Source organism: Castor canadensis, chromosome 1, assembly GCF_047511655.1.
Source record: "Castor canadensis chromosome 1, mCasCan1.hap1v2, whole genome shotgun sequence".
Lineage (NCBI taxonomy): Eukaryota > Metazoa > Chordata > Mammalia > Rodentia > Castoridae > Castor > Castor canadensis.
In genome coordinates this window covers 41967880-42256237 of record NC_133386.1, presented here as the reverse complement: position 1 = coordinate 42256237, position 288358 = coordinate 41967880, and the positions used below count along the sequence as shown (strand labels likewise).

The 288358-nt window shown below is 35.4% G+C and overlaps 1 protein-coding gene and 1 non-coding gene across 7 annotated transcripts; one reads left to right on the top strand and one right to left on the bottom strand.

Annotated features, from left to right (window-relative positions):
- Positions 1–47189: 47189 nt before the first annotated feature.
- Tbc1d32 (TBC1 domain family member 32) lies at positions 47190–286380 on the bottom strand. 6 transcript variants are annotated; one of them, XM_074075457.1, is made up of 33 exons: positions 285930–286378; positions 273078–273239; positions 260358–260535; positions 248466–248534; positions 246064–246189; positions 243536–243614; positions 243309–243412; positions 243157–243218; positions 242496–242640; positions 240267–240326; positions 238771–238861; positions 235116–235256; positions 229566–229658; positions 222124–222266; positions 210188–210318; positions 201704–201905; positions 200872–200954; positions 194585–194723; positions 184341–184428; positions 181705–181823; positions 171809–171925; positions 168046–168134; positions 120298–120420; positions 119177–119285; positions 118301–118394; positions 102630–102755; positions 88290–88373; positions 73445–73514; positions 71683–71798; positions 70633–70787; positions 64257–64397; positions 58505–58693; positions 47190–48165 (listed from the first exon to the last, which is right to left on the bottom strand). In XM_074075457.1, the coding sequence occupies exons 1-33, from the start codon at positions 286082–286084 to the stop codon at positions 48046–48048; spliced, it is 3903 nt and encodes a 1300-aa protein (XP_073931558.1). In that variant the 5' UTR covers positions 286085–286378; the 3' UTR covers positions 47190–48045. The 6 variants fall into 6 exon arrangements, with proteins under 6 accessions (XP_073931558.1, XP_073931565.1, XP_073931573.1 ...); XM_074075464.1 differs by lacking the exon at positions 229566–229658 and having other exon boundaries at positions 285930–286380; XM_074075472.1 differs by lacking the exon at positions 246064–246189 and having other exon boundaries at positions 285930–286380.
- LOC141416758 (small nucleolar RNA SNORD127) lies at positions 56350–56433 on the top strand. The gene has a single exon (XR_012441352.1). It is a non-coding gene; the product is annotated as a small nucleolar RNA SNORD127 (small nucleolar RNA).
- Positions 286381–288358: the final 1978 nt, after the last annotated feature.

The window sequence follows — 288358 nt, the reverse complement described above, 5'->3', positions numbered from 1 at the left end:
TGCTGCTGTCATTTTTTACAGTCACTTATCTTAAAAAGATTGACCTCCATGTAGTACTGCTCAATTATTTTTGGGTTATTTAGATTTGCACAATCCTTACCTTTTCAAAAAGGGGAAAGACTGAAATTTTTTGATGAAATCAATCAAAATTCCTACCTGATGAATAGATTGATTTAAGAAGGAATTGCTCATGGCCCTTTTGACCTTCTGTTGATACATCTGCCAGCTGTTTCTGTAAAATATCTGTTTCCTTATCACTTGCATTTTTAGAGGCAGTGCCCAGAAGGGAACTAGAGCCCACCATTGCTAAACAGAGGAAGCAAGTGATCCATTGAGAGTCCTTAAGAAAGCTGGCCTTCCAAAGCAAATTGTTTGAACAGAAGACAAGGAATGGCAGTCAGACCTATGTTGAAAACTCTTCCAATAACTGGATCTGAGTCCAGAAAGCAATTGTTTTGCTTGTAAGTCATTCATTTTCCCCTCATGTTCTACATATTGGTAGTGTATTAGGGGTAGGAGACAATTCAGAATATAGCCTTGTTGATCATATCTGCTGGAGGAAAATAAGAGTCCAATTTTTCCTCTCAATTGAGCAGCAATGTGCAAGTGCACATGGGTAATATATCACAGATGATTTTTCAATGAGTTTCCATCCAGCCCCAACCCCAAGCTCAGATCAGAAAGTAATTGATGATTTTCAGACTGTTTTACAACAATCTACTTCTTATATGTCACATATTCCACCCAAACCATGATATATTTATATTCTACACAATATGATAAATTATGAGAAAACAATCCACTTGGAAACTAACAAGTTTCATTGGTTTTTCTACATTTCCTTGGCTATTTTATTAATTAAACAGATGTCATAGCTTGTGGGGAACACAGTAGGAGAAGCACAGCTGTACTCAATGTTCTGTAGGCTGAGTTCTGCACAGCCCCAGCCACAGAATAAGGCTAGAGTAAGATGCAGAGCAGCTGCTTTCCCTAAGATGTTTATGTCAAATAATCTGTAGACTGAGATTTGACACAGCCCTAGCCACAGAAGAGAGCGAGAAGGTGAGGTGCAGCTCAGCTGCTTTTCCTAAGTTGTTTAATGCAGGTTTCTCTTGTTACAATGTCATGCCCCTCCCCAAGAACCTTTGCTCCACCTCCTTTACCACTGGGTAAACAAGGAGGACATGAGGCTTTTGCATGAAGGGAGGTTTGTGATAAAGGAAGGATTGCTGAAGGGGTTTCTGGCTGAAGAGAAAATACTGGAGGGAGATTGCTGAAGGGGAAAAAAGAATTGCTGAAGAGAAAAGGATTGCTGAAGGGAAAAGGATTGCTGAAGGGAAAAGAATTGCTGAAGGGGGATTGCTAAAGGTAAATTGCTAAAATAGAGTTGATAGAATTAGTTGGCAGTTTGTGAGGAGAAAATGGGACAGTGCAAGTCTGCACTGAGAACTTTATACATAGGCTTTAGATAAGCTAAGCTAAAAAAAAAGTTAAAGAGAACATGGGATAGTGCAAGTCTGAGCACCAAGCTAAAGAGAGAACATGGGACAGTGCAAGTCTGATGGGACAGTGCAAGTCTGCGGGCAAAGACTTTAAGAGAGATTATGCTAAAAAAAAGCTAAGAGAAAACATGGGACAGTGTGAGTTTAAGGAAAGAGACTTTAAAGAACAGAAAAGAAGATTTTAGAAGTGAGGTTTTAAAGAATAGAAAGAAGAAAGACTTCAGAAGCAAGGTTTTAAAGAACTGTAAAGGAGTAAGGCCTTAAAGAATAAAGATAGAGAAAAGAAGCAGAGTAAATGAAGAGAAAAATGAGAAAAGAAGCAGAGTAAATGAAGAGAATAATGAGAAAAGAAGCAATGAGGCTGCTGTGCATCTCCATCTGAGCACCCAGCACACCTGGCCCTAGCTTTCTGTCTGTCTGTCTATCATGTGTCCTTTCTGCATCTCTTGTCACCCCAGTTAGGCCCAGTTAGGTTCAGTAGTAACAGGAGCAAGAAAAAACTCGCTTCAATGGCTAATTAAATGACACCAGCTGACATACACACAAAGATTACAAGAACTTATCCATGGGCAGGCAGCTCTACTTCATAAAGAAGCAGACATATGATGTACAACCACTTCAAAATACAGACTTCCCTAAACCCCAGAACCTTGGTGAGGGACTCAAAGCTTCCTGTGACACAGTCAAATTAGAGGGAGGATCTCAACTTCTTCAAGAGGCTTAATCACATTTTCAGGTGACATTTATACTCTCTTGGCCTGTCTTTATTGTTCTGAAAACTTGGCTAAGTGTTTGCTGACCTGCACCTTCCTGAATGTTTGCAGAATCTATACAACCAGATTGATGATTTTCCAGATGCATTATTCCTTAGCAGAAGCTTCAGCCTTGCACAGCACCCATTTCTGAACATCCAACAATATTTTAATATTTAGGATTAATTATAAGCATTTTATTCCAAAAATGACTTCAGATGCCTTTTTAAAAATTTCTGTGTAACTTTAATAAACTATAATGATTATATAGTATATAGTTTTTAGAATTCCAAAGCATTAATGCATTAGATCTTTAACATAACAAACTGGTTTGTGACCTGACCTTTTTTCTCTTTTGGTTCTAACCTAATAAACCCAGGAATTGTTTTTCAGATACTTCAAGTTCATAATTAGTTTTTTATGTATTATATTAAGAAAAAAAAAAGAGCAAGATTTAATTTCTGCCAGAATAAAAAATGAGCAGTGGTTGCTGGCTCCTTTCCTAAAGTCAACCACAGAGAAACTAAATGAGAACAAGGAATCAAGAAATGAGAGGAAAAAATAGTCCATGGAAAATCCCTGGATTGAACTACTAGGAGTAAGAGTAGCGAAAAACAGATTGGCTTAGAGTAGCAATGATAAAATAGAATAGAGCAAAATCTTTTAAGCTTTACTTTTACTTCTCCACGCCATGAGTTTGAAATCATGCCTGCATCTTCACTGCAGACGTTAGACAGAATAATGGTGTCTACTACAATAATATGAAGCCTATACAAAAATGAAACTTCAGGGAGGTATTATGCTAATCATGTTCCCATCACAGCAACAAATACCTAAGATAATTAATTTACAAAGAGGAAAGATTTATTTTATCTCACAGTTTCATAGGTTTCAATCCATGGTTGCTGGGCTGGCCTTGGTGCCTTTGAGCCTATAGTGAGGCAGTATAAAGTGGCAGGGAGCATGTGGCAGAGCAAAGCTTGCATAGGGGCAAAGAAGGAGAGAGGTTGTGGAGAAGGAGAGAAGAGAGAGAAGATAGAAGAGAGAAGGAGAGGGAGAAAGAGCATCGGGCTTAATATATTAACTAACTTCTCGAGACTCCACCTCCTTAAGGTTTCATCACCTGCCAATAATGCCACAGACTAGCAAGTAAACCTTTAAAATGCAGGCATTTTGGGGACATTGAAGATCTAAACCATAACAAGTGCTGATTAAAACAATAATTTTTTTCAGAATACCAATAGAAAATATTCCACACTGAAAATTATTTAATATAGAATGAAATTAATGACACCCAATTCAGAAAACCTTAGGGTAGCATTTAACTCTTCTACTATTTAATTACTATGTAATTTTTGTTTTTGTTTTTGTTTTCTTTATTCATTTATTCATATGAGCATACATTGTTTGGGCCATTTCTCCCCTCGTCCCCAACCTCCTCTCTCTCCCCCTGACTGCCTCCCTCTCTCTCCCATGCCCTTTGATTCCAGGCAGCCTGTTCTGACCTTTTCTCCAATTTTGTTGAAGAGTAGACATGAGCAATAATAAGAAAGACAAAGCTAGAACAATAATTTTAATTCACTATCTTGGCAGTCATTCTTTTGGCTCTCATATGTACACTCCTGAGACTCTTGGATTATAAACTAGAAGGACTGCCTCCTCCCAGTGTTATTTCTTCTACTGAAAAGCCCTCACCTGAGAAGACATATAATAGAGACATAAATGGCAAAGATTAGCCAATGTCTTAAGAAACATTGTTAATGCCTTCTGCCTAAGAATTCTCCTGGATCTCATTAGGGTAAGGCACATTATTCTGACCTTTCCCTTTCCTCAATATATTCACCATCTATAGAATCCAATATTTCCAAATATATGAGTATAAAGTTAAAACTTTATTGAGAATAATTACTACAATATTGACAATACACTGACTGAAACAGTAGAACAGACAGGTTGTCTAAAATCATCCTTGACAGAAGCAGAACCTGAGATAAGGATGGCTTGTGCAAATGATTCTTAGAAGAAACTGATGGGAGAGTGAGGGAAGAAATAGGATTTGGTATCAGGTCAAGTGCTGTGGATAGAGCATGAGTCTTTAATGGAACAATGAAAATACACCTTACAATTCTGCTTAAAAAGTCAAGGCAGCAGAACAATACTAAGGAAATAAAAGAGATGGCAGAGACAATTTGCTGAGTCTCTTTTTTGTGATATTGCATGCACAAATTTTATTTTGTTAGGATATATTCATTGTACAGTGGGAGGCATTGTGACAATTCTGAAGAGACTTACATTGTACATTGGTTAGATATCTTCAGTGCTTTGTCGTGAAAATGTTCTGAATGTTGTCAAAGGCCTTTTCTGCATCTATTTAGGGAATCATGTGATGTTTGTCCTCACTTCTGATTATATTTTGCATTACATTAATAGATTTGCATATGTTAAGCCATGCTTTTAAAAAAAGATTAATTAGCATTTCTATACACTAATAATGAACAAACTGAAAAAGAATATATGAAAACAATTCCATTTACAATAGCCTCAAAAAAAATCAAATACCTAGGTGTAAACCTAACAAAAGATGTGAACGACCTCTACAAGGAAAACTATACACTTCTGAAGAAAGAGATTGAGGAAGACTATAGAAAGTGGAGAGATCTCCCATGCTCATGGATTGGTAGAATCAACATAGTAAAAATGTCTATACTCCCAAAAGTAATCTACAAGTTTAATGCAATTCCCATCAAAATTCCAATGACATTCATTAAAGAGATTGAAAAATCTACCATGAAATTTATATGGAAACACAAGAGACCATGAATAGCCAAGGCAGTACTCAGTCAAAAGAACAATGCTGGAGGTATCACAATACCTGACTTCAAACTATATTACAAAGCAATAACAATAAAAACAGCATGGTACTGGCACAAAAGCAGACATGAAGACCAGAGGAACAGAATAGAGGATCCAGATATGAAGCCACACAACTACAACCAACTTGTCTTTGACAAAGGAGCTAAAAATATACAATGGAGAAAAAGCAGCCTCTTCAACAAAAACTGCTGGGAAAACTGGTTAGCAGCCTGCAAAAAACTGAAACTAGATCCATGTATATCACCCTATACCAAGATTAACTCAAAATGGATCAATGATCTTAATATCAGACCACAAACTCTAAAGTTGATACAGGAAAGAGCAGGAAATACTCTGGAGTTACTAGGTATAGGTAAGAACTTTCTCCATGGAACCCCAGCAGCACAACAACTAAGAGATAGCATAGATAAATGGGACTTCATAAAACTAAAAAGCTTCTGCTCATCAAAAGAAATGGTCTCTAAACTGAAGAGAACACTCTCAGAGTGGGAGAAAATATTTGCCAGCTACACATCAGACAAAGGACTGATAACCAGAATATATAGGGAACTTAAAAAACTAAATTCTCCTAAAACTAATGAACCAATAAAGAACTGGGCAAGTGAACTAAACAGAACTTTCTCAAAAGAAGAAATTTAAATGGCCAAAAAACACATGAAAAAATGCTCACCATCTCTAGCAATAAAGGAAATGCAAATTAAAACCACACTAAGATTCTACCTCACCCCTGTTAGAATAGCCATCATTAGCAACACCACCAACAACAGGTGTTGGCGAGGATGCAGGGAAAAAGGAACCCTCTTACACTGTTGGTGGGAATGTAAACTAGTACAACCACTCTGGAAAAAAATTTGGAGGCTACTTAAAAAGCTAAACATTTATCTACCATTTGATCCAGCAATACCACTCTTCGGGATATATACTCAAAAGACTGTGACACAGGTTACTCCAGAGGCACCTGCACACTTATGTTTATTGCAGCACTGTTCACAATAGCCAAGTTATGGAAATAGCCAAGATGCCCCACTACTGATGAATGGATTAAGAAAATGTGGTATCTATACACAATGGAATTTTATGCAGCCATGAAGAAGAACGAAATGTTATCATTCGCTGGTAAATGGATGGAATTGGAGAACATCATTCTGAGTGAGGTTAGCCTGGCTCAAAAGACCAAAAATCGTATGTTCTCCCTCATATGTGGACATTAGATCAAGGGCAAACACAACAAGGGGATTGGACTATGAGCACATGATAAAAGCGAGAGCACACAAGGGAGGGGTGAGGATAGGTAAGACACCTAAAAAACTAGCTAGCATTTGTTGCCCTTAACGCAGAGAAACTAAAGCAGATACCTTAAAGCAACTGAGGCCAATAGGAAAAGGGGACCAGGAACTAGAGAAAAGGTTAGATCAAAAAGAATTAACCTAGAAGGTAACACCCACACACAGGAAATCAATGTGAGTCAATGCCCTGTATAGCTATCCTTATCTCAACCAGCAAAACCCCTTGTTCCTTCCTATTATTGCTTATACTCTCTCTACAACAAAATTAGAGATAAGGGCAAAATAGTTTCTGCTGGGTATTGAGGGGGGGAGCGGGAGGGGGTGGAGTGGGTGGTAAGGGAGGGGGTAGGGGCAGGGGGGAGAAATGAACCAAGCCTTGTATGCACATATGAATAATAAAAGAAAAATGAAAAAAAAAATAAAAACACTGATGTGGCAGCAATGATTTCTTTAATATTTAATAAAAATAGATGAATATAATTACAAACACAAAAATAAAATATCTGAATATAGCCCCAAGAAAGAGGAGATCTTTATGGAAAAAATAACAAGACTTTATTATGAGATTTAAAGTGCTCCATTGAATGGAATCATAACACATTTCCAGATGAGAAATATCTGAATATAGGAACTCATCAACAATTAATTTATAAGAAGAGTCCATAAAAATATCATTGGCACTTTTTCAACTCAATTTAGTGTTGAGTTGGGAGAATATGTATATATGAAGAACTAAGACCTTTGAACAAATGGATTAAGAAAATGTGGTATCTATACACAATGGAATTTTATGCAGCCATGAAGAAGAATGACATGTTATCATTCGCTGATAAATGGATGGAATTGGAGAACATCATTCTGAGTGTGGTTAGCCTGGTCCAAAAGACCAAAAACTATATGTTCTCCCTCATATGTGGACATTAGATCAAGGGCAAACACAACAAGGGGATTGGACTTTGAGCACATGATAAAAGCGAGAGCACACAAGGGTGGGGTGAGGATAGGTAAGACACCTAAAAAATTAGCTAACATTTGTTGCCCTCAATGCAGAGAAACTAAAGCAGATACTTTAAAGCAACTGAGGCCAATAGGAGAAGGGGACCAGGAACTAGAGAAAAGGTTAGGTCAAAAAGAATTAACCTAGAAGGTAACACACATGCACAGGAAATCAATGTGAGTCAACTCCCTGTATAGCTATCCTTATCTCAACTAGCAAAAACCCTTGTTCCTTCCTATTATTGCTTATATTCTCTCTTCAACAAAATTAGAAATAAGGGCAAAATAGTTTCTGCCAGGTATCAAGGGGGTAGTGGGGAGAGGAAGGGGGCAGTGTGGGTGGTAAGAGAGGGGGTGGGGGTAGGGGGGAGAAATGACCCAAGCATTGTATGCACATATGAATAATAAAAAAAAAATTAAAAATAAATACATAAATAAATTTTAAAAAAGATTATTTTTCCATTCCCATTTTTTCTTTTCTTTTATTGTTTTTATATTTATTTACATGTGTATACGTTGTTTGAGGCTACTTACTCTCTCCTCCAGCCCACTCCCCAACCCCCCACCCCTGCTTCTGGGCAGAATCTGTTCCACACTCTTGTTTTCTGATTTTGTTGTAGAGAAAACATAAGTTATAATAAGACAAACATAGAGTTTTTGCTAGTTTGAGATAAAGATAGCTATACAGAGAGATTCCTAGCATTGCTTCCATGCACTTGTGTATTGCAACCAACATTGGTTCATCTCTACCAGTCCTCTTCACTGCTTCCTAGTCCCCTTCCCATAGTGGCTTCTGCCAGTTTAAGATTACTTAATTCACTCTTTTACAGGGAGCACATCAACCACATTCGAGTTTTAGGTTTCCTTCCCTTGAGTGTTCTCTTCTTAATGTGTGACCCATATCCAATAATATTACTACATTTGCTTTGGGTCTATAATCTGCTTATGAGGAAAACATGTGCTTTTTTGGCCTCCTGAGCCTGGCTAACTTCGTTTAAGATGATGTTCTCCAGTTCCAGCCATTCACTTGTGAATGACAAAATTTCATTCCTCATTGTGGCTGAATAAAATTCCATTGTGTATAAAGGCCACATTCTCTTAATCTGTTCATTGATAGTGGGGCATTTTAGCTGTTTCCATAGTTTGACTACTGTAAATAGTGCTGCAGTAAACATGGGTGTGCAGGTGCCTTTGTAATAACTGAGTCACATTCCTTTGGGTATATCCTTAGGAGTGGGATTGCTGGATCATATGGCAGATCTATGTTAGTTTTTTAGAAGCCTCGATATTGTTTTACAAAGTGGTTGTTCCAGCTTACATTCCCACCAGCAGTATATGAGGGTTCCTTTTCCCTGCATCCTTGCCAACATTTGTTGGTAGTGGTGTTCTTGATGTAGTGGTGTTCAGGAAGTAGGTGGAATCTTACTATGGTTTTGATTTGCATTTTCTTTATGGCCGGGGACGATGAACATTTTTTCCTGTGTTTTTTGGACATTTGGACTTCTTTCTTTGAAAAAATTCTGTTTAGTTCAGTTGCCCACTTCTTTACTGGTTCATTAATTTGGGGGGAGTTTACTTTTTTTGAGTTCCCTGTATATTCTGGTTATCAGTCCTTTCTCTGATGTACAGCTAACAAAAATTTTGTCCCACTCTGTGGGTGTTCTCTTCAGTTTAGAGACTATTTCTTTTGTTGTGTAGAGCTGTTTAATTTCATGTAGTCTTATTTGTCCATCCTTTCTCTTAGTTGCTGGGCTGCTGGAATTCTACTGAGGAAGTCCTTGCCTATACCTATTGCTTCCAGAGTATTCCATGCTCTTTCATGTACTAACTGCAATGTTTTAGGTCTGATACTAAGGTCCTTAATCCACTTTGAGTTGATACTAGTACAGGGTACAGACATCGATCTAGTTTCTGTTTTCTGCATGCGGATATTCAGTTTTCCCAGCAACATTTGTTGAAGAGGCTGTCATTTCTCCATTGTATGTTTTTGGTGCCTATGTTAAAAATAAGTTGGACATACCTGTGTGAATTCATATTACTGGTCTTTGTATCTGTTTTTGTGCCAGTACCATGCTGTTTTTATTGCTATGGCTCTGTAGTATAGTTTGAAGTCAGGTATTGTGATAGCTCCAGCAAAGCTCTTTTTGCCTTGGCTATTCACAGTCTTTTGTGTTTCCAAATGAACTTTAGAGTAGAGTTTTCAATCTCTGTGATGAATGTTATTGGGATTTTGATGGGAATTCCTTTGAACATGTAGATCACTTTTGGTAATATAGCCATTTTTACTATGTTGATTCTGCTAATCCTTGAACATGGGAGATCTTTCCACTTTCTGTAGTCTTCCTCAATCTCTTTCTTCGGTGGTTTGTAGTTCTCCTTCTAGAGGTCATTTACATCCTTTGTTAAGTTTATTCCTAGGTATTTGATTTTTTTTGAGGCTATTATAAATGGAATCATTTTCCTAAATTCTTTCTCAATTTGTTCATTGTTGGTTTATAGAAAGGCTACTAATTTTTGTAAATTGATGATGTATCCTGCTACATTGCTGAAGCTGTTTATGGGGTAGAGTTTTTTGGGTCTTCAAGGTATAGGATCATGTCATCCTCAAATAGACATACTTTGACTATTTTTTTTACCTATTTGTATTCCTTTTATTTCTTCTTCTTGCCTTATTGCTCTGGCTAGGAATTCCAAGACTATGTTGAATAGGAATGGAGAGAGTGGGCACCCTTGTTTTGTTCCTGACTTTAGGGGAAATGGTTTCAGTTTTTTCCCATTTAGCAGAGTGTTGGTTGCAGATTTGTCATATACAGCCTTTATAATATTGAGGTACATCCCTTCTATTCCTACTTTTTTTAGAGCTTTTATCATGAAGTGGTGTTGGATCTTATCAAAGGATTTTTTTGCATCTATTGAGATGATTAAGTAGTTTTTGTCTTTGCTTCTATTAATGTGCTGTATCATATTTACTGATTTGTGTATGTTGAACTATTTCTGCATCCCTGGGATGAAGCCATCTTGGTCATGGTGAATGATCTTTCCAATATGTTGTTCAATTCAGTATGCCATTATTTTACTGAGGATTTTTGCATCAATGTTCATTAAAGATATTAGCCTGTAGTTCTCCTTTTTGGATGTGTCCTTGTCCAGTTTTTGGATAAGTGTAATGCTGGCTTCATAGTATGAGTTATGCAATGCTCCTTCCCTTTGTATCTTGTGGAAAGATTTAATGAATGTTGGTATTAATTCTTCTTTGAAGTTCTGGTAGAATTCAGTTGAGAATCTTTTTTAGGATACTTTTTACTGGTGCTTCAATTTCATTATGAGTTATGTCTATTGTGCTGTTGTTGGATGAAATAGGCTAAAGATATCAGTTAGGACCATTTGATTTATGGTGTCATTTAGTTCTAGGATTTCTTTGTTGATTTTTTGTTTGGATGAGTTATCTACTGGTGATACAGGAGTATTAAAGTCTCCCACTACTATTGTGTTGGATTCTATATGTGCTTTTAAGTTCTATAGTATATGTTTGATGAAACTGACATTGAGTGCATATAGGTTGATAATTGTTATTTCCTTTTAATGTATTGCCCCTTTTATTAGTATGAAATGTCTGCCTTTGTCTCATTTGACCAATGTAGGTTTGAAGTCTATTTTGTCTGAATAAGTATTGCAACTCTTGTCTGTTTCGGGGAGCCACTGGCATGGTAAATCTTCTTCTAGCCTTTTACCCTAAGTCACTGTTTAGTTCTGTCAATAAAATTGGGTCCCTTATAAACAACAAAGTGTTGGATCTTCCCAAATTGTGTCTTTTGAAGAGGGAGTTGAGTCCATTGATGTTAATAGGTATGGGGTGATTCCTTCCATTTAGTTGTTTTTGTTGTTTAAGGATTTGTGTGCAGCTGAATTAGTGCTACTCTCTGTCTTTTCTTCTCCTGTGGTGTGATACTTCCTATCTTCTCATGGTTTTGTTTGCTTTCATCTTCTGTGCACAGAATTCTTGTAGAATTTTCTGTGACTTGGTGGTCATTATTGTTTTAGTTTCTGTTTATCATAGAGGTCTTTATTGCTTTGTCAATTTTGAGTGATAGTTTTGCTGAGTAGAGTATCCTAGGGCTAAAGTTATTTTCATTCAGTGCCCAAAATACCTCACTTCACACTCTTCTTGCTTTTTTGGTTTGTGTTGAGAAATTTGCTGTTATTTTGATGGGTTTATCTTTATATGTTATTTGTTTTTCTCTCTCTTACAGCCTTCAGTATTCTTTCTCTGTTCTCTGTGCTTATTTTAATGATAATATGTCATGGGGAGGTTCTGTTTTGGTCAAGTCTGGTTGGTGTCCTGGAGGCTTCCTGTACCTAAATAGGCAAAATTTTCTCAAGATTGGTAATTTTTCTGTTATTATTTTATTGAATATGTTACATATCCCTTTGGCTTGCACCTCTTCTACTTCTTCAATGCCCAAGATTCTCAGGTTTGGTCTTTTCATGGAGTTGCTGAATTCTTGCATAATTCTTTCACAGCTCTTGAGTTGCTTGACTAAGATTTCTTCTGTTTTTTCAATCTATTTTATCTTTGAGCTCTGAGATTCTGTCTTCCACTTGTTCTAGTCTGCTGGATTGGGCTTCCACTGTGTTTTTTGACTAAAAGGACTTTTTATTTCCAGGATTTCTGTTTGAGTCTTTCTTCTGAGGTTTTCCATATCTTTAGTCAACACCTCTTTTATATTTTGTGTTGTCTTCTTTAATTTATACATCTCTCCTTTTATAGTGTCCTTTGTTTCACTTTGGTGTTTGTTGAAGTCCTCTTTGAGTTCCTTTATTTGATCTTGTGTCTTCTCACGGTCTTTATTTTTTATGTCTTGAAATTTCTTGAGTGCATCTTTTACATTCTGGTTAACCATATTTACTAACTTCTCCAAGAATTTCTCAGTGATATCTTCCAAGATTTCTTCTTTGAGGGTTTTTTATGTGGGTGTCACTGGGCTCCTTAGTGAAATTTATCATTGTTATATTGAGGTCAGAACTGCTATCTATTTTCTTCTATTCCCACTGAGTCCTATGTTGAATTTTTTTTTTTTTTGAGGAGAATGGTTTCCATCCCATTGCTCCACTTGGTGCTATGAAACTATGTTTTTGATAGGCTAATTAGTGGTTTTGATTGCCTGATTTCTTTCCCTGATTTAATTTTTGTGTTGTGACTGCCTTGGTTGTTAGCTAGGTTGATGTGCTATTTCTGTCCCTGGCCTGGAGGTATAATTTAGCAATAACAAATTCACATTTCAATGCCTGACCAGTTGTTTACATAGTATATAGAAAACTTCTTGGTGATAATATCTACAAACAGTGGGAGTTGAGGGGTAATGGTTATTATGCTAGTTGTTGGTTTTGGGGAATTGGTAAAGGTGGTACTAATGGGAAGGGTGGGAAAAGGGGTGGGTGGATTTGAGAGGAGGTATGGGACGGCTGGGTTTAGTGGCCCTTGTGTGTGTTTGGGTGTATTTCTGTTGTTCAGTAGAGGGTGTTCATTTAAGGGATTGCAGGGGACTAGGGTGGTGTACACTTTGTACAGTAGGCTAGTCAGTGTGTGGTGAGTGTGTAGGAGGGAGGGGTAGTGTGGTGACAGGCTGGGGGAGGATAGGATGGGGAGATGAAGACAAGGAAAATGTGGGTGAGAAGGGGTAGAAAGAGTAGTTGGGAGGGAGAAAAATGGTTTGTAGCACAGGAGAAGGAGGGAAAGTGAAGAGGGTAAGAATAGGGATAAGAGAATAGTGATGGTAAAGCTAATAACACAGGAATCAAAATGAAAAGAAACACAATAAAAAAGAATCCAGATTCAGGAACCACACAAAGTTCAGTCTTTTGGTAAAACTTCTGTAGTTATTCCTTAGGTGTCCAATCCTGATATTGGCATACAAGCAGAAGCTCTGATGTTGTCTCATCAGCTGACTTGCTTGTGTGTAGTATTTGGTTCTTCTCTCCAGAAGATTAGTTGGAATCATGAGGTGAGGTAAGACTACCAGCTCATGCAGGGTGGTCAGAGCTGTTGTTTTTACCAGGAGGCAGCTGCATTGCTCTTCAGCTGCAGCTCTGTTTGTTCAACTCCTCCTCCAGCAAGGTAGAGCAATTCAGTTTTGAATACTGCCCTCTGTCCCAGAGATCAGCTTCTGGATCCACCACCTCCCCTGCTTTTGGAGGTGGGCTTGTCAACCCACCCTTGCTCTCAGCCTTCATGGTTTTCCTGACCTCTGCTGGGTGTTAGTGTCTCCTCTGGAAGGATGGCTTGTTACCCCACTTCCTCTCTCAGCTTTTATGCCTTTCCTGATCTCTGCTGGGTGCTAGTGGCTCTTTTGGGAGGTTAGCTTGTCACCCTACTCCCACTGTCAGCCTTTGTGCCTCTCCAGATCTCTGCTGGGTGCTACCAGCTCATCTGGGAGGTTGGCTTGTCACCCTGCCCCTACTCTCAGCCTTTGCTGCTTTACCTGCATTAGTTTACTGAGAGTTCAGCACTGAGTTTGGATCTTTGCCCCTCCCCTGTTTTCCAGGGCAGGTTCATCATTTCACCATCACTTCTGTTTTTGTGTTAAACTACAGTTTTCTGTTTATGTTTTTCAGTTTTGCTGGGTGAGGGTTCAGTCTGCCCAGGGGCTGCCATGGATTATTTTCCCAGGAGGTGGTTAAGGGAGTTGCACGTGGTGTGTGATGCTCACCTGTTCTGTTTCATGCAAGCAGCTTTGGAGCTGGCTGGTGGGGATAAATGGCCCACTTTTTTCAGTGTGGTGTGGTGTAGGGAGGCTTTCCAGAGGCCAGGGGGCCAGGATGTTGCAGAGTTTGATTCTAATTGATGCTCTGTCTTCTGCTTGTTGGGAGAAAAAAAAGAGAGACATGGCCAGGGGGCTTTTTTTTCCCCAGGGCTAGACACACCTTGCTGGCTGTGCCACGTGGCATTTTCACAGCTGTTGATGTTATTATTTTGGCTAGGAGCAATCAGAATTACCCAAGTTTAGCAAAAAAAGTCTCAAGGTTTCTGGTGTCATGGAGCTTAGGATTTCTTATTCCCTACCCTGGCTGCCATTTTGAATCCTTTTGCTCTCTCTTGATTCTTGATAGGCAAAATACACCAGTACTCAGTATCAGGCCTCTGGAAAAGGGTTAACCATACTGGCTATTACAAAAGAAAAACACCAAAGTTGGGAGAGCCTAAGGGATCTGGTTGGATTGCCAACATTATTCACTATAGTCTGCCTCTTGTACCAGTCACTTATATTTGTATCTCACATTAAGTTTATTCCACCTGGTCATGGACTTTTCATAAATTACTGAATTAATACAAGACCAAACTTTATAGTGATTCAAAAAAGGAAAAGTACAGAACTATTAATTATAGTTGTAGATTGAGGTAACAAATACTTGGATAAGAGAACTCAAAATAATATAAAGATACAAAAGATAAGAAAGAGTCACTATCCCTAAGTCTGAGATAAAGCCCTTGAGGGAGACATCTTAAGGCTGAGGTTCAGACCTTGTTGAAGAGACCATGGCCACAGCTCACTGAAGGCAGAGAAGGCAGTGGGGTATTAAGCTGGCGAAAGTGTTCCTTCCTAAACTTGCCCACAAGCTGGCTTCTTAGGGACAGGGGACAACTGTTCATGGGAAGCTGTCTCACTCTATTACAAAATTAGCCAAGGACCTGGGGAATGGATAAGCCACCCATGCTATGGAGTCTGCCCAGAGAAGCTCACTTGGAAACAAAATCTCTTTCTCTTGAAGGATCTCTTGGTCTTCCTCTATTGGCCAAGCTAAAGTCATGCTATTGGCAAAAACAAAATATTTAAAGGGACCAACCCAATTTTCAGATCAAATAATAATGGGTAAATATGACTCTAAGAAGTAACAAATTGATAAAACTGACACAGTAATTGAGAACATAACTTAAAATAGACCATAGATATTATTTGATCCATCAAGTATTTAAAACAATCACAAAAAAATGAATAAATTTTTGTTATTTTTTAAATTCTAAGAATTAACAAATTGTAAATATTAGCATAAAACCATAATAGTTGGAATAAATAATATGATAAAGCAAATAGTATAATAAATAAAAGTAAAGATTAGATTAAATAGTTAGATTATCAATCTGAGGAACTGTCCCAGAATAAAGCAAAATAGAAAATTTTAAAAGGAGAAAATTAAAGACACAGAGATTACAGAAATAAATGTAGCATGCTACAGCTAATATAAGTTGCAGTAGGAAAAATGTTAGGAAGGAGTAAACATTAAAAAAACATAACGGGGATAAATATGACAGACTTAAAGAAAGATGAATATGTACAATTTTAAACATGAAAGATAAGAAACTACTCAGATCTACATATGTCATAATGAAGTGTAGTAGTATTAGAAACAGAGGAGGCCAGACATGGCAGCTCACACCTATAATCCCAGCTACTCAGAAGGCTGAGACCAGAGGAGGCCAGCCTGTATAGAAAGTTAGTAAGACCTCTATCGCAACAAATAAGCCAGTCATGGTGTTACATACCTATGAAGGCACAGGCTGGAGGATAATGGCCCAAGGCCAGCTCTGGGCACAAACATGAGACCCTATCTGAAGAATAACTAAAGCAAAGCAGGGCTGGGGAATAGCTCAAGTGGTAGAGCACTTACTTAGCAAGCATAAGGTTCTGAGTTCAAACACCAGTACCATCAAAAATAAAAAGAAACAGGCATTTTTAAGCTTCCATAAAGGATATAACATCTTCAAAGGGCAAAGAATCAGAAGAAAAGCATTCTTCTTCATAGCAACACTGCAGGTAACATGATGGAGTAATACTTTTAAAGTATCAGAAGAATACAGCTTGGAACTTAGAATTAATCTTTCTTCCACTGACAACTCAATGTCAGGGCATAATTTAAAAAGCATATTCAGGTTCTTAAAACCTCTAAAATTATACTAGAAAAAGGGATATGGAGGAAGCCCTTTTAGAGAAAGCACTAAATAAAAATATGCCAATGTGTTGCAAATACATAAGAAGCAAAGGCTGTAAGGTATTTTGGTAAAACTGCTGTTCTCTTTTTTAAGTATGACAACTCTCCACAAAAAAAAGTAAAGCATGTATTCATAGTAACCTGGAATTAAAAGACAAACTTAACATAAGTATGACAGGATAAGGAAGAGTTAAAAACATTTAGAAAATCTTTAAGTTCTTGGTCTGTCCAATGAAATGTATAGTTATTAATTTTTACATAAGCAAGAAAGTAGAAACAACAAACTCAGAAAGAGTGATAAAATCAAAATAAAAATGTGAAAACAGTATCTTTGTCATTTTCAATGATTAGAATTAAAGTTAAATTCTAATCTGTCAGGTGTTTAAAATCTAGCTACAGCAGGGCTCCAGTGTTTCACACCAGTAATCCTACTTGTGAAGTTGAGATCAGGAGGATCTTGTTTCAAAGCCAGGCCCAGCAAATAGTTTGCAAGTCCCCATCTACAGAACCCAGAATGAAAATAGACTGGAGGTCAAGTGGTAGACTACCTGCTTTGCAAGCACAAAACCCTGAGTTCAAATTCCAGTCCCACTCAAAAAAAAAAAAAAAACTCTAGCCACAAACATTTACTAATGATAAATCTAAAATATACAATATGCAAAGGTTGAAGCCAGTATTACATTCATCCCAAAACCAGAAAAAGACATCTCCAAAAAAGGAGAACTATAGGCCAATTCCTTACTGGACATCAATGCAAAAATCTTCAATAAAATAATGGCAAACTAAATCCAACAACAGAAAGATCCTTCACCACAACCAAGTCAGCTTCATCCCAGGGATGCAGGGGTGGTTCTACATATGCAAATCTATAAATGTAATACAGCACATTAATAGAAGCAAAGATAAACACTACTTGATCATCTCAATAGATGCAGAAAAAGCCTTTGATAAGATCCAACACTACTTCATGATAAAAGCTCTAAGAAAACTAGGAATAGAATGAAAGTACTTTAAAATTGTAAACACCATATATGACAAACCTACAGCCAACATCATACTTAATGGAGAAAAACTAAAACCATTTCCCCTAAAATCAGGAATGAGGCAAGGGTGCCCACTCTCCCTACTCTAATTCAACATAGTCCTAGAATTCCTAGCCAGAGCAATTAGGCAAGAAGAAGAAATAAAAGGAATATAAATAGGTAAAGAAACTGTCAAAATATTCCTATTTGCAGACAATATGATCCTATATCTTAAAGACCCAAAAAACTCTACCCCAACTCCTAGATACCATAAAAAGCTTTAGCAAGGTGGCAGGATACAAAATGAACTTACAAAAATCATAGTTTTTCTATATGCCAACAACAAACAAATTGAGAAATAATATATGGAAACAATTCCATTTACAATAGCCTCAAAAAAAAATCAAATACCTAGGAGTAAACTTAACAAAAGATGTGAATGACCTCTACAAGGAGAACTACAAAACCCTGAAGAAAGAGATCGAGGAAGACTACAGAAGGTAGAAAGATCTCCTGTGCTCATGGATTGGTAGAATCGACATAGTAAAAATAGCTATTCTACCAAAAGCAATCTACATGGTGGATGCAATTCCCCTCAAAATCCCAATGATATTCATCACAGAGATTGAAAACTCTACCCTAAAGTTCATTTGGAAACACAAGAGACCGTAAATAGCCAAGGCAAAACTCAGCAAAAAGCAATGCTGGAGGTATCACAATACCCGACTTCAAACTATATTACAAAGCAATAGTAATAACAACACCATGGTACTGGCACAAAAACAGATATGAAGACCAGTGGAACAGAATAGAGGACCCAGATATGAAGCCACACAACTATAACCAACTTATCTTTGACAAAGGCGCTAAAAATATACGATGGAGAAAAGACAGCCTCTTCAACAAATGTTGTTGGGAAAAGTGGTTATCTGTCTGCAAAAATCTGAAACTAGATCCATGTTTATCAACCTGTACTAGTTTCAACTCAAAATGGATCAAGGACCTTAATTTCAGACCCAAAACTCTGAAGTTGGTACAGGAAAGGACAGAAAACACTCTGGAAGTAATAGGTATAGGCAAGGACTTCCTCAATAGAACTCCAGAAGCTCAGCAACTAAGACAAAGGATATACAAATGGGACTTCATAAAACTAAAAAGCTTCTGCACAACAAAAGAAATGATTCTAAACTGAAGAGACCACCCACAGAGTGGGAGAAAATATTTGCCAGCTATACATCAAAGGACTGATAACCAGAATATACAGGAAACTCAAAAAAACTAAACTTTCCCATTATCAATGAACCAATAAAGAAATGGGCAAGTGAACTAAACAGAACTTTCTCAAAAGAAGAAATCCAAATGGCAAAAAAACTCATGAAAAAATGCTCACCATCTCTAGCCATAAAGGAAATGCAAATCAAAAGCACACTAAGATTCCGCTTCACCCCTGTTAGAGTAGCTATCATCAAAAACACCACCAACAACAGGCGTTGGCAAGTTTGTGGGGAAAAAGGAACCCTTGTACACTGCTGGTGGGAATTCAAGCTAGTACAACCACTCTGGAAAACAATATGGAGGCTTCTTAAAAATCTAAACATAGATCTGACATTTGATCCAGCAACCCCACTCCTAGGGATATACCCAAAGGAATACAACTCAGGTTATTCCAGAGGCACCTGCACACCCATGTTTATTGCAGTGCTGCTCACAATAGCCAAGTTATGGAAACAGCCAAGATGCCCCACTACTGACGAATAGATTAAGAAAATCTGATATTTATACACAATGGAATTTTACTCAGCCATAAAGAAGAATGAAATCTTATCATTTGCAGGTAAATGTATGGAACTGGAGAACATCATTCTGAGCAAGGTTAGCCAGGCTCAGAAAACCAAAAATTGTATGTGCTCTCTCATATGTGGACTTTAGATCTAAAACAAATACAGTAATATTATTAGACTTGGGTCACATGCTAAAGGGAGTACACATACAGGAGGAAAAAGGGAAAGGTAGGAAACCCAAAACTTGAAAGTGTTTGATGTGCTCACTGCAGAGGAGCTAATACAGTAACCTTAAAATGACAGAGGTCAGTAAGGGAAGGTGACCGGGAAGTAATGAAGAGGTCTGGGAGAGATGAATCAACTTGGGTTGTAACACACTTGTGCATGGAAGCAATGCTAGGAATCTCTCTGTATAGCTATCATTATCTCACTAGTAAAAACGCTATGTCTTTCTTATTATTGCTTATGTCTTCTCTTCAACAAAACTGAAGAAAAGGTCAGAACAGGTTCTGCCTGGATGCCAGGGGGTGAAGGGGAGAGAGAGGGCGACCATGGGCAGGGGGGAGAAATGACCTAAACAATGTATGCACATATGAATAGATGAATAAAGAAAAAAATTCCCAAAGTTAAAAAAAAAAAACAATATGCAAAGGTTGAAAGTTAAAGAAAACAGATATATCAGAAATAAACCAACCAAATCATATTTTCCCACTAACATCAAACAACTAAAATCAAAAAACTATACTAAAGTCACTGTATAATACTTTGAAAACCAAAAAAATAAAACAAGAACCATGATGAAAACAACTTCAAAAGAACTTTTCAAAGTTGAGTGAGGAGGCCATTAGGAAGCAGAACTTACGGACAGTTCAAACAGCTGCCTAGGGTGTGAACTTTGGTTGTCTTCACTCTGCATGTGTCTAGAACAGACAATTACACAGTGCACAAAGACTCAAGATGCTTATCAGGACATCACTGGACTCTTGTTTTATGACCATTTTTACTAAATCTCTATTTCTCTTCTTTATCCTCTATTATCACCTTCTCTAGTCAGAACCTGTTCTTTCTCAATGTTAATAGAAGTTCCCCACAAAAAATTATTACTGCTTTATACTATTTGCTCATTTAAACTCCCACTTTTCCCTAACTTCTTTGGAACACTGATTTAGTGTTGTCTGCACTGTGATTCCCAATTATAATTCAAAAGACTCCAAGTAAAATCTTCTAAATTGGCAGGTCAAGCAACAATACTAAAATGTTTAATTTACCAAAAGATACAAAAATATTCTAAACATGAAAGAATAAAACAAAATACCCTCTCAATAAATATGTAAGTCAAGAATTAAATTATAGGAAGAAATAAATTCACCATTGCAGTGGGAGATTTCAATAGCTTTGAATCACTGGTATACCATAAGAAAAAAAATACTGAAAGAAAACATACATTTGTAAGCTAATAGCAAGCAAAATTTTATGTGACTTGTAGGAGAGGAAAAATAATATTTTCTCTACATTTTTCTGAGTTCTTAGCTGGTCTCCTTACAATACAAGGCTGATTAACAAGAGAAAAACAAACAGAAGTTTATTAAGATGTATACTTCATGTATACCTAAAGATATTCAGAGAAAAATGAGATGCCTTTGAGTTCAGGCTTAAATACCATCTTCAGCAAAAGTAATGAGAGAAGAGTGTTGGGGGTAGGGAGCAGTTATGGGAAAATGAGCGAGAAGAGCACAATAAAGAAGGATAGTGTTCTATTATGCAGATTTTGTCTTCTCCACTGATTAGTTTCCAGAAATTTAGAATTCTACATCTCTTCCTAGTATAATTTTAGAAGTTTTAAGAACCTGAACATGATTTTCAAATTATGCCTTGATATTGAGTTGTCAGTGGAAGAAAGATAATTCTAAGTTCCAAGGGGATTGAGTCCTCTAAATAAGGAAGCAAAAAAACCCAAAATATAAAATTGGAATAAGTGTCCATCCCAAGAGATGTGCATATTCCAACACAGAAACAAAAGAAATATAAAAATCAAGGCAACAAGACTCCTCCAAAAGGTTATGTCATTTCAATAACTGGATGCAAAGGTATGGAAATGAATGAACAAAGAATTCAAAAGTCTAGTTTTTAAAATGATCAATGACGTTGAGAGGATTCAAATAAACAGACGAAGTAAGGAAGCTAATTGAAGACTTAAATAAGAAACTCAACAAAGAAAGATTCTGAGGTGAGGGGACAATAGGAAATGAAAAGCTAAATAAATCAAATTTTAAAAACTTAATTGGAAAGCATCACCAATACAGTAGACCAGGTAGAAGAAAGGACAGAGATTGAAGATAAGGCTAAAAGAAAAATTACATTAAGATAGCTCATCACCAAAACATTCAAGACCTGTGGACATGATTAAGGGACAAATTCTATGAAATTTTGGTGTAGAAGACACAGTCAAGATACAGACTAAAGTTATAGAAATATTATTCAATGAAATAGCATAAAATTTCCCAAATCTGAAGAAAGAAATGGACATCCAAATACAGGAGGCATTTAGGACATGAAAAGAATAGCTAAAATGCCAAGACTACAAAATGAAAAAAAGAATATTGAAAGCTGCAAGGAAAAAAGGTAGACCTATCAGGATAATAGCAGAATTCTCAACAGAAACCTTAAAAGTCAGAAGAGCATAAAATGATGTATTTCAAGTTCTAAAACAAAATAACTACCAACCAAGATTCCTATGTTCAGCGGTTATCCTTTAAAACCAAAGGAGAAATAAAGATCTTCAATAACAAGCACAAACTAAATCAATGTATGATCACTAAGACAAGACTTCAGAAGATATTTAAAGGAAAACTACAAACAGAAGAGAGGTACACAATCACAAAAGCTTGGAAATAATAAATCTCACTAGAAGAACAGATAAAAAATGAGAACTAAGAAAGAGTTAAACAAGCAAACCCCTAAGATGAAGAAGGGAGAAATTAGTAAGTGCCTTTCAATAACAACCCTAAATGTAGATGGCCTTAACACTCTAATTAAAAGTTGCTGACTAACTGAATGTATTAATTTTTTAAAAATGCAATTTTTTGCTCTCTGCAAGAAACTTGCCTTGCTAAGACAAATAGATTAAAAGTGAAAGAATGGAAAATGATATTCCAAGAAAATGGAATCTGAAACATTCAGGAGTAGCTATACTTATATCTGACAAAGGGGACTTCAAGACAAAATTAGTCAGAAGAGATGAAGTAGGTTACCACATACTAATAAGGAAAAAAATAAATCTATCAAGAGAATTTAAGAATTTTAAATGTATATACACTGACCAATGGGGTGCCCAATTTTTATGTAATAGACACAATTGGACTTAAAAGGACAGACAGAACCAGATGCAAAAGCAGTGGTTGACTTCACTATCCCACTCCCACTCTCATTCTAGATAAATCATCTGTATCAACTCCATCCAAAAGAACCCTCCCAAAAATCAAAGAAACTTCAGAGTTAGACTACAACATAGACTTAACAGATATTTACATAATATTCCATTCAACAGCTATGAAATACATACTTCTCCCGGAATCCATGGAGCTTTCTCTAAAACAGATCATATTTTAGGTCATAAGTCAAGTCTTAACAAATATAAAAAGAGAAATATTTCCTATACCTTGTCAAATCACAATGGAATAAAACTAGAAATAAGTAGCAAGACAATCTGCAAGATCTCTATAAACACAGGGAAATTGAGGAATGCATTTTTGAATGTCTGTGGATCATTAAAAACATCAGTAGGAGGATTTAAAAAATCTTAAATCAAATGCGAATGAAAACAAAATTTACTAGAACTAAGACAGTTGAAGAGGGAAGCTTATACCTATGACTACGTACATTAGCAAATCAGAGAGTTCTCAAATAAATAACCTAATGATGTACCTCAAGTTCTCAGGGAAAACAAGAACAAGCTAAACCCAAATTAGCAGATCAAAAGGAATAGAGATTAGGATAGAAATTAAAGGAGACTAAACAAAGAGTAAAAGGATCAATGAAACAGTTGATTTTTTGAACAGATAAATAAAATTGACAAACCTTTAGCAAACTAACCAAAAGAAAGAGAAAAAAAGCTCAAACCAAAATTAAAATTAGGAAAAAAAGAAGGGATATTAAAACATATACCACTGAAATCTAGTGGATCAATAGGGGATATTTTGAAAATTTATAATCCAAGAAATTGGAAAATGTCACAGAAATGGATAAATTTCTAAACATATGTGACCTACAAAAAAATTGAATCATAAGTAAATAAATAACCTAAACAGGTCTGGAATGAGCATTGAGATTGAAGCAGTAAGAAAAAGTTTCCCTAAAAAGATCAGAACAGAACAGAGCCACTGCTGAAATCTACCAGACATTTAAAAACCTAATGGTGGCCATGCTCCTCAAAGTATTCCATGAAATAGAAATGGAAGAAATGGAAGAAATGCTACCAAACTCATTCTACAAAATGAGTACTTAAACCAGTGCCATTCTACAAAATGGCACTTAAACCAGATAAGTATGCAACAGCAACAACAAAAAAACTACACGAGTTTCCTTGGTGAATACAAATTCAAAAATCCTCAATAAAATCCTTGAAAATCAATTTCAACAGAACATTAAAAAGATCATACAATATGAACAAGTTGGTTTCATCCTAGGGATGCAAGGATGGCCTACCATAAGCATATCAATAAACTTAATAGAGCACATAAATAGAATCAAGTAGAAAAATCATACATTCATCTTGAAAGATGGAGAGAAAGCCTCTGAAAAAATTCAACAAGTTATCATGATAAAAGCACTCAAGAAACTAAGAACAGAAAGGTCATACCTCAACACAATAAAGGTTATATGCAACAAGTTTGTATCCAACATTGTACTGAATGGAGATAAACAGAAATCATTTTCCATAAAGTCAGGAATGAGACAAGGGTGTCTACTCTCTCCAGTTATTCAATACAGTGCTTGAATTTTTAGCCAGAGAAAGAAATAAAAGGAAAATGAATAGGAAAGAGAGAACTTAAATAATCCCTATTTGAAGATGACAGGATCCTATACTTAAAAGACATGGAAGACTTCAGCAGAAAACTCTTAGGTCTGATAAACACTCTCAGCAAAGTAGCAAGAGACAAAAGCAACACAAAAAACAGTAGCTTTTCTAAATACCACTAATGAACGTGCTAAAAAATAAGTAATAAGCAAGCCTATTCACAACAGCCTCAAAAAAAAATAAAACTTAATCAAGTAGGTGAAAGACCTCTATAATGAAAACTATAAAATACTAGAAGACATGAAAAGATCTACAATGCTCATGGATGGGCAGAAATAATATTGTGAAAATAGCCATGTACTGTAAGCACTTGACAAATACAGTACAATTCTCATCAAAATTCCAATGACAAGCTGGCAGAGTGACTCAAGTGGTAGAGTACCTGCCCAGCAAGCATGTGGGCCTGAACCCAAACCCCAGTACTGCCAAAAAAATTCCAATTACATTCTTCACAGAAACAGAAAAAATAAGCTTAAAGTTCATATGAAAACACCAAAGACCCCCCAAAAAAATCATGAGCCAAAAGAGTAATACTGGAGTCATCACAATATCTGACTTCAAATTATACTGCAGTCATGGTTAAAATAAAGAAACAAACAAAATAGCATGGTCTGGCACAAAAAAAGACAAGTGGAACAGAATAGAGGATCCAGAAATAAACCCATGCAGCTACAGACATCTCAATGAAAGTACAAGAATATACATTGGAGAAAAGACAGCCTGTTTAACAAACGGTGCTGGGAAAACTATATACACCTGAAAAGAATGAAACTAGATCTCTATTTCTCACCATGTATAAAAACAATTCAAAATAAATAAAAGACCTTAGTGTAACAGCCTAAGCTATGAAACTAGTAAAGGAATACATAGGGAAAGCACTTGGAGATAAAAGTATAGGCAAAGGCTTTCTAAGTAAGACTCCAATAACAAGAACTGACAAATAGGATTGCATCAAATCAAAGACTTCTGCATATCAAAGGAAACCATTGCCAGAGTGAAGAGATGGCCCGTTACAGAATGGGAGAAAATTCCTTACCTAGTATTCTACCAACAGGGTATCAGTATCTATAACATAAAAAGAACTCACAAAATTAAACGACAAAGAACAAGCAAACCAATAAATAATTGGGCAATAAATTGGACAGTTCTCAAAAAGAAGCAGTGCAAATGGTCAATAAATACATTAAAATGTTCAATATTATAGTCATTGGGGAAATACAAATCAAAACTACACCGATACTCAATCTCTCTCCAATCAGAATGGCAATCATCAAGAAAACAAACAACAAATGCTCACAAAGATGCAGGTGAAAAGGAATCCTGTACACAGTTGGTATTAACATAAATTAGTTCAGCCACTATAGAAATTAGTATGAACACTCCTAAAAAAACTAAAAATAGAACCACCATATGACTCTGGGCACATACCCAAAAGAATCAAAGTAAGAACACAATAGAAATAGCTGCATGCCCATGTGTGTCATGGCACAATTCATAGTAGGTAAGTTATGAAATCAGGTGCCCGTCAATTGATGAATAGATATAGAAAATATGAATGAAGTATTATTAGTACATAAGAATGAAATCATATCATTTGCAGAAAAAAATGGATAGAGCATATCATCATATTATGAAAGACAAGCCACACTCAGAAATACAAATATTGCATATTTCCTCTCATATTTGGAATACAGATTTAAAAAAAAATAGAAGAGATATTTGGGAACAGACGAGGATCAGAAAGAGGAGGACAAGAGTAATGGGGTGAATAGGATCAAATTACATTGTACACATGTTGAAAATGAAAAATGTTATAATGTAACCTATTATTTTTACACAATTAATCTGTATCTGTATTAATAAAAAAGGGAAAAAAGGCTAGGCACGGTGTTACATACCTGTACTTCCATCAATATAGGATTTTTAAACAGAAGCATTGCCGTCTGATGCTTGCTCTGGGTAAAAATCATGAGACTCCACTTGAAAACTAAACTAAAGCCAAAAGGGCTGGGGGTATTGCTCAAGTGGTAGAGTGCTTTATTAGCAAGTGCAAGACCCTGAAGTTCAAACTCAGTTTTCAAAAAACTGGAATATGAAAAGCAATGCAATGATACAGATAAAAATGGGGAAGAAGAGAAGAGGAAACCCGTTTCAGAATGGTCATAATTTTGAACACTTCACAATAAGCACTGAAGAGGGTGCTCCAGAACCATGAGGCTTAGAGTCTCCAGATTTCCCAGTAAGAGTTCAGGGAAATCCAACTCAATTTATGCTTGAACAGAAATTAAGAGTGGCAGTCACACCAGGAGGCTGAGGCAGGAGAACCATCAGTTCAAGGTCAGCCTGGGAAACTTAGAGAGATGGGAGAGAGAGAGAGAGAGGGACCGAGACAGAGAGAGAGAGAGAGACAGAGAGAGAGAAGCAAAACTGCATTGCTAGGTCAGTAGACTAAAAACGTTTAAAGAAACTTTTCATAATAGCAGAGAAGATGTTCCCCAGTGATGGATGACACCCTCAACCTAAATCTATTAAATTCAGGAGCTTGCATCATTAATGGCAGTAATTATTTCAAGTAGTGACTGCCCAGAAGAAATGTGCTCTGTGCCTCTCAAAAAGCAACATAGCTCTTGGCCATCCTATAGATTTACAATTCAACAGAAACTCATTAGTTTGGGCTTTTCCATTTTTTCTTCAAACACCTATACAATGAAATTGGGCTAAATAACCAAAAATGGAGGCTCACACTCTCACAAGTAGCAGATATAGGTAGCTCACATTCTGATAAAACATGAAGACTTTTGACAATGTTTCCAGTGAGGTACTGAGTTCCCATTTTTTTCAAGCTCAAGCTTTGAAATTTTTAAGTTCTGTTTTACATTCATTTCAATTTCAGTTATTGGTGCCTCTTTATAAAAAAAAGAAAGTTTATTCTGCTAATTGTACAAATATGAGTCTGGTGTAATTATAGGAATATATGTCAGAAAATCCTGTCAAAACAGAAGTGTAAGATAATTATATACACTCAGGTATTAAAAACAAGTACTTTTAATAGCATCTGCAGTAACATTTTCAACAGAAAGGTAATTCCATTGAAATAAAATATGATAAATCCAGTGATAAAATAAATGCCCAAGGTTAACTAGGTAAATTATTAAATTGCTCTAATGTTTTTACTGTTTTACTTATCCCAATTTCAATCTTCCTTTGAGATATTAAAACAATCATTTATTATTTCAAACAAAAAAAGTAGAAGCAAAATCTTTTAGCTTGGACTACTATAGTTTCCTCTTTGGCCTCTTTACTCAGCTAGGCATGGTTGTTCATACTTGCAATCTCAGCACTTGTTAAGCTGAAGCTGGAAGACAGAGTTCAAATCCAGTCTGGGTTATATTAACTACTTGGAGGGCAGAGATAAGGAGGCTTGTGGTTTGAGACCTGCTGGAGCAAAAAAGTTAGTGAGACCCTATCTCAACAACAAAAAAAGAACTCAGCATGGTTGTATACACCTGTCATCCCAGATATGCAGGAGATATAAGTAGGAGGATCATAGTCCTAAACAAAAAACATAAGATCTTACCTGAAAAATAACTAAAGGAAAGAGGACAATAGGGGCATTGTTCAAGTGACAGGGTGCTTGCTCAGTAAGTCGCAAAGTCCTGTGATAAAATACTAGTCCCATCAAAAACAAAATAAAAAACAACAAATATAACCTCCTTACCTCTATTCCCATTCCTACTCCATAATTGATCACCATTTGTTATATTCAATATCAAATATCTTCCTATCATATTTATTATTCTTATTTTCAAAACTCCTATCAGAGAAATAACAGAACATCTGTGAGGCTTGGACTTGGGAATTTAAAGACCAAAGATCATGAAGAATTTCTGCCAGATAGGAAGGATTGCATTGACAGGTAAATCAAGTTTAGAGTTAAATCCTGAATACACATGGAGAAAGGTGGACCCAAAGTTAAAGCTATCTTCGTACAGTCATCAGGATGATGGATAGGTGAGATAACTGTGGCGAAATTCAAGATGGAGTACTTTCTGAAAACATGGAATGTTAAATTTAGGAAGAGCTAGTGCTCCTGGGTTGGGGCGTGGAGAGTGCAAATGTGTGGTCAGCCTACTGGCCTGGTTGACATCCACAAAAAGTGAAATCTGCTAGTGAACAAGCTGGATGTATATTTATTGAAAAAAATTACTAAATGAATGGCAAAAGATTACTTCAATTACGCACTAGCAGGAAAAATCAATGACCTAAATTGCTACTGGAAGCACTCAGCTGCAGACCACAGGTACAGAAATTTTACCCCCTCCCATCCCTCAAGTGAGACTAGAAAAGTCAGAAGGGGGAAAAGAAAAAAAATATATATACATATATATATATACCCAAGCAACAACCCTTATCATCACTTGCACAGTGTCAACTCCAGGTATCAGTTCACTTCTGCCCTATTCCTTCTATTCCCCAGCTACACCGGTGGTTTATGACTCCTATCCAGTTGCTCCTCATTACTCATGCTATAGGTGTGGCCATCCCAGTCTCAATGCATCCTCTGAGAGCCACAGCTCCTTGCATATCATCTCTGTGTGACAGCCATGTCAATGAGCTTTAGATAACTGTATTTCTAACTGATGGAGCTCTTTTGTTCTACCCAAGGTGGCCGTATTCTTTTAATCAGACATGCCAAGTTCCTCAGGGATCAGGCTGAGGAGTTCCTTGTGTGTGGCCTACCCTGCCTCCCATGTTTAGACTTACTCAGTAACAGTGATCCTCTCTAGTACAGCAAGTCCTTGAGAGTCTACTAAAACTTGAGCTGTGTGTTGTCTTCCCTGACATTAAAGGGTACTTTGCTCTGGTCTGAGTCAATCCTTATTAACCAAGTCCTTTATTCCTGATGTTTTCACATGTGATAATCAATTTTAGCCTTTCCCTGTCTCTTCCTGAAATGAATAGTCTCTTAAGGTAAACTAAGTTGTCATTATTAGTATTGTCTACTCAGTGTATTTAGAAGTTTTTACTTGGGCCTCATGCTAGCTGTGGTATTTTGCTAATCACTAGAATAATTTTAGCAAAACAATCATATATGTTGTGAATATAAACTTATTAAACTGGCTATACACATAAGTCCCTTCTTTTCAGTTGTACTATGTTGTTTTGACCTCATACTAACCTTTTTCAGTTGCCTCACTTCTCTCATGATTTTACTCACTGTGTTCCAATGATCGATATTTGACAAATCAAGTTTATCTTATGATAGTTGTCCACGGTTTGAAAATTCATCAGGCAAAACAGGAACTTCTATAGTTTAAGAAGATGTAAAAATTTCATCTTGAGCCATGTGTTGGTACTGTAGTGAATTTTGTTTCTTGACTTTTCTACTGCTTTGTTAGAGACTTTCTCTTTTACATTTTGTTCCTGTGTGGATTCATTTCCAGGCATATCAGAACCCCTTCAACACATTCATACTAACAATCTAGTTTTCATTTTTTTTGTGCTCATAAAACAATTTACTTATATACATACATACATATATACACATAAAGGTTTCGTTTAACATAAATTAGAATTATACCCAGTTTTTTTTTATTCAAGAACACTTCATGAAAAATCCTTCAAGCTAGAAGATAAAATTCTGTCATTCACTTTGACAGTTACATCATGATTTAATCAGTCCTTCCATTGGTGGGCATTGACTTTGTTTCCAACGTTTCACCATAAAAACAATGCTGCAATAAATTCTCATACTAATGTCTTTCATGTGAGTTCCTTTATTTCTTCAAGAATCAACTCTTAGGGATTGCTGAATTTAAAGGTATATGCATTTTATATTCTACTTATTGTTGTGCTGGGGGTACATTGTGGCATTTACAAAAGTTCTTGCAATATATCACACTCTAATTCACCCACTCCACCATTTTCCTTTATCCCCCATCCCCTGATTCCTGAAACAGTTTCAACAGGTATCATCTTTCCATTTACATACATGTGTACACAGTATTTGCACTATATTCACCCTCCCATGCCTTTTTCCCCACCTCTTCCCCCCTCCCACTGGTACCAACACCCCCCCCCCAGTCAGGACCTGTTCTATACTCCTGTTCTCTTATTTTTTAAAAGAAAAAAATGACATTTTTGTTTGTTTAAGATAGCTACACAGGGAGTTTCCTTGTGACATTTCCATGTATATATATATTATAACCTGAATTGGTTTATCACCTGCATTTTTTTTCTTTCTACCTTAGTTCCCTTCTTATGGTGGTTTCAACAGGTTTAAAAATTCTATATTCATTCTTGTTTAGAGTGTACATCAACCATATTCACCTTCTTAATAGATTTTTCTAGATTGTTTATGACACTTTGCTTCTCTGTCAACTATACATACCCATATGTACTTGTACACATAAAAAAAATCTGCTCTAGAAGTTTCCCTTCTTTTAAAGCATAGAATTTTAAATTTCAGTCTTTATTAAAATTCAAATACTAAACACTTTGGAGGATGAATTACTGTGATGGTTAGTCTTCGTTGTCAAATTCACTGAATGAGAGATGTTTGAGGACTAGTTAGTAAAGCACACCTCCGGAGGATGTCTTTGATAGTATTTTCAGTGACTATTAGGTCATGAGGGCTCTGACCTAATGAATGGATAATCTCTTCATGGGTTCATAATATGATGGCATTATTGGGTAGGAGGTAAGATGAAGGAAGTAGGTCACCTGGGGTCTATATCTTGCCCTGGCTTCCCCCTGTGTTGCTCCCTTTCTCTACTTCCTGTCTGTCATGTCTTCTTTGCCATTATGGACTGAACCTTCTGAAACTACAAGGCAAAATAAATGATTTCTCCTTTAAGTTGTCCTCTCAGGTATTTTGGTCATAGCAATGACAAATCTAATATAATTACTGACAATTTTTTCCATTAACCATTATTTAAATCAAATATTATAAATCCAAGCACTGTAGCTTAATTTTCCAAGTTTACTTGTATGAACAATTTTGCCATCCAATAAAAGAAAGCAAAATAACCTAGACAGATGGCCATTCTTACTATTTTCCTGAGCAATTAATATCCTTTAAACTCAATTTACGGCCAAAGTTACTATAATAGTTTCAAACATGCCTCGCAGCATACAAGTAAAGACAGCCCTCCTCCCTACATCTATGCTAAAAATTATTTTATTGTTGGAGTTTTGTTTAAGTTGAAATTTTAAAGAAAATGGAGACAAATAAAGCTATATCATAACATTTCAGTCATATTTTAATGGGCAACAATGTTATACAACAATGTTATCAACAACAATGTTGTTGATATCCAAAGGCAAATATCCTGAGTATTAGTTTTAAAGTGTCAAATATCCACAAGTACTGGCTAATTACAATTATATTCAAAAAGATCTCAAATTTGTTTCACTACTGTATCTGTATAAAAAGAGTAGCTCCAAACCATGAGATTTTTCACAAATTATCTTAACAATGTTTTCTTAAATTGAAATGAACACTATTACACAATGGGTGGCTTCCACTGATGGCATATAAGAATCCAATTTGACATGTCTATGGCCACCTTGGTGGTAACTGTCATCTTGCCTGCCAGATGACCCAACCACACATGCCAAACCTCATATTAAAAAGAAAGTCACTAAAATAATCAGCTTAGCATTTCTGATATCAGGACTAAATACTTTTTGATAAAGCCCGTCTACATTCCAGTTGGCCAGGGGTCACTTTTGTTAACATGTAAGTTCCTCCCCTCCAGTCACCTGTGTGGGGATCCTCCAGTCTTGCTGTCACCCAAGGTGGACTTCTGTCCACAATGCCCAATAAGTTGCATTTTGTATTTTCATGGATTTGTCTCTCTTTGGTTTCTTGGCACTTTGGCCATTGGCAATAGTTCTCATACACTGGGTTCCTCAAAACATGGCACAATAAAGTGTAACACTTCTAACAGTATTCTTCATTATCTACAACTTGCAAAAACATCCTTCTAATGAAGAGGGCAAAAGGAACTGGCATTTTGGTGCCTAATTTGCCTACTATTTTACAACTTCTTTGAGTATGGTTATTTTGAAAATGTCAGTGGAATCTGTGAGAAGGGGATCATCCGAAACCTTCATCAATCTCTGCCTTACTGAATTATGCTCCAGGATGATGGCACAGAATATTAGACCCAGTAGTTATGTTAGTGTGATCCCAACAGGTCACATGGATTGGTCACCCTTGTTTTACATCAGAAGATACTGAGGCCTACATTCAGTACTGAGAAGAAAGGGGTCATTGTCCATGGTCCCAGGACTAGAGTACACATTTATGGATGTTCTTGCCTAGTGCTTTTCACTGCACTATGTAATATGATTGAATTTGAAAGATTAAAGTGAAGAAAGGTCTAGTCTGTGGAATCTAAGAGTGTCTTAGAAGGAGACCAGAAAGGATCAAATCAATTAGTTTTCTAAAGAAAATTAATGACAAAACAAGAGGAGGTGGAGGATGCTTATTACACTGATAGCAAATACAGCTTTGTTCAGAGACAGAGATATAGCTACATAGTATTTTAAAACAGCTTCAAATCTATTGTCCAGATCCTTTCACATTGTAAAAATAGTACAGATGGAGGTCTTTCAAGGTTAGAGCCTTTCTTCTGTTCTCTATAGCTGTTTTATAACAGTCAAGAGAATTCTGTACAGTGCTTTATTTTAGCTCTGCTCTCATTACAGACTCATAAGCTTAATTACTAAATAGTCCTTAAGAAACACAGCTTGAAATAATTACTTCATTAGAGAAATTTAGCAGTGCTCATTCTTACTCTCTTTAATAGCTTTATTCTAGAGTCACTGAAGGTTTTACTTGTCCTTTTATTCTGAATGCAAACCTCTTCACCTTCAATCTTTTACAGAATTGCATTTCAAATACCATGTAAAGGGAAAACTTTAAAATCCTGCAAGAAGTCATTTTGAAGAATGTTCCTAATTAGCACAAACTACAGTGTAAAAAAGTTCTAGAAACAATATTATTGGCAAATATTAGGAGGCATATGGTAAAACAATAAAGAAAAGGTTGATTTTGAAGTAATTGCTTTCAAGCATAGCATTTCATTCATAATAAATATATTTATTTAATAACTGGTTGAAAAAAGCAGAGAATCATTGCTAAATGAGAAATTCTTTAAAGAGAAGAATTTTAAATGAAGCAAGTTAGATCTAAAATTAGTTACTGGATTTTTTAAAGATACTACTTGTTGGTTTCAAGATGAGTTACTATATCATGCTACTCTTCTGCTGAAAACCTTCAACAATTACTCACACCTACAGGAGAAAGTCTGAACTGTTTTGCGAATCAAGCTTATCTTCTAGCATTTTTCCCTTAAACAAAACTGCTGCTCCAGCCACAGAATTCACTCAAACGCCTCATTGCTCCTTCTGCAGCCCCATCTCCTCATACCATTCTCAATGTGCCCTGCACTCTTCCATCCTGTGTGCTGCTGACTTTTTGCTTCATCTGTAGCACTCTGGATGAGCCAGTTGAAGTCCTGCTTCTTTTAATGACTCCCATGCTAGAGGTCATGCCTATTTTGCCTTTTTCTGAATCTTCCCTTCATCAGTTATCCACTCCTCTTTTCTTGTGGTGCTGGGGATCAAACCCAGGGTTTCACATACACTAGGCAAACACAGATTGACCACTGAGCTACATTGCTAGCCCCTCAGTTGCCCTGGATACTACTCTCGATTTGTAAATATGAACTGTACCCTTGTCTTTTCTATTGTACAAAACCTTATTACTCTAAACTCCTTGAAGGTAGAGACCATCTTATATTTGATGTCTTAGTAGTATAGACTTTTAAATATTTATTAGAAGATTAAAATTTCATTATCATGAAATACTACAACATGAAGGGTAAATATATGATTTTATGTATAGCATATTTATGTTTAGATATTGATCCTTGGTTATATTGCATTAATAAGAATAAATAAGGAATCTAAAATTATCTATAAATTATGACAATTTTTCCCAAATATAAAGATTAAATTTTTTGTATGAGAAATATTGGAAATAAACATATGAATGTTAAAAATGCCTATTTTACACAGGTTACTCCAGAGGCACCTACATACCCATGTTTATTGCAGTGTTATTCACAATAGCCAAGTTATGGAAATAGCCAAGATGCCCCACTATAGACGAATGGATTAAGAAAATGTGATACTTATACACAATGGAGTTTTACTCAGCCATGAAGAAGAATGAAATCTTAGCATTCACAAGTAAACGTATGGAACTGGAGAACATCATTCTGAGCGAGGTTAGCCAGGCTCAGAAGGCCAAAAATCGTATGTTCTCTGTCATATGTGGAATTTAGACCTAAAACAAATGCATTAATATTATTGGACATGGGTCACAGGCTAAGGGGAGAATACATACAGGAGGAACAGGGAAAGGTAGGAAACCCAAAACTTGAAAGTTTTTGATGTGCCCACTATAGAGGAGCTAATACAGAAACCTTAAAGTGACAGAGGTCAATATGGGAAGGGGATTAGGAACTAGTAAAAAGGTCAGGTAGAAATGAATCAACTTGGGTTGTAACACACTTGTGCATGGAAGCAATGCTAGGAATCTCTCTGGATAGCTATCCTCATCTCAACTAGCAAAAACACTTTGTCTTTCTTATTATTGCTTATGTCTTCTCTTCAACAAAATTGGCAAAAAGAGCAGAACAGGTTCTGCCTGGAAGCAAGGGAGGGTGGGAGGGAGAAGAAGGTGGCAGGGGTTGGGGGGGAGAAATGGCCCAAACAATGTATGCACGTGTGAATAAATGAATAAGAAATGTACAAAAGATGCTTATTTTCAGCCTAGAGTTGTAAAGATAAAATGCTCATACAAGTATGTACAGTAAAAGGAATAAACCTCAAAGAGTAAAGTATTTTGATAATTTTTCTTAAAGTTATAGTGTCTTCTCAGTGTTGGTAAATTAAGGCACTCAGTACCTGTTGCTTCTATTTCTTTGTTTTTCAGTGGAGATAATTGGGCTTTGGGGATAACTGGGCTTTCTGAAATCAGTGCTGAGGTGCTGCTCAAGTATACCTAGCTCTGATCTAACTTTCTCCCAGGGGTGGGGATATAACCTCAATGATGTGGAGGAGTTTGGATTAAGAACCAGCATGGCAGGACCTTGGGCATGCAAAGCAAGTGCTTTAATACTTGCCCAGCCCTGGCTAAGACTTTTTGGAATAATGATATAAGCTTCAAGAATAAATTAATGGTAACAAAATCAATTGAGCTTTTTTGAATCTTAGGCCATACTTGGAGAGGCACTGACAAATAAACTTCCATTATTTTGGCAAAGCCAGGAGACTCTACACCAAATCTGTTGCATGTGCTCCTGCTCAGAACAGCCTCCTCATTCTTCATCAATTACTACATGCTTGGCTGAATAAATCAGGAATGTTATTTTATGTGTGTGTGTGTGGTATGTTTGTCCTGCCAGTCCTTAGTCCAGCTGAAATATTCCTTTTACACTGCACAATAAAGTACCTAACTTGCCGGGCAAAAAGTTTATTCTTTTTATTAAAAAAGCTGGGGAAGATCTTTCAGTATACAAATGAATTGTCAAAATAAAAATTACAAATAAGTTATATATGCTAAAGTTTACCACATAGGATTTTCAAATTCAAATTTCAATTCGCTGATAAAATTAATACACTAATGGTAATCTTTATTTTTATTTATTTATTTATTTATTTTTACCCTCCTTCTCCCATTAGTGACCTTCGCTAAGTGTGTCCTGTTTTCATAATATTATGTGTATTTTTATTGGGCCTATATTCGACATATGAAAGAAAACATGCGACCTTTGGCTTTCTGGACCTGGCTAACTTCACTTAAGATGATGTTTTCTAGTTCAATCCCTTTAAATGCGAATGACAAAATCTCATTCTTCTTTATGGTTGAATAAAATTCCATTGTGTAGGGAGAAATGGCCTAAACAATGTATACACATATGAATAAATGAATTTTTAAAATTCCATTGTGTATACATACCACATTTTCTTAATCCATTCATCAGTAGTGGGGCATCTTGGCTGTTTCCATAGCTTAGCTATTGTGAGTAGTGCTGCAATAAACATGGGTGTGCAGGTGCCTTTGTTGTAACCTGAGTCACATTCCTTCGGGAATATTCTCAGAAGTGGTATTGCTGGATCATATGGCAGTTTTATTTTAGTTTTTTGAGGCGCCTCCATGCTGTTTTCCATAGTGGTTGTATTAATTTATATTCCCACTAACAGTGTATGAGGGTTTCTTTTTTTTTATTGTTTTATTATTCATATGTGCATACAAGGCTTGGGTCATTTCTCCCTCCTGCCCCCAACCCCTCCCTTACCACCCACTCCACCCCCTCCCTCTCCCCCCCACCCCCTCAATACCCAGCAGAAACTATTTTGCCCTTATCTCTAATTTTGTTGTAGAGAGAGTATAAGCAATAATAGGAAGGAACAAGGGTTTTTGCTGGTTGAGATAAGGATAGCTATACAGGGCATTGACTCACATTGATTTCCTGTGCGTGGGTGTTACCTTCTAGGTTAATTCTTTTTGATTTAACCTTTTCTCTAGTTCCTGGTCCCCTTTTCCTATTGGCCTCAGTTGCTTTTAAGGTATCTGCTTTAGTTTCTCAGCATTGAGGGCAACAAATGCTAGCTAATTTTTTAGGTGTCTTACCTATCCTCACCCCTCCCTTGTGTGCTCTCGCTTTTATCATGTGCTCAAAGTTCAATCCCCTTGTGTTTGCCCTTGATCTAATATCCACATATGAGGGAGAACATACGATTTTTGGTCTTTTGGGCCAGGCTAACCTCACTCAGAATGATGTTCTCCAATTCCATCCATTTACCAGCGAATGATAACATTTCATTCTTCTTCATGGCTGCATAAAATTCCATTGTGTATAGATACCACATTTTCTTAATCCCCTAATGGTAATCTTTAAATGTCTTAGCTTTGATCTACAGAAATAATGCTTCCTTGGTAGTAACATAAAACTGCTAGTCAAATAGTATCTATCATATGTTCACCAAACTGCTAATGGGTGAATATATCATGAAACTTCTTAATTGAATTTGTGCTAGACAGCTTTGCCTTACCCATGCACACTTGGACTACCAACATGAAATCTAACAAAACACTATGAAATTAAGAAATGGCTAGGCACATCCAAAATTATCCCAAAAAAGGAACACAAAATGGGATGGATGTCAATGCTAAATAGCTATGCTAATAAATATATTAAATTATTTTGATTTCACTTACAAAATGTAAGATTTCTTTCTTTCTGAAGTCTCAGTCTAACATTGGTTGGTAGAGAGATTTTGTTCTTCATAAATTCAAGGATCCAGACTCCAATGGCTCCAAGGAAAGAGAAAAGAAAGCTTCTGGAGAAGCACCTATTGCTTACACTATGAACAGCATTATACTGGTTAAACTGATTAACTTGCAATATTCTCAGACCAGGAACAGACAAAACTCCCACACCATCCACTTTAATATAGGATTTTTTATTTTTTAGAATGGATGGCACATATTTTATTCCCAAAAGTAAGTAAAACTGTCCAATTTATTTGTATATATATTCATTTGATCAAATTAAGCCACACACTGGCCAAGTAGCTCAAGTGATAGAGCACCTGCCTAGTAAGCATGAGGCCCTGAGTTCAAACCCCAGTACTGCCAAAAAAATTAAGCCACACATTTTGAGTTCAATTCCCTAAGCTATTTGTATTTTCATTTTCAGCAGTATGAATTCTTTATAAATTTACCAACTATTAACTCCCCTTTTTTTTTGTTTTTTTTTCCTTTTTCTTTTATTATTCATATGTGCATACAAGGCTTGGGTCATTTCTCCCCCCTGCCCCCACCCCCTCCCTTACCACCCAGTCCGTCCCCTCCCTCTCCCCCCCCAATACCCAGCAGAAACTATTTTGCCCTTATTTCTAATTTTGTTGTAGAGAGAGTATAAGCAATAATAGGAAGGAACAAGGGTTTTTGCTGGTTGAGATAAGGATAGCTATACAGGGCATTGACTCACATTGATTTCCTGTGCGTGGGTGTTACCTTCTAGGTTAATTCTTCTTGAACTAATCTTTTCTCTAGTACCTGTTCCCCTTTTCCTATTGGCCTCAGTTGCTTTTAAGGTATCTGCTTTTTAACTCCCCTTTTTAATGGAAGTGTATTTCAAATCTATATTTGAAAATTTATTTTTTTCTTTAATTTTATCATTTTTACATTTACTTACATGTATATACATTGTTTGGGCCACCCAAGCCTGTTCTGCCCTCTTGTTCTCCAATTTTGTTGAAAACATAGGCGATAATAATAAAGACATACCGTTTTTGCTAGTTTGAGGTAAAGATGCCTAGATTTTTTAAAAAAACAAAGTGATTTCATATTAGTAAGAAAAATAGTAATTTGAAAAATTTACTCTGAGGAAAATGCAGTTGAGAACATAATTTAACTTAAAAATGTTTGGTTTACATTATCTGATTATTACTAATAAAACTATGGTTGATTATATTTGATAGTGTAAAAGAGACACTATATTTGAAAAATGATCTAAAAATGATCTGGTGTTTTATAAAAGGACTAAATATAAATGTATTATTCAATAAAGAATGGCTTACATGTATTCTGATGATAGATCAATGTTTAAATACTGGACTAGATGATCATACATTAACAGCCAACATTTTAATAATTGTCTCCCCCAATGTAGCTCAAATGCAGTCTATTAGCAAACATGACAGTCCAATTATTTCCACAGTGCTTAGCATTTCATGGTGGCCTACTGCCAGCAGTAGAATATAAGGTGGGAAACATGCCAAAGAAGTTAACTGATTTTAAAAGCTAAAATATTACTAGCACTGAAAATTCAGGGTTTATGTGAGGTTAACTCCCCTGACCCTACTTTAACTCATCAGATAAGTAAATACACTGGCACCTACTTAAGTAATAACTCTTTTCTGTTATATTCTGTAAGAAAAAAAAGTAGGTAAATCAGTTTTGTTACAAAGAATATATTAGTAAAATTTTATGTCACATAAAAAGGAAACATTTTTTTCACTTATCACTGGAGAATAGAAAACGATTAAAAAACACATTGCTAATCCATTATATATTGATCTGGTCTATATCGTTAAATCTCAAGTATTAAAATTAGTCTTTCAAAATAGTAAGGAAATATGGGTACAGGATAAAATAGAAAAATATATGTTCAGCCATGGATTGTATAGGAATTTATTTTCTGCCCATTTTAACTAGTAAAGGAAAAAAATACAATCTGGTACTCCTGGAAAATTCTAAGTAAATACAGATATTAGAACTTTACTAAATAGTGCCAGATCCACGGTAGGAATTTGACGAAGGTATGAGTTGCTAAATGAAGAATAAATAATACAGTCGGAGGACTGAACTTGAAGTCAGAACAACTGAGTTTCAGTTGTCACCTCCAACTTGCCACACATTAGCAAATCATAGCAATAATTGGAAGTGCTTACGAAAAGTTGTTATAAGAATATGTATTACATCACAACCTATGATACAGGTAGAACTGTTAAGCTCATTTTATGAATAAGAAAACCAAGGCACAAATGGTATAACTTGCTGATGGCACAGCTGGGATTCAAACTACTGGCTCCCAACTGATCAATCTATCCAGTGCAGTTCATCCTTCCTGTATTGTCTTGGGACAGATTCTTCACTTTCGGAATCACATCTTCATCAGTGGTGAAATAATGGTTTTCTATTAGATGTCCTCTGGGATTCCCAGTATCCCTAAAAAGGTTATTATACCAGAGTGAATTGGATTTTTATATGTAATTAGTATTCTGAACCAGATGTTGACAAACTTTTCCTGTAAAGGGCTGGATAATGAATATTTTAGGTTTTGTAAGACATGCAGTCTCTGTCACAAGTATTCAGCTCTTCCACTGTATCATGAAAGCAGCATAGACAATACATGAACAAATTGGTATTGTAGTCTAGTAATATTGTACTTGGGGAAAAAAAAGTAATGGGCTTGGTTTGACCAGTAGGCTATAGTTTGCTGACCCATGTCCCAACTATCATGTACAATAAAGGGATATTTAGACTAGGTTTAGCAAGCATGAATTTAAGAATATTAATCAGTGCTATGCTTAGAGATAAAATAAAGCATAAGATGATCAAGTCTTCTACTTTCACAACTATTATCATTTAGAACATATGCATACAAAGTTTTCATTAAAATAAGCACATTTGCACACATGTTGTATTTTAAAAAGTTGTCATTTGGTTTCCAAATCATGATTAATTTTCAAGTTAGGTCACACAGCCTATAAAACACATGGTATAGTTGTAACAATGCCAATGTGCAACAATACATACACATTCACATTTCTGCACAAGGAAAGCTCTTACTTGTGTACAGCCTCCCTACATAGACTTCAGAGGGCTATTATTTCCATTAAAAATATATTCCACAATAAACTGTGTGAAGAAAACAAATTTGTAGCATGAATATGTCATTTCTTTTTAAGGGAGCAGAGGGAGAAATCTGGTCTAAGGTCTTAACCTGGTTCTAACTGTATTGGTGTGATAATTCAAAACAACTTTAGTATTTCATTCAGAAAATGGTTTGACACTCTATGCATAATACTAGGATAGAATTTCTGTATAGTAGGAATAAAATAATTTTGCCTTTATTCTTAAGCAGCTTATAGTTAATTTTTCAGATATGATCTTAAAAAAGTGTTTACTAATGATATGCTTGTTGAATAAAAATGCTAGCATTAAATAACACCTGAAACAATCAAAATCAGAAAAAGGTAATATTTTGGTTTCAACACATGTAAAAAGATTAAAATTCTACAAAGAATGTTCTGACTACAATAAGATTGTAGTAGAAATAAATAGCAGAAGTATGCCTAGACAATTCCAAAATATTTAGAAATTAAATCTCATACTTCTAAATAACCCATAGGTCAAAGACAAAATCTAAAGATAAGTTAGAAAGCGTTTTTAGTCAAACTGATTAGAAAAGATGGAGAAGCAAGAGTTTGCTGATGTCAAAGATAAGAGCAGTGGCATCAATTCCATGGCACATATTAAAATGTATATTAAGTAACTTGAGGATGTAGCTCAGTAGTAGAGTGCTTTTCTATTATGCACAGGCACCTGGGTGTGATCACCAATACCACATTTTAAAAAATGAAGGATAGTAAGAGACTATTATGAAAACTTAGTGCCTGCAAATTTGACAATTTAGATGAAATGGACAAAGTCCTTTAGCTACAAAAGCTTAATTAAGAAATAATTTGAATAGCCTTGTAGATATTAGAGAAGGTGAATTTTTAGTTGAAAATCTATCACAAAGGAAATTCCTTTGTCAGTGGAGAATTGCAGCAAATATTTGGGGAAACAATAATACTATTTATATACAAACTTTTACAGCAAATAAATGATGGACATTTCCAACTCATGTTATGAATGCAGCATTACCCTGACATCAAAACCAGAAAAAGAAAACTACAAATATTTCTCATGCAAATAGAAAATTCTTAAAATCTTAACAAATCAAATTTGACAATAGATAACATATCATACCTAATTAGAGTTGATCTCAGGAATGCATGGTTGGTTTAATATTCAAAAATTAATGTAAGTCAGTATATTAAGACAAAAAAATCATGTAATCATTTTGATATGAAGTATTTGATGAAATCATTTTCCAATGAAAAACTATTTCTGATAAAAGCTGATGAAATTGGAATGGAATGGATCATCCTCAAGCTGATTATGGTATCTACCAGAAACCCACAGCCAACATCATTGTTAGTGTTGAAATTCTTCCATTATGACAAATTTACCAAATTCTCTTTGTAGTATTTATCCTTTCAGATGAAGTCAGCTTTATTAAGGTGAAGCTTTATTACCCCCCAAAACTGGATAGTCTGAGGGTTGGCACCAGTGAGAGGGGGATGGATATAAAGAAAGGGAGTGGGAAGGTGAATGTAGTTGAAATAAGTACTCATGTATGAAAATGGAAAAATGAGACATGGTGAAACTATTTTAGGAACGGAGGGAGGGGGAATAAGGGAGAATGATAGAGGGGGTAAATTCAACTATGATATATTGTAAGAACTTTGGTAAATTGTCACAATGTACCCCCAGTACAACCATAATTTTTAAAACACTGTATAGAGTAATGGAAACATCTCTACAATTAAGATAGATAAATCCACTCTGCTTCCATGTGGTCAATTCTCTCTCCTCACCCACCCTCCAGACACTGGAAACTACTGATATCCTACTATAGATTTGCCTTCTTAGGCATTTCATATGAATGGAATAAATAGCATGCATTCTTTTGTGTCTGGATTACTTCGGTTACCACAGTGCCTTTTCAGTTTCCTCTGACTTTGGAAGCTACTTTTTACTGCTGAGTTGTAGGTTATGGCTGCACCAGTTTCTTTATCAACTTATTACCTGAAAAAAATTCTGGTGGCCTCTGGTTTGGGAGTATGATGAATAAGACTTTATTGTTCTACATGTCTTTGTATGGTCATATATTTTCTTTCTTTTGAGGAAATACCTAGAAAATAGTATTGCTGAGCTACATCATTAGGTATATACTTACCTTCATTAAAAAAACTACCAACTTCTAAAATGACCATTGTATTTTCCATTCCTACTAGAAACATATGGATTCCAATCACTCCACTTATTTCAACATTGCCACCAGATTTATTAGATTTAGGTTATGCATTTTTGTAGATATTTGAATACACCATTGTTATTTCATTATGATTTTAATTTGCCTTTCTCTAAAACCAATGGTGAGAGCATATTTGTGTCATAGTCATCTGTGTGTATTTTCTTTGGTGAAGTGCTTTGCTTATTGGGTTGGAGATATAGCTCAGGTCCTGAATTCCAATCCCAGCACTGCAAAAAATTTATACATGTTCAGCCATTAGGTTATTTTTCTCTTTTTAATGAGTGGCTAAAATCTTGATATAATCTTTATTAAAAAATACAAGGCTTCCTACTAGAGATGTTTATATTCTTGTGGCTTATCTTCATATTTCAGAGGGTCTGAAGACACTTTAACTTTTTGAAATTTTGAAGAAGTCTATAAAATTTACCCAGTGTTTTCATTTATGGTTTGTGCTTTTTATTTGATGAGAAATGTTTAAAAATTAGAAAGTTGTTTTATTTATAAATTAGATACTATGTTAAAAATAATGATGTATACAGTTACGGTTGTAACTGTCTTTGATTTCTATTTATTTTTGCATCTCATATTTCCTCCTGTCAATTTTTTGTTTCTAGATTAATCTTTGAAGTTTACTTATTGGCTGATTTCGAAACTTTCCAAAATAATTTCTGACATGCTTGGGTGAGGCTGGTGCCTGAAACAGAGCAGGGTGTTCCTTTTGTTTGCTTTTTCCCTGTCTTAGGCTCCCCATTGTTGACTGCCTCCCTTCATGGCAATCTATAGGTTGAAAGCTTTTTATTTTTTAAAGTCACCTCATGGTGATGTAACTAAAAGTAAACCGCGCAGATGTAGGTCCCTGTCCTGCACAGCACAGGCCTGCAGGCCCACGCGCTGGACAGCGGGCCACTGACAGCACAGCACTGCAGGGATGGTCCAGGTGACTGACAGGCGCAGGTGGCCAGCCAGCCCTCGTGCAGGCTGAGACCTCCTCTGCTACTTGTTCTGTGCGGAGACCCCAGACTTCCACACTTGGCAGGAGAACAGACTGCGGCCCAGACCCGCCAGAGCCAGGGATCCCCGGAAGGAAGGCGATGCCCGCTCACAGCAGGAAGCTGGAGGGGAGGCTGCGTGGGGGTTTTGTGGCGGTAGTGGTTTATGTTACTAAATTTTGCCATTTTCTTTTCCTACTTATTTTGATGGACATAATGCCTTCAGCGGCTGTGCTGGGTGTACAGAGCCTCTCCTGCAGGCTGGGGCACCCTCAGGATGCTCTTCGGACTTGTCTTTCCCCTTCCTTAGTCAACAGAAAGGTTTTTTTTTAAAGCATTAGGTCTGCTTTAGTTTTGTTTTCTTTTCGATCCTTCCTCTCCCACTCCTGAATCAGTTTCATGAGGAAAGGTGGAAGCTGTCCCGTGTCCACCGCGCATGGCAGGCACAGGACACCCTGCGTGCGTCTCTGTTCTGTCCCCAGTTCAGCTCCAGCCTGATTCTTCCTTTTGCAGTTAGGGACGTCAATTCAAAGCTTTCCTCTGTAGGATGCCTTCCAGACCCTGCCGCAGCTCAAAGCTCATTTAACCATCAAAAAAAAAAAAAAAAAAAAGAAAGAAAAAAAAAAAGATTCTTCTAAAACCTCGGAACTTCAGCTACTTAAATTTTTTCTACAATGATTCCTCTTCTCTCCCCTAGCTATTCACTGTCATGGTTGTCATCTTCTAGGATCTCACTTTTAGACATTACACTTGGGTCTTGAGAGAAATCAAATAATACAATACATAAGATCCATAATCAGTGGGTTTTATCAACTTCTTGTTGTATCTTATCCACCCTTTTGCCTTCCCTTCCCTTCTGATCTACCACAAATTTTATAGTCACAGTAGCAAACTAATTCACTTGGTATGCCATCAATTTCATCAATTTCCTTTTGTCTTCCTTGCTTAGTATATTCTCTCACCTGAAATAAAACCTTGGCTAAACCAATTCATCACCTACTCCTGCACAGAAAAAGGTGGAGAAAAGCATACAAATTTGCTGTCATCTCATGACCACTTGCCCACAGACATATTCTCAGGCCATTCACTATCTCACTATCCTTGACACTGACTTCACAAACTCTCATTCATGAAAACCACTAAAATTTTTTCCATGCCAGCTCTTAGCTGAAGATGACCTTGTTTCCTATATCACTGAGAAAACAATTAACTTCCGCAAATGCCCACCCTGTCTGAGGCCACTTACTGTCTCTTCTTATGTTACTTTGAACGAATGTCCATGTTCCCGGCAAAGTCTAATCCCACCAATTACGAAAGCCCGTTATATTCTCCTATCTGTATTCATAACACTCGTTCCAGTCTATCCTCTAAAGCATTAATTTTCCCTCTCCACAGCATCACTTCCACCAAAAATACAAGTTCATTTGTTCCTCTGTGTTAGCTATGGCCCCTATTCTCCTTTTCTTTACAATACCCCTGGACAGAGAAGATTCCAAAATCTCTGCTCTCAGTATCATTTAAATCCAATCCAACCAAGCCTTTGCCCTTATTATTTCATCAAAACTGCTCTTATCAAGTCCAGAAGTCAATTCTCTTGCTATCTTTGTATTTCCATGGTCTGAAAATTATTCATCTCCTGATAAAGACTGTGAAATCTGAGTGGAGGTATTATATCTCTCCTCTCTTGTATTTTAAATATGATATTTCACATGTAATCCTTAAAGTGTCTATTGAATGAGTTGACCAAAGATGCTTCTTTAATATCCAGGAATGAGAAAACAAAATAGGAGCATACTATTATTTAATAATCATAAATTTAGATAGAATACTGCCAGGAAGTTTAGAACCATTTCTGAGACTTACTTTAAGTTCCTAGATACTTTAGATACCTTAAAAATCATGAGGGAGCAACTACAAATATAAAATATTATTATTTTTTGCAGTGCTGGGGTTGTAGCCCAGGCCTTGTGATATTAGGCCCCAAATATGAAATTTTGAAAGCATAAAATATTTATATATGAGTAAAGTTTTCACAAATTAGTTTGAGTTATGTCATAAAATGTATTTGGAAATTGAGTCCTGTAAAATGCATGATTTGTTGTTTTACAAATTAGGAAATAAAGTCTGTCCTAAGGACTTATTTTAATTAAAAAATACAAAAATAAGAGTCAAATATTCTTGTGCTAATATATATTCTTAAGTACAAAAATAACTCATAATGGTAGCCCTGAAAAGGGTGATATTTTAAAAATAAAATATCTTCCACCAAACAAATGATAAGTCACTCTTCATTAGACATTTGTAATTGATCAAAGGAAAATGAAAGCCACCTGGCTCCAAAAGAAGTCACTTTTTCGAAATGTAATTATTATAATCTAGATCTTACCACAGTTTTCAATCAAAATCACCTATGATATGAAATTACAGTTCCTTCTTCTCCACTTCTATTTTCAATTATTGTGTAACAGGTTTTAAAACGAAATCAAAACAGCAAGGCATGGTGGTATATACCTGCAATCCCAGCTACATGAGAGGCATAGTAGGAGGATCATGGTTCAAGGCCTCCCTGGGTAAAAAGCAAGACCTTCTCTTGTGGCAGAGGCAAGTGCAAGACCTAAAGTTCAAACTACAGTACCACCACCACCACCAAATGATATACATGGAAGCAAGTAAGCTTCCACTTTCTTAGGACCAACAGTACTAACTCTGGAACAGAATGGGAAGAAATAGAAACATAAACATGTATGACAGGCCTAATGGAAGTGCTTTCCAAAATTAAGTTGGAAAGAAGACAAAGATTGGTGTTTTGGGTTATCTAGGACTCAACTCCTTATCAGCTGGAGCTAAAATGTGCGCTATGTCAAAAAAAAAAAAACTTGCTTAATTAGTTTTTCTCGACTTTACAATGCCCTTTAGGGAGACAACTACTAAAAACCTATTGTTGGCATTTACAGTATAAAACCTGATATTGGAAAACTAATATTGCAAAAGCCTAAATATCACAAAATTAAACTGTATAGAACCAGCTGTTTCACATGTTAAAAGGAAGAATAAGTTTGTAGATGAGACACTTTTGGTGGAAAAGGAAAAATGCAGTGTTACTTTAAAAATTGTTTCAATGGTTGACATATTTAAAATGAGCAAAGAATATACAATGATCTCTATGACATAAAAAAGCCTGAAATGAGTTGATGACAAAAATTAATAATTTATTTGGTTATTATCTTTCATACAGCAAATATGACAGCCTGATGAGAAAATAGATCTTACATAGTGTATTAATCTTACTGGCAGAGATTTCTATTTAAATAAAACATAGTGCTAGTCATTTAAAATAATTTAGAAATCTATTCCCCTAATGTTTTCAAGTTCAGAACAAATCAAATCTATCATTAAGGGAATGCACAACAAATAACTGTAGAATGTTCATCAGTATGAAATAACCAATCTATCTTTTAAATGAACCATGTAAAGACTACATTTCAAACTGATACAGGTATCAGAAGTATCTCTTAAAAAACAATTATGTCTGAGGACAGCAGTGCTCTTTGCCACTTGTCATGATAAATGTTTGTTCTTTCACATGTAAAATAAGCAACTGTGATATTGTTGCTTTCCTTTACATGCAGAGACATAAAAAATGGAGAAAACAATTGTTTCACTTCCCTATCTCTATGGACTCTTTCTGCCCGCTCAATTATTTAAAATATTGCTTCTTCTTCCCAAACTTATTAGAAAAATATCTTAATCATCTGGTAAAGAAGATGTTGGTTGGGACTAACTCTTAAGCAAAAGTAAGAACGTAAGTAACTTATATCTCAATCTAAAACCTTACAAAACAATGAACTTATAAAACCCAATTCACTTTATGTTACAAATTGTACTAATACTAACTTGAATCTCTTATTATTTTCAAAACCTCTCAGTATTGATTTACAATACATGTCACACAGCACATTTAGACAGATGCAGACTGAAAATAATCAAGTCCCCTTGTTTCCTCTACAAATGAACAAGATGTGACACTGACACGCCTTTCATGACCTATGTGCTCTGCATCCTGATGTTCCTCATGTCTCTCAGCAGCACCGGTCGGTAGTTTTGCTCCAAAATTTCCATGTATTCAAAATAATCTCTCACTCGGAACCCATGCAGCGCTTCTTCCTGCCAAAAAGTATAAAAGGAACTTCATTAACCCAGAGTTCCAAGTAAATAACTTTTAAATAGCAGATGAACCATTTAATTCTAGCTCTCAGTTGTGTGGGGGGGCACTTTATGTTGCTAGAAAATGTATAATTGCTTTTTATTTAGTGGGCTGTGAATATATACGTGTCAGGAATGAACCATGGCTCCATGAAACATGGTTGCCTGTTTTCAAAAACAAAAATGCATTACAGCTAACAATAAAAAAGCAAAACACATGCTTAGATTATGAACTCTTCCTAACATCTTACATACAATAGTTTCAGTTGTTCACATTTGTAACTAGTGAAGACCTTGAACTTTAACAAGCAAAGTATGCTATGATACTCAGATCTTCTCTGATCTACAACTATTGTTCATAAAAGCTCCAGTCTGTGGTTCATAATGCTGGCACCATGCCTTTCAATATTAATTTGGAATTTAATGGTTAGTGTCCCAAATGAGACACTTAGGAATAAACAGCAGGAATATTCACTTAGCATTTTAGAGTCTTTGGGGGAAATCTGACTATTCCTTTTAGTACCTCCAAATACTACCTAATAGTAGTACTTACCTTGCAGGTTTAAAAGAACACCTGCACAATAGTTATCCTTGATTCGATGTAATTATGTCAGGAGTTTTTGAGGTTATAAAAATTTTGGACAATTTACACTGTTCCAGAGTTTATAGTTTAAAGGTAACTATTACTAGCAGAAAAACAATACCAACCAAAAGATTAAAAGGCAACACACTTCATCTACCAGATACTGTGCTAGAGGCAATCAGTTTACTGAGGTGGCACATTAATACGTGTAGCTAAGAAAACACATAATTCTCAGTCATTAGTCACTTATGAGTAATAATCCACAGTTTGAAAGAACCTGGGAGAACTTTGTTCTTATTTTGCCATGATCACTTAAAATCTACGTAATTTGAGGAAAAGGACCTTCTAACAGATTATAACTGATCTACAAGGCTGATGAAAACGGAAGAGACTAAACGATGTTTATATACAACATTGTGCCATGAAGGCCAAGGCTTATTCCCGCCCACAGAAATATATGAACTCCACTTTTAACTTTAGAGTAACAAATATTATTTTATCCATCTCCACTTCTTTTACACTCACTCTATTATTGTAGTAAGATTTTTGGTGATGCAATTAAGACACTAGATGAATGGGATAAGGACCAGTCCTAAAATGCTAACAGCTAAGGCATATAGCATGTGGTCAGTTTTATGTATGAGCAACTGAATCAAAGGGAAGATATTCAGCTGGCTGTGATGGAGCATGTCTGTAATCCTAGCATTCATGAATCTGAGGCAGGAGGATCAAAGGTTCAAGGTCATCCAGAGCTATATAGTAAGACCTTATCTCAACAAAGACCAAAATTTTAAAAAAGAAAAAAAAAAAGAGGGAAGATGTTTGGCTGATGAATGGTAGCATACTGGGTCTCTATGAATTTCTATTAAAAATACTTTAGCTGGACACAGTGACTCATGCCTATAATCCCAGCTATTAAGGATGTGGTGTTTGAGGGGATGGTAATTCAATGCCAGCCTGGGCAAAAAGCTAGCAAGATCCTATCGCAACATACAAGCCAGACATCATGGGGGCATACCTGTAATCTCAGCTATGTGGGAGGCATAGTTAGGAGGAGGGTAGTCTAAGACTGGCACCAGGCAAAAAGTGCAAGTCCCAATTTAAAAAATAACTAAAGCAAAAAAAAAAAAAAGGACTGGAGGCATGGCTCAAGTGGTAGAGTGCTTGATTAGCAAGTGCTAGACTCTGACTTCAAAATACTATACTGACAAAAAAACAAAACAAAACAGGAAAAAAACTTCATTTATTCTTTGGGGAGATGTAGGATAAGACTAATCTTACAGCCCAATAAATCACCATTTATGTATTTATTTAATAGTATTTTGGTTATTTATTTATGGGGATTGAGTCTCAGGCCTTGCATAATGCTCTGCCACTTGACCTGAGTCACACCCTCAACCTTTTGTTTTTGTATTGTGTTCCTGAGATAGGTTCTCGCTAACTTGGCCTGGGCTGGTCTCAAACTCCTGACCCTTCTATCTCAGCCTCCCCAGTAGCTGGGATTATAGAAATGTACCACCACGCCTGGGAAGAATTAATTTTAAACAGTTATTGTAATCATGGAACTTTTATGAATTTATTTCTTTTCTTCAAATTATATGTGATTTGCTTCTGACCACCTCTTCACTAAAAGCATACCTAAATTGGAAAGGAATTACAGAAATGTATTATTCTAAGAGAATAAAGATACAATGCCAGAATTGTTTCAGTATGTGTTCACAATTTTCAAATAAAATAAAAACTTAGTATTCATTAAATGTGAATTACATAGTAGATGACAGCACTTGAACAACAGCCCTAATAATACTTTCCTAGGCAAAAAAAATAAGCAAGATCTATTTAACAACTTTTAATTGTTGTTCTACTTTTTAATTTAAACATAAAACTACCTAGGGAAGCCACAGCTGTTACTTGGGTTAAATATATTTCTTTCTTAGAATGTATTGTTTCAAAACCTAGCTCCCATTTTAGATACTAATTTTAAAGTTAAAAGAAAGTATCCTGACAACTAAATTGAAAAGATACCCATAAGAAAGCAAATAAGGCCATTAAAGATCTCATTTCATAAGAGAAAAATTTAAATATGCATTTTAAAGGAATTTTTTAATAATATAGGTAATTATTTAAAACTTGTAGGCATTTTAGCTCCTAATAAAAATTTAAAATACCTAATCTCACTTTCAGTCTTCAAAGTAGAATATTTTCATCTTATCTTAAATGTTCTCTAATGGCCTTTTTAGTGGATAACTTTACATACAGTTATGACCAGTTATATGGCCAGCTTATCCTTTAAGTTATAACATTATTTCATCAATGTCACTTCATTATAATTTCATTTATAGACCTAATATATTGGACTCTTTGTAAATATGAATACCCCTATTCTATAAATAGGCAAACACATGAATGACATAAGGTTATATTGCCATCCTGTTTTATGCCAACAGTGCAGTATTTGTTTGAGAAAAGATTTTTTAATAGGCCAAAGTGGTTTAAATTTGAGTTAGGAAATTCATTTTGAACATATTGTATTTTCTTTTTGTAACTTATTACTATTCATCCAATGTATGTTCAATGATTTGCTTTCATAACTAATTTCAGGGCTTAAATGTTCAAAAAGCACTAAAAATTACTATTCTAAACTACAATGTTGTGTGTTCTCAACATTATATAATATGGTATATACATAACTTTGCTCTCTTCTTTGTGCATGTTAATTCAGTTTCAAATGTTATCTACTATTTTTGCAATTAATGGAATCTGCCTAAAATTAACTGATTTTAGGATTTTAAAGAAAACAGATTAGTCAATAAAGGACAATTTGACATAGTAGAAGGAGCAAAGTATTTGGATTCAGACCAAAAAAAAAAAAAAAAAAACAGCAGGGGGTTTCAAACCCTCCTAGGTTAAGTTACTAGATGTATACACCTAGGCAAATTACTGATACTCTTAAGTCCCAATTTTTCATGTGCCAATGTGGACCATAATAGCATGGGATGCTCTGTGGGTTAAATGTTCTAAAATCTGAACTCCTTATCATAGGCTACAAAGACTTCTATGATCTGGTCTCTGTCTCATCTTTTATCATTCTTATTCTCTCACCTTGTTCTGGCCACAGAGATCATCTTAACTCTCTCTAAGGGAGCTCAGTTCATTCTCATCTCTGAGCTTTAAACTTTCCTATCTCCACATTTAGGAAGACTTTTGCCCAGAAATCTTTGTAAGGCTTTTTCCTTTGCATCCTTCAGGTTGCTTCTTGTCCACTCAAGTGGGCTTCATTGGTGTCTGTCTAAATAGCATTTCTGACTCCCTCATCATGTTGGATTTCTTTAAATAAGACCTCAAATATCTAAAATTTTATAAATTTATTCACTATTTCTCTCAGTAGAATGTAAAGACAATGTGGGCAGGGAAATCCCATCTTTTGATTAGAGCCATGCCTGGGATAGAGCTGTTACACAATAAATAGTTAAGTCAAAGAGTGAATAAGGTCCTTTGCCCAGTGCTTGGCATCCAATAACCTTTCAAGGAATCAATGGTGATCACAATAATGAGAACATACTTTTAAATTAACTCTGAAATAGCTGGGGTCCCTATTCCTGATCAGACTGCAGACATGTTAAGCATGGATGATCCATCAAGGGACTATTGACTTCAATTTGGGCTCCTCAATCCTCACCAAGAATATAAGGAAACTAATCATTTAAGATACTGAGAATATTGCTACCTTTCCTTACAAATTCTCAGGAATGTGCCCACTATGGAAAGCAAGATACACCTGTACTTCTAAAATCTCTTTGTATCAGCTGGAGTTTCATAAACACTCTATAAACTAATATGCAAAAGAAATTTTTGAAGTGACTGTCAGTCTTGTAAGCTTGAAATTTAATTTGAACACAGGGTCTTTTACAGTGGAAAGTAGATTATCAGGCCCAGAAAGGGGATTTACATGCCTTCCTTGGTTTTTATGATTTCAGGACTAAGTTTAGATATGTTCTGATATATTCATTTCCAAATATTTAATTATTAATGATTCTGCAGATGAATTTTTAGTATAATGGTTCTTTATTAAATAAATTTTGGAGGAAAAAAATCAACTTTCAGTCGATTAAAATGGTACAGAGTTGACTTACTACAACATGTGCAGAACTTGCTGGTGATGTGGCTCAAGCTGTAGAGCGCCTGCCTAGCAAGCACAAGGCCCTAAATTCAATACTAAACACTACCAAAAAAAAAAAAAGAAAAGTATAGAACATATTATTCACAAGGATTACTAAACAAAGTCTTTGCATTAATGTCTAATCTCGTAAGAAACATCTGCAAGAAGGTGGTTTTCTGAGAGTAAGTCTGCTTTCACAATTTGGTAGGGTGACTGTTGTGCATGTTGTGACTGACCTACTATCACTTCTGGCTAAAGTGCTGGAAACACAAAGGACGTGCAAGCATTGTTTATTCCGATGTGTTACTCTAGGGCTGCTTAGTAAAATGAGAGATTCTGGGATTCAATATCCTTAAAATTTGAGTATCTGGTGTTGGCATTATGGATTCTGCTTTGTTAATGAGTTCCAAAATTAACACTACAATGTATTCTAAAGATTTCAAACTGTGAGATTTTATACTACACTCTAAGAACTCATGACTTTGCCAGGTAAACTTTGACCTAGTTTGGGTCTGAAGAAGAGTCTAAATTATCAAGAAGCACTTGAACTGATCCTCAGGATCAGGGCAGTTTAGGAAACGTGTGGTTCTGGTTAGAATGTTAGGTTCATACAGATTCAGGATAGAGTATGTGGTTCTTGAAGATTTAAGCCCAACTGAAGGTCCTTGGATATGTGTGATACTTAAAGAAATGATTCAGTCTTGGCTGAGTTTGCAAGGGACCAGGTCCTGAAAGAATATGACATAAAAGAATGTTTCAGACAAGGTGTGATGGTTAGGCTCATGCTGAGTATTACTGTGATGTCGCATACAAAGATGTTCCAATGGCTAGGCAAAAGCTGGGAGAAAAAGTATACTGAAGGCTAACTATGGACTGGTAAAGGAAAATCCTGTTTACTGATTTACTGTGTTCTCTACACATCTTTTTCTTAACAAAGAAGCAAGAACAAAAAAAATGGGTGGGACTGGGATATTGAAACTCAGTAATTGTCAACTTTTTCTGAAGCACTTGCTATGTTCCACATAATATTGTAGAGATATTTTCCAGATATCTAATTCCTTCACAACCCTTTGGAATAGGTATTATTTTATCTCCAATTATACAGATAAGGAAATTTAAGTATGAAGAGGTTAAACAATAAACCCAAGCTTACAAAGTGAGAGACAAAGCCAGAATTTGAATTTGGGTAGACTTAAGTGATAAAGGGAAATGTGGAATACATATATTCAAAGCACAGTTGACACTATGCTGGACATGTTTTATTTCCCTCTGATGCATTACTTATTTTTGGGGGGTAGACTGGGGTTTGAACTCTGGTAACCACTTGAGCCATCATAGCAGCCAAAATTATTTTACCTACTATGTACACTTTTGTCTTCTAACAATTTTTTGGTTACCACTTTTGTGGGTACCTTTTGGGGCACTTTTGTCTTCTAAAAAGCTTAGTATTCAATCAGTTTTTCTCAGTCTAATTTCCATTTTTCACCCTGTCAACATCTTCTGGTAATAACAGCTGCAACAGCACCAAAACAACAACAACAAAAATCCCTCTTGACAATTTACTGATTGGGTTGAAATTAATCTGATTTTTTCATAATTATAAATTAATTTTTCCATAATATTCAGGATTTAGTGAAGGCATTTTAATTAAGTATTTGAGCCTTCACAGTCTTGCTTTCACTGGAAGGCAGTATTTTCCTAGCCTGGCATTTCAGTGAAGTTTGTCCCCAGGATGAATTTACAAACACTAACATCACTGCCAGCCTATTAGCATATGAGAGAGGAAGGCAATACAGCCAGTCTATTAAACAGACTTCTCCACATGAACTACTATTAAAGTAAACTTCTACTGAACCTATTTATGCATGTACATGTCTGCTATGGATGAATGTAAAAAAATCAAAAATTTAAAAAGAGAAAGAAAAAGAAAGTTTAAATTTCTAGCTAGCTGAGAAATTTTTCAGTATTTATTTTGTTGGGATATTTTTCTCTCTGGAATTATGATGCCTACAGATTTTTCAGGACCATCAGATGTCACAGATAAGTTTGGAATCACTGGCACTCAAAAAGAAAAGTAAGTTTGAGGCTCCAAATCCATGGACTGAGCTCTTCAGCATGCCTTTGGGGGTTGTCTCCAGCACAGTGCTGATTTATTCATCACTACAGTGTGGGGATAATGTACTCACCTGTTCTACGATTAAACCTACATTTTTGTTGCATCTAGAAGAATATTATGAAAAAAAGACAATATCATGTTCATATCAACTCACAGCTACAGCATTCATCTAATAGCTTAGTGATTTAAAGAGAAGAGGACTTCCCACCCCACCCTGTCTGTAGTAAACCCTGGCTCTTACTAATGTTCACCACCTTCTGATCTAAGGAATTCCAGCTTATCCTTCTAATATATCAATTTAGAATCATGAAGAACTTTTTTTGTGGGTTATTAGAAATGGAGGCAAAGAGTCTAGAATGTCAGCTAACTGATTTGAATTCTTAGATCTTAAATCAAAATGAACACAAATGAGCCAGTATTTTCTTCATATAACATACTTCTTACAGATTTTAACTCCTAAAGCCATGTTTTTATCATGACACTTTCATACTTTCTGTAAATATGTGAAACTTAAATCAGGAAAAGAATTTTACATTTTTCAACATTACAGAACCATTTAATTATCTGTAGTTTCTCAGGATAATAGAAAATAACTAAAAGCATAATACATTTGTAGTTTTTCAATATTTTAAAAGCTGACTCCATTGGGCCTGATTATTTGAACTCATAAATTTACAACAGTCAAATGCTGTCCCTCTTACTTTTATGCAATGAATCAATATCTCTTTTTTAAAAATATTCATTATAAAAGAAGTATGGGTTCATTCCACAAAGATGAAAGATCACAAATATACACAATAAAAAGTTAATATCCTCTGTTATTTCATCTTCTCCCTTCCTAAAAGCACTCATTATCAAATACATAGAACCATGGAATAATATGATGAAATAATCTATGTAAGAAATATTATTATAGCCATAGTGTATACTTGTCTGGAAAATTATACTGAAATTTGTCCCTTTCAGTATCTGAGATTTGAATCAGAAAGTGTAAATATAATTTCCAAGGTTTAATTCCTATAACTACAAGCGAATAATTTTTAAATCATGTGTCTATTCCTGACTTGAGGAGTATTTCAGGTAAAGAATAAAATTACTTCATTTCTCAGTATTTCATTCTTGGTTAATATGTGAATAAGTGAAAACTGTGTACACATATTCACATATTATATAAACATCTTGTTAATAAAGGGCTTAATGGAGTAAAGAGTATACAAATACACATTTAAATAAACCACACCAGCACTTATCTTACAAGAAAAATGCTCATCAAAAGTGAACAGGGGAGTACAACTGTGATGACAGATTTGGCCTGTATGTAATGCATCTGGATTCTAAATGAAGACAACAGTCCCTCTAAACTGATGTTGCCATTAAAAAAAAGTGAACAGGGACTTTGAGACACTGAAAAGAAAACAACAACAAAATTAAAGTGAAGTAATAGTTCCAACCACAAAGACATTTTTCCTCACAGCAAAACAGAATTTGAAAGTTCTAGGACACACACTAAGATTAATTGCTTGCCAATATGTTCTTCTAGACTAAAACTGACTCAATTCAAATTTTAGTAATCTAAATAGGAATTAGATGATAAAGATAACTGCCCCGTCCACTCACCCCCATTTAAAATCCTTTAATTTAAACTGATAACACCATGCCCAGGACAAAATGGAGTTTGAAGCACATTTTTTTTCCTTTGTGGTACTGGGCTTGAACTCAGGGCCTACACCTTGTGCCACTCCTCCAGCCCTATTTTTGTGAAGGGTTTTTCGAAATAGGGTCTCGTAAACTATTTACCCGGGCTGGCTTCGAACTGCAATCCTTCTGTTTTCTGCCTCCTGAGAAGCTAGGATTACAGGCGTGAGCCACCAGCACCCAGCTTGAAGCACATTTAAAGTGGTAACCACTTGTAAACCTTGTTACCATATTTTTCCTGGCAGTACTCAAGAGAAAGATGAAATTGCAGTAGTCACCAACATTAGTCAGACTTAAAGATGACACGTGTAAAAATAGCCTTCTGGTGAGAAGGAAAAGAAGTGGTAAGCATTAATAATATTTGTTATTCAATGTAGGTAGAACTAAGTTCGCTCATCTTTCCTATTATATCTATGTTATCTGTCTGTTTGTTTCTTCTACCAAGCAACATTCATTGAAAAAAGTACTGTCCTCAAGGCACTAAGAGTATCTCAGAAAATTAGGCAGACTAAGTCACAATTCTTATAGAGCTAAAATAGTAACTGGGGAAGATGGATAGAGACATATAGTTTCAATAGTAATAAAAACTACATAAGAAACTACACTAGGATAAGAGGTTATAGAATTATGGGTTGGGGGATATTAAGATGGGATACAGAATAAAGTCTCATACTCAGAAATTCCTACAACTGATCACTCTAGCTGATGAAAATGTCCCTATTAAAAATGAACCCAGACTTTAGCATAATCCTCATTTGTTTAAAACCACCTTTTACAGATCATTCTTTTCTTTTTCTAGCTTAGTTTTCCTTGTCCATGTACAACCAATGTCTTGGCATACATTTTCACTAAGAATGTTTCTGAAATTATAATTCTAATGATGTGTAGAGTTTAAGACCTTTTGAATTCAATATTTATGAAGTGAAAATGCTTGCTATTCTGGCAATCTTAAATGATAAACAGCAGTCTTATAGGATACATAGCATTTATTTAAAAAAAGATGTCATTAAATGGAAAATAACTCTGGCAAGTACCTAATACAAAAAATACAATTAATTTACATAGAAACTATTTTTTTACTTAGAGAAAACACGGCAAATGATAAATGGTGATTTTGGTGAATGCATTTTATTCACCAATTTGTGGGGTGGTGGGAAGACAAGGAGTAGAGGAACATTTTAAATTAAAAAAAAGATGTTAACTTTAAGCCAATAGTTGGATTTCTATTGAGAATTACACATGGAATGTATTTACGCATCATGTACCTTCTAAAATCCAGAACTTCAAATGTTACACTATTGTGATTATGTAAGCAACTATATTTTGTTTAAAAAATACTAACAAATATGTCAAGAAACATTTTCTAAAAATGGAAAATTAGAAAAACATTTTGAAGATATGAAAATATAGTAAATTACAGTACTAGGAATTAGTTTACAGTACTTAGGAAGTACCAAACCTCTGTACTAACATAATAAATTGAACTTTTATTAACCAATTAAGACATAGCAATATTTTTTTAATCTTTTAGCATAGCATTCATTTCCCATCTCTACTCTAGTCATATAATTTAGACATCTTATTTAACTTTGTGCCTCACTTTCTTCATCTTTAAAATGGAGAAAATGCCTACCTCTCAGAGTTGTTTGGGGGATTGGATGAGTATCTAGAAAAGTATCTGACATTAGCACCCAAAGTTAGCTATTAACTCTTAATTAACATTTTCCCTAGACATAAACATACTTACTTTTAGGAAAACTTGCAGATCTTGAGTCTGAGTATGCTGTAGGATGTCTTGTTGTAGATGCTTGAATATAGCTATACAAATATACACTTGATAATCAGGACCAAGGAAAATACAAGTAGCAATATAATGGCATATTTCTATCCAATCTAAATAATTCCAAAAACACTGAGTTATCCACTGCAGGAAAATCTTAAAAGGAAAAAAAAAAGTTCATTAAAAAGCTTATAAAATAGCATTTGACTTTTAAAAAGCAGCAACAAATATCAAACAAAACCAATGAAAAGCCTTGCATTAAAACAAAATAGACACATTATACATTGTAGTCCAAGTTCCGTGCGTTTCCTGTTTGCTTAATGTGTAAGAAAATTCCTGGTCTTGAGGTGAAGCTTCAAGAATAACTGAAAATGTTCACACCACTCACATCCCTTTGCTGATTCCTTCTTTTTGCATACTCTCCTTCTCTTACCCACACACCAGGCTGCTCTCTCAGATCACAAACGCTAAGTAAGACTACTTTAATTCAGAGAGATGAGTTTTTTTCTAACCTACCTATAATCACAGATGTATAATTATACAGAATGACAGATTGCTAAATGTTACATTAATGCAAACAGACTCTCGCTGAATCAGAGGACAATTTAAACCAAACGGAAATATAGAACACGTAAACCAGGAGCTAAGGTAGAAAACAAGCTGAAAACGAAACTTTTAGCAGAAGGTTTTTGGTTTTTATCTCTTCATTTAACTTATTTTCTGAATAACAATTGTTCAAATTATAAAAGCCATACATGCCCACTATGGAAAATACAGAAAAATTGAGAAAAAAACAGTAACAAAAGAAAGATTAATACTGTTAGCATTTTGGTACATTAATGTGGATTGAGCTCCCTCCCCACACCCCGAAAAAGAAGATATTTCAAAGTCCTAGTCACAGCACGTGAGGTAATTCACAGAGGAAATCAAGTTAAAATTCCGGTGAGACCTAACCCAGTATGACTGGTGTCCTTATAAGAAGAAATGTGAATATAGAGACAAGACATGAAGAAGACATGTGTAGAAAACCACATAAACATGGAGGATTGGACTGGTGCATCTACAAGGTCAGGAGCACAAGAAGCTGGGAGAAGCACTAGACAGTTCTTCCTTCAGTGCCTTCACAGAGAACAGTCTTGACACCTTGACTTTTGGACTTCTGGTCTGTAAAATTCTGATAGGGAAATATATCTATTGACATGCAGTGTGATATGCAGGATATTTTAAAAGTGGAAAAGAGTGTTTGGTGTGTTACTACTTACATGAGAAAGGACAGGGATACATACACACACATATTATTATCATTTCTCTATCCTTTTTATAAGCATACTCCATTGTAGATACAATTTATTCAACCAGGCCCCATTTGTAGACATATGCATGTTTTTATCTTTTATCTATAATCAGGGCTATAAAAAAAGAAGTTTTTAGAGATGTATTTTCAAATTTTTTCCAATGTATCTGAGACAGATTTCTATAAATTAGTTTGCTAGATTAAAGAGTAAATACAAATGAAATATTGCTACAATTCGGTAAAATTTCCTTTCATAAGTCTTAAAACTGGACTATTATATTTTCAAAGCCAATTAGTATTCTTCTATTTATTGAAAAGGGTTATTATCAATAGTTTATGAAATGCTTTATAAAGAAAGTGAAACAAATTATCTTTATTTTTATGGTAAACTTCTGTTCTTTGTGTAGTCTAGAACTAATTACATACTAAAACATTCAAATAACATTTAAACTTAGAAGGAAAAAAATCATTTGCACAATGCATCAAACTGTATTTTATCTGAAGTAAACTACTCTTAACTAGTATCTACATTTCTAAAAAAAATCTTCAAAGAATCTCGTAAGAATATTAAAGTCAAAAAACTTTGGGTAAAATAATTACAGGTACTCAAATAAGCCAAAATAAATATGATTTGTAAATGATCAAGTACTATGATTCAAAGACATTATTATTATTTGGCAGCACTGGGGTTTGAACTCAGGGCTTCACACTGGCTAGGCAGGTACCCTGACACTTGAGCCATGCTCACAACCCTTTTTCTTTAGTTACTTTTCACATAGGGTCTCACAATTTTTGCTGAGCTGGCCTGGAACATGATTTCTACCTCCCAAGTACTGTAATTACAATAGTGAGATACTGTGCCTGGCCAAAGACATTATTTTTAACAATTTCTCTGTTCTTACTCTGTTCTCACCATAGAAAGAGTTAGGAAAAAGAAAGTGCTAGAATCAAAGTGGTTTTTAGTGAAGTCCTTCTATCTGTGTGACTCACTTCATTGATCCTGAATTTCTCCAACACATAATGAATATGTTATGTTATGAGTGTTATGTTATGAATATGTTAAAAAGTTTATATGAACTACAACTGAGAAACATTTCTTAAACTACAATAGTCAATTTTTTGCTGTACATATAGGCAAGACCTGGATTCATTTGTATAATTTTACATTTTCAGAGAGCATTGTGTGATAAAATACAAAATAGTTTACTATTTCTATGGAGGTGGGGTAACAGAAAACAAGAAAAAGCCAGTGTTCTTATATTATACCCAGGGGATAAGCCATACAAGCCCAAGTACATATGTCATGCTGACATAGTATGATAATTGATGACATGCAGGATTATAAGAATTACAAGGAATTGTAAGAGATGAATCATTAAATATAAGTGGTATCTAAACAAAGGATAAAATTACTCAAAAATTTAATTAGGATGTGATTTTCTGTTGTTTAATTAAAAAAGAGAGAATATATATTCAGTTTTGCTTTCTTTCCTATTGTTGGGGCCAGCTTGGTTATTTTCCTGGGATTTACTGGGTCTAATATTCACCTTAGTTTCCCCACTCTGAGTCTACAAGCAGCTTTCTACCAGCTCTGCAAAGTTGCAAGCCTCCAGCTAGCTTTGCAGTGTTTCCTTATAACTATAACCACATTCTGTAGGGGGTTGGGGGACAAACTTTGTTGGTATTTAACCCAGCCTCTTTTTTTTTTTTTTATTCATTTATTCACATGTGCATACATTGTTTGGGGTATTTCTCCCCTCCGCTCCTCCCATCCCCCTCACCCCCTTCCTTCACTCGGTTCCTGGCAGAACCTGTTCTGCCCTTATCTCTAATTTTGTTGAAGAGAAGACATAAGCATAATAAGAAAGACAAAGCATTTTTGCTAGTTGAGTTAAGGATAGGTATACAGAGAGATTCCTAGCATTGCTTTCATGTACAAATGTGTTACAACCCAAGTTGATTCATCTCTAACTGATCTTTACACTGGTTCCTGATCCCCTTCTCATGTTGGCCTCTGTCACTTTAAGGTTTCTGTATTAGTTCCTTTGGAGTGGGGACATCAAATGCTTTCATGTTTTGTGTTTACTACTTATCCCCATACCTCCCGTATGTGCTCTCCCCTTGTCATGTAACCCAAGTCCAACAACATTGCTGCATTTGCCCTTGATCTAAATTCAGCGTATGAGGGAGAACATATAAGTTTTGATCTTCTGAGGCTGGCTAACCTCACTCAGAATGATGCTCTCCAGTTCCATCCATTTACTTGCGAATGATAAGATTTTATTCTTTTTCATGGCTGAGTAAAACTCTACTGTGTATAAATACCACATTTTCTTGATCCACTCGTCAGTAGTGGTTAACACAGCTTCTGACACAAATTGGGGCTCGGGATTTTGAGAAATTATCTCCCCTGAGTCCGCGAGAGTAATAAACTCCTAGCTTCCTGTAAAAATGGTCTTGGTGACTTTGTTTCCCTTGCCATTTCCCACAACACTATCTCAGTTACTCTTAAAAGAAACAACAAATATACATTTCTAACTATGTTTAATATTTTATACTCTTGTCGCACTTATTATTTTTACTCTAGAGATTTTCTCATAAATCCTTCACTAATCAACCAATCCCTTACTGTTTAAAAACACATAACTTCAAAAGGCGCTGCTCCTAAATAGATCAAAATGAATAAGCTTTGAAATGTAAAATCTGTATCCAAATAATTCCTTAATCACATATACCTGTTTAGTTTTTATATCCTGTCATACTTTATGATTATCAATAAAATGGCAAACAATATCAACAAAGCAATGATATGTACTGTTGGAAAAGTAGGTCAGAATTGGCAAGGAGTGGATTGCTTAACTCCATGACAGGGAGAGTTTTTCAGGAAGATAGGAGGAGATAGGTATGGCAAGCAGTGCAAGAAATCTATTTACATGGGGAAGGAGGAGGTTTGGAGAGGAACTGGCTGATTTAGAAACTGGTTTACAGGCTGATAGAATCTGTGCAGGGGAACAGAAAGTACAGAGGGAGGATCTGAAGTCAGAGAGCCGGATTTAGACGGAGGTAAGAAAAGGCTTGGACATAATGGAATCTCTCCCCATCGTCCCGATGGCTCACAGTAGTTATATGTCCCGTAAAAGGTTGGGATCTGAAAAGGGGCCAGTGATTTTGGTTGTCTAAAGGATAAGTGGGCCAGATTTGAGTGCAAAAGAGGAGTAAATTTTTTCGGTTTTATCTCTGGGGTCAGACCCAAGGTGTCTAAATTATTGAGGAGGCATTTTAGTGGGGAGTCAGATGGCAAAGAGGAGGTGGCCCCCATAGTGGGAGCCGGTTGGAAGGATATATGGAGTCACGGAGCATCCCCTTGTGGCTCGAATATCTTGAGAATGGTACAAGGCGCACGAGAAACAGTCGTCACTGCGTTCAAGTGGCTTGTAGGGCCCCTGGGGCCCGGAGGCTGTGGGTCACCTGGCACCAGGGTTTGCAGATGGGCGGTCTCCGAGACCGATGACAAAAATAGACCCAAGCCGAACAGAGGGAAGGGAACCCCCCTCTACCGTCTGAGTCCCAGAGATATCCGAAAAGGGGGGGGTGTTTAAACCCCAGAGATACTGAAGGGAGAGACCGCAAAGGGAGCCCAATAAGGATATGTGGACTCACCAAAGAATGTCCGGTGTTGGATGCAAGCAGGGCGATCAGGAGGATGAGTCCTGGCCAGTCACGTCCTCAGGGTGGTCGTGGGGTGAGTTGGAATTGGGGTCCCACCAGGATTAGTGGGGAAACCCGCCCCAAGTCATGGCACCAAATGTTGGAAAAGTAGGCCCAAAAATGACCAGGTGGAGAGGAGTGATCTGGTCAAGAGATTCCTTATTGCCCAGTGGGAGAGGGAGAGAGCAGAGAGCCAAGAGAGAGAAGCAGGAGGGGCAAGGGCTTAAATACCACTCAGTGGGACTAGCATGATCTGACTGGTTAGGATCTTATGGTTCATGCTGATTGGAGGTTGGGGCAGAAGGAGGATTCAAGCTAGACTTGAGGCAGGACCGTGACCCAGGAAAACAGAAGCTTAAGTGTGCAGTAAGAACTGAAACCTATCAGCGCCATTATTGCCAACATGTACTTATTAAGGAAAAATGATTAGCTCACACAGGGAGCCATTAAAAAGCATTTTTACATTCACTTGAGAAAAAGGGCAGCATTACTACTCAGAAACAATATGATAAGTACAAGTAAACCCAAAGCCTGTGACTGTTAGGGATCCACTAAAAAGCAAAAACCTGTATAAAAATCTTTCTGGTGGTAAAAAGTGAGTTTAGAGATTTAAATATCCTCTTTGTTAACATATATTTCCTATATTTGGTAAGAATGACATTTTCTTTAAAGACACAGATCTGGGAGTTTTAGAAATGCTTCTTCTTTACTGATTACCTGTGAAGGTGCAAAGCCAGACATGTGAAAAGCTGAAAACACAAGTGGCACCTCAGCCTTCAGTAACATTTCAATATAGTGAGCACTGCAAAAATACACTGGATGGATACCAGATTCTATGGTATCAGCAGGTAGATATCTCTGCATAAAAGAGAACATAAACATGATGAATATAAAAAAAAATCAAACATGCTTGTTTAAATCTTTTTATTTTACTATGAATTCTTGCTTCAAAATGTATTTGGTAATATAACAAGTTATTACAGTTATTATAATTATGTAAATTAAAGTCAGAATGTTAAAAACTGTAGAAAGAATAAATCTCAATAAAGGCAGAGTTATATACCATTCCAAATACAGGAATACAGTTAAAACTTTGCAATTTTGGCAACTTCAAAGCCTGTGGAATGATGAGGAAGGATGTTGCATGAAAAAGTAAACATATGAGATTTAATAAACTGACCTCTATACCTGGGGCAATATGCATAATGCATTCCCAAAGTTCTCAGGTTTTTTGCACAAAATTTTCATATGTATGTGTATGTTTATAGATTACACAAGTACACAAATGTATATGCACATATATGTTTAGAAAGTTGGATTTGTCAGCCATGTCTTAAGTTGGCTATTTTTCCAGTTTATCTCTAATACCAATGTTTTATTTTCATTTTTATAAATTCATCATCTACCCACAATAGTTGTTTTTAGCAAAGAATAACTGTTTAAGCAAACTTGAAGATAAAATTTTGAGCCAAGAAAAACTGAACAGCAACTATATCAAAAAGGTGATAAGCTATATATGAAGAGTTTAGGTAATTAAGAGACTTGTAAGAAAGGCATACTATTTTCTCACCTTTACTGGATAACTCTTACTTTAAAACATTTTAATAAAATAAAATTAGTACTTTTAAATTAAAATAAATGGAATTCATGACTTACTTAAGGTTCAAAATATGGAGGTTTTCTTTCTAACTTTATTGTTATGGTGCTTGTAGGATTTAGGTTAGAGTTATATAACAGAGTTCCTAAAATCACCATGTCAATTTATTAGTGCTTATTCTGTTTTGTCATTCATCATTATAAATGATGGTTTATTATTTCACATTGCAGAAATATAGATTTTTAGGAATAAATATAGTACAGAAATACTGTACATTTTATGGCATGTTCTCAAGGAGATACCACACATGGACAAAGCATGTTAATTCTATATATTGATGAAGATATAGATAGCACATTAAATGAACATCATATAGTCAACTTCACATAGACGTCTAAGATAAAAATAAAGTTTTTATTGAGTAAATATAATATTAACCAAGTGAGAATTGATTTACCTCTCCTAAAAGAACATATTTCACTAGTGACCATTTGTATGATGAATGAATCTAATAAATGTAAATAAAAGCAAAAATCATCTTAAACATCTAAATTTTCCATGTGAACTTGAATAATAATTTTTGAACTAAACACATAATAATATAAGAATTAGATGCACAGGAAATGATTCTTACACAGTGTCTTTTTCTATGCTACATTAGAAATACTTCTGGAGTCAGTCCATTAAGAGGTAAACACAATAGACATTAATTACACTGTCAAAGAAAATAAGCCATGTAATGGAGTCCCCAAAATAAGGTAAGTGTTCCTCTACTCTTATAAATTATACTGTGAGAAGAAGAAATCAAGTCACACATTTTGGTAACCAACACATCTCCTAACATAGATGTTATACATCTCCTTGTATAGAGTTAGCAGCATTCGGTATTTACTAAATGACAAGATACTAATGACTACACATTGTTATGAAGGTAAACTCATTTACAATAGAAGTTTTATTAGTTTGACTATCAGCTACCGTTCCATAATTCTTAATTTACATAAAGTATTATTTATAAAATCAGATCAGTAATGATAGCTGCCTCCCATGAATATAACAAAGGTCTTGTGGATCATGAAATTACAAATTATTAATTATACCTTTAGTGTTTTGTGTATTTTGCTTTATCATGAATCCCTGAGAGAATAGCAACTTTATTATTCAGAATATGGGCTTAAGCACAGAACATATAGGCTAACAGCATTTGTACATCATGCAAGTAACATAGTCTAATGTATAAAATAGATAAAATTGCAAAAAGCATGATCAGTGAAAACACACTGGTTTAGGACATACAAGGAAATTACATAACATGAAGAAAGGACTTAATAAATAGTACTCTTTAGAGCATTTGATTCTAATGATTAAAAATGAAAGATGCAATTTAAAAAAGAAAAAATGAAAGATACATGTTTCAGTATGAAATATAGTACTTTTTTTCCAGTATGTGTAATTCCAATGAAGTCACTTTATTCCAGATACTAAGAAAAATCTACTTCTATCTTGCTATGGAAATTAAATAGGAACATACTATGGGCAAGATGTGAAACCCTCCAATCCAATTTAAACTGATCCAATCCTTTCAGTTCCAATCCTCTACCTCTGGGACTGAATGGGCATTTAAGTCATGTTTCATCAGTAATGCTGAAGTTAATTCATGTATCATGTAGAGGAGTAAATAGAAAATTGGAGTTTTTAAAACTTTGACCCTCTAATTCTATAAATCTTTCTCTAAGGAAAAAGGAAGGAAAATACAATCTTCAACTATAAATAAGCCTTAAAATTATTTATATGAAAATGAGTTTTAGAAAGAGAAAACAAAACAAAAAATGAGTTTCAACACTCCTCATTCCTAAGTGACTGCTTACATGACTCACTTTTGCAGATGTCCAGCAAATGAGTTACAGTATGCCATGACATGCTAATTGTTGTGAAATTTAAATCTAAAAGTATGTAAATTCCATCAGAATTTTTAACTCATACTTTCTGACTTATGTAATTCTTCTGGGAGGAACAATAGGACTCGGTGGTGGAGAGCCTACCTCATACCTGTTCTAGTACCTTCATGTCAGACTGGGTTAGTTCATTTGAATATCACTGTAGTCTGTTTTCACATCAATGGAATTTTGTTTGTATATGTATATAAAATACTTTAGCTTTTATTTCAATTAATTTGTTTTCCTTTTCATATATTTTTACTAATGGAGAAAACATGTATGATTATTACTTTTATTATAACAATTATTTGAGCTTTGGAATTAGTACATGCAAATCATTTTATTAATGACTTCAATGTTAATAATTTATTCAAATTGATTCATGATACAATTTCATAAAGAGAGATTATTTTATTATTTTAAACTTTTTTTTCTTGCTGGTGGAGTGGCTCAAGTAGTAGAGCACCTGCCTAGCAAGCATGAGGCCCTGAGTTCACAACCTATTACCACCAAAAAACAACAAAAAAAGGTTTTCTTAAAAACAACTAATAATTGAACACAAGCCAATTCATTAAATTGTTCTTTGGTTCTAGATGATTTAAAGGGATCATGGGTGTGTGTGTTGTGGGGGGGTTGGGATTTGAACTCTAGGCTTCACACTGGAAAGTAGGCACTCTACTACTGGAGCTCACCTCCAGTTCATTTTGTTCTGGTTATTTTGGGGACCTGTGAGCTATATGCCTGGGCTGACCTCAAACTACGATCCTCCCAATCTCAGCCTTCCAAGTAGCTAGGATTACAGGTGTGAGCCACCAGTGCCCAGATGAATTTTTAATTGTACAAAATAATGGATTTTGTTATTACATTTTCATACATGTATCTAACATACTTTGATCATATTCACTCCTTCGTTACCTTCTCATGTCCCCATTTCTCCCTCCCATTGGTCTCCTTCCTCTTCCTAAATACTCCCCCTTCTACCATTATGTCTCAAACTATTGTTATCTCACGATTAATATAGTGATACTTTATAAAATTTTGAGAGCTTCAAATTGTTTTCATTAACAAATTTCTTTACTTCCTGTTTTGCTTAGCATAGACTGATTTTTGAAAACTTTTTTGATGTAATTTGTTTAAAACATTCTTTTTGGGGGGAAGCAGTACTGGAGTTTAACCTCAGGTTCCTTATTTGCTATGCGAGTGCTCTACCAAGTGCTCTGCCCAAGGCCTAAATCACTCTTCAGAAAGCAGGGGGTCTAATATCTTGTAAACACATGTTCTAAAGTAATAAAAGCTTACTCTTCATTACCTGTTCCTATTTACAATAATATTAATTGACACACTTAATATTTGTAGCATGATTACTATGGGCCACAATGTGGGATATACCAGTGAAGAAAACATAAAACTGTCCTCATACAACTTACAATTACGTGTACAGGTAAGACACATAAACAACTAAAGTAGGTAATACAGCAGGAGTTGTATACCATGGGAAAAAAGAAAAAAGAACAGAATAATAAGGTTGGGAGAGGTGGGATCAGGGCTCGGGCTGACTTCTGAGGTTGGGAAAAGTAGGATCGGGGCACGGACTGACTTTTTGAGGTTGGGCTTGAGCTTGAGTTTAAGAAGGCGGGACAGTTTGTTCCATTAAATGAGCAAACCACTGCAGGTTTGCTCATAGTATCAATCTGCACAGAAACCATTGACACAATATTTGAGACAATGCAGCAAATGAAGTAGAAAAGCTGCCACTTGTTAAATACTATATTGAGATTATTACTGAATGCACTACCAAGTGGCATCGAGAAAACAATCCAAATGCCTATTAAATCAAAACTTTTATACTGTGGAGTGGTGACTGTACAGATATCTGTAACAATACTTACCTAACAGCTCTTAATAAGATTCCAGAAAAGGAAATTTAGAATTTTATTCTATAAAAAAGCAATAAAATGTACTACTGGTAATGAAATATTCAACTTGATATAACTGAAAATAAAAAATGATGCTATAGAAGACATTGCCTGAGTCTTCACTGATAGTAAAGCTATGCCAACAGAAAGGTGTCAAAAAGCTTTCCATCAAGAGTTGATTCTGAAAATACTGAGTCTAATACTGTGTCACAGATGTGTACTCTACATTTAATGATGCTGTCAAATGGTAACCTGAATAAAATCTACACTGTTGGAGTCCTGTTTTCAGTTTCATGTGAAAATTAGAATACTCCTATTATGTAAAATAACATGTTATTAAAATTTTTACATGTTCAAAGCAAAATTGCAACTTTAGAAAATCATCACATGATTCACTGGTGATGATGAGACAATGTCATACCCTGAACAGCAAAGTAGAGTTGTTAAGACTAGGAAAATGTAGATATTAAAAGTATTTTACATAAGGATGAATGTTTGGACTCAAAATCCATACCCATTATCCAAAGAGTCTTAAAACTGTATTTGTAAGTGGAAGATAGGAAGCATAAGATTTTAAAATTTTTCAATTATATGTATAATCTAAGAGTAGGAAAATAGCTTTATGGATTGGAAAAAAACAGTATGTACTTTTTTGGTATTTGTTTCCTACTGTTCATGTCAACAAATTCTTCATCATGGTGCGAAGAAAGAACTAGAAGGTTTTATTTTGGAATTGCATACAGTAATTTCAAGCATAAAATCATAAAACTTCAATATTTAATCTTTGATGCCTTGGTTTTGCTTTCATTATTATACACATACATATACAGGATATGTATGCATATGCATATACATATATATATATCTTATACATACAGATATATTAATATATATTTAATAAATGTTTTCACCTAACTATACATAGATATCCCTTAGGTCATGCTTGACACTGGTTACATTGTCCATATACAACATATCATGGAAAGGGTTTGGGAAGCTTTAGTATACCTGATGTAGGAAGCATTTTCCCTCAGTTGGGTATCTTAACAAAATGCAATAAATAAAATAAACAGAAGCATTAATAGAATAGAGGAATACACTTTTCTTTAAAGTAATCTGACATCTCACAACACCAGTATATTTAATATCTCAACAGAAACTCAGTATGAATTTTCAAAATGTATATAAAATGCATGTTCTTTTTCTAAAATATGGTTATAATTTCTAGTTAATGATTTTCTTATACTGTAATTTAACCATCAGATCTTTCTAATAAAGTAACAATAAAATATATCCATTTGATACTTTTCTTACATCTGGAATATAATACCTTACTAAAAAATGAGTTTATAATTATTAAACTTTAAGTTTGAATTTCTATTTTGTTATTATGCTTCTATTATATGAGAATGCTTCAATTATTATTAATCTTGCATTCAGTTATCATTGGGTAATATACCAAATACTGAGAAAAATTCCAATCTGTTTCTTCAAAGAGAACGAGTCAAAAAGCATGCAGGTAGAAAAATAAATATGAATTATTAGAAAACCCTCTACTAATAGTATTATAGTGAAATTAAATATGATGTTTCTTAAGTTTTTTTTTTATCCCCCCCCTTTTAAAACAGACTAAAAAGTCTTACAGAACTATGTAGTCTTGCAATCCAAAGGAAAGCGGAAGTCAGAAGCCGGGAGAACTGTTGTAGAAACTGGAATGTTTTCTCTTTGTTCCCCAACATTATCATGAATAGAGATGATACAAACCAATCATAGCCAGCATAATTTCCTTGCAGGCAAACTGGAAAACAGAGTTAAGGGACTTTTGCAATATTTTGTAAGATGATATATAAGAACTCCATATATATTCATTTCCAGAATCTCTATTACAAAAAAGATACTAATTGAATTTAGTCCTCATTGTGTCTTCAATCAATTTACAAGCTATTGAAACTAGTGAAGAAAGTTTATTAAAGAAAAATAAATCACTTGCATAATTACTATTCTAATGTACTACTTGCTTACATGTCCAAGGAAAGAAGCCACTAGTAATAGCAGGTGAAGGAATAACAAACTGCTCCGTGAAAGCTCACTTGTTCAAGACATTAACACAACAGTACCATCTTTTCTGTTGTTGTTGAGGTTAGCTGCTAAATGACTAGCAAAACCAGGCAAGATAAAATCAGCACGTTTTTAGAATTCAATAATGCAAATGGTTTCAAGTCAAACTCCATTCCTGAATAGTCACCAATTCAAATGAAATAATAAAAAGACACAGCTAAAAAATAATAATCTTATTATTCTGGTTCTACAAAACCTATTTTTAAAATGTTCTTAAATTTGTCTGAAAAGGCCTTCTCATTTTATTCAGTTTAAGATTCAACATAAAGGAGAACGATGGAGGAGTGAATTCAAGTATGATATATTGTAAGAACTTTTGTAAATGTCACAATGTACCCCCACCCAGCACAACAATAAACAAAAGATTCAATGGGTATGATTGAATCTAATGATTGTGGTTCAAATTAATTAGAATATATATTTAAAAACAGAAAATACCATAAGAATATACTACAACAAATCATAGTATGGCTTAAAGTATTATTTTACCATAAGTTTGTAAAAGTGTATCATCAAAGAGATATGTAAAATATATAAAGAAAAGTCAAGTATTGTGAATCCACTCAAAAGGATACAGAGAGAAGATTTTATAGGAGATTGCTGCTGTTTCAGGGATCTCTCACAGTGTTTTAAAACCAAGGCAAGATCATTTTCTGCACCATCTTTTAACAAGTTGAGGAACTTACCATACCTACATTAAAGGTACATAAAATATAAAATGAAGTATGTTATACTCAGTATTGTACATTCATTTTTTCAATTCCATCAAGGTTTAAACATTTTCAAAATTCTACCTTTCACATAACTAAACAGAACTCTTAGGAAAGATTAATTTTCAATATATTCCTGATAATTATAATATGCTTAGATTAGCAGTATTCACCCAGCAAATACTGATAACTTCATAGGAAGTTGAAACAGTAATGAGAAAAAATGATAATACCCTATAGATGAGAAATAGAACAAGTTTTTTGGTTTTTAACTTAATGTAAACCATGGAATGTTGAAAGTTCTATAGAATGTCAAGTCTAGTAATAACTCTGAACTTCATTTACATCAGTGGTCCCAAATGGGGATGGTATATCCCCCCAGAGGACACTTTGGACATTCATAGGTCTGTTTTGATGTTACTGAGCAGGGCTACTACTGGTGTATTGAGCATGTGCCAGGAGCTTAGACATGCGATAGTCCTGTACAACAACTTGCAAATGTCTTGGTATTTGTAGGGACGAAAAACCTGTTTATAATTATCTAAAACTAATTCTATTTTATAAAAAATCCTAATTTTTTAAATATACATTGAATATAACTGTTAATCAAAGCAAATAGTACATTTATTTAATGTGAAACCTTATAAGACCCAACTTGGTTACCATTTTAGAAAATCTCTGTGTCAGTGGTAATACTGCTTGCATGTATTATCTAGGCACTAAAACAAAAAAGTCAGTCTTATTTGTTGCTGACATGGTCTCAATGAATTCACATATGGATACCAGTTGTATCTTACACTGTAGTGTATCCAAGTAAATCACTTTCTATTTACTTCCTACATTGAGTTTAAAATATGTGAATAGCTGCTAATATTATCTACAGATTAAGTTTCAGGAAGGGGATAGGGCACTATAAAATGTTTGTATAAAAAGTAAGAGCTGTATAACATACAGAGTTGGATGCTCTATGTGACACAGGTGGATGAACTAGACTTATTGCTACCAGTTTCATCATGCTGTACATTTATAAAATACTCAGCCTTTTTATTATTTATTTTTAACTCAATCTTTTTAATAGCTTCCACATGTGCCTTTTTTATATTTGATTCTGAAAGATTATCCTAAAATTAAAATGGTACTGTTGAGATCCTCATTTATTAAATAAGAAAGTGACTTAGTCTTTAGTCCTCACTTCATGCTTTATTGTGTCCATTTCTTTTGAAAATTATAGTTTAAGTTCTAAAAATTCAAACTACAAGAATTTTGGCTTCTTTATTTTAACTTCAGATTCTATCCTTAAGGTACTTTTGTACACTAATCACATTTTTTGAAGAGTATGATTGTGTTAGTGATGTCCTGGTTTATACAATCCTATTTTTGGAAAAAACCTGAGAGTCATATAGTATTAAACACACTGTAATGAGCCTCTGGAATAATAATAAACTGTAACTGATTTATAGGCAGAGATAATTTAATTGTGCCAATATCCTCAAAGATAAAGTTATTATTTTCTGAATGATAAATTCTGCATTTAAAGTCTACAAAGTAGTTGGCTGCTAAATATTATTAACCACACAGCAGACATATGAATCCCAGGAACACACAAAAAGAGATATTCTCTCTGTACCTGACAGTCATTTTAATGCCAAGCTGCTGCACAGATGAAAGACTTTCATTCTTCACATTTGCATCAGTAGCTGAAAACAACAGAAAACCAAGTTATAAAAATGTATAAAAGTCTGCATAATAACCACATTTTAATTGAAAATTGATGAAAGCAATATTTTTACATATTAATGTTAATGTTGAAAACTGATGAATTTGTTCTTTTATAAGAGCTGTCAGTTATATTTTCAAAGGAATTAACACACAACTTTTTTACAAATAACTTTTCTCCTATTAAAAGCATTTAAAACCATGCTAAATATAAAATGACTAATAATTTTAAGACAATTTATTTTACTTGGCCCTAAACAACAATAGCAAAAAAACCCCAAAAAACAAAGAGCCATTAGACCTAAAAAATGATCTAGAAACACTGTAACTGCCATCCAATGCATATGTAAGATTCTGAACTAAAAAGTATATGAGCATAGTTGATTTTTCTTTCCTGACATTCATGCTAAAATCTTTCAATAAGCAGGCTTCCATGTTTACAAAATAACAATATATTGAGGGTTGAGTGACTGAGTTTCTCCCTGCAGACAAGATTTTCTTCATGAAGTAGAAATTGTGATTATCTACCAAATGTGAGAAGGGGTATACAGCACAGAGCACAATGAAAGGTTGAAATTTTGGCTTAATTCTTGAAAACACTGGATGACAAGTTAACAGTGAATATTCAAAAGCATCACTAGTCTAAGGAAATGCTAGAGTAGACACACACCCACACACATGCGCATGCACACAATTAAGAGAATCACCCAAAATCACACAGCTATCTAGTGGTAGAGATAAGCAAAAGCTAAGTTTTCTGAATCCCCTATTACTGGGTTTCCACCTTTATTACATATTGGTGTATTTCATCCTATCGATATAATCTATTTAAACTGTAGACTCATTCATTCCTTTTAAGAAGTCATTTCTGATATAGTAAGTATAGAGCACCATACCAGAAGCTATGAGGGATAAAAGATAAATCATACATGATGCGCTGAAAGAACTTTTTGTATAGTGTCAGAGATAAAATGTGTAAACAGATAACTCTGATAAAGGCATTTTAAAGGCTTAAGTGGAAGAAGAATGATACAGATAAAGTGTTTTATGAATTCTAAAGAGGAGGAGATTATTTCCAGTGGGTTAGGAAGGAGTGGTATTTAAGCCAAACATTAAAATATGAGTAGACTTTAGATCTTCAAAGATTGGGAAGAACAAATTAAACATCAAGAGTTATCAAACATGTACTCTCATCAGAGTACAGCAATAATGAACCTTCGACACTCAGAGTTAAGTTGACCAGTATATCCTTATTTGCAGAGAATTTCATGATGCTAACGCTCGTGCTTCAGAAGCCACTCACAGTCCCATGGAGATGAGACTGATGGTCACCATATGTAAAGTGTTAATTTTCTTACAGAAAATTTTCTTACAGAAAAATAAAACAAAAAAAAAACTTAAAAGCTTAAAAAATTGGGGGGGCTTGAGGTGTAGCTCAAGTGGTAGAGTGCTCACCTAGTAAGCACAAAGCCCTGGGTTCAAACGCAGTACTGCCAAAAAATTCCTTTAAAAAACTGTCAAAATGTATGTGGTTAATTCCTTGATAAATGACACTGGAATTCAAACTTAGTAATATTGTTTATTTTGCTTATGATGTTTATTTTGCTCATGGTTAAGCCACAGTTTACGTAGCTTAAAATTTTTTGTTATGTAGAATTCTCAGTGTGTTAACAGATGTTCCTTCTTGCCCTGGATGAGAAGGATATTAGTTCTGCACTTCTACTACAAGATCCTCAACCTGTAGCAACAACAGGTTAAGATGAGGGGTGCTATTCAATGTCATTTCCAAAATTTTCAAATTGGAATGGGGCTGTGAGGTGCTCTAAGTCTCTGGTAGAAAAAAAATGAATCTATCATATAGGGAGGAACAGATAAAGGAGACAGACTGATAAGCTCAGCTTTGCCCCATTTATGAAAGTTAATGGTTCTGCTACTTCTCCTATGCAGAATAAGAGAAAAGTGTGATTTGGGATTCAACTACTCGATATCAAGCGTGCACACAAACATATGAATTATTCTCACTTTCATAATCATTCATATATTAAAATACCATAATTTCAAATTTTCAATCTTATCAACAGCATTTAAAAATCTAGCTACAAGTTAAACACATTTTCATATATTCCCACTGCAATATAATCAGGTTAAATTAATGTGGGTATTGACCAGGAGGTTCTTTTTGTTTCAGTACCTTAATCTGTTCCTGATGGTCCTATATTTTATATAGGGTTATATTTTTGCTTTTCAAATTCAAATGATATAAAATTTTCATACTTTACTGTAGATGATACTGGCTGATTTCACCAACTTAAATAGTTTTAAGAAAATAAACCTACCTAAAAATTTTGACCTACAACTATGGGATAACCTCTTTTGACTATCATAATGTGACATAGTGACAATAATGTGTCTTCTAATGAGTAGGCTTCCTTTCTGGAAAGTATAATGCAGATAGCTATCTTAACTATGGAGGAGGAATGTGCAATGGTACTAAGAAAGTGATTCTCAATGTCATGTGTCCTGTTGATCACAGCAGTTTCTACCAGGAGATAATGACCTCCACATTGGTGAGATTGGCAAAAAAGTCAAGGAACAAGGTGAGAGATGTTTTCTGAAGGTAATAGACCACCAATGTTATATGAGCATCAGGGTCATTTAGCTCTCCTCCTGATGCAGGAAAGGACTTCTTCCAGAGTGGTTTTTCTGTGTGGACTGAGATGAGTCATTTGACTTTTCTAGAGTTGTATGAATAATTTTCAAGGTCTACTTCCCTTAAAAGTTTATGATCTTATCTTCACATAAAAATATAGCTCTGCTCATTTCAATAGATAATAGTTCCCTATCATGGCTATGACTCAAAATGCTGAGATTTTTCTAAAAGTAAAGATAAACATACTCTATTCTAGATCACTGAATCAGACTGCAAAGGGTGAGTATTCAGTCATTTTCATTTTTGAAGACTTTTACAGCTTATTTCTTGGGCATTAAAGTTGACATCCACACTTAAAAGTAAGAATAAAATTTAGATAATAGCTGCAATTGGACAGAAATATTTACTACTCAAATTTCACTTTAATGAATGGTTCAGTTAAATTCGCAAAAAGGCTTTTACAGGGTCTATGTGGAGACAGTAAGTATACCAAAACAAACATCAAATAACTGATTTTTAAATGTCACTGATATGAAACGTAAATAACTTTAGCATGAAAAACCTTCTATAGAAAACACAGAAAAAAATGAAAATATTCCTTAAGTAGGAATGAAATTAGAAGATGGTTTATGGGCAAAAGTTAAAGAAAAGGCTTTAATTTTAGACTTGAGTTTGATATACATTATAAATTGGCAAGAAGAAATGGATATTGGACTATAAAAGTTCAGTGAGACAAACTTTCGTTACATACAACCTGGATTTAAAGCAATTTATTAAGTTATTTTTCGAGATAAAATTGATGAGACAAAATGAATAAGTAAAATTCAATGGCCAAAAATGGATTTCTTCACTGGTGAATGGTGGTGCTCTCTAATCCCAGTGCTCACAAAGTTGAGGCAGGAGGATCATGAGTGCGAGGCCTGTCTAGGTTACAAAGCAAGACCCTGCCTTAAAAAAAAAAAGGAAGGAAGGAAAAAAATTTAAAGAAAAAGAAAAAATGGACATCTTCAGGGGATTCTGTTGAGTATATGTGGTTAATTTAAGTGATATTCACACAGTATGTGGGGAACATAATAGTTGCTTAACACTGAGTGAATAAGTAGAGGAATGAAAAAACTTCCGGTAAGATCAACAACAACAACAACCCCCCCACACACTTTAAATATCAAGCTAGAAGAAAGGTAAATAAGGAAGCAGATATGGGCTTAAAATATTTTCTGGTCAAACAACAAACAAAAGATATAATTCCCATTCCATGAAGTCACTGTGAAAAGCATAAATTGCTGAAAGGTCAACCTACTTACTTAACAAAGCTGATTGAACCTAAGAAAGAAATAATATGAAAGTTATTTGGAATAATTAACCATTTTAATTATAACTATAATAGTCTCAGAATTAAATAAGCTGACAAAATTTACTTATTATGAACTGCAATCACTAACTCTGGCAATGCATTCTCTTCTATTTTTGGTTTGCAAAGCTAGCATATACAGCAACGGTAGGAGAAATTAAATCTATTCTGCCTGGCACTTGGCTAATGGTGTGGAAAAAAAATAAATTTTCAGAAGAGTAAAGAATTTCTCCACTGGAGGACAAATCCATGGTTTGGAGCAGCAGTTTTTGCTTGGCTGCTTACTGGTTTTCCTGAAGCCCTGCTGCATCTGTCATAAAGTCAAAGCTCTCACCACCCAAAGAAATCAAGTCAGAACATTCCTCTGCTCTCCCTTCCCTAAAGCCAGTCTGCAAGTTGTGTTGCTTCTTCTTCAAAATGAAGCTGTACTCATCCACTTTATTCAATTTTCACTGCCGTAAAACTCAATACCTGTGACGAAAGTACCATAAGTATCTCGGCTTAATCAGTACAGTCAGTGTTATTTGGAAAAAGGTATTACTCTTTCCACATCTCAATGATGTAATTACCCTTAGCTCAAAAATTCTTCCTATTTCTTTCAGTTCTAATGTCCCAACAGGCAGGACAAATACTATTCCTATTTGTCTATTTTTGTTTCCTCCTACCACCTTCAATGATGGCACAATAAATACCAACAATCCTTTCAATTGGACATATATGGCACATATAACAAACCCCTCATTGGTAATAGTCCAATTTAAATAGTGTATTAACGGAGGTAGCACATTGCTTGAAATAAAGCAGCCATCTAAGGAAAGGTCAGCTTCTCTTTATTTTCTATCTTACCATATGCTGCAGTTTACTTAATCATTTTAGGTGTATGTTTCTATTCCCCTTCCTTAAAATCAGGTTCACATTAGATACTTCCATGCAAATATCAAACACTGTACTTTATTCGCAAACACTGTATTAACTTGTCAAAGCTGAAACCAAAACTTAAGGATTTATTTAGGCTCATCATTTTAGAGGATTAAGTCCCTCCTTACTTGGTGCCATGCACATGGAAAGAAATCATGGCACTGGCAGCACATGGCAGAGGATGTTCTTCACTTGTCGGTGGTTGAAACAGAGAATATAGGAAGAAGCTAGGAACAAAATGCCACCAAGGACCTGTCCCCATGACCTACTTCCTAGCGCTAGGCCCCACCTCCTATAGATTCCAGAATGTCCCAAAAGCCTAGGTCTCATGAGCCTGTGGGGGACATTTCATATTCAAACCATAAGAAGAGAGGATCTAAGATAATGACAAGGGTACAGAAGAAGGAAGCCTAAGCTCCCTGACTCCAAAAACCTCCCTGAGACATTGGAGCCACACTTGGGTAATTCTGACTGCTTCTAGCCAAAACAGTAACTGACATCACATTAGGTGCAGAAAAAAATTCAAAGACTGACCCTCAAATCAGCCTTTAATTGCACCTAACAGCTGCAACCCACAACAAAGCCAGCAAGGTTGGTCCAGCCCCAGGGAAACAATCCTCCCCCATGGCAATCTATCTTTTTGTTTCTTTCTTTTCTTCTCTTCTCCTTCCTCCATCAAGCAGAAATAAAGCATCAACCAGAATCAAACTTTCAACATCCTGAACCCCTAGCCTATGGGAATCCTTCCCCTGCCATGCTGCACTGAGAAACTTTGGCACCATTTCTCGCCACTTCAGGCTCCAAACCTGCCTGCATGTCAAACAGGTGAGCACCACACATGTGGAAATCCCCTAACCACCAACAGGAACATAAACCAGTGCAGCCCCTGGCAGACTGATTCCCTCCCCGAAACAAAACTGGAAAACAGTGAACTGTAATCAAACACAGAGAGCAGAGGGGGTTATCCTGCACCAGAGAAAGGGGGTGAGGCAAGGAGCTAACTTAGCTCCAAATTCTCAGTAAATAAACACAAGAAAGGCAACAAAGGCTGAGAGCCCACAGGCAACAAGCCACTCCCCAAGCAGGGCAGGGAGTGGATCACAGAACTCATCTCCTAAGCCAGAGAGCAGCATCCAAAACCAAAATGCCCCGCAAAACTGAAAAACAAACTGCGAACTGTAATCGAGCATGGACAGTAGAGGAGGCGGGTGGCACACAGAAACTGCCCCAGAGAAAGAGGGTAGTGCAAAGAACTAAACTCTCATAGACAGCAATAAGCCACCTCCAAAGCAGGGACGGCAGTGGATCACAGAGCAGACATCCAGAACCAGAGGGCAGCATTCAAAAATGAACTGCCCCACCTTGCTGGGGGAGGAACTGACCAAACAGCTGCAGCTGAAGGATAACACAGCTACCAGCTGGGGAAAACAATAGCTCTGTCCACCCTGCATGATCTGCCAAACCTACTGCACCTCACAATTTCAATTAAACTGGTAGACAAAAGAACACAATGCTACTCACAAGCCAATCACTTGGTGAGACCATGCCAGAGCTTCTGTTTATATACCAGGACTGGATGCCGAGGAGCAACTCCAGAACTTAAACTAAGACTGAAATTCTATTGTTCTGGAACCTTGGAACCTGTCTTTTTTTTTTTTTTTCTTTTTGTTTGTTTGTTATATTATTGTGGGTTTTTTATTTTCATTTTTATTCCTATTTTCTTTTTTTCTTTCTGTACTATCAACTTTACTGTCACTATCTTCTCATCCCTACTCTCACCCCCTTCACTCTCCCTCCTTCTCCTGTGCTACAGGAGAAGCTCTCCTTCCTAACTACTCTTTCTGTCCCTTCTCATTCACTCTCTCTCTCTGCTTCACCTCCTCCTCCCATCCTCCCCAATCTGTCACCAGACTACCCCTCCCTCCTACATACTCACCACCTGCTGACCAACTTACTATATCAACTTTACATAAGCCCAACCCCCTGCAATCCCTGACACAAGCACCTACACTACAACAGAAATACACTCAAACACACACAAGGGCCACAAAACCCAGCAGCCCCCACATCGCTTGCCCCACTCACCTACCCCACTTCCTGCCTCCCTTTTTAGTGTCACCCTAACCAATTTTCCAAATTTCTATAGCTAGTCTAACAAAAGTTAACTCCCAAACTCCCACTGTTTATAGATAATACCACCAAAGGCTATTCTATATAATATATAAACAACTGGTTGGGCATTGAAACTGTGAATTAGTTATTGCTAAAATATACCTCCAGGCCAGGGACAGAAATAGCACACCAACCAGCAACTAGTCTATCAAGAACATAGCTGCACAGCACCAAGTGGAGCAATGGGAAGAAGAAGAAGGCATGGAAACCATGCTCCCCCAAAAATAATTCAATACAGAATTCAGAGGGAAATGAAAAAAACGGATACCCAGTTCCTGATCCTACCAAAACAATGATAAATGACACTAAGGAACCCAGCAATGACCACAAAAAAAACCCTCCGAAAAGAAATCTTGCAAGAAATCACTGAGAATTTCATGGAGAAGATACCAGACATGGTTAACCAAAATGTACAAGATGCACTCAAGAAATTTCAAGACAACATAAATGAAGAACATGAGAAGACACAGAAACAAATAAATGAACTCAGAGGTGCCCTAAATAAACACCGAAATGAAACGGAGAACACTATAAATACAGAGAAAAATGAATTAAAGATGAAAATAAAAAATATTAAAGAAGAAGTGACCAAAGATATGGAAAACCTCAGAAAAAAAAATCAAACAGAAACACAAAACAACAGTGGAAGGCCACACCAGCAGAGTAGAACAAGTGGAAGACAGAATCTCAGAACTTGAAGATAAAATAGAAATTAAAGAAAAAACTGAACAAGTGTTAGTCAAACAACTCAAGAGCTATGAAAGGAATATGCAAGAACTCACCAACTCCATCACAACACCAAACCTGAGAACCATGGGTATTGAAGAAGAGGTCCAAGCAAAAGTGATTCATAATATATTCAATAAAATAATAACAGCAAATTTCCCAAATACTGAGAAAGTTTTGCTCACTCAGGTACAGGAAGCCTCCAGGACACCAAACAGACTTGACCGAAATAGAACCTCCCCATGGCATATTATCATTAAAACAACAAGCACAGAGAATACAGAAAGAATACTGAAGGCTGTAAGAGAGAAGAAACAACATATAAAGGTAAACCCATCAAAATCACAGCAGATGGCTCAATGGAAACTTTTAAAGCAAGAAGGGCATACAGTGAGGTATTTCGGGCACTGAATGAAAATGACTTCAACCCTAGGATACTCTACCCAGCAAAACTATCATTCAAAATAGATGGAACAATAAAAATCTTCCACAATAACCAGAAACTAAAACAACATATAACCACCAAGCCACCACTACAAAAGATTCTCCAAAGAATTCTGCACCAGAAGGTGAAAGCAAACAAAACCACGAGAGGATGGGAAGTATCAAATCACAGAAGAAAAGACAAGGAATCAAGACAGTAGCATTGATTTGACTTTACACAATCAAATCCTTAAACAACAAAAACAACAAAATGGCAGGAATCACCACATACCTATCAATATAGACACTGAATGTCAACAGACTCAACTTCCCCATCAAAAGACTGTTTAGCAAACTGGATTAAAAGGAAGATCCAACAATCTGTTGTTTACAGGAGACCCATCTCATTGACAGAAACAAACACTGGCTAAGAGTGAAAGGCTAGAAGAAGATTTACCAAGCCAATGGCCCCTGAAAACAGGCAAGAATAGTAATACTTTTATCAGACAAAGTAGACTTCAAACTTACATTGACCAAACAAGATAAAGAAGGACACTTCATACTAATAAAAGGGGAAATACAACAAAAGGAAATAACAATTATAAATCCATGTACACCCAATGTCAGTGCACCCAATTTCATACTCTAAAAGTTTTAAAAGCACATATAGGCTCTAACATAGTGGTAGTGGGACACTTTAACATGCCCCTATCACCAATATATAGGTCATCCAAACAAAAAAATCAATAAAAAAATTCTAGAATTAAGTCACACCATAGGTCAAATGGACCTAACTGATGTCTACAGAATATTTCATCCAACATCCATACAATATACATTCTTCTCAGCAGCCCATGGAACTTTCTCCAAAACTGATCATATCTTAGTGCACAACGCAAGCCTCAGCAAATATAAGAAAACAGAAATCATCCCCTAAAAACTGAAACCATTCAGAAAAACTGAAACCATTTTCCCTAAAATCAGGAACAAGACAAGAGTGCCCATTCTGCCTACTCCTATTCAACACAGTCCTGGAATTCACAGCCAGAGAATTAAGGAAAGAAGATCTAATAAAAGGAATACAAAAAGGTAAAGAAACTGTCAAAGTATTCCTATTTGCAGACGACATGATCCTATACCTCAAACACCCAAAAAACTCTACCTAAAAACTCCTAGACACCATTAACACCCAATGTAGCAGGATAAAAAATCAACTTAGAAAAATCAGTAGCCTTCCTATATACCAACAATGAACAAATTGAGAAAGAATATCTGAAAACAATTCCATTTACAATAGCCTCAAAAAAATCAAATACCTAGGAGTAAACTTAACAAAGGATGTGAATGACCTCTACAAGGAAAGATACTTGTGTGGATATACAAACTGCAAATGTACAAAACTTTATCTGTTTGTCCTTTCTTCTTTCTTTAAGGGGATAAACAACCAAACTAATTGATCTTTCCAGATTTGCAAATTTTATAATAGATTGAAATCCTGAGGGAGCTAACAACAGATGGATGATTGTGTTATTCTAATTTCAACTACCTTAGGGTTTAGAGAGTTGTCATTTTTAAGAAGACAATCAGTTTCTCATTTCAAGACACATGCAAAAACATTGAAAATATCTAGCATTTTTTGAAATACCTTTTATATCAAAACATAGTTTTTGCCAATATATAATTAAATCATGGGAAATTTTATAATAGCAAACCATTGTTCTACCAACCAAAAATGCATGATAAAAGATAAGGACACCTGAAGCCTTTGGAAGAAAACAACACTAGCAATGAGCTCACGATATCATGCTAGTAAATATTAATCAGTCAACAAGAAGTCACATTCATTAAGGCTTTACTATGAAACTCTGATAGACAGTTGTTTAGCTGAAGCCTTTAAGGAATTTAAATTCACATTCAGGGTTTATATGCCTAGATAATACATTTAACAAATTTAACATCTGAGACTTCACTCAGCATGATTTAGAAATGTAATCGAGGATAGTAAACACATGCACACTAAGTAATCAGTCTCATTGAGTATTTAGGTAAGATATACAGCATAATTCAAATTTCACATCAGCTGCAGAAAATCTGAACAAGTAGAACACTATGCCAAAAAGAGTGCAGGAACTAGAGATCATTATACTTAAGTCTAGAGAGACATCCACTCTGGTCATGCAAATCTCCATGATTATCACTTCCTACACATTTTCTCTGTTACAGACTTGATCTTTAAGCCCCGTATGTTTTTCATATAAAATTTCAGGTTCATTCATGAAACTGTAATTTTCCTACCAAAAATTTTTCTCCAAAATCTCTTCACAATTCCTGATTTCTTTCCTCTGTGTCTCAGTTTCCTCATTTAAAATATGATTATGCCTATTTCAGACAACAATTATATGGTTGAATGACCAAATGTATATGAAGTGCATCAACACATCATCCAGTTTATAAGAGGTGTTCAATAGATATCAATTCTCTTCACCTACCTTAATTTATGTTAGTTTATTTTCATTTCTTTGTTTTCATCCTCTTATGATTTCTTTTATCCCTTTACAAATTTTACATTAGTTGTAACTATGGGTAAATAACTAGCTATAGCTTCATCTGTATATTTAAATATCAGCACATTTAGAATTATTGTGTAATTTTATTTGTGTGACTATAGTTTCATATATAACACAAGTATATTTTATCAAATACCACATGGAAGGCAAAAATGGAGTTTGAGATTCAATGGAACAATTTATCCAGACAAGATGATGACACAAATGGTAGATTAAAGTGAATGTAAAAAGAGCAAAGAAGAGGGACTTCTAATTTAAGATTAAAAGTTAATGTGATATTCTAACTGAAACTTTACAATTGAGTTGGACATTATCATGACGGTGTCATGGCAAGGGAAATGGCAATCCAAAAGAAACAACAGGAGCAAAGGTTCAATAAGGTGAAGGCATAGATAAGTTTGGGTGTACATATGGGTAATAAAACAAGAAAGACAGAATGACCCAGCCTGGAAATGTGCATTTTTTTTTCTTTTCATGGAAACATGGCTTATATAAGTATCTAGCTGGAATAAATAACATGTATTTGGATGATTTCTCCAGCAAATGGAGAAGTCATGTTACCCTTATGGTAAAGATAAGCAATTACCCTTGATGGTATACCATCATGAGTCCATGTTACCTCTACATTCTTCACTGTCCCTTTATTCATTCCCCCTTAAATACAAGATATTCACCACTGGAAAATTTCAGTTCTTTTAATTCACCATTTACACTGTTACTAAAATAATCTTCCTAAGGTAGAGATGAATTAAATAAAGCTTCTCTTCAGAAATCTTAACATGTGATAGAGAAAACCATTTAAGATAAACTCATTGCCACAGTATATAAAGCCCTATTCATTCTTGTAACCATTCTTTCTTTTATTTGGCAAACATTTATTGTGATTATTATTCTAGGTTTAAAGGACACAATGATGGGTAAGACAAAGAAACTACTTCATAGGAGTTTTAAACAAGTCAAGCATCAGACACTAGGTCAGAATTTGAGAAAGAAATGACAATGAGATGTATTACTGACTTAACAGACCACACTAACAGTTTAGAATTTTGCATTTCCAGATCATATCTTTCCCCTAAACTTCAGAAACACAAATGTAGCATGTACACAGCATATTTTACTTTAATGTCTGATAAGTATCTAAAATGTAGCATCATAAAAGCAAAAGCTAGTTTGTCACACTGCATCTCCTCATTCCTCCTACTTCTTCATCTTTACTACATGGTAATTCTACCCTTTCAGTTGCTCAGAATAAAAGCTTGGAGTCTTCCTTGACTTCTTCATTTCTCTCACATCCCATGTACAACCTTTTAATCTAATCCTGTTGGCCTTATTTTCAAAATGCTCTCAGAATTCAAGTCCTTCCCACAATCTTCACAACTAGAATCCTCATCTGAGTCATTACAGGTTTTCATCTGGATCATTTCAATAGAATAACTCATCATTCTGCTTTAGTCTTTAGTCCTCCTTTAGTCTTTATTCAACATGGTAGCAACAGTGGTCCTATAAAATGCAGGTGTACAGTGTGGTGTGTATGCCTGTATCTCTAGTTACTTGGGAGGCAGAACAGGAGGATCCTGAGTTCAAGGTCAGCCTGGGTAAAGGTGTAAACAAAAGAGTGGGGACATGGTTCAAGAGGTAAAGCACCTGAGTTAGATACATGAAGCCCTGGGTTTAAACTCCCCACATAAATAGCACAAATCAGCATATCACTCATATGATCAAAATCCTGAAATGACTTTGAAAACCCTGTATCACTTGCTCCCCTCTTGTATCAACACTAACAATCCTGCCCTTAATCTCTTCTGGCACTCTTTTCCTATGAAAATACTCATTTATCTTGTCTCCCCTACCCACTGCTGGTTGTTTTGCAAAAATCATGACATCAAAGAAACTTTATGTGAATACTATTTTATACTGTAACCTCATACAAGTGCTCTAGTACGTCAGCCATGCCCCCAGGCTTTTTTTTTTTTTTTTTTCAGTTATTTTTCAGGTAGGGTCTGATGTTTTTGCCTGGGCTGGCCTAGTCTGAGATCCTCCCAGTTATGCCTCCCACACAGATGCAATCACAGGCATTCATCATCACATGTGGCTTGTAGATTGAAATGGAGTCTCACTAACTTTTTGCTCAGGCTAGCCTTGAACTGTGAGCCTCCCAATTTCCCCTTCCCCCATAGCTGGGATTCCAGGCAGGAGCCACTGCACCTGGTCCACAACTAGCACTTCTTATCTCTGCTCTGTGTTTCATATTTCTCATTGATCACCATACCATTGCACATAGTGAACTTCTTACTTATTTTGTCGTCCCACCAGAAAGCGAACTCCATGAGGGCAATATTTTTCTCTCTTTTGTTCACTGTTGTGTCTCAGTGACTAGAAAAGTGTTAGTATAGTTAGGTACATCTATTTGTTGAATAAATGAATATGTATGTGCGTGTCCAGGGTGGGGAGAAGTTGACAGTGGTGTGACTAGTGCTGTTGACAAAAAAACATGATGTATGGAGAAAAAGGGATGACACTGTAGAAAAAGGAAAGGGCACAAAAATATAAGGCCCACTTTTTGCAGTGGTCAATAATGAACTTCTAAGGGGAAGGAGAATGAATGGATCCAGATCTCTACTTTAGTTTCCTCTGACAGCAGTACAAAAAAAAAAACCTTTGTAAAAGAAACAGACCCCATTCTGAAACACCATGTAAAGACTCTGCCATAATATCCTAGGGAAGAGGTGATATTGGACTGAACTAACATAAAGAGTAAAGATGGGACTGGAGGCATGGCTCAAAGCCCTGAGTTCAAACCCCAGTGTCCCTGCCCCCCCCCAAAAAGAGTAAAGATAGACAGAACTAGATAAATTTGAGATATATTAAGTATACAGAAAAAATATAATTTAGTAACTGCAAGGGGAACATGGACTGTAAAAGTCAGTGATGATTCTTCACTTTCTGGCTTACATAGTTAGTACATAACTGCACTGCCTACCAAGATAGAAAATGCAAAAGGAAAATATACGTCAATAAGGGCTGATGAGGTGAAGTCCCTGATGACATTTTTAGTTTGAGGGGACCATCCAGGCATTGCTTAACTACTAGGCAAGTAGAATTACAAGAAGGAAATTTATAATAGATCTTTAAGCACAGGGCATAAATTTTTAAGTCATTAATTTATACAAGGTAGATCAATGTTATAGCCTGAATATGGTTTGTCTCCTCTAAAACTCATGTTGAAGCTTAACCTACAACATGAGGTATAAGAGAATAGAAACCTAATCCGACAATAGCATTTTAGAGGTGGATCTTTGGGAGGTGATTTGGGCTAGATGAGGTCATAAGGGTAGAGTCTTCATTATTGTATGCTGGAGGCATTATATGAAGGAGAGAACAGAACTCATACACAGTCTTTTACCACATGATGTCCCTCCCCACTTCAAGACTCTGCTAGCAAGAAAGGCATCACCAGATGTATCCTTTCAAACTTGGACCATAACAGTGAACCAAAATATACCTCTTTTATTATTAATAATTTACTTAGTCCTTGGTATTAAAATATGACAACAGAAAACAAAGTAAGACAGTAAAATAGAAAAAATAAGATAAGATCACTAGAAATCACTGATAAAATTGGAAGAGTGGGAGACAGTACACCTAAGGACAAACAATTTCTAATGAATAGACAAAAAGTCCCAGAATTACAATGAAACATAGACATTCACAGAGACCGATCTCTGGAACATATATGACATCAAGGAAGAGATAAGCAGATATTTTGGATAGGAAAACTTGCATATATTTGTAATCACACACCTCTATGAAATACTGTTATCTGACATATTTAAGAATTATTGCAAATGCTACAATGTACCCCCACCCAGCACAACAATAAAAAAAGTGAAAAAAAATACTATGTTTGAGACTGGAACATTTTTCAAACTTCAAAATGTTTAAAATGTACCTGTATATTCCACTGAGGGGAAGTAACATTCAGATGCATTTTCAGTGAGATGAAGCACAAATTTTTCAAGTAATTCTACTAAAGCTGTAATAAGCAAGAGAATAATTAGGTTATTAAAGGTCAAGAATGATACGTGATAATGCATCACTAAACACAGACTCCTAGATAAATGTCACCTGAACTTCACAGTTATACTCAAAGAGGGTTTAATTCAAAATGCACATGATCTTACTATTCATTACAACCTTTCTGATTTAAATGAAATTTTAATGGCTTAGGTGAGAACCTATTCGATATAAAATTGGAAAAAAATAATCTGTTACTTTAGATTCCCCAAAGACTATTTCAGAACTTGCTAAATGATTTCAATGCACTCACTAGGCTGTAATGTTACCATAACTATTTGTACATACAGAAAAAAAAGTAGTAAACTCCAAGTTCATGATTAATGCACATCTCTTGTCCCTTTCAAATACTACATATTATGCTTTTTTGTTTTGTTGGCAGTAGTGGGGTCTGAACTTAGGGTTTCATACTTGCTTTTATCTGTTGAGATGGGGTCATATGAATTTTTTGACCAGGCTGGCTTCAAACCATTATCCTCCCAATCTCAGTCTCCCAATTAGCCAGGATTGAACATTTACACTGTATGTTTTATATACTTTGGAACTGATCACCTCTCTTTAAGGCAAACACATCAAAAGGAAGTTTGCTTTATCTGGCTTAGAAATGACAAAATGATTCTTTTCTAAGTTAGTTTGATAATGTCACTGTGTTTGCAAATATTAGCCCCCAAATGGATATTCCCAAGGAATAATTAGTATGCAACCCAGAGAGAGTTTTTAATTTACTGAAAAGAAAAATATCTGTAGATTCACTGACTTGCTTACAGATACATCAAGTATGCTTTGGTAAACTTTTAAAATTGTACCTTGTTACATTTAGGATATTAACTATGATGCATATTAACTGCATGGGCCTTATTTCATATCTGAGTGCATTTTAAGCATATAACTCATAAAGAATAATTAGTGTTCAACATGTAAAAGTGTAAAGTGAAAGAGGAATAACACATTTTTTCCCAAATTGTAGCTGACAAGCTGTATTTCGTAACATTTTGATGGGTAAGGATGGAAAGGAAATACTTTTATCCACTGAACTCTAGTCATAACATAATTTCAAAGCAAAATAAGGTAAGTATTTAAAAAAGTATGAAAATGCAATAGCCAGGGGTCAGAAAGGACATCAGTATTGTAGATTTCAGTTTATAGCAGCTGAAACTAGTTCTATCTTCACAAGTAAAGGCATAAATTCTAGCATACTGATAAAAACTTTCAAAGGTCTTTCTTTTATGAATCTATATGTAAATAACCATCAGGTGAAAACTTTTTACTTCTATGTATATAAACCTAGCCATTTATAATTCACTTAATGTTGTCTCTTGAAATAATATATTTTTCCCAAAAACAATCTTATAGTGAATGTCAGATTCACTACATACTTAATTCAATGATAAGACAAATCAGAAAGGCAAGATATGCATTAGTAACAAAGATTGTGCAGAAAGATCATTTTAAATTGAAATGTTCATTTAACGCTAATTCTAATGTAATTATTCTCATTTTAGTACAATGATATTTGCTGCCATGCTATGACTTTATTTTTTTATTTATTCATTTATTCACATGTGCATACATTGTTTGGGCCATTTCTCCCCCTTACCCCCCATTCTCTTCCTCCTCCCATGCTGTGACTTTAAGTGAAATATTTGAAATAGTAGGATAAGCCACAGCATAGTTCTAAATAATTCTTTCAATACTATGCCTAAAAGCAGGTATAAGAGTAAGGCATACAGTTAACTATGCTTCAGTGAATGGAGAACATTCTTCATCACATCTGGGAAGAAGTTATATACAACATGATCTGGCATGTAAGAATCAGACTGATTGCACATTATTTTATAGCAAGTACTGATCTTGAAATATGAAGTTAAAGGATCAATATATTACAGTCTTCTTAAGTAATTGTTATATCTTCATACGCAAAAATAATATCACTAAAGTACTTGATAAAGGTACTGGATTTTTAACTATTTCAATATATTCAGTTTGCCCAGCAACCCTTATGAACTGGCATAATTTCCATACACTCTGAGGGATGGGCTATAGCTATGGAATAATGCTAAAACCTTCTCCACATGTGGCAACTGAACTTATGGCTCTGGTTTCATTAGCATGTCTCTCTAACCCCAACCTGTAAGAGTACCTGAACTACACTAGAGTGGCTATTTATTTCAGTATGTCCAACAGATTCATTTACTATGAAATCACTGAAAATTCCATTATCTGTAACTTAAAAAACCACTTTGTTCATGTCATAATATAATTCCTAACTTCAAAAACAAATTAATTCTAGGATACTGCCTAGAAAGTAAGGTACAGAATAATGTTTTGTCTAATGTGTATTAATTAATTTTAAGTGGCAGACCTGAAATTTCTACAAAGGATTTTAAATTATGGCCTTTATCTACCTTTAATTATGTGTAGTCCCAGGGATAAGAACACAATATTAAAAGATTCTAAAAATTTATAGAAGTTATCATACTTAAAAGAACATATGTGCTAGTTCTCATTCTTATTCTAGAGACAACCTGTTTTCAGTCTAATGAGTGTTATTTATTTCCTGATAAACTTTTAGCACTTTTGCTACATTTTCACATTTTACCTCAACTCTTCTCTCAAAAGAGGCAAGGACTGAGGTAGATAGCTGCACTGACTTTCTAGTAACATTTTTGGTGCTGTGATTTGGATCTCAAATCTAAAAAGTCTTCACTCAGATCGCTTACATCTATTTCAGCACAAGGTAAGAACTGTCCTCCCCACCTCTGTCTGGGTTGAAGACATGCCTAGAGGTTACTTCTAGATTCTGTCTCTGCCATTCCTGCCAGGTTTCTAAGCACCAGCTGTTTCCTTTTCCTGGGTGCTCATTCAGATCTCTAATCTAACATTTCCTCTCTCTGCCCCTATTGCTTCACTCTTTTGTATGAAACTGGGCTTTTTCCTTTTAGACCACCACCTCAGAAAAAAGCTTATTCCAAGTAAGTTCTTCTCTCATTATTAAGACATTTCCTTTGTTGCAGGCCTATAGCCCAATCCTGTGCTATCATGGACTCAATTAGATGAAATTCCTCATGCTGTAAGAGACACTTAAAGATAAGGAATGACTGTTCCTTCAGATGGATCACAGGGAAAAAACAGATGCTGGAAGGAAAAGAGGTGCCAAGGAGAGGAAATTAGAAAGTGTGTACTACACTAATTTCTACTAGTAGGATGCTTCAGAAGTGACCCGAAAGGTTTACCTAGCTTGTGGGTCAGGAGAAAGCTCCTCCCCCAATCTAGGCTTGAGTTTTCAACTTAGGTTACTTCCTCTTTCTTTTGCTTCTTTGCCATGAGGTCAGAGGTTTTGCTTTACCCCACACTTCCACCATGATGTGCTGTCCCTCCATCAGAGACCTAAGAGCAAAGTGTCTGCTCAATCATGGAGTGGCAGTAAGCCAAAATAAATACTTTCACTTTATAAATTGTTTGTTTCAAGTATTTGTTACAGTGGCAATAAGCTGACTAATGTAAGAAACATGATTATTGACAAATAAAAAGGCATATAATATTGTACTGAGTAAAATCACACAAGAAAATAATTATCTATGGTTGCTACTGACTTATTTTGCTTACATAAAATAATCTGGGCATGGTAGCATGTGTCTGGATTCCCAGCAATTGGGAGGATAAGGTGGAAGGATTGCAAGTTTGAGGCTGGCCTGGGTTACGTAGCAAGACATTGTCTCCAAAAAAAAAACATCATACATTAGATAATAATAGTCTAGTTGCAGAAGGGAAAAATCCTTGAATTGGATACAAATTAATGACATATTTAGGAACAAAATCTTTAAGAATAGGCTATTGGGAGGGTAAGAGTCCTTTGAGGAAAAGGAAAGGAGAAGCCAAGTATAATTAGGTTTCTTCTTTTAATGACTGGGTAGTTGCTGTTATTGGTAACTATCAGAAAGGGGACTGCAACAGTAGAAATGTATTATATCTCATATTCTTCATTGTATCACACACATGACAAACCTAAAACTTGAGGACAGCATTAAAATTTAACAAATGGTCATTCAAAAAGGAAAACTGGATTAAATCCACAGAACAAAATAAAATCTTAAATACAGCCAAAGGTGAACTACAAATAAAAACACAGGATATTTTTAAGAGGATTTTGTTTCATATCATCCTTTTCATCCTGAGTAATTATGTGAAGACATCTAATATGCATACTGTAGAACAGACTTTACCCTTAACACTTTTTTATTAAAAGGAACAAGAACCCTTTGGCGTTTATATTTAAGGGCAGGAAAAATTATTCCAGGAGACATTCCTATTCTCACCAAGCCAGCATTCCTTCAAAGGTAAATAGAAAAACAAACAAACAAACAAACAATTAAAACCAGAGAGACAGGAAGAGAGAGATCAAAAGTGCAAAGGAATGCTTATAAAGAAAGTATTTAGAGGGATCCAAGATGGAGACTAGAGAGCAGAAGCAGTCAGCGTGAGCTCCGTAAATCAAAAATTTTGCTGAGATGCTAGAACCACACTTGGCAGGAAAAAACCACCAAGAAGAATCAAAACTCCAACACCCTGAACCCCCAGCCCATACATAGCTTCTCCACACCAAGTTACATTGAGAAAATGAGGGGTCCTATGCCACCAGATGCCAGCTCCAAACCTCCTTGGGAGATGCAGACCAACAGATGAGCAAATAAGCGGCACACGGTATTCCCCTGGGATAAACCAGCATACCCCCTGGACAGACTGACCCCCACCCCAACAACAACAAAAAACCCTGAATAAACAAGGGAGTGAAAAGGACCATGCAGCAGAGGGGGTGTGCTCTGAGCACACCTGAGAAGGAGGGAGTGGAAAGGAGCTGATCTCCATGCAAACTTTCAGTAAACAAAGACTGGAAAGGCAGAAGGGCCAACAGTGGGCGGGTGATAAGCTGCTGTCTGAAATAGGGCAGATAGCTTTATTTCAGCTCATCTCCTGAGCCTGTGAGCAACATCCAAAGTCAAACAATGTTGCAAAACTGAAAAACAGTCAACAATCCAGCATAACATGCTGACAGCAGAGAACAGGCTGACAAATCACTAACTTTGCCCCAGAGAAAGGGCGCAAGGCAAAGAAACAAACCCCAATAAACCAACACAGCAAAAACCCAACTCCAAAGCAGGACTGCTAGTGGGCCACAGAGCTGATCTCTGGAACCTGAGGACAAGCTACACCTCACTGAGGGAGGAGCTGACTAAGCAGCTGCTACTGAAAGACAGAAAAAAAACCTGGCAAGTCTCTCCAACCACCTGGTGAAATTAAGACAGAGCTTCTGCTTAAATACCAATACAAGGACTGGATGCTGAAAGAGTAACACTAGAACAACTAAGACTGAAATTCTATTGTTCCTGAACCAGGAATTTTTTTTTCTATGTTTGTTTGTTTTGTTCTCTGTTTGTCCACCACTTCTCCCTGTTGATTTCTTTGGTTCTCTCTTTTTTATTTTCGTTTTGTATATTTCTTTGTTCTGTTAGTTTTAGTACTGTAAGTTAGCTAATATTACATTACACAAAGACCATGGACAGAAACACCACCAAGTGGAGTGATGGGAAGATGAAAAAGGGATGGAAACCATTCTACCCCCCAAAATAAATTAATACAGTATTCAGAGGGAAATGAAGAAATTGGGTATGCAGTTCCAGACTCCAACAAAACAAAGATAAATGATGCCAACCCAACAATATCCACAAGAACATTCTGAAAGAAGAAATCCTTCAAGTAATCACTGAGAAGTTCATGGAGATGGAGATGTTACTAGACATGGTCAACCAAAACATACAGGAGGCACTCAAGAAATTCCAAGACAACAAAAATAAAGAATATGAGAAAACACAAAAACAAATAAATGAACTCATAGGAGCCCTAAATAAATATCAACGTGAAATAGAGAACACCATAAATAGAGAGATAAATGAATTAAGGTTGAAAATTGACAATATTGAAGAGGAAGTGACCCAAGATAGAGAAAACTTCAGAAAAATGAATGAAACAAAAATACAAAACACAATGGAAAGCAACTCCAGCAGACTTAGAATAAGCAGAAGACAGAATCTCAGAACTTGAAGACCAAATGGAAATTAAAGGAAAAAATGAAGAGCTATTAGTCAAATAACGGAAGACCTGTGAAAGGAATATGCAAGAACTCACTGACTCCATCAAAAGACCAAACCTGAGAATCATGGGCATTGAAGAAGGAGAAGGGGTGCAAGAAAAAGGAATTTGTAATATATTCAACAAAATAGTACCAGAAAATTTCCCAAATCCAGAGAAAACTATGCCCATTCAGGTACAGGAAGCCTCCAGAACACCAAACAGACTTGACAAAATAGAACTTCCACATGACATATTATCATTAAAACAACAACTATGGAGAACAGAGAAAGAATACTCAAGGCAGTAAGAGAGAAAAAACAAATAACATACAAAGGTAAACCCATCAAAATCACAGCAGATTTCTCAACAGAAACATTAAAAGTAAGAAGGGCATAGAGTGAGATATTCTGGACCTGAATGAAAATAACTTCAACCCTAGAATACTCTACCCAACAAAGCTATCATTCAAAATAGATGGAGCAATAAAAGTCTTCCATAATAAGCAGAATATAAAACAATATATGACCACCAAGCCACCACTACAAAAGTTTCTTCAAGGAATTCTGCACACAGAAAATGAAAGGACAGGAAGTCTATGAAACAAAACCATGAAAGGACAGGCAGTTCCAAACCACAGGAGAAGAAAAGGCAATAAAGTAGAGAGTAACATTGATTCAGCTGCATATAATCAAACCCTTAAAGAACAAAAACAACTAAATGACAGGAATCACCACATACCTATCAATACTGACACTGAATGTTAATGGACTTAATTTCACAATCAAAAGACACCATTTGGCAAACTGGATTAAAAAGGAAGATCCAACAATCTGTTGCTTACAGGAGACCAGTCTCATTAACAGAAACAAGCACTGACTAAGGGTAAAAGGCTGGAAGATTTACCAACCCAATGGCCCCTGTAAACAGTCAGAAGTAACAATACTTATCTCAGACAAAGTAGACTTCAAACTTACATTGATCAAATGAGATAAAGAAGGATACTCCGTACTAATGAAACGGGAAATACACCAAAAGAAAATAACAATCATGAACCTCTATGCACCCAACATCACTGCACCCAATTTCATCAAACATACCCTGAAGGACCTAAAAGCATATATTAACTCCAACACAGTGGTTGTGGGAGACTTTAACACCCCATTATCATCAATAGATAGGTCATCCAAACAAAAAATCAATAAAGAAATCCTAGATCACACCACAGATCAAATGGATCAGGCTGATGTATATAGAACATTTCATCCAACTTCTGCACAATATACATTCTTCTCAGAAGCCCATGGAACCATCCCCAAAACTGATCATATCTCAGGGCACAAAGCAAGCCTCAGAAAATGTAAGAAAACAGAAATAATTCCATGTATTCTATCTGATCACAATGCATTAAAACTAGAACACCACAAAAAAAAACAACAGTAAAAAACATGCAAACAATTGGAAGCTGAACAACACATTGCTCAATGATCAATGGGTCATTGATGAAATAAAAGAGGAAATTAAAATGTTCCTGGAAGTTAATAAAAATGAAAACATGACCTACTGCAACCTATGGGACAGAGCAAAGGCAATCCTAAGAGGAAATTTTATAGCCATAAGTGCATATATAAAAAGGACAGAAAGATCTCAAATGACCTAATGCTAAATCTCAAACTCCTAGAAAAACAAGAACAAGCAAATCCCAAAACAAGCCAAAGGAGAGAACTAATAAAAATAAGGGCCAAAATCAATGAAATAGAAACAAATATACTATACAAAGATGAATGAAACAAAAACCGGTTCTTTGAAAAAATAAATCAGATTGACAGACCCCAGACAAACCTGACTAAAATGAGGAGAGAAAAAACCCAAATCAGTAAAATTCAGAAATGCAAAAGGGGAGATAACAACAAACACCACAGAAATCCAGGAAATCATCAGAGACTACTTTAAGAGCCTATACTCTAATAAATTTGAAAATCTTGAAGAAATGGACAAATTTCTAGATACTTATGACCATCCAAAATTGAACCAAGAGGATATTAATCACTTGAATAGATCTATAACACAAAATGAAATTGAAGCAGCAATAAAGAGTCTCCCAAAAAAGAAAAGTCCAGGACCTGATGGATTCTCTGATGAATTCTATCAGACCTTTAAAGAAGAACTATTACCAACACTCCTTAAATTGTTCCACAAAATAGAAAGGGAAGGAAAACTACCTAATTCATTTTATGTAGCTAGTATTACACTCATCCCAAAACCAGACAAAGACACCTCCAAAATGGAGAACTATAGGCCAATCTCCCAAAGAACATCAATGCAAAAATCCTCAATAAAATAATGGCAAACCGAATCCAACAACACATCAGAAAGATCATTCACGATGACCAAGTCAGCTTCATCCCAGAGAGGAAGGGATTATTCGATATATACAAATCTATAAATGTAATACAGCACATTAATAGAAGCAAAGACAAAAACTGCTTGATCATCTCAATAGATGCAGAAAAGCCTTTGACAAGATCCAACACCACTTCATGATAAAAGCTCTAAGAAAATTAGGATAAGAAGGAAAGTACCTAAACATTGTAAAGGCTATATATGACAAACCTACAGCCAATATCATACTTAATGGTGAAAAACTGAAACCATTTCCGCTAAAATGAGGAATGAGACAAGGGTGCCCACCATCCCTCTCCTATTCAATATAGTACTGGAATTCCTAGCCAGAGCAATTAGGCAAGAAGAAAAAAAAGGAATACAAAAAGATAAAAAAGCTGTCAAAATATCCCTATTTGCAGATGATATGATCCTATACCTTAAAGACCCAAAACCTCTACCTCAAAACTCCTAGACACTATAAACAGCTATAGCAAGGTGACAGGATACAAAATCAACTTACAAAAATCATTAGCTTTTCTATACACCAATAACAAATATATCTAGAAAGAATATATGGAAACAATTCCATTTACAATAGCCTCAAAAAAAATCAAATACCTAGGAGTAAACTTAACAAAGGATATGAATGACCTCTACAAGGAGAACTACAAACCCTTGAAGAAAGAGATCGAGGAAGACAAGGAAGATTACAGAAGGTAGAGAGATTTCCTGTGATAGAAACAACATAGTAAAAATGGCTATACTACCAAAAGCAATGTACATGGTGAATGCAATTCCCATCAAAATCCCAGTGACATTCAACACAGAGATTGAAAAATCTACCCTAAAGTTCACTTGGAAACACAAGAGACTGTGAATAGCCAAGGCAATACTCAGCAAAAACAGCAATGCTGGAGGTATCCTAATACCCGACTTCAAACTATATTAGAAAGCAGTAGCAATAAAAACATCATGGTACTGGCACAAAAACAGACATGAAGACCAGTGAAACAGAATAGAGGACCCAGATATGAATCCACACAGCTATGCCCACCCTCTTTTTTGACAAAGGTGCCAAAGACATACAATGGAGAAAAGACAGCCTCTTCAACAAATGTTGCTGGGAAAAGTGGCTATCTGCAAAAAACTGAAACTAGATCCATGTCTATTACCCTGTACTAGTATCAACTCAAAATGGATCAAGAACCTTAATATCAGACCTGAAACTGTGAATTTAGTACAGGAAAGAGCAGGAAATACTCTGGAAGTAATAAGTATAGGAAAGGACTTCCTCAACAGAACCCACCAGCTCAGCAATTAAGAGAAAGTATGGACAAATGGGACTTCATAAAATTAAAACGCTTCTGTACATCCAAAGAAATGATCTCTAAACTGAAGAGTGGGAGAAAATATTTGCCAGCTGTACATCAGACAAAGGACTGATAAGCAGAATATACAGATTAACTAAACTCTCCCAAAATCAATGAACCAATAAAGAAATGGGCAACTGAACTAAACATAACTTTCCCAAAAATAAGAAATTCAAATGGCAAAAAGACACATGAAAAAATGCTTACCTTCTCTGCCCATAAAGGAAATGCAAATCAAAACAACACTAAGATTCCATCTCACCCCTGTTAGAATAGCCATTATCAAAAAACCACCAACAACAGGTGTTGGAGAGTATGTGGGGAAAAAGGAACCCTTATACATTACTGGTGGGAATGCAAGCTAGCGCAACTACTGTGGAAGAAAATATGGAGGCTTCTTAAAAATCTAAACATAGATCTGCCATATGATCCAGCAATCCCACTCCTGGGTATATACGCAAAGGAATGCAACACAGGTTACTCTAAAGGCACCTGATTTATTGCAGCACTATTCAAAATAGCCAAGTTATGGAAACAGCCAAGATGCCCCACTACAGATGAATGGTTTAAGAAAATGTGGTACTTCCACACAATGTAGTTTTACTAAGCCATGAGGAAGAATGAAATCTTATTATTTTCAAGTAAATGGATGGAACTGGAGAACATCATTCTGAGCGAGGTTAGCCAGGCTCAGAAGACCAAAAATCGTATGCAGACTTTAGATCTAGGGCAAATACAGCAATGTTGCTGGATTTGGGTCACATGCTAAGGGGAGAGCACATACGGGAGTTATGGGGATAGGTAGGAAACCCAAAACATGAAAGTGGTGATGTCCCCATTGCAGAGGAACGAATACAGAAACCTTAAAGTGACAGAGGTCAATATGGGAAGAGGATCAGGAACTAGTGAAAAGGTCAGGTAGAGATGAAGCAACTTGGGTTGTAACACATTTGTGCATAGAAGCAATGCTAGGAATCTCTGTGTATGGCCATCCTTATCTCAACTAGCAAAAACGCTGTGTCTTTCTTATATTATTGCTTATGTCTTCTCTTCAACGAAAGTAGAGATAAGGGCAGAACAGGTTTTTCCTGGAAGTGAGGGACGGTGGGAAGGGGGCAGGGGAGAGAAATGTCCCAAGCAATATATGCACGTGTAAACAAATGAATAAAAAGTTTTAATAAGAAAGAAAGTGTTCAGAGTTAAGAAATGAAAATTTCAGCATTGGAGAGATATTTACACAAAATATTGTATTATTTTAGATTATATTACATAGCATATGTTATGGATGGTTTTCTAATACTGTCTATCAAACATGCTATACATATTATACAGTAGCCAACTTAAATTATATGAATCTTATGACTGAATTTTGCTCAATCTGGAATCCATTACTGAATCTATTGTCATAGTGGTTAGCTATCTAGGGTTAGATGAATTAGTAAATTCAAGAGAAAGCTAAAGATCAACCACATCTATTGGGACTTTCCTAACAACAAAATAAGACAAAACAAATAGAATTGCAGAATGATTTGTACTCTAGTAAGTAAAAAAGTCAGGTAGTCCACAATCACATTTGAAATCAACCTAATGCATTAGAATGTCCAACTATGTTCTCTCCTAATGCTGAATAAAAAAAAAAACATGCAAATGAAGGAAATTACTCAGATGTATAGCAGATGTGTTCTAGTTAATTCTACTTCAGGAAAAAGATCTAGAATTGTTGACAGGTAGGTGGAGAAGAGATTCAGACCAAAAATAAGGTCATGAAAAGGAAAAATCTAACTCTATTTAAAAATGTTAACTTATTTCTATGAAGTCAAGAAAGATTCCTGGTGATGCTTCTCCTAGTGACTTGTGAGTGCAGAAATACATACATCTACACCATTTTACCTACTGTTTTCATAAGCTTACAGCCTGGAAGGAAAACACCAGAAATACCAGTAGCACAATTCTGAAACAGTTGGAAATCTTTTCTCCTGATAGCTATTTAGATGGCTAGGTTTAAACCAATTTAGGAATACTATTAACGGATTATTCTCCCTCCCTTTCACTATATGACAAGGGACAGTAAATGCCCACAGTGAGGGGAAAAACAGTGTTAGCAAGGAGTTACTCAATAATTTCTTGTCAACTGCATTTCTTTTGTCTTTCCCCTTTTGCATTTAGCCTTGCTTTTATAGAGAAACTTAAGACTAATTCATTCACTCGTAATTATGAAACAATTAACAAATGTGTACAATGTTTTTTGTATGTTGTGGGACATTATAGAAGAGTCTTAGGGAGAACTACATAATAGGTGAAGGTAATTTTTAAATCTTTAATTCTTGGTAACTATAGACTGTTCACATTTATAACCCAAATTAAACCAGATTAGAGAGCTGGATTGCGTACATGCACAAAAGTGCATATATGTATGTACATGCAACAGTGGGTAGGAGGGAAAGAGTAAGGAAGAGTAATAGAGGGAGTTGAAATTACCAAAGTACAGTATACTCACAACTCAGATACATTGAGAAACCTCTTTGAAACTGACTTTGAAGTTAAAAATGAAGGACATGTCTGTAAAACAGGTCCTGGGGGGTCCAGTGGGTACTTATGGGAGGAGGGGGAGTGTGAATGGAGCAAACGAAGGAGGGTGAATATGGTCAGTGTGCCTTGTATACATGTATGCATGTATGAAACAGAACCATGGAACCTCTTGCAATTGTTTTAGGTGGGGCAGAGAGAGGAATGAGAGGGAGAAATGGTGGGGGTGAACGTAACAAATGTTCATTGGTAGGCTATTCAAAATTGTCACAATGAACCCCCCCTGCAGAATAAAAATTTTTAAAAAATTGTTCAATATTTTTGCACTGAGCTTGTCCTCAAAATTAGTTCACTAATTAGTTCACTTATTAGTTATAGATAAGATAGATAAGAAACAAGTGTGATGAAATATTGGAGATAGTAAAAATTTTACCATAATCTATTATACTAGTGTTTTGCTTATCTGTGTTTATTTGATAAATGCTGTCAAAACATTAGGCATGAAGACAAGGTATAAAGAGGCAGTATAGGGAAGTGACAGACCATGGATCTGACATCAGATGACCTGGCCTCATCTCTTGGCTCTTCTATGAATCAAACTAGTTGCCTAAAATTTCGGAGCTTCAGTTTCCTCGTTAATAAAATGTAGACTACATTATGAAGTTGTAAGTTTTATGTAAGCAACTAAAGCCCATCTGGTAGAGAGGACCAGATCTATTACTGAGTATATCTTGCAGTCTCATGGAAGACATGGTAATAACAGGTAATGAATAACTAACTGAGGATAAGACTTGTAGAAAATGCCCTAGATTCCAAATAGAACACAATTCCAATAGTAATGTTCTACTTATTTGTCCCATCGGAGGCATTTATAATGATTATCTATCCCTATGGCACAGAGAGAAACGCAGGACTGCTTATTTTCTTACTGTATTTAAAAAGAACCACATGCCAAACTGCTGCTGTTTTGCTCTGTATTACTTGGTATGCCAAACCCACTGAAACAGACTATTATAAAGATTCTCTATTATGCAATCAATGACAGATATATATTTATAATACATATTTGATAAACATTGGGGAAATAAAAGTTTATCTGCTAACTTTATATTCAAACTTCTCTTGAAATAGAATTTTACAACTAACAAAATACAAACTTATTTTTCTAACTTTATAAAAAATGACACAAATATGGAAACCATTAGGCATGACTGAAAAAATGGACAGCCACTGTTAAATTATAACTTTCAGGAAATCTAGCTTATATTGGCATTAAGATTTTATTTTTACAGCTTTTTCTACTTTATTCAAAATGAATAACATTAATTTTAAAAATTATATTTTTGAGAAATTAATGTACATGTAAATATCTGAAAATAAACATTTGTTTATTAATTTAGAAAATAGATATTCCTTTAAAACAAAATTCCCTTAGAAGTAACTAAGTTTATCTGGATGGATACAGGAGCACTTAAAAATATCTACAACGATAAAAAAAAACCTCAATAAAACTTCTAAAAGATAAAGCAATGTGGTATATTCAGGATAAAACTGGTAAAACAAAGTATACTTCTGCTGGATGAAGGTAGATGAATGTTCCAGTTTTGCTTTACCAACATTATTTAGAGAGTATTCAGAAAAGCTTAGGAAATTTCAGATATTTTGTTTTCTTAGAATTAAGTTTCTTGGGGGCCGATGGAGAGTCAGCATTGTATTCTCTGGATATTACAGTCTAAATCTTCAGGAGTCAGCTTCTATTAATATAATTACCAAAAAAAAGTCACAATAGAAGAAAGCAACACACTCACCACCTCCACTGATTATGTCAGGTTTGGCTTTCATCATTTTGCAAAACTGTCTTCGGCAGTTTTCTATCCACTCAGTTTGTTTATCAGACATTTTGAAGCAAAATAACAGTTTGCCAAGATCACTGTCTAATAAAAAAGATAAGAAGATAATGTATTATATTACTGTAATAGGGTATACTAGATATACTGAAACATAGGTATTCATTTTAAATATGACATTTACAAATTCCAGAAAAAATATTACATGTGGCATTCAAAGGAAAACATTTTTCTGTAATACCTTACACATATTGAATTGTTTACTAAAATCAATTAATTATTGACTTATTAATAACTCATATGACAGACTGTTAGTTTGTAACAAAGTCTTGACTAGAATAAACTGTGTCTTATATCCACACAGTTTATTATGGAGTATCTAGTTTAACTGACAGTGTGAACCTTAAGATTTCATTACACATACTGACAGACACATTACATTCATTCTTCAGGCACATTCACATGTCATTTTAGTCATGCCTTTAAAAGCAAAAAGAACGCATAAGTATATGAAAGCTCTAGTCAATCATTTAGTTCCTCCCTTAAAAAAATTATACTGGCACAATGGCTACTTAAGTATATAATTTTTATGTTTCTATGTATCAGCTAACTAAATGTAATTTAAATAATAACTATGTATTGGAGCTCCTTGTATGTTGCTATAGTCAAGGCCACATTACTGCCAACATGAAGCTTTCAGGTCATTTGATGTATACATATATGTGTGTACACGGAGTAGTGTCCCTCCCCCATCCATGGGAGACACATTCCAAGTCTCCCAATAGTTAGCTGAAACCACAAATAGTACTAAACCTTATGTACACATTATGATGAGGTTTAATTTGCAGTTGGAAGAGGTGGTGCATGCCTCGAATCTCATTACTTGAGAGGCTGAGGCAGGAGGATCTCAAGTTTGAGACCAACTTGGAGTACACAATGAATTACAGACTAGCCAAGGCTATATAGCAAGACCATGTTTAAAAAAAATTCAAACTTATAAATTAGGTACAGTAAGAAATTAACACCAATAACTAATAATAAAATAAGATAATTATAATGTCCTATGGTAAAATGCCAGCATCATGCCTCTTGTACTTTGGAACCATTAGTAAATAAAAATTGTATGAACACAAATACAAATTTTTTGTATTGCCCTGTTTCATTTCTGAAATGGAATCTATAGAGAGCATAACAAGGCTAGTCGCATATTTTTAATCCAACATATCATTTATAAGAAGTAACTAGAAAGTGACTTGTAATGTAATGTTTGGATTCATAACAGTATAAAATATAGCTGGATTCCATGTAGACTCATTGAGATGGTGGCAGCACCAATACAGTCTGATCTTATTTTAGTACCTAGATACTACATACAAGCAGTGCTATCACTGGCACAGAAACTCAAAAAAAGCCATTTTATAGCAAAGCTATACTCATACTCTCTCATAAATATATATATATATATATATTTTTTTTTACATATATACCAAACACTTGCATACTAAAAAATAGAGCCAACACTTGTATTGTTGAAAGGATATGTATTTCTGGTATTCATATTAGCCTAATATATTCCCTTTAAATATCAAGATTACAACAATATAGAAACATTTTACAGGTAGCCTCAATAATGAAAGCATGGTTAAACAAAAATTATCAAAGAAATTAAATTTAAAAAAGAATTCCTTTTAATAAGAGTGCTAAAATTCTTTGATCTAAACAATCAAGGTAGTCATATTTCAGTGAAAATTGTATTATTGCTAACAAAAATGTTTTAATGTCAAACATATCTTGATATAAATCAGCTGAAGACTAACAGCATGACAGCTGAATTTTTACTGTCTTCATTTAGAATAGCTACATTACTTTTTACCTAAGAGCAATCTACCATGAGTCAAATAAACATCAATAGTAAGGTATAATTGCAAAAACAAATGCAAGTATGTTTCTGTTTCCTTCTCTATTTTTTGTCTTCTATTCATGTATAACCCTATCTTTTACCTTTGAAAGGGTGTTACCACCTCTTTCAAAGAGGGAATGTCCATATAGCTCTTTCATAATAATTTATGGGTTTATATATAAATCAGTTATCTTTTTCTTCCTCCCTCCTCTCTGCTCTCTCTTCCTCCTTTCACATTTGCTATTCTATTGTGCTTTCTCATCATCCCATTCTATGGAAAAGAATATACAGCACTGAAGCAGCAAGTGTAGTGTGCTCTTCAATCTGTCAGTCAACTGAGGAGCTAAAGTGCATAGGTAAGATTTCTAGAAACTGGATTTAAGCCAATACAGAAACTGCTCTAAGAGACTGAAAGACTCATAGAGACACAGTTTTGTATTCTGTACAATACTTCTGGCTAATAATTCCCCCAGCCCTTATTGAGAATATATGCTTTTCAACTTATATTCCTCACAGTTAAAATATTTAGTGATTTCATGTTAACTCAAAAAATATGCATATTTGTGATATACTAGTTTTGAAAGGAACAATAATTCCTTTATTTCTTCTTACAAATTTAGGACCTAGAGTACAACATACAGAAACATGTAAGTCAGGCACCTATGCTTAGACCTGCTACCACATGAGCTTCCCAACATCTTTGCTGAACTGATTAAATCCATTCAGGCTCAAAGGCAGGCAACCAAAGTCCACGTCTGATGGCTTTTATTAGAAAAGACTAATAAATACAAGCTAACTTGAAATATAGTCTACAGAAAGGTTAAGCCAAGACTTCCCATTTTTTTTCTCCAAAATTCACCTATCAACAACTCCTCCTAGCTTTGTGCAAATTGAATGGAGTTGTCTAGAAAGAGGCCAATCGTGTTATCCTAGCAAAGTTTCTTTATACAGTGGTATGAAACAAAAGGAAATGGAAGATCCTTCATGGTATATTTCATAGTTATATGACAACTCTAAACTAGTGACTATTTCATAGGAATACATATAAATGCACAGAATTTCCAAAATTTCTACATGAAGCCTTCCAACTTTTATAGTTAGGGAAAAAAGAACATTACAAAAACAAAATTTTATTTGTCCATGATGGAAAAACTGGAGATATACTTGTCTTCTATGTGAATGACTGACAATACATTAAATAACTATTTTCACACACTAACCAAGAGACAGAGAAGGACAGAGAAGTCTGAGAAAAGGGGAAAAGGAAACCAATAATGTCAACCCTACAACTGTCCATTTTCCTCTTAGAGGCACTTTCAAATTCACCATGAACGAAGGGGAATACCAAAAGGTCTTGTTGAATTGAGGGGATAGATATCAAATTATAGAGAGACTGGAGATGTAAAAATTTAGGGTACTGGAGAGGAAGAACAAAGAATTCCAAAAAAATCTGTGCATTTTATCAAGTCAGTTGCCGAACAAGGTCCTGTGCAGGTGAAGGATGAAACTCCACAAAGCTGTGTCAAAAATAGCTGGGAGGTGTAACATACACAAACAATCCCCAGAGGATACAGAAGGCAAGGAGATATTTAAGTTCCAGACTGAAGAGTGCCAGTTAACTACCAGATGTTCCATAGTGACATTAGAAAGCTCACAGCCTAGTAATAGTGAAAACAGAAAATCTACTTTCAAATCTATTGTCACTACCATTGAAAAAAAATTTTAAAAACCAAGTTTCCCACTTATGAAATTTATCAGTGATAGCTGATAATATGTCATATCTAAACTTTGAAAATTTTTCCTGTGGTGAGCACCATAATCATTTCATATTTGGAGATAGTATATAATTTGCTCCTCAAAAGATTATCATATAGAATAAATGATTATATTGATTATTTAAGAGTATTGTATGCAATGGAAAAATAGGTAATATAAATAGAACTTTAATCTCAAAAACAAGAAAATCATAACCTCAATATAAATACAAAGAAAATCTGCTATTCAAAGAGAAAGCTGTGTCCTTCCTAGGACTTCAGTAATTTTGAATGTCCATCTGATAGAGAAAAGCCTAGCAGATGTTGTACAATAAACAAAAATAAATAGCAGTCTTCAAAAAGTAATTAGCAAGAGATTTCCAGGCTTAATTTAGACCGTCAATCTTCTAACATACTGAAGTTTATCTGTAGAACATGTAATTTCTACCTCTGTTCTTCCATTTAGGTTACAGTAGTCATCATTTTACTTTCCCCTTCCACGCAAAGGAAGACTGTGTAGTCTCTAAGAAAGAGGAAGACAGAGAATTGGCATAGGGAACAGAGATAGACACCTTCCAATCTGAATGTGAGAGCATCTAAATTCCTCCAAGTTTGTTTAGACATTTGAGTTCTTATTACAGTTTATATAGATTAGTCCTCCAACTGGATTTTACCACACCATGTTTGATTTCCTTTAATATTTGATAACTAAGCATCTACTGTAGATGAAATTCATGAACTTTTTAAAAATGTGGAATTTTTTCTCTTTTCATTCCACTGCACCTAAACTAACAGATGATCTCCTTATCCTGGTTGCTACAGTTATGTTGCTTCAAATTTGAAAGTAAACATATGTAAAAATAAATTTTAAGATTCAAAAGAAAATACTTAGCCTAATTTTTAAAGTAGGTTTCAAACAGCTGCAACTCAAAATTTGTTACAAAGGAGAAAAACTGCAATCTCAGTCATTATACCAGTGTCCTCAGTTAACAGGTTGATGTCAAATAAGTCAGTTACTTTTATCTTTAGAAAATAATTCTTAATTCCAAGGTTAAAAACAATAAAGAATTAAAAGAGAAGGAGATGGCTTGACATAAAGGAAGGTCTAGATAAATATTTGATAAAAGGGAGAATTCATCACTAAGAATACTTCTAGACTGTATGCGTAAGATAAGATGTAGAAGACTTTTAAAATCAGAACAAATAATTTCCGTCATCATGTTATATTTTATACAGTATGTTATTTTATTTTTTGATTGATTGGGTGAGATGTGATAATTTAAATTTTATATAATTTATCAGACTGGCAACAAGGGCAATCCAGTCACTTGTTAAATGGGAAACTTCCATTGTTTTACTAAAATATAGTTGCAAATCTGGGCATGGTGGTACACATCTGTAATCTCAGTACTTGGGAGACTGAGGCAAGGAGTTCAAAGCCAGTTAGGGCTGCATAGCAACACCTTACCTTAAAAAACCCAAAAATAAAAATACAATTATACTTATAGTCCATCTCTTTCTCTCCTTCCCTTCGAAAGCTTATTTTTACATATCCTGTAAGTAGTATTCCAATTTGAATCAATACAATTAGAATTGTTCAGTGGATAGTCATTCATTTGTAAATTAAAAAGGAAATAAGGTAATTCATCAGGTACATAGATGAAGACTTAATTTTGGAAAAGGTAGAAAGCAACAGTGAAAATCTGCAACAATGAATTCGAGAGTTAAACCCCATAAGGACATGAAAATTTATTAACCAAAACTTATTAATGCAAAATATCTTGTTAAATCAGAGATATTGTTCTAATGATGAAATAACAAGTATCAGTGGTTTCTAAGGATAAATTCCCATACATTTTCATATAAAAAATCAAAAACAATAGCATATTTTCATGTAGCCATGATCTAAGAAAAATATGTTGGCATCCTGTGAATACAGCCATAAAATGCATGTATTCTGTTATTTATTCACTGAACACTCTTTAGCTCCAAAGATAATATAATACTTTTATTCTTTGGCTCCATCTCTTATTTAGAAGTTTTATCTATTAATATCTGTTTTCATATTGACCAAAATACATTGCAATGGTATCTAGTTATTCTATTGACAGTGTCTTGCAATTATAAAATGTTCAAACTAAATTTGACATAATAGCTTTCCTATATATGTATAAAAATGCCATAATGAAATCCAGTGTGCAATTAATATACCCTAATAAAAATATTCATAAAAGCTTTTTGCATTCCTCAATATATGAATACATTAACACTGCCTATGTGTATTTTCATTTGTTATGTTTAGAAAGTGTCAAACCTACACAAATACCACACATGTAACACAGTAACTTGGATTCATGGTACTTACACCTGAGAACAGAGTATTGTTCTTATAAACATTTGATTAATACGTAGAACCTAATATTCAAGATATTTTATATTGAATTCATTCAGTTGTGAAATTCTATAAACTGGAGAAAAAGTTTCAACAATAATTTTCTCCAATTTTGTGTGATATTCTATTGTCTATTTAATTTGTAAAAACAAAAACTACTTCATGTTAGGTAAAAATAAGTAAGAGACATCAAAGAAGAACATTATATTTTACATATCATGAATTTTAAATTGATTATTTTGTATAGGAAAAATGTCATCTAAAATATCCAACTAAAGATATCTGAACAACTTAACTATAAGGATTTTAACATTATTTGGTGCATTACATTGAAGAGAATGATTGTCATTATGGAACTTAAGTCTTCTATATAATACTAGAAAGAAAATGTTTCTATCAGATAAGTACAAATGTGATAGAAGAAGCAGTAAAGTAAGACACTGAGGCTATAAAAGACTAAATGTGAAGTGATCACAGAATGAAAAGCTGTGCATTTTACTAATTTTTTCAATTGTGAAAATATGGATATAATGCTAACAATGAATACCATTTATGTGTCATAAAAACATAAAGTATATCTTTGTAAATAATAAAAATAACTATAATAAAGGTGCCTAATTCACAAACAATATATATATAGAAGTCTAATGCAAGAAGCTTTCTAACTGTAAAACTATGCATACTGTAGAAACTGAGTCAGATAAGAGGTTATTCTAGGTAAGAGGAAGAATTTCTAGATTATTTTAGATTAGCCTGGAAATAATTTCCAATGTCCAGTGACAAAGGTCTGGAAGGCAGGGTTGGATAGTAGGAAAAATAAAAGGAAGAAACTCATTGCTGATCCATCCAGTTATTCAATAAATATTTATGTATTGCACACATCTGTGTTACTTAGTTTTTGTGACTTGATAAAATATCTGAGATAAACACCTTAAAAAGAGGAAAGACTGACTTTGGCCCACGCATTCAGAGGTTATAGTGTATGGCTGCTTGACTGCTTTGGGACTGTGGCAAGGACAAACATCATTGCAGAAGTGTGTCTTAGAGAAAAACTGCTCACACGATGATGGACAGAAAGAAAAGAAAGAGGAAGGGCACAAGGTCCAAATATAATCTATCTAAGAACACACTGCCATCTCCCCTCAAAAGGGAGAACTTCCTCTGGCTAGGTCCCACCTCCTAAAACATCCACCACCTCCCAATAGCACCATCAGCTGGACAGCAAGTCTTCAACACATGAGCTTTTGGGGACATTTATGAGTCAAAACGTAATACTTCCAAAGGCACATAATACCTTTGCCTCATAGAGGTTACATTTTAGGGGAGAAGTAACTACAAAAAATACTTAAGCTCACTGAAGGTATGAGTGTTGTTAGAGAAAGAAACAAGTGGAGAGAGAGAGAGAAGCAAAGGAAAAATTATATTTTAGATGAGCTGAAGATAGCATCTCTGAAGAAGTGACATTTAGACAAGGTTGAGAAGGCACTATCCATAAGAAGAGTAGGAATTACTTTCAAGGGAAAAGGAATATCAAAAGTGAAGGCACATGGGCATAAATTTAATGTAGTTTAAGAGATTAAGAAGTGAAATAAGCTAGCAAAATACACACTTGGTAAGGGATTTGTATCTAGAATAAATTAACTACTCTTACAAATATGAATAATACTCAATAATAAAAAAGTATACAGAGTAACCAATAACAAATTAAATGATAGATAACCAATTTAAAAATAGGCAAAAGATCAAAATAGTCATTTCTCCAAGAAAAATATCAGATGACCAACAAGCACGTAAAAAGATGTTCAACATCATTAGTAATAAGGAAAAATGAAATCAAAACCATAAGATACCACTACTTCACATCTACTAGAATAACTAGATCAAAAAGTTATATCACAAAAAGTATCAATATTAATGCAGAGAAATCAGAACTATTATATTCTTTTGGCGTGATTATGAGATGGTGAGGCTGCTTTGGAAAACAGTTTGAGGCAGTTCCTCAAATGATTAAACAGAAAGTTAACATATAATCCAGCAACTCCAAATAATCCTAGGTATTGAAGAGAAATGAAAACATATGATCATACCAAAGCTCACTCACGGATGTTTACAGCAGCATTATTCATAATACACAAAAGGTGTAAATAATCCAAATGTCAGATTAGCAGACAAATGTATAAACAGATAGTGACATATCCATACAATGAAATATTATTGAATAATAGCAAGTAATTAAGTAGTGATATAAGTTACAACATGAATGAATCTTATTGATAAATATTGAAAATCTTAAGTGAAAGAAGAAATGACAAAAATACCATATGGTGTATGATTCCATTCAACTGAAAGTTCAGTCCAGAAAAATCTCTGAAGACAAACAATAGATTAGTGGTTTTATGGGTAGGGCCGGATGAGAGAAGGAAGAGGGGGTACACAGCTTGTCTGAGGTGATGAAAATATTCTAAAATTATCTGAAGTGATGGCTGAACATATCTATGAATAAAAACTACTGAGTTGAAAACTTTAAATGGGTGAATTGTATGGTTTATTAATTATATCTTTTTTGATTCATTTATTCACATGTGCATATATTGTTTGGGTCATTTCTCCCTTCTGCCCCCACCCCTACCCTCTCCCTCCCTTCCAGGCAGAACCTGTTCTGCACTTTTCTCCAGTTCTGTTGAAGAGTAGAAATAAGCAATAATAAGAAAGACACAGCATTTCTGCTAGTTGAGATAAGAACAGCTATACAGACAGTTTCCTAGCATTGCTTTCATGTACAAATGTGTTACAGCCCAGGTTGATTCATCTCTAACTAATCTTTACACTGGTTCCTGATCCCCTTCTCGTGTTGACCTCTGTCGCTTTAAGGTTTCTGTATTAATTCCTCTGGAGTGGGGACATCAAATGCTTTCATGTTTTGGGTTTTCTATCTAACCCCATACCTCCCATATATGTTCTTCCTTGTCATGTAACCGAAGTCCTACAACATTGCTGTATTTGCCCAAGATCTGAAGACCACATATGAGGGAGAACATACGATTTTTGGTCTTCTGAGTCTGGCTAACCTCACTCAGAATGATATTCTAATGAAGACCTTATTAAAAAGTGAAACATGTAGGAAAATTACTATGGAAGGTATGAGATGAAGGACAAAGAGCTGTAAAAGAAAGGGGAGGCAACACATTTGTTCATATAGGTGACTTGCATTAGTTAACACTCTGTCTGCTTCTCAGACAGCTCCAAGGAGGTAAACTTCCTTCAAAGCCTGTGGAGGAATATACTGGAATAAAGAGACCACTGAGAAGCTACTGGGATCACACAGAAATCCTCTTCAATCAGAAGTTACTAATATATTTAAAGCTTTCAACAATCTTCTAATATCAAAGAAAAGTAATTAATGCCAAGTTGGAGGGAGGGAGGGAGGAAGGAAAAACTTACTTTTTAAATAAATGCCTCAACTGAATAAAGGCACATCAAAACGGATTCTCAATTAATAGAAAGTCCAGCCAGATGCCAAGTGGCTCACACCTGTAATCCTAGTTACTCAGGAGGCAGAAATCAGGAGGACCAACTTTCAAAGCCAGTCCAAGCAAATAGTGCACAAGACCCTACCTCAAAAGAATCCATCACAAAAAAGGGCTAATGGAGTATTCAAGGTGTAGGCCCTGAGTTCAAATCACAGTACTGCCAAAAAAACCAAAATCATAGAAAGTCCAACAAGTAAGGTATATAGGTATATAAAATGTGATTTAGATTGCTTATGTCAGCCTGAATAAACATGATAAAAGCAATTTAAAAAAATAAAATAAATAAAGGGTGCTAGATAGGGAAATAAAAAGCAAATTTCTCATCTTTTGAAATATATTTCTAATATTTCTAACAACTAAAGCATGCAATGTAATTCCTCAGGTCTTTTTTTTTCTTTTTGGCAGTACTGGAGTTTGAACTCAGGGCTTTGTTCTTGTTAGGTAGGTACTTTACCATTTGCACCATGCCTCCAAGCCCTTGTTGCCTTGGTTATTTTGGAGATAGGGTCTCACTTTTTGCCCAGGCTGGCCTGAACCAAGATCCTTCTGTTTTTATGCTTCCCACAGAAATGACAGGCCACCATGCCAAGCTTCTTTTTTATTGAGATAGGGCCTTGCAAACTTTTTTGCTAAGGCTGGCTTGGAACTGCGATCCTCCTGATCTCAGTCTCCTAAGCAGCTAGGATTACAGGCTTGAGGCACTGGTGCCTGGCTTCTTGGGCCATTTTTAATTCTTAATATGATATTCTATATTTCTCCTCTTCCTATAAGAAAGAAGTCTACATTCTGAACACACCAAAATAGAACATAATAGCATGAACTGGCCAATGGATTATAATAACTCCTGGGGGACCTACATTTAGTTCAGAAAAACAAAAATAAACAAAACATGTCAGATTGCTATATCATAACCATCTTGTGTCAAATATGAAAGGCACTATGTATCAACCTCTAGTAGTTCACATTAAGAGCTCCTAACATGGTAACAGGTACTTATTTTTTGACCATTGTAAAACTCTCATTTTTCTCTCACTCTCCTCAACTTTTTTGTCTTCTGGAAAGGTAATAATATAAAATACTACACTAGGACATGTCACCCTACTTGTCTAAACTTTCAGGTAACGGAGAAATTATACTCTAAGCATGAATTATTTCTACCATACGGAATAAAGTTTTACACATCATGCCCTAAGGATGTGTTCATATACACACAGAAAATGTGCATATATACACAGAGAAAATATTAACCAATAGTTTTTAAAGAGCCCCTTACATTTTAATATGGTAATACTGAAAATATCACAAAGAAAAATAACCAAATCAGATGACATCTCCAGATTGTTATTTATATATAAAGATGAATCACCTAATTGCTAACAACAGAAAATTTCACAGATGAGGAGTTGCTAAATGTAGCAACCAGGATAAATCTAAAAGCTGGGGAACAAGTGACAAAAATGTTACCATATACACAAAACTGAAGTGATTTTTTTCTATAAGAATGAAACAATATCCCCAAATTTTACAGTAGAAGTGATGACTAAAATAACATGTCAGTTGAGTGAATCATTACTTCTGAATCAAAAGGCAAAATGGACAGCACATGACTCTTGCTGTTAAACTTTCATGTCTCGAAGTATTACTAGCTTACGTGTAATACTTTATAAAGTGCATAAGGAGTAATTAGTTTATTTACATGTATTTAGCCACACTGCTTGTTATTTAGCCTTACACCTCTTAGAAAACACATTTCACTCTATTTTTCTCATTGAGTCCATGAAGATGCCATCATTGTACTCTTAAGCCCCAATGAAAGCAAGATATGGTTCTGACACTCTATCCTATTTACTGCCATCCTACAAGAGTCTATGACAGTGACACAGACGTCAGCACTATCAGAATGAGATCAAATTACTATAAATTGGGCAAATCTCTATTAAAATCTCTTCCTGGAGCATCGCCAAGGCTAGTCACTAATGTCTAGCTTATCCTCTTGGTCCTTAATGAAAACCACAACAAAGCCAGGACCACAATTCTTAGGGGTATCAAGTCCCACTGCTAAATTGTGAATAATTTCCTCTTCAAACATTTATGTGTTATGGACAAACAAAAAGACAATATGAGTTTTTAACTTGTGGGGAAATGATAGGAAAATGAGGAACTAAATAAGGCTTGAAATGGTTTTATACTCTCTAAGGCGAAACATGCCAGGAAAGATGTCAAAAAACTCTAGAGCCTTACAGGTACAAGAAAGCCATTGGAAGAATAATACCCAGCCTGCTTTTCAAAAGCATCATTCTGGCTACTGTGTTGAGAACAGACTGAACACTGTAAGATACCATAATAGGTGAGAGATTAGAGTGATAAGAGGATGAGCAAAAGTGGTTTTATTTTAGATTTGCAGAATCAAGAGGATTTGCTGAGAGATTACTTGTTGGGTATGAAGAAAGCAAAAAATCTAAAACTGCCTTCCAGTTTATTGCTTGAAGAACCAAAATACAAAGCTGCCATTTCTGAAATGGGGAAGAATGTCAGAGGAGCAGATTTTGAAGGAGTGTTACAGTTTATCTCAGTCATGTTAAGTTTCATATGCTTATTAACCTTTCTCCAACAGAGATATTAAGTAAATATATATAAGCCAATAATTTAAGTAGAGATAAAAGTCAGAGATATCAATCTAAGAGCCATCAGCATATCAGGTAGTATTTTAGTGATAAGGACAGCTGAGATTCTCTAAAAGCAATCCAGGTAGTAAAAAATGAAGACAGCTAAAAACTGAGCTCTGGGCACTCCAAAGTTTAAGAGTTGGAGAGATGTGAAAGATCCAACAAAGGACACAAAGAAAAATTTATCATAAATGCAGGAGAAAAAACAAGTGTATTTCCTAGAAGACAAGTGAAGAAAGTACTTCAAAAGAAGAGGGCAAAATTAACTGTGTGAAGTGATGCTGCAAGGTCTTCTGGAATAAGGATGGAGATACGACTGGTGGATTTAATGCTGCTGGAGAATTATGGTAAAAGTCTGATTAGCCTGCAAGTAGATTTGACAGAATTGGAAAATGAATAACTGGAATACCAGGGGCAGACAGCTCAGCTCTTTTAAAAAATTTTGCAGTAAAATGGACAGAAATAGGATCGCATTGGATGTAAGTGGGTTCAAGAGAAGGTACTTAAACACGAAAGAATGAACAGCTAACATGCTGTTGGCTTATGGACAAGATCCAGTAGAGACTCCCCTCAAAAAAAAACACAGAACAAAGTAAAATAAAAACAAACAGAAAAACAAAAAGGGAGTTCAGCCTTAAAAAAGAAGAAAGTCATGTCATTTGTGACAATATGGATGAACTTGTAGGACTATATGGTAAGTAAAATAAGCCAGGAAAAAACAAATGGGGAATCATATGATATCATCTGTGGAATCTAAAAACCCTGAACTCAAACAAGTAGAGTGTAAAACAGTGGCTACCAGTGAGTGGGGGGAAATGTTGATCAAAGGATATAAAATCTCAGTTAGGACAAAGAAGTTCAAGAGATCTACTTGTACAACCTGCTGAGTAAAGCTAGTAACAACATACAGTAGACTTGAAAAGAGCTATCAGAGCAATTTGAAGTGTTCTCGCCACAAAACAATGACCAGCATATGAGGTAATGCACACGTTACTTAGCTCGAGTTAGCAATTCCACACATATACATATTTCAAACATGTACGCAGCAAATACATGCAATATTAATCTGTCAATTAAAAATTAATTTTAAGAACTTTCAGTGTAAAAATCAAGCTCATCCAGGAGATTAGAGATAACAATACATAAGTCCCTGGTCAAGGAAAACCGGGTGGAGAGACTTCCAAAACAACAGTCCAGTTAGTGGTCTGTTTAAGTTGGGTGAAAAGTGACATTTTATGACTGTATGCTCCAGTGTAGCTAACAAATGATACACAGTTAGGAGTAGCATATATAGGTTTCAGTGCTGTAGTGCTGTAGCTAGAGATAGAAAATATAAAGTTAAAGCCTTATAAGGAATACCAACCTAGATAGTAAGATACAAAGTAAGACAATGCTAGCTAAAGACTGCTGTAAAGTAAGGATGGATGCCATCAAACTATACTGTAAATGCTGAAGGTCATCTGCATTAGGATTTTCCAGAGAAACAGACCAACAGGATATACATATATATATGTGTGTGTGTGTATGATTTATTACAAAGAACGGGCTCATGCAATTTTATAGAGGCTGGTGAGTACAAAAACTGCATTGTAGGTTCACAGGATGAAGACCCAAAAAAGGAAGAACTGTTATGATGCAACATGTTTGAGAAGAAAGACGATGGCAAAATCTGGCCTTTGCAAGTAGCATTGGCAATTCATTCACGGTCATAACAAAAAATTTAAACAGGCATGGATACAATCAAAGGAGTTGATATGTGTATCACATGGAAGCTCTCTACTCTTTCTGTTTCTTCAGTAAAAAGAGAAATATAGCTATTACCTAAGGAAGCCTGGGAAATGAGAGGAAGATCTGAGGAGAAAAATAGTCTTAAAAATACTCATCTAAGAGGATGGGAAAGCAAATGGACCTGGAGACACAACACATGACCACCTGGCAGTTATCAGACAGGAAACAATTACAACTCTTTTCTAATTCATTTATCAAGGAAGTACTGATTCCTAAGACTTTATAATGTTTTTCTTCTCAAGAAAATAACCATTTAAATCTTACTTTTCAATTTCTGTCTCCCTTGTTCAATTTACCAAAGTATTTTGAAGAAACAAATTATCAATGATAGTAGTCCCATAATAAAATTGATAATGAATCTGATAATCAAAAAACATTACAGAAATATTTATTTCCAAGTAAAACATGGCAAAGATAAATGTATTATACCAGGGAGAAAACACCAAGAAAAGGGTTAAGGCACTGAGAAAGAACAGGCCAACTCATCTATCATGATATTCCATATTCCTGGTAAAGCACCTGATACTCAGTACTCAAGAAACACATGCTAAATTAAATGGGTGAATAGATCGACAAATATTGAAACCTAAAACAAAAATGACATAGCATGAGTATCCTAATAAAAATAATGAAAATATAATAAGAAAAAATGAGATTAAAAGCTTAAAAATGGTTTGGGATTTTTGAAAGATGTGAGTAAGAGGGAAAACAGTAACAATGGTATTATCTCAGGACCTTTTCTTGAAAATGAGGAATAAATCTTTACATATTTTTTCTTTCCAATGTGACAGCATAATAATGAAGAACATATTGATTTAAGAATTAATGTTTCAAATTAATGAGTATATTGATCATGAATCTTCATCTTTCATCTTAGAATAGGATAGAGTCTTGTCTTACGGCTAGATGTGGCTCCCATGCTTAGTCTTACCTTCTTCTTTCAGTTGCTATCACAATCCAAATCTCATGGCCTTTAACTATTCACAGTTCTCTAAATACAGTTTTCTTCTTCAACCCCTGTTACTTCCTCTACCAAAATATGTTCTATTGCCCAGAAAATACATAATTAAGATTCATGTCTCCTGTTATTCATAGTTATCTTTGGAAGAGTATCCTGCTTTTATACTATTCTAGCAGGCCACAGTTTGTTACTTAGCTCCTGTTACCCTATACTACTACACAATTACCAATTGCTTCACCCCCACAAAAGTGAGTGCTGAGCTTCTCATTGTATTTCCAGTCTTATGTAAATAGGATTTGCACATGGCACAGAGCAGTTACTAAAACTTATTACTCTGTTGAATAAATTCTAGATATGTTCTACATACCAACAATTCAACAAATCAAAAACCAATAATTTCTTTTGTAAAACAAATGGTTGTTACTACAAATCTGTCATCTTAGCCAAAAAAGGTTATTTGACCTTATACAAATATTAAGTAAGAAACAGCAGATAAATTTTAAAATTATGAATAGGCATAAATGTATCCATTTATATATGCTGAATGGAAATCAATACTTATTTCCTTAATATATTCTCTTTTTCTCAAATTACAAGAAAAGTATTAAAAATAATATGGAATATGAAGGTAAATATTTTACCTTGCTTTACATCAACATTTCTGGCAACTTCTGACAGATAGCGGTGCGGCAAAGGATATGATGAAAACATTGGCCAAGAATACGAATCGTCACCCTAAAAGAGCAGCATTCGGATGACTTTAGAAAGTTATTGAAAATGCTGAATTTTAAAGCTCTCTGAAATACCATTAAACTGGCTTTTTCACACATAACTTCCAGAGTTTTGGCCCAAATAACCAAAAACTTTTTGATACTATAATTCACTATTCCATAAGTTGATAATTAAAATGTAACAGAAACATGAAATAAGGATTGCAGATAGACATATGGTAATGTGTTCTTGTGATTAAGATTGATAATGATGGCTTTGCTTTTTTTAATAAAAGGAAAGATACAATCTTCAAAAGAAACCTATATTTTCTTCTCCAAACTGTCTTCCTTGCATTGTCAATCATTTCTATCTTACCTTTCCCAGAGTAATAGTTAAAGCAAAAAAAAGCTCTTAACAAAATCACTATGAGAAACCCATCCTATGCATATTGATGGAAAGATAGATACTCTAGATTGCAAAAAAAATACACAAAGTCTAATCATTTAATAAAAAGAATCATGAAAGAAAAAGACATCAAAGAATATTAAAAGAAACACAGAAAGAATGACACCTTTTTAACAAAACAAGAACATTCTCTGTTACACAAGCTAGCACTCATGACCCATTGCCAACAATGGCACTATTTTAATTTGAAAGTGCTTACTTGCATTCAAAAGTTTATTAAGAACCAAAAGTTCAACTTAGTGATACAGACATTGGGGAGGTATTGTTTTTAGTATCACTTGAGTTAGTTACTTGCTTCAAAATATGTCTGATAAATATTCCTTCCTTCTTATTTCACTCACCTTATCTATCATTCTTGGAGGTAAAATCCGCTCCAATGGCCCACCAATAAGATTTATTCTTACAAGAACATGATTTCTCTCTACTGATAAGCCATCAATTATAAAGTCCCTGAAAGAATAAATATATCAATTTTGTCATCTCCTTAATTAGATGTGATTTGATTTTTAAATCAAGTCACAAGATTGCAAAGAAGAAATCCAGAATATGGAAAACAGATTTATCAATATATGACTTAAAATGCTTGGTATGTTATAGCTTTCTTTGCTAAAGAGAAGATAAGTGATATATAATTGACATAATGAGATTAGGAGATTACAGAATATTTACTTGATTTTGTACATCACTGAGATTAAAATCTGTATAAATACCAGAGTGAATTTTGCATACACTTTTAGACAAGGTTTTTCTTACATTCCAAACAGAGTGCCTTAAAATTACAATCTAAATGTTGCTTATGAGCAGCCTCCACTTTTTGAAGCTGTTAAACCTTCTCTTCTACACCAAGGCTCAGTACCAACTAATATACTCTATAATCCTCCATGACCTGGCTAGGATAGAAGCACGCAGTTCTTTTCTAAAATTACAGACATGAGCAATGCTGGCTACTGAATGCATATTAAATAAACGTCATCCAAATTGAGGTAATGGTAAGTGTGATTTATTAATAGGAAAAATTACCAAAACCTCATTTTGCAAACAATCAAAATTTATGAACTAACATAATTAAGAGAATGGAGAAAACAGTGCCTCTCCAAGGGATACAGAATCAAACATTTTATTCAATGGGGTAATCTTACACATGCAGTATTAATTTAAAGGTGATATAATTTCATGAAGCCATAAAGTTAGGGCTTAACTGGAAAAAATCTAAGACAAAAGTAACAAATGTTGAAAGTAGTCTTCTGCAAGATCTCTCCAAAGACAGGTATCATATTCTTTCTGTGATATTTACGCTTGAATTGCTTTTTACTCTGTTATCTAAATCTACTGAAGTCAGATAATATGAAAACAAACTTTATAGAAAACTACTTTCTTAAAGCATGTACCAAAAAACAAACAAACAAACAAACTGTTATCATCATGTTCTAACACCACACCTCCCCCCCTTTTGCTTTTCAACCTGTGGCTCTCGGAGATCTCTAAGAGATTTTCTTCTTGAGCATGTAGTAACATTTTGGATATTTGATACTGAGCCTCCAATAGGAGAAGACTGTCCAGATCACAGCATACCACACTTAATAATCTATATAAAGGGGAAAAGAAAAGATCTTATGATGAATTATCATACAAGTATGGACACCATTTTTGAGATCTCAAAGTAGTACCTATTCATGGAGATACTGATCTTACAGTAAAGATTATGCAGCAATCTCAGAAATATTTTAATCATTTTGAATAGCAAAATCTTTTTTTATTATTGTTGTGCTGGGGGTATACTGTGACATTTACAAAAGTTCTTATAATGTATCATAGTTGAATTCATCCCTTCCATTATTTTCCTTTATCCCCTCTCCTCCCATTCCTGGAATAGTTACAAAAGGTCTTATTTTTCCATTTACATATATGTGTACACAATATTGGAGCCCTCCTACACCTTCTTCCCACATCCTCCCCCTCCCACTGGTACCAACCCTCCTAAGCAGGACTTGTTCTGCCTCCTATTTGAACAGTAATCTTCTTTTCAAAACTTGTTCTGAGTTTTTTCCCAAAGGCCAATTGGACAGCTTCTAACCTAGATTTTTAAAATTTTATCAAAATCTATGGGCTGGGATGTACCTCAGTGGTAGAACACTTGTCTAGAATGTGTGAGGCTGTGTTCTATACCCAGTACCAAAAAAAAAAAAAAAAAAAAAAAAGCAAAAAACAGTCTACAAGAATGCTAGTGCATTTTTCCTCAACTGCTACTTAATTTAAAAATTCATCACTAAACATTAGCAAATCCATTAAAACTACAAATTGCCTTTTCTTTCAACAATTAATTTCACAAGAAATGTTAACTTATACATGCATACATAAATATATACATTACATATTTTATATATCATGCATTTTAATTTTTTAATTATTGGTGTTTGAACTCAGGGCTTTGTGCTTGCTAGGCAGGCACTCTACCACTTGAGCCATACCTCTATATATCAGGAATATTAGAATAATCATTTTACTACCAGTCTAGACAATATTCACTAGGTAAAATGTAAGTGTAAAAATTTATAATTGTCCCATCAAGTTGAGAACACTAACCCACTAATTTATGGTACTAATATTAAGAGACACAATCAGATGTCTGCTATTGTGATGCAAAAAGACACTCAGTGATTCCTGCCCAGAAAATTAATCCTGAATCTAATCAGTTCTAGACATCTCATTACCAGTTTACAGGAAATATTATAACTACAGAAATGTATTAAAATAATCACGAAGTGGAAATAGTAAACCAAATCCATAATCTCGAGAATCCTATACATTATCACGTATTATATCTTTGGGGGAAAATATGGTATTTAAAAAAAAAGGAGAAAGTAAACTATTACAAACTTAAAAATCTGCAATCCCAACGACTCAAGAGACTACAGCAGAAGGATCACAGATTTAGGGCCAGTCTTAGCAGCTTACTGAGATTCTGTCCCAAAAAAAGTATTTTTTAAAGGTCTGGCATGTAGTTCAGTGGTAGGTTGTGCCTAACATGTGCAAGGCCTTGCGTTCAATCCACAGAATATAAAAAAAAAAAATCTGAGCAAACAGAATATGTTGCTTTGACCTTAATTCAAATAAATAGTAAAGGGGCGCTTATGGATTACACAGGAAACTGTGGAACAAGTACTAAGTGAGATTAGGATATGTTAATTTTATTAGAATTGTATGGTAGTCTTGGTTTTTGTGTGTTTGTGTTCATTTTTTCAAGAAGCTCTTTATCTGTCAGAAAACTGCATTGTTTATAGGTAAAATAGAATAGCATAAATTTGCTATCAGGTACTTAAGTAAAATAATTCAAGGGGAGGGTGATGACAGATGAAACAAGAGTGGCAAAATACTACAATTCATAAAGATGACAGATGGGTATATGAAAGATTTGTTAAACAATCCATTACTTTTTCTAATGTTTAAAACTATTATGCTTTTTCCAGACAAGGGACTGATAACCAGAATATACAGGGGAGCTCAAAAAATGAAACTGCCAAAAAATCAATGAACCAATAAAAAAAATTGGCAAATGAACTGAACAGAGACTTTTCAAAGGAAGAAGTACAAATGACTAAAAAACACATAATAAAATGCTCACCATCCCTGGCCATAAAGGAAATGAAAATCAAAACCACACTAAGATTCCACCTCACTTCTGTTAGAATAGCCATCATCAAAACCACCACCAGCAACAAAGGTTGGCAAGAATGTGGGGAAAAAAGAACCCTCACACACTGCTGGTGACATAAACTAGTACAACCACTATAGAAAACAATATTGGGGCTCCTCAAAAAAACTAATAATAGATCTGCCATATGATCCAGCAATACCACTGCTACGGATATACACAAAGGAATGTGAGTCAGGTTACTACAAAGGCACCTGCACACCCATGTTTATTGTACCACTACTCACAATAGCTAAGCTATGAAAACAGCCAAGATGTCCACTACTGACAAATGGATTAAGAAAATTTGGTATTTATACACAGTGGAATTTTATTTAGCCACAAAAAAGAATGAAATTTTGTCATTTGCAGGTAAATGGATGGAGATAGAGAACACCATCTTAAGTGAAGTTAGTCAGGCTCAGAAGGCCAAAAGCTGCAAGTTTTCCCTCATATGCAGATTATATACCTAAAACAAATGCAGCAATATTATAGGATGAGGGTCACACTATGAGGAGGTCACACATGGGAGGGATAGGGCAAAGAAAGGAAAACCAAAAACTTGAGGATAGTTGATGTGCTTACTGTACAGGAATGAATATAGAAATCTAAAACTGGCAGGGGACATCATGGAAAGGAGACTAGGGAGGAATGAAGAGGACTAGAAGAGATGAACAATTAGGGTTGGAATACATACATGCATGGAAACAACACAAGGAAACTCCCTGTGTTTATCCCTATCTTATCTCAAACTAGCAAAAACATCATGGTTTACTTTTTTAAAAAAATCTATTATGTTTTTTAGATTTTGTACAGCTGCACATTTTAACAATTCAAAGCGTATATATGTAAATAAAGAGAAAAAATGTTTGATGGAGACCTTTACGTGTCAAAAATAGCAATTCAATATGACCAAGAACCTGGCTACAATAACAAATGCATATAAAACCAAAGGAAGAAAATACTAGCAAGTGAGAGAAATGTTTCATATGCAGTTTACAGAAGTTAAGTCATCTTTGTTAGATACAATACAAATGAAACCAAAATGAAGAATACCAAGATTTTTAGTTTGAAAAGTATGGGATAAATTGGCATTGCCTTTCCAATCTTAGAAATAACTCAAAATCACAGATGAGTGAATAACATTTCTTAGACAAATTTGAGCACAAAATGAGCTAAACAGCAGCCAGAAGTAGTGGGCTAGGGAAGGGAAAGAGATCAAGAAAGGATACCAAGGCTGTCCTTCATGTGAAAAAACAGCCAAGTTCTCAAAAATACATAAATTTCTACAAAGGAAAATGATATACAGTTCTCAAAAATGAAAAGTTTAACCTAAGGTACAAAACCTAATTCTCTGTTCCAAACAGTGAATTCAGAATACACAAGACAGCAACAAGAGATCCTTGACCCAATATTGTCTGAAGAAAAAGAAAGAACAGAGTGGAACAAGAAATCAAACAAAAATCAGCTATTAATTATTGGTTAGTTTAACAAGACAATTATTAAAAAACAGAAAACCTACTACTTCCATAGAAAGGTAGAGGGGAGTGAGAGGAAAGTCTGAAAAGGGGGCAAACACACACACATAGGCACACGCACACACACACATGCACACACACACAAACACACACACATACACACACACACGCACATAAACTTGGGCCCAGGGGAAAATTCTAGCTAATCAGAAACAAGCCCTAGCTTCTCTTGAACGTGAGATTCTTACAAATAGTTGATGATAGCAAAACTCAAACACCTCCAAAAACAAATACCACACAAAGATGCACACAAAAGTGCTATATGAAAAAAGGAAGAAAAGAATAGAATAAGCATATAGATAATATATATTCAAATAAAAAAGTTGCCATTAAACACGTAAAATCATGAGCAATAAATTCTCATGAATTTAAAAAACATTTAATAGAGCTATTGTTTCCATTAAGATCTTTGCACAACCTAAAACTGTATGTGCAAAAGGAAGAAACACTTAAAGAACCAGAAATGTAAAACATGAACTGGCAGGGATAGGGAAAGAACTCTCCTAGAGATTTAAGCCTAACTGGAAAAGAGTATAAAGAACAACAGAATGTGAAAAGTACAATAAGAGATCAAGGGGACCAATAAGAAGAATATGAAAGATAAAACAGGAATATGGAGGTTTTAAATGACTCATTTCTGCAAAACAAAACTGAAATAATCTAACAGATACACTTTTAAACCAGTCAAGAACTTCTTCCTAAGAAAAAAGCAACCATAACGCTAAGTGTGTTGTTAAAGATACAGTATGTTCCAAGGTAAACTAAACCCAAATTCAATAGCAAGGTATAGTCTGAGGTAAAGTTAGTGGATTTAAAAACAAACAAAACAACCAAAAACAACTATGCACAATAGCCAAGCTGTGGAATCAGCTAGGTACCCAACAACCAATGAATGGATAAAGAAAATGTGGTATATATATATATATATATATATATATATGAAGAAGATTAAAATTATGTCATTTTCAGGAAAATGGATAGAAGTGGAAATTACCATAATGAGTGAAATTAACCGAATTCAAAAAGCCAAATATTACATATTTTTGCCCATATATGGGATCCAGGTCTAAAATGATAAAAATAACAATAATAATGGGAGTTGACCACAAAGGGGACATTGTAGAAGGGTGAGTTCAATGAGAAGGGGGAGAGGAAATGAGAGGGAATGAAGGATGAGGAGAATTAAAGTATGTTACTTATATGTATGGAGATAACACAAAGAAACCAAATACTGTTTTTACAAGACAGGAAGGAGAAAGGGGTTAAGGGAATATAATAGAGGGGGTAAACTTGCTCAAAACACACTGTGTGCATATATGCATATATGGAATTTTCATATGAAACCCCCTTGTACTATTAATGAATTCTAAAACTTTTTAAAATGGGATCTCAAGCCCAAAAGATCAAGTCACTAAAAGAACAGGAAAATAAAATCACTGTTCTCAGACTTAAAAACATTCAAAACCAGATGCTATCTGATGCTATCAGTTTTTAAGCAATATGAGGGCTGGGCGAGATGGCTCATGCCTATAGCTCCAGCTATTCAAGAGCGAGATCTGGAGGATCATGTTCAAGGCCAGTCCAAGCAAAAAATTATTGAGATTTATCCCAACCAGAAAGCTGGATGGGGTGGCCCATGCCTGTAATTCTATCTATGCAGGAGGAAGAGATAGGAGGATAGCACAGGTAGGAGACTGGCCCCATCCCAGACCTTACCTGAAAAATAAGTAAAGCAGAAAAAGGAGTAAGTTTTATGGCTGAACTGGTAGAACACCTGCCTAGCAAAATGCAAGGCCCTGACTTCAAACACCAGTATCGCCAAATATATATATATATAAAACAAAGCTATCATAATTTAATCAGCAAAGTAATAACACGCAAACAAAAAGTCAGGACAAACTCTAGTGCACAGAGCAATTTAAAATTATGTTAAGAGAAGATGGGATTTTCTGGTGAACTGAATATAAGGCATGAAAGGAAGAAAGAAGTAAGTGTTAAATTCTAAGAATAGGAAGGATCAATTCATTATCAACCAAATACATATAGACTGAACAATAAAACTGTGGCAGTCAACTTTTTGTTTTCTTTAGGATGTTAAATCACTGAACAGATGATGAAACTGACCATCAATGGATCTCAAGCTTGATATGTGAAAGGAGATGGGCTTGTCAAGGAAGTGGACAATTAAGTGATCCAAGAGGAATTGGAGCAGCTCTATTGGTGAGTAAATATATGCCTGAAGCAAATTCTCTTCATTAGACATTGAGTAACCCAAAACCAACAAATAACCTAAGACTTCTAAGATCTCACAAACACTACAAATAATGTACAGCTTAACAAACTTGATCTAATTGTAAATTAAAAGAATAGTATACTGTGACTAATAACAAATCATTCCAGGAAGAAAAGGAAAGCTTAATATTAAAGTATGTCCTGATGTAATTCACGACATCAGTATGCAACAGAAAAGAACCATACAATCATCTGATGAGATGCTTAAAAGCATTTTAAGATGCAACATCCTGTCTATTCCCTGTCTTCCAAAAAAGTCTCAGTAAGTTAAAGGAAGGTTGCCTCTTTAATTTGATTGAAAAAAACAAATCTATCTCAATCTGGGCTAAAATCACAAGCAGGAAAAGTATTTCCACTAAGGTCATAAGAGGAAGAAAAACTGCCCCCACACCTTTTTTTTCTTCAAGAAAAGGGAGGGGTTTTACTCTGAAGAGTATAAGGGTTTATGAATGAGGGCATTTGTTTTAAAAATGGATGAGGCAGCACTGGTGGCCTGAGAAGGGGCCTTGGATAGGTTTACCAGGGCAAGCAACCCAATACTCTTATCTTCTGCTTGATCCAGAAAGATGGTAATAATGGAGTGGGAGGGCTTCAGAGAGGCAGAAAGGCAGGAGAAATTCCCTAGGACTCCCACTTAACACTGAAGGAAGGGGATCAGCAGACAGGCACTCACAAGACAGAAAATAGTTTGATAAAAATAAAAGAAGGTCTCATTTTTCCATTTATATACATGTGTAAATAATATTTCTACCACAGAATAATGGGGGGGGGTAAATTCAACTATGATATATTACAAGAACTTTTGTAAATGTCACATTGCAACTCCAATAAAACAATAAATAAAAATTTTTAAATAAATAAAATAATAAAAGCAGGCAGCCAATACTAACTGAGACCTGCCAAGCAACCTTCCAGCCCTTGCAAAGGCTCCCACAGCCAGCCTCATCAACAGACAGACAGGGTCCAGGCCTATTGAGCCCACCCTGCCCACCCCACCCCACAAAGGGGACAGGGGCAAGAAAGAAGATAATTTCTATTACATTTTAAATATGTGGCATTTTGTGACTATAGTAACAAGAATCAATACAATAATAAGAGGCCATACCAATACCTATATGCCTATATTGCACATCCAGCAAGGTTCCTCGCTTGGTAGTAGATGAGTTTTGTTTGTGATTTTGTGGGACTTTGGTGCTCTGGTTGTCATTTTGTTCTCTTGTCCACTCGATCTGCATGCATCATCAGTAAAAGGAAACATACTACATGCTGCTCTGGCCACTATGGTAGTCACCAGCGACGACCACAGCAGCGTCCCTGAGGCAGCCTCCTGTAAATTCCCCTATTCAGGGTCTCGAAGTGCTGCTGATTATTCTTAATATCATTTTAGAAATTGAAATCAATAGGAAATAGAAAAATAAAATAAAGAGACATATTCTCTAAAAGGACTTTGATGTTGTTAGAAGATGGCAAAGTTATTTATAAACCTTTCCCACTTGATGTAAAATTGAATTTGCTTAAAAAATACTGTTTGAATACCTACTAAGTATTTACTCCTGCTTTAGGTATTAGGGATACATCATTGAATATATATGCACAAAAATCCAGTCCCTATGGAACTCAAAGTTCTTAGAACTGTAAAACAGACAATGGACAAAGTAAATGTAAAAACAAATACAGTATGGATACAAGTAAAGCAGCAAAACAAAAAGAAGGAACTCCAACAAAGCAGTGGCAGAAATGAAACACTGTGTGACTTTAAATAAAGTGGTCGGGAAGCCTGGCTCTGGTAGCTCATGCCTGCAATCCTAGCTACTCAGGAGGTAGAGATCAAGAGGATTATGGTTTGAAGCCAGTCCCTGACAATAGTGAGACCTTATCTCAAAAAAACCTATCAAAAAAAAAAAGGGGCTGATGGAGTGTCTCAATCAGTAATAGCACCTAGCTAGCAAGTGTGTGAGGCTCTGAGTTCAAATCCCAGTGCCGCCAAAAAAAAAAGATGGTCAGGAAAGAACCCACTAAGATGGTGACTAAGTGGTGACTAAGATGGTGACTAAGGTGACTTTTCCTTCAGAAAAGACTAAAAGGAAGGCTGTGGCATGGCTCAGGTGGTAGAGCACTTGCCTAGCAAGCACGAGGCTCTGAGTTCAAACCTTAGTACTGCCAAGAAAAAAAAAATGGATGAAGTCCAAAAGGAAACAAGGGAGCAAGCATAGGGCTATCTATGGGGAAAAAGTGCAAACAGTGATCCAAGGTAAGAGTATTCCTAACATGTCTGAAGAACAGTAAAGAACCCAAAATAGGTGAAGTGCAATTTTAAAAAGTATTAGGAGATGAGGTCAAAGGAAAACTTGGGGTCTAGATCAGATAGGTGTCAGACCACACAGCCCACTGTGATAATGCAGATTTTTATGGTGACTTAAGAAACTGATGATATGAGAAATTTTGTGATTAGAGGATTGGGATGATCTGACTTGTATTTTAATGGGATGACATTATGTGCTGAACAGACTGAAATTAGGAAGGGAGAGATGTAGGGAAAACAGTTAAAAAGCTGTATGAATGATTTAGATAGTGGCTTAAAGAAGCATATTATAGGGATTTATTGACTGAAAGAGTGGCTCTGTGGTAGATAGATTTTTTAAGGAGCCCCCATGATCCCCATCTCTGGGTGCACATGTCCTTGTGAACCTCTTCTCTTGAGTGAAGGCAGTACCTGTGATTTGCCTCTAATCAATGGAGTGTGTGTGAAAGGTGATGGGGTAAATGTTCTTAGTGTGATGAAATGCAGTGCTGTCAAGCTTAGGACCTGTACTCACCCTGTATATGCTACCTGCCATTAGTTACCTAATAGCTGTCTTGGGTATCAGATCAACTGTAAGGTATCACAATGCTTGTGTTCAAGTAACCCAACCATAGTAGCATAACCCTAGTCATTTGCTTTATTTCTTACTACGTCAGTATTACATCATCTCACATAATCATAAGAATGGTTAGTATAATACAATAAGGTATTTTGAGAGAGACACATAACTCTTGTTATAGTACATTGTTATAATTGTTCAATTTTATTATTATTATTGTTAGTCTCTTACTGTGCCCAATTTGTAAATAAAAACTTTCTTATAGGTATACATGTATAGGAAAAAGCACAATATATACAGAGTTCAGTACTATCCATGGCTACAGGCATTCAGAAGGGATGTTGGCCTATATTCCCCCATAGATAAGGAGAAACTACTACATAAACTCCAAAGTTAAGACCTAAACAACTACAAGTATGATGCTACCATTTGTTTGATAAAGAGAAAACTAGAAAATAGGAGTAAAGTATGTACATACATAGGAGAATATGAAAATTATGTTGGGTAGCCACAAAGAAAATGTTTAAAAACTCAATTTACTTATACTAGCAATAATCAATTAAGACATTACCATGGAAAGAAGAAATTCTACAAACAATAGCAAAAAAATACAACATAATGAAAAACTTGAAATGAAAACACAGGACCTCTATGAAGAGAACTACAATATATTACCAAAGAATGTGAAGATGGGACTGGAGGCATGGCTCAGAGGTAGAGTGCCTCATTCAAACCTCAGTCCCACCAAAAAAAAAGTAAAGACATCAATAAACAGATACAGCTACTACATAGATGAGGTTAAATACTGTAAAAATATGATTCTCCTCTAATTCATTCATGAATTCAATTCAAATATATTATGTAATAATTTCATTAAACTAAAATATTTACAGAGCTCGAAATACATGCACTAATAACCCAGAATTTTTTAAAGAATTAAGTGGGGCTGGTGATGTGGCTTAAGTGGTAGAATGCCTGCTTTGCAAGTTCTAACTCCGGCACTATCAAAAAAAATATTAAGCAAATAATTTGTATTTCTATATACTCTTATAGATGCTTATCCCTATTGGGTACTCACTATGCTCCAAATTTGGGGGATGTATAACATATTTACTCTAATAATAACTATAGGGGTATAGTTATTGTCAATGTTTCACTCATAAGGAAATAGGGAAACAGAGAGGTTAAGGATATTCCTCTCATCACTCTTGCAATGTGGCTCTAGAATCTGTGCTCTTAACCACACTATAGAGCACATTATAAGGCTAAAAAAATTTAATCCACAAAAGATATATAAGTCCTCTGGAGAAACTATAAAATTTTAATGTGTAATTAAAGAATACTTAATTGAATGAAGGTATATACTATGTTTATACATTGAAAAGATCAATATTATAAAGAAGTCAGTTCATCCAATATTGATCCTTAGATTCAATACAGTGACAATTAAAATCCCAGTGGGTTGGTTTGTGTGAAAATGGGAGAAAATATCTGGAGCTGGCTCAAGTGGTATAGCACCTGCCTAGCAAGTGTGAGATCCCAGCATAATTTTAAAAAAAAAGGTCTGAAAGTAGCCAAGAATTTCTCTATTATTGCAAAGCTGTGGGAATTAAAACAATGTGATATTTGTACAAGGATAAACAAAAATTTAGTTGAAAAGAAAAAGAAGTTTTCAGAAAAACTTTTGCATGTCAAGACACTTGTTTTAAAACAGTAAAGAACTGTGTACATATAGACTGGAGGTGTGACTCAAGCAGCAGAGCACCTGCTTTATAAGCATGAAGCCCCAAGTTTAGACCTCAGTCCCTCCCACCAAAAAAAAGAACTGTGTATATATGTATACAGGAGATATGTAATTAATGTAACTAATGTTCTACATAGAATAAGAATTGTTTACAACAAAAACTGCAAAAAAACCCCAAATATCCACTTAAACCCAATGAAACATCATATAATAACTAAAATGAACTACAAATACATCCAACATCAATTAATCTTAAAAACATAATGCTACATAAAAAAAGATCACACATAATAGGATATACACTCTATGCTACCATTAATATAAAGCTCAAAAATAAAATTAAAATGTACTATTAAGGAACACACATGTAGGTAGTAAAAATATAAAGTAAATCAAAGAAGCAAATACAATAAAATAATCAGAACACCACTAGACATAGGGGTGCAAACTTGGTATCCCAGCACTAGGGAGGCTGAAGCAAGAGGATTGAGAGTTTGGGATTAGCCTGGGTTACACAGTGAGTTCTATGCCAGGCTTAGCTATCATACAGTGAGATCCAGTCTCAAAAAACAAAAAACAAAAAGCCAGAATAGCATTAGAGGGAGAGGAAGAAGTCATAATCAAACAAATGCACAATAATGCTTGTAAATTCCGTTTTCTTGATTAGGATTATATGGGTACTTATTGTACGAGAATTTGTAAAAGTGCATGGTTCTATTTTATGCAATATTTATATCTTAATATTTCATTAAACTCTTAGGTGTTATGCAAGGGTATATAACAGAGAAAAGTATATCATCGCCTGTGTAAATGTGTGCACCACAAATGAACAAATTCAGAATACTAATAAATGAAAGTATATTTTAATGATTATGCATAAGATTCTTGCAAGACTTGCTATCAACAAATGTCATTTGCTACTTAATTATGCAATCTTCTAATAACCAGATCTTAATGGCTCACTAATTATATGCAAATTTGCATAAACTAGCCACTAGACTAAACATAGAAGGAAACAGTAGTCGAGTAAAAGAATTTTATTTTTTGCTAAACCATAATATTTAATCCAGGTTTACAAAGTGAATAAAAGTGTACATACTACTTTAATATTTTATATTCATATATCTAGACTTTTATAATCTGGAAAAATGATCAGAAAACATGTCTCAAAACTCATATATTAGTTTAATAAGCAACAAATTGTCAGGTTCAATTTTGTTGGTTATGATCCAAATTTCCCAAAGTTATAAAGAAAAAATATCAATTTTTTTCTCATATATAAAGCAACTAGGTTATAGTAAGGATTATTCCAATGTGATGATGTAGCCACTTACTATGTACGCTACATGTCAAAAAGTAAGTATTCCAAAGAAAATCAACCATTATTCACATTAAATCCACATTCATTGGTAAATCGATAAAAGTTTTAAGAGTATGTTTTCAAATTATTTTGGGAGGGGAGCAGTACTGGGGATTGAACTCAGGGCCTTGTGCTTGCTAGGCAGGCCCTCTACCAGTTGAACCACTCTGTCAGCCCTATTTTCAAATTTTTTAATGAAAAAGATAAATTACAAGAATCACGTAAAACAAACTTTTATAAAAATATCAAGAGTAAACGAAATACATAAATTCAAGAAGACTGCATGCATTTGTGTATATGATAGAGTTATAAATAGATTGACTAACTATTTCACACACAAACCCTTGTTAGGCTAGGCCTTATTAGAGCACTTTAACCAAAATAAATTTCTACACATCAAAGAGAAGAGTCAAAAACCTTAGTTGTTAATTTATTTCCCATCTCATACAATGTTGGACAAAGTGCAAATATTGCCTCACTAATATAATCTTACGGTAATTAGGAACTCAGTCTAATCCACTTGATATGGGCTATTATTTGAAGACAATATAGACTTAAAAGCATTTGTTTGCCTAAAGCAAATCATTTAGAGGCTTATCAGGTAACTAAATGTGGAGAGATATTCACTCAAATGTCTTACATCATTTGACTCAGGTTTATTGATAACATCTAACAACTGCTTTCTCATCTCACCCTGGGCAAAGTCAGTTAGGTCCTTATCTCTATTAGACATTTTGTGGTACACAAGAGTACCATCTATAGATGAGTAATTTTCAAATCAATCTTATCATTACAACTTTTCTTCACTAGTTGGAAAAGTGAACTAATCCTTTTATTTTATTTTATTATTTTTACATTTACTTACATATGGAACTAATCCTTTTATGATGAAACATAAAAATCCCTAGAATATATGATATAACATATGCAATATATATAATATATCCCTATAATACATAATTTATGAATTGTACTTGTACTTATTGGAAAGAAGGAAGGAAAAAGAAGTATAGGTATCAATAGATACAATTTTTTTCCAACAGCTTTCTCTTAAGGTAGAAAGTGACTCATGTTTTGTAGTGTTGCTATCAAACCCCTCTCAAATACAAAATATAGACAAGACTATGTGCTTTAGTAAAAGAGAACTTTCTATATACACCAAAAAGTTAAAAGTTGGACTCAATTTATCTAGTGTTCTTATGCTTCCCTAAGCCCTATCATATCGCATCTGTTCATTATGTGCAACAAAACATATTATTATGATAAAAACGCTTTATAAGAGTGAATCAACATAGCCTTTATAACTGGTAAGACACAGCTGACTTGGTCAAAGTGAATACCAGAATCCATACGCTTTCGCTTAGCATGAACAGTACTACATCTATCATTTTATCAAAATTTAGTTCAAGGCAATGTCAAGTTGTCCTATCATCCAAATGGCCATCATGAGAAACTGTTCTACTGATGATATAACTAAGTGATGATGAACCTGGAGCTGAATGGGCAGGAGGTACTTAGTACTCTAGATGTTTTAGCTAAGAGTAGGTATACCACAAAAAGTGATTCACAAAACTTGGGGTTTACATCTCAGTGAAGTTTCTGAATGCTAATGTCATGAAATGTTGATATATTATCAGTAAATGCATCAAAAACTGCTAACTCTTATACTGTTTACCTCTAAGAAAGTGGCAGAATACATGATTTTAGCCTCTTTAAATTTTGGATGCAATATCTACCATATTTGAATGCACTGTTCTGAACTACTTACCAACTGTATTAATTTTGAGTGTGATTCTGAACAAAAATTAAATCACAGGCAGCCTCCAAATTCAGAATGTCTATCAATTGGTCTCTTAACCCAGCAGTTCAACACTGGTTGACAATTCAATGGCAGATTGCATACTACAGAAGCTTCAGGCAAAGTGGAATATATGAACCACACAGAAGCTCCTAGAATTTTGGAGTAAATACATGTCTTTATTTTTTTTTAAAAATCATATTTTATGATCCTTATTTTGATAAAATAAAAATAATTTCAAGTTCTCACTATCATGGCCACTTTGTTTATAATCATTTGAGCAAGCACCACGGGAACTGAGGAAAGAGGCCAACCCACTGATAGGAGGAATTATTTTGCCTCCTTTGTAGAAGTAAGGAGCTTTTTAGAGAGCACTCACATGAGTCAAAATCATTCTGTCAATTTGGGGTTATTCTCAAAAGACCATGTATATACTTTTTCCACCATCCTTCTTAAACTAATCCTTCAATTTTTCTTATTCTGAGCCCCTAACCATCCAGTCCAACCTTAGTCATGTGTCATAAATCTACATAAATAGAGACCTAAATCTTTTCTCTTCCAGACAAAGTGAATGAGTAGATATAGTACTTTGTGATTTTTCCTCTTTGAAAGCTATATGGCTATATTAATCCAATTCTAGCAGGTGCTAGTATATCATATTGTAAAATCTACAAAGCAGGTTTAGTATGCAGAGTTGTTTTCCTAGTCACCTAAGGAAAACTTCCTATAAGCCATAGGTGTGTGCTGTGAATGCAAGTCACATATTTATACAATTTACTCTGTTTTCTGAGCCAGTTTATGTTATAAGTGCTACTTTCTCTTGATAGTTGAGTGCTACTCTGCACATAAATCATGTTTTTTTTAAATTCTAATGTACAGTCAGACCAATTGCTAAATTTGCAAAGGAAATATCAATGGGTTGAATGATATGAATGCCTTCATCACAGATGGTCTGATTGTAGCTATTAATGAGAACACAGATTGTCACAGGAAGAGGCAACACTTGATTCAAGATATAAAGCATAACAGGGTATGTAGTGGAAGGCTATTTAATGAATTTCCACTCCAGATGTAGAGTCTGATATCCTTTCCCAGCATATTTCTCTATAAAACTCTATCTTACTAACTGTGGACTTATAGATGCCCTAACTAAAGGTCATGACATGCATAAACCACTGTTTTTGACCAAGAAACTAATTTAGCAAGAAAAGAAGTAAAGCACTGAGCAAACATCCACAGTGTTCACTGATCTTATGACCCTTTTACCTAGAAGCAGCGAATCTTATATATTAGTGGAGTAACATGGCACAAACTCAACATGGCACCATGTAGGACAAAACAGTTTGCAATACTGAGGCACTGTCCTATAAGACAGTTTCTCTGAAAAAGAAATCAGTACATGGTATTATTTTCTTATAGTTGTATTATCTGGATCTAAGAATTAGGAGTATAAGTGGAAATGATAATTTTCATTTTTTGGTTTTCTGACCCCTCAATTTGGGAAAAGAGAGATGAGTTTAGAGATCTTATTCTAAAGTAGAATATTTCTTGAAGAACTGAATTTAAACTTTCCTGTAACCTTTTGAAGCTCCTCATATCCCTGAACAAATAAGCAGAATAAGGTAATAATGATGGTTGGAGGGCCTGATCATGATTCTTAACGAAAAGAAAACTGCCACTGTGCAATGGAGGCAAAGAAAAATAAAGCCTGGTAACTAGAGGATCCCTTTTGGTAACTCCAAGTAATGCCATATACAGCAGTAAAAATTAATGTAAGATTAATGCAATCCAAGAGGGCTAAGGAACCACGAGAATAAAGCTTCAGAAATAGAACTAAAGTATAGATATACATTAAAAAAAACAGCTGACACTGACTTAATAGCTAGAAAAAGGAGAATGTATAATAGTAGAAGTTATAAATACCAATAAAAGTTTCACGCCCACTTGTAAAGGTAAGAAGTATACTAAATAACAGTATTTTCATCCTCCCTCTGTTAAGTAAAGATTTCTGTACTAACCAGTTTACTTTACTTCTGTATTTCTTTCCCTTACTTTATATGGGGTATTGATTTTGCAATTTAGAGTACAGGTTAATATATACAGAGATGTGATTGTAAATTAACTAACAAAGATTGAAAAATCATCAACTGATAGGAAAAGGGTAAGGACCTTTTATTTGTGGGAAGAACGATATACTAAATAGGTGAGAGAAAAGTTATTACTATTACTGCAGTTTGGAACTTTAGCATTCAGAGATTTAAGTGACTCAAAATATTTAAAGGGATTAGAAAAGTTCAGGCAACAATAAACAGTTTTAAGTATTAGACATTATAGATGGGGCAAAATGGTAGATCAGAAGATTCCTCTGACTCTGTGAATGAGAAGACTTAGTAAACAAAGGACAGATTATATTCTGAAGAGAGAAAGAGAGGACAATCATGAAAGAGAGGGAATCATGAAAGAGGTGACAGCTGGAAAACATAAAGAAACAGAGAAGTGACAGAGAAAAGTAGAAACAGAATGCAGCTCCAACCTCAGCTAACAGGAAGAAGGAGGGTGGAAGGAATGGAAGCCAGCCTACATCACATGGTAAGTGAGGCAGCCCTGGTGATAGACAGGCTGACCTAGTGTCAAGATAAGGCCACACTTCCTGCAAGCCTTAAACCAAGTGCAGGGATTTGATATGACAGTCACTAGTTCTACAAGTAAGCACTAAAGAAGAAAGACATTTTGTCACTTGCCATATCTTGAGTGCTATACTCAGGTAATATCTTGAAAGAGGACTTACTGTTTGAGAATGAGCTACTCCAGGGACCTGAAAATAAGTAAAAATAATGGCTAAGGAAAGCTAGGGACACCATGAAACAGTGTCTGGGTACAGGATGGCTACAAGAGGGGTTGTAGAGAGGGAAGGGGTTTGATGTGGACCTCCTGGGAAATTTAAAGAGCAGGGAGGTTGGGCAGTAATGAGCACTGTAGTCTGTGGCCCCATTCTAGCTAGTAAAGTACAAAACTCAGGAACTGAGGATAACTGGAGAAACAGAGCTCCAATCCAATAGCTGGCAGAGTGCTCAGCCTCTGCTTACCACCTGTGTGGGGGTTGATACCTGACAGAGAATTCAAAGCCCAGATCCTAAGGATCACATAATTTTGTTAGCCTCCTCCCCCCAAAAGGATAGTTAACAGTGGGTGGAGTCTGAAAACACTAAGACAGAGTGCCTGGGTCCCTCAGTTTGCTCCTTGCCAGTGCAGAACTCAGTGATCCATTTGTTCCTCCAACTACCCAATGCATTTGGGGGACACCCCCAGGCTTGGATACTTACTGTCTCTAGGGACACAAACTAAGGGGCCTGTAGTATAAGTGGGAATGTGTACTTGCTAATAGCCCATGGGCTTCAAAGTTCCTTATGGCCAGCAGCAGATAAACATACCCAAAAAAGGGAAGCTTCCAAAGTAAAAGAAGCCATAAGTAGTTAAGTGACACTTGATTGGGCCCACCCTTAGCCCACATACAGCACCAACCTGTACATTAGGAACTACAAGGTACTTCAGCTAGTTTTATTCTTTCTGAGCAGTGCTGGGGATGGGAGCCAAGGCCCTAAACATCACTCAGGTTGCTGGGTTACTGACCTTTATACCAAGTCCAGTGATGAGAAGCTGCATATTAATCCTGCTACAACCCAGCTCTGCCTGCACACTGAAAATACAACAACTAAAAGAATAAAAGTGATTAAAACTCCAAACAATAAAATAGCCACAGACATCTAAATCCCAATGCAGAAATACAAGACATTAAAAAAAAAAAAGAAAAAAAAAAAAAACAAAGCATCATAACTCCTCTAAAAGGCAACAATTTTAAATTTCCAGGCTCTAATGATAGTGAAGAGGATGAAATCTTAAAGAATTCAAAAAACTAGTTATAACAATTATCAATGAATTTAAAGAGAACATAAACACCTGAATAAATTCAAAGAATATACAAATATGCATGAATGAATATTCATGCATGAAAAATACATGAATGAATTCAAACAGAATTACATAAAGAGCTGGGTGAAATAATGAAGACAATAAAAGACATGAAAGAGAAATTCACTAAAGATACAGAAATTCTAAAAAAAGAAAAAAATTGAAATTGTGAAAATGAAAAACTCAACAAGTAAAAAAAAACTCAGGTGAAAGATCTGGTAATAGACTGAATAAAGTTGAAGACAGAATATCAGGGCTTGAACACGAGGTAGACAGAACATTCAATGATAAGGAAAAAAACTAAAATGTGAACAAAAAATACAAATTCTCTGGGAGTCTAGTAAAAGATCAAACTTATGAAACACAGGCACAAAAATACAAGAAAACAGAAAACATATTCAATAGAATAATAGCAAAAAACGTCCAAAACATTGGAAATGAGATGGTCATCCTGGTACAGGGGATGTCAAAACACCAAATAAGCATAACCAAAGAAGAATCTCTCTATATCCTATTATAATTAAACACTAAGCATACAGAACAAGGAAAGAATATTGAAAGATGCAAGAGAGAAATGCTAAGTCACATATAAAGGCAAACCTACTAGAACAGCAGATTATTCAACAATAAAAAGCAAGAAAGGCATGGAATGATGTACTTCATGCCCTCAGAGAAAATAATTATCAACCCATATGAATATATCCAACAAAGCTGCCCTTCATAATGAAAGGAAAATTTAAAAACCTTCTATGATAAACAAAACCTAAAGGATTTCATTACAACTAAGCTAGCACCACAGAATATACTTAAAGGAAGATCAACATAACCAGAAAAACATGGAAAAGAATAAACTGCACTATATAAGTAGATAGCAAATTATGATCAAGAAAAAATTAAAAAAAAACAAAATGACTGGAATTACAGTACTTTTCAAAAATAACCATGAATTATAATGGTCTCACTCATCAAAAAAATAAATAAATAAAAGTACACAGACTAGCAGATTGGATTAAAAACACCAACCATTTGTTGCCTATAAGAAATTCACCTCACTATCTTTTTTTTACTTTAACAGAAGTTTAAAGTATGTTCCAAGCAAATGTATCCCAAAAGCAAGCAGGAGAAAATATAATCATACATGACAAAGTAGACTTCAAAAAAATATTATTCAGAAAAGTCAAAGAAGGTCACTTCATATTGAAAAAGGGACAAGACAATCTAGCAAGAAGATCTAACAGTTTTAAACAAATACACACAAAACTTTGGTTATATACAATTTCATTTAAAACAAGACTAACCAAACATTAGTAGACATAAAAGCACAGATAGATACCATGACAGTAATAGCAGGTGGCTTCAACAGCATATTATCACCAATAAAGAGGACATCCAGACATAAAAAGAACAATGAAACATCAGAAGTAAGCCACACTGTAGATCAAATGGGCTTCATAGACATTAAGAGAATATTCCACCTATCAACCAGTACACATTCTTCTTAGTAGCCCAGAGAACTTTCTCCAAAGTAGGTCATATTTTAGAATATGAAGCTAGTTGCAGCAAACACAAGAAAATTGATATATGTATTTGTATTTTATCAGACCACAGTGGAATAAAATGAGAAATCAAGGCAAAAGAAATTACAGAATACATGGAGACTGAACAACATACTTTTGCATGATACAGTAAGTCACTGAAAAAATAAGGGGAGAAATCATAAAATTCATAGAATGAAAGAGAATGAACACACAACATACCAGAACTTTTGGGACACATCAAAAGCAGCACTAAGAAGAAAGTTTATAGCTATGAGTGCTAAATTAAAAAAAAAAAAACAAAAAACGAGCAATCCCAAATGACTTAAAGGGGCACATCAAGCTCTTAGAAAAAACAATAAGCCAAACCCCAAATCAGTAGATTGAATGAAATAATAAAGATTACAGCAAAGATTAACGAAGTGTACAGTAAAAGAATGATATAAAGCATCCAAAAAACAAAGAGTTGGTTCTTTGAAAAAATAAAATTGCCATACTAAGCAAAAGAAAAAGGGAGAAAATCCAAATTAATAAAATAAGAGGAGAAAAAGAAGGTATCACAAAAATATTAATGGAATTCAGATCATTAGGGAATATTCCAAAAACTTAAGAAATGAATGAATTTCAACTGGTTTATGACCTACCAAAATTGAACCAAGAGGATATAAATAACATAAGCAGATCTATAAAAGGAATGAAATTAAAGTAGTAATAAAGTCTCTAACCAAAGAAAATCAAAGGGCTAGGTGAATTCACTACTAAATTGTACTGGAACTTTAATGAAGAACTAACACCAATGTTCCATAAACTATTGCTTAAAATACAAAGGAAAGAATGCTGAAAAACTTATAGAATGAAATCAGTATTACCCTAAAATCAAAACCAGATAAGGATCCAAGCACAGTAAAAAAAAAAAAACTACCAACCAATTTCTTTGATGAACATAGATGCAAAAATTATCAATAAAAGACAACACCACATTGAAAAGACAAAGCACCAACATCAGGTTGGTTTCATTCCAGGGATGCAAGGATGGTTCAACATATGAAAGTAAAGGAATGTAATATAGCACATAAACAAAAAAAAGGACAAAGATCTCATTATTGACTCAATAGATACAGTACCCTTTGACAAAATTCACATTCCCAGGAAGTAGAGGCATGGCAAGTGGTAGAGAGCCTGCCTAGCAAGCAAGATGCTCTGAGTTCAAACCCCAGTAAATCACACACACAAACACAAATCTACATCCCTGTATGATAAAAGTCCTGAAGAAACTAGGAATAGAAGGAATGTACCTCAATATAAACCTATACAAACCTATAGCTGATATCATATAAATGTGGAAAAACTGGAACCATTTTCTCTAAAGTCAAAAATGAGACGTAGGTGTCCATTCCCTCCACTCTTACTCAATATAGTCATTGAGTCCTTAGCCAGAGCAATAAGGCAAGAGCAAGAAATAAAAGAGATTCAAAAAAGGAAATAAAATGTCCTTATTGCACATAATATGATTCTATACTTAAAGAAACGCCATCAAAAAATTTGGTAAATATGTTCAGTAAGTAGCAGGACACAAAATCAATATATCAAATCACTGACTTCTCAATATATTGATAACATAAGGCTGAGAAATGATTAGGGAAAAAATCCCATTCATAAGAGCCTAAAAAAACCAAACCAAAACAAACAAACAAACAAAAAAAAACCCTAGGAAAAGACTGAGGTAGAAGACCTCTATAATAAGAACTATAAAGCATTGATGAAAGAAATTGAGGACAAACTTAAAAGATGAAAGAACTCCTACATTTATGGGCCAGCAGAAAAAGTTTTGTGAAAATGGCTGTACTACTGAAAGCAATCTCCATATTCAATGCAATCCCCATCAAAATCCCAATGTCATTTTGCACAGAAATGGAAAATTCAATCCTAATATTTGGAATCATGAAAGATCCCAAAGAAAGACCCAAGGTCCTGAGCAAAAACAGTAATGCTTGATACACCATAATACCAGACTTCAAATTATACTATAGACTCATACTAAAAAACAATAAAAAAAAAAAAAACACATTACTAGCACACACACAAAGAAAGACAGGTAAACACTGGAATGGAATAGAAAACCCAGAAATAAGACCACACAGCTATAGCCACCTGATTTTTGACAGGTGTGCCAAGAACGCACACTTGAGAAAAGACAGCCTCTTCAACATATGGTGCTGGAAAAACTGGTTATCCACATGTAGAAGACTGAAACAAGATCCTGATCTCTTACTATGTACAAAAGTCAATTCAAAGTGGATCAAAGACTTTAATGAACAACCTGAAACTTTCAAACTGCTACAGAAAAACTTAGGGAAAACACTTCAATATATATGCATAGGTAATGACTTTTTAAATAAAGAACAAGAATTGATAAATGGGATTGCATCATATCAAAAGCATCAAAGGAAATAATTACCAGGATTACAAGACAACCTGCAGAATAGGAGAAAATCATTGCCAGCTATTCACACAACTGTCAGAATATATAAGGAACTTATAAAATTAAACACCAAAAGAACAATTGATCAACAAATAAATTGAACTGACAGCTCTCAAAAGAAGTACAAATGACCAAAAACTACATGAATGAAAGAAATGTAAATCAAAACAGCACTGAGATTATATTTCAACCCACTCAGAATGGCTATCAACAATAACAAATGGTACCAAGGATGTGGAGGAAAAGGGGAAAAGGAACTATTATATACTGTTGGTAGGAATATAAATTAGTACAGCTACTATGGAAATCAGCATGGAGGTTCCTCAAGAACCTGTAAATAGAATTACTATATGATCCAGCTATACTGCTCCTGGAAACATAGCCAAAGGAATGTAAGTTAGCATATAACAGAGATACCTGCATACTCATCTTTACGACAGTGCTATTCACAGTAGGCAAGAATTAGCCTAGATGACCACCAACTGATGAATAGATACATGATATAGAATATACACACAATAGACTATTATTCAGCCCTAAAGAAGAATGAAGTTACATCATTTGCAGGAAATTGGAATGAACATGAGTTTATCATCAGACAAAGAAAGAGAAATACTGCAATGTTTCCTCTCATGCAAAACTCAGATCTAAAAAAATGATGAGATGAATGACATTTTCGGGGAAGGAAACCAGAAGGAAGAAGGAAGGAGAAAGAAGAGGGTAACATAAGAGTTAATGACTGACGTATATGTATGTATGAAAACACAATAAAATCCACTAAAAATTATAAAAAAGATAGCCAGGTGCTGGTGGCTCATGCCTGTAATCCTAGTTGCTTGGGAGACTGAGATTGGGATGACTGTGGTTCAAAACCAGTCCAGGCAAATAGTTCTTGAGACCATCATCTCTAAAATAACCAGAGCAAAATGGACTGGCGGTATGGCTGAAGAGGTAGAGCACCTATTTTGGAAGTGTGAAGCCCTAAGTTCAAACTGTTTTAAAGTCCCACTTTAAAAAAATGTATAAAAAAGTAGTTATGGGGCATAGGAAACAGTAAAGGAGATAATGAATTATCATCAGTTACATTATATGCATATATGGAAAGTTCTCAATGAAACACTTTGTATAATTAATATACACTAATAGAGTAAAAAACAAAATTAACAAGATTCCTAAACAAAAGAGACATTATGTTTTTGTGATTATAAGCTGAGATAAATTGCGGGCATACAGAGAAATGCTAAGCAAATGGCAAAAGATTTGGGGAGGACAACAAACACAATCATAAAATATCTTTGAAGTGGTAGTGAGTAACATTTAACCTTTCAGCACAATACTCCTTTTCTTGCTGCACCAAGCCATTTTGATTCAGCATTTCACAGACGTAAACCCCAAACTGCTCAAGGACAGTCAGCGGAGTAGGCTAGGATCTCAGGGAATCACACTTACATCAGAATTTGAACTAATCTTATCATGAACATCTTAGACTCACTTCATCCTCTGCTTTCTTCTCAATCTTAGTGGTGCCTCTCAGTACTAGAATTTTAAGAATCTTGTAATCCCAAGCAGTTGCTTCTGATTTTCCCCTACTGCCACCTGAGGTATTTGCTTCTAGGTTTACTAACTCAGTTATTACTTATCCATTGGTTTTGAAACTCCCCAAATTACATTGTGAAAATCTCCCTCCATTCCCATCTGAACGTCCCCTCCCCTCATACAGTTCTTTCTTACTGAGAAAGTGGGTCCATAAAAACAAGGCAGTAAATCAAGAAATAAAAAACTGGATTCCAGGTAGCAGGGGATCTAACTCAGAAGAAACCAAAATCAAGAGCAAAAATAAAAACAAACATAAAACCAAAAGCATCCTAGGATGACAGTGAAAGGAAATTCTGGCAAGTCTGTTAAACATAGCCAAAAAACAAAAGGGGAAAAAAAACCCTCTAGTCCAGAGAACACAAGGACTGAATAAGAGAACAAAAAGAGAAGAGATTACCTGATGTCCTTTAGCTTGACAGCTTGTGTTTTAAAATAAATAAATAAATAAATATATGTATGTATATACATATATATATTTTATATATATATATATACATATATTTTATATATGTATATATATATATATATACACACACATACAAATAGGATTAGCCTTTGCCATCAAGAATATGAAAAACCTATAGTTATAAAACGTAACTGGAGCTGGGCACAGTGGCACATCAGTATAATCCCAGGACTCAGGAGGCTGTAGGAGGAGGATCACAAACTACAGGCAACACTGGGTTACACAGTGAGATCTTGCATCAAAAAACAAAACAGAAAAGCCATATAACTGGAAAGAATGATGGAAAGGTGTTTTTGCAAATTTATGTTTTAAGGAAGTACAAGGTCTTAGTTAACAATGGGTGGCTATCTGGATTCGAACACCAGTTATACCAATTACAAGCTGTATCATCTTAAGTGAATGGCTTTAATTCTATTTGCCACAGTTGACTTACTTGTTTAATAAAAATGGAGAAAATAAGAGTAACTATTTCATGGAATGTTCTAAAACTAAATGACTTAAATGTAAAACCAATACAAATGCCTGGGGAAAAATGAGTAATACAGTATCATACCGTAGCAGAGGTAACAGTGTATTTGTTTTAGGATTTAGTCTAGGGATACAATAGTAATAGATACATAGAAAATAAAGCAACTGTTGGCCAGGTGCAGTGGTTCCTGCCTACAGTCCCAACTACTCAGAAAGCAAGTATCAAGAGGATCGCAATTGAAGGCCACCCTAGGCAAAACATTAGCAAGACTCAGTCTTAATCAATTAGCCTGTCATGGTGGCACACATTCCAGCCATGTATGAGCTCCTAGGTAGGAGGACAATAGTCTGTGGCTGTCCTGGGCAAAAATGTAAGAACATACTTAAAAAATAAAGTAAAAAAGGGCTGGGCATTTTGCTCAAGTGGTAGAGCAAAGTGTTCAGGGCAGAAGGCCCTGAACTTAAATCCCAGTACCAACAAAAAGAAACAAATGGAGGGGAGGAAGGAAGGTAGGGAGGGGGGAGGGAGGGAAAAAGAGAGAGAGGGAAGGGAGGAAGAAAACAAATCAACTGTAAAAACATCATACAATTATTAACTCAAGGGAAAACAAAGTTTGGTGAAAAAGAATGTACAGTCATAATATATTACTTAACCCATCAGTGAAGAATATTGAATGTAAGCTTTCAATAATCATTTAATCAAGACTTTTATAAAACTACATACAGAGAGAGGGAGAACAGAAAAAACCTAAGTTCAAACCTTCTAGATCCCTCAAAACTAGAGATAAAAATCTATATTTGAAAAATCAGGACAGTAGTAACATTTAAGAATCTAGAAATGAGTACCAAAGGAAACAATTCAGTGAGTAAGAAGTAACAACTTCTAAGGAGTCAGACTTGGAAGTATGGAAGGATGAACAGGGGATTAGGCTTCACTCTTAAGGTTTTTTTCCATACTATTTGACATTTTCAACCTTGTACAATATTACTTTACTAAAAATAAATGAAAAATAGTGTTTGGTAGGTGTCATATATACCATGAATTAGTATCTTCCCTAGCTACTCTTTCAAAAACTAATGCAAGCTCTGTGCTTGAAGTGGAAAGTAAATTTAACCCCCACAAAATCTGAACCTTCACTTCTTTACTTTTTTTCAAATAAATAAAAACTAGTATTTGCCTTCCAAGCTCTAATTTTATCCCTAGTAATGAAACTGAATATAGTTTAATATTTGCCATAAAGAAAAATATTTTGGGGAAATAAGTGATAAAAAAATGACAGAAAAACAAATGTCAATTTAACATCCCAAACTAGTTTATCAAAACCTAAAACAAAATTCCTCATGGGGAAAAGACTGAAGTTTAGCCCTAGGAAATTGTACCTACCAAACTGGACATGGTCTCAGGAACAATTCAAAATCTACTCAGTCAGAACTTAGGGGAAAATAATTATAACCAAATCCTAAGACCTGAAGGATTTCTGTGCTTAACAGTAACACTTGTAGAGTGACTCTAACTGTATATTGCTAATATACATGTTTAATAATAAATATTATTTAATAAATATAAATATTATTTACTAAATTAATAATAAATAGTAAATAGTAAGCAAATAAATATAATAAATAAAATATAAAATAAATAAATATAAAAGTTTAATAAATTAATAATTATTTAATAAATATACATATTGAATATAAATACTATTATGTAATAATATACATGTTTAATAATAAATGTTATGTTGTTACATAATATGTGTAATATTAGTGAGCCTGTGACCTTTTGTGTTATATTATATATATATATATATATATATATATATATATATATATATATATATACTAAAAATACACTAATTAAAAGACTTCATGCACTAGGGAAAAATATTAACATGTTTCATTCTATAGCCCCAATAATTTACAAGCAACCCAATTTATCATTCTAACACTACGCAGAGTTGCATAAAATGTCAACGCTCACCAGAAGATATCAATATTTCCTTGAGTATGCAACAATAAGCAAAATTAGCATAATCTAGCTAAGAGCAAAGGAACTGATTGCTTTTGTTATCAGTGTGGTTGGGACAGGAGCAAAACAGCTCACAGTAAACATGCTCAGGCTTCTGTGAAGTTTCCCTGTCAGTGTTGACCCAAGGAGCTCAGTATGCCCTGAGTAAGCCAGAATGCTAAGGTACCAGTACTGGGTTCTCATTTGTAACTATCAATAAGGAAGATATGAGCAGTTTTCAGACTCTGAATCTAGGATGGAAGTGAACATTTTACTTCAGTGCAAAAAGCTGAAATTTGCATTATCACATACTATATATTTCTTCTCTCCAAACTGGATACAGTCACTACTCTCACACACATTCACCCAAACTACCTCTTCCTCATCTCACACCACTGTTATGATATATCCTCCCCAAAGGCACGTGTTGAATGCTCAGTAGCCAATACAGTAGTCAGAAGTGAGACTTTTGTGAGGTGATTGGATGATGAGGATGCGGACCTAATCAATGGATTAATCTATTGATGGATTCATAATTGAATGGATGATTAGGAGATGGTGGAAACTGTAGAAGGCAGGGCCTGATTGCAGGAAGTGAGTCACTGTGGGTGTGACTTTGAAGTATGTATCTTGTAACTGGCCTCTTCCTCTCTCTATCGTCCTTTGTCCTTCCTGACTGTCCTGAAGTCAGCAGCACTTCTCCACCATGCTTTTCTGCCATGTTTCTGCTGTGCAACAAGTGTAAGAACAATGGAGAAACCTACCATGGACTGAAGCCTCTTAAATTATTTTTCTGAGGTATCTGCCAGAGTGACAAAAAGGAGACTTACGTAGTAATCTGCCTTCCCACTCTCACAGTCTCCTTCTCTCCTTCCCTCTGCCCTCCTCCTTCCTTCCTTCTTTCTTTTCTATTCTGTACACACACACACACCCTCTTCTGGACCCTCCCCATGTCCCACTTTTTCCCCCACCTCAATTTATTATTGGAAATAAAAATTAGTCTCTCCTTAATGTGAAATGTTTGTTTGAACAATTCGAATAAAATCTCTGAAGTTAGAGACCAATGTTTCCACTTGTTTTGCAATGTATTTTGAATTGGTGAATCCCCTAGAAACTTTTAAATTACATAAACTGAAATTTCCCAAAGAATAACTCTGGGCCCTTACTAAATAGACTTTGTTGCTCAAAAAGTATTTTCGTATCATTAGTGGAGGAGGCAGACATTTATTTAGGGTAAGTGAAGTGGTTCTGGGCAGTTTAGTCTTAGCTAGAACTACCTTCTCCACTTGAAGAAATTCCAAACATCTTCTAAGTTTATCTCACGCATGTAGTCACAGCCCCTTCTCTTTCTACTGCCACTTTTTCCTAGTATTAATTCAGTATACTCAGGGAAGAAATACAGTTCATTTGTTCACATAATCTGACCCTCTATATGTATATGTATCATGATAAATTCCATAAGCCATACTTTTACAAACTCTAATCACATGCAGTATGTGTGTGCATACACACATATGAATATGTATAATATATATCAACATATGTGTACATATATATCTTAAACACAGTTCATTCCATCAATACAGGCTTCCTTCTGATGAGCACACATAAATATAAATGCAAAGATTAATTCTCTATTTGCCTGATAATCAAATTCAAAAATGGGACATGAGTTGTACAAACACTAGCCACACACACACTAACCATACCCCCAAGTCTAGCGCTTGAAGTTTTCAATATATATAAAGCAACATCTGTAAAAGACAGAGAGGAAGGAGAGTCACTATGCCACTAAAATTCTGTGTGAGCATTAAACAGTGACCTGAGCTGTAGGGAGCCTACTCACTTGCTCTATGCACCAAATTCAGAAGTGCATTTCAGAAATGCTCTGAGATCTCCTGAAGTTGGAGGTTAATGTGAACTTTTGTAAATACATATAGAGTGTGGTTTGGAGCATACTGAGTTTGATGAATTTGCATGGTACTCAGATCTAAGTGTTCGAAAAAATCTGTAAATATGCTCAAAGAAAGCTTAGTGCTGGATATACAAATAGTGTAGAAAAAAAGTGCAAAGAAGATTAAAGATCTAACTCTAATTTCAGAACTCAGGAGGCTGAGGAAAGAGAATCACAATTTTGAAGCCAGTCTAGGCTACATACAAGACCCTGTCTCAAATAACCAAAAGAAAAATAAAATAAAGCCTCCCCCACAGGGCTATCTCTTAGGAGAGATCTGTATCAATAGAAAGAGTTGTTAACTTCGAGCCAATTCAACTATATCTCTCCCAAACCTCCTCCTTCAGTACTTTTTGTCTCCCTTGCTAGTATTGTTACAGTAGAAGAAGTACACGGAGGAGAAAGAATCAGCAAAAATGATTTTCAAAAAAGTTATCCAAATAAAGACAACAATGGCACAGAAGCCACAAAAAAAAAAAAAAAAAGACTGCATCTCACAGAGTATGGCACTTAATGGATTCAATAAATATTTTTTGAATGAGCAAGTGAAAGAAGTAAATTTCAATAGGTTAGTAGAATATAAAATGCTAAAAAGTAAGTCATAGTAAGAAGGGAGACATGAGTATAACAGGTTTGAAAATGTATCTACTCTTTGACTTATCAAGTTTACTTCTAAGAATTTGTTGTAAAGCAATGATTATAAGAACCCAGACATTTATCTATAGATTTATAACATAAATTGTAAAGATAACCTAGCTATATTAGCAGAAAGCTGGGATTCATCCATATAATGGAATGAATTATTCACAATTCACAGTCCAGAAAGTTGCAATACAGATGAATATTTATAAGAATAAAAGGATAAACTGAAATATTTTTAAGTTCTGTCTCAAAACAATATCACCACTGTTTTCCCAAATGTATATATTTGTAGCCGGGGCAAGACAACATAGCAGGGTTGGTGGAGTATCTTAAGAGATAGAGTGTCTGCTTAGAAAGCACAAGGCCCTAAGTTCAACTATAAGTACCACAAAAAATCAAAACAAAACAAAACAATATAGCATGAGAGATCAGTGGTGGTGATTTTTAACAGGTAGGGTAGTAAGTATGAAATTTTCCTTTGTTTTCAGCATTTCCTATTCTATATAAATAGGAAATCTTTGATTACATAAGAATTTTGAATTAGTTACTGATGTAACCGCAGAAGGAATCCTAAAAGCATCCGGGATGTCCTGGAACTGCCAGAGTACTTGTACACAGAACCTCAGACTCCTGCCTGCGCCAAGCTGGAGCTGACCCAATTCCACCAAGTGAAACTGCAACCACACCAGGTAAGCCTAACACATCATCTGCTCTCCAGGGAACCACATAGTTCAGCCCAGTTGGTGGGCAGATTGAAACCTTCTGAACAAAACTGGTAACCATAAACAGAAAGAATATTTCACTTTTGCCTGGTAGGGTGGGGGAAGACCACTGAACTGACCCAGCCTGTATGGGGGTGGGGAGACCAAGCTGCAGACTGGTGAAACCAACACATTCAACCATCTTGGAGGAACTGGTAATGAGCTAACAAGAGATCAACTAAAACGCTCAATTCTGGTTCCCAGGCTTATCCTGTGGGGAGAAGGGACTGGGGACTGCTCACAAACCAACTCCTGGATGGACCACATCAGAGAACCCACCTGCACCAGACGGCCCATCCCACTAAGGAAAGCCTGGGTTTAAACACCCTAAGCCGATTCTCCCCCACAAAACTGTCCTATAGAGAGAACACCCTTAAACAGGGGCAAAGACAATGAGAAAGCCCCTATCAAAAGTGTTAGCACCTTGATTTGAAATCAGAGGAAAGAGTCAAGAACTTTCATTGAACCGACTTTTTATATAGAATTTGTATTTTTATTTTATTTACTTTATCTTATTTTCATTTTCTTTTCAATTTATTGGTACCTATATCCCTCCTCTTCCATTCTGTCCACATACCAATTTCCTTAGCCCTCTTTTGCCCCACTTTCCTTTCGCTCCCCAATTTGTTCACTTTCATCTATTTTCTCTTCCTTTCTGCTCTTTTCCTTCCTCAACTTCTCCTACCTTTCCCTCCACTATTTTCTCTTCCTTTCTTCTCCTTTCCTTCCTCTCCTTCTCCTACCTTCCCCCCACTGCTCCTACATCCCCCATACTCACCACTCACTGAAGTCTATTATACCAACTTTACACATTACCTCAATAATTCCTATCCCTCTGCAATTCCTGACAATAGCACATTTCCCTCAACAAATGAAGTACACTTTTACTCACATATGAACCTTGTAACCCACAGCCCTCTCACCTCATACCTCACACCTTTTCTCCTCCTCACCCTATTCCTCCCACTTTTAGTGCCATCTTTTTAAATACCTAAATATATATCTCTATCCAGACAACTGTTATCGTCCCAATCCCTGCTGCTGATAGACAATATCACCAAGGGGTTTCTTATATATTATGTAAATAACTGGTTTGGCATTGAATTTGTGAATTTGTTATTGCTAAGTTATACCCTAAATCAAGGAACAGAAATATTACAACACCCTAGTTAACAACTAAGCTAGTCAGAGCATAAAAATTAAGTCAAGGGAAAGATAACCGGTGATTAAAACCCTCAACTAACTAATCAAAAACACACAAGCAAAGCACAAAATAGAAACATAGGAAGAAAAAGAAGACAGGGAAATATGACTCCTAAAAGATGGAAAGTGAAGGGAGTGAATCTGCAGTTACTGACCTCTGAAGAATGATGATAAGAATGCTCAATGAATTTAAAGAATAGCTTAAAGAGAACATGCAAATACAGCTCAATGAATATCAAGAGACCATGGGTAAAAAAAACTCAACAAGGCACAGAAACAACTCAATGAACTCAGAAAGGATTTCAACAAACTCCAAAATGAAACCAAGGAGAGTATTAAAAAGAGAGAGAGAGAAATGAAATAAAGTAGACAGCACAAGATATGAAAGAGGAGCATAACAAAGATATGGAAAGTGTCAGGAAAAAAATCAAACAGAAATCCTGGAAATAAAAAGTTCCGTAAATCAAATAAAAAATACAGATGAATGTCACTCCACAACAAAGAAACGAGACAAAATTTTAGGGCTTAAAGACAAAACAAATATTAAAGGAAAAAAACAGAAGAATTCTTATACAAAAGACATAAGCTGGGAAAGGAATATGAAAGAACTCTAACACCATCAATAGATCAAACCTGTGACACACGACCATTGAAAGAGAAGAGGTACAAGCCAAAGGCATACGTACTGCATTCAACAAAATAATAGCAGAAAATTTCCCAATCTTGAGAAAGAGATGCCCAAGAGGTACAGGAAGCCTCCAGGACACCAAACAGACTTGACTAAAATAGAACTTCTCCATGGCATATTATAGTTAAAACAATTAGCACAGAGAACAAGGAAAGAATGTTGAAGGCTATAAAAGAGAAAAATCAAATAACATACAAAGGTAAACCCATCAAAAGAACAGGAGATTTCTCAACACAAACCTTAAAAGCAAGAAGGGCATGGAGTGAGGCACTTCAAGCACTAAAAGAAAACAATTTCAGCCCTAGGATACTCTATCCAGCAAAGCTATCATTCAAAATTAAATGAGGAATAAAAACCTTCCAAGATAAAACAGAATTAAATAAATACATGACCATTAAACCACTGCTACAGAAAATCCTGAAAGGAATCCTACACACAGAAAATAAAAACAAGCATAGTCATGAAAGAATGGGAATTATTAAACTTCAAGAGAAGAGCAGACAAGTAATCAGACAATAGCACAGAATTAGTTGTACACACACAAACCCTTACACAACAAAGGCAAGCAAATGGCAGGAATCACCATATACCTTGCAATATTAAACTGAGTGTTAATGGCCTAAACTCTCCAATCGAAAGACACCTAATGGCAAACTATATTAAAAAAGAAGATTCAACAATCTATTGTTTACGAAAAACTCATTTTATAGACAGAAGCAAACATTGCCTTAGGGTAAAAGGATGGAAGAAGATTAACCAAGCTAATGGCCCCCAAAAACAGGCAGGAGTAGCAACACTTACATTAGACTTCAAACCTAAATTAGTCAGAAGAGACAAAATGAGCAATACAACAAGAGGAAACAACAATTGTTAATTTACTTATGCCCAATGTTGGTGCACCCAACTTCATTAAACATCTAATACTGGACTTAAAAACACAGATAGACCCCAGCAGACTGGTGGCAGGAGACTGAAATACTCCTCTATCATGAATAGATAGGTCATCCAGATGAAAACCAACAAACACTAGAATTAAAAGACACCATAGAGTTAATGGACCTGACAGATGTGTACAAAGTATTCCATCCTGCAAAAGCACAATAAGCACTCTTCTCAGCAGCCCAGGGAACTTTCTCCAAAATAGACCATATTTTATGTCACAAAGCAAGTCTTAACAAATAGAAGAAAACTGAAATAAACTCCTGCATATTGTCTAACCACAACACATTAAAACCAGAAGTCAACAACAAAAGAAACAGCAGAACAAAACAACTGGAGGCTGAACAACAAGTTGCACCATGACAATGGGTCATTGAAGACATAAGGGAAGAAATCAAAAAGTTCCTGGAACTTAATGAGAATGAAAGCACAACATATCACAACCTATGGGACACAGCAAAGGCAGTTTTAAGGGGAAAGTTTATAGCCATGAATGCATATATTAAAAACACAGAAAGATCTCAAATGACCTAATGCTGCATCTCAAACTCCTACAAACTCCTAGAAAAACAAGAACAAGTTAAACCCAAAACTAGCAGAAGGAGAGAAATAATAAAAATAAGGACCAAAGTCAACAAAACAGAGACTCCCCCCCCAAAAAAGTACAAAGAATCAACGAAACAAAAAGATGGTGAAAATGGCTATATTACCAAAACAATGCAAGTCCCATAAAAATCTCAATGACATTCATCACAGAGATTGAAAAATCAACCCTAAAGTTCATTTGGAAGCACAAAAGACCATAGCCAAGGCAATACTGAGCAAAAAGAGCAACACTGGAGGTATCACAATACCTGATTTCAAACTGTACTACAGAGCCATAGCAATAAAAATAGCATGGTACTGGCACAAAACAAACATAAAGACCAGTGGAACAGAATAGAAGACCCAGATGTGTATTCACGCAGCTACATCCACCTGATTTTTGACAAAGGTGCCAAAAATGTATGATGGAAAGCAGACAGCCTCTTCAACACGTGTTACAGGGAATACTGAATATCTACATGCAGAAAACTGAAACTAGATCCATGTCTGTCACTCCATACAAGTATCAACTCAAGGTGAATGAAGGACCTAAATATAAGTAAGAAAAGAAAGAGCAGGGAATACACTGGACTTAAGAGGCACAGGCAAGAACTTTTTCAATGGAACTCAAATGGCTCAGCAACAAGAGAAAGAATTGGCAAGTGGGACTCCATGTAAAAAGTTTCTGCAAAGCAAAAGAAATGGTCTCCAATTGAAGGGACTGATAACCAGAATACACGGGGAGCTCAAAAAACTAAACTCCCAAAAATTCAATGACCCCATGAAGAAATGATCAAATGAACTGAACAGAGCTTTTCAAAGGAAGAAGTCCAAATGGCTAAAAAACACATGAAGAAATGCTCAACATCCCTGGCCATAAATGCAAATCAAAACCACATTAAGATTCCAGATCACTCTTGTTAGAATGACTACCATTAAGAACACAAACAATAACAAATGTTGGCAAGGATGTGGGGGGAAAAAGGAACCCTCATACACTGCTTGTGGGAATGTAAATTAGTACAACCACTATGGAAAACAGTATGGTAGCTCCTCAAAAATCTAAAAATAGAACTGCCATAAGATCTAGCAATACCACTTCTATGAATATACCTGAAGGAATGTGATTCAGGTTACAACAAAGGCACGTGCATATCCATGTTTATTGCAGCATTATTCACAACTATTAAACTATGGAAACAGCCAAGATGTCTCACTACTGATGAATGGATTAAGAAAATGTGGTATTTACACACAATGTAATTTTACTTAGCCACAAAGAATGAAATTTTGTGATTTGCAGGTAAATGGACAGAACTGGAGAACATCATCTTAAGGGAAGTTAGCCAGGTTCAGAATACCAAAAGCCACATGTTTTCTCTCATATGTGGAATATAGACCCAATACAAATATAGCAATACTATGAAAAACAGGTCACACAAAGTAGAGGTCACGTATGAGAGAGAGAGGATGAAAGAAGGAAGTTAAGGTGAATATGGTTGATGTACTCTGTATACAAGAATGAACATAGGATTTTTAAACCATGTGAAACCACCATAAGAAAGAAACTAAAGTAGAAATAAGAAAAATAGAGGAGATGAACCAAATCGGACTATAATACATATATACATATGGAAGTGCCACAAGGAAACTCCCTGAATAGCTATCTTAAACAAGCAAAAATGTCATTTTTTTTTCTTTTGCAAAATCAGAGAACAGGAGCGTGGAACAGATCCTGCCTGAGGGATTCATACCAGTGGGATTGGAGAGGAGGTGGGGAAAGGGTATAGGAGGGTGAATATTGTGCACTCTCCTATGTTTACATATACACGTGTATGTAAATGGAAAAATGATACCTGTTGAAATTGTTCCAGGAATTGGGGGAGGAGGGGATAAAAGAAAATGGTCAAGGGTTGAATCCAAATATGATATAAATGCCACAATGTACCCCTACCCAGCACAGTAATAAAAAAGTAAATAAAAAGAAGAAAGCTAAAAAATTTTTTAAAGATTCACAAAGGTAATTTAAGATTATTTCTTATTACTAGTGTTAATCAGATTTAAGTCTAGTTAGCAACTGGATTACTGGGAATATATAATTTGGTGATTTACTATGATGGAACATTAACATTCAAGTATATTTATTAATTGTTAAAATAAACTATTTCTAATCTGAATTTATCTCTAAAACAAATATGAATATTTTTCCTCTTAAAGTCATCTTACAGGTCAGACTTTTGCAAGAAGTAATTATACATAAAATATTCATTATACTGTACATAAAGTTTATCATTGGTGGATAAATGTAAAATAATAACAAACAGCAAGCAATTAATTTCAAAGCTGTTCTGTAAGTACAAATTCTTCAATTTTGTTTAGAAGAAAATTAATGATAAATTGACTACATTACAGTTTCAAAGGAAGCAAAGAATATAATAGCTTTTAGGAAAACTATATTAACATTTAAATGTACACTTAATTTTAAAATATTATACAAGATTTAAGTTGTTAAAAACAAGCAAATCTACAATCTGCAACTAAAACTTAATTTTTAGTTTTATATAATGAACTATTAATACTGAATGATGCTATATTTCTCTCCCCCGCAAAATATACAGCTTTTATGTTGATATCAAATGTCTAGGAATGAATGGTATGACATTCTTCTAAACCCTGAAGATGGTTAAGAAAACTTTAAACTACTCTGCCTTGGGAAGGATCAAAATCTTTCCAATTATTTTAATCAATAAATACATTTAGCAAATAATTGTCAGCCAAATAACTAACAAGTACCTGACAATGGGATAGGCAAGAAAGCAGAAGAAAACAATACTCCCTGGGGAAGGTGAAATTTTAGCAAGAGAGGACAAATAAATTTTACATTAAAATTAAATATTCTGTTGCAATAACCATAAATGCAAGGGACATGCAGGGAAAACACAATATCAGAATGGGTTTTAAGTAATTCACACAGCAAGCTTTGCCTTGAAGGATAAGCTGAATTTGTGTATGTAGAAAACAGAAAAGGCACTACTCAAGATACACAATACAGGTAGAGGCAATAAAAAATGTTGTGCTTAAGGATGATAAAGAGTCTAACTTCCTCAGAGCATTTGTTCAGACTGAGGATAGGTGAGAAATAATGTACAGGAAAGAGAAATATATCATGAAGAGTCCCACGAAGGTGTCTAGAATCACCAGGTCTTCAAAATGGGAAAAGAAGATGAGGCTTTTTGTATTTCTTTTCTGCACTAATTATCTTATATTTTTATTCCTTAATCTGTGATCCCTCACAAGGCAATAAGGTTAAAGAGAATGAACAGCACACCTGATTTACTTATCATCAATTCCATCACATCTAGGACACAGCATAGCTCATAAGTGTTCAATAACTATTACTTAAGACTATTACTTAAGTAAATAGAGAAGAGTAAGTTTAAAACCTACCAATCTTATAGTCATATATAAAAGATACTGTATATGTTATATCACTACACTTAAAAGCTCAGATTAGCCCAATCACTCTCCTGGCTAGAAAGGAAAATATGGTCTCCAACTCATGAAGGCAGATTAGGAAATAGGCAAAGGAACACTCTTCTAACACAGGTGGGTACTATGGCTCCAGTGTTTCCCAAGGGTTCATGTGCTGGAAGCTTAGTCCCCTGTGAACTAGTAACGGATCTTTTAACAGATGGTGCCTACAGTAAGGTGACTAATCCATGGGATTGCCAACCTCAGAAGGAATTAATATAGTTCCCTGTGGAATCCTCTCAGTTCCCATAGACCCTAGTTAGTTACAAGCCCTGGTTTTACAAAAAGAACACGTCTGACTGCTAAATCCTAACAGCTTCCCATCTTGCCATGTGATCTCACCCTTCTTCACAATCACAAGACAGGCTCGCTTTCCATTTTGTTACCATACTGTGGCACAGCTAGGTGCTTTTGCCAGGATACAGTACCACACTGTTTGGACCTATTTGGCTTGAATCACAAGCCAAATAGACCTCTACTTTAAAATTATCCAGCCTTAGAATTTTATTACAGCAACATAAAACAGACTAAGACATATAGGGACAGGTAAGTGGGAAGCCAATGAAAGAATTTATGTCCGCATCTTCCACAGTAGAGCATCAACTAATACTGTGTAAAAGTGAAATAGAATGCTCAAGCTTCTTGAAGAGTTTTAAATAATTATTTCTCCTAACCTGAGAGAAATTTCTGGAAAAATAGCCCCTGAAAGTGAAAAAAGTTACCAGAAATTTACTAATTCCTTCAGTCTCTCTAGGGTTGCTTTTCCGTTTCTATGAAATTCAGTTAGAATTTAAAGTGGCAACGTATTATAATTCCATTTTCATAAGTGAATTTTTTCTATACATTTATCCTTTTGTCTACATATGCGTAGAAAGATGTACGGAAATATTTTCTTCAATGTTAATGATGACACTTGGGAATCAGAAGGAATTTCACTTATATTTAATATCCTGCACTAGTTAATTCCTCTATAATAAAGTTAAATTACTGTTTGAATAAACAAAGAAAAAATTCAGATGACTTTAGGATTAAGCTATTGAAGAGAAGGATAGGAGCCTTAACGAGACAGATATTAAAGAGTCGTTTTGGTTTCTGAGGGAGATGTTGTGGGAGATCCCAGAATTCAATTTAGACATGTGAAATTTGTGACATCTGAGAAAGTGTGAATTGAGATGTCAAGGGGCCAAAGGTGAAAGAACTAGAAGCAGAGAATACACAAACAAAGTAGGCCTGGACCAGGACCAAGACCAAGTATTACAAAATTCAGAGGTTGCTTACAGAAAAAAGAGAAGAAATTGCAGACATGGGAGTGTGTGCTATCACAGAAGCAAAGAGAATATACTACATTAAATCCTACTAATAGTTACAGTAAGATAAGGATTTAAAAAGAATGCATTAGAGTTGTTACAAGAAAGTTAAAAATGACCTTGAAATGAGCAGAATGAACCATTATGAAGAAGTTACACAGACAAGATCAAGCCAAAGTGGGAGAAACAGAGAAGAATGAGTGAAGACAATTAGTATAGACATATTTATTTTATGTTGAGAGGTAGAGAAACGAAGCAATGGCTGCAGGGAAATGTGAGGTCAAGGACAGTTTATGTGTTTTGTTTTGTTTCATTCTAAGGTGGGAAATATGAAGACATGTCCTCAGGCTGACAAGAATGATTCAACATAAAAGGATACGCTGGGAGATGAAGAAAACAGTCTTCACAAGAACCAATCTTCCTGAACATTAGCCATTTCCAATGCAAGATTTGTAAGAATATCTTGGAAAATAAGAATTTAAATTTTTAAATAGAAAATTATACTAAGGCTCAAATTAATCTCATCTAAGTGTTGTAGCATGCAAGTGAAGTGAAACTCACCCTTCTTGCTGAAAGGAATAAGGAATAGAGGTCAGACACGTTAATGTGATGATCTCTACTGAAGACAACAGTACAAGGAATAATGACAAACAAAAATATTGTGACAGCAACCAAACAGATACATGTAAAAACTCACAACACATAGCTAAGTTTTATATACAATGCAATACTATGATCTGCATTATCACCATTAGATGTGAGTGGCAATAGACTAAATTAAGGGAAAAATGTAAAACTTTAAATATGTGACTCAAAAATATAATTGAATGAAAGATTATGGGGATGAACTTCAAAACACAATGCTAAAAAGCACATAAAGTTCCTTAACCAAGGAATGTTAGTTACCATTTTCTCTGTCTGAAAGCTAATGTAAACATATCGGATTACTAGGCAACATGTGGAAAACTACTGAGATACTGAAAAAATGAAGACAAAAGTTCTGTCATAGGAAAACAAAAATAGATTAGAACAATTAGATATAAAGAAATAAAGTGCTGCTTACCAATATTATTACTACTACTATTTGAGTGGCATTTTCAATGCTCCACTCAATTTTTTTTGAATTTTCCAAATGTAATTCTCACGACTCTATGACGAAAAGAATATAATTATCCTCCATTTTACTAACTCCATGAGTGACTGTAACCTGACCTCACACGACTAGCAATCATCAGACTGTCTGACTCTAGGGTCCATGTTGCTACCCATCATAATACACATGTGCATACATATATATATAAAGAGTATCAGTAAGGGGATGATGGTAAATTTTCTAAAGCAAGACAGAATGATTCCATTTGGATATTCTGAGAAAATACCCACTATTAAAACAAATATTCATCTCCAGGAGCTGTCACTTTTTTTATTGCTGCTTTATATAACTTAATAAAATGCTATTATTAAGTCTTCTTACAAAATAACACTAGAGAAAAACTTGCAAAAGAAATATACAGGGGAAAAAAAAGAAATTCACTTAGTATATCAGGAAGAATGGGTTTTGTTCTATTACTGAAAAACTCAGGAACATATTTATTTGTTATGAAAAAGGAGATTCTGCTGAATGGATTTCTTTCCTAATTTCTCCTATTGCTGTGTGCTATCTGATGTATTCAGTGATATAAAGTGAAAAAAAATTCAATGTGAAAACACATTTTTAAATAAAGGGTACACTGTCCAAAGAGCTATAATAGCTGCAGCTTTTTAACTCTTTTGAACCAGAAGTTCCAAAAATTGAACTCAGCTATTAATGAACAATAAAAAAAAAGTTAAAGCATAGACCTATAAAACATAGGGCCAATGCAGAAGTCTAGTTTTAGAAAAGTAATTGCTTTATTTCTTAGGTGGTACATTATTACTGGCCTCCCTCATGCCTGAAAAAGTTACTTAGCTAGCAGAAATGGTGAAACAAATCATGGACCTATGAAAATGGAAATTTTCCTTAATCCAGCTGCTGTTATAAGAAATAATTTGTAAGTGGGCATGCCAGGTACATGTTAACATTTGACAAAAAGATTGAGAATTTCCTAAATCTCTGTAGCCCTACCAACGTTGCTTTATTTCCCATTTGAACATGTTAAGTAAAATGTCAAGGAATAGGAACTCAACCAGAACAATTTAAACCTCAGGAAAAGTAAAATTTAAGAGTAATGATCAGGGGATTCCAAGATGGCAGCTAGAGGGAGGAAGCAGAAAGCGACCCTCTTATAGTGAAATCTTGGAGAGACACTGGAGACACACTTTGCAGGCAAAATCACTGAGAAGAGGCATAACTTTGACCCATCCACACGTACAGACGGCGCAGAGAATCTCCACTTCACGTTAAACGGAGAAACCAGGAGGGCTCCCGGGCCGCCAGTCGCCGGGGCCCATAAGGCTTGGAAAGACGCAGACCAGGTGAGCTTCACAGTACCTCAGTACTCCCACAGACAACCCTGGGATTGAGAACCATAGCCCCCTGGACAGACCGACCCTCACCCGGTAAAAAAAAGGGAAACTGGGTAATAAGCAATAAGAACAATAAAGACACGTGGGAAAGAGGGTGGGGCATACTGATCGCTGAAGATTGCGGGAAGGGAATCCTTCCCAGAACTGTAAATAAACAAGCCAGGTGGGCCAGAGAAGCTCTGGTGGGAGGGGGGCTCATGCCCAGCAACCAGGAGCGGGAAAGCTTGTGAGAGTGGCGGAGGGAGGAAAACTCCACAGGAGCGGAGGGAAGACCCACTTCCCACGTGAACTGTAAACAAACATGGCGGCTGGCAGGAGCAGCAGCACCGCCCAGTAAGCAGGAGCAGGAAAGCTTGTGAAAGTGGAAGTGGGAGGAAAACTGCACAGGAGAGGGGGGAAGACCCCCCCTCCCACATGAACTGTAAATAAACACACAGGCCTGACAACACAGGTGCAGTGTCATCATTCCCAGTGTGCTTGGAAAGGGGAAAGATTGTAGTAGAGGCTCACAGGAAAACTCTGAGTAAACAAAGCCTGCAGGGCCAGGTGAGTGCTAAGCTCACCTCAGAGATCTGCATAAATAACGCCTCCAGCAACAGCAGGCTGACACCAGCGGGCAGGCAAGCCACAGCCACAGATGCCATTCTCAGAACTGTCTCCAGACTCTTTTTTTTTCTCTGTCTCCCTACCTTTGATGAGAGAACAACCAGATTACACCTGTAAACTGAAAAACTTACTGAAACTGTATTGCATTTGAACTTGGGACACGTGGGGTTTTTTTTTCAGCGTGTGTGTGTGTAGTTTTGTTCTACTTTATGCATCCCCTTTGATGAGACAACCACAGAACAACATCTGAGGCATCATCTCCAGGATTGGAGACTGAGACAGACACCCAAATTATTAAGCCTGAAACTTCATTGCATCTGAACTTGGAGGGTTTTTGGTTTTTTGATTTTTTGGCTATTTAAAATTTTCTATTTTTTCATTTTATTTTAATACACTTTTATATATAGATTTTTCTTTCATTTACTTATTTTTTATGTTTATTCTTATCTTTATTTTTTTTTCAATACTCTGTCTCTCTAATGTATTTTCAGCTTACTGTCGATTACTACCCTAAAGCTCCGTGTTTATACCTTTGAAAACTTCTTGTCTGACACCTTGTTCTGTTTTCTCCTTCCAGTCTGTGTATTTGTTTTTCCCATTTCTTTAACTTCTTGCTTTCATCTCAGCTCACCCTTCCATTCTAAATATGACCATTGTTATTATTACAAGCTAGAAAATACTTAATTGCACACAGTACAGGGACAGTAACAACACCAAAGACAATGAGAGGAAGACAGAAAAAACAGGGAAACCAGTTTCCCCACAGCAAAAAATTAGTACAGGAAACAAGAGGGTAATGAAGAAAACAGATACTCAGATCCAGCCTCCAACAAAATGAAGATAAACTATGCCAAAGGACCCAATGAAGCCCACAAGAATAATTTTTAAAAAAACATACTACAGGTACTAAATGAGAACTTTATAGAGATCATACTGGATAGGGTCAACCAAAATGTACAGAAGACACTCAAGAAATTCCAAGACAACAAAAATAGAGAATTTGAAAAAGCAAAAGAAGAAATAAAGGAAACCATAGAAGCACTGTATAAACACCAAAGTGAAACAGAGAACACGATGAATAAAAAGATAAATGAACTCAGGACAAAAATAGACAATATTAAAGAGGAAACCACCGAGGATATGGAAAACCTCAGAAAAAAGAACGAAACAGAACTGCAAAACAAAACGGAAGGCCAATCCAGCAGAATAGAATAAACAGAAGACAGAATCTCAGAACTTGAAGATGAAATGGTAATTACAGGAAAAACTGAAGAACTATTAATGAAACAACTCAAGACCTGTGAAAAGAAAATGCAAGAACTCACCGACTCCATCAAAAGACCAAAGTGAGAATCATGGGCATCAAAGAAGGAGAAGAGGTACAAGTGAAGGGATGCATAATATATTCAACAAAATAATAACAGAAAATTTCCCAAATTTAGAGAAAGATATTCCCCTACAGACGCAAGAGGCCTCCAGGACACCAAACAGACCAGATCAAAATAGAACTACCCCACAACATATCATCATTAAAACAACAAGTTCAGAAACTAAGGAAAGAATATTGAAGGCTATGAGAGAGAAAAAACAAGTAACATACAAAAGTAAACCCATCAAAATCACAGCAGACTTCTCAACAGAAACATTAAAAGCAAGAAGAGCGTGGGGTGAGATCTTCTGGGCACTGAATGAAAATAACATCAACCCCAGAAAACTCTACCCAGCAAAACTATAATTCAAAATAGATGGAGCAATAAAAGCCTTCCATGATAAGCAGAAACTAAAACAATATGTGACCACAAAGCCACCACTACAAAAGATTCTTCAAGGGATTCTGCACACAGAAAGTGAAACCCAACTTAACCATGAAAAGACAGGCAGCACCAAACCACAGGAAAAGAAAAAGCAAGACAGTAGAGAGTAACCTCAACTTAGGTACACACAATCAAACCTTCAAACAACTAAAACAACTAAATGACAGGAATCACCACATACCTATCAGTACTAACAGTTAATGTTAATGGACTTAATTCACCCATCAAAAGGCACCGCTTGAAGAAATGGATTAAAAGGCAAGATCCAACAGTTTGTTGCTTACCGGAGACCTATCTCACCGACAGAAATAAGCATAGGCTTATGATGAAAGGCTGGAAGAAGGTTTACCAAGCCAATGGCCCCCGAAAACAGGCAGGAGTAGCAATATTTATCTCTGACAAAGTAGACTTCAAACCTACATTGATCAAACGAGATAAAGAAGGACATTCCATACTAAAAAAAGGGGAAATAGACCAAAAGGAAATAATAATCATCAACCTGTATGCACCCAATGTCAACGCACCCAATTTCATCAAACATACCCTGAAAGACCTGAAAGCATATATTAACGCCAACACAGTGGTTGTGGGAGACATTAACACCCCATTATCATCAATAGATAGGTCATCCAAACAAAAAATCAATAAAGATGTCCAAGATCTAAAATATACAATAGATCAAATGGACCTACTTGATGTCTACAGAACATTTCATCCAACTTCCACACAATATACATTCTTCTCAGCAGCCCATGGAATCTTCTGCAAAATACATTATATCCTAGGGCATAAAGCAAGCCTCAGCAAATATAAGGAAATAGAAATTATACTGTGCATACTATCTGATCACAACGCAGTAAAAGTAGAACTCAACAACAAAAGGAAAGACAAAAAACATGCAAACAGCTAGAAACTAAATAACTCACTACTTAATGAACAATGGATCATTGATGAAATAAAAGAGGAAATTAAAAAGTTCCTGGAAGTTAATGAAATGAAAACACAACCTACCAGAACCTATGGGACACAGCAAAAGCAGTCCTGAGAGGAAAGCTTATAGCCATGAGTGCATATATTAAAAAGACTGAAGGATCCCAAATCAATGACCTTATGATACATCTCAAACTCCTAGAAAAACAAGAACAAGCAAATCCCAAAACAAATAGAAACCAAAAATACCATACAAAGAATTAATGAAACAAAAAGTTGGTTCTTTGAAAAAATAAACAAGATTGATAGACCCCTGGCAAACATGACTAAAATGAGGAGAGAAAAAAACCCAAATTAGTAGAATCAGGAATGCAAAAGGGGAGATAACAACAAACACCATGGAAGTCCAGGATCATCACAGACTACTTTGAGAATCTATATTCAAATAAATTTGAAAATCTTAAAGAAATGGACAGATTTCTAGAAACATATGATCATCCAAAACGGAACCAAGAGGAAATTAATCAACTGAATAGATCTATAACACAAAATGAAACTGAAGCAGCAATCAAGAATCTCCCCCAAAAAGAAAAGTCCAGGACCTGATGGATTCTCTGCTGAATTCTATCAGATCTTTAAAGAAGAACTGATATCAACCCTCCTTAAACTGTTCCACGAAATAGAAAGGGAAGGAACACTGCCAAACACATATTATGAAGCCAGTATTACACTTATCCCAAAACCAGGCAAAGACACCTCCAAAAAGGAGAACTATAGGCCAATCTCCTTAATGAACATTGATGCAAAAATCCTCAACAAAATAATGGCAAACCGAATTCAACACAACATCAAAAAGATTATTCACCATGACCAAGTAGACTTCATCCCAGGGATGCAGGGGTGGTTCAACATACGAAAATCAATCAACGTAATAAACCACATTCACAGAAGCAAAAACAAAAACCACTTGATCATCTCAATAGATGCAGAAAAAGCCTTTGATAAGATCCAACACCATTTCATGATAAAAGCTCTAAGAAAACTAGGAATAGAAGGAAAGTTCCTCAACATTATAAAAGCTATATATGACAAACCTACAGCCAGCATTATACTTAATGGAGAAAAACTGAAACCATTCCCTCTAAAATCAGGAACCAGACAAGGATGCCCACTATCTCCACTCCTATTCAACATACTACTGGAATTCCTAGCCAGAGCAATTAGGCAAGAAGAAGGAATAAAAGGAATACAAATAGGTAAAGAAACTGTCAAAATATCCCTATTTGCAGATGACATGATCCTATACCTTAAAGACCCAAAAAACTCTACTCAGAAGCTTCTAGACATCATCAAGAGCTATAGCAAGGTAGCAGGATATAAAATCAACATAGAAAAATCATTAGCATTTCTATACACTAACAATGAGCAAACGGAAAAAGAATGTATGAAAACAATTCCATTTACAATAGCCTCAAAAAAAATCAAATACCTAGGTGTAAACCTAACAAAAGATGTGAAAGACCTCTACAAGGAAAACTATACACTTCTGAAGAAAGAGGTTGAGGAAGACTATAGAAAGTGGAGAGATCTCCCATGCTCATGGATTGGTAGAATCAACATAGTAAAAATGTCGATACTCCCAAAAGTAATCTACATGTTTAATGCAATTCCCATCAAAATTCCAATGACATTTATTAAAGAGATCGAAAAATCTACTGTGAAATATATATGGAAACACAAGAGGCCACGAATAGCCAAGGCAATACTCAGTCAAAAGAACTATGCAGGAGGTATCACGATACCTGACTTCAAACTATATTACAAAGCAATAACAATAAAAACAGCATGTTACTGGCACAAAAACAGACATGAAGACCAGTGGGATGGAACAGAGGACCCAGATATGAACCCACACAACTATAACCAACTTGTCTTTGACAAAGGAGCTAAAAATATACGATGGAGAAATAGCAGCCTCTTCAACAAAAACTGCTGGGAAAACTGGTTAGCAGTCTGCAAAAAACTGAAACTAGATCCATGTATATCACCCTATGCCAATATTAACTCAAAAGGGATCAAGGATCTTAATATCAGACCACAAACTCTAAAGTTGATACAGGAAAGAGTAGGAAATACTCTGGAGTTAGTAGGTATAGGTAAGAACTTTCTCAACGAAACCCCAGCAGCACAGCAACTAAGAGATAGCATAGATAAATGGGACCTCATAAAACTAAAAAGCTTCTGTTCATCAAAAGTAATGGTCTCTAAACTGAAGAGAACACCCACAGAGTGGGAGAAAATATTTGCCAACTATACATCAGACAAAGGACTGATAACCAGAATATACAGGGAACTTAAAAAACTAAATTCTCCCAAAACTAATGAACAATAAAGAAATGGGCAAGTGAACTAAACAGAACTTTCTCAACAGAAGAAATTCAAATGGCCAAAAAGCACATGAAAAAAATGCTCACCATCTCTAGCAATAAAGGAAATGCAAATTAAAACCACACTAAGATTCCACCTCACCCCTGTTAGAATAGCCATCATTAGCAACACCACCAACAACAGGTGATGGCGAGGATGAGGTAGAAAAAGGAACCCTCTTACACTGTTGGTGGGAAAGTAAACTAGTACAACCACTCTAGCAAAAAATTTGGAGGTTACTTAAAAAGCTAGACATCGATCTACCATTTGATCCAGCAATACCACTCTTGGGGATATACCCAAAAGACTGTGACACAGGTTACTCCAGAGGCACCTGCACACCCACGTTTATTGCGGCACTATTCACAATAGCCAAGTTATGAAAACAGCCAAGATGCCCCACCACCGACAAATGGATTAAGAAAATGTGGTATCTATACACAATAGAATTTTATGCAGCCATGAAGAAGAACGAAATGTTATCATTCGCTGGTAAATGGATGGAATTGGAGAACATCATTCTGAGTGAGGTTAGCCTGGCCCAAAAGACCAAAAATCGTATGTTCTCCCTCATATGTGGACATTAGATCAAGGGCAAACACAACAAGGGGATTGGACTTTGAGCACATGATAAAAGCGAGAGCACACAAGGGAAGGGTGAGGATAGGTAAGATACCTAAAACCTAGCTAGCATTTGTTGCCCTTAACACAGAGAAACTATAGCATATACCTTAAAAGCAACTGAGGCCAATAGGAAAAGGGGACCAGGAACTAGAGAAAAGGTTAGATCAAAAAGAATTAATCTAGAAGGTAACACACACGCACAGGAAATTAATGGGAGTCAACTCCCTGTATAGCTATCCTTATCTCAACCAGCAAAAACCCTTGTTCCTTCCTATTATGGCTTATACTGTCTCTACAACAAAATTAGAAATAAGGGCAAAATAGTTTCTGCTGGGTATTGATGGGGTTGGGGGGAGAGGGAGGTGGCGGAGTGGTGGTAAGGGAGGGTGTGGGGGCAGGGGCGAGAAATGACCCAAGCCTTGTAATGCACATGTGAATAATAAAAAAAAAAAGAAGAAGAGTAATGATCAATAGCAAGGAGGAAAATTTGGGCCTCAAGATAAATCATCCACGTCTAGGCCTCTTTCAAGGCTTTATTGTGACAAGAGTCTAATCAATTACGAACACAAAGAAGCCCCACGTGACTCCTGAGTAAACTAAGTGAAATATTCCCCAACTTGCCTCTATTAAATCGAGCAAAAGTGGAAGACACTAACACAATAGAACTTAAATTCAGAGGAGAGGCTATAGTATCAAAACATAACTGCTAAAAATAAAAAAAAAAAATCACTGTTATAATTTGTTTTTTCTATAATGATATAGATGACACATTATTCATTTTTAAACATGCTTTTAAAAATTAACTTATTTTAAGTAATTTTAATGCAAATTTGCAACATATTTCACAACATATAGAACACACTTAAAATAAAATTTGGTACCTTACCTTAGACCGAATATATGTGATTGTTCATAGTTGAATAAAGAACGAATCTTAGCTTCAGAATTCAAAATGATAAGCCTATCAATTATATCCTGAAAAAGACAGAGACTGTGCTTGACTGAATCCATTCAAAGAAAAATAAATCAATACGCATTCAATTAAATTTGTGGTTCTCAAATTTAGATTTATATTGGAATTACCTGGAAGCTGTGAGGAAAAAAGAAAAACACAGATGCCTGGGTCTCACCCCCAAAGGTCTAAATTAAATGATCTGGGTGGGGCCAGGGCATTAGGATTTGCAAAAATTCCTAATTGAACCTAATCTTCATCAAAAGTTGTTGAATTTTTACCCCACCTTGGAGCTAGTAATGAGCTTATATAAACATACAACTGTCACAAATATAAACTACTTTCAGAAGCAAATATGAAATCTACAATTGTGAAGCACAAACAGTAGATGAGTATTTTTATCTAGTAGCTATTTGAGATTTCGTTAATAACAATTCTCTAATTCAACTCCAACACTGGAATCACCTAGGAAACTTTAATAGCTAGATTAGATGGATCAATGGATGCCCAGCCTCTACCTAAGACCAGCTAAGGCACTATGCCTAAAGATGGGATTCTAGCTTTTAATACGCTTTAAATGTTCCCCAAAATGTTCCAATGTGTAACCAGGCTTCAAAATCACAGAGGTAAGTACAGATGAAACCTGAAGAATAGGTGCCAGCAGTTGTCCCAAGCACTGATAATACTATCCTACTACAAAATTGTGAACACACTCCAGAAGTTTTGTATATTATCCTGCTTTTGTACATATATTTGGGTGCAGGCCTAAGAAATTTGTCCATAGAGAAATAGCTGTCTCTCTCATTGTTCATTTTTTGACCAATAAACTTCTTCCTCCAGTAAGTTTAAATGCACAGTATTTCTTTGAGTGGTAGGGCAAAGAAGGAAGGTTTTGCTAGAGAGGAAAGTCAAGTAAAATTTATTGAGGCCTTTATGAATGATGACACAAAGACCACATCACCAAGTAAATAAGAGTCTAAGAAATGAGTTTATTAGGAGAAAGATATAAAAGATAACTTAAAATCACATTTGAAAAATACTCATCAAAATATAGTAAAACCAGATTTTGGGTAAACTTAATAATGCATTTACCATTCTACACATATCTTGTAGAAATGTGTAAATAATACTGTATTAGCATAATAACTTAAGTCAACAAACATTAATGAACTAACAATGAAGAATGAAAAGACTATTTTTTTTTTCAAAGATCATTATTTGTCTGCTTTTTTTTTTTTTTTTTTGGAGATAGCTTCTCGAACCTCAATCTTCCTGATGTCAGTCTCCCAAGTCACTAGGATTACAAGTGTAAGCCACCAGTACCCAACTGATTGTCTGCTTCTTAATGGGGACTTCTTGTTCCAAACATTATGATAGAAACTGAGCTATACAACTCATGCATATTCCCAGCTGCACAGTGATATTCTCAAATTGGACCACCACTCTTCTCTAATCTCCACTCTAACTATCTTCATTTAGCTACAATGACGGAGCCACAAAGGTCTTCAGGCACCTGGATACTGTTATTTAAGTAGTCTTTGAAGGAGACATAGGGCAAAAATGTTTCCTTTGTAGTTTTTCCAATAGGTAGGTATTTTTACTAGTTAATAATTATTTTTATGAAAAAATAATTTTTCTGAAATGATTATCATTGCTATTTTTACCATAATTAATCTTCAAAAAACAATCTAAACCTTATTGTGTTTCACTAATACTCTGGACCTGAAATGAGAGGGCTGACAACTCCTTCAATACATAGTAGTTTCTGAAGGGAATACTACAGATTTTTCTTGATTGGTAGGGTATAGGTAACAAATTTGCACAACTATCTGAATACAAAACTTAGACTGTTTGATAGCTGGTGGCACCTTGTAATGCTAAAGTTCTGATTCTGTATTTAAGTACTAGATATTATAAGAATAAAAATGACCAAAAGAGACTATGCTTCCAACAAGCTAATGGAAGAATAGATCGCAGCAATCTATCAATAATAATGCATTTTCACAGAACAAATACCGTAAATAATTTCTTCTTTGAGAGTATTATGTTGCAGTATCACCACTTAGGGAAAAAAGGGAAGCTCCCGGAAAACCTGCCTTGTGGATGGCTTCAGTTTCTAAGCACTATATCATGTGTCAGTAAGGGAATCGGCTTCCTAAATCAAGAAGCAGCTTCCCAGCAACAGGGTACTGAAAGTAACAACTGGGACTTGCAAACACTAGTTAGAAAGTCTATTTCTTTTAAAAAAGATTCTGGTCAATTTGAGAATGTTTTCAATAACCTTGCAGGCAAAACTGAAACAAACCAAGGCTAGCAAGACAAAGAGAAATTCTATATAAAATACATATCAGAGTACCTACTCTATTCACAATTGCCCCAATGGCCATGTTGATGCTGTCTGACTCCTTCTAGGAAATAAGCAAGTGAACTATGAAGAACAGGTCACTAACAAAGTTCTGATACTCCTCCACCTACCCTTTTAGGTGTTGCTTGTGATTGGTTAGCCTATGAATAAAATTAGGCCAGTCAAAATTCTTCCCTGAATCCTTGGTAAGGAGCTCAGCCCTGTTGACACCTTTGATTACTTCTATCCATGACCTCACAAGTTTTCTCCCACCTTATTTTTTGTGTGCAATAAGAACATTTAGCACAGATTTATCCTGTTAGCAAACTGGCAGTATATAATACAGTATTGTTCATTATAAGTACTCTGCTGTAGAATAGGTCTTTAGGACCTAGTCACCTTGTATAACCAAAACTTTGTATCATTTGACTAATGCCTGCCTGTCTCCCCCTCTTCTCCTTCTATAGTCAATATTCTTCTTTCTGTTTATGTGAGTTTGATCACTTTTATTTCATCATATAAGTGGTATCACATAATATCTGTCCTTCTCTATCTGGCTTATTTAATATAACATCATAGGTCTAAGTTGTTTAAGGTCACACAACTATTTAAAACACCAGAACCAGAAGGCTAACTATAAAACTACTGAGAGAAAAATTAGTCATAAGACACAAGTGGAAAACTTTAAGAAAATAAGAGAATCTAGATTAAGTTTAATGATAGAAGTATCTATCTTTATATTTAACTTCACAGAAGTTACCAAAAATTTCCCACAGTAAAAAAGTTTTTAAAATTCAAAAGATAAAACATTCAAAAGGGCAAAACTATTTATAGATAAAGTGAAACAGGACAAAAATGGCTAGGAAAAAAGTAATGATTAATAATGGAATTTCAGTATCAAGTAATTCTTTCTTAATCTTTGTATGTACATTATATACTTACATGTGTTTAATTCATAAACTTACTCAAAAATAAGGTATTAAATAAATCTCTTAATGGATAAATCAAGTTAATCATCTGGGTAACTTTTTGAGTATCAAACAAGTCTCAAATAAATGAAACTAAGCTCATTTAGTTAAAAACTCATGAGTTTCTAAAACTCATTTATACATATACCTCATTTGTGTCAAATCACTTCCTTAGAGTTAGTTTTGTATTCTGATAATTGTTGGGAGTGACAGGTGGCTTGGATCAGTCTCATTCATAGATAATTCAAAAGCTGATAATCCATGGATAAATAATCTAATCTTTAAGTGCCAATAAATAGTGCTTTTGTTGTTGTCATATTACATTTTTACTACTAATCTCAAGTAGTACATTTATAAAAGGGAAAAATGAAAGAAAATGACTTACTATAATACATGTTGGAACTTCACGAAGGGAATACTCTGCTTTATTAGGAAGATCTTGATTGCCTACAAGCTCATACACAGCAGGATAGGACAGCAAGTTCACCAGTTCTAGAAAAGACTAGGACAAGAGATTCAATGAGACATGTAAATAGCTCATTTTTTTCAACAATATTCATAAGAAAAGTCATTGATGCAAAATCATATGGCTGTATGACTGTGAGAGCTAATTTTTTAATTAAGTATAATCCACACTGATGCAACATACCTACACATATAATGGGAGCAAAACAATTAACATAAGTAACAATAACCTATGAGCTGGTGAGGCATGATATAACAACTGCTACAGAATATATGTAAGGGTTAGAAAATGTTTTAAAATGCTATGTATCTCTAGAAAAGTTTGGCTCTAAAAAAAATGAAATGATCCATCTTTCTGATTCTTATACTATTTCTGATATATAAGAACATGTAAGAGAATATTACCTAGAGAATCTAAGGCATGATAATAAATTCTGTATATTCTTGCTCTGAGGCCATAAGATTATCCTCTAATATATTCACTGGAAATCCAAATAACCTAGATATTGTAGTTAACTTTCAAAAGCCATGGCTTTTCCTATCAAAACAGCTCCTTTTATTGGCAAAATCATACCAAGTTAATTTCTCCATAACATTTTAACTGCCAACTCTAGTTTCATCTTGTTAAAAACACCAAGAATATTTTCCTCATATGAGTTTCATTCTTTGGGTCTGGCTCAAAGCATTCCGTGGTCTTCCCTCACTGAATATCAAGTCTGAATTCCTTAGCTTGACTTCCACAGCATTTTACTAACTGACATCCTCCTCCTCTTCCATCTCAAAATTGTCATTTCCCATTATGCCCCAGCACGAAGCCACCAGTCAATCAATTCTGCCTGGAGGACAACTGACGGCCACCTACACAAAATTTTCCTGTCCTTCTAACATGCTCCACCTGCCCTCACCCTTATTAAGTTTTCTAGTTTGCCACTACCTTTCCTCAAGAATTTCCAATTAACCCCAGGTGCTTCTAGAAGTTCTACATTCTGACAATACTTTTGTCTTTGCATCTTATAGTATTGTGTTTATTTATAGTATTGTGTTTATTTATTTTGCTTGATAGTTTAATTTTTTTAAATTTTCCCTAGTCTCAGAAAGTTTGAGAGTCAAACAAACTGAGACTATTTGTTACAATGAGAAAATTGAAATTTGAGAAAATAAAAAAAATTAATTCAATTTCTCATTTAATAGATTGGAAAAGTCTATGTTCAAATAAGTAAAGTGGCTTGGCCAACAACATATTCACAGAAGGTTGGTAGAACTAATCTCTACTTTCTTATTTTTAGGTTAAGGCTACAAGTCAACAAATCATAATGCCACCTTCAGATGCTATTTAACAGTGTTTCCCTTGTTTAAGAACCTGGTTAAGTAGAATCTGTACTTCCTCCCTTATACTAAATGCGCTGTTATTTAACAAATAACATTGGCTACATTAAAAATATATTCAGCTGTCCTGGTTTATAAGAAATGCTGTTTCTGGATAAAAAATGAGCTCAAAAAATGAATTCATACTGTTTTTTTTTTCTTTTTTTGGTGATACTAGGGTTTGAACTCAGGGCATCATCCTTGCTAGACAAGCACTCCACACTTAAGCCATTCCAATCATAGTAAGTTTCTTTTTAATGTCCATGTTTTCCCCCTAACAAAACATTCCTTAAAATGAAGATGAAATTTCTAGTCCACTCCAAGAAGGACATAATCCATGACTTAAAGCTAATATCTATTTGGATGACAATAAAGTTATCAAAGAAGAATAAGTAAATATAATGACATGATGAGTTATCTGCCATTTATAAGTTAGTTTCCTAAAAAGAATACTACTCTAGAAGTAGTAGTATGTAGTACACTAGAGAAGTAGAAGTTCATGCTAAAGAAAAAGAACTGAGTATCAAGGAAAGAATATTTAAGGAATACATCTATAAACTACATGTAGAATGAACCCCAAGGAATTTAGAGGGTTCATGAGCACCTAGAAAGCCACTGTACAAACTAATGTACAGATTAACAGCTAATCACCAGCTGTTAACTAGTGAGCTACTTAACAGACTTCAATATAGCTTTTTTCAATTCAAATTAATGTCTTCAGAATATAGATAAGGTAAGAAATACAATCTAAAAATGCTTTAGTATTTGAATATGCAAACATTTCATGTTTCCAATATTAATTCTTTATGTTTAAAATGTCTTTCTAATGGATGATGGGTTACATTAAAAAAAAAAACTTAAATGTTGATTTTGATAGGAAAAGACACAGTCTTTACAAATCACATAAGAACACACTGAGGGGATATGTATTATTTACATATGAATAACTCCATTAGTATTTATGGAATTTCCCTTCTCTTAAGAAATAAAACAATTCTAACCACATATAGTTGTGGTAATTTCTGATATGCTACTCTAAACAAATTAAGTAGAGTGTTAGAAAAAAAAACAATTCAGTAACTGTATTTGAACTAAAATAGCCTGAATAGAATTCTAAACAGATTTGAGAAGATGTCAGCAGGTTGTTTCTAGAAGAAACAAACGCATTTCTCACACAATAGATATAGCATACTGCAAAACTGTGATGTATTAAACACTTCTGGAGTTAAAAGTATTTACAACGCAGTTCCTATGAAGATATATTAAAGGTGCTGGCAGATCGAATATTATCTTAAAATTTACAATAGCAGAAAACAAATCTTCTCATCAATGGTTTGAAGAAAAGAATAAGGTTTATTACAATAATGTTAATGAAACTAATGAAAGGTCAAAGTGATTAATATATTTTAAGACTTAACCCATAAAATTAATCACTGAAAGACACAAACTCCTCCCCCTCCCTCCCTTTTCCCCTTCCCCTTCTTTTTCCTTCCCCTTCTCTCTCAGAGCTCTTCTTTCTCCTTCCCCTTCTCCTCTCTCCCCCTCTCCCTCCCTCCTCTGTCTCTCTCTCTCTCTCTCATACAAGCTATGTAGCCACAGCTATGGCTATGACCTGGTACTTAACGTTAATAAAAATATTAAAAGAATGGTCCATATCCTCAATGACTCATAATACATAACAAATATGAGATCATTTAAGTCAGCGCTCTAAATGATCTGATGGCACTACACTGTGGACAGGGGCTGGACATCATCAGAATGACCCTAGAGAGGGAAGACAAATGGTTGCAGAAAGAGCAGAGGTTCTATCTCCATCCTTCAGGAAAAAAGGAACCAACAAAGTGTTTTCAGAAATGTAGTGGAAATTGTATCTTATATTTTAGCTCGAATTCTCTAAAGTTAAATGGTTTTGGTGGTAGACATTATTAAAGATAAATAAATTTGGACTTGAAAGATGTTTAAGAATTATATCAGTTATACCAGAGCTTTATTTAAAACACAGAGTATAGAAAGTAACTCAAGAAGGTAATTTCAGAGCTGACAATATAGCTCAGAGGTAGAGCACATGTTTAGTATGCACAGGACCCTTGGTTCATCATGAGCACAAAAAAAAAAAAAAAAAAGTCTGAGGAGGAAAAGAAACCAGCAAAAACAGTGTGTAAAGTATTTTTTAAAGTAGTCTTGATGGAAGAAAGTCTGTGATTACAACAGCTTGACTGCTACTATTATGTGATCACTTGCTCACTTACTGTTGGCCAAGTACCAAGTACTGTACTACCAATATTTATGCAAAGGATCGATTTCTATCCTCAGTAGTACTGAGAAACAGGTGTCATTTTGAGGAACAGTTGAGATCTGAGGGCAAGTCTGGCTCTAAAGTATCTGCTACAGTGAAATAAACCACTAAGAGACTAAGAGATACTTAGTTCAGGATAGGATCTTTTGTTTGACCAGGTGCTTATTTTGAGGAGAAAGAATCAAGCCATCTTCAAATAGATAGTTTTACATCTTTCTTTCCAACCCTTCCTTCTACTTGTTTCTGGTCTTAATGCACTAAGACCTCATATGATATTGAAAAAAAAGTACTAAAACAAGGGAATCAAATTTAGGTTCAATATTTCATCATTAAATATGATGCAACTTACATGTTTTTTAAAGACATTTATCAGAATGAGGAATTAATTTGCAGAAATTTTTCATCAGAAATATGAAATTTGATCAGCTATTTTTATATCTATGAAGTCATCACATTAGCTTAAACTTTATTCTGTTAATATACTGAATTATAGCTTAACTTTGGAGTGTTAAATCAAGTTTGCATTTCTAGGATAAACCTCATTTGTTCATAATGAATGGTCCTTTATACGTTGCTGGATTCAATTTAATAATACTTTGTTAAATGTTTTTGGTCTATGTTCATCAGGAACATTGATCTGTAACATTCCTATCTTTTTTGGGTAATAATACAGGCTCATTTCTTCATCATTGTTTTGCTAACCTCCTAAATTAAAAAGAGTTTCCTTTACCTCTGTTTTCTGAAAGAACTTATATGATATTGTTTTCCTTTCTCCCACAAGTATTTCATAGACTCCACAGAGGAAACATCCAGTTTTCTCTACAAGAAGGTTCTTAACAAATTTAATTTCTCTAAAAGACACATAGTAATTCAGTTGTTTTAAAATTGGGTTAGTTTCATGTGTTTGTTGAATGCCAACTCTTAGTTGTTCAACTAATAGTATAAAGTGAATCTTATCATTCTTTAATATCTGTGGGATGTTTGGTCATACTCCTTTCATTATTGATATTAGTCATTTGGGTTTTTTCTTGATCAATCTAATTAGGAGTATAACCATTTTACTACGCATTTCAAACAACAACTTTGTGGCTTTATTGCATTTCTCTAGTGTGCCTTTATTGTGTCTCATTCATTTCCACTCTAATCTTTATTATTCATGTTTGCATATTCCTTGCTTTGGATATAATTTGCTCTTCTTTTTCTTGTCTCTTTGAGTAGAAACTTTGGTCATCACTTTGAGACCTTTCTTATTTTCTAACCTAAACATTATAGTTAAAAATATCCTTTTCAGCACTATTTCACCTCCATCCACAAATTTTGATATACTGTATCTTAATCTCCACCCAGCTTGAAATTTCTAATATCCCTGGTGATGTAATCTTTGAGATGAATATTATTTAGAAGCATCTTGTTTAACTTCTCATTTTTCTAGTTTCTAGTTCTTGATTTATTAATTCTATCATCATAGAACATGCTTTGCATTATTCCATCATTTTAAAATTTATTTAGACTTGCAGTTAGTCTAGCATAATCATGGCGTTTGTGCAAATGCCTTGCTCTATGCTTTGAAAATAATGTAGTATACAGTTACTAAGTATTAAGTAGGTCAAGTGATAAATAGTGGCATTTACACCATGAAACTTAAACTGGTATTTGTCTGCTCTATCAACTGCTAAAAGAGACAAACATTTTCAACTCTAATTTCATCCTTAAACTTTACTTTAATGCTTCATATATTTTTAATGTTATTTTTAATATGTTATATATTAGATTATATCTTCCTGATGTATTAACACTATTATTTTGAAATGATTCTCTTAAACTTTAATAGTATTTCTTTATCTTTTTCTACACTAAGCACAGCCATTCCAGTCTTCTAATGTATAGTGTTTCTTTTTTCCATCCATTTACATACAACTTATATCTTTTTATAATGTCAATTTCTTAAAGATAGCATATCACTGCATTTTCTTGTTTATATACACTGAAAATCTCCATAATTAGAATATTTATACCATTTGCATTTAATTACTGATATGGCTGCAATTTGGACAATTATACTCTTTATTTTCTTCTCCCTGCCACACCTATTTTCTGGTCCTTTGTTCTTCCCTTCCTACCTTCCTTTGTGTTTTTGTTTTTAGAGTTATTTACTGGCCATAAATACCTCTTTGTGATTTCTTTGGGGGTTTCCTAAGGAAATACTATCTAATACAACTTTGTGTGATGACAGAAATGTTATATAATCTGAACTGTAGAATACGGTACAATGATAGCCATTAACATTAATATGTGCTTTGGGACACATAAAACATGACTACTCAGAAAATAAATTTATTTAATATATTTACATAGCTGTTAAGTGGGTGAATAAGGTGAAAATACTATGTATTTGGTGTATGAAGATGGAAAAAAGGTACCTGTTGAATTATTCTAAGAATGGGGAAGGGATATAAAGGATAGTGATGGAGGGGTAAATTTAACTAAAATACATTGTAAGCACTTTTGTAAATGTCACAATGTACCTTAAGTACAACAATAATAGGATAAATTCTTTTTAAAAAATAAAACAACACCAGGTGGTGGTGGCTCATGCCTATAATCCTAAATATTCAGGAGGCAGAGATCAGGATGACCACAGTTCAAGGCCAGCCTGTGCAAATAGTTAATGAGATCCTATCTCAATAAAACCCATCCAAAAAAAAAAAGGACTGGTGGAGTAGCTCAAGGTGAAGGCCCTGAGTTCAAACCCCAGTACCACAAAAATTAATTAATTAATTAATTAATTATTTAAATGGTGGAGGTAAATTTGGCTACAATAAATTGTAAGAACTTTTGTAATGTTACAATGTACCCCAAGTATAGCAATAAGATGATAATAAAAACAAATAAACAAAAATAAAATAAAAAATTACATAACAACATAGGATTATTGGCTCCACATCAAATAACACAACTAAAGGAAAGAGGGGAGAGGGAGGAAAGAGGCTATAATGAAAATAAATGTGAGTGTACCTCATTATGTGTTCAAAGTCCATAACTGTTACCCTAATTTAAAATATAAAATTAGATCATAAAACAAAAAAGAATCTTAGAGAATAATATTTAGAGACTAGAAGCTGGGCATTAGGACTGTTTACTGCTATGAGTTGTCACTATTTGTAAATATTTCAACATATAGAATGGGGAATACTTAATATTGGTTTATATTGACATTTCCAATCAAAGACAAGTGAATATCCCTGTAACCTTAAATTTGAATTAGAAATATTTTATAAGGGGAGAGGAAGGGGGGCAGGAGAAAGGGGGGAGAAATGGCCCAAACAATGTATGCACATATGAATAAATGAATTAAAAAAAAATACTGAAAACCAAAATACAAAAATTTTTGTAAGGATTCATAATTAACATTGTGCCACTTTAACATGAAGAATTTTGCAATCCTATAGATTTATGTAAAATTATACTATTCTCCCTGTCTTTTGTGCTGTAGCTGTCATATATATTTCCTGTTTACACTCACTCACCTACTTGTTCTTCCCGATTTCCATCCTGAAAATCAAATATCTACCTGGCATCATTGTCCTTTTACCTATAGAATTTCTTTCAGGGTTATTTAAAATGCAAGTCTGCTGATAAATACTGTCTTAGCCATTAGTTAAAATTTCCTTCACTTTCATTATTGAAGAATATTTGTGCTGGATATAGAATTATGGTCTGACCACTTCTTTTTCCTCTCTTCACATTAAAGATGTTCTACTGCCTTCTGGCCTCCACTGCTTCTCGTGAGAAATCACCCATTTTTTTCTGTTTTCTTAAATGTAACATCTGATTTTCTAGAACTTCTTTTAAGATTTGCTCTTTACTGTTGCTTTTTCAGTAGTGTCTATGATAAGCCTCAAGTGGTTTCTTTAATATTGTCAATCTTTCTATAACCCTTAAGATTCACTAACTTTCTTATCTGTATATTTATATTTTATAATAAATTTGGGAAGTTTTAGCTATTATTACTTTTATTATTTAGCTATTATTCTTCTTCCCTGTTCTCTCTAATTTGTTTCTGGTATTCTAATTACACAAGTTAAATCTTTTTATATGATACACTCTCACCAATAAACAAAGCTGTTCTTTTTCTCTTCCCCTCTACTCTTTAGAATTTATAATTTTTATTAACCTGTCTCCAGTTCACTGACTATTTCTTCTACTATGTTTAAATCTTCTATTAAGCCTACCTAGAATTTTTTATTTTAGTTAGGTATTTTAGTTCTAGAATTGTTGGCAGTTACTGGGGTTTGATCTCAGGGCCTTGTGCTTACCTAGACAGGTGTTCTACCACTTGGGCCATGCCCCTAGACCCATCTCTTGTTTTCTTTGCATGCTTTAGATATTTTTCAGGTAGGATCTCAGTATTCTGCACAGGCCAGCCTGGACCATGATCTTCCTACTTAAGCCTCCTACATAGCTGGAATGATAGGCGTATTCTTCTAAACCTAGCTTTTTTGTTGAAGATAGGGTCTTTCTAACCTTTTCCTCAGGTTTGTCTCAAACCATGATCCTCCCAATCTCCATCTCCTGAGTAGCTAGGAATTTACAGGTATCAGCCACCATGTCTAGCCTACTTCTATAATTTCTATCTGGTTATTTTATGTAGTTTACTTCTCTACAATAATTTTTTAATTTGCTCACTCATTATAAGCACATTTTCCTTACATTCTATTTCTAATAACTGCATTAAAGTCTTTACAAAATAATTTCAACTTTCGTATTTCACTATAAACCTCTATTTATTGCTTTGTTCCTGAGTAGGATTCATATTTTCCATTTTTTTCAACTGTCTAGCAATTTTAGGCTGCTTCTCACACATTGTGAGGATATATTATAGAAATTCTGGATTCTGTTATATTCTCTTAAGAGATTTTTTTTTTTAATTTAACAGTTATTTTGCCTGGACTCAAACCCCAAACTCCAACATCTTCAATTAGCAGCATCTGGTATCTTGAAAAGCTTATATTGAGTTCATAGTTCAGGGTTTACCAGCTATTTGGGCAGAGTACACACAGTTTGAGGTGCACTCTCTCTGGCTTTACCTTCTCCAGGGACCACTTCCATTCTCCAGTCACTGTGCAGCCCTTAGCTTGTGCTGGTTCTTTAAGCTTTTTAGACTGGTTATTCTTATTGTGGCGAACCAACTGATGCTTTTGCAACTTTCCGCTACATCCACAATGCCAGGCACTACCATCCTCTGCATCTACACATGGACTCTCCTCTATTTTATGCTGTTTGTAGACATTTCATTACTTTTAACCAATTTATTTTCAGATTATTTTTCCAAAGTTTATGTTTTCTACAGGAGTGAACTAGTACAATAATACAGAAAGAGGAACTTCAGAAATTTTGGGTTTCTCTTTTTTATAAAAATAACAGTGATATTCTTTTCACTAAAATTATTTAGGTTACCATGAAGTTAGATTTAGGAATCATTCATCACTTCAATTCACTGAAATTTGGAGGATATTTTAAACATATAAAAAACAGTGAATTTTAATAGGACATCATAGGGATATTTTTTAAAATTCTGAGCTGGGCACAGTGGTGCATGCCTATAATCTTAGCACTGGGAGGCTGAGGCAGGAAGATTCTGGGTTTGAGGCTACCTGAGCTAGATAGTGAAACCCTGTGTCAAAGAAATAAAACAAAATATGTTACAAATCTGCAACTTCACTCTAAATTTTAACATCTTATCTCTGTCTACCTTTTTTAAAAACAGCCTAACAATTTTCTATTAGACTGAAGCCTGAGAATAAAAAAAATTTCTTCAACTTTTGTTTTGGTTAGCTGGTTTTTATTTTAGGGATGTGTTTCTTCACAACATGCCTGGTATGTTATTACTCTTTATTAGGAAAGAAAAAAATCTAATAAAAATAACATGAAATAAAAGCATCCTTGCAAAGTATTATTCCCAAGAAACATTGCTATTTCTTTTGTTCACTAAATTTCTTTTGGAAATATGAAAACAAATTTATTTCTTTAAAACAGGGACAGGTATACTTAGGAGAGTCTGAGGGTTATAACTGAACATAGATCAAGTCTGCATGAAGTCATTTCTGTGAGATACACTTCAAATCCATATATTATTTGATAAAATAATTTCTTACCTTTTGACAGCTTCGGTCAATTGGGTCCACTGGAGTAGATCTGGGATGGGTTACCCTAACATCGTCTCTTCCAAATTCAAGATTGGACCATAATTCAGTTATAAGTGCATTAATAAACCCTAGGAAGAATTATTATTTTATGTCATATTTATATTTCTTTTGGGTTATGGAGGACAGATAAGATTATCCCTATGAAAAGACCAGTCCACTCCCACAGAAGACAAATACTTGCATCTTTTATAAGAAATAATCTCTACTCTTGATAGAAATGATACCTGCTACTGTTACATATTTTTATGATATCTCATCACTATAAAATTCTAATGAGTAAATTCCAAGTAACTACTTCTAGGAGGACTGCTGTATTTTGAGTCCCAGCTAATTATCATTTGACTAGTTACTTCTCTGCTGATGTTTTTCTAAAAAAAAAAAAAAAGATAAAAATTACACTTTGTTCTGCAATTGAGTAATACAGTAATGCATCCTAAAAGTTTATGGGCTGAGGGGTCTGTGGAAGAGGGAAGGAGCTCCAGGAAGCAGGGCAGGCATCCAGAGTGTAAGCATGTTCTCTTAGTCTGACATGTTTGTCTCCGTATCTCTATATGCTGAGAATTTTTCTGCAATTCCTGCAACTTTCACTTTAATACAGTATTTAAATTCTCATGAGTTAAGTACAATACAACTACATGAAAATTAATATTAAACATGATTATTAAGTTCCTCCAAAAAGTAAATCATACAGAGAAGTGTAAAACTATAACATTTAATCATAGCATGTTCACAATAATTAGACAAATAAAGGTTCTCTGATAAAACAGAAAAAATAAAAGCTCTAAAAAAGTATCAGAGTTCAATTCTTAATCTGTCAGTTTATCACTTGCAGATTCTTAGAAAAATCCTTTGATTTTTGAGAACTCATCTGAAGATAGAAATAACAATGGCAAATTTCAGGGTAGCTATAAAGAATAAATGGGATAAAATATGCAAAGTCCTAATATAGATGCCAAGACATCATACAAGTTCAAGCAGCAGTAGTCATCCTTTTTGTCCTCTGAAAAATGACACTTAACTCTCTTGTGAAAAGTTTAATTGTATAAACTCAGATGTTAAATGAATTGACCATAAGTAAGATCTGAGATTAAGCCTACTCTTCAAATGCTTCCATTAAAGTGCTTCTGTATATAACACTACATGGATCTTATTATAAGAGAAAGAAAAAAATAAGTGGTTTGGTTTAGGGCAATTTCATTATACAAGTGGCCCAAATTAGTTCAGCTAAAAAATAATTTTATATTATAGTAAAATATTTTCAATTAAGGACAGAATAAATAGTAGTCACTGATGTCACTGATGTGTGATTTACCAACTCTATGCTTTCAAAATTTCAAAATTTCATCATAGTACCTTTATTAGGAATTATATCTGTCCAGTGCTCAGAAAGCCTTAATATATAGCTTATTACAATCCCAGTGTTTTAATTTCCTGGATTTGTAAATCCAATTGATACTTGAAAATATATTCTGACAGTAAACTTCAAAGGCAATGTGAAAGCTACATGGTGAAATACTTTCAAGAAGGGAAGAAGAAAGAAAGAGAATAAGGAAATTGTGTGATAAATTTTATGAATGCAAATTTTGATTTATATGCATAAATACATATGATCTTATGTACATATATATATATATATATACACACATATACATACAAAAAGAGAGAAAGAACATGATTATGTTAGTGGGTCTGTCAGAGGGGCCTAGGTGGAGGCAGGAGAGGAAGAGGGAATGACAGAAAGAATAATATTGAATACAGTGCTTCTGTGTATAAAGATAGCATAACGAAATGCACTGAATGTTGTTGAACAATAGGGAACAGGGAGATAAAGAGTAATAGAAGGGGTCAATCTGATCAAAGTACAACATGTATGAAATACTTCATCAAAATTCCACTTAATCAGTATACACATAAAAAAACGAAGGACAGGAATGTAAAACAAGTCTTGTCCAGAAGTGGGTACTAGTGGTGAGGAAGGGGGGGGCAGTAAACAGAGTGAAGGAGGATGAATATGGTCAATGTACTTTGTATACATGCATTAAAACAGAACAATGAAACTTGCTGAGATTGTTCTAAGAAGGGGAAAGGGGTGATGAGAGAAAATAAAAGAGACTGGTAAAACTAATTAAGAAACACTGTAAGCACATATATAAGTGTCACATTGAAACACCCTATATAACTAAAATATCTAATAAAAATGTAAAAAAATGTTTGCTATATATGTAAAGCTACTAAAACTGAGCACTAGAGCAATCGTGTCAGGTGACATTGGATCAAGAGAGGATGAAATCCTTTTGGTTTTAAGCTTCAAGTATTTTTCAGTTTAATTCATTAGGTGCCATTGTTCTAAAGAAAGAGAATAAGGGGGAAAAAAAAGAAAAGAGAACAAGGATGTATATATTTCATAGAAAAAATAATTCCCAGTGGAATTTTCTGGAAGAGGAAAGACAAAAAGAAAATCCTATAACTTCCTATCACATAAAGCCTAATTTAGAGTCAATATTCTGATACTGTATCATGTCAGTTAAATTTTCAGTTGGCTTGTATTTAAAATAATTATAATTTTAGTTAAGAGAAAAACTTGCCTGACTTTTGTAGAGCTGCTGCACCTGCTGCTGTTGATGCCACTTGTGCAACCAATACTCCACAGCCAAACTTTTTCTGCCTGTGAGTCTAATAGAAAATAAAGAATAGCAATCAGAAGCAAAAAAGAAAGAAAATCATGCTAGTGTTATATGTAAAGTAACTGCTTAAAAATACTAGACACTGCTTCAAGATGGTAACAGCAGCAAAAACAAATCACAAACTGACCAATCAGTATGTACTAATATAATATTTTGAACAATCTTATTTCAGATCTAGATCCTGATCCTAGTTCTTTGACAAGTGGCTTACTTCTATTGGCCTGAGTCTCTTTATATATATCTCTTTATATATAAAGTAAGGAACTTACACATAATGAAGAGTAAAATTGCTTAAAACTCTAAATTTTATTATCCTATTATTGATTTTAGGTTGGTTTCTCATTAATAAATCTCTGTTGAACTGCCTGTCTCTTAAATAAACTTTCAAGCAATAAAATGTTAAAAAATAATGACTTGTTCTTAAAATGACAATTATTTTGGGAGGGAATATTATTTTGGTTCCTAAGGAAGGGAACTGTCCTAATCATTAATGTACCAGTTTCTAAGACTATTGTGAAAATTCTTAAATGACTTATTATTTTACAAAGAATTTTACATTTGTATTCAGTAAAGTAAATGAGTATATCTCTTAGCATAAATTAGAATTACCAAATAAGAATAAGGAAACAAAGTGACATTTTAATACACTCCTCACCAGACTCTGGCTAAAAGTTATGCTGGCTTATAAAATCATTGACTTCTAAACAATAAACAGAACTAACCATTCAAAATTTATAGTTTTTTAAACATTTCATTAAAAGGATCTGCCAGGTGTTTTAAAGTTTCAGCAAGGATTTATTTCAATAAAACAGCATAAAGTAGGGAAAAATGGGGGAGGGTGGAAAAACATTTCCTTCTTCCCAACCAAGAAATGGAAGTAAAGATTCAAAATGGCAGCTGTGGTTTACATACAGTCTTTGTAAGAACCACTTCTAAACCTCTTGTTGCTTAAATTTAGCCTAAAATGGTTATTTACACAGACTCCCATCTAACCTATCTGTCACTTTCCCTCCAATGTGGGGTCAGATCATACCAACAGGGATATCTTATTTCAGAAAATAAGGAAAGATCTACCAGCAAAAAAACTTACCATGGTGATGAGGGACTATTCAGTTCAAACAAACAAACAAACAACAACAACAAAACTATTCTAACAAAAGAGGAAGTTATCAAATTACAAATGGAGTTACTTATACTAGGCCTTCCAAAGTAACTTAAAAAATGGTTCATGAGCATGGTTACCTAACTCTAAAGTTCAGGCCTACTGACCTCCCAACTGGACAAAAACTAGACTTTCTATCACCTGCTATTCCTACAACTTCAGAAAATAATCCAGTGATGGCAGAGGTGAATTCAACTATGATAAATTGTAAGAACTTTTGTAAATGTCACAATGTACCTCCAGTACAATAATATAATATTTAAAAAAAGCCTTCAGATGCTCCTGGATATTCACAACCTCTTTGAAACATAAGGCAATCCAACTCATACCACTGTTAATAGCCCACAAAATTATATCAGGCATAGGGACCAGAGTAGGAGGAATTACGTTTTCCCCACTAATCTGTAAAATCTTGTCATCTATAGAATCTTGGCCAATGCTATAGATGCCATAACTCAATGCTCACAGATTTATAGGAACAAATTATTTCTCTAGCTGCTGTGATCTTGTAAAACAAAAGGGCTTTAGATATGCTCACTGTTGCCCAAAGGAAATCCTATGCTATGCTTGGGAAAGATTACTACCTTTGGGTTAATAGATCAGGACAAGTTAAAACTACCATTTGTAAATTAACCAATAAAGCCTCTCAATATAGAGAATGAGCCACCCAAGGATGGCTCTCATAAGAAAATACATAGTCAAATACCTGGTCATGATTATCCTGACTTTTTCCCTTCTTGGAACCTCTACTGTTGATTTTACTCCTTTTTACTATTAGATCTTGCTTTGTTAATGTTCTTCTTGCCTCCAGGCACACAATGTTATAAATGATGCTAAAACACCACCTGACTATCCAGTCCCTTTTAATCCCCTGGACCATGTGGCCATACAATTTTATTCTAGTATTCAATTAGACCTCACTGAGTCCCCATGAAGTGCTCCATAACACTCTGACAAAACTTAAAAAAAAACAAAAAATGCATAAGCAGGGACATCTCCCCAACCCTACTGAGCTCAAAGCAGTTCCAAGAAATTGACAACTTCATCCTAATAAAACCAGGATTAACTTTGTTGTTCTGTCAAGGAGGAATGGGAAGGAAAGCCCACACTTACCAAAGGCATGGCAGGATCAAACTACCTAGAGCCAGGCTAAATAAGGAAGGAGGGGCTGAGCTCAAGAAATGTTCCTGAATGCACAAAACTCAAGGCATGACTCCAAGAAGAAACAATCACTCAACAAGGCCCCCCCAAAAAAACCAATCAGAAAAATCCCAAATAAATTCTTTAAAAGACTGTTCCCAACCCCACATGGGCACAACAGCAGCACAAAGCTTCTTTGCCTAACAGTCTGCCATTTTCTTTCCTTTTAAATGAAGGCCAAAAGCTTCAAGTTTTCTCTCATATATGGACTACAGTCCTAGTAGAAATATAGTAATATTATGAAAAACAGGTCACATGAATGGGAATTAACATATAAGAGAGGGAAAGTAAAAGAAGGAAATTAAGAAGGTGAATATGGTTGATGTACTCTCTATACAAGAATGAATACAGGATTTTCAAACCTGTTAAAATCACCATAAGAAGAGGGGACTAAAGTAAAAAGAAGAAAAACAGAGGAGATGAACTAATTTCAGATATAATACATATATACATGGAAACGTCACAAGGAAATTCCCTGTGTAGCTATCTTAAACAAACAAAAATGTCAATTTTTTTCTTTTATAAAATCAGAGAACAGGAGGGTAGAACAGGTCCTGTTGGGGGGCAGGTAAGTGAGTGTAGGAGGGTAAATATAGTTCAAATATTGTATACGAAAGTATGAAAATGGAAAAATGATACCTGTTGAAACTATTCCAGAAATGGGGGAGAGAGGATAAACAAGAATGATGGAGGGGGTGACTTCAAGTATGATATATTTGTTATATTGCAGGGAAGTTTTGGATGCCACAATGTATCCCCACCAAGCACAACAATAAAATTTTTTTGAAATAAAATAAAAAATTAAATGTGTCCTAATAAATCTTTGTTCTCCCCTACTCTTCTGCCTTGGCAAATTCTATTACCAAACAATGGCTCTGAAATTTATGACATAGCTGATGATCTATATAACAACATTATCTTGAGGAAGCACCACACTTGATAGCAGTGTCTAAGCTGGGAGATGCCTCAGGTTTCCCAGCTTCGGCCGCTCTGTGTCCCTCTGACTGCAGGAGCCTAACATAGATGCCCAGTCTCTTGGGAAATGAAAACAATGTGTAGGGGAGGATCCAAGATAGCGACCAGGGTGCAGAAGCAGACAGCATGAGCTCTATAAATCAAAAATCTTGCTGAGATGCTACAGCCACACTTGGTGGAAATAAAGCACCAAGAAGAATGAAAACTTTGACACCATGAATCCCTAGACTGTGGAAAGCTTCTCCATGCCACGTTACACTGAGAAGACAGGAGGGCTCCCTTACTGGCAGACACCAGCTCCAAACCTGCTTGGGAGACATTCGGCAGACCAACAGGATGGCTGGTGGGCTACAGAGTTGATATCTGGAACCTGAGGACAAGCCACACCTCACTGAGGGAAGAACTGACTAAGCAGCTGCCACTGAAAGACAGCAGAAAAACTGGCAAATCTCCCTAACCACCTGGTGAACTAAGACAGACCTTCTGCTTAAATACCAACACCAGGACTGGATGCTGAAGGAGTAACACTAGAATTACTAAGACTGAAATACTATTGTTCATGAACCTGGAGTTTTTTTGGGTGTTTGTTTTAGTTCTTGTTTGTTTGTTTATTTGTGTTTGTTTGCTCATCTCTCCATGTTGATTTCTTTGTTTTGTTTTTTTTTTATTGCTTGTTTTGTTAGTTTCACTATAGTGAGTTAATTAATACACTAAGCTAAAAATCCAATATACCCACAAAACAAAATTTAACCAAGGGAAAAAAAACAGGTGACTGAAACCACCAATAGCCTATCAAGAACATAGTTGCACAGTACCAAGTGGAGCGATGGGAAGATGAAAACCATTCTCCCCCCAAAAATAATTTAATGCAGGATGCAGAGGGAAATAAAGAAAATGGGTACCCAGTTCCAGACTCCAACAAAACAAAGATAAACAACACCAAGGAACCCAACGGTGCCCAGAAGAACACCATCAAAGAAGAAATCCTGCAAGTAATCAATGAGAATTTCATGGAGATGTTACTAGACATGATCAACCAAAATGTACAAGAGGCACTCAAGATATCCCAAGATACCAAAAATACACAGGAACAAATAAATGGGGGCTGGCAGTATGGCTCAAGTGGTAAAGCACCTGCCTTGCAAGCATGAGGCCCTGAGTTCAAGTCCCAGTACCTCAAAAATAAAAAAAAAACAGACACAAATAAATGAACTCATAGGAGCCCTAAATAAACACCAAACTGAAACAGAGAACACTATAAATAGAGAGACAAGTGAATTAAACATGAAAATTGACAATATTAAAAAGGAAGTGACCCAAGATATGTAAAAACTCAGAAAAAAGAATGCAAAACACAATGGAAAGCCACTCCAGCAGACTAGAACAAGCAAAAGACAGAATCACAGACTTAAAGATAAACTGGAAATGAAAGGAAAAACTGAAGAGCTATTAGTCAAACAACTCAAGACCTATGAAAGCAATATGCAAGAACTGACCGACTCCATCAAAAGACCAAACCTGAGAATCATGGGCATTGAAGAAGGAGAAGAGGTGCAAGCAAAAGGGATTTGTAATATATTCAACAAAATAGTAACAGAAAATTTCCCAAATCTAGAGAAAACTATGCCCATTCAGGTAACATTCAGGTATAGGAAGCTTCTAGTACACCAAACAGACTTGACCAAAATAAAACTTACACCATGACATATTATCATTAAAACAAGTACAGAGTATAGAGAAAGCCTTACTGAAGGCTGTAAGGGAGAAAAAACAAATAACACACAAAGGAAAACCCATCAAAATCACAGCAGATTTCTCAATAGAAACCTTAAAAGAAAGAAGAGCATGAGTGAGGTATTCCAGGCACTGAATGGAAAAAATTTCAATCCTAGCATACTCTACCCAGCAAAACTATCATCGAAATAGATGGAGCAATAAAAGTCTTCCATGATAAGCAGAAACTAAACAATATATGACCACCAAGCCACAACTATAAAAGTTTCTTCAAGGAATTCTGCACACAGAAAATAAAAGCAAACAAAAGCATGAGAGGACAGGCAGTACCAAACCACAGGATAAGACAAGGAATTACAGTAACATTGATTCACCTGCACACAATCAAACCCTTAAACAACAAAACAACTAAAAGACAGGAATCACTACATACCTATCAATACTAACACTAATGTTAATGGACTTAACTCCACATCAAAAGACACTGTATGGCAAACTAGATTAAAAAGGAAGATCCAGGAAATCATCAGAGACTACTTTGAGAACATATATTTTAATAAATTGGAAAATCTTGAAGAAATGGACAAATTTCTAGATACTTATGACCATCCAAAATTGAACCAAGAGGATATTAATCACCTGAATAGATCTATAACACAAAATGAAATTGAAGCAGCAATAAAGAGTCTCCCAAAAAAGAAAAGTCCAGGACCTGATGGATTCTCTGATGAATGCTATCAGCTCTTTAAAGAAGAACTATTACCAACCCTCCTTAAACTGTTCCACAAAATAGAAAGGAAAGGAATATTGCCTAACTCATTTTATGTAGCTAGTATTACACTCATCCCAAAACCAGACAAAGACACCTCCAAAAAGGAGAACTATAGGCCAATTTCCTTAATGAACATCGATGCAAAAATCCTCAATAAAATAATGGCAAACAGAATACAACAACACATCAAAAAGATCATTCACCACGACCAAGTCAGCTTCATCCCAGGGATGCATGGGTGGTTCAAAATATGCAAATCCATAAATGTAATACAGCACATCAATAGAAGCAAAGACAAAAACCAATTGATCATCTCAATAGATGCAGAAAAAGCCTTCAATAAGCTCCAACACTACTTCATGATAAAAGCTCTAAGAAAACTAGGAGCAGAAGGAATGAACCTCAACATTGTAAAGGTTATATATGACAAACCTATAGCAAACATCATACTTAATGGAGAAAAACTGAAAACATTTCCCCTAGAATCAGGAACAAGACAAGGTGCCCACTCTCCCCACTCCTGTTCAACATAGTCCTGGAATTCCTAGCCAAAGCAATTAGGCATAAAGAAGAAATAAAAGGAATACAAATAGGTAAAGAAAATGTCAAAATTTCCCTATTTGCAGATGACATGATCCTATATCTTAAAGACCCAAAAAAACTCTACCCAAAAACTCCTAGACACCATAAACAGCTATAGCAAGGTGGCAGGATACAAAATCAATTTACAAAAATCATTAGCTTTTCTATACACCAACAACGAACAAATTACGAAAGAATATATGGAAACAATTCCGTTTACAATAGCCTCAAAAAAAATCAAATACCTAGGCATAAACTAAACAAAGAATGTAAATGACCTCTACAAGAAGAACTACAAACTCCTAAAAAAAGAGATTGAGTAAGACTATAGAAGATGGAAAGATCTCCCATGCTCATGGATTGGTAGAATCAACAGAGCAGAAATGGCTATACTACCAAAAGCAATCTACATGTTTAATGCAATTCCCATCAAAATCCCAATGACATTCATCACAGAGATTGAGAAATCTACCCTAAAGTTCATTTGGAAACACAAGAAACTGTGAATAGCCAAGGCAATACTCAGCAAAAAGCAATGCTGGAGGTATCACAATACCCAACTTCAAACTATATTACAAAGCCATAGCAATAAAAACAGCATGTACTGGCACAAAAACAGACATGAAGACCAGTGGAACAGAACAGAGAACCCAGATATAAATCCACACAGCTATTAGCTATGCCCACCTTATTTTTGACAAAATGCCAAAAACATACGATGGAGAAAAGACAGCCTCTTCAACAAATATTGCTGGGAAAAGTGGTTATCCGCCTGCAAATAACTGAAACTAGATCCGTGTTTATCACCCTATACTAGTATTAACTCAAAATGGACCAAGGACCTTAGTATCAGACTCGAAACTCTGAAGTTAGTATAGGAAAGAGCAAGGAATACTCTGGAAGCAATAAGTATAGGCAAGGCCTTCCTCAATAGATCCCCAGCAGCTCAGCAACTAAGAGAAAGGATGGACAAATGGGAGTACATAAAATTAAAAAGCTTCTGCACAACCAAAGAAATGGTCTCTAAACTGAAGAGTGGGAGAAAATATTTGCCAGCTATACATCAGACAAAGGACTGATAAGCAGAATATACAGGGAACCTAAAAAACTAAACTCTCCCAAAATCAACGAACCAATAAAGAAATGGGCAATTGACCTAAACAGAAGTTTCTCAAAAGAAGAAATTCAAATGGCCAAAAAACACATGAAAAAATGCTCACCATCTCTGGCCATAAGGAATTGCAATTCAAAACCACACTTAAGATTCCACCTCATCCCTGTTACAATAGCTATTATCAAAAATACCACCAACAACAGGTATTGGCAAGGATGTGGGGAAAAAGGAACCCTTGTACACTGCTGGTGGGAATTCAAGCTAGTACAACCACTCTGGAAAACAATATGGAGGCTTCTTAAAAACCTAAACATAGATCTGACATTTGATCCAGCAATCCCACTCCTAGGGATATACCCAAAGGAATACAACTCAGGTTATTCCAGAGGCACCTGCACACCCATGTTTATTGCAGCGCTATTCACAATAGCCAAGTTATGGAAATAGCCAAGATGCTCCACTACTGATTAATGGATTAAAAAAATGTAGTATTTATACACAATGGAGTTTTACTCAGTCATGAAGAAGAATGAAATATTATCATTCGCAAGTAAATGGATGGAACTGGAAAACGTCATCCTGAACAAGGTTAGCCAGGCTCAGAAGACCAAAAATTGTATGTTCTCCCTCACATGCAGACTTTAGATCTAGGGCAAATGCAGCAATGTTTTGGACTTCAGTCACATGCTAAGGGGAGAGCACATATGGGAGGAATAGGAAAGGTAGGAAACCCAAAACTTGGAAGTATTTGATGTGCCCACTGCAGAGGAGCTAATACAGTAACCTTAAAATGACAGAGGTGAAGTAGTAAAGAGGTCAGGTAGAGATGAATCAATTCGGGTTGTAATACACTTGTGCATGGAAGCACTGCTAGGAATCGTTCTGTATAGCTATCTTTATCTCAACTAGCAAAAACACTGTGTCTTTCTTATTATTATTTATGTTTACTCTTCAACAAAATTAGAGAAAAGGGCAGAACAGGTTCTGCCTGGAAGCGAGGAGGGTGGGGGACAGAGGAGAGAAATGGCCCAAACAATGTATGCACATATGAATAAATGAATTTTTAAAAAAACTGGGAAAAAAAAGAAAACTGAAAAGATAATAAAGCAAGTATAAGATAACAAAAAAAATTATCTTGAAGAGTATAGAGTATTATTAAAGTGTGATAATGGAGATAATAAGCATTAAATTATAAGGCTATAAAGTGCTGAAGTCAAGGGAATACCTTCTGTGAAAACCACCAGTATGAGGAAAAAAGTAGAGAGAGTTAAAATTTATGAACATAAAAAAATGACATCTAAAAACATAATATCTAATTCTAGTTCATGATATCAGTGTATCTACAAGGTATGAAAAATCTGAATAAAAGGAAAATGTCTTTGAATAGATTACATTTTTTAAAAAAATATTTTAAAAGAGCACTAAAGAGCTCATTGGGATACAAAACTGGATTCAAACTTGCAGAGGAAATTGAAAGGAAAACACAACATTTATGTCAACTTACAAAATCTGAAAATTTTCTATTTATTCTAAAAGAAGCAAACATGTGAAGGATATTATACATATCAAATAATTAAATGTGAAAGTTTGAGGTTGGGGGATGTGTGAAATGGAACTAGCAATTAGGAATGACACTAGAATAAAATGAATAGAGCAAAAGAGGAATCTTGCAAGCATGGATGGAGATAGTAGGCCATAAACTGAGGCACAGAAATAATCAAATGCTCTACAATCAAGGTCCATTTCAATAAAATAACAACATGTATTGGCACACAGAAACCCACCATAAGCCAATGAACTAATACAGATATATTTTATTTATAAAGGAAAAGTCAGGGCTTCACTCAGAAACTGTTCTTCACAGGCAGAGACAACAAAAATGTTGGATTGTTTGTTTTCTTTAAATCAAAGCAGGAAATTAGAACTGAAGAGGCTTAAGAGTAGAGTGCTTGTCATTGGGCAACACCTAATAACATCTAAACAAGACAGCTGCCAGAGACAAGAAAATACTTTGAAACTAAGAACAGATACCACACTAAATCTTAGCCAAAAGGTCAAGGAGCTATGGATAAAACTATATTGAAAAGAATACATATATCTTAACAGCCCAGGAGGATAGAGATAATTATTATAACAGAAACAAAACCAAACACAACTCAATGGTCTCTGGCTATCTTATTAAAGGATACATTATATTATAAATTTTATTTAACTGTAGCATATAATTCCCCTATAAATAATTTTGTATTTTTTAAAACATTGAGGCCTAAACCTTCATTGACACATACAGTTTGACTCAATAAGATTTTTCCTTTTAGAAGTTCCATCCTGTTTCAGTACACCAGATGTTTGATATCATAATTATAAAACACCTGGATAGTTAACTGAATTTTTCAATTCCATCTGGCTGTTTAAAATCTGTAAACACAGCTATACACTCTAATATAAACTCTAACGCTTTCCTGAAATAAATATCAAGTATTACAATGCTGTATGGCATTTTAATTGAAGCTTAATAACCTCTTCATACACAGAAAACAATGATGTTCTTAACAGCTTTTATAACAGAAAAATTCCTTTTGCCTATAGCAGATGGTAAATCATACCTGCAATTTTTTTGTATATTGGTTGAACATAAATGTCACACATTCATTGATGGCACCTGTTCTTTGAAGAAGTAGTAATCCTTTGGGGGTGGCAGCAAAATTTAGTAAATCATCTAACAAGTTGTCTTCCCATGCAATACTGAAACAGGTAAAGAAAGGCAGATCTATTTTTAGTATACTCAAAACTGACAAGATAGTATTTTAGCTCAAATTGTCAGTGATTAAATTTAAAGAGAACATATAGACAAATCTGGTGAGAACATTAATAAAGCAAGATCTTATTGTAAAATAGACACTAGAGATCCCAATAAAGGGAAAAGTCAGGATAACAATGACCAGGTGTCTGACCATGAACAATTATGAGACAATTTCTGGCTTAAAAAAATGAGGACAGTTTACCATCCTTAAATCTTAATTAAAGGACAACTAGTTTTAGAAACCTAAAAGTATGAAGAAAAAAAAAAGTAAGCTTATCAGAAAAAATGGACAGAGTTTCAATAAATGGAAGAAAAAATACTAAATGTTCAACAAGTTTAATATTTAACAGTGTAAAGAAATAAATTAGATGACTACAAACATAAAACAAAACTACAAGGTCAATTATTATGATATATGTACATGATTAATAGCTAGTCAAAGAAGCTAAAATTCAGGTTAGATTTCGAAGCATGATTCAAATACCTAATTACTTTACACCTTCTTTTAGAAAATATATAGTTAAATATATACACGGACATGTTAGGGATAACTACTTTAAAAAAAACAGACATACAACTTATAAATTTAAAACTAGCAGAAAAGGGAAAAATCGGAATAAAAAATTATCAATGCAAAATAGGGCAATAATGGAAAAGAAACATAGAGCATTAAAAAAGAGAAAGAAAGCTCCAAATAATCAGTATAGCAGCCTAAACTCATCTAATTAAAAAACAGAAATATAAAGATTGTACCACAATACAAAATCTACTTCTTAAAATGGTGAACAGTGAAAGGATGGGGGAAAAAGAAAAAACTGTATAAAAATAATAACAACTGACCCCCACCCCCCACCTAGGATTCCTTTTTGCTAACTCCCATCTAACTCCCACCTCTGTCTGGTCATATGATAAATCCAAACACAGTTTTCACAAAAATACGAGACTCCTTTCTAAATTAAAAAGAAAGCAAAGCATCACAAAAAGCAAACATTTGGCTCTATCATTTTCCTCTTAGCAAGCAGATGTGAGATCTACAGATTCTCCAGGCATTGCACAACCATGAAGGCAAAATGCACACATTACCAGTGATGGAGAACAAGACAAAAGGAGATTTTGTCTCAAGTAATACCAATAAGCTAATGAATCATGCCTGAATATTCTTCCTTGAGAGTTCATGTTATATGTGGAAAATAAAGACTTACTGAGTTATCAGAAACATTCTTAACTAATACACAATGCAAGTAAGAACACAAAACAGATTTGATAACATTAATGTTACACAATAAAAGCATAGTTGTAATAGGAATGAGACACTATAATTACATATACACACATATATAAAATGTCAGCTTCCAATGAAGAATAGTCTTTTCAAATAAGCTCGAGTGGTAGGGCACCAGCTGAGCAAGCACAAAGTCCTAAATTCAAATCTCAGTCCCACAAAAAAAAGAAAGCAGATGTAATTGATTCCATACTAAATCACAAAGTAAATCCAAGCAATATAAAAGGATACATAAGCAACCTATGGTCTCTGAAGAGTAGAACCGTAAAATAAAACAGCAAAAAAACAACTACATTTGGAATCTAAAAAAATGAGTCCAAATATTTCATGAGTTAAAGAGAAAATAAAAACAGAAATTTCAAAAAATATTTACAAGAGCTTAATAATAAAATCAAAATGCATATCAAAAAGTGTTAATATAATATAGATTACTTTTCTTAACATCCCTTCTCAATCCCTTTTTTCACTTACTTTCTTCCCCTATGGAGGTGAGAGAGGCAAAAAAGGAGGAGGAAGGGAGGAAGGAAAAGAGATTAGTAAACCTGTTGAAATTTCTGTAAGAAGGGGATTAAGGTAGAAAGGAGAAAAACAGAGGAAATAAAACAATTCAGGTTATAATTTCAGAGGAAATAAAACATTTCTATAGAAATGTCACAAGGAAACTCCCTGTGTAGCTCTATTAAATAAACAAAAATGTCTTTTTTTTTTCATTTGCAAAATTGGTGAACAGGAGGGCAGAACAAGACTGGGTTGGGGGGGGGGGGACCAGTAGGAGGGAGGAGGAGATAAGGAAAGGGTGTGGGAGGGTGAATATAGTGTAAATACTGTGTTAACAAGTATGTAAATAGAAAATGAATGAAACCTGTTGAAACTACTCCTTTATTAAAAGGAGAATGGTGGAGGGGTTGAATTCAAGTACGATATATTTGATATACTGTAAGAACTTCTGGAAATGCCACAATGCACCCCAGCACAACAATTTTAAAATTCAAAATTAAATAAATACATACATACATAAATAAAACAAAAACTCATCTGTATGAGGTCTAGGAGAGAAGAAAGGCCAAAAATACTAACAATCAAAAAGGAGGAGATAATTATGGCTGAAGAACATTTTTGTTAGATCACACATAAACAGACATACCAAAAAATGTAAATATATAGATAAAATATACTGTTATCATTTAGAAAATATAATCAAAAGTCACAAGCAGAAATAGAAATCTGAGACATTAGCAATTCAAGAAAATTAAATCAATAAAAAGGCTACATGATTCCTCCCAAGTAAACCTTGAAAAAAAAACTTTCAAGTTGTATCACTATATATCCAAGAATACATGTATTTCTAGAAAATAAAAATGTCAACATGCTTTCATGTATATTTTTTGCTTAATTCTCCTTCAAATTTTGGCAAAGATATTCTGGATTTTTAAGATAGAGGGATGATAAAAGTCACAAGGGGCCAAAGCAAAGATCATACTACTTATTAGCTTAAAAAACTCCATTCTTTAATGGCTAGATATTATGGAGGGTTAGACACTTGCATGTAAATTAAATTTCTGGTGTTTAATTTCCTTAAGATCTTGCAGATCACAGAGTCCCTCTGTTAAGTCACCTTCCAATTTTATCAAAGGCCTTTGATGATTGGTTAGGGAAAGTTTGGAATCTTTTATTTTTCTCTGTTTTACATTCTTCCTGTGCTCATTCTAATGATAGTCCCACACATCTTGAAGTCATGGATATAAAACCAAACCACCTTTTCAGAACTTTTATTTGGGGTTTCAGGTCAATGGTTAGACTGAAAGAACATCAATACTCTATCATGGCTTCTGTCTTTTCTGTAGTAATCTAAGCACCTAAAAAATGGGAATATAGGGAGGGCACCTCCAAAATATGTTATCAAAAAGTACTAACTCAAAATGCCTAACAATAGTCTGCAGCACAAAAATACTGATTAGATTTTATAGATTACTTTAATTTTACATTTATCATCTTAGTATCAATCTTACTACCAGTGCCTTCTTTTAAAAGCTACAATACTGGGGACTGGTAGAGTGGCTCAAATGGTAGAGCATCTGTTTAGCAAGCATGAGGCCCTGAATTCAAACCCCAGTACTATCCAAAAAAAACTAGGATCTTAGGCTAAAGGAAGTCTCATTTATTAATTCATTCCTTCACTCTAGGAACAGCGATCAGATGCCTGTGACATGAGGCTAGTTCACTATTCCAGATGGCTGGTCACTCGTGTTTCACCAAAGAATCAAGGAACAAAAAATTCCTATCCAAGAGTAGCTATCTTAATAAAGTAAAGAACAAAAAAATACTCATATGAGGTGAATTGAATTTTGATGACAAAAATGAAATCAACTACATTTTATCAAAAACTTTCTTAAATCTTTTATTTAAGACATTGGACTGGTTAAGCATTATTTTGGAGAAAGTATTTCCAGAGGAGATTGGTGTGCAAGTCTTAGTGGACGAAAGTGAAGAATCTGCCATCAACATGGACACACACCATCCAATTGGATGGAGCTGGGACAGAAGAAAAACAGACAAGATGAACTGGTCTCTCTTCCTTTCTAGAAATCAGAACTACTAGTTCTCTGACCTTTAGACTCCAGGACTTGCACCAGCAGGCTCTCAGGTCCTCAGGCCTTCAGACATGGACTGAGCAGTGCATCAGCATCCCACAGTCTCCAGCTTACAGCCAGCCTGTACAGGACTTCTTAGTCTCCATAACAGTATGAGCCAATTCCCCTAAGAAATCATCTTCTCTCTCATTCATTGATACATTGTGTGTTGGCTCTCTCTGTAAAGCCCTAACTTATACAGAAAACATCATAGAGCCTGTGATCAAGTTTCCATGTGGAGCAATGTCTCGGTGTGATACTGCCTCTTCTCTCCACCTAACCCCAGCTTCTCCCTCCCCATGGAATGAGGAGGAATTTAGGAGATTTGAAGATGACCTAAGTATGCATGGTTAAGCAATGCCTCTCCTCTTCCTTTACAGGATCCAGTTTCCTATAGGAAATATGCATTCTGCTCTGCTCTACTATGCAGTTAAGTTTGATGGCAGTAACTTCCGCTTTTGAGGAAAGCGTACAGCTGTCCACTGCTGATTATGACTGGACCAAACTTCTCTAACTTTTGAGATCAACATTAAAAAAGCTGTGTTATTCAGTGTTTTGATTTGCCTGACACCTTTACTTCTGTTAATTGGTTAAAAATTCAAATTCATAAGTGAATCAGTGGAATGTAACTTATTAGCTGCCTCCCACTCTAACACCAGAAATGAAAAATATTACTTGTCAGTTAAATGTTAAATACATCAATCATGTTCCCTATCACTTCTGGCCTACTAACCACACTCTTTCTGCCATCTGGAGTAACACCGCCCTTTTTATCTCACAATTATATTCTTTAGGGTAGGGAGGCTTACAGGGGTTTAGACTCAGGGCCTTGAATCATGCACCCAACCTATTGTGCTTCTTTAGATTACTTTGCAGATATGGCTGCATGTTTTTTGCCCAGACTAGCCTCATATGGTCATACTCCGCCTACGCCTCCCACATAACTGGGGTAACAGATATAACCCGGCTTATTTGTTGAGATGGAGCCTCACTAATTTTTGGCCCCGGCTGGCCTCAAATGACAATCCACCACCACACCCGGCCAATATTCACACATTATTAATAACTCAGTTTGAAAATAATACCTTCTGAGAAAACTTTTCCCATAAGTTGGCTCTCATGACCCTGCATAACCCATATCATGAACTGAAGAGAACATATGGCCATGCTGTAGATGCTTATTCGCGTTTTACACTACATAATATGCTCCTTAAAGTCTATATACATCCTCCAAACCAAGCAGAGTGCGTGAGGTATAATAACTGAATGAGTGAGTAAAAATGAATGCGTGAATGAAAATGCGTAAGTGACAAATCAAAGTAGAGGATTACAAATAAAACAAACCTACATGTTAAATAAATTACAGAAATTTTCTCATCCCCTTAATGAAAACAAAAAATACTAGTTGATGTGTTTCATAATTGTACTAGAAAAACATATTAAAACTTCTAGAGAATTAACTCTTTGTTGAACCATTACATTGTTAAGGAAATGCAAAATTTTTTGTTTAAGTTAAACTACACCTATCTAGAAAAAAAAAGAAATTCAAATTCAACGTTTTTTATTAAAGGCTATTCTATAAAGCGCTGTCTAATTATGATCTTTTTAGACTTTGCCAAGTTTCAATTACAAAATTCAAAGAAACTCCAGGAACATATGTCACTACATCTTAGTTTCAAAAACTCCCCATTAATCTGACTCCATATCCTATTGGTATTTGTAAAGAAACAGACATCCACATTAAAATTTGATATAAATGTTGATTTAAATGATTTTCAAATGCCAAAACCTAATTAAAATGAAATCCCACAACATTCTGAAAAAAATAATTATAAATGGACTTCACTGACATTTGAGAAACGTTTACTTCTACTAAACATTCCAATTAACTTTCCAACTTTAGTATTTGGTAATTCTCCAAATTTTTTAGAAACATGTTTCCTACACAAAAATGTAAATAAAGGATGAAGTAAGTATGGTAAGCACTGCTAGATTTTTTTCTAAAGGCTCCAAGTACCACATAACCTCTAATAGTCCTCTGAACTATAATTTTTCTTGAGCCTGTACAAATACATCTACCTTCCTATAAAAATGTTTATGTAGTATTCTATTACATTTTAATAATTTTTAAATGATTAGAGCAAATGTAATAAACAAATGACTAATAATTGTACTTACATGTTTTGGGATTCCTGACTTACTGAAGAAACAGAATCAGAACCCTCCACTGGAGTAGGAATTCTTTCTGATAACAAATTTGTCTAAAAAAGTAACAAATTAATTTATATTACTCTTTTTCTTACTGATAGCATGACTCATATGATCTCTTATATGCCATTTTAGTTTTTATTCCCTAATGTAATCAAACTAAAAACTAGGTTACCTTCAAAAATTAAATTATTTGGGCCAGGCATGGTGGCACACACCAGCAATTCCAGCACTTGAGAAACTAAAGCAGGAGAATCACAAGTTCACAGTAAGTTCTAGATCAGCCTGAGCTATACAGTCAGATCTTGTCTCAACAAATCAAAAAGGAAAAAAGAAGATATACATATGTATGTGTGTATGTATATAAATATGGTTATTAAATATATAAAGTATTTTCATAAATGCACCTTATAAAATGAGGTTACAAGGCTTAGTAAACCACTGATATATACATATACTGCTACTTTTTATTTTTAGTATTCATAACAAAACCCAGCTTTCTCTAAAACTTGTTCAGAAATAACTTTCAAAGAAGAATATTAGTCTGTGTAAAGAGAACTTATCTAATGCTTCTTCTACCAGAAGATGAGACTTTGCAATATTCAGTTAAAGCTCAGAGCCTTGTTCCACTGAGAGGAGGTACTGAAGTACTCCTATGCCAAGAAGCATTGCATCCTAAGTACTGTGATACTGAAGAAGTTATATTTGCCCCAGTATTTTACCCACAATATGTTATTATCATGATGCCTATAGTTGAAATAAACATCTGCAAGGATGAAAAAGGAAATCTGAAAACTCTTACCTTCTTCCACGCCTTTGCTATAGATTCATGCAAACTGTACTGAAGTAACACCTGCAAGCCTTCACATGTACCATAGATTTGGCGACACACAGAAATAAAAGCTCCTTTAAGCAAAGGCAACATTTCAGATCCAGAAAAAATAGAAATATCTTCGTCGAGGAGTTTCTTTGAAAACTGGGCAATTATATGAGCACCTGTAGAACTGAAAGATGATACCTAAGAGTGATTTCAAAGTCACATGGTCTTGACTGTGTAAAACACTACCTAAAAGGTTATACCTAATCATGACAACTCTTCATATGTTTAGTTGCCCTAAATAGCTTTTCCAGACAAGTCAGTATTCATGTTCCTATCCATGGACCACCCATGTGTAGTAATGGAGGAAAACAACCAGATAAGAAATAAACAACAAAACTGCATATACTTTAAAAATGTCACATAGGAAAGTATTCTTGATATTATAGTTAAAAACAGAACCCTAAACTCTCCATTACTAGCACTGCTGACACATTTCCCACCCCTTTGTTAGTTCCCCTCTAACAAAGACTGAGACATATTTACTAGTAATAACAGGTAAGTAATAATAGTAACAGATAAAATGCTCATAATTTGTCAGGCACTGTTCTATGTATTTTAAGTGTACTTATATATTTTTACTATAATCCTATGAATTAGGTATATTATTCAATTTTTACAGATAAGGAAGCAGAATTAAAGCTTGTATGTATTAATAAGTCTTTAAGCTTTCAATTATGGAAGTTAAGTAACTTGCATAATATCGCTAAGGAAATGAGATAGAAACCAGGGCTATCTAGCTCCAGAGCAACACACTTTTCATTATATTCTCTAGTTTTAAAAAAAATTAAGAACAAAAGCAGTAGGTAGTAGATTGAACATGGAACTGAATCTCACATGCTTTTCATCTTCCTTCAATAGTGTGAATATTCTACCTCCTATCCCGATTCAAACTTGAGCAACACAAGCTAAACCCAGACATCGTGTTACATCATTCAGTGTACAGCCCTAAATAACAAGTTTCTGTTTTAAATGCCGATGGAAAAACATAAAAATCAGTATTTCTTATTATCTTGTTAGCTGAAATCAAATTCCTCCTGGTTGTCTTAAACATGTCTTTTTACGATAGGTATGTCCACATTAGAAAAACAACAAGTTCTGCAGAGGGCATTAGGTCTTGTGGTCACTGAGGCCTGGTGTTTTCTTTTTCCCCTTGCCAATGATTTGTTCGGGTAATAACTGCTTCATCATGGTGTCATTTATCCCCACTTTTCTATTTCCCCATATTTCCTACAAATAGATCATTAGATCTAGAGGTTTAAGCTCAATTTTGTCTACTTCTTTTTTCCTCCTTGGCAAAATAGCTTCATGGGGGCAGTTTCTGTTGTATACCTCCTATTGTACAAAGAACTTACCTGGTTATCACAATTTTGATGATGCTAAAAATCAGTTCTCAGAGGGAATCAACCGAACCTACCCAGAAGGAAGTCCTTGTCATGGACTTCTCACCTGATGATAATTACTGACGATCATTACTTAGGATCTACAATTTGTTTAGGCATGATCAAATGTGTGTTTCTAATTACATTGTTTTCTTTGCACTTATTAGCAAGACTTCTTCTAAGAAGAACTTTTCCTGAGTAGTTTGTTAAATGTGATATAATTTGTACAGGAAGGATTAAAAAGTGTTCCGATCTTTATCAGTTTGCCCAGGGATGCAGAGGTACCATAGCAGCCCTATCAGGTCACAGACAATCCACTCATGGCTTGTTTATTTACCACCTTTTTAACGTTTCTATATACTTTATATATTGAATCCATTGCAGTCATCACTTCTTTGATCCTCAAACTGCCCATTTAAGAGAAAAGCAAGCCACTTGTGGTTAGCCACAGTACTTTTGACACTATCTCATTTGTCTTAGAGAGCTTCCTCACTTTCCAGAATCAAGAAACTCCAGGTCATCTTGCACATTTCCTGGCCCAGATCCAGAATCAGCCACTTCTTCAAGGGCTCTTCCCCCTTCTTAGAACAAAAAGATATTGAGAGATCACAATATAGGGGCCAGCTAATAGTCAAGAAGCTATCATTAGTTTCAGGTCTTCTCAGTGATAGTATTGTAATAATGTAATTTTTAAGAGAAATTAAGTTCATAATTATATTTCCATTATGAATTGGATATTCAGGTTTTTCATTTATTCTTTAATTTTATACTTTTTTCTCACAGGCTGAAATCTTAGTTTCTTGTGATGTTACAAATTTTTTCTTGTAATTATGCATAATAGTTTCAAATAGCAATACAAACATTATTTTTAAACAAATACTGAATGCATATTACAATTACTTTGAAGATGTTTTTTACATTAGAATAATTTTTTACATTAGAATAGATTGATTGCCAGGCATGATGGCTAGTGGTAGGCAGAAATAGGAGGATCATGGTTTGAGGCCAACCAGATCAAACAGCAAGACACTATCTCAAAAATAAGATGGGCATGGTAGTGGCCTCTTAAATCCCTGCTGCATGGGAGGCATAGGTAGGAGGATAGCAGTCCAAGGGCAGTCTGGGCAAAAGCAGGAGACCCTATCAGAAAACTAACGAAAGCAAAATAAAATAAAAAGACTGGCCTAAGTGGTATAATGCTTGCCTAGCAAGTGTGAGGCCAAGAATCCAACCCAAATACTGCCAAAAGAAAAAAAAAAGGACAAAGATAAAAAGAAAATGAAAAAAGAACAAAGAATACATCAATAAGAACTTTTCATTCTGGATGAGTATGTCTAAGTTAATTGATAAGTTTCTACAAATTTGCTTTGTAGTTTTTAAAAATTGTCACTGTCACCATTTGTGTGACACATAGTACCTAAAATTGCTACATGAGTCCAAAGTCAAAGTAAGTATCTCTCCTCCATACATCCTTCTCCCCATTTTTCTCTTCTTCCCCTAAACCATTTTCCCCATTTTTCAGATTGTACATTTATGATTCCCCTTTGATAATAAAAAGTTTATTCATGTTCTCTTCTGTTATGTCCTTTTCTGTACTTTTTTTCACTTACTATATACTGAAGATAACATCACAGCAGTTCACAAAAATCTGCCTAATGCCTTTTTACAGCTAGCTGCTCATGCTAAACTGTGCAAATATAATTTAATGAACAAACCTCACTACTGGACATTTGAGATTATCCTGGCCTTTTGTCAACAGAAATAATCAGAACACGTACTTTAAACTACACACTGAATATCCAGGTGAAATAATTCCTTTTGTTAAATTAGTGTCTATTAGTTGTACAAAACAATAGATTCATCATGACATTTTCATATATACATACATATTCATGTACATATGTAGATACACATAAGTAAATGTACTTTGGTCAGGTTCACCCTCAAATTCTCTTCTTTTATCCCTGTTTCCCCTCCTACTGGTTGCTTCCAATTGCAAAATAGTACCCCTTCTATTCCACGTATTTTTTAAAATTCTAGATCCATGTATTAACACAAAGCATGTGATACTTGTCTTTCTGGCTTATTTTACTTAACATGATGTTCTCCAGTTCCAATCATTTACCTACAAATGGCATGATTCCAGTCTTCTTTATGGCTGAGTAATACTCCATTCCTCATATGTGTGCATGTATTTACATTTTCTTTATCCATTCTTTTGTTGATGGGCACCTAGGCTGATTCTACAACTTGGTTATTGTGAGTAGGACTGCAACAAATGGGTGTGCATATCTGTATTGCATGATGACCTTGACTCCTTCAGGTATATGCCCAGAAGTGGTGTAGCAGGATTGTCAGTACATTTTTTAGTTTTTTGAGGAACCTCCACACTGATTTCCATAGTGGTTGCACTAATTTATATTCCCATCAATAGTGTATAAGGATTCCTTTTACCTGCATCCTTCCCAGTATTTATTCTTTACTTGATGACAGCGATTCTGACTGGAATGAGATAGAATCTCAATGTTGTTTTGATTTGTATTTCTTGATACCTAAAAATATTGAACATTTTTCATGTACTTCTCAGAACTGCCTGTTCAGTTCATTTTCCCATTTACTCATTGGATTGTTCGTTCCTTTTGTGCATAATTTTTTGAGTTCTTTGTATATTTGTGATATTAATCTTGTTGGGTGAATAGCTGGCAAAGATTTTTTCACCCATCTCAGCGGTGTCTCTTTACTCTGGTATTTGTTTCCCATGCTGCTCAGAAGCTTTTTAACTTGATGCAGTTCTTGACCTTATTTCCTGAGGTATTGCAACTCCTAGTCACAAAGTAATTGCCTATCTATACAAGTTGAAGTATTTTCCTTATGTTTGACTTTACTAATTTCAAATTTCCAGTTCTTACATTAAGGTCTCTGATCTATTTTGAACTGATTTTTGTACATAATGAGCCATAAGGATCTACATGATCCTATTGGTCTACAAGTAGCTTTTGTGCAGTACCATGCTCTTTTTGTTATGGCTCTGTAGTATAATTTAAAATCAAGTATTGTGATTGCTTTCTGCTCATCATCAGGATTGCTTTGTCTATTCATGGTCTTTTATGCTTCCATATGAATTTTAAGACTAAGTTTTCTATTCTGTGAATAATGTCACTGGAATTTTATAGGGATTACTCTGAATATGTAGATGGCTTTTGATAATACATTCATTTTCACAAAATTCTGCTAATTCAAGAACATAGCTCAGCATTTTCAGTTTTTTTCTTCAGCGTTTTATGCTTTTTATTACAGAGGTCTTTCACTTCCTTTGTTAAATTTATAAGGCTATTGTGAATGGGACTCCTTTCCTGATTTCTTTGTCAGCACATTCATTATGGGTATATAGAAAAGCTAATAACTTCTGTATGTTGATTTTGTACCTTGCTATTTTGCCAAAAATGGTTATCACAGCTAAGAATTCTCTGGTGGAGTCCTTAAGGATATTTTAAGTATGAGATCCTACTGTCTGCAAAGAGGGATAACTTTACTTCCTCCTTTCCTATTTGTATACCTTTCATTTCTTTTTCTTGCCTTATTTCTCTAGCTAAGAATTTAAGCACTATATTCATTAAGAATGGAGAGAATAAACAGTCTTGCCTCATTCCTGATGTTAGAGGAAATGCTTTTAATTTTTCCCCATTCGGTAAAATATTGGGTAAAGATTTGTTGTATGTAGCCTTTATTACATTGACGTTCCATGATCATCCTATTTCTAATTTCTTCATACCTTTATCATGAAGGGATATCGAATTTTGCCAAAGGGTTTTCTGCATCACGTGAAATGATATTTTTTTCCTTAATTTTGTTTATATGCTGTACTAGGGTAATTGATTTGCATATGTTGAATGATCCTTGCATCCCTTGAGTGAAACTGACTTGATCATGGTGTATTGTGTTTTTAATGTGTTGTTGAACTTAATTTCCAAGAATTTCATTGTGGATTTTGGCATCTATGTTCATCAGAGGAACTAGTCTATGTTTTCTTTTGTATGTGTCCATACAGACTTGGCATTAGAATCATATTGGCTTTGTAGAATGAGTCTAGAACCTGTATTAGTTGGCTTTCTTGTCACTGTGACCAAAGTACCTTTGAGAACAACTATGGAAAGAAAGATTTACTGTGATTCACAGATTCAGAGGGTTTAGTCCATGGTCACTTGGTACTGTGTCCTTGAACAGAACATCATGATGTGGGAGCACATGGCAGAGAAATGTTCACCTCATGGTAGACAGAAATGGGGGAGAGAGAAAGAGAGAAAAGATCTGTCCCCCAGTGACCTATTTCCTCCAGATAGGGGTAACAACCTAAAGTTTTAAGAACCTCCCAAAATACCATTACCAGCTAGGGACCAAGTTCTGAACACATGAGCCTTTTGGAGAGACACAGCATATCCAAGCCATAACATTTTGCCACTGGCCCTCAAAAGGTACGTATCCGTCTTACAATGAAAATACCTTCAGTCTATCTCCATGAGCCCTGTGGTCTTAACAGTTCCCACATTGTTCAAAAGTCCAAATTGAAAGTCTCTTCTGAGACTCAAGACAAATTCTTAGCTGCGATCTCTTGTAAAATCAAAAAAAAAAAAAAAGTTATACACTTCCAAGACAGAGTAAACACTCATTCCAAGAGGGAGAAATGGCACAGAAATGAGGATTAGGACCAAAGCAAGACCAAAATACAGCAAGGAAAACATTAAATCCTGTTGCACTACTTCCAGAATCAGGGACACAAGGGGTCACGATCTAAGGAAAGGTGTGGGTAGCTCCACCCCTATTTCCTTACTGTTTGCAGCATGTACAGGCTCTCCCTTGAACTGGTTCCACTTGTCACCTGCAGCTTTTCTTGTCAGAAATTCCACATTTCTGACATATTTAACTATCCTTTATGTGTAAGCACCTAACAAAAAAGCATCAAAAATATGTAAAACAAAAACCAACAGAGTTGTAGGGAGAACTAGCTGAATTCACTACTAGTGCTGGAGAGTCTGACACTCTTCTATGAGTAATTGACAAATTCAGTAGTTAGTAAGGACTTAGTTGAACTGATCACCAATCAACTGGATACAACTGACAGCTACTGCCTATCAGGAGAATATACATTATATAAGCTTACACAGAATATTTATAAATATACTATAATTCTGGGCTATAAACTGAACAGAAATTATATAAAGTATGCTTTTGGATCTGTGACAAACAAATGTGTCAAAGACATCTCTGGAGAAATTTTTAAATATTCTGACCTACATGGAAAATGAAATGTAACTTATCAAAATCTGGGGGCTGAGTGTAGAATGTGTGCTTAGCATGTGCAAGGCCCAGGGTTGTAGCTCCAATATAAAAAAAGAAAAAGAAACCCTCATTAGATGCAGCAAAAAGCAATGCTTAAAAGAAAATTTATAGCTCTAAATACACATATTTTAACAGAAAGACCTAAAATTCATCAACTAAGTTTTACCCATAGAAAACTAGAAAAGGAAAAGCAAGTTAAATCCAAAGTAAGCAGAAGAAACAAGAATTATAACAGAAATCAATAAAATTAAAAACAAGAAAGCAAGGTGGGGATGCTGAGGTAGGAGGATCACTCATCCTAGGTTGGCATGGGCTACAAAATGAGGCTTTGTCTAAAAAAAGAACACTTCTTCCCCACCCCCTCAAAGAAAGCATAAAAAAAAGACAATAAAAATAATAAATCAATAGAGAGATTAACAAAACCAAGAGCTAGTTTTTGAAAGAAGCATATAATTGACATCTTTAGTCAGATTAACTAAGAAAAAAAGAAAAGACATAAATTACTCAGATCAGAATGAAAAAAGGACCATCAGTACTGATTCTACAGGCATTCAAAAAGATAGGGAGTACTATGAGCAACTCTGTGCCCACAAATTTGGTAACATAAATAACTGAACTATTTCCTTACAAGACAGAATCTACTAAAACTCACACAAGAAGAAAATAATCTGAATAAGCTTTATTTTTCAAAGAAATTGAATCAATAATTATTAGATATAGAACATACTAGGCTGAAATTAGGTCACTAGCACATTCTATCAATTAAGGAAGAAATTGTACCAATTCCCTACAATGCTTTCCATAAGATAGAAGCAGAAGCAATAACTCCTAATTTATAGGACCAGCATTCAAATAATTCCAAAACCTGACCCCAAAGTTATAAAAACTAGACTGGTATCTCTCATCAAAATGGCAAAAATCCGCAATAACTACAAATGAAGCATCACAGAAATTATTCATCACAACCAAGTACACTTCTTCCATTGTTGTAAGGAATTTAGGTTTGTAAGGTTGGTTTGAGATTCAAAAAAACCAAATGATATAAACTATCACATCAACAGACTAAAGAAGAAAAAGAACACTTATTGCAGTGCTGTTTATGGAGGCAAAATCCTAGACACAACCTGATGTCCATTAACAGAGAAAATATTTGAATAAATTATGGTAAAGGAAAACAATAAAGTATAATACAGCTATACAAACTAATGTTTCATTTGGTACTCAGCTTGGAAAATGTCAATGGTTACATATAAGACTCAAATTGCAGGGTAATATATATAATGGAAGGCCATTTTTTGTAAAGAAAAGATAAAAATACATATTAGTGTGAATGTTTTTTGCATCATATCCATAAGCACAGAAAAAGTCTAGAAGTCTAAATACCAAAAGATTACCATTGGTTAAGCAAAGAGCTAGAACTACTGATGACAGAAGGAAGAAAGGAAAATAGTTCACTTCTTACTTACGTACTTTTGCTTGGTTTAACTTGAATCAATCACATGTGCCTTTGGAAATCTGGAAGAAAAGTTCCTGGGTGGGGGGAGGGGAGGAGATGAATCCACCTGGAGTGAACCTATTCTTACTTCAAAACAAGATTATACTCAAGCTCATTTAGCATTTTATTAGGGGCTGGTCAGGAAACCTAACTATACTTGAAATAATTATCCATCTTTAAATTGTAGATAAATACCTTTCTTCTTCTTCACATGAGTTCATATTTTCTCCATAAATAAGTAAAATAAGTCCTTCTTCTACAGAAGCAATTCTTGCCAAGATATCAGCTATATGTATTAAAGCTGTTTCAGAGCAATTTGGAGCAGCCTGTACATTAAAAAGATAACAAGACAAATCACAAAACTTTATAACATATCAAGAGTAGCATATAGTCTAATAAAGATATATTACCACCACCACAACACAAACCCTTGATGATTTGCTTGGCTTTGAAATAATATGTCTGAGATAAATTTGTCATTAGATTATATGCTTTTACTAGGATAGATGATGAAGCAAATAATTCAGGCTTTTCACCCAAATTAGTTATTGAGAACTGTTTTATATGTAATTCTAGTTAACAAAAGTAGTAGCTCCTTCTGATTTCACTTTGCTTTTCTCATCCACTGCCAATTATATTACATGTGATAGCTAACACCTTATCATTTGATCTAAGATATATCATCCCCTTGTACACCAGATTGGGTCAGCAGTGCACTGCATCTGACTAGGGACAGCCATATCACTCCAGGGAGAAAACAATCTCGACCAACGATATTTTCTCACTTTAAAAGGAAGTACTAAAATACTTTTGCCAACATATAGCAAAATGGGACAAAACAAATATTAAATCCTGGAGAACTATGTTCAGTGTGGAACATTTACAATCACTCCTGTTCTTTCAAAGACTGCTTATTTCTTTACACCTGCATAGATGGAAATGTACACATTCTGTACAATAAATTTAGAAATATATACATTGCAGCTAACATAATCTTATAAATTTGGTGGATTATCTTAAAAAATGAGTCAAATATTTCCCCCAAAACAAATATGTAGTAATATCCAAAATATATTAGACAATCTATGGCTTTTCATATAAAATCTTTTTCTTTCTCCTTTTATCATTTTTACATTTACTTACATGTACATACATTGTTTGTGCTACATTCCCACCCCCACCCCCACATACCCCCAACCCTCCGCTTCCTGTCCACCCTTTTCTCCGATTTTGTTGAAGAGAAAACATAAGAGATAATAAGAAAGACATAGTGTTTTTGCTAGTTTGGGATAAAGATAGCTATACAGAGAGAAGCTTGCTTCCATGCATTTGTGAATTACAACCCACATTGGTTTGTTTCTACCAGACCTCTCCGCTACTTCTTGGTCTCCTTTCCATAGTGGCCTCTGCTAATTTAAGATTACTTTATTAGATCCTCAACAGGGAGCACATCAACCACATTCAAGTTTTAGATTTCTTTTCCTTTCCCTATTTCTCCCCTGCGTGTTCTCCCCTTAGTGTGTGACCCAAGTCCATTAATATTATTGCATTTGTTTTGGGTCTATAATCTTCATATGTGATTTTTGACCTTCTGAACCTCGCTAACTTTGCTTAAGAGGATGTTCTCCAGTTCCATCCATTTACTTGCGAATGAAAAAATTTCATTCTTCTTTGTGGCTGAGTAAAATTCCATTGCATGTAAGTACCACATTTTCATGATCTATTCATCAGTTGTAGGGCATCTTGGCTGTTTCCACAGCTTGGCTATTGTAAATAGTGCTACAATAAACATGGGTGTACAGGTGCTTTTGTTATAATTTGAGTCACATTCCTTCAGCTATATCCCCAAGAACGGTGTTGCTGGATCATGTTGTAGATCTATGTTTACTTTTTAAGGAGCCTCCATATTGTTTTCCAAAGTGGTTGTACTAGCTTACATTCCCACCAGCAGTATATGAGGGTTCCTTTTTCCCTGCATCCTTGGCAGCATTTGGTGGTGGTGGGTTTTTGTTTTGTTTTTTTCTTTCCAATGTTCTCCAATCTTGTCAGGTGGTGTTACTGATGATAGCCATTCTAACAGGGGTGAGGTGGAATCTTAGTGTGGTTTTGATTTGTACTTCCCTTGTGGCCAGGGATGTTGAGCATTTTTGGCCATTTGGATTTCTTCCTTAGAAAAAGTTCTATTTAGTTCAGTTGCCCACTTCTTTATTGTTTCATCGATTTTGGAGGAGTTTAGTTTTTTGAGCTCTCTATATATTCTGGTTATCAGTCCTTTGTCTGATGTATAGCTAGCAAATATTTTCTCCCACTCTGTGGGTGTGCTCTTCAATTTACAGACCATTTCTTTTATTGTGCAGAAGACTTTTAATTTCATGTAGTCTCATTTGTCCATCCTATCTCTTAGTTGCTGGGCTGATAGAGTTCTACTGAGGAAGTCCTTGCCTATTCCTATTGTTTCCAGGGTATTCCCTGCTCTTTTGTGTACTAACTGCAAGGTTTTGGGTCTGATATTAAGGTCCTTAATCCACTTTGAGTTGATGGTAGTACAGGGTGACAGGCATGGATCTAGTTTCAGTTTTCTGCAGGCAGATAGACACTTTTCCCAGCACCATTTGTTGAAGAGGCTGTCTTTTTTCTATCGTATGTTTTTGGCACCTTTCATAGCTGTGTGGATTCATATCTGGGTCCTCTGTTCTGTTCCACTGGTCTTCATGTCTGTTTTTGTGCCAGTACCATGCTGTTTTTATTGCCATGGCTCTGTAGTATAATTTGAAGTCAGGTATTGTGATACCTCCAGTGTTGCACTTTTTGCTCAGTATCGCCTTGGTTACTTGTGGTCTTTTGTGTTTCCAAATGAACTTTAGGGTAGATTTTTCAATCTCTGTGATGAATATCATTGGGATTTTGATGGATATTGCGTTGAACATATAGATTGTTTTTGTAAGTATAGTCACTTTAAAATCCTTCTAAAAACAACTTTTCCTAGAATAGTTCCTCTCATATATATTTCTACATACACACAGATCTCATATATATACACACACATACTTTTTTTTAGTAATTTCTGATCCTCATTTTAAATCTTTTTAGTCTAGAAGTATGGTTCTCATTAGAGAGGTTCCTGAAAGACAAATAACATTTCTTATTCACTTCTATATTTGCAGTATCAACATAAAGTAATCAATCATACACTAGTGGCTCAATGGTAATACTGGATGTCTTCACTTAGATGCAAAGTTTGTATTATGTGCCACAGGACTTGTCCTACTGTTAACAGCCCTGGTGCAGTCTGTGATTAGAAGACCCTGGTTTTTGTGCTCCAAATGGAAAATTCCAAGCAGAACACGTGGATGGGGTGAGGTAAGATAGCTTTATTGAGAAAAGGGGAGTCACCTGTTCTGCCAAGTGAGGAAAGGGAAGAAGTAAAGGACATGCTGGGCACAGGGGAAGTCCACTGGCAGAGAGAGGATGCTTTTCTTTTTCAGGTGCCTTTAAAACCTATACTACCCCATGGGAGGGCAGGCCCAGGAGGTTCCCACCCAATAATGAATGACTGGAGAGGGGCCTGAGTGGTTCCCAGCCAGGTAGGGTGGTCTGGCCCAGCCCCAGGCAACCTAATGAGCCCCCAAACTTTTCCTACTTCTAGTCTCCCTCAGTAACAAGATGAGTACTAACTCTGTTACATGTTAAATGTCTGACCTTAAGAAAGTCAATTTTTTAAGCCTCAGTAATGATTAAATTACATAATGTAAACAGTTAAACTATACAAACTGTAAAGAGACATACATGTATGTTCAGAACTGGGATTGTATATAAGCTTTCTCTCCAGGATATTACTAATTATTCCTAGAATAAAACAGAGGTGGTACTTCAGGAAAATAATATTTCCAAGGCTATAAAACTGCCACTAAAATAAATAAGACATTCCCAAGTTTTATTAATTTCCAAGACAAGTATCTTCTTAATAGAATTGAAGGGCAGACTGTGGGAGGTTCATGTGTTCCCAAAAGGAACACCAGCCAGGGAGACACTTCTCCAATCCAAGAAATATGTGTTCATGCCAGAGAGATACCTCTCCTTCAACATCTGTCCATGCCAAAATCTCTACTCTTGGGCAATAAAAAAAGCTATAAAACCCTATTTCCAACCTGACTTAGCAGACCACCAGTTTCTGGGTCCTATTGCATGACCCCATGCAGTCTTTCCTTTCTCTTCTCTGCAAATAAAACTTTTCTGGCCTTTGCTGCTTGAGGCTGCCTTTGATTTCTGTCTGCGCATGGAACAAGGGCCTGCACCACCCAAGCTTCCCAGTGTATTATCTTGGCGACCATGAAGGGACACTTCTTCACCTGAGATTGGTACAGGTTGAGCCAAACTGGAAGGGAAACTGCCTAGGAAATAGCCGTGATCATCTGGTACTCCAATGGAGTCCATACTCCAGAAGAGCCCCCCGCCCCCATCATAGTTTAGCCTCCATGGAACTCTCAGGCTTTTTTTCTCTCTCTTGCTAAGGAGTGAAGGGGGCGCTGTTTCTCACACTCCCTCCCTTGCTGGAGCGAGGTTTTCTCTCTTGCTTCTTGGTTATTACTGGAACTAACTGGGCTTAACTGAGGGCAACTGGAAATTTTAGAAAAGATACAGGACAGACAGACAGAAAGTCTGTCTGGGATCTGGTGTGTTGTACACTCGGCTGGGGACGCACGACCCTCATTGCTTTTTTTCTCTATCTTGATTCTTTAAGGCCTTACTCCTTGTAGTTCTTTAAAACCTTGTTTCTAAAGCCTTCTTTAAAACCTTGCTTAAAACCTCTTTCCTTAGACTCACACTGTCCCATGTTTGCTCTTAGCTTATCTTTACCTTAATTGCTCTTAAAGTCTTTTGTCCCCAGGCTTGCACTGTCCCATCTCTCTTTAGCACTCTTAAAGCCTTGGTGCTCAAAGTTGCAAACCAGCAGCCATACCTAAAAGCTGCATATGCATAACTCTTAAGGTCTCGGTCCTTAGACTTGCACTGTGCACTGTCCCATGTTCTCTTTGGCTTTTCTTTAGCTTTAGCTTTCCTAAGGCCTATGTGTGCAGTTCTTTCTCAGCTTTGCTTTATAAAGAAGCCTATGTTAAAGTTCTCGGTGCAGACTTTCTATCAACCCCTCTTCAGCATTTTCCCTTTAGTATTTTCCCTTCAACAATTCTTTTCCCTTCAGCAAGTTTTCCTTTCAGTAATTATTTTCCCTTCAGCAATTTTTCCCTTCAATAATTCTTTTCCCTTCCAAAATCTTCCCACACTAAAAGGCCCAAAGTAAAAGCTTCTTCCCAATATTAAAAGGCAAAAAGCCCCCCAAAGCAAAAAGGCAAAAGCCAAGCAAAAAGGCCAAAGGCCCAAAAAGCCCAAAGTAAAGCCTCAAAAGGCAAAAGCCCAAAAAGCCCCTCTTCCTCCTTCAGGGATCTTCTATAGCAGCAAACAGGGTGCAGCCACAGGAGGGGCATGACATTGTAACAGAAGGACCCCTCGTTTCTGCTTCTCTGAACACAGCTTAGGGGATGCAGCTGTTCTGCCTTTCCCTGTTTTGTGGCCAAGGGCTGTGCCCATCTCAGCCTACAAGTAAAAGCAATTAACTGCATCTCACCTTGCTTGTATCCAGTTCTCATAGGCTTTAATCCACTCCCCATAAAGGAGGTTTCTCCCCTGGAAACCTGGGGAAAAAGCTCCAAGCCCTCTACACCTGTTACGGCAGGCAACCCGAGAAATCGGTGGCCAGCTAGGGGCTTATACCAGACTGCCAATGCTACATGAGCAGAGCTGAAACCTCAGTGCATTGAGGCTTTTTTTCCTCTCAATTCTCAGATCCCTCCCTCCTCAAATCTCCTCCCTTTCAGTTCTGATCCACTAAGGAGAAGGCCCAAAAACAGAAAGTGGGAAGGAAAGTTTCTCTTCAAGATGCAAGGGTGCTCTGACTGGGCAACTCCCTGGTGGCACCCAAAGGCTGAAGATGCAACTTCCTGACTAACCCTGAGGCTTCAAAGGTGGCTAAGGGGAAAGGCAGGGGGCAGGGGGAAGGGGGGAGAAATGACCCAAACATTGTATGCACATATAAATAAAAGAAAAAATAAATAAGCAAACAAAAAAAAAAGAATGCTAAGTATCAGAAGCTATGTCCATGGTACAAAGACAATCAGATTGCTACACTTTCTTCACGAGAGTGGAGGTCGCCCCTCATTTCCAGTGCTCCAGTACTGCCTCTGGAAGGACTGACTGAACAGCAGTGATAACTAATAATCCCTCATGTATTGAGCCTGGGAACTCTCCCCCAATCCTCAGCTTCTTCTTCTTTCTCAAGTCGATCAGGATGAGTGGCCACCCTCTTTGTCCTAGACAGCAGTGGGCTTCCTTCTTTAGCCAAGTCTAGGAGAGATCCCTTTTCAAAACCCAATCCTTAGACTATATCCTAAAGAGATCCTATGCCCCTTCTGCAACCCCCATTTCAATTGAGTATACCAAAAATAGCTACTCTCTAATTTGGGCTTAATTGTTTTTGGCAACTTGGGCATCTGATTGATCTGGTTAAGCAGGTTCCCACAGTCTACCATCAGAAGAAAAAGGTTTTTTACCTAAGAGCTACCTAAAGAGATAGAGACCTCAATGGTGTTCTCTGTTTTTGTTCGTTATCAGCAGCAAAAGAACAATGCCTTCAGATGCTCCCTCTCTTTTCATAGAGTATATATATGTCTCACAGGGTATAAAGGGGGAGAAAAGTCTGCCTCATCAAAAGTCCCCATCCATGCCTCCACAAGGGTCCTCCCTCTGGCCATGCAAACCTTCTTGGTTCCTTTGGAGCCCCTCACTGATAGAGTTATTTTTAAATTACAAGCCTTCAGCTGGTAGAGGAGAACCAGGTACCTGGATCACAAGGTAAATAAGTGAAATAAGACAAACAGGCAAAAAAAAAAAATTGATCAGGGTCATGCCAGCCAGGTGGCTGCAGCCAGATCTTCCTAAATGTCTTTCCCACAACCTTAGCCATGTGTGGCAGTGGCGGGAGAGCACAGGAGAGAGGGACACCCTCTCCCACACAGAAGATCTCCTCACCTGGGGATGTCTGAGTAAAAGAAGAAAACGTCTCTTAATGTAATCAATTTTCCCTTGCTTCCTTTTTTACATGGGGAATCAAGCTTCCAGAAACTCTGAAGGATCCCTACCCCTCTTGCCTGCTTACTAAAACATTGGCAAGATCTTGATTCAAAAAGTCTTCAATGGAAGTGACTCAAGTTTTACTGCACCTGGGCCTGGCCACAGTATCCTCTGGGAGACCAGACAAAATGGCCAGAAAGAGGGAGCATTAATTATAATACCATTCTTCAGTTAGGTATGTTCTGTAGAAAGGAGAGGAAATGGACTGAAGTCCTTTGTGTTCAACTTTTCTTTTTCCTAAGAGACCACCCAGAATGGCTGAACAAATGCAGGCTAGATACCTAGACCATGGTGACACTTTGCAAAAAGCTTTCAGACACCCTTGAGGAACCAGAACCTGAAAATAACATCTGATGCCCAAGGACCCCAAACATTGTCAAAGAAGGTCTCTCCTGTGACAGAAATCAAATCTCCAGGAGAACCACAGGGGATCTATCCCACCTAAGGAAATTGGTTGATGCCCCCACAGCTCCTCCTCTACCCCCTAACCCAACTACCTTGCACCCAATATCGTCCCACAGGACTCTAACCTCTCCAGTTAATTCCTGGAGGGGATAGGAATCACATTCCTTTTAGATTAAGTGACCTTAGGAAATAAAGAAGAATTTAAAAAGTTGAACTAAAAACCTGGATCAGTACATCCAGGCATTCAGGAAGGTTGGCCAAAATTTTAAGCTGAGCTGAAAGGATGTAATGATATTGTTATCTGGGACTCTGACTTCTCTAGAGAAACAGCAAGTACTAGACCAGGCAGCAGTATCTGGGAACAATTACCACTTAGATAAATGTGACCCTAAGGGCCTATCTCAGACTGCGCCCTTGGAGGAGGAGGGGGAGAGGGAAGAAGGACAGAGATACTGGATACCAAAAAGGGAATCCCAATTCCCAATTACCACAGGAGATCTGACTATGATCCTAAGTGGGACCCTGAGAATGACAAGGATGAATGAACCTGTAACCACTTCACCAACTGCATTCTTGAGGGTCTAAGAAGGGCCAAGGTAAAACCCCTTAATTACTCCCAAATCACAGCTGTACACTAAGGATCCTTAGAAATCCGAATCCAGAGACATAAGGATGCTTTACAAAAGCATACCAACATTGTACCACAGTCACAGGAGGAGTCCTAAAAGATAAATTTCTGACACAGTCAGCCCCACATATTTGTCAAAAGCTTCAAAACCTGGTGGCTGAAGGGAGAAGAGATCTAGACCAATTGGTCCATGTAGCCACATCCATATACTATAATAGGGACTTAGAAAAAGAAAAAAAAGGACCCGGAAAAGGAAAAGAGAAAGAATAAATGGCAGGAGGCTGATTGCACATTTCAAGAGGCTCCCCCGGGGCACAGTCCCAACCCACGGACATGTTTTCAATGTGGACAGGAAGGCCATATTAAGAGGGAGTGCCCCCAGAGGAAGCTACCTTGGGGAGCTAAGGGAACCGAGGCCAGAACCTCCCACCCAATGACTGGTCCCAGGGTCTCCCATCCAGGCCTCTGTGACCACCATAAAACCAGAGGATTCCTAGGTGATACTTATTGAAAAGCACAAGGTCAGCCTCCTTATCAATACTGGACCAGTATTTCAGCTATTTCTTTCTCTCCCAGACCCAGATCCTCTAAGAAAATTACTGTTTGGGACATATCAGGCCAGCCCCTAGAGTGTTATTTCACTCAGCCTCTAGCCTACTCCAGGGGAGATTGCCACTTCTGTCACTCCTTTTTAATTGTCCCAGAAACCCCTACTCCTCTGCTAGGGCAAGACCTTCTATCTAAATTGGGGGTGCAGCTCCTTTTACTTCCAGGAGAGTACTTTTGCTTGCCCCTGATAGAGGAAAAAGTAGACCCCAAGTTGTGGACAGATGGACATACTGTGGGACAGGCACAAATGACAGTCCCAGTCCTTATTCATCTCAAGGACCCCTCTTGGTTTCCCCATCAAAAATAATATCCCTTAAGACCAGAAGTTAAGGAGGGACTAATTCCCATAATCAAGACTTAAAGAGACACGGACTACTAATAGAATGTTCCAGCCCATATAATACTCCTATTCTCAGTGTCAGAAAGGAACCCACCAAATGGAGGCTAGTCCAAGATCTCTGCCTGATCCATGAAGTGCCTCTCCACCCCATAGTTCCAAATCCCTATATGCTTCTAGCCCAAGTACCCCTGGATACTGCTTACTACTCTATCCTGGACTTAAAGGATGCCTTCTTTTGCATTCCCTTATACTCTGAAAGTCAACCTATCTTTGTCTTTGAGGACACCAATGGAAGGCTGGACAGGTCACCTAGACTGTCCTCCCCCAAGGATTCAGAGACAACCCACATCTCTTTGGGTTGGCTCTAACCCAAGACTTGGCAGAGTGACAATATCCACAAGCTACTCTGCTACAATATGTAGATGACCTCCTGCTCTGTGGATCAACTTTAGCCTGTCATTTTGTGAGCCACTAAATCCTTACTAAACTTCCTAGCAGACAGAGGTTATAAAATCTCTAAAGAAAAGGCCCAATTGTGTCAGTCTAGGGTTATATATTTAGGTCTTGTCCTGGAGAAAGAAATGAGGGCTTTAGGAAAAGATAGGATCTATCCAATCCTGATGTTTCCTCTACCTAAGACTCTGAAACAACTGAAGGCCTTTTGGGGCCTTCAGAATTTGGATCCCAGGATATGCAGACCTAGCCAGGCCCTTATATCAGATCCTTAAGGAGGCACAGAAGAATCCCCAGCCTTTTATTGAATGGGATGACGAGTCAGAAAGTACATTCCACCAGTTAAAAAAGGTCCTTATGACAGCTCTGGTCCTGAGACTCCCGGTACAGGACAAGTTTCAATTATATGTCTATGGAAAAGGAGGACTGGCCCTGGAAGTGGTGACTCAGCTCCAGGCCATCACTCCCCAACCAGTGGGCTATTTAAGAATTACATCAGTTAGCCAAGGGATGGCCAGGATGTCTTCAAGCAGTCACTACAGTTAGCCTTCTAGTGCCTGAAGCTCAAAAACTTGTCCTAAAGTGGTCCCTGACAACTTTACACCCCACACAACCTAGGGGGAATTTTAAACTCAAAAGGAGGACTTTGGCTATCCAATAGCCATCTACTTAAATACCAAACCCAGAATGCTGGAAGGGACAGAAATAACTTTAAGATCCTGTCAGAGCCTAAACCTTATATCCCTTGTACCAAAGACAGAGGGAAATCCTGAATACTCATGTGAGGAGGTACTTTTGAAGAATTATGCTGCCCAACCTGACTTGACTGATCAGCCCTTAAAAAACCCAGATCTAGAATTATACACCGACAGCAGCAACTTTGTCAAAAATGGTGTCAGACATGCGGGGTTTGCAATTGTGACAGAATTTGGCATCCTCAAATCAGGTCCTCTTCCTCCTACTACAAGTGCTCAATTGGCAGAATTAGCCAATTGAAGCCCTAAAACAAAGAACAGAGAGTCAACATCTATACAGATTCAAAGTATGCCTTCCTGATCTTGCATGCTTATGCAGCCAACTAGAAGGAAAGGGGAATGTTAACTACAACAGTATCTCCCATTAGACCAGCTCAGCAACTTTATCATTTGGGCTTAGACAATACTTTGGTTTTGGACAACAAAATGTTTGGGAGGACTAAATTAAGGGACACCACCCATCAAGTTGTATAAGGGTGTGAAATGTGCCCAAAAAAATCCCAAAAATAAAAGACTCCAGGTGCCAGGAGCACAGAGGCTGGGGTCTTACCCTGAAGAAGACTGGCAATTAAACTTAGTCTTATGCCATGGGACCAAAATCAAAACTACTGTTAATATTAGTAGATACATTCATTGGGTGGCCTTTCCTTACAGTACAGAATGTGCTAGAGAGGTGGTCTGAGTCCTAATCACAAAATAATCCCTCACTTCAGTCTTGCCAAAAGCCTTCAACATGACAATGGGCTTACATTTAAGGCAGAAGTAATTAAGGGACTTTCTGTGGCACTAGGCATAAAGTAACATCTCCACTGTGCCTGACATCCCCAATCATCTAGAAGACATGATTCCTATCCTGTCTGGGGTCTATAGTTACCATTATTCTCTTACTTGTGTTTGGGTCTTGTATTTTTAACTTATTTGTCATGTTTGTTTCCTCTCACCTAGAATCCATCAAACTACAGATGCTCCTAATGGAAATGAAAATGACCTACTATTGTGGTACCCTGGATAACCCCTCTTGTGGTCAGCCCTGACACCACAGGCCCCTTCATTGCCCCCTTTCATCTGGAAGCAATCACTGAATAGACTTTGTCATCCCTGTTCCTAACAGCAGTTAGGGCAGTCATTCAGAGGGAGTCTTGAAGGATGGACTGCAGGAGGTACACATGTTCCCAAAAGGTGATAATTTGCCAGGGAGACACTTCTCCTTTCTAAGAAACATCTGTTCATGCCAGAGAGACATCTCTCCTTTGACATCCATCCATGCCAAAAACTCCAACCTTGGGCAATAAAAAAGCTTTAAAACCTGATTTCCAACCTGAGAGCGAACCACCAGTTTCTGGGTCCCACTGCATGACCCCATTCGGCCTTTCCTTTCTCTTCTCTACAAACAAAACTTTTCTGATCGTTGCTGCTTGAGTCTACTTTTGATTTCCACCTAAGAACAGAACAAGGACCCTCACCACCCAAGCTTCCCAGCGTATCAGAATAACTTTTCTAGGTTCTTTGCATCAAGCAATCTAAACCTGATTAGAAAAAAAATCAAGATGTTGTATGTATATTCTTCCCACCTTGTCATAACAAATCAACTAACTACTTAAACCATGATTTAACAAATAAAAACCTATATTGATAAAAATTACATTCATGGTTGAAAAACAGTGCAATAAAATAGTTCAATTATATCAAAAGTAAAGTTTCACCAAATTTTCACAAAAGCCAAAGGAAAAGACTCTCTTTAGGAAATAATACCAACCTTGGTTCCTTTCATCAAGTGATGAACAGGATGAAGAAGTGTATCTATCACAGTGCTGTTATATAAGCATTCGACTGCACAGTCTGTTTGATCACAGAGTATCTGTAGAACTTCAGTTACCATACTTGCAGGAGAATAATTTTCTGGTGAGCAGAAAGTATTGGGAAAATTGAAAACTTTAAACACTAAATACTTAGTGCTAATTTTAACTATTGTTAAAAAAGTTCAATATAAAAGAAAATTCAATAATTCAGTCACACAAATCAATGCCTGAAGAATAATACACTACCAAATTTTATTATGAATATTAACACCTCAATTAGTCTAATGTACCATCAAGTTAAACTTAAAAAAAAGGAAATGAGAAAATATCAATGTCAAAATAAAAAGAGTATGAGATCTTTCGTAGTTTGACATTCAATCTCTGCTCAATATTGAAGATGTGGTTTGAAGAAAACTCACAACTGTTTTCCTCCTAGAAAACACTTTTACTTCTATTTACTTTTATTCTTTTTTCTTAAGTAATGTATTCAGGTATTAAGTGTAGTAGAAAATTAAATGAGAGCCATTAAAATGAGACCATAAGCAAAAAAGAAAGCAAAGAAAAATAGACACTTTTTTGGAGACTAGTGTCTTTCTGTTAACAACAACAACAAAAAAAACTATGAAAGCAAGGGTTATTTTTTACATTTTCTTTTAAAATATGAATGGGGAAGGATTCCAAGATGGCGGCTGGAGGGAGGAAGCAGAAAGAGAGCCTCCTATAGTGAAATCTTGGAGAGACGCTGGAGACACACTTTGCAGGCAAAATCACCGAGAAGAGGCAAAACTTTGACCCCTCAACACCTCCAGCCGACGCAGAAATCTCAACTTCACGTTAAACGGAGAAACCAGGAGGGCCCCGGGGCCGCCAGATGCCTGTGCCCAGACTGCTTGGGAAGATGCGGAAAAGGAGAGCTTTGCAGTACTGCGGTTCTCCCACAGACAACCCTGGGCCAGAGAAGCATAGCCCCCTGGACAGACCAACCTCCACCCGGGGAAAAAAGAGAAAGTGAGTAATAAGCAGTAAGAACAATAAAGACATGCGGGAAAGAGGGTGGGGCACACTGAGCGCAGAAGATTGGGGGAAAGGAATCCTTCCCGGAACAGTAAATAAACAAGCAGGGCAGGCAGAAGAGGCTCCAGCGGAAGCGGGGACGCGCACCGAGCAACCAGGAGCAGGAAAGCTTGTGAGAGTGGCGGAGGGAGGAAAACTCCACAGGAGAGGAGGGAAGACCCACTTCCCACGTGAGCTGTAAACAAACATGGTAGCTGGCAAGAGAACCAGCAGCACCCAGTAATCAGGAGCAGGAAAGCTTGTAAAAGTGGCGGTGGGAGGAAAATTGCACAGGAGAGGGGGGAAGACCCACTTCCCACATGAACTGTAAATAAACATGCAGGCCTGAGAAAACCAGTGCAGTGTCACCTTCCCCAGTGTGCTTGGAAAGGGGAAAGCTTGTAGCAGAGGCTCATGCACAGGAGAACTCTGAGTAAACAAAGCCTGCAGGGCCAGGTGAGTGCTAAGCTCACCCCAGAGATCTGCATAAATAACGCCTCCAGCAACAGCAGGCTGACACCAGCGGGCAGGCAAGCCACAGCCACAGATGCCATTCTCAGAACTGTCTCCAGACTCTTTTTTTTTCTTTTTTCTCTTTTTCTACCTACCATTGATGAGAGAACAACCGAATTATACCTGCATGCTGAAAAACTTACTGAAACTATATTGCATTTGCACTTGGGAAACTCGGTGGGGTTTGTGCGTGTGTGTGTGTGTGTGTGTGTGTGTGTGTGTGTAGTTCTGTTCTACTTTATGAGTCCCCTTTGATGAGACAACTACAGAACAACATCGGAGGCACCATCTCCAGGATTGGAGACTGAGACGGACACCCAAATTATTAACACTGAAACTTCATTGCATTTGAACTTGGGAGTTTTTTGCTTTTTCGTTTTTTTTTTTTCAATTTTCTATTTTTCATTTTATTTTATTTTATTTTTATATATAGATATTTCTTTCATTTACTTATTTTTATTTTTATTCATACCTTTTTTTTTAATCCTCTCTCTGTCTCTCTAATGCCTGTTCAGCTTACTGTTGATTAGTACACTAATGCTCCCTGTTTATACCTTTGAAACTTTCTTGTCTGATTGCTTGTTCTGTTTTCTACTTCTTGTCTATTTGTTTTTCCCTTTTCTTTAACTTCTTCCTTTCCATCTCCACTCACCCTTCCATTCTAATTATTACTATTGTTATTATTACAAGCTAGAAAATACTTAATTGCACACAGCACAGGGACAGTAACAACACCAAAGACAATGAGAGGAAGACAGAAAAAAACAGGGAAACCAGTTTCCCCACAGCAAAAAATTAGTACAGGAACCAGAGGGGAATGAAGAGAACAGAAACTCAGATCCAGCCTCCAACAAAATGAAGATAAACTATGCCAAAGGACCCAATGAAGCTCACAAGAATAATTTAAAAGAAAACATACTACAGGTACTCAATGAGAATTTTATAGAGATCATACTGGATAGGGTCAACCAAAATGTACAGGAGACACACAAGAAATTCCAAGACAACAAAAATAGAGAATTTGAGAAAGCACAAGAACAAACAAACTATACAAGCACTGTATAAACACGAAAGTGAAACAAAAAACACAATAAATATAGAGAAAAATGAACTCAAGAAGAAAATAGACAATATTAAAGAGGAAATTACTCAGGATATGGAAAACCTCAGAAAAAAGAACAAAACAGAATTGCAAAACAAAATGGAAGGCCAATCCAGCAGAATAAACAAACAGAAGACAGAATCTCAGAATTCTAAGATGAAATGGTAACTAAAGGAAAAACTGAAGAACTATTAGTTAAACAACTCAAGACCTGTGAAAAGAAAATGCAAGAACTCACCGACTCCATCAAAAGACCAAACCTGAGAATCATGGGCATTGAAGAAGGAGAAGAGGTGCAAGCAAAGGGAATGCATAATATATTCAACAAAATAATTACAGAAAATTTCCCCAATATAGAGAAATCTATGCCCATACAGGTGCAAGAGGCCTCCAGAACACCAAATAGACATGACCAAAAAAGAACTACCCCACAGCATATTATCATTAAAACAACAAGTACAGAGACTACAGAAAGAATATTGAAGACTGTAAGAGAGAAAAAACAAGTAACATACAAAGGTAAACAAATCAAAATCACAGCAGACTTCTCAACAGAAACAATAAAAGCAAGAAGAGCTTAGGGTGAGGTCTTCCAGGCACTGAATGAAAATAACTTCAACCCTAGGATACTCTACCCAGCAAAACTATCATTCAAAATAGATGGAGCAATAAAAGTCTTCCATGAAAAGCAGAAACTAAAACAATATATGACCACAAAGCTACCACTACAAAAGATTCTTCAAGGGATTCTGCACACAGAAAGTGAAAGCCAACATAACCATGAAAGGGCAGGCAGTACCAACCTACAGGAAAAGAAAAAGCAAGAAAGTAGAGAGTAACATCTATTTAGGTACACACAATCAAACCTTCAAACAACTAAGACAACTAAATGACAGGAATCACCACATACCTATCAGTACTAACACTTAATGTTAACGGACTTAATTCACCCATCAAAAGGCACCGCTTGAAAAAATGGATTAAAAGGCAAGATCCAACAGTTTGTTGCTTACAGGAGACCTATCTCACTGACAGAAATAAGCATAGGCTTAGGATGAAAGGCTGGAAGAAGATTTACCAAGCCAATAGCCCCTGAAAACAGGCAGGAGTAGCAATACTTATCTCTGACAAAGTAGACTTCAAACCTACATTGATCAAACGAGATAAAGAAGGATATTCCATACTAAAAAAAGGGGAAATAGACCAAAAGGAAATAATAATCATCAACCTGTATGCACCCAATGTCAACGTACCCAATTTCATCAAACATACCCTGAAAGACCTGAAAGCATATATTAACGCCAACACAGTGGTTGTGGGAGACTTTAACACCCCATTATCATCAATAGATAGGTCATCCAAACAAAAAATCAATAAAGATGTCCAAGATCTAAAATATACAATAGATCAAATGGACCTACTTGATGTCTACAGAACATTTCATCCAACTTCTACACAATATACATTCTTCTCAGCAGCCCATGGAATCTTCTCCAAAATAGATTATATCCTAGGGCACAAAGCAAGCCTCAGCAAATATAAGGAAATAGAAATTATACCGTGCATACTATATGATCACAATGCAGTAAAAGTAGAACTCAACAACAAAAGGAAAGACAAAAAACATGCAAACAGCTAGAAACTAAATAACTCACTACTTAATGAACAATGGATCATTGATGAAATAAAAGAGGAAATTAAAAAGTTCCTCGAAGTTAATGAAAATGAAAACACAACCTACCAGAACCTATGGGACACAGCAAAAGCAGTCCTGAGAGGAAAGCTTATAGCCATGAGATATGAAGCCACACAACTATAACCAACTTGTCTTTGACAAAGGAGCTAAAAATATACAATGGAGAAATAGCAGCCTCTTCAACAAAAACTGCTGGGAAAACTGGTTAGCAATCCTCAAAAAACTGAAACTAGATCCATGTATATCACCCTATACCAATATTAACTCAAAATGGATCAAGGATCTTAATATCAAACCACAAACTCTAAAGTTGATACAGGGTCTAGCAGAGTTGCGCAGCGGAAGCGTGCTGGGCCCATAAAGTTGATACAGGAAAGAGTAGGAAATACTCTGGAGTTACTAGGTATAGGTAAGAACTTTCTCAACGAAACCCCAGCAGCACAGCAACTAAGAGATAGCATAGATAAATGGGACCTCATAAAGCTAAAAAGCTTCTGTTCATCAAAAGAAATGGTCTCTAAACTGAAGAGAACACCCACAGAGTAGGAGAAAGTACTTGCCAGCTACACATCAGACAAAGGACTGATAACCAGAATATATAGGGAACTTAAAAAACTAAATTCTCCCAAAACTAATGAACCAATAAAGAAATGGGCAAGTGAACTAAACAGAACTTTCTCAAAAGAAGAAATTCAAATGGCCAAAAAATCCATGAAAAAATGCTCACCATCTCTAGCAATAAAGGAAATGCAAATTAAAACCACACTAAGATTCCACCTCACCCCTGTTAGAATAGCCATCATTAGCAACACCACCAACAACAGGTGTTGGCGAGGATGAGGGAGAAAAAGGAACCCTCTTACACTGTTGGTGGGAATGTAAACTAGTACAACCACTCTGGAAAAAAATTTGGAGGTTACTTAAAAAGCTGGACATCGATCTACCATTTGATCCAGCAATACCACTCTTGGGGATATACCCAAAAGACTGTGACACAGGTTACTCCAGAGGCACCTGCACACTCATGTTTTTTGCGGCACTATTCACAATAGCCAAGTTATGGAAACAGTCAAGATGCCCCACCACTGACGAATGGATTAAGAAAATGTGGTATCTATACACAATGGAATTTTATGCAGCCATGAAGAAGAACGAAATGGTATCTATCGCTGGTAAATGGATGGAATTGGAGAATATCATTCTGAGTGAGGTTAGCCAGGCCCAAAAGACCAAAAATCGTATGTTCTCCCTCATATGTGGACATTAGATCAAGGGCAAACACAACAATGGGATTGGACTTTGAGCACATGATAAAAGCGAGAGCATACAAGGGAGGGGTGAGGATAGGTAAGACACCTAAAAAATTAGTTAGCATTTGTTGCCCTTAACGCAGAGAAACTAAAGCAGGTACCTTAAAAGCACCTGAGGCCAATAGGAAAAGGGGACCAGGAACTAGAGAAAAGGTGAGATCAAAAAGAATTAACCTAGAAGGTAACACACACGCACAGGAAATTAATGTGAGTCAACTCCCTGTATAGCTATCCTTATTTCAACCAGCAAAAACCCTTATTCCTTCCTATTATTGCTTATACTCTCTGTACAACAAAATTAGAAATAAGGGCAAAATAGTTTCTGCTGGGTATTGAGGGGGTTGGGGGGAGAGAGAGGGGGCGGAGTGGGTGGTAAGGGAGGGGGTGGGGGCAGGGGGGAGGAATGACCCAAGCCTTGTATGCACATATGAATAATGAAATAATAAAATAAAGAAAAATAAAATATGAATGGGAAAACACAGAAACATGCAAATGTAATATGATTACAATAGTCACTGAAATAAATGTAACTTTAATTTCATAAATTAATATCCTCACAAGTAGTTAAGAATATCAAAGAAAAAAAAACTAAGAAAGTTCTTAATTTATATTACAATAATCCATACTCCATGTACATGCTGATTTCAAGTCAATACCTAACAAAAAAAAAAAAATGGAAAAGGATTCAGTAAACTTTCAACCATCTCCAGATGAGAAACCCTGTTTGTATGTGAGAGATTAGCAATGTGTATGTAGCTATTCATTCATTTACCCATTTACAATTGAGTGCCTACTATATACAATATACTGGGCACTGCAGTCAAAAGTAAATAAGACCAGTCAACTAGATTCTAAAGTATTAACAAGTAAAAAGGATACTTTTTATTATTAAAGATGTTGTGGAAACAAGTGAGGGAGGTCTTAAGACAGTACATCACACATGTAAACGTCATAAAGACAGAAAAGAGTCTAGAACCATTGTTAAGATCAACATGCTATTAAAAGTTTATGGACAAACCCTATAGTTGATAGATACATTACAGCACTGATATGTAGCCAAAACCAATTTTTTCTTTGATTCACTTGAGTTCCTCTCAGAATTTGTGCCAGCATTTCCAAATTTTAGAACACTAATGTGTTTTCATATTACGTGTTTCACCTTGGAAACTCTTAGTGATATTCAAAACAAAAAGCGTAAGTTATCTCTTAAATGTTAATATTTTAGAACATTTTTATAAGCCAGTCAACATGTACAAGACTAAAAGGGACTATTCAGAAAAACACGAAGGTTTATTTTTTCTCTACTCTTCAATAAAAGAAGACATTGAAAAAGACTAAAGTTTTGGATGTGAACCAAAACAAGCTCATTGATCAAAATATCCTAGAGAATATGAAGAAAAGAAAATATGAAAAAGAGAACACATTAGTATCTATCAATCAAACTTCTCTTCATATCATTTCTTGAGAACATCTTGATCTTAAGAATAACATTAAAATTCTCAGCAAAATTGATTCTAAATAAAAAAGTTAGTAAATCTAAAAACATCGATGAACAAAACTAAATTTCATGGCTCACTTTAGGGCCAATGTAATTTCCTACAAATAATCTGTATCTTCATGAAACCTATTTACCAAACTAGGTAGGTCACTACAAGCATCTACACAATAAAATATTTAAACATTTTAGATGGCTTCTCTCTTTATTTAAAATAGAAGCAGAATTACCTGAGTGTGTAGCTGATATCATCTTTGGACAACATGGTGAATAACAGATAAGTTGTATAAACAGAACCAGCAAATCTGTGAGGGATACTGAATCTTTACAAGGAAAAAAGGAAAAATTAGTGCCTAGCATATGCTTACAATCTAGAAAAATTAAACTGTGTTCCAAACACCTGTAAGATTACATTATAGTTTCTAAGAAAAGCCAATCAGAAAATAGCAATAATAGAAGGACTCCAGAACAAATTAGACAGAGTACCTTAAAAAATATAGCAAGGCAAACAATGTAATAGGTACCATATAAAGGTATTGTCTTGCCATCTATTTTAGCCAACTGTTTACTAGAAACCTATAATGGAAACATGTATGAATCTGATCATAGCTGTTTGAGTTGATTCAATTATGAGTAGTAACATTCAGCTTAGCATGTTGAGCCAGCTAATTTATTGATACAGTACTGTAGAAATGAGGTCAGCAAACTTTTCCTGTGAAGAACTATGCAGTAAATATTTCAGGCTTTGTAAGCAAACCATCTCTGTCATAAATTTTATGCCATGTATGCCATTGTAACACTTAGTCACTTACTACTAAATAAATGAGTATGGCTGAATAAAACTTTCTTTGTACTGAAAGTTAATTTTTATATATTTTCTGTGTCACAAAATAGTCTTGTTAAAAAAAATCAACAATTTTAAAACATAAAAACCATTCTTGGCTCACAAGTATAGAAACCAGATGGCAAACCACATTCAGCCTATAGGCTTATAGTTTATGAATCCTTGCTACATAAGCTTACATCAAAAGAGTCTAGAGAAATGTCATGTAGTATTTAAATGTGAATATCAGCCTATGCTATGATACAAGAATAAAACTATCAAACTTAGTTATAAGATGATCTTTCTATTTCTGTAAAATTTAGCAATACCACATAAAATAGCTGTCCTTTCATTGAAAGACTCTATTAAGCACCCACTACTGCCTATGAGCATAAGTCTATGTGGGACAGTCATGAGAATTACAAAACAAGCATATAAGGCAGCGTCTTTTCTCATGGAGCACACAAAGACTTAGGCAAATAAAATAAGTAGACAAAGCTGGTTCTTTGAAAAAATAAACAAGAGCAACAGGCCCCTGGCAAATCTGACTAAAATGAGGAGGGAAAACACTCAAATTAGTAAAATCAGAAACAAAAAGGGACGACAACAACAAACACCAAGGAAATCCAGGGAATCATCAAGAAACTGTGAGAACCTATACTCAAATAATTGAAAAATCTAGAAGAAATGGACAAATTTCTAGATATATATGACTATCCAAAACTGAACCAAGAAGATATTAGTCACCTAAACAGATCTAAAACACAAAATGAAATTGAAGCAGTAATAAAGAGTCTCCCAAAAAAGAAAAGTCCAGGACCTGATGGATTCTCTGCTGACTTCTATCGGACCTTTAAAGAACTAACACCAACTCTCCTTAAGCCTTTCCATGAAATAGAAAGAGAAAGAACACTGCCAAACTCATTTTATAAAGCCAGTATTACTCTCATGCCAAAACCAGACAAGGATACATTCAAAAAGGAGAGCTACAGGCCAATCTCCTTAATAAACATTTATGCAAAAATCCTCAATAAAATAATGGCAAACCGAATCCAACAACATATACAAAAGATCATATACCATAACCAAGTTGGCTTCATCCCAGGGGTGCAGGAATGGTTCAACACACGCAAATCATTCAATGTAATACAGCACATTAACACAAGCAAAGACAAAAACCTCTTAATCATCTCGATAGACGCAGAAAAAACCTTTGATAGGATTCAACACCATTTCATGATATAAACTCTCAGGAAACTAGGAATAGAAGGACTGTACCTCAACATTATAAAGGCTACATATGACAAACCTATAGTAAACATCATACATAATAGGGAAAAACCAAAACCATCTCCCCTAAAGTCAGGACGAGACAAGGATGCCCACTCTCCCCACTCCTATTCAACATAGTCCTGGAATTCCTAGCCAGGCAATAAGGCAAGAAGAAAGAATATGTAAAGAAGTAGTCAAACTATCCCTATTTGCAGATGACATATCTAATACCTTAAAGATCCCAAAAACTCCTAGACACTATAAACAGCTTCAGCAAAATAGCAGGATACAAAATCAATTTACAAAAATCAGTAGCCTTTCTATATACCAACAATGAGCAGAATGAGAAAGAGCATAGCAAAACAATTCCATTTACAATAGCCTCAAAAAAAAAAAATCAAATACCTAAGAATAAACTTAACAAAGGATGTAAATGACCTCTACAAGGAGAACTACAAACCACTGAAGAAAGAGATGGAAGAAGACTACAGAAGGTAGAAGGATCTTCCATGTTCATGGATTGGCAGAATCAACAGAGTAATAATGGCTATACTACCAAAAGCAATCTATGTATTCAACGCAATTCCCATCAAAATTCCAATGACATTCATCACAGAGATTGAAAAATCTATCCTAAAGTTCATTTGGAAACACAAAAGACCACAAATAACTAAGGAAATACTGAGCAAAAAGAGCAACAGTAGAATTATCACAATACCCAACTTCAAACTATACTACAGAGTCATAGCAATAAAAACAGCATGGCACTGGCACACAAACAGACATGAAGACCAGTGAAACAGAATAGAGGACCGGATATGAATTCATGCAACTACTCTCACCTAATTTTCGACAAAGGTACCAAAAACATACGAAGGAGAAAAGACAGCCTCTTCAACAAATGTTGCTGGGAAAACTAGGTATCTTCCAGCAGAAAAGTGAAACTAGATCGATGCCTGTCACCCTGTACTAGAATCAACTCAAATTGGATTAAGAACGTTAATATCAGACCTGAAATCTTGAAGCTGATACAAAGAGCAGGGAATACACTGGAAGCAATAGGCATAGGCAAGGACTTCAAGAAAAAGGATTAGCAAATGGGACTACATCAAATTAAAAAGTTTCTCCACAACAAAAGAAATGGTTTTTTAAATTGAAAGGACCACCCACAGAATGGGAGAAAATCTTTGCAAGCTACTTATCAGACTGATAGCCAGAATATATAGGGAGCTCAAAAAACTAAACTCCCCAAAAATCAATGACCCAATAAAGAAATGGGCAAGTGAACTAAACAGAACTTTTTCAAAGGAAGAAGTACAAATGATTAAAAAACACATGAAAAAATGCCCACCATCCCTGGCCATAAAGGAAATGCAAATCGAAACCACATTAAAATTCCACCTCAGTCCTGTTGCAATAGCCATCATCAAGAACACAACAATAACATGTTGTGGGGATGCAGGAAAAAAGAACCCTCACACACTGCTGGTGATATACGTTAGTACAACCACTACCAAAACAATATGGAGGCTCCTCAAAAAACTAAACATAGATCTGCCACATGATCCAGCGATACCACTGCTACAGATATACACAAAGGAATGTGAGTCAGGTTACTACAAAGGCACCTGCACACCCATGTTTATTACAGCACTATTCACAATAGCCAAGCTATGGAAACAACCAAGATGCAAAGATGCTCCAATACCGACAAATGGATTAAGAAAATGTGGTATTTATACACAATGGAATTTTATTCAGCCACAAAGAATGAAATTTTGTCATTTGCAGGTGAATGAATGGAACTGGAAAACATCATCTTAAACAAAGTTAGTCGGGCTCAGAAGGGCAAAAACTGCAAGTTCTCCCTGATGTGGATTATACACCTAAAACAAATGCAGTAATATTATTGGACCCCGGACACGCTAAGGTGAGACTGCACACAGGAGGGACAGGGGAACGTAAGGAGACCTAAATCTTGAATGTGGTTGATGTGCTCACTGTATAAGAATGAATATAGTAATCTTAAACTGGCTAAGGCCACTATGGGGACGAGACTAGGGAGCAGCGAAGAGGTCTGGTAGAAATGAATCAATTTGTAATACATATGTACATGGAAATAACACAAGGAATCTCCCTATATAGCTATCTTTATCTCAAACTAGCAAAAACGCCATGTTTTTCTTATTATCTTTAATGTTTTTTTCTTCTACAAAATCGGAGAACAATACAGCAAAACAGGTTCTGCCTGGAGGTGGTATGGGTTAGAAGAAGGAGGAGGGGAGAGGTGATGCAAATAATGTATACACATGTAAAATGCAAAAATGACTTAAAAAAAACAAGTAGACAAAGCAGTACTCAAACTGAATATTCTTTATCACAAGGTCAGCAAGTTGTACACTTGTGATCCGATTTTATAATAGGCTCACAAGCTAAGAAAGTATCAGGGGTCCTCAAAACCATGTTCGTTGTCAGTGATTTAATAGAAAGACTCCCAGTATTCAAGACATATTCATATGCAAGCTATGCATTATTTTACAAAAGAATGTAAAGCAAAAATCAAAGGGAAAAGGCACAAAGGGTGAAATCTAGAGAAAACCAGACACAAACTTTTAGGGCCTTGTCCCAGAAGTGTCCCACAAAATACTTTTAGTTCTTCCAACAATGATTTGTCACCACACAATGGGACATGCTGCCTACTAGAAAACCTCATTAGAGACTTGGTACCCATGGCCTTTTTGAGGGGCTGAGGACAAAAGCATCCTCCATCTGGCACATATTAAAATTCTAAACTGCAAAAGAGAAAGTAGGTGTTTAGCATAAATCACATTGCTTGTACAAACAGTTCAAGCACAGTGATCAGTGTACAAATAGTTTAGGTATGCTTATCAGTGCTGGGAGTGATAGGTTTCCAAGTTCCAAGATGCCAGTCAAGAGCCAACCTTGCAAGCAAGCCATTCTAGGGATAGCAGTCACAGCCTCCGGCCTGCTAGGTTAACCGTTTTTACGTGCACGTACATACACACACGCACACATACAGAATGTACAATAAAAGTGGTAAACAGTCCACCAAGCCCAAAATATTTACCATCTGGCATTTACAGAAAAAGTTTGCTGAGCCCTACTCTATACAGCGTTCTTAATATAGTTCATGTTTTAAGGGAATTAAAGATAATAACTAACATCAACGTGCTGACATTTGGCTGGAAAAAATTAAATCATAGGGTAAAATTAATATAGGAATAGATCAAATGTTACATTCTCAAAACTAAGAAAATTCTGTGAGTCCAGCATCGCTGGTATCATTGTTCCATTTTTACAGATTAAAAACCTGAAACACAAAGAGTGAGTGATTTGTCCAAATGACCACAGATCATTTATAAGATATCCATAACTTATGACATCTTCTAATTTATATTCAGAACTGGATCACCACATAGGTCTAGGAGTTTGAAAGGCAAAGAGAAATGAGAAAGCATTAAAAGTCAGGGGGAATAGAAATAATAATATATGCAGGAATAAGTACATACTGAAAACTAAAAGAAAAAAATACTTTAAGGTATATAAGACTAAAAGGTTGTAGCTAAGTGCCCTAGAAGACACCATGTCAAATTTCCAAGTTTGAGTCTATAACATATAAATCTTACCATATCTTAACATAGTCATTTCTCCCAATTGTACTTACTCTTTCTATTCTTCATCTTTATAGGAAATAATTTTCTGCCTTGTGTATATATCAATAATCTTCCTAAAAGGCACAGTGAGTGAATAAAATAAATATACTGTAATTCTTGTCCTGAGTAGTAGAAAGTTTTCTGTACATTCCCTTAAAAGAGAAGCAAACAATAACATTCATTTTAATGTTACCATATTATACAGTACCTCTCTTCATTTCCTTCCTGAACATCAAACAAGGTTGTAGTCTATAATGAAGACAATGTTGTACAAATTTTTAAAAATTTACTTTCCTTACTGTTTACTAAGATCCTTTACACTAAATCTGATGAGAAGCAACCATTTTTTTTTTTTTTTTGAAATTTACACAGTCCAAAGCCTTTTATTTTTTGACATCCTTCATGTCATGAATTCATAGGGAATAGGTTCCAGAAGCTCAGGCTCCTTTCCATTGGTTCTCACAAAGTGTGCTTCTCTGGGTGGAGCAGGCTGGCGCTTCAGCTGAACCCAGGTTCAAAAGCAACCATTATAAAATTGGCAAAACTTAGAAAATTATAACATGCATCCAGTGTTCATTCTAAAACATTATAAGAATACCAGAGTATCTATCATCAAACAAGAGCTTCAAAAGTAAGGTAAGGGAGGGAGAAGTCAATAGAAAATTTTACTATTTAATTTTACCAATTAAAAGCTAATACAGGTAAAGTCTATGCAAATATTCTAAAATTCAAAGAATTGAAATCTGAAAAACTTCTGGTACCAAGCATCTAAGATAAGGGATATTTGACTTGTACTAAAAATGATCATATTTACAAACATGCATGCAAATAAAATTATAATCTCCAAAATACAGGCATCTTCTGATATATATTCTCCATTCACTCCTACATTCAAGGTTCCTATTTTATACAACATCCTGAACTACCCATTGATTTAAAAACAAACAAACAAAAAAAAAACCAGAAGCATGAAATTCGGCTTCCAATTCAGGGTATAGCAAATAGTCTGATATGATCAGGGCCCTACGAGGACAAGTGGGAGAGACAAGAGACTAGAAGGAACAGATCACAGAGGACTTAACCACAGAAGGAATCTGGACTTTATTATAGAGGCCACTGGGAAGTTATAAAGGAGTTTTTAGAAGGAATGTTACACTCAAATATGGACTGTGGAACATTGGCTCTGATGGCAGTATAGAAAGGTGATGAAAGAAAATCAAAGTCTGAAATAAGAAGCTCGAATAAAAATGATGAATAAAAACATTAGCAAAAATAATGAAGGGGAGACAGATAAAAATAAATATTTAAGAAAATGAAGTCAATATGCCTTAGCCAGATTTACACATGGATAGTGAAAGAATGAAAGAAGATAAGAAAATCATCTGTGTACATGATAAATTTCTTCTTCTAATTGTATTGAAGAAAAGGAGAGGTCTAAAAAGAAAAACAAAAACAATGATTTAGGGCCTGGTATTGCAGTTTTTGAAGTGCCCATGTAGCATCCAGATAGCTACACTGATTAATAGACAAGTGTGCAGGTCTGAAATTCAGGAAAATGATGCAGGTTTAGAATGTCTCAGTTACTATTTACATGTAAATAGAAAGTGAATGGACTATCCCAAGAGAACAGGCAGACTAAGATGAGAAACAAGCAAAGGGCAAAATCTGTGTGAATACAAGCTTGTAAAGAATAGAAAAGAGCCTCTCAAGTAACAAAGAAAAACTTAATAGATGAGGATTAGGCAATCCATGAAAGAATGGTACTGTGAGGAGGTAAAACAACAGAGGCAAATGCTGTAAAATGAGGAAAAGAGAGGGAACTACGATGAGAAGGTTATAGAGCAGTAGAAATAGAAACCTGATTTCTGTGATTAAAAAATGAATAGGAGGAAAGTGAAACCTGAGAGAATATAGAATATTGAAAAGAGCTCTTCTCTGAAGAGGTATGGCACATACAGAGCAAAAAAACTTGCTCTATTTTTTAATAGAAAGATGGAAGATGCATGAGCAGGTTGGAGGATGCAGGGGAAAGTGCCAATAGAAAGACAAGTAAAGCAATGTCCTGGCTCTATTAAAAGAAAAAAATAGTGGAAGGTAACAGAATAAGCAGAACACATACAGAGAACAATTTGAAACACAATGTAGGCTAGAGGAAGGGAATGTTGATATAAGCACAGAAATATGCATTTGTGTACACGGAAACAGGACCTTCAGGGAACTCATACATGAAACTTCATTTTCTTAGAAAGTACTCTTCTTGAGACAGGGGTGAGAAGAAACACTGCTGCTCCTTGATGAAACTGGCAAAGGATTATTATAATATCTATTATACAACATCCAGGGAAAGAAATCCAACAGGATTTCGAACAGAACAAAGGAAGAAACTGAGATGTATTTGCACCTTCAATCTATGTCACAAATTCTCTCTGCTCAATTTCCTATGTACTGGAAAACAGGGAGAATTGAATTGATCTAAAGTTGGAGAAATGCAAGAAGGATTGAGCAAAATTTTGAAACAAATGGCAAAGATTGCAACAAAACACACTTGAGGTCTCCACTAGATACAGAAGAAGAAAAACTATGCAGGGCTACAAAAATGGAAGAGGGTTTCAAAAGTGCTGGATATAACTGTCTAATATCAAGATATAAGAATAATCTACATATCTGTGCACTAAACTTATGTATCCTTTTCTTCCTTTTGAAGAATAAATTCTGACTTCTATACTTTCTCCTCCACTACAAAGCACTAATTTTTAAAATCCATTAATTATTGGTCTTTGAACATTTTTCTTGCTTTGAGTAAAATATAAAAATAACAGACTTACAAAATATATTAGTCACATCTTAAGACATGAAATGTGAGCAAAAGGACAAGAGAAACTAATAATAGGCAGAAAAGTCCTGTTAAACATTTAAAATAAAGTTTATTCTTTCATGACAAGTAAGATATCTAGCTGGGTGTGGGAACAAATGCCTGTAATCCCAACACATGGGAAGCAGGATGATCTCAAGTTTGAGGCCAATCACAGCTATATAGCAAGACCCTGTTCCCAAAAAGGAAAAGGAAAAGAAAATGGTATCTACTGGGATAGGTAATTATGGACAAAAACAATAAGAATAGAAGTAACAAAGCAGTGTAGGCAGTGGTATGCAAGAATTTAAGAGAAGCTTTACTTTACTTTACTCTATAACTAAAGAAGAGAAATGAGGGCCAGACTAAAAGCATCCAGGACATTTTAGCTCAGACTGAGGTTATGGAGAAAGGAATCACAGGTGGGATGGGGTATCCAATAATAAAAACTGTCTTTTAAAGAACTTTTCCTCCTACTAAAGTGATAAGTGCCTGTTTTTAGGAGTGATATGCAAGCAGAGGAAAAAGAAAGGACTATATTACTATTGCAAATAAATTAGAGCATTATAACTCAGTATAAATTAAGAACTGCATATAGTAAGAATCAGCATGATGATACATTAATTTCAAGGTAGATATCTTATAGAAAGTCATGATTACAGTGTAAGCCTAAAATCTGTAAAATATATTTTACATCATTGGCAAAAGTCCTCTAATTTACCATGCAACTAACATCTACTAACAAGTAAGTCATTACTAAGCTATTTTTATTAATAAAATTAACCATTTTAATATACATAAGAGAAAATACTTGCCACAATGTTTTGAATGTCCCAAAATATCATCAGCTTTCATGGCCTCACACAATTCCAAGTACTGAACACACTGCTGAACTGCTGTCGCTATCTGATAAAATAGTAACTTATTAATTCTACAAATTTTCAGTGTATATTTCCAAGTTTCTGTTAAGTTAGTCAAGGCTACAAAAAACACTAGAAGGAAACCTTTTGCTATTTTATCAACATAAGAGCTGGTCTTAAGATGAAATTTCTAGCAAATTTGATCCATTACATACATAAAATATTTGACCATGCTGATAAAATAAGTTATTTTTAATGAAGTAATTCTACCAGGAAAAAAAAACTGGTTAATGATATAGATAAAATCTGTTTCTTATTTGAAGAGTTAAGGGTTAATCTAAGAAACATTTTAAATTCTTCCACCTATATCACTGTGATAGCACATAAACCATGAGGAAAAACTCATCTTCTTTTTGTTTTTTTCTCTTTATCCATTCTGTGTTTATTTGGTAGCAATTTTCATTTCAATGGGAATAGAAGATAAAATGAGGTGTGAAAAGACTTTATTTCAATTTAATTTTTGTAAAACTCTTCTATTATCTTTTGCCTCTATAAATAAATTCCCATCCTAATTTTCAATATTCCCTCTTCTTAGGCTGTTTCAATTCTTTGATGCTTTTTATTTTTTATTTATTTACTTATTGGTGGGACTGGAGTTTGAAGTCAGGGCTTCACACTTGCAAAGCAAGCACTCTACTACTTAAGCCATGCCTCTAGTCCAGTTCTCTTAATTCTCCAACACAAAACAATTATTGTTTTCTTTTCATTTTATGCTGTACTGCACTCAACCAAACAGTCACAATTCCAGAATCTTTCTTCCACCTAACATTTAAACTCAAGGTTCTGCCTAAACACATAAGCCATATTTATTGGCCAAAATTACATTACAACTTCTTAAGCATTTAATAAATTTCACATTTTCATGTTTGTCCATTATTAATTTATTAGTTTTGCCATTTATTTTCAATTTTTCCAGTACCCTTAACACAATGTTATGCTAATAGTGATAAGTATAGGTAATTTAGGTAATATATTTTACAGTGTTAATCTATATTTGATATAACTCAAACCAATCTTTTAGTTGCAAAAACATTTATCACTTAGCTCTTACATGCCACTTTCTAGAAGCAATTCCCTTTTTAATGCCAGATCTAAATCAAATTACATGTTTTTAATTCTTAAAAACATGGCTTCTCTCAAACTAGCTTGTTATTTATAGCAGCCCAACTTACTATGTATTTAATGTATTTCCTAATTGTTATTCTGACTTTAAGTCTCTACTTATATCCTTTTTTGTTTCACAGGTTGGTAGTTTAAGGTCACATAAAAGGGAATTGCTTCATTATTTACTATTAATCACCACCACTCAACTTAGAATATTCAAGACATTTTACATCATATATCTTTTTGTGATATTATTTCCCAAAATAAAAACAGAAGCACAGACTTACCAGAGACTTATATTTCTTTTCAAGAAGTCTTAGTACTACAGCTCTGCTATAATATGCGTGCTAAAATCAAGGAGAAATGATATTTAACATTCAAGCTATACCATTCAAATGTATTTTTTTCTGCATCTTTTCCAATAACATCAGAAATCACAAAATAACTTAGGTTTAAGTTATTATAACTAAGGCCATGCAGGTTTTTCTATATACAATGAATTAGGGGCATAGCAATCTGAAAATGAGAATGATTAATTTTTGATAACTAAAAATAAGTAGATCATTTGGTGATAGTAAAAAGGAAACTGCCCATCAATGTTATCCAATTTCTATGCTTTTCTAAAACCACTACAAAAACAGAGCACCTAACTACCAGTGTATGACAGAAACCAAGAAAGATACAGAAGAGAAAGAAAAATAAATTATAAATCTCAAATGAAGATGTACACTTTCTACATATACAGATGTTTCCCATAGTTGAAATGAATCCATATCCTAATCACTTTCTGCAAATAGTATTTCCAAATGATTGGCAGGACCAAAAACGTTTTGCCACCTTAGAACCAAATATAGTAAAACGCATTCATGGCATCGTACAGAGTCAGGGAAAACTACACATTTTTACCTAAATTGTGTTAGCTATCATTAAATACAGTTCTTCATTTTACTTAAAAACTTAAACAGAATAAAGCCCAGTAAAAATTATCAGAATTCAGGGGAACAGAGTTTTTAATTCACTAAACTATGTTTTAATCAATTGAAGGTTAATCAAATCCCTGTGTAGTTTGAAATGCTTTCAAAAACCATTAATCCTTTCATCAGCTTTTATAATAGAGAAATGTTGATGTATAATTACACAATTTTTAACATTGACCATACTCTAAAAAGGAATTCTGATGGCATTTTCACTAGACCATCATCCTTAAACTACAGCCCTCCGACCAAACTTAGCATTCCACTTGATACTGTAAATAAAGTTTTATTAGAACACAGTCAAGTTCATTAATTTACATATTATCTATAAATGCTTTGAAGCTGCAATAGTTGGATTGGAAAACTGCAACAAAGACTGTACAGCCAACAAAGCCAGATATATATGCCATCTGGCCTTTTACATAAAAAGTTTGCCAACCCATTTTAGATATACACAGTATAAGACAATGTAATGAATTTTCATTAATACTAAAACACATCCTGGGGTTTATCTTTTTAATGATTTTCTAGTGGTTAGTTTTCTTGTGGTATGCCTCATTCTCTTAAGAATCAAGTACAGGAAACCAAAATATTAAGTGAAAAAAATTTCAAACAGTAAATAGGATTTCATTTTTGTTTCAAAAGACTTAAACAACAAAAGTATGTGGTAAATATACCTAGATAAACAAAAAGCTTAACAGTTTTTGTCCCTGTGTTTTATAATTAGAAAAAAATTGTACTTTTACACTTTTTGTACATTTTCCTCAATAAAGGCATAATTTGATAGCAGAAAAAAATTAAGAAAAAGGCCGGGCACCAGTGGCTCACACCTGTAATCCTAGCTACTCAGGAGGCAGACATCAGGAGGATCATGGTTCAAAGCCAGCCTGATCAAATAGTTTGCAAGATCCTATCTTGGGAAAACCCATCACAAAAAAGGGCTGGTGGAATGGCTCAAGGTGTAGGCCCAGAGTTTAAGCCCCAGTATGACAAAAAAGAAATAAAGACAAAGTATCAGATGTGAGGAACAAAGGGTTCAGGTTAATGTAATTAAATTGTGCAAAGATTTATTACATACTACTATGTAGATGACAGCACTAAGCACAAGACATGGAATTGTGCAAGCTGAAGAAGATGTAAACTAGAGGATGTTTTTGACACTATCGCCTGTGCTCAAAAAAATTGAGCAATGAATCTTTACGTCCTACCACATCTATTTAAATTGTTTAAGTTTTTATTTAAACTGGAGAAAAAAGAATTTTGGTGAGTCATTCATCCTAAATAGATTCAAATGAACTGCAATTTAAAATCTTATTCTGACTCTGCCACTTACTAGGTAAATAATCTTGGGCTGGTTAACTTCTCCATGCTTTAGTTACTACATTTCAGAAATGGGGCACTAATGCCATCTACCGCATAGATTTTTACTGGAATTAAATGAGTTAACACATGTAAAAAAGTGATTAGAACACTTAGCACACAGTAAACGCTCACACATTAGCTACTCTTTAAATTGATATAACAAAAAACAAAATTCCTTACCATCCACTTTTTGAACCATACAGCCTTAGTATCAATTAATGCAAAAAAGTACATTGGATCCAAAATCTTTTGAGAGCCAAGATGGCTTTGATCATGTTTAACTGATAATAAGGACAAAGTGCTCTCCACAATTTCCTCCATATACCTTAAAGTTTGGAAAAGAAGAAATGACTTTAGAAAAAAAAAAAAAAAAGGCTGATATATTTAGTATTGGTGATATATTTTAAACTTTTTTATTTTTCAGTAAATGGCAGAGGTCGGGTTCATAGTCAACTTTTCTGCTTTAAAAACTTATGTCCTTTCTACATCAACACTGGCTCTATAAATGTAACTTTACTTACAACCTTATTAGAAATTTTAGAGCTGAAAGCAAAAGTTTAAAGAACATTTAAGGAACTTGTCAAAATTATCAAAGAACAGTAAGAACCTATGACTACAACATCCAATTTTACCTTGTGATAAGTGATATAAAATGGCACTTGTACAGAGCCATTTACATAGTTAAGTATAAAACATGGCAAGCTTCAAAAAGAAGAAAAACTATGCGAGTAACTTCCTAATCATGTATGCCAATGAAGACTATCTCTCCCCTCTCTCTTTGAAATGTCTGAGGGGCAATAACACTTCTGTGTTTTACATTTGCCTAAAGTCAGAGACTTACTTTTCTGGGTGTCGAATCCAGAAAGACGGAGCTTCTTTCTGATAGTCATTTAGAAGACGGACCTACAAAGCAGTATACAACACTTCTCAAAAACTTAAAGCTCTTAAATGTAGAACTAGTTGAAACAGCAGCATACTCTAGTAAATGAATACCTTTTTAAGTAAGCAGTTCACATTGGGATTAGTTACATCTATACCAGTTGAGAGAGTAGGAATATGATTTTCTCTAGAAAGAAAGTATAACTCCAAGTATTTAGCTGAAAAGTAAAAATATAAAATCATTGTACCATTCATATACAGTGATTTCTGAAAAAAATCATTTATGTATTTTTCTTAAGTATATATAAAATAAAACATTTTAAATGATTTAATAAACATACCTAAGCTTGAATAAATTTCCTTGGTCATATGTAATGGCGAAAGTGTAAATATCTGTGCATAGAATTTTAAAATCCGGTCCTATGGAAATAAGACAGAAGATCTGCATCTAAGATTATTACAAGAATAGAGGAAACATTTTTCATTTAGTGAAACTCAGAAAATAAACACAAAATAAACTATTTAGAAACACGATTAGAAATCTATCTATAAAAAGAATGTGTCATATACTAATAAAGTGTTTTTTAAAAGAATATGCTCACTATTATAAGAGTCAGTGAAAAGCAAAACAAAATGAATAGTAGATCAAATAACAAAATTTGGTAATAGGAGGTAATGACACTGGAAGGTGGGAGGAGAAAGGTTAGGTTTGATAGAAGAATGTAAAATGTAAAGGTGTCATCAAACAATGGCACAGAGTAGGCTGAACTAAATTTTAAAAAGACCATGCATTTCCAAATCCAAGATTTTTTTCTTTAAATTGTTTATGAGGGTAGTTTCAGTAATTAGACACTGAAAGATCTTAATAATCATTGTACCTATTCCCTAGAAAAATACCAAATTTTTTAATTAAACTTTATTAAAACTCAGAGTAGAAACTACTACAAAGTAAATTAAATGTAAAATGTGTTTAGAACAGTGCCTAGCACTACAGTAGGCACTTAAATTGGTAGCTGTATCACTTTATTTGTACCAACTTAAACATGATGCAATTAACCTTAATTGTGATATCCAACTTTCGTTAAATAAAAATAATGTCTCAAATTTTCTAATCTAGAAGAAAAATATTAATTATCTTGTTTACATCACTTAGGATAATATGCTCTCAAAAGAGTTGAGCTATCTCTAAAGATATCTTCTAAGAACCCCAAGAAATTCCTACTGAACACAAGCTATTAAATACTTGGGGAAGTCTGTTTTTATAGTTGCAGCAATTAGTATCTGTCATGTTTCTACCACTTCAGGTTTCACTCAGTTACATGAAAGAGTCCTTTAGGTTAGGAGATGAAGAAACACATTTAGCAATTTGGATCACACAAATTTAAAATAAATGGATGCCATGCTTTGTTTTCAATTCCCAAATGACCAATTCTGTTACCATTTTCCTCTATGACAATTGCTTCAGATTTATTAACTTAAATAGAGAAACTAACCCTTACTGCATAATAATCTAGAATGGCTAAATAAGGCTATTTATATACTTACACTGACCCATTAAAAATTTTACTGTGTTCATAAAGTTAGAATCTAAAATAAAAGTAATCTATTCAGGCTTGATTCTGTCTTTGTTAAGTAAGGGAGAAAGTTCAGGCAAATTTACAACTGCATTTCTTGTTACAGACCCTTGAACTGTTAAAGGTGACCCTAAAATTACTTTTTTCTCCCTGGAAGTCCTTATATCAAACTTTTTACAGAAGTGTATAATACCCTCTGGTGTTAGTAAGTTTGTACTGCATCCTAGTATTAAGTGAACATTTCTCCCTTTGATAAGAATAGCAAAAGTGTTCCCAAATCACTTCTGTTTACTAACCTAACTATATCTTCATTGATGTTAGAGTGTGATTTTAAACAGACAAAAGTATTGAGATAACTTACATTTTTCCTTAACTGTTTGCTTATGGTCTGTGCTCTCTATTAGAATCTAAGTTCCTGAAGGGCAAAGACTTTGCTATCTTGTTCTTGAAACGATCCCAGAATCTAAACTAGAATGATACATGCTATAGATATTAAATACACACTTGTTGAAAAATAAATAATTGTAACTCTATGCTAATGCCTTAAGTTCTATACAAAACTGCATATCAGTTTTAAAACCAAAGTTTACTTCATTAATGTATCAGGAAGAAAGATAATCTCTTATTAAAAATGCAATTTGCATTTAAAATTTGGTGTTTGGATACAGGCAACACTTTGATTCACCTGTAGAATTACAGCACTCATTAAAATAAGCTTTTTTTCCTCATGTAGTAACTATTCCTGAAAAGTCATATGCATATCAGTTTTTATATAAATCAATCATGTCCCTACTGACTTCATAACTTTACAATTTCTGAGATTTTTCTATAGTTACTTTATGATTCATCTCAAATTATCTTATAAACTTTTAGCTTTATAGCTTTGTCACTTCTCCTTTTAAAATAAATAGTTAAATCCAAAAGGAAAGTGATATAAACCCTAGTTAATCCTAATTCATCATTTTTAAGCTCAAATTTTCATATATCGTTAACTCTTTTGAAACATTTATCTTAAATTAAAAATAATAATACAAATACTTGGGTATTCCTTCACAAGATAAAATGCACAAGTAACAATCTATTATTTGGCAACAAAGAACAATATTTATTCATTGTATTCTGAACTTAATTATTAAATAAATTCCTAAAAAAGAAAATTTTGACAATCCAAAAGCTGAAACTGAATTCCTATAAATATTTAAGCTACTATTAAGGAAAATTATCATATCCCATTTAGTTCTACAATGGTAGAGAAACAGGAATTATTTTTAATATTTCTATAACTGTCTCCTTACACTAAACACAGGATCAGGATCTGAAAAAGACACAGACAGTTTTTCACAGAGAGTAGTCCAGTTCTCACAGTTCAGGACATCAGATGGAGGAGCTGAACATAATGCTTGTAAGGCTTCATATCTCACCTGTAATATTTTATAAGAAGATTTTCATTAATACTCAGCCAGTGGAATAATTTCAATTCTCCAAGGCAGTATTTAACAAACTACTGAAAGGTAGCACACAGATAGCTGTTATAATGAGCCATTTATGAGAATTAGGTGTCCGTTTACAAAATAACTCAAGAACTCGTTTTTAAACCAAGTGATAGAGAAAAAAAAATAGGTTGCTCTTGAGTGTAAAGCCAACTTTAAACATTATATGTAGTAGACCTTAAGCTGCATGTCTGAGAGAAACTGAAGGAAAGATGGTGGTGAATCAAAATTACCACTGCAACATTCTCCAGCAGCCTCCTCCTACAGACTTTCTCCACTCTACTAAGCTTCCACAGCCAAATCCTACAGCTTGAGGATTTTAGGTTTTAAAAACTATGCAGATATGCACCTGCTGAAGCATTCCCATTCCAGAATATATAAACAATTCTCACAAAACAGTTTGAGCTTTTTTATGCTGGCCCATATTTTCTGACTAACAACTGAGATAGGAAAAAGAAAAAAAAAAAGACATTCTGCAGTAGAATGCAAAATTGAGTTTCTGTATTTTCACAGGAAGTTTACTTATCAATCTTCTCAAAATCCAATAAAAATCCCCTCAAAACAGTATGACCTGAGAGATAGCAATGGAAAAGAGTTCTACTCCAGTGCCAAATGGAACAAAGCTTATCTTTCGATTATTCTCCAACTAGTGAGAAACAACAGTAATTCCAACCTGCTCCTCAAAAATCTGACCATTTCCCAGATGAAACAACTGAATCACAGTGAATAAAAAGGTACAGAAGGAGAGACAGGAGCCAGGACCTCAGCAAACCAGACACTCGATTTTTAGAGATAAGAAAAAACACAGAATATGCATAAATTTGAAAAATGTCTAATAAATTTGTATGAAAGAACTCCTAAATACACCTTTATCTGTGGTGGGCATTGGGGGGGAATATGAAGAGAGCTTTTTAAATTGGGGCTTCATAATGTTAAGAATTTCTCCTTTTCAGTTAATTTTTAGGACAAAATCCCATTATGAATTACTGTTTGCAGAAGCAGAATATAGGTTACTGGATAAGCATGGATTGCCAAATAAACCATTTAAACTGAAGACAATAGAATTGTCATATAAAAGTCAAATCTCATTTTCAGTATCTTTCAAACAAGAATCAAGAAAATAAGACAGACTGGAGGCTGAAACAGAAGGATAGTGAGTTCCAGGACACCCAGGGCAACATAGTGAGATCCCTTCTAAAAAAAAAAGGGAGGAGAAAAGGTGAAAGGAAAGAGGGGAGATGAAAGAGGAGACAGGAAGAAAAAAAAAATAGAATGCAAAATACAAAAAGAAAAAATATTCTTTCCATGATTTTTATATTTCAGTAGAAATAAATCATAACTATTCATTTAGTTTAAAATGAGAAGTTTGGGGGAAGTAACTTATTTTAAAAATTGAGAACAAGATAGTTGGTCTCAACTGCCTCCCCCATATATACACAAAAGTCTTAGGCTAAAAAGTCTTCAAAAATCCTATTGTATTTTCTACTTTCAAATTAAATAAAACATCCTAAGCAGTAATTTGTAAAGTCTCTTAAAATACAGAGACACAATCCATTATAATTGCTTATTCAAAAATTTTTCTAGTTAATAGATTTTCAAAGTTTCACGTGGAAGGGTTGGTAAGATGTTGGTCAAATGCAAAATATCAGTTACAAGGAAAAAGTTCAAGAGATCTACTGTACAATAGAGTGACTATAAATAATGCATCACATTCTTGAAAATCACTATTAACACAAAAATGCTTTGTATCTGAAGTAATATATGTTAATTAGTTCAATTGAGTCACTACTCTTTATACACATTTCAAAACACGTTATACAACTTTATTAATTTTTTTAATTGATGCTCACATTTTCTAGAAATAGAGAAAGCATCAGGTAATTTCCTAAGAAATCACTAACTAAAATATATGTATACAAAGCAACAATGAAGGAACAACTTTGAGGAAGACTCCCCATAACTTCATCCCATCCACATAGAAACAGAAAAAAATTCCTCTAACCTTAACAATTTTCTAAGGGAAAGTCCTCCTTATTCTGTGACCTTTCATTTCAAGACAGGAAAGTGTAGTAAGGTATCAGTACATCAGGCCCATTTCAGTAAAGGCCTGGCCTCAGGAGAAATAACTCAGTTGCTACTGGACACAATCTAGTGGATTTAAAAAGTATAGTATCCAACTGAACCTTACAGATATTCTTTAAACTTACCTCTTTAGGATGCCCAGGATCCAATTCATCTAAAATCAATTGTAATTTTCCTTGACAAAATTTGTAACTCTGTAACACAATTGATATAACATGAGTTCACTTATTAGAATTTCAGAAGTATTGCTGTAAATGATTTTGTTAGTATAAGTCTAAGCACAGCATGCATTCTGAGCAAGAGGATGGTCTGGCAGCAAACTCAGAATTTTCATTTCCCAAAGCTTTTAAATGAGAATTGAATGTTCCAATAGAACAGTGTGCCTCTGTGTATATGAAAATTATTATTTGCAAAGACTCTAAAGACATAAAATCAAAATGTTGTGTACCCAGAAATGTGAGGTAAATGAGACAAAAAAATAAAATAACATGAAACAAGTAAAAAGGCACCAATAGTACTCTGGCACAGCTATAGTGTGCCGTGAACTTTTTTTAACTTTCTTTCCTTTCTCCATTATTCGTTGATGAAAAAAGTACTAAAGAAAAGACCTCCATCTAGAAAAAAGATTATAGTAGACTTAAAAGATACATTGGGGGAAGAAAGGGTCTTTCTCCCCACCTAATACAACTTAAATATGCACAGTATTTTAAAAAGTCATTTAAAAATAACAAATTATAATATTAATAGCTGCAAATGAATATTCATTATGCAGCAAATGTTGTAGTATCTCAATTCATAATGACTCTGTAGTATAATTATGAAAAGAAGAGATTAGTTTCACCAAGTAACACAGTTATCAGAACTCACATTATCATCCATAATAGAGATCTTCTCTTCACTACTCTTCTGAAGGGTTCTCACCCAGTTTTTGACTTTATCAGTATATCATGACTACTCATAAATTTTTATCAGTCATTTGCTCTCCAGATTATGTATCTAATAACCCTCTTAATATTTCCACTTGGACATTTACTAGGCATCTCAAACTTAACATGACCAAAATAGAATTGTTGATTGCTTTTTTAATTTTGAATCTGTCCTTCCCTTAGACTTTCCCATCTTGATAAATGGCACTACCATCTATCCATATTTTCACTGAGGTCAATAAGATTGAGTCGTGTCAGTCTTGACTCTACACTTTCCCTCATTTCCTACATTCGATCTAAGTGCTGCCAAAAAAAAAAAAAGTTTCACACATAATAAGTCCAACTACCAATACCACTTCTCTGTTAGCCCAAGGTACCATCACATAACCTCTGAGCTAGACATAGGACTTCAATTCATATTAATATGCTTCCCCTCTTATCCCAACCAGCCATCATCCATTCTTTCCAGCAACAGTCAGATCAAGCTTTTCAAAGTTATAAACCAAATCCATTTTTCTCTTTAAGCCCCTCAACCATCACCAGTCTTCCAGAGTCCAGCCACACTACCTTCTTTCCATTGCTAGAAGCCAGCACCTCTGCTATTACCATTCCCCATTTAACAATACTCTTTCTGCAGAGCTTTGCTTGGCTACCCTCTCACCACTTAAAAGAGTTCAGCTCAAAAACCATCTCAAAGAAGTATTCCCTGATCACACCAAATATCTCTACACCCCCCAATGCCTACCCTACTGTCCTACTGTTTTCATACCCTACATTACTGATGTTGACAGTATGTGAGGAGGGAAAGACAATGGGGAGTTCACAGGTACTTTTTCCTAGCTACAGTTAGCTCTGGAATTTGGTCTTTTTCACGATAATATCCCCAGTACTCAGATATCTAGTTGTTCCATACAAAAATTACTCTACAGCCAGTCTTCACACCATGCTGACTAGGCAAGTAGGCAGGTATTCTACCACTTGAGCCACTCTGCCAGCCCCATAAATTTTCTTTAAAAATCTTTAAAATATTCCAAGTTTTACTCCTTTCTAAAAGTGTACAGTTTAGCTACTAAAGTCTATATACATGATTTTTTAAAAACTAAAAGGACTATATATTAGAGCTCTAATTTTGAATTTTCATTGTATTGCAATTTAAACGTGAAAAATTGTGAATGCGACCTACAGAATAAATACAAGCACCCGATAGCAGTTGTCATGCTAATTATTTAGGGAGACCCTGCCTTGAAGAAGAAGAAGAGAAGAAAGAAAGAAAAGAAAAAGAAAGAAAGAGGAAAGGAAGAAAGAAAGAAAGAAGAGGAGGAGGAGGAAGGGGAAGGGAGAAGAAGAAGAACAACAACAAAAACAACACCTCTACAAAACAAACAAAAATATTTCTAGTGTCTTCTTTTCTGATCCATCATTCTGTCTCTACTGATGTGGGAAATGTTACCTAAACTTTCACCTACTTGATGGCTATAGTAACACTTCTGCACAGAGGACTTGCACTTACATTATCTCTAAAACCAACTTCTCTATCAAGTCAATCTGACATTTTCAACTATTTATCATACCAGTGACATCAGATCTAAAAATTCTCAGTTCACCTAACTCTACACTCAAATCCCAGGCATAGTTCATGATGCCATCATCCTCCAGTCACCTTACCTTGAAACCACAGCTTGACCTTTGACTTTACTCCTATTTGCAATACCTTTTCAACACTATCAAACAAGTTTAATGGTTCCACTTCTATAATAATTTTCACATTAGTCCTTTCTATTTACTACAACCAAACCTTCTCTGTTTGGACCTTCTTTACTTCTTTCTTTAACCACAATGATAGCCTTCTAACCTGCCTCCCTACTGCCACTTTCTCCACTTTCCATGCCCTTATTCACACAACTGACATGAAATTCCTCCTGAAGTACACTTCTCTGATCAAAAACTTAAAATGATTTTCCATCATCCAATTAAGGCTCTGAATGAATTACATCTCAAATACTTACTCAGCACTTACTATGCATCAGGTACTATGGTTTTATAGCTAGAATCTACAAACAATGATTAAAGTATAATTCTTGCCCTTATTCTAGAATCTGGCTCTAATCTATAACTCCAATCTGTTCCCCTCAAACATTCTTTTTGGTATCTGCCTAGCAAGTGTGAGGTCCTGAGTTCAAAGCACAGTATGGAAAAAAAAAAAAACCAACTTTGCTCTCACCCTTCACATTTATCAATAGGTTCTAATATATACCACATTCTTTGTAGATTCAGAGTTTTTGACCATTCCTATTCTGAGATACCTGTCTCTACAGCTTTCATACCCTTAATTTTAAAGGCTCCTCTTTGGAACTCCTATGACACATTATTTCTACCTTACTTTATTCATGCACCCATCCTTCTTTACTATCTCTTTTTTTAAAATAGGAAAATGAGGAACTTTAACTGTCATAGTGGAATAAATTCAAATTAATGAAAATGATTGAGGACTTCTAATGTATAACATATGAATATGATTAACCTGCCAAACACCAAGGAAATGAATATTGAAACCAAGATACAGCACAAAACCTCCTTTAATCCTAGGTGTTGATAAAGGTGGACAGAGCCCCTTACAGCCCACGGACACCAACTGCTAAACGAACCCCCCAGAAATGCTCTCCCAGCCTGCACATGTAGTCAGTGGTATAGTGCTTGCCTTGCATGCATAAGACCCTGGGTTCCCTCCCAAAAAGAAAAGTCTGCAAGAAATTCTCTTCTGCAGCACCACTGAGGACTCTCCAGCAGGTTTGGGGAGATGGTGTATTCAGAGATCAGAAAGTACCTACTAGGATCTTACCCCAGGGGACCTGTAGAAGCCTCAGGCACAGACTCCTTCTCTCCCAACAGATTCAGAACCATCTTGAGCTTCATTCACCCTCAGTCCGACATGCTGCCTCCCTCTTGGTACCCAGGTACCAGTGCAGAGATGGAAAGTCTCTGAAAGACTTTTATGGCTGAGGGGAGCCCCCTAGACTTCTCAGTATCTGACCAGAAGTCAGGATTAGACTCCAGGCTGTGGTAGAAGCACCTGTATCCCCAGGGATTGGGTACAGAGATGTCCGTACTGAAAGGAGCTGTGCTTTTGTGACCACATCACTTCTAAATGCTGGTTGTAGTGGAGATCTTGGAGAGCAAATTTTTTTCCCTTTGGCACTTTAATAATTGTTGTAGTCATCCTTGTTGCCAAAAATTCCAGACAAAGGTATGCAGCCCTGTGCACTGGGAACCACACGTGTACATCATACTCCATGAGGCTGAGCCTGGTAGCTGGGCCACTTGAGTATTAGGGTCAGTAGTACCTGTCCACTCTGAAGTGCTTTGCCAAATGTTGTTCCCTGCTGTAGATGTTGGCAGAGGGAGGCTGGGGCGTTGCTAAATCCACCAAGTCAGTAGGCCCCTGCACATTATCTCCTGTTCTGCTCTGGTTCATGAGACTTTGAGATTCTGCTCTTAGGACCTGGGGTTTAAACCCCACCTCCATGCAGTGCCTACCCTGTAGGGACCCTCCCTGTCCTACCTTGCCCCCTCTCTTTACTATCTTAAGCTCCTTGAGTAAATAAAGCATGCAATTAATACTCACATTTTTTGAAGTGGGTTAAATACGATATCACACATGGTAGCTGTTGAATGCCTATCTATTAAATGAGTGTACAAAAAGCTAATGTCCCTGAATACGGCTATGTTTGCCTTTCCTCTCAGTTTGTAATGCATATTAGAAAAATATAACTTTGAGCTGGAGGTGAAGCTCAGTGGGTTCAATTGGCAGTATTACAAAAACAAGGAAAAAGAAAAGAAAAAGTATACCCTTCAATACTTATTTTACTTGGAATATCCTCAATTTAATTTTCACCCTAGAAGACTCCTTTAATTACCTTAAGCACAGTGCAAACTTCTCTTTTAAAATGTTTTTAAGCACTTTTTATTACACAAGAAATCAGAATGAGTTAGGCACCAGTAGCTCACAGCTATAATCCTAGTTACTTGAGAGGCCGAGATCAGGAGGATCAAGGTTCAAGGTCAGCCAAGGAAAATTGTTCTCAAGACTTCATCTCCAAAATAACCAAAGCAAAATGGACTGAAAGTATGGATCCAGTGGCAGAGAGCCCAATTTGCAAGTGTGAAGCCCTGAATTCAAACCCCAGTCCCACCAACAAAGAAAAAAGAAAAGAAATCAGAATGAGCCAGGTACAGTAGCTCACACCTGCAATCCTAGCCACTTCAGAGGCAGAGCATAAGGCCAGCCTGGGCAAAGTGCACAATATCCCATCTCAACCAATTTTAAAAAGCTGGGTTTGGTAGCATGCCTCTCACCCAGTCCCAGGCATAAATGCAAGTCCCTATTTGAAAAATAACTAAAATGCAAAAAGAGCTGAGGGCGTGCCATGGCTCAAATGAGAGCCATGCCTAGCAAGCACAAGGTCCCAAGTTCAAAACTTCAGTACTGCCAAGAAAAAAAAAAAAAAACAGAATTAATCTAATCCCTGAATGGTACCTTATGCTAAGGGCTCTTTTTTATTAGTTTATCAGTTGATAGATGCAAATTGCCATTGCAACTAACATTTAATTAGAGCATGTAATATGTCCACTTTAGTATATCTTTGTTAAATTCTCAGTTACTCTAAATATTTCTTAGATTGAGAACTCCTGAAGCTTGATTTGTATAGAAACTCATAGATTAGTTGGTGGTAACAAAAGTGATGATATCATTATAGGTGGAACTTCCAAAATGAATTTTCAAAAGCATATTTATATGTGTTAAACTATTAACTGAACAATTTATGAGAACACTATAATTGGAAGAAAGAATGAAATAGAATAGGTTAATAGTCTAGGATGCATTTGGTTCTTTTACATGATCATAAGGATCTGAATAAAAGGTTTTTACACACTAAAATAAGATTAGGATACATTTCTGTAAGGTGCAAGTTAAAGACTACAAATAGAAGACACATTCTGTTTTTTTTTTTCATAGAGACATCATACTCAATTATGAGTTATACTATACTCATAATTGTTATACTATATACTGAAAAATATTAACATTATTCAGTTACTATACTTTAAACTTAAAAATCAAATCACTTGAAATTAATTTACTTTAGAAATAGCTATTTTCAACATTTGGTCTGTAAACTATATAAGCTATAAAACATACAACCAGTCAAATCAAGACAGCTATTACTGCTGTCCAAACAATACTCCTGCTGTATCTGCTGTTACATGCCTTTAATCCCAGCATTTAGGAGGCAAAGGCAGGAGGAAACAGAGTTTGAGGCCAGCTCAAACTTGGCTACATAGCAAAACCCTGTCCCCAAAAAATAAAAACAAACCAATATTTCTGTTGGAAATAAAATGGAGAAATGGTAACTAAGGATTTTAATATTTCTCACTGCACAATGATTTACTTCCTACCAATACTTAACAAAAGACAACCCCCAGGCATTGGTGGCTCATGCCTATAATCCCAGCTACTTAGAACGCAGAGATCAGGAAGATCAAGTTTCAAAGCCAGCCCAAGCAAATAGTTTGCAAGACCCTATCTTGAAAATACCCAACACAAAACAAGGCTGGTACAGTGGTTCAAATGGTAAACTGCCTGCCTAGCAAGTATAAGGACCTGTGTTCAAATCCCAACACTGTCAAAAAAGAAAAAGAAAAGACCACTCAGTATCAATGACAGCACTTATATAAGTGCTTAGTATGTGTCAGGCATTATTCAAAATGTTTTACATACATAAATCATAAAATTTGCATAGCGACCCTTCTATTGCATAGGCTCTATCTCTATATATACATAAGAGAACTGAGGCACAAAAAGATTAAGAAACCAAAGTTCAAGTTCACTGATGGCATAACGAGATATTACTTCTGAATTAAGAGTACACTACCTTCACATAGAATGGCTTTTTCAACTTTTAGTACATCTGAAACTTTAAAAAATTACATAGCCACCCTTCATTAAACTTTAAATACATCAAAAAGCTATTCTTTCAAACAAAAAACCTAAGGTTTTTATCTGGGCATGGTCATGCAGGTCTATAATACCAGCACTGAGAGTACTGAGGCAAGAAGATTGTCAAATTTGAGGTCAACTTGGGCTACTTAGCAAGTTCAAGGCCAGCCTCAGCTATATAGATAGAGCCTGTATTTTAAAAAAAAAAAAGGAAGGGGGGAAGGTGTGGTGGTACATGCCTATGGTCACAGCTACTCAGGAGGTAGAAGCAGGAGGACTGAAGTTCGAGGCCAGCCAAGAAAAGTTAGCAAGAGAACCCACCTGAAAAACTGAAAGCACAGGAACTAGGGGCAACACTCAAGTGGCATAGCACTTGCCTAGCAAGTTCCAGGCCCTGAGAGTCCAATCCCCAGTACCAAAAACCATAAGGCTTTAAAAGCATTTTCAACTGATAATTTAGCATGAAATTTCTTAGATGTTTTAATTATATTTTGACCCCAAAACTGAACTTTTGTACTTTTCTTTAGAAGAGCTACTTTGAGAAATTACAAAATCCATTAATATTTCAAAATATGAAGAAACTTTTAAGTATTTGCTAAAAAGAATATTAGCACTACTAATCAAAGAAATTAGTTTTCTGGTGTCAAATGTCTCCTCAAGGGATTACTATTAAAACAAACAAGCAAAAATAAGCTTACACCTGCTCCTAACCAATTCTTTTCCAAAGCAATCCACCTGTCTCAGACCTAACTCTAGGCAGCAGAGTAACAGCACTATGGTGTTCTTTTAAAATCTCAGCTGTCCTTTCCATTTCACTTCAACAGTTTTAAGATTTTAGGCTCCCATTATTTCTGCTTACAATAAAATAAGAGAAAATGAAATTTTCTCCATTTGGGATAGCCAGAGATGAGGAAACTTCTTAAGCGTACCTATTGTTACAGCTGATATTGCTGAAAAAAGAGATGAAGGTCTATCAATCCCTCAGAAACAGTATGAAATCCTCCCCCAAAAACAGCGCTGCATAGTGCTGACGATTTTAAGAGAGGCCAGAAAATGGATTGAGCTCGAGATATTACTAACATTTGAGGAGTAATAGCAAAAGAATAAATTAGGGTCATTGACAGCACATACTCTGAAGGATAGGGGAAGGCCATGCACCCAATACAGGAAAAATGCTACTCAAGAAAATTTTTACTGGAAGAATTCAAAGTCTAGCAACAAGATGAAGTCTGAGCTGTTCCCAGAAAGAGAAGAATCTATTTCCTTGCCTTTTTCATCTTCTAGAGTCTGCATGAATTCCTTGGCTCATAGCCAACTTCCAGAGTCTCTCTTATGTAGATCTTTGTGACTACACTGAGCTTACCTGGAGAATCCAAGATATTCTCCCTGCCCAAATATCCTTAACTTAATCACATCAGCGAAATCCCATTTGCCATGTTAATGTACCATGTTCACAGGTACCTGATCTGGGATTAGGACAAGGACATCTTTTTTTTTTTCTCCTTTTATCATTTTTATATTTGCTTACATGTATATACATTGTTTGTGCCACCTCCCCGGCCCCACCCCACTTCCACCTGTTCTGCTCTTTGTTCTCTGATTTTGTTGAAGAGAAAACTTAAGAGATAAGAAAGACATAGTGTTTTTGCTAGTTTGAGATAAAGATAGCTATACAGGGAGATTCCTAGCATTGCTTCCATGTACTTGTAAATTGCAACCCACATTGGTTAGTTTCTACCAGACCTTTTCACTAATTCCTGGTCCTCTTCCCATAGTGCCCTCTGCCAATTTAAGATTACTTTATTTGCTCCTCAACAGGGAACACATCAACCACATTCAAGTTTTAGGTTTTCTTTTCTTTCCCTATTTCTCCCGTGCATGTTCTTCCCTTAGTTTGTGACTCAAGGACATGGACATCTTTGAGTGGATCATTACTCTGCCCACAAGAAGTTCCAAAGGGTGGGTTCCAACAAGAGGATGCATAGAAAGCAATGAACCAGGAAATGCCTTGAAAAGGTTCCCATCATGCAAGAAAAATCCATGACAATTGTCGTGAGCTCACCTTCTCCATATAAAGTATACATCCTGAGGTGGGCTTCCTTGGGAATGTAACAAAATAGCTTGTGCACTATAAACACAACATAATACTTGTGCTGTACTACACTAAATACTAAGGGGAGAAGAAGATGGCAGAAAAACGGCAAAAAGAAAGGAAATGAATTTTGAAAGATTAATGTATATTGAAGGTAATCTTCTAATTTCCCACCACTAGAAAAATGACCTAGTGAAGCTCAGTTAGAAACCATACAGACCACACCTGAGAAATTATCTTTTTTTGTGTGTCTCGGACTGGCATCGCTTTCAGAGATACCAACAATGAAAGCCAACATGTGGAGAGCAGCAGCTGTAAGCCCAGCACTGTTGTAAGACCACGACACACATTAACTTAGTTATTCTGTTCAACAGCTCTACGAGGTGAGTGGCATTACCACTGCCATGTTACAATTGAGAAACACTCCAGCACAGAGAAGTTAAAGCATCTGAGCAAAGTCATGTAACTAGTAAGTGGTAAAACTAGAACTTGGACTTGAACAGTCTGCAGATGGTATGGGAAAGAACAAGGTTCAAAGTCCATCCCTAACTAGAAATTCAAGTTTGGACAACTTCATGATTATTAAAGTCTCACTTTATTCTGTAAAGTGGACTAGTGACTCCCATAATTATGCTAAATCCAAGCACAGAGACCAGTATATGACAGTAATCACAACAGACAGCTAGTATTAACACTACTATCTTTTCAACATGTTTTTACAGACTTTTTTTTTCCAAATTTAGTCACAATACCAAAAACTTTCATTACTCTCCTCACAACTAGTATAAAAACCACTATATCCCCTTTATTCTTCAATATCCTTAAACTTAAACAAATAGTCTCCAGTTTTTCAATAATGAATCAAAAAACCATTTACAATCAGGCTGCAATTTCTTAAATAATAATGAAATCTCCTAGAGATTGCCAACTCTGAAAGAACTTTCCAGGATGTTCTAACATTCATACATTTCTTTCCAAAAGTCCAGGGATTCAATATCTTCTTGGCAGACAAATTTCACTTTCAACCCAATTAGCCCTTCTGAAATACAGTCATACTCACAGAGCAGATACTTGAAGATTCAGAAACAGCGTATGGACATCCCAAAGGAAGCAGAGAAACTCAAAACACAATTTCTTCTCAAGAATCAAACTAAAAAAGGATATCTTTCAAAATTATGACCCCATTTTTACCAAAGCTTGAAAACTCTATAGTTCTAATGGCTAGAAATAATATTTGTGAATGACCAACTGATAAGCTCCCTAGCTACTCAAGCTCAGTTAGATCTGAATACTTTACCTTCCTACAACAATTTAGTGATGCTCCATTTTTTCTTCTGTTGTGTTTCAGTGTATTCATTAAATAAGTAAACCGGGTATAATCTTTTGATTCCCTGAGTCCTAATGTTAAGTTTTCTCTTTTAATTCCAGAGAGTCCTTGATCTGAAGCAGCTCAGTAAACCTTTTAAGCCAACCACCCAATCACATTAAACTAAAATTTTCATACCCCACCTTCTTCCAAAGTCATCAACAAAACATAATTATGAGCCACCACGTAAAGAAAATTCATAGTCTGTCACATCACATCATCAAGCTGACTTGTGACGTTCACAACTCAGCACACTCTCTCCAGCCAAATGATGCTAAACAGCGGCTAGGCACAGCCACCCTTAAGTTCTGCTTTAAGTTCTCCTAAATCCAGTTTTTCATTAACCATGGTCCCAACTGTGGCCAGTGTGCATGCTTTTTCCATGTTTCATCTAAACTTCTGAAATCATTTTCTGAAATAATTTAGGATAGAATCTTTTATAAATATGTCCTCATATACATGACAACTAGCTAATTAGGTGTCATTTCACTAAAAATATCAGGTAGGACTCACACTAAGGTCACACTGGCGCATTTGTTTTTGTTTGTAGTGTTAGGGATCAAAGCCAGGGCCTCAGACATGCCAGAGAAGAACTCTATACCCTCAGAAAAACAGAACTTTTTGGACTGAAAGTCTCTGTGTATAGGTTCCTGACACAAGTATAGGCTCTAGTCTAGCTAGTTTGCCTTGTCCTCTATTAGGGATACTCTAGCCATAAGCCTATCATTCCTCTCAATCTGCTATAACCAAATGACAGGGTTTACTATATTCTAATTAGAGAAAGTCTTTTTCGTTTGTTTGTTTTTTTTAAGACAGGTTCTCACTAACAGCTCAGGCTAGCCCTAGAACTCACAATCCTTCTGCCTCAGCATCCTCAGTGCTGGTATTACAGGTATGCAACACCATGCTTAGCTGACTTCAAGTATTTTGACATTTTTAAAAACTACATAATATTTTAAACTGACAATTCATAATGACCTTCATCTCTGGAGAATGTATAAATGTTTTATCTCCACATCTTATCTATAATTTAATGCTTAAAAAGTATTACTTGAAATAAGCTATTTTTTAACTAAAGCTTAAGATTTGTTTCAACCCTTGTTATTTAAAAATACAGTCCAAAAATACATCAGTTTTTTACCTCATTAAGAATTACCACATAGGCTAGGTATCAGTGGCTCACACCTTTAATCCTAGCTACTCAGGAGGCAGAGATCAGGAGGATCATGGTTCAAGGCCAGCCTGGGGAAAATGAAAGCAAGACCCTATCTCAAAAAATATCCAACCCAAAAAAAGGCTAACAGAGTAACTCAGTGGTAGAGTGCCTGCTTATAAGCCTGAGGCCCTGAGTTGAAACCCTAAGACAGCAACCACAACAACAATATATGTTTATATAAATGTTTATATATGTATATATACATATTATATAAAACTTCAGGTATAATTATTTATTTTACAAATAATTCTATAAGATGATATTTCATGAACCAAATCTTTAACAGGAGGTTATTTACTGGGTTTTGTTTTCCAGAATCTTTAAGTTAGAAAGTAGGGAAAATCTGGCTAGTAAAGAATTTATTGAAGCAAGAGACTATTAAATACCATTTCACAACATAAATGCAGAACAAAACAACTCACCTGATTGACTGGCGAATCACTATCAGAGCAGTTATCTGTGCAGTAACTATTGCTTTTCTCCTTTTGAATTTTTCTCTGCCTCTCCTGACTTCGTATCTCATCTTCTTCAAATTTATTAATCATAGACTCCACCACTACCATCATAATGTTCTTCAAGGAATGCATCATTTCTTTATACCTTTAAAGTCAAAGTAGCCTTAACAAGAGAAAGACTATCAGCAGAAATTAAAAGTCAACTAAGTTAGATTACCTGGTTTTTTTCTATAAAAAAAAGAAAGTCTTTTAAAGGACACAATGTTAAAGAGAAAAATCTAAGTTACTGTTTCATAAACAAAAAATGGTATAACAGAATTCGTAAGACAAGAATGAAAATTAATAGGGATTTTTCATCTAAAAATTAATTGTTTTTGAACTAAGGCAACAAAATCAACTGACTCTAAAGCAAGATGTTCTGATGGCATGTATTCTAATTACCAGCAGCAAGATCAAATGTTAACAACATAACATCATACCACCAAAACCCAGCCTCTTTTACACTTCACCTTTATCTCTTGTCTTACCTCTGTTTCTCTATCATCCCTTCCTTTATTTTTTCCTCTCCTCTTCGATCTACAATTTATATCTATGGGCACCCACAGCCACAACTGAGACCTGCTATGCATTCAGAACCTAAATAAGAGCTAAACTGACATTGGGTCCTTTCAAACAGAAGCTAGAGAACCTATTATCAGGTATGTTAGGAAGGAGATTCCTTAAGTCAGTAACAGTTAGAAGTGGAAAACTTCTGAGACCACATTTAGCTCTAAAGTTCTAAAAATTTCAAAAAATAACATAATAAATTTCTCCACTTTTTAAAAAGTACAGACTCAAGTATTCATGCTGTTAGACTGAGACCCCCCCAAAGCCCTAGAAATAGAATAGATCTAGAAAGAACCAAAAAGTCTAACCCTTTACAAATGAGAAATATGTGCCTAGACCACTGACATTTCTGTATTTAAAAAAAAATAAATAAAGATTTAAATAAACAGGAAATAAAGTGCTAAATTTAGAATTAGTAATCCTGGATTAGAATCCTAACTACTTTGCCTACCAGTTCTATCAACATAAATAGTCTCAATTTCCTCAACTATAAAATGAGACACACCTACTTCACATGGCTACAGTAACAAATAAATGAGAATATCTGAGAAGGCTTTGTAAATATAAAGCACTGAACATATATTTGTTATCATTATAATAATGAGATTACATTAGGAAAATCAGAACAGAAATCCCTCTTTCTCTATATTTATGACTAGTGGGTCATGTCACTACATAAATCAAGGGAAGGAAAGGTACTACCTCTCACAAAAGCATAACACCACTGGGGGATTTGGATATAAACAGTAGACTGAGATTTTTATATAGAAATTATATGCTATATTTTGCTGTAATTTCTATTTGGAATGTCTCTCAAAGGTCCATGTGTTAAAAGATTGGACATCAGCCCATGGTGCTATTGGGAGGTAGTGGAACATTTAAGAGATGAGGCCTAGCTAGGGAGGTAGTAGGTCATGGGAAGCATTGCCTGCAAAGGAGACAGTGACACGCTGGTCTCTTGCTCTCTCTTTTTCATTTCCTGCCATGGGATGAATGGGCTTTTTCACCATGTATTCCTGCCATGATATGCTGCTTACCACGGTCCCAAACCAACAGCACCAATCAACCATAGACTGAAACCTCCAAAACTGTGAGTCAAAATAAACCTTTGCTCTTTATAAATTAATTATATCAGGTATTTGTTACAGTAAAAGAAAGGTGACAATTATATATTATACATAACATATGTATTATATATTTGATAATATACTATATAAGTATATTGTATATTATAATATACTATAAGATTTTATATTATATGTGGTATATAATATAGTATATGTACTTTATATTATATATTATATAAATCAGTAATATATATTTAATTTCTATGTATAATTTAAACATGTGTTTAATTTAAACCTGTGTTACAGATATATTGCAATATATCTGTAACAGATAAACATATATTTTACATTTCTATGTATATATTTTAAAGTACTAGAAATCATGAGAAAACACAAAAATATTGAAAGTAGATAGGAATAGATTAGGAACAATATAAGGGAGGAGATATAAAGAAAAGAACTGCAATGGAGGAGAGAAAGAGTTCAGAGAAGATCTCGGTTTCAAGTAAAGGGATATAAAAACAAGAAGGAATCATGAAACTCTCATTAAAGTTATTTGCAAATTATACATGTATAAAATAACTTTGCCAAGAGACCTGGCATCTTCTTCTAAAGATTCCAAGCAGAAAGAAACAGGGAAACATAACAGTGCCGTGGTAACCATCAATAGCTATCCACCAAAAGCTGTTCTCTACGTCCACAGTAATTGAACTGGAGCTAAACTACACTCCCCAGAGTTCTCTGTAGTTAGATATGCCATGTGAGAATTATAAAGTCCCTGTCCCTTTCAAACTGGCAATTTGGTGATTCAATGAGGGAGCATAAAAGTCAATCTCCATGATACACAGGATAAGAATAAAGGCAATTAAAATTCACAGGAAATCTGTAATTTCAATTGGGACATAAATGTTTCCAGCAGACTTTTTTTGAAAAGACCAACATCAATTCTTCTGTAAAAACAACCAAGAAATAAGAGTAATCATTTTTAAATTATTTTTCTTAAGTAGAGCCCCATACTATCAATATCAAGAGTTAAATGAACTAGAACTCAATAGCCACTACAGTTTTGACAAAATGAGGGAAAAAATACAGGATAGAATATAGGTACCATTAAGTAGATTCTGTTAATGCTCCAAGAAGTATTAAAAAAGAAAGAATAGAAATAAAAAGTTCCAAGTAAAACCCTTATCAGTTAATAATGAGTATCTACATACTAAGTGCTTCCACTCATTATGTGAGTAATATATGACAGATTCCACAAATGAGTTCTTCCCTATGCAAACATCTATTTAGAAAATAAATATCAATGCATTTAATTAGGAAAATACTTTCTAGTTATTACAGTGAAAATGTTGTTAATAGATGTATTTTTGCCACATTAGCCAGAAGTAATTTCAGAAGAACTACAAAAAAATGTAAGAAAATAGTACTCTGTACAATTTAAAATCTTTCATCCATGGTTCATAAAGCAGAAGGCAAACACTTATTAAGCCATTTAAAATCTTTATGTAGTACTTATTATTGTGTTAATTTTTACACATGGGTGAACTAAAACAGAACAATTAAATAGCTTACCCAGAGATTTAAAACAAAGTAATTCCCTAACAGTATCATGTAAAACTCTGCTCTTATCATTAAAATACTTTCATTATCTGACTAATAAAGTATTTTAGCATTTCTTTTAGGATAACTTTAAGAAGACTGCTAGAAACCAACTACTAGGAATTATAATATTATCCAAAGATAGATGTGACTCCATTTTTTGTTTTCTCTCCAAATCAAGAAATAAGAAATGATAACCTCTATGGCTTTTATATCATATAATTTAGTGGTTTGAACTTGATGAATTTACTAGCTGTATACTAATAGCTGTATACTATCATTTTGTTCAAGTAACAACATGTTTAAATAATATAATTCCTTCTCACAAAATGGAAGAGCTCTTTCCAAAGTAATAAAAAAAGGTTTAATTATTTAAAAGAAAATCAGACTTAATACTTTAAAATACAGTAGATAATAGAAGTTCAAATACATATTCAAATATCTCTGATACCAGAGTTTGCAAAAATATCCTACAGACCTACAGACTTGTCACTTGTCTTTGAAAATAAGTTTTTACTAGAACACATGCACATTTTTTCTTTTATTTATTATATAAGATTCTTCCCATACTACAACATTTGGAAAAACCTAAAATGCTTATATGGCCCTTTACAGAAAACATTTATCAATCCTTCCCTTAGTGGATGATGAAATAAGAAAACTTTTGAAAGGAAACTGGGTCCCTGGATAAATTTATGAGCAAATCCACCTACCCACCCTTCTCTCATATACTTATGAACTGTTACATGAGAGAAAAAAAGTTAGCTTTGTTGAGTCATTACATTTTTGTGTCTCTTTATTATAGCTGTTTAATGCATATTCTAACTAATATATTCTTTTATATTTCCATATAATCCTTTGTATATATCAGGGCACTTAACATACCATGTTGCAACTCTATTTCTAGTTTCTATTTTAGCATAATATCAAACTCCCTATTATAGTACAGATTACTAAAAGATAGAAGGCATCTTATTCATCTTTATAGTCATAGGATCGCATATATAACATATACTAGTTACTCATTAAATGCGTAATGACTATTTCCCTTATAAGAGAACATAAAAGAAAAAATAAGTTATTGCCACAGTTATTCCAACACAAACTATCCCTAAAGCTATGTACTTTAATAAAGAAAAGAAGTGAAGTTTGTGTCTTAATTTTGAAGGCTTGGGAGCATGGTGCCAGTTTCTGCTCAGCTCTGGTAAAGACCTTATGGTGATGGCATCACAATGGCAGAAGTATGTGGGAGAGGAATCACATGCAAGATAAGAAGCTTTGAACAACCTCTCACTACAATCCCACAAGAGCTCTCTTACTCCCTTCTGAGGTCACTGTCCCTAAGTCACCTTGTACTAAGCCCCACTTCTTTAAGGTTCCACCATTCTTCATACGAGAAACTTGGTGACAAAGCTTCTAAAACTCTTGCAGAATAAATCATATCCAAACCACAGTAATTGGTAACACAAAACTGGCAAAATCTTGTTAACAAATTGGCAAAACATAAAACATAATATTGGGGAAAAAACTCATTAATTCCTTCGACAAATACCTAGTAAGACCTAGGATTTTACCACATATTTTCTGTGCATTAGGCTACAGAAATAGAAAAAGATGAAATCTTTGTGGTGCCTACATTCTAGTAAGAAGACATTGAAATTAAGCAGAAAATAAACAAACACGTTTACCCTTTATTAATCAGTGAGGAAAAAAAAACACTAAAATGAAAATAAAGGAAGGGAAGAAAATAACAGCAAAGGGAAAAGGATACTAGTTTATGCCAAAAGGTAAGGGAAGACCTCTGAAAAGACAGTGAACTATGATCTCCCACACACTAAAAAAAGTGTAGTGAGTCATACAGATAGGGAAAGGGCACTTTAAGTAGCAAAAGCAACAACGGGGTAAATTTCTGGGGGAGAGCCTTATTTGGTTGTTTAAGAAAGAACAAGACAAGGACGGCTGGAACAATGAGAAAGTATGGTATGAAATAAGGTAGGAGAGGGAGCAGAAGGCTCATGGTGGGGCTTGTGAACTACAAAAAGGAACTTTCATTTTATTCTGTAGCAAAGTGGGAACCTTTTGGAGAGTGCTGATTGGAAGAGGGTCATGATCTCAATGCATTAAAGAATCATTCTGGCTGCTATAAGGGAAATAAGACCACAGGGGAATTTTTGGATTCCAAGATGGCGGCTAGAGGTAGGAAGCAGAAAGCGAGCCTCCTATAGTGAAATCTTGGAGAGACGCTGGAGACACACTTTGCAGGCATAATCACCGAGAAAAGGCATAACTTTGACCCCTCCACACCTCCAGCCAGCACAGAGAATCTCCACTTCACGTTAAACGGAGAAACAAGGAGGGCCCCCAGGGCCGCCAGTGGCCGGCGCCCATACAGCAGACCAGGTGAGCTTTGCGGTACTGCGGTAGCCCCACAGACAAGCCTGGGCCAGAGCAGCATAGCCCCCTGGACAGACTGACCTCCACCCAGGAAAAAAAGAGAAACTGAGTACTAAGCAATAAGAACAGTTAAGACACGCTGGAAAGAGGGTGGGGTGCCCTGAGCGCTGAAGATTGGGGGAAGGGAATCCTTCCCGGGACTGTAAATAAACAAGCCGGGCAGGCCGGAGAGCCTCTGGTGGGAGCGGGGCAACCAGGACTGGAAAAGCTTGTGAGAGGAGGGAAGACCCACTTCCCCCGTGAACTGTAAACAAACATGGCAGCCGGCAGGAGCAGCAGCACCGCCCAGTAAGCAGGAGCAGGAAAGCTGCTGAAAGTGGCAGTGGGAGGAAAACTTCAGAGGAGAGGGGGGAAGACCCACCTCCCACATGAACTGTAAATAAACACGCAGGCCTGACAACGCCGGGCAGTGTCACCTTTGCCAGTGCTTGGAAAGGGGAAAGCCTGTAGCAGAGGCTCCCGCACAGGAGAACTCTGAGCAAACAAAGCCTGTGGGACCAGGTGAGTGCTAGCTCACCCCAGAGATCTGCATAAATAACGCCGCCAGCTACAGGCTGAGAGCAGCAGGCCACAAGCCACAGTTGCAGATACCACTCTCAGAACTGTCTCCAGACGCTTTTTTTTCTTTTTCTCCCTACCTTTGATGAGAGAACAACCGAATTACACCTGCAAGCCGAAAAACTTACTGAAACTGTATTGCATTTGAACTGGGAACATTCGGTGGGGCTTTTTTTTTTTTTTTTTGTGAGTGTGTGTGTGTGTGTGTGTGTGTGTGTGAGTGTATAGTTTTGTTCTACTTTATGCATCCCCTTTGATGAGAAAACTACAGAACAACATCTGAGGCACCAACTCCAGGACTGGAGATTGAGACGGACACCCAAATTATTAAGACTGAAACTGCATTGCATATAAACTTGGAAGTTTTTTGGGTTTTTTTTTTTTTAATTTTCTATTTTCCATTTTATTTTAATTCATTTTTATATATAGATATTACTTTCATTTACTTATTTTTTATTTTTTTATCTTTGATTTTCAATCCTCTCTCTGTCTCTCTAATGTCTGTTCAGCTTACTGTCGATTAGTACACTAACACTCACTGTTTATACCTTTGAAACTCTCTTGTCTGATACCTTGTTCTGCTTTCTCCCTCTTGTCTGTATATTTGTTTTCCCCTTTTCTTTAACTTCTTGCTTTCCATCTCAGGTCACTCTTCCATTCTAAATATTACCATTGTTATTATTACAAGCTAGAAAATACTTAATTACACACAGTACAGGGACAGTAACAACACCAAGGACAATGACGGGAAGACAGAAAAAACAGTGAAACCAGTTTCCCCACAGCAAAAAATTAGTACAGGAACCAGAGGGGAATGAAGAGAACAGAAACTCAGATCCAGACTCCAACAAAATGAAGATAAACTATGCCAAAGGACCCAATGAAGCCCACAAGAATAATTTAAAAGAAGACATACTACAAGTACTCAATGAGAATTTTATAGAGATGATTCTGGATAGGGTCAACCAAAATGTACAGGAGACACTCAAGAAATTCCAACACAATAAAAATAGAGAATTTGAAAAAGCAAAAGAAGAAATAAAGGAAACCATAGAAGCACTGTATAAACACCAAAGTGAAAGAGAGAACACAATGAATAAGTGGATAAATGAACTCAGGACAAAAATAGACAACAATAAAGAAGAAAACTGCCAGGATATGGAAAACCTCAGAAAAAAGAACGAAAGAGAACTGCAAAACAAAATGGAAGGCCAATCCAGCAGAACAGAACAAACAGAAGACAGAATCTCAGAACTTGAAGATGAAATGGCAATTAAAGGAAAAACCGAAGAACTATTAATTAAACAACTCAAGACCTGTGAAAAGAAAATGCAAGAACTCACTGACTCCATCAAAAGACCAAACTTGAGAATCATGGGCATCGAAGAAGGAGAAGAGGTGCAAGCGAAGGGAATGCGTAATATATTCAACAAAATAATAACGGAAAATTTCCCAAATCTAGAGAAAGATATTCCCATACAAATACAAGAGGCCTCCAGGACACCAAACAGACCAGATCAAAATAGAACTACTCCACGACATATCATTAAAACAACAAGTTCAGAAACTAAGGAAAGAATATTGAAGGCTCTAAGGAAAGAATATTGAAGGCTGTAAGAGAGAAAAAACAAGTAACATACAAAAGTAAACCCATCAAAATCACAGCAGACTTCTCAACAGAAACATTAAAAGCAAGAAGAGCGTGGGGTGAGATCTTCCGGGCACTGAATGAAAATAACTTCAACCCCAGCAAAGCTATCATTCAAAATAGATGGAGCAATAAAAGTCTTCCATGATAAGCAGAAACTAAAACAATATGTGACCACAAAGCCACCATTACAAAAGATTCTGCAAGGGATCCTGCACACAGAAAGTGACACCCAACTTAACCATGAAAAGGCAGGCAGCACCAAACCACAGGATAAGAAAAAGCAAGACAGTAGAGAGTAACATCAACTTAGGTACACACAATCAAACCTTCAAATAACTAAGACAACTAAATGGCAGGAATCACCACATACCAATCAGTACTATCACTTAATGTTAATGGACTTAATTCACCCATCAAAAGACACCGTTTGACAAAATGGATTAAAAAAGAAGATCCAACAATTTGTTGCTTACAGGAGACTCATCTCACCGACAGAAATAAGCATATGCTTAGGATGAAAGGCTGGAAGAAGATTTACCAAGCCAATGGCCCCCGAAAACAAGCAGGAGTAGCAATACTTATCTCTGACAAAGTAGACTTCAAACCTACATTGATCAAACGAGATAAAGAAGGACATTCCATACTAAAAAAAGGGGAAATAGACCAAAAGGAAATAATAATCATCAATCTGTACGCACCCAATGTCAACGCACCCAATTTCATCAAACATACCCTGAAAGACCTAAAAGCATATATAAACGCCAACACAGTGGTTGTGGGAGACTTTAACACTCCATTATCATCAATAGATAGGTCATCCAAACAAAAACTCAATAAAGAAATCCAAGATCTAAAATATGCAATAGATCAAGTGGACCTAGTAGATGTCTACAGAATATTTCATCCAACCTCTACACAATATACATTCTTCTCAGCAGCCCATGGAATCTTCTCCAAAATAGATCATATCCTAGGGCACAAAACAAGCCTCAGCAAATATAAGAAAATAGAAATAATACCGTGCATACTATCTGACCACAATGCAGTAAAAGTAGAACTCAACAACAAAAGTAAAGACAAAAAACATGCAAACAGCTGGAAACTAAATAACTCATTACTTAATGAAGAGTGGATCATCGATGCAATAAAAGAGGAAATTAAAAAGTTCCTGGAAGTCAATGAAAATGAAAACACAACCTACCGGAACCTATGGGACACAGCTAAGGAAGTCTTGAGAGGAAAGTTTATAGCCATGAGTGCATATATTAAAAAGATTGAAAGATCCCAAATCAATGACCTAATGATACATCTCAAACTCCTAGAAAAACAAGAACAAGCAAATCCCAAAACAAATAGAAGGAGAGAAATAATAAAAATAAGAGCTGAAATCAACGAAATAGAAACCAAAAAAACCATACAAAGAATTAATGAAACAAAAAGTTGGTTCTTTGAAAAAATAAACAAGATCGATAGACCCCTGGCAAACCTGACTAAAATGAGGAGAGAAAAAAACCCAAATTAGTAGAATTAGGAATGCAAAAGGGGAGATAATAACAAACACTATGGAAGTCCAGGAAATCATCAGAGACTACTTTGAGAACCTATATTCAAATAAATTTGAAAATCTTAAAGAAATGGACAGATTTTTAGATACATATGATCATCCAAAACGGAACCAAGAGGAAATTAATCACCTGAATAGACCTATAACACAAAATGAAATTGAAGCAGCAATCAAGAGTCTCCCCAAAAAGAAAAGTCCAGGACCTGATGGATTCTCTGCTGAATTCTATCAGACCTTTAAAGAAGAACTGATACCAACCCTCCTTAAACTGTTCCATGAAATAGAAAGGGAAGGAAAACTGCCAAACACATTTTATGAAGCCACTATTACACTTATCCCAAAACCAGGCAAAGACACCTCCAAAAAGGAGAACTATAGGCCAATCTCCTTAATGAACATTGATGCAAAAATCCTCAACAAAATAATGGCAAACCGAATTCAGCAACACATCAAAAAGATTATTCACCACGACCAAGTAGGCTTCATCCCAGGGATGCAGGGGTGGTTCAACATACGAAAATCAATAAACGTAATAAACCACATTAACAGAAGCAAAGACAAAAACCACTTGATCATCTCAATAGATGCAGAAAAAGCCTTTGATAAGATCCAACATCATTTCATGATAAAAGCTCTAAGAAAACTAGGAATGGAAGGAAAGTTCCTCAACATTATAAAAGCTATATATGACAAACCTACAGCCAGCATTATACTTAATGGAGAAAAACTAAACCATTCCCTCTAAAATCAGGAACCAGACAAGGATACCCACCATCTCCACTCCTATTCAACATAGTACTGGAATTCCTAGCCAGAGCAATTAGGCAAGAAGAAGGAATAAAAGGAATACAAATAGGTAAAGAAACTGTCAAAATATCCCTATTTCCAGACGACATGATCCTATACCTTAAAGACCCAAAAAAATCTACTCAGAAGCTTCTAGACATCATCAAGAGCTATAGCAAGGTAGCAGGATATAAAATCAACATAGAAAAATCATTAGCATTTCTATACACTAATAATGAACAAACTGAAAAAGAATATATGAAAACAATTCCATTTACAATAGCCTCAAAAAAAATCAAATACCTAGGTGTAAACCTAACAAAAGATGTGAAAGACCTCTACAAGGAAAACTATACACTTCTAAAGAAAGAGATTGAGGAAGACTATAGAAAGTGGAGAGATCTCCCATGCTCATGGATTGGTAGAATCAATATAGTAAAAATGTCGATACTCCCAAAAGTAATCTACATGTTTAATGCAATTCCCATCAAAATTCCAATGACATTCATTAAAGAGATTGAAAAATCTACTGTTAAATTTATATGGAAACACAAGAGGCCACGAATAGCCAAGGCAATACTCAGTCAAAAGAACTATGCAGGAGGTATCACAATACCTGACTTCAAACTATATTACAAAGCAATAACAATAAAAACAGCATGTTACTGGCACAAAAACAGACATGAAGACCAGTGGAACAGAATAGAGGATCCAGATATGAAGCCACACAACTATGAGCAACTTATCTTTGACAAAGGAGCTAAAAATATACGATGGAGAAATAGCAGCCTCTTCAACAAAAACTGCTGGGAAAACTGGTTAGCAGTCTGCAAAAAACTGAAACTAGATCCATGTATATCACCCTATACCAAGATTAACTCAAAATGGATCAAGGATCTTAATATCAGACCCCAAACTCTTAAATTGATACAAGAAAGAGTAGGAAATACTCTGGAGTTAGTAGGTATAGGTAAGAACTTTCAATGAAACCCCAGCAGCACAGCAACTAAGAGATAGCATAGATAAATGGGACCTCATAAAACTAAAAAGCTTCTGTTCATCAAAAGAAATGGTCTCTAAACTGAAGAGAACACCCACAGAGTGGGAGAAAATATTTGCCAATTATACATCAGACAAAGGACTGATAACCAGAATATACAGGGAACTTAAAAAACTAAATTCTCCCAAAACTAATGAACCAATAAAGAAATGGGCATGTGAACTAAACAGAACTTTCTCAAAAGAAGAAATTCAAATGGCCAGAAAACACATGAAAAAATGCTCACCATCTCTAGCAATAAAGGAAATGCAAATTAAAACCACGCTAAGATTCCACCTCACCCCTGTTAGAATAGCCATCATCAGCAACACCACCAACAACAGGTGTTGGCGAGGATGCGGGGAAAAAGGAACCCTCTTACACTGTTGGTGGGAATGTAGACTAGTACAACCACTCTGGAAAAAAATTTGGAGGCTACTTAAAAAGCTGGACATCGATCTACCATTTGATCCAGCAATACCACTCTTGGGGATATACCCAAAAGACTGTTACTCCAGAGGCACCTGCACATCCATGTTTATTGCAGCACTATTCACAATAGCCAAGTTATGGAAACAGCCAAGATGTCCCACCACTGACGTATGGATTAAGAAAATGTGGTATCTATACACAATGGAATTTTATGCAGCCATGAAGAAGAACGAAATGTTATCATTCGCTGGTAAATGGATGGAATTGGAGAACATCATTCTGAGTGAGGTTAGCCTGGCCCAAAAAACTAAAAATCATATGTTCTCCCTCATATGTGGACATTAGATCAAGGGCAAACACAACAAGGGGATTGGACTATGAGCACATGATAAAAGCGAGAGCACACAAGGGAGGGATGAGGATAGGTAAGACACCTAAAAAACTAGCTAGCATTTGTTGCCCTTAACGCAGAGAAACTAAAGCAGATACCTCAAAGCAACTGAGGCCAATAGGAAAAGGGGAACAGGTACTAGAGAAAAGGTTAGATCAAAAAGAATTAACCTAGAAGGTAACACCCACGCACAGGAAATCAATGTGAGTCAATGCCCTGTATAGCTATCCTTATCTCAACCAGCAAAAACTCTTGTTCCTTCCTATTATTGCTTATACTCTCTCTACAACAAGATTAGAAATAAGGGCAAAATAGTTTCTGCTGGGTATTGGGGTGGGGAGAGGGAGGGGGCAGAGTGGGAGGTAAGGGAGGGGGTGGGGGCAGTGGGGAGAAATGAACCAATCCTTGTATGCACATATGAATAATAAAAGAAAAATGAAAAAAAAAAAAAGACCATAGGGGAAATGGGTTGGGGCACTGTCAGGGAGCCCTGTTGAAAGAAACATTATTTTAAAATATTATTGTGGGCATACTCACTCTTTAGATTCCTGAGTTCTTTTAGTAACATGCTGAACAATGGTGTCATAGCCAGATTCTTCACCCTGATTCTGATCAGATGTGCATTTTTCCATTTCTTCTTCAATCATAGATCCCAAAGTGTTACATATGTGCTGCCTAAGGTACTTCACAAACTCATACCTGAAACAAGTATTATTTTAAAAATGCAGTAAATATCATGAGCTTACTTATTAACCATTATTAACATATTGACTAGAAAAGTTAAAATAGGAAGGTCAATAACATATTAAGATATCTCACCTTAAAGTAGGATTAAATTGATCATTTATCCCAAATCATCAAGCTTATCTAACATGGCAAGGATCATCATTTAAACACCACCATGGGTAAAGAAGGTGGCAGGACAAGGGGAGAAACAAATATCAGAGGTAGCCAAACTTTATTGAGTTAGAGGTCTTTTCTCATTTCTTTTTTGTACTCCAATCTTTAACATAATGCTGAAGTACAGTAGGGAAAGCATTTGTAAAAGATTTTCATAATTATTCAGCCTGATGAAAAAGGCAAGCTAGAGTACAGCAATTATGAAAGAATAAATAGCAAAAGGCTAAGTTCTCATCACCAGAAGAGTTTTTGTATACAATGTGAAACTGGCAACTGATCTAAATTCCACTTCAAAACTTTCCTGTCTATGTTTACAAAGAGAAGTATCCCAGATTATTCGGTATATTGGACATTTTTCTTAATACAGTTAGATTTATATTAATATTAAAATTAGTTTGTAAACTCAGATGATTTAGCAAATAAGAGAAGACAAATGTTCTACAAAATAAATATTTCATAAAATAGATCTACTGAAAATAAAGGGCGATATTTATAACAGCATGATTTAGAAGAGTTAAGTTTTTACTCTCCCAAATGATAAAGACAATTTAGAACGTGCAATTTTTGTAATTGTCACTATATTCAAGATGAATACTCAGTGAATACTCATAAGCACTCACTGGATAAGAGCCACATGTATTTGCAATGCTGGACATCAAGGAGACCATGATTTACTTCCTGTAATTATGAGTCCAGTATGGTACCCAGCACATAGTTTCAGTAGTTATTAAATGACTGAATTTAGAACAGCCACCTTAACAAAGTAGTCAAAGGAATTCATCTTCCATTCCGTTTTTGATTGAGATTTGCTATACTACTCGATTCTCTATCTCTGAGCAAACCATTGCTTCCTGGAAATCCCAAGGCTGCCTCAGAACTGTAGATAGCAGGCCTATCATATAGACACTCCAGTTCTTAATAATCAAGTAGAGATATTAGACATGAAGCTTTGTGGTTTTATAGTAAAAGTACAGACTCAGAGTCAAAGAATGCCTGAGTGCTATCTCCAACTGTGTCACTTATTAGCTATGTGATCCTGGGAGAGTCTCAGTCTTCCAATCTATAACTTGACAATCACCATATCTACCTCATGCCACTATCTGAAAGAATTAAGAAGGCAGTAAGTAAATAAGAAACTTAAACTTTGCAAGTATAAACTACCACATTAAAAAAAGAAGTTTGGCAAATATATTCTCCATTCCCATATGGAGTTTCAATTTCATATTCAATACAATGATTTCTTTAGCTATTTCATCTGTCCAGTCCTGTCTTCAGAACACCACACCTGTTCATCAGTTCCCTACTAGACAAGGAGGAACTTTATGTTCCTTCACTATATCAAGTCAACCTAAACAATACCAAATCTGTCCTCCTACTCACCATTCACAAACCACTTTTTCTTCTGACTTACATATTTCTATTAATGGCACCAACATTCAAACAGAAAGCTGAGCATAAAGTCTCAGTTTTAACAACAATCTTCTCCATTTTGTCTCATACCCAAAATTAGCAAGTTCTACAATTATATAAATTCTTCTTCCACAACTTTTCTTCCCCTATCCAATGCCATCAGATAAACATTCACATTTTTGTAAGCTTTAGGTAAACAATCACAATAGCCTACTTAAGTCATATATAAATCAGTAGCTCTCAAACTAAAACAGAATCATCTGAAAGATGTGTTAACACACAGATTGCTGGGCCCCCCATCACAGTTTTTTTATTTCACTATTCACTGTCTTTGGGTGGGGCCTAAGAATGTATTAACATCTTCCCAGGGCATATTGATGCTGATACTGCTAGTCCCAGGACCATAATTTAAGAACCACTGACCTAGACAGAGTCTGTATTCAAATAACTTTTAAATCACCTTAAGGATCTTAGAACTTCAGTCAGCAAATTCCCATTCAAAGAAACAGTACTGATTGAAAACATTGATGAATAATTGTATGTTTAGTTGTATAATATTAAAAATATTTAAAATATGTAAGATCTTTTTATGATTCTCTATATTAAGTGCTTCTTTTCAGTTAACAGACCATGTATAAATCCAATGATGTACACTAAGCAGGTCCAGTTGGAGTTTTAAGAATCACACAATAAGTTTTTAATTTCAGCTATCCAATTATTAGACTATATAAATTACGTATTCTCTCCAAGCTTCATCTTTTTTTTCCATTTATAGAATGGAAAAGCATCTATATTTGAAATTGTCACAATGATTCTATATGTACCCTGCACCTAACATAAGGCCTCACATTAATTTAACAATCAATAAGTGGTAACTATTATTACTATTAATGTTAAATTTAAGGTACATTTGGCATCAACATTAAAATCCCTCTTAGATCTCAATTTATCCAGCCAAATTTATGTCCTGTTACCACTCCACACCAACCCAACACTCCCTATTTTCCATTCTCAATAACTTTTATAATATTCACCACTTAGTGTTTCACTGCCACACCTCCTTCAGTAGGATATCTTCTACAACTTAAAATGCTACCTCTGACAAAGCCTTCCCTTGTTACTCAAAACCTAGCATTCTTTCTCCACCATGTTCCACTTATCCTATTAGAACTCATACTTTTCTGTCTTGCGTGCATCCTCCCTTGGTGCCTAATCCCTCTAAACCCATATTTTTTTAAATTAACACCTAATAACTGTTTATGAGGTGTACGTGTGTATGAGGTATAGTGTGATATTTCAATACAGTATTTAACCAGGGGAATGAGCATTTCCACAAACACAGCTTTTTATAGTTCCATGTACTAGATATCTTGATAAATTCACTTGTCTGTACATCACCTGCAATACCTTCCACATGGTAAAAATGTTATAAATACTTGAATTGAAATACAACACTTGGAAAGAGTTTATCTCTTCATTTCCTACATTAGTGGCTGCCAGACTGGACTTGCTTATCTTCTCAAATATTTTAGTGGTTAAATCCTTGTTCATGTAATGTCTTTGTAAATTTCAGGAAACACTATGTGAAAACTACCTGCCTGCATCCATGGACTTATATGCGTCTTATATTCTTCTCTATAAGAAAAAAATAGAACACAGGAAAGAAAAGGTGGGGGCAGGGAGAGAAAGAGTAGAACAAAAAGTAATCTCCTCTTTCCAACTACTCACTATATTTTTGTCTCTAACAGCATTATTTTTTAGGACTCCTAAACTAGACATCATGGAATGCCCTTTAATGTCTCCATCTTCTGTAACCCATCCCACCCACTCAATCATATCAATCTAATGAGCAGTTAATATTTCCTGCACATTCTCATTTTCATCACTTTCTCCCAATTTCTTATTTCTCTCAATCAGAGAGAAAAACCACATCACCTAACACAGAGATTACTGCAGCGACTTCTAGCTTCTCTCCTCACTTCCTCTTTCCTCTGTCATATTCAACCTAAATACTATGGTTGTGATGGTCCTCAAAAACCTCTGATTTCATTATTTCACTCAGAGTTATGAGCCAATCCCTCCATCTTGTACATATAGGATCTTAATAAGTATCTGCTGAATTGAAAACTAATTACTGACTGCCTCTTCGTGTACAAATACACTTCCATGGCCTGGAATTTAAATACCAAGCCAATCAAATTTCTTTAAGGCCCCTCCCCCTGAGGCCACAAATCAGTATTCTCAACAAACCACCAGTCATGTTGATTTGTACAAAGCAAGTGAGAAACTAAGTTGGAATTGTCTACTATGTTAGACTTCAGTAGAAGTATTTACCATAGTATAGGTAAAACAGACAAGTATGCAAACCTCAAAACTTTCAGGAATTCACAAGTTATTAATTCATTCAACTTATTGTACTTTCCAAGTTATTCCCATGCCTCCATACTCTCCCAAAGATGTAAAGCTTTCAGAAAAGCTTAATAAGACAATTTTTCGTGGTAACTAGACAGTGAGAAGGGCAATAAATAAATGTAATTCTCATACTTTTACCAACTTGCATATTACTTTTTTTTCATTTAGGATGTAAATTTATTAATTTCATTTTCTCAAAATTATAACTGGCATTTTAAATTTAAAAGCAAAATTCACTTAAAATTTGAAGTTATTCATTGACTTTACATTAAAATGTTTAATATACATGGGCACACAAAAGCAATGTTAGGAATCTCTCTGTATAGCTATTCTTAACTGGCAAAAATGCTTTGTCTACCTTATTATGCTTATATCTTTTCTTCGACAAAATTAGTGATAAGGGCAGAATAGGACCTAGGACCTGCCTGGAACTGGGTGGGGGGGGAGAGAAGGGGAGGGGGGCAGGGGGGAGAAAAGACCCAATGTATGCACATGTGAATAAATGAATAAAAAATAAATAAAATAAAATGTTTAATATATATTCAATGTTTACCTAGAAACTTTTAAGATTTAAAGAAATAAGCATCTAATAAGAAAAGCACAAGAGGACAAAGTTATTTTGTAAACTTAATGTTTTACCTCATTAGATCAAAAGAGTAAACATTAGTTTCAGAAATGTATTCCAAGAAAAAGAAAATTTACCAAGTCATGTCATAGAAAACAGCTTCTAATCTTGATCTAAGCAGTGTTTCTTCCAGTGTTTCATTACTTGATTTTCGATTAATAGTGCAAACTTCTAATTCATTATATTAACTTTTTTACTATCATACATCCAATTATAAGCCAAATTTGTGCACATTCCATACATTAGTGTTAAAGCTTACACAGCTAAAAAAAAGGAATTAAAAAATAAAACTTTCAAGACAGCTAGGTGCCGGTGACTCATGCCTGTTATCCTAGCTACTTGGGAGGCTGAGATCAGGAGGATTGAGATTCAAGGCCAGTCAGGACAAATACTTCACAAGTCCCCATCTCCTAAATAACTAGAGCAAAAGGGACTGGAGGTGTGGTTCAAGAGGTAGAGTGCTTTTCAAGTGCTAAACCCTGAGTTCAACCACCAATCCCACCCAAAAAAAAAAAAGCTTTCAAGAGATTTTGTTAAAGATTTGTCCATTTTGTAACATTTGACATTCTCTATACTGCCTCTAATAGCTGTGTTTAGATCTGAAAAGCAAAAACAAAAACAAAAAAAAAAGGTGTATCTACTACAACCATTCCTCTACAGCTAAGAACTCTCTGTGTCAAGACTGAAAATATTGGCCAAGCATGCATAAGACACTGGATTTGACCCTGGAAAACCTTTTAAAAAGTTTTAAAAGAATCAGGTAAGGAGGTGTAGCTCAAGTGACAGAGCTCCTGCCTACCAAGCCCAAGGCCCTGAGTTCAAATCCCATAATGCCAAAAAAATAAAGTTAGACTATGCCACAGAGGGATGGAGTACCTGAATTCAATTCCCAGCAACTAGGGAAGAAAAGAAAAACGAATACTCTGAATATCTTAAACTTCAATACAATGAAATTATCATTGCCTTCTTTGAAAAATCTTTCAAAATAAAAAAAAAATCCTAGAATAAATATCTTTCTGTACAACTGTGACCTCTCCTTTAGATTTTTACTACTAGGTAAAGGAAAGGTGAATGTGGAAGAAAGTAGAGAGGAGGCCCCTAAAAATTATCATGACCCTCTTCATAGTTCTACCCAAATCAAACATTCAAGTTTTCCTCCAAACCTCTGACATATTTATTGGCAAGTAATAGATGGGGCTGAGTTATCTCTCAAATAAAAGGGAGAACATCTCTGCAGAGGAATTCTATATCCTGCCATCAACACCTGCCACAAAAGGCAGAACTATACTCATTCCTTGGTTTTATCAGCCCTATCTGTGCCACAAATCAAGCAATTGAAAGAAACGAATATTTAACTGAGAAATATAACTTCTGTGCTTGGTTATAACATCCACCCAGTAACACTACTATATTTTCAGTAGTGAGGAAATATAAAAGAAACCCATTACCAGATGTAAATGAAGTTAAGAGAATACAATTCTAAAACAAATGACATGTCAAAAAAAAAAATCCCCACCATGTATCATCAGCTGTAAACAGCAAATATGATGGAAAATAAATCTACTCTTTAGAAACCTGTAATCCCAGTTACTCCTGGGCCAAAGGCAGGAGGATTACAGTTCTAGACCAGTCCAGGCAAAAGTTAATGAGATTCTATCTAAAAAACAAACTAAAAGCAAAATGACTGGGGGCTTAGCAAGTTAGTAGGTATAGGTAAGAACTTTCTCAACGAAACCCCAGCAGAAAGCAACTAAGAGATAGCATAGATAAATGGGACCTCATAAAGCTAAAAAGCTTCTGTTCATCAAAAGAAATGGTCTCTAAACTGCAGAGAACACTCACAGAGTGGGAGAAAATATTTGCCAGCTATACATCAAAGGACTGATAACCAGAATATATAGGGAACTTAAAAAACTAAATTCTCCCAAAACTAATGAACCAATAAAGAACTGGGCAAGTGAACTAAACAGAATTTTCTCAAAAGAAGAAATTCAAATGGCCAAAAAACACATGAAAAAATGCTCACCATCTCTAGCAATAAAGGAAATGCAAATTAAAACCACGCTAAGATTCCACCTCACCCCTGTTAGAATAGCCATCATTAGCAACACCACCAACAACAGGTGTTGGCGAGGATGAGGGAGAAAAAGGAACCCTCTTACACTGTTGGTGGGAATGTAAACTAGTACAACCACTCTGGAAAAAAATTTGGAGGCTACTTAAAAAGCTAAATATTGATCTACCATTTGATCCAGCAATACCACTCTTGGGGATATACCCAAAAGACTGTGACACAGGTTACTCCAGAGGCGCCTGCACACTCATGTTTATTGCGGCACTATTCACAATAGCCAAGGTATGGAAACAGCCAAGATGTCCCACCACTGACGAGTGGATTAAGAAAATGTGGTATCTATACACAATGGAATTTTATGCAGCCATGAAGAAGAACAAAATGTTATCATTCACTGGTAAATGGGTGGAATTGGAGAACATCATTCTGAGTGAGGTTAGCCAGGCCCAAAAGACCAAAAATCGTATGTTCTCCCTCATATGTGGACATTAGATCAAGGGCAAACACAACAATGGGATTGGACTTAGAGCACATGATAAAAGCGAGAGCACAAAAGGGAGGGGTGAGGATAGGTAAGACACCTAAAAAATTAGCTAGCATTTGTTGCTCTTAACGCAGAGAAACTAAAGCAGATACCTTAAAAGCAACTGAGGCCAATAGGAAAAGGGGACCAGGAACTAGAGAAAAGGTGAGATCAAAAAGAATTAACCTAGAAGGTAACACATATGCACAGGAAATTAATGTGAGTCAACTCCCTGTATAGCTATCCTTATCTCAACCAGCAAAAACCCTTGTTCCTTCCTATTATTGCTTATACTCTCTCTACAACAAAATTAGAAATAAGGGCAAAACAGTTTCTGCTGGGTATTGAGGGGATAGGGGGGAGAGAGAGGGGGCGGAGTGGGTGGTAAGGGAGGGGGTGGGGGCAAGGGAGAGAAATGACCCAAGCCTTGTATGCACATATGAATAATAAAATAAAAAAAAAAGCACAAGGCCCTGAGTTCAATCCATGGTACCCACCCCCCCCAAAAAAAAAGAAATAAAAATCCCAGCTGGGAATGCAGCTCAGTACAGTACTTACCTCAGTATTAGAGTACAAGGCCCTAGGTTTGATTCCCAACACCACAAGAAAAGCCAGAAAACTGATTTTTATGTGCTATCTACCAATTGTTAAATATTGGTTTTATTGTTTAACCTTATACCAAAGAAAATATATCCACAAACTAAATACAGCCTGAGTTCATCTTTTCAATACCCTCTTTCCCCAAACATTACAAAACCCTCACCACTAAAGATCCTGGTCAATTTCCTCTGTGTTTAAATTTCTATTTAAGAAATACAGACTTCCCTCAAAATAACTCATTAATAATTAATAATTAATTAATATTAAGCTTAATAACTCATTTCAGAATATTCTTACTAGGTTCAATTTAAATCAATTCTGATACAATTTACCTCCTTTCAGACTATTCTGTTTAAGTATTTTTTGTATAGAACACATTCTAATTGTGCTAGAAAGATCAAGACTATAATACTATAAAAATAACAGAGCTTTGTTATAGGTTATAATAAAAACAACTTCCATTTATTTCTATGTTAAGTAAAGTCTATTAATATTAATTGGTCATTTTAAAAACTTTCTATTAATTGGTTTATCATTTATTAAGGGCTACGACCTGAACAATGAATAAACAGGAGGAAAGGAGGAAGGAAGCGGGGAGGAAGAAAAGAAGAGGTGGGAGAAGGGAGGAAAGAAGGGAGGGAAACTCCTCTAAGAGTGTCATTTAAATTGGGAGAACAGTTATTTATTAATAAGGAAAGACATGTTAATGTCACCACATCTCAGAAGCAACTCAATCAAAACACACAATATGCCTGATCATTTTGATGCTCTACTGATAAAATTTTTCACATTTACATAAGAAAAATTTACCAAATTGAATAAAATGACATTCACTTTTTCTAATACTTTGTCTCCAGCTTTATTACCTAGATGTTCCAAGAAAACTTAATGATTGTTTTTCCACGATGAACTTCTAACATGTTCAGAATGTTAGTATTAAAAGATGCAGAAATACAGAGATTATTGTAACATAACATAAAACATCCAATTAGTACAAGGCTGTTTCAGGAAATCACCACTTTTAGCTGTTAAACAAGAAAGAAATATTTCACTCATCTATAAAAATTATCACTAATAATGCTTTAAAAGGTATTTTACTATTGTAAATTATGAGCTATAAGGCTAATAATGGGAATTCTTAAAACAGATTATACTTCAGAATCACAGGGTTTATTATATGACAAAACTTAAGCTTATATATTAATAATGTGCAAAGACTATGTAAGACAAAGAATGATTGTTTTATACCTACAACCTTTTATTTGAAAGAATAAGCTTCTAACTCATGATAGTTACTAGAAATTCATTCGTTAATATAGAAGCACACATATAATCCTTAGTAACTTCTCTAAACAAATGTTATCACTGTATAGAATGAAAGATTTTTTAGAAGTTAACACTTAAGCACACTAAAGTTCACTAATTACAAAGTTGATGACAAACCATTCTGCAAAATGAAGAACACAGTGCAATTCAATAACTACTATTGTATTCCTTCTGCATTAAATCAAAAACGTGTCAGAGGAGAGGGCTACCAAGATGAAGCTCTGCTTCAGGGATTATTACATCGTTGGGGTTTTAAGTATTAAAAAAACAACAACAAAACACCGATTCTCATTGAAATGCAAGTAACATGTGCTACATGTGTGGCCTTAACCCTGGTTGTTAACCTGGAGAGCTTTGGTGGGGGGAGGCGAGGGTACTGGGGCTTCAACTTAGAGCCTACACCTTGAGCCCCTCCACCAGCCCTTTTTTGTGATGAGTTTTTTTGAGACACAAACTATTTGCCTGGACTGGCTTGGAACCGTGATCCTCTTGAGCTCTGCCTCCTGAGTAGCTAGGATTACAGGTGTGAGCCAACAGTGCCCAGCTAAGCTTTTTTTTAAATGTCAAAGTTCAGCCTCCATCACTCCCCCTCTGCCAAGACCTCCAAGAAATTTTGGTTACTTTGTGGTAATAGGTCTCAATTTTATCTTCCTCAGCTCACAGCTGACTTTAGTGTATCCGCAAGCAGTGCTGTTACTTTTTCAGGAGTTAACAATGAGTATAAAAATTTACACTCATACACAATTAAAATACAACACATACACAATAAAGTAATGCACTCTACCTCTCTTCCCTCCCATGGGTCTCAAATATTTGCTCCCATTCTTAGAGAAAAGGAGGAGAGTTTGGAATTTTAAAAGAATATGTACAATTTAAAGTAGAAAATGAGAACAGGCTTTGCAAAGCACTGATAAGATAGCAGCCCCATGGGACAAATCCTACCTAGGGCTGCATTGCCTATGTGTTGTTTCTCCCTGGATGACTACATTTTCTCCCACTTCATTTCATTATATTACCTAAATTTACATCATTTATGAACTCCATTGTATTTAAAACCCATCTTCTTACAAAAATGCTAATAGCCCAGAAACCCCAGTTTCTCCTATAAGCTTGTCTAATAGGATTATTTATCTTTCTAATAATAGGACTGTATTAGGCAGATTTAAGGAACCAATGCTCTGATAGTGAAGAGAGGAAGAATAACAGCTTCGAGTATGAAATGCTTTGTAAGTAACTCAAGAACACTAAGTGTTCAAAGAGATTAGGTCAGTGAAAAGAAAGAACTAGAAATCTAAGCACCTAGACTAACTGACCTTTAAGATCCACCCAATTTTGAGATTTCAAGACCAAGAAGATGTCAAAGACACCTCCTCTTTTCCTTGTCTCCATAAAAGTTTTCTCCCCTTGAAACACAGATCTCTGGCTACTACGGCTAACACAGTACGAATTTTACTCTCTTTAATGTTAAGTTTACAATTACATTCTGAAGTACTTTTAGGAAGTTAAATCTTTTAAGACTGCGAACAAGCTACAACTTAGAATCTTGATTTTTCAATGCAGGCCACAAGTAAATCCTTTTAGAAAACAGTAACTATGAGTCTGTCAATCACAAGAATTTATTTAATGTACCTAATGAATTGCTGAAGAGCAAATTACATTATTTCAAGAATCATTAGACTAAGTACAATGATCCAATTTTAACCTAAAGAACATTTTTAAGTGATACAACTAAAGAAATACTTACAGAAAGGTAGGTAGCCTTAAATTTTATAGCAAAAAAAGAAAAAATGCTCATTAATGAGCTAAACCTTCATGTCAAAAGGTTAAAAGGTTTCCCAAGAAGACAAAAAAAAAAAGAGCAAAAATCAAGGAAGCCAAAAATAAGCACATAAAAGAAAGAAGGGGGAAAAAAAAGGACATTCTTTGAAAAGACAGAAATCATGCATGGCAGATCAACAGCAAAACGAAGGCACAAATACAAGAATGAAATTGGATGTAACTACAGATATCAGAAATACTGAGAAGTAACAGGATAGTAATGAAAAATTTTATGTAAATTGAACCTGAAAATCTAGATGAAATGGACAAATTCCCACAATGTGATCCTAGAAAAAACTGACTCAGTAGTTTACTTATTTTTTAAACAAATCCATGTGAGATAAAAACCAGAAGTGAAACCTCAAATTTAATACTTGATGTGGATTTGTGAGGTAAATTATCATTAACTTAAAAAACTTAGCGAACAAACTTTTATTTGAGAAGGTTCCAGTTTTTCTATATACACTGTTGAAATAATAAATCAATAACTAACCGATAAAAGCTGGTCTTTGTTATCTGTACAGCAAAAACCATTATCATCCAATAACTGCTATCAGTAGTGGATTTAATGAGGAAATAAACAAGAAAATTATGGGAATACAAAGGAAACCACATTAAGGAAATTAATCCAGGCATGGTGATACACCGCTGTAATCACAGCACGCAGGAGGCTGAGGCAGGAGGATGCAGAGTTCAATGTGAGCCTGGCCTAGCAAGGCCATGACTATACACACACACACACTTTGTATTTAACAAGGATTCTTTCAATACTTTTTAAACTCGTGGGAATCTGATGAAAACAGTAAATGATGCCCCCCAAAAAACTGCAAATAAACACAGACTTTTGCACAGAATTGTAAAGGACTAAGATTTCTTCCTGTCCATATATGATATTGGTATGAGTTCCAGATACATAGAACTTCAGGGTTACCAAGAGTTAATTAAGGTAACAGAACAAGAAAATTTTTCAACACCATCTCTTTGAGATCAAAATGAAATGCAAACACTGAATTTTAAAATGCTACTCCAAATAATAAGGGAGGACACCTGGAGGCAGATTTTAAATTGAGAGACTTAACTGAACTTACAGGAATAAAATCTAAAGATAAACACATAGTCTCTAAAGAGTTCTTCAACATCTTTAAGACTTTAAAGGTCCTACAAAATCTACCTGAAATGGCACCACTCTCAAACACCTTCCTCTTCTGTGCATAGAGCATCTACCCCTGCTCTATCTCTTATATTCCTGGCAGGTGTCACAGGCATTCGGTGTGTGCCTAACCCGGTTGTTGGATCTTAAAAATGATCCAGAGAAAGCTAAACTCACTTCAGCTCAGAACTCCCTTGCAGAAAAACAGGTCAGTAAAGAATGAGAGATCTTGGGAATCCCTAGAAACTGAATTCTTCTTTAAAGAACCTAAATAAGTTACAATTACTGTTACTATGTTGCTCAAGAGGAAAAAAGGGGAGAATTAGGATATGCTGGTTGTGACAGTAAAAACATAACAGAGGCAGAAGAGGCTTTAGAAAATCAGTGAAAAGGCAATGATAAATTCAGCATTTGGGCAAATAAAAGAAAAAAACTGAACCTCCAACGATCCATTTTAACAATAATCAAATGAATATTCTTTATCCAGCTACATCTTATAACCTCTTCTGGAACAACGGTTTCTTTGCTTAAAAACTGAAAAGTAATATTACTTGTGAAAATTTTCATCAGTTTCCTCCAGGTGCAAAAGAACCTCCTCGGCGCACTCCAGGGAGGGCGCGCCCGTGATTTTCTCCTTCACGCTCTGGAACAGCTGCCTCAGCATGGCCTGCAGAACCGCCTCGTCCTCGCTGGAGAAATGGGCCATCCTGCGTGGGCAGCAAACGTCCACTCAATCCCATCACCCCGGACCCCGGACTCCAGACCCCGGTCAACACCACGCGTCGCACTGCGCACGCGCGCCCCTGCCTAATCCCAGCTTGCGCGCGGCGTCGTTTCCTAGGAGACCACGGCATGCACTTGCGGGGGAAGGCCCACGGTTGCCCCGCGCTGTCCAGGAAAACAAGGAACTTTAATTTGCAGGACAAGTCTCTGCCTTTGGTACCGGTCGTTGCCACCATTCAACACCAAGAGAGACCAGGCACCCCCGGCAAACGGCGACAAAGACAGGCAGTTAGACTCTGATGGGAGGGTCTGACGGAGGAACGCCAGCGCTACGTGCGCGTGACGTCAGCTCGTTAACGTGACTTCCTGGGTGGGAGGGTCTCCTGGGGAGGGGGGAGGTGCGCGCTCGCCCTCGTCTTGGTGCTGTGGGTGCGAGGGAAAAGAGTAGAGCGAGAAATGGTCAATAAAAAGAAAATAATCGAAGTGAAACAAAGTAGACTGCAAAGTTTCAATTGAAGAGTTAATGGAAATGAAATGTTCCAATTCTGTCTTCTTCCAGCAGCTAACACCCTCTACCATTTATGAAGCACCTATCTACTAGGAGTTATAAGAGGACGTCTTCATAATCCAAAAGGAAAAGAAATTAATGATTACAATATAGTACAATTAAATGTATGTAGAAAATATGTCATGTTGGCGCTTTGGAAACTCAGAATTACATCTTAACTCAGTAGCGGAGTTGAAGGAAGAAAGACAGCAAAGTAAACGTGGAATGTAGAGGGATCTGAGAGTGCAATATTCCGATACCTGAGTTAGTAAGGTCGAAAGAGGGAACGAGGATAGAGAAGAAAACTGGCCATATCTGAAAAGGTTGTGTTTGTGAAGTTAGGGATTAGACGTTTACCTGCAAGTAGCAGGACACAATTGGACTCTAGGGAGATCCCATGAGATGTCATTTTAAGATCACTCTGCAAGAAGTTCCAGTCAGTTATCATAGTCCCTCATCAGTTTCCAATCTAGAAAAAAAATCCCTAAACCATGAATACGTCCACCCTACAAAGAACCTTCCAAGAAGAGTATCAGGATCACACGCTGGTACACACTAGTCCCATGCCTCTGATAAGGGATTCAATGTCATATTCCCCCCATCCAGCCTTATATTTTTTTTCCCTTGGTATCTGATTGTTCACATATGATCAGGATCAAGAATTCCCCTAATGATGATGATATGACTTCCAGGAACAAAAGCATAAGGTATTTTGCATGCTGTAGCTGCATTTTTGTTCATAAAATATGTGCTTAATCTTATAATTGCCTCGCCTAGTGCATTAGTAAAAAACACATTAGCATAGTAGGCATATTTATAACCTGTGGGTGATGATATAAAACCCAATACAAATTGTGTGTGTGTGTGTGTGTGTGTGTGTGTGTGTGCACGTGTATGTGTGCGTGCATCAGCAATATGACAGCTGCATATTCAGACTAACACAGATGAGTTGTATTTTTCTTATTCTTATAAAATAGCCATTAGTGATCTCTTGCCATAGTTTGGACTTGAATTTCTCTAAAAATAAAAGCTACGTGCCAAGCTGCTGGAGCTGTTGGGAGGTGGTTGAGTCTTTAAGAGGCTGATCGAGAGGGAAGAGGTTATCTCACCAGGATGTGCCAGTAGAGGGAATATTGAAACCCAGATCCCCCTTCTTTCTCTCTGTTTCTAGGCTACAGTGAAGTGAGCAGCTTTGCTCCACCAAGTGCTCCCTCCATGATGTTTTGCTTCATCCAAAAGGAATGGAAGCCAGCTGACAACAGACTGAAACCTCTGAAATCATGAGCCAAAATAAACTGTTCCCTATTTTAAGTTGATTATAGCAGTTATTTGTTACAATAATGTAATTCTAACACAGTTCTATTGCATAGTGTGGTGAGTTTAGCTAATCGCTGAGTATTATACATTTCACTATGACTAAGAGAATAATATTCCCAAATATTATCAGAAAAAAATCATGTCAGATAGCTGAGATGTATAGCATGTTAGCTTGACTTAATTATTCCACATTTATTTTAAAACTATAACATCAGTTTGTACCCCATAAACACATACAATGGTAAGTTGTCAAAATGTGATGTATTTAAAAGAAAAAAGAAATGTCATGTGAATAAAGTATGAACTTGAGTTAAAGAAAACTTTAAAGTTTTGATTTTCTGAAGTAGTAAATAAAATATTCAAAACACAAGAAAATTACATGATCTCTGCATT

What these genes read in the sequence shown, in the direction of transcription:
- Tbc1d32 (XM_074075457.1), bottom strand. Translation starts at nt 286,084, where the DNA reads ATGGCCCATTTCTCCAGCGAGGACGAGGCGGTTCTGCAGGCCATGCTG. An exon ending in GATATCAGCTACACACTCAG is followed by an intron (nt 222,267 to 229,565) that starts GTAATTCTGCTT and finishes TCTGCTCACCAG; the next exon opens with AAAATTATTCTCCTGCAAGT. An exon ending in TCACATATATTCGGTCTAAG is followed by an intron (nt 120,421 to 168,045) that starts GTAAGGTACCAA and finishes CCCTTTATATAG; the next exon opens with ATTATTAAGTGTGGTATGCT.